Source organism: Microplitis mediator, chromosome 5 (assembly GCF_029852145.1).
Source record: "Microplitis mediator isolate UGA2020A chromosome 5, iyMicMedi2.1, whole genome shotgun sequence".
Classification (NCBI taxonomy): Eukaryota; Metazoa; Arthropoda; class Insecta; order Hymenoptera; family Braconidae; genus Microplitis; species Microplitis mediator.
Window position 1 is genome coordinate 3,765,251 of NC_079973.1, and position 247,433 is coordinate 4,012,683.

A 247,433-nucleotide genomic window follows, 5' to 3' on the forward strand; every position below is an offset into this window, starting at 1 on the left:
TTTCCCGTTAAGATAATCGACGATTTTCGAAAAATTCTGAAAGTGAATGTTTTCACTCTGATAGATCTTCATATTTCGAGGTTACGATCTAATTCAAAACTCTTTTCACTCTCTTTCCGGGTTATTTATATTCAGTTCTGCCCAAATCTATATGTTTTTTGTTTTGAGAATAATCATATAGACAAAAATTGAAAATTTCATGTTATAAACTATTTGAGATTTTTTTAGTTATCGGAGTTAAATGCAATGCATATCTTTTTTTAAGCTTGAAGAGCTTAAAAAAAAGGAACGCATTCAAGAGTATTTTTGAGCTCAAAAAGCTTAAAGTTTTAGGGCTGGCCCCAAGGTGCGGGAAATTTTGAGGCTGGCCCGCAATGTCAACCGTTGTCCAGATTTTTTTTTCTGTTAATATCATAACGTCTAATTTTCTTTAAAAGCAATCGATTTTTCAATTTTTTTTATCAAACTTACTCTTCGCTAAATTGAGCAATTTAGAAAAATAAATTTGCAATTAAACGGATTTATTAAGATATGAATACGGTTCAATTGAGTGATCGTTTAGATCAGGCATTTTTGAGACATTTGATAAGCAAAAACGCTTTCAAATAACAAAATTTACCCGTCCCAATCAAGTTTGATCTGTGATTGTTAGATGGCACTAGAGCTATAGTTAAATGTTACTTGAATTTTCTTAGCTAGATTGGGAATTCCCAAGGCCTATTGTACCTTTTACATATTTTTTCAATAAAAAAAAAGAAAAAAAAACTTGAATTTTCAAAAAATCCGAGCAACTAGAAGATTTTTATTTAAAAGTATTGCAAAATAAAAATATAAATATTTCTTATTTTTTCAAATGTGTATAATTATACAAATGTATGTAAAATTTAATTTTAGGTTCATTAATAGAAATTATGACGGAAGTAATTTTTCTCTGTGCAGTTCTTGGAGTTCTGTTGCAAGGGGTAATCATTAATGAAATTAAAAAAAAAAATTCTATAGATTATTAAAACGTATAAAATTTTAAAGGTTCATTTATCTGAAGCTGAAGTAAATAATGCTAATGCGAAACATGTTACTCAAACACCACTTTTTGGCGATGACATTAAGTCATGGCTTACTCCTGATGAGGGAGTTTTAGCAACGGAGAATACTCCTGTTTATGGTTTAGTAAAAAAACCAAAAGTTTCTGTGAACGACACTGGATTTCAAATTATTGAGCATAAAGACGTAAGTAATTGGTAAACAATTAACAAATAAACTGGATTGATGTTCAATGATTCATATTAATATCATTTTTCAATTTATTCAATTTAGGCCATGAAAAATTTTATTGCATACTTGCGTGAAAGCAAACCTGATGCAATTATTACACCACGTAATAAACCTCCCAAAGCTAATCAAGATCAGGTAATTATATATATGTATAAAAAAAATAGTGTTCTGATTGATTTTAAGAGCTTGACATTAAAATGAAAATAACTCGAAAATTATGCAGCATCCGAAAAAACTTTATTATAAATAATTTGTAGGAAATAAAACTGTCTACAAAAAAGACCTCATGACATTTTATGATAAGTCCGATAGTTTCGTCGGAAAAGTAAAAAGATTTCGAAATTTACTACAACTCGACTTCGAGCTTTTATAACTTTTGAACAGATGGATTTATAAAAAAATGAAAAGAGACATTTTTTGTAGAGCGTTAAATTTTTCTACAAAAATATATCCTGGGCTTATTTGTACAATGAGCTATTGTAGAGGTAAAAAATTTCAAACTAAAAAAAATTTTGTTTTCTCATTTTATTTAAACGGGAAATCAAAAATCACGACGAGCTACCTCTGAAACTTGAATTTAAGAGCTGATCTTCTGACATAGTTTTTATTTTGTCATATACTATCGATTACTGGTGGTGCCAAAAAAAAAAAAATAATGTTGTTTTTCAACACACCCTAATATATATAAATAATTTTTTCAAGGAATCTGAATAAAATAGAGTAAAATCCACGTACTTTAAAAACTCATTATTGATTTTCAATATAAATTTACACATTAAAAAAATATTTTTTTCGAAATTTATTTGTCTAAAAATGTACTTGAATTTTCTAATAAATCAATGCTTGCTAACAAAAAATTTATACCTGCAATGAGAAATCGATAAAAAAATGATTTGTTTTTTAATTTTTAACAAGACGTACACAGTAAAAAACGAATCGTCAAAGTGTAAAAAAAAGCGTATGTTAAAATTCTGTGTGTTGAATTTTCAACACTTTTGTGTGTCAATTTAACACACAGTATTTATCTTGTTTGAACTGTCGCAATCGATTGATTTTTTAACACATAAAAATGTTATTTTATTCGAAAGTAACACTTTTTATATGTTACTGTCGAATCAACACACAAAATATGTTAAAAATAATCTCGACCATCACAAAAGAATTCTTGGAAAATTTTTACTTTTAACATATGCGTATGTAACATTTTTTAACACTCACAACATGTTAAAATAACACATAAATAAGTGTAAAACGTTCGTTTTACACACGATATGTGTTGATTTTGACGGATCCTTTTTTACTGTGTATATACTAAGTAGTTGTTCCGATACAAACAATCGTAAGTTTGGATTATTTGCAAACTCGCAAATTTATCTTCAACATTTTCTTAACGCTCTTTCGGTCTTTTTGCTTATGCAAATAAACAACGGAAATATTTTGTAGGATTTTCAAATACAATGCAATTTTGATTGAAATTCTTGATTTTTAATTATTTAGAGTACTGTAGTTGAAAACACAATTCCTGAAGAACCTGTTCGACGTAAAACTCTATTGGAAATAAACGAGAAAGTTAACAAGATGCTGAATATGGACCGTCGGGACTCGAATATAAAATGTCGTAAGTTGTTAATATGATTTAACAATAAATTATAATATAATAATTATCAATAATTTAACTTGGCAGAAATTAATCCGAAAAAATCGAAACCATATCCCAGTATAGTTTATCCTGAGATTCTCGTAATTGTCGACAATGCGCTATACAAAAAATTGGGAAGCAATGTGCCTGATGTTGTCACACATATTTTAGCATATTGGAACAGCGTAGACTTGTTATTTCGAAATCTCGAGAGTCCAAAAATTCGATTAAATATTAAAGCAATTCTTATAATTGAGGTAATAATTTTTTAAAAATGAATTAAGTTTGAGCCATCTCAATAACATGAAAATAGGCATAAGTTTAGCAAATATTTTTTGTTTCTTCATCCATAAAATATTTTGATGTGACTTATGCTGAAGAATACGCCGCTAACTGACTAAAGTTATTCTCATAAAATTTTATATTAAAATACAATATTTTCTGATCGACCAAAAGTGTGATTCAATCTACATTAAATCACTCATTTTTATGTGAAACCACTGAATTTGAGTGAAATGTAATAATAAAACGGTAATTAACCCAAAACATCTCGTCGCGCAGCAAATCTTATGGATTCTTTTTTTTTTTTATAATTTAAATAACTATTGGATATATGCTTTCTACTGTAATCTTGATACATAAAAACAGTCTAGTCTACTGTTTGTCACTTGTTAACTAAATAAACATATATTTGAACAGGACCCATCCACTTTTTCACAATTAGAATACCCTCCAGGACGTATGTCCACTGCGCAAATACTGCCGACACTTGGCCTATGGTTGTACTGGTACCAAAGAGCACTTCCAATTGATAGTTACGATATCGCTGCTTTCATGACATCGTAAGATTATCACAATTACAAACTTTTTAACTTTCAATCTATAATTTTTTATCAAAATGATTTTATCAGTTAATTAGTCCACTTAATAATTGAATATAATCATTTTTTTTTTTTTATTCGTATTGAAGCTATCAGATGTATTCACCCCAATATGATGGCTCGAAATTCCTTGGTACATCATATGTAGGAGGGGCATGTAAAACTTTACACGAATTAAAACTCATTGCCAAGATAGTAGCTGTTGCGGAATCTCATAAATTGATCACTGCTCGTTATATGGCTCATGAAATAGGAAAATCGTACGTATAATACTGCATCGTAATAAAGATTTCAAAGGTATTTCATATCCAATTAGCTGTTTTTAATACCAAACATCAACTTCTCCTGAACTTATCGAACGAATAGGCTTATTTTCGAAATCGATCAAGATAATCGCTCAAAGAATAAGTATGCCAAGTTTGAGCGCGATCTGTTGGAAATTGTGGCTAGCATCTGAGTCACAAGGCGCGTTATATCCCGTAGATATATCGATCGACTATTTTTTTTAACTTCCCGCTAAGAAAATTGAAAATTTTCAAAAATTCGGGAAGTTATTGGTTTCGGTCCGATTTGCAAAAACCGAATTTCTATCGGATTTTTACGTTTTGAGGCTCTAGGAAGCTATCCTGACTAATTTCACGATGATATCCGAGTGTATGTATGTGTGTACGTACGTACGTATGTATGTAAATATTCATAACTCTTGAACGGATAAACCGATTTTGATCGTTGAGGTGTCATTCGACACGGCTTGTTAATATCTTGGAGCTGTAGAAATTTGAGCTTAATCGGTTGGGTGCGTTCGGAGATATTACAAAAATAAAATTTTTTCATAAATGTTTTATTTGGATAACTTTTAATTTGCTCGATGGATTGATTTCAAAATCTAATCAGCTCTTAATCTTTATAAGCCGCGTCGAAAGCCACCTCAACCATCAAAATTAGTTCATTCGTTCAAGAGAAACCGTTAACGAAAGAATTCAAAAAAAATTTTTAACTTCCCGCAAGCTTATATATCTATATACTGCATATAACGCGTCTTATCACTCGGATACTATTCAAATTATCTATTCACTATTTAACTCATCATTTTATATATTTTTGTTCTGTTTTGTCTTCATGTAACTATTGACTTGATTGTGAGAGCTAGTATTTGTTGATTTCATCTTACACTTCTAGTCTATTAAGCTTTAATTTACATCTAAATAGTGCACTATCAGATATATTACGAAAAAACTATTTATACAGTTAACTATTTTAACAGTTTAATAGAAAATATATTATGAGAAACCTACTTCCATTTCGGCTGCCGAACGGCCTTTTTATTTTACTCAGTCACGCTTGAATCGGCTAAATTTTCCATATATCATTATTCGCTCAGTTGGCAATTTGATTTAAGAAAAATATTTACACATGTTAAACTTCAGGCTTGGAAGTTACTATGGTGATCACGATAACCAATGCCATCCGAAGTATGGATATTATAGCGGAGACGATAACCCTAATACCTATGAATGGTCACAGTGCAATTTGGATGCTTTAACTCAATCATTTGCGTAAGTAAATTTTTTGATATTATTTCGATTCATAAAAAATAGCGCACTTTAAGAAATCGGGAGTGAATTTAGAGTGATAACGGATTTTATTTAAATCCGAATGTACTCTGTTACTCGGAGTTACGTAGCTTTAGAAAAATCCAATTCGTATACGGAGTAAATAGGGAGTTTGTTTTTTCAGCGGAATGATTTCGGAGTGATCTGGATTTTAATTTAATCCGCATTCATTCTAATTCAGAGTTTTAATATTTGAATAAACTCACTTTAGAAGTTAATTCTACTCCGAACCGGAGTTTCAATATAAAAATAAACTCCCCTTTGGAGTTTATTTTACTCCAAGGGGATTAAATTAATCTACAGTCATCTACTACGCATTCACTCCGGGATTTGCACCGCGTTCATTCCGCAAATTTTTCCGAGTGTACTTATAGTGATAATTGCTGATTCATTTAAGAATTGGCCTACTGGCTAATAGAACATCAAGTTTAACACTTAATTTATTATGTTACAGTACGGATAATCTTAGCTGTTTATACAACAAAATTAAAGATCAAGGTACCGCAGTTCCGAGATTATTACCTGGAAAATTGTTCGAACCAAATAAACATTGTGATGTCCTAAGTATGAACGCAACTTTTATAATGTACCAGGATAATTGCGAAAAATTCTCTTGTAAGCCAAGTGATGGCAGTCCAACCAGAACATTGTCGGAGGGTAGGCTTTTTGATGGGGCTAGTTGTGGCCAAGGTAAAATATGTTTCCTTGGAAAGTGTGTGGAAGAAAATCTCATAAATTAATCAAGTCATTGAAATTTTTAACACAAAATATACGACATTATCAACGAAACAAAAAAATTGTAAATTATTACTATTTTATAAAATGGATTGGTTTAAATTAATGACAGTGTTTTGAAACGTACTCAATAATGACTTAATAAAATCTTTTTCAAAATCATTCACAGATAATTTATTTCTCAACCCACTTATTTAATGGGTTTTAAAATTAACACAAAGCAGATGTTGAATAAAATTGCTGACCCAAATTACCCCATGATATTCGCACGCTGTAAAAAATCAGGAGCGATTTTCAATTAAATATGGATCATATTTCTATCCGAATTCACTTAGTCCGCATTCAATCCACAAATCTTTTACAGTCTATTGCCGCTTTGTATAATTAAAAAAAATTCTGCGAGCCAATTTTGGTCCTTACAATCTTTATTTATCAAAAATTTTTCAATCCTCGTTTTGCCTCCCCCGTCTTGTCCTATAGTAATAATAATAAATATCCCAGAAAGGAAAGTACGATGGGCCCAGGCTTGGCCCAAGTATGTAGAGCCTTGGGCCAAGCTTGTAAGCCAGCCTTGGTAGAACTCTGGAATGATAACACAGGGCCAGTTCTGGTTGCTACTTAAAAAAAAATTTTACTATTATTAACCTCGTAGAGTTCATGATCATTTAAATATCTAAGGGACAGAGCTGGGCTCTGGCGCGAACTGCCATCTTTCTGATTGCTGGGTTCCAACGGTAGCTACTGGACGAACCTACTAATGTTGAAATGATACATTTATATGATCTACGTATTAAACCATAGGTATAACCTTGGCCCAAGTCTGGGTTGCCATTGGACGGCCAAGGCAGGGGCACCCAGTCTTGGTCCAAGCCTGGGTAAACGTCACGGCCAAGACGGAGTACCCAATCTTGAGCCAACATAGGTGTGCCAAAGCTAGGTTCCCCAGTACTGGGCCAAGTAGGGCCCCGTCGTTCAACTCTGGCAGCTCCTACATGGAATGTCATATATTTTCAACAATTGCTATTGGTCTCTATCGTGTCAATATTTTTATACTGTAAAAAATTTGCGCAGTGAACGCAGATTAAATCCGGAGTGAATGCGAAGCGGATGACTGTTTATTTATTTAATCCCCTTCGGAGTGAAATTTACTCCAAAGGGGAGTTTATTTTAATATTAAAACTCCGAATCGGAGTGAATGTGGATTTAAATAAAATGCAGATCACTCTGATATCACGCTGCAGAAAAAACAAACTCCAAATTCACTCCGTGTGCGGAATGATTTTCTTAAAAACTCCTAAACTCCGAGGAATCCGTAATCACTCCCGATTTTTTAGTGTAATTTTATTACAATCAGATAATTATTGCTTTCATAAATTTTCAGCGTACAGTACAAAACATAAAATATTATGACGTTTATAATTTAATGCACGACGATTTTTCTTATATTTATTTGAATAAACCGAATGCAACCGTTGTTTAAACAGTTCGAAAAATAAATAACACATAATTAATAGGTGTTACAAAGGTTCTTACAGAAGATCTACAAAATTAATCAAATGTAAATTTTTGATTTTTGATACAACTATTGTATTTACACAATAACTCATAATATGTCTCTAGGCCCTTTGACTTTGAATTTATATAAACAGCAATAAATAAATGACAATGAAATATATGTATATTTTATTTTGATTTATTTAAAATTGTGCAGACAAGTGTTTTACGGCGAATTTTCTGAATAGACGTTAGAATTTATAATAAGCCGACATGCGGAGTAATAGATTAGGTTCTTTTTATTCTCGAGAGGATTCACTTTCGATTTCTTAACACCATCAAGCGGTTCATTCTATTTTTCACTATGGCTAGTAAGTGATTTTAAACCTTTTTCAAAAATTTATTTTTTACTATAATCATTGTTATTTTTTGTTTGTTTTTTTATTGCGAAATTTGATAAAATTTTTTTTTTTTAGTTTTATTAAAATTAATCACTCAATTAATTTTTCTGAGTACTGTCTTAAGTGCGCCATCTCAAGAGGTAATTAATGTAAATTTTTTAAAATTATTTATTTACTTTAATAAATATTATAATTATAGATACATCATCATATGACGACTGAAGAAATAATGGAAGCGTTTCATACAGACGGAAGTGAAGGTAAAAAAAAATTTGTATATTTTTACTGTTTGAATAGTTATTTAGTTTCTGTATATTGAATTTTAGTACCGCCTTATGAGATAGTAAAGATCCATTCATCTAGAGTGGAAAAGCGGGATGTCAATGCAGGACATATTTTTGAACTAAAAGCTTTTGATCGAAGAGTTAAATCATGGATTACACCCACCGATGGAATATTAGCTGGTTCAAACACTCCAATTTGTGGAATAAGAAGTAGTAGAGGCGGTATTGTGGTCACTCCATACCCAAAAGTATGTATAAAAGTTAACAAACAAATTTTTTATTTATCAAAATTTCCAGTTATCATGAAAAATTTTCTTTTTCTGGCGAGTAAAACGGACCACCTCCAAAAAAATAAATAAAAAAAAAGATAATTAAATTGTTTATATCTAATCCACGTGAAAAAATGATTATTGATATAATCAGTAAATAAAGACGCAAAAAAAAATATGGAAGATAAAAAATTTTTGTAAACTTTAGTTTAGTGAAGAAGACACCGTATATATTTTTTGGCCACGTAATAAATAATTTTAGACAAAAATTCACTAGAAAATAATTTTGAAAATAAAAAAAAATTTTGGGTTCCCAAATTACGAAAATATGATAGTGAGTCATAAATGAATCGATTTAAAACGATTAGAAAAAAAAATTTTAAATACTTTTTAGTGCTTTTGAATACTTTTGAATCACTTTTCTTATGGGTATTTAACTTTGCAAATCGTTTCGAATCGTTTCTTTTAATCAGGGATTAAAAAAAAAATTTTTTACCAAAATTTTTGGGTGGTCTATTTTGTCCGACCTTCCCCTCTATGTTATTAATTATTTAAATATTTTTATTTATAAAGGCGATGGAAGAAATAGAATCTATGTTGTATCATAATAAAAATGACAGAATTACCATGACCGTCAATCAACGTCCTGATGGAAGCAGAGCAATGGTAGTTATATTATTAAATAATAAATAAATATTTTTCATTGAGTAGGAAGAAAAAAGTTTCTTATTTTTTGTATTTAGAATGGTATTATTGGAGATAAAAACTGGTATGTTACACCCGTACCCGATCGTCTAAGAAACTCGATAAATCGGTACAGAAGATCTAGTGATGATATAAAATCTGAGCACGAGGACCAATCCTACCATTTTGTTTTTGAAATACCGAAAACTCATCGTAACACAACTCTGATGGCTCGTAGGTTATTTATATATACATTTTATATATTAACAATAAAAACAATTTAAATAAAAGGATTTGATTTAAATGTAAGACTCACTTTTTTTATTTTTCAGCACTAACTCAATCAACGAGAACAAAACGCTCTGCAGGATCTCCTTCTATAGTTTATCCCGAGGTTCTTGTGATTGTTGATTATAATCTGTACCAACAGCTCGGTGGCTCTTATCAGAAAGCTGTGCCATATATATTGAGCTTCTGGAATGGAGTTGATATGAAATATCGCGGCCTGCAAAATCCAAGATATCGTTTAAATATTGCGGGAATTCTTCTTGCCGAGGTATCAAATGTTTTTTCTTTATATATTTCAAGTTTAATTTAAACGATTATTTTTTTTCAATAGGATCCGACCGCTCTTATTTATTTAGAACGATCAAAAATCAATATAATCGATTCAATTGATGCTCACGTTTCATTACAAATGAGTAGCCAATGGCTCCACAGACATACATCAGCGATTCCATCGGATTTATACGACGTTGCTGTTACGATGACAAAGTAAATTTTATTTGCTCTTATATAGGGTAGAGGTACCAGTTTTGGCCAATTTAAAAATTTAAATAGTGTCCAAAAATGGAGCAGTGGCCACAAATGGTACCTCTACCCTACGCATCAATTAAAACTTAAGAAAAAAAACTAAGTATCAATTTCTATTCATTTTAATTAAAAAAACTCTATTTCTTTTGCTGTATTAAGAAACCAACTGTACATGAGAAACGAGAGAACTGGCGCTTATGATGAATATATTTTTGGTCGTGCATGGATTAGCGGAGCTTGTAAAAAAAATAATGAATATGGTGATCAGAGATCTGCGGTTATGCACGATGATGGAGCTTACGGAGGAATTCATACTGCAGCTCATGAATTGGGACACTTGTAGACAATATTTATATTTATACTTACGCTAGTAATTATATGTTAGTAATAAATTAATTTGGATAAAAATATTGCAGGCTAGGAGCTATTCATGATGGTACTGATCATAGAGAATGCCCGAAGCAACTGGGTAACATAATGGCTGGTGCACCAATTTTGGATTCAGACAATTCGTACAATTGGTCTCCGTGCAGTTTGAATGACTTATCTAATTTCTTCCGGTAATTATATTTTATAAATTTCTAATAGTCGATTTTTGGTAACCGTCTGGAAGTGGGGCTCTACTTTTGGGCGGTAAAAATATTTGAACCGGTTGTCAAAAGTGATATTGTTGACTTAAATAATTAATTAAATTGTGTCAATCAACAGCCGTAGTGACGCCTCGTGTCTTTACAATAAACCGACACCAGGCAGAGAACTACCGAGATTGTTACCTGGTAAAATATTGAACGCAGATAGACAGTGTTCAATAATTAATAGGAACACGGTAGCTATGGTTACTCCTCAGATTTGTAAGAGATTGACGTGTCTTGATCTACAAACCAATAGGCCTTACACGGATTGGGGCTGGACGGCTGCTGATGGTACTGATTGTGCTCGAGGAAAAATATGTCTCTATGGAGATTGCGTTGATGAAAATGTAATAGGATAATTAAATACCTAAACAGATGTTAATTGATATTATTAATTGGACGGCTTTTTTTAATCACGTAAAAAAAATAGTGGAAAAATTACGGTTTCAAATATCAGCAAAGTCCCTCTACTTTATTTACCTGAAGATCCGACGTTTTTCGCGCACTGAAAATGAAAAAAATTTATGTAATTCGACTGCTTAAAGGGTAGTTCCGGAGATTGGGGGTGGCCTAAGATTTTCGGCTGACATACCAGCAGATAAGCGGAACATTTCAGAAGTTTACATCCAGTAGATTCTTTACTTAGCAATTTTTTTTTTGTTGCGCGGAAAATGTTTTGATTTTCAGGAACATTTACGTCGAAACTGCAGAAAATACATTTTATTTCTGAAATGCAGTAATTATTTAGTAATTATTACAGTTTCATATAAGACATTTTTCGGTGATCGACCTAATGAACTTTACCAATTTGATCTTGGGCAACTTGAACTTTGGTAAATTTGAACTTTGTTGAATTTTGAAATTCGATGTTTTGATGATGATTAAAAAATGATGATGATGATGAAGAATGAAATTTAAAATTTGATGAAGGAAATACTAAATTATTCAAAGTTCAAATCGCCAAAGTTTAAAGTGTAAAAGTTCAAATTTTCGAAGTTTATTAGGTATGGAACCCATTTTTCAGTCCTTAATAGCATTTTATTCATAATGAAGTTTCGTTCAAAAAAAAAAACATTAGAAACTGTAAAATTTGGTATCTATAATTGTAAATATTTTATTATAAGTACTTTTGATTATTACAGTGCTAACTATAATACTTGAAGTTTTTTATACGAGTGTCCAATTTTTACACTATAAACTGTAATTTTTTCACTACTTCTTTCCGTGTGTGAAAAGTAAATTTTGGTTGGAAAAATTGTTCTAGACCGAAATATGGTAAAGACAAAATTTTGAAAAAAATTTAAATTTGAACATTATTGGAAAATACCGTCCAGTTATGAGTGCAATGAATTTTTGAGTTTTAATAAAAATTTTTGACTGTTTAAGAGTTTGTTTATTTAACTATTTCTGATATTTTAAATAATGAATTTTATAATAATATAAATAATTTGCGTTAATGAACGGATCTGTTACTAATTATTGTAAGTTAAAAAAATTTAGTGAAAAAAACTTTGTCTTTTGTCATCAATGGGTGTTAGTATTTAATTTGAATAATCGAACACGTCATCGAAGCGCTTCGTAGAATTCACATAATCACATACGACCGAATAATTAATACAAATTTGAACACCTGTGCTGGCTACAAGGTCAACGTAGACTAGTTTTTTGTCATTGATCTGAACACCTGGATTTTCGATGTTTTGGGTATTTTATTATTCTTATTTAAATATATACATATATAATATGGTAGGGCCGGACAAAGAAAGGTACCCAAAAATTTTAATAAAAAAAAGTTTTGTTTCGAAAATTTCTTTACTTAATTGACATGTAAATATTAAAAAATTTTTTTTTTTATAATCTGAGGTAATTGCAGTTTAGATATAAAAAAATTTTATGAATTTTATACAACAATTTTTAAAAAATCTATTCAAAGATTACAATCTTAAATTATCAAGGCGCGATATTTGTTACTTTCGATTTTCAAAATTTTTAATTATATGAGTGCAACCCTTTCAAAAAAATTCATATGAGAATCCAGCCTAGATTCCTATGTGGGTTCCCACATGGCGTTTTCGGATGGATTCCCATATGGTTTCCTATAGGAATCCAGCATAGATCACGCAGAGGAAAATGGTAATAATTACCATTCTACATGGTAACCAGTCCTATTTTTTAAAGCATAAGAATCGATACTATGTAGCATGGGAATGATTACCATTTTTCTGGTAATATTTACCATACTACATAGTAATCATGCCACTGGTAAATATTACTTTGTAGCATAGTAATCAAAGCCATGCTAGAACGGTACTGAGTCCCATGTTGTATAACGTGAAGGCAGTTTAAATATTAAGCGCTGCTGTATAGAGTATATACGTTCAATATATAAATTATGACATGACCATAATTGTCACAAATGACATTTGATTGCAATTTATTCAAAAAAAAAAAATAAAACAACTTAAAAAAAAAAGTTACATGAAATAGTTTTTCATAAAAAATAAAGGTATTATTGAAGGTGTGGAATAATTTTCAATCAGTTAAAATTTTTTAAATCCGTTAAAAAATTATTTATTATTTATTAATTAACCTAATTTTTTAATTATAAAACTTTATTTTAATATTAACCTTACTACCTTGAATTTGAAGCAGCTTCATCGAAATTGTAATAATTCCAATGTAGCATATGAATGATTCCCATGCTAGAGTAGGAATGATTACCATGCTAGCGTTACCATTTAGAATTGGACAAACTACTATATCAAATAAATAATACGGCTAAAAAACTTGCGTTATCATGCTACATAGTAATAATTACTAAGTTACATTGGAGAATAAACCATTCACTTCTCTCCGTGATTCATATACTCAAATCAATAGGCGATAGACATAGAAATCCAGATATTCCAGATACTGTAGAAACCCAGATTTCTATATGAATTTCCCACAGAAAAATCCATGTATCCAAGCTTCTATATGAGAATCCAGGTACCCACGGTTTCCTTTGTGGAATTTCCATGAAGAAATCCAGATACCCATGGTTTCCCACATGAATTCTTATATAAATCCATACTTTTCTATACGGATTCCTATGGATTTCCATGCAATCCCACATTAATTTTTTTAATAGGGAATAATAGCTGACAATTGGCAATTTTTTAAATATTGGAATAAATGAATGAAATAGAAGTAGAATAAAAATTAAAACATGGGTATTGAGATAATTTAAAAATCAATGCGCGCATTTTTTTTTTATTCCATTATTTTAATTAATGAATTTTTTTATTTAAAATTTATAAATTGTCTCATATGCCTCATTTACTATATAATAAGGGAATTTGTTGTTAATTAAAAAATTATGAAATTAAAAATGACTAATTGTCAAAATATTTTAATCATCAATTAATTTCAAGTTTATTTTTAGTTGTATTTTTTACGATAACGAAAGCAATTAACAATACATGCAATAGGTAAAATTTCTAATTAATATCTGATTTAATAACTAAAGTTTCAAATCTTAAGTGGACATTTTTCTTTAAATAAAAAATTTCATTTAAAGCCCAAATTGCATCACAAAAATAAATGATGAATGACGTAACCTGAAAGAACATATTTAATAAAAAAGTAATTAAATATATGACGTAGAATAATAAATAGCAATTCAAAATTCTAGACCAATTAAATCTATAATTTTTATCTCATTGCTCAAATATTTTCAACTTTAATACGTCAGTAATTAAATATCAAATAATACTTAAATGGTTCTGTTTCAACAACTGTACTATTAAAAAAAATATCGATGACGTTAAATTTATAATAAATCATTAGAATATGACATACTTGTATTATCTATTATTTTATCTTAAAAAGTTGACACTTCACTTGATCGCGTGATCATTAATTGAAAAAATTAGAGATTCACACTAATGTATTACACTAATTATTACGTAGAAAAAATAAATAATCAAAGTACTCACAGATTGACATCCAATTATCAATGGAAACTTAACAAAGTAACTTATCAGCCTAAACAATTACAAAATTTGAATATTTAAGTGACATAAAAGTAATAATGATAAATTTATAAAAATAAATATTAACTCATATGTACGATAGTATTTGAATAATACTAATGACTTTAATGAATTTAAGTAATCAAAATAATTATAAGCTAGTAATAGTATGTGTAAACGTATGGTTTTTTTTTCATAATTGAAGCGATTAACGTTCGATTTATAAGGAAGTTTGTGATAAAATTATCATCAGTTTACTTTTGAATTCTCTCAGGTATCAGTTCATTTATTTTTAAAAAGTCAATATGCGAGGTAAGTGGTAATTTTTTTTAAAACTGTGATTAATTTATAATTAATTTTTTTTTTTTTTATTGATTATTAATTTTATTTTATTCTCAAGTAATTCAAAATCTTATGTCTGTTTTTAAATTTTATGTTGGCTTAGTTTTTTAAGAAATGACAAGTTTTAAAAAATCCACGAAAGTAATAAACTCATTACATTTTTTTCAGTTTTTTTTTTTTATTTGAATAAAATTTTTTTTCGGTAGAATGTTTTCAAAATTTAAATCAAACAAAAAAAAAACAAAAATTTTGAAATTGATGCAAAAAAAATTTGTATTCCTTAAAATTTTTTAATAAAAATAAATCATATTTACTACTAATTAAATTATAAGCAATTAATTTATAGACAATTATAATTTCTTTTTATTACGAGACAAAAAAATTAAATTAATTTTTTTAATTTTTCCAGAAATTTTATATAAAATTATTGTCGGACTATTTTTGCTCCATGCGGTATCAGGAAACCAAAATGAAGGGGTAAATCGTCATAAAAAATTATCATTATATTAAACAATATAACAAATTCATATTTATCGATCATCATAATCAAGTTTGTTACAATTAATTATTAATTTTTTTTTTAAGAGATCCACTAACACATCTGGGGAAAAATTATCTACGACTCGCATGGCTAGTTTTTATGGTATAGTAGTTACACCCAAAAAAAAAAAAGAACATGTAGTTGAAATGCAAATTAATTCAATAAAATTCAAATTTAATATTAGGGCCGACTTATAAGCTAGTGCCGGAAAATTTAACGAGAGAACGAAAAAAAAATGTTGATAGGCAACGTGGATTCCAAAAACACATCAAATCATGGCTCAATCCTCTGCATGGAGATATAGCAAATTTAGATACGCCAGTTTACTCAGTTAGAAGTGCTCGTAGTAGATATCGGCCTCATATTGAAGAACATCCTAACGTAAGTTCATTTTTCTATAATTACGATCCATAATTATTATAATTATGAAAATAAATAATAGTCTAGACAAAGGGAGAGATGCAAATTTTTTGTAAATTAAAATTATGAGAAAAATGGGCCCCGAGAAATTTTTTTGAAATTGTACCCGGAGGCAGCACAAACGTAATGACCAATTTGGGCCATCTGACATTTATTTAAAAAAATTTTTGATCTGAAATCAGCATAAAAAATTTTAATTCAAATAATTTCATCAAAATTTTATTATAATTTATGATTACAAATAAATTTCACATTGATAAGATTAAGTTGCGTAATAAATTCATGATTAATGAAATTTTCTTTTTTGAATTTTTTTGAAATAAAAACGGTTTTGCTTGCCCCTCCCCTCCCCTCCTTCCCTATAAATCCATTTTTGAATTATGAAATTAAAATTTTTATGCATTACTTTCTGTTTACAGGTAATACGTCACATAATGTCAAATTTGTATGATGATATAGCGCATGCTTCTGCGTTGGAAGTTAATAAAGCTAATGACCGCACGAAACCGGTAGATATCATTTATAAATTCTTACTTAATATAAAAAAAAAATTTAATCTATCAATATTTATTGATTAAGATGTCGATAATTCAAGCTTTTGCTAGTGCCGATGTGTAAAATGTATTGAAGATTATGATAATATTTCGGGTTAGATTATTTCAGACAAACTGTCAGTGGATTTAAAAAAAACTCGTTTGGAAGTAATTTTCGTGCTAGACTGAACGGCTGCTCAATTTCAAAACCCACAACGAGTTAATTCTCTATAAAAAAATCGAGAGTTAAGTAAAAGTGATTATGGATTTTATTTCGATCCGAGTTCACTCCGTCACTTGGAGTTTCGGAGTTTAAAAAAAGTTTTAATATTAAAATAAACTCCTTTTTGGAGTGAATTTAAGTGCGTTAGGGATGAAATAAATGAAAAATCACCTGATCCTCATTCACTTTCATTTCACTCTAGATTTAATTGACGTTCATATCATGGATTTTTTAAAGTGTTCTTATTTCGCTTCAAATTTGAATCATAAAAAATCATAAAATGAAGTCATTTTAACAACAAAAAGGGTGGGCTAGCTTGCAATAAATATCACAAAGGGAAAAAATATAAAAATAATAATTTCTTAAAATTCGCAGCCGAAAATTGTTGGCAGATAAATTTTAATTTTAATAAAAATATTAAATAGATAATAGTTGTAAATTTTTTTAAATTTTAGACCACCGGTTATCAAAGACCCACGCCTCATATTACCGGACACCGAATGAGATATGTCCCCAAACGAATTAATAGGTACTCAAGATCTACTTCTAATAGTTTTAATACTAATAGTACTTTCTATAGAGAAAACTATAATTTAGTCAGAACTGACAGAAACAATAGCAGTCATATACGTAAGTATTTAATGTATAAATTTTATAATTAGTAATTAGTAATTAGTAACGTATCCATTAATAATTATTTTGGATTTCCAGCCATGATATTAATTTTTTTTTCTTTTACTTAACAGCGCTGACAGAAAAAAAAAGATCAGAACCTCCAAAAATAATATACCCAGAAATATTAGTGATAGTCGATTACTCATATTACAAATTATTTAATCGCAGTGTTTGGGCATTGGTTCCATATCTTTTAGCATTTTTCAACGGCGTCGATATGAGATTCCGAGGCTTAAACAAACCCAAAGTCAGATTAAATATTGCTGGTATTCTTATTGCTGAGGTAATTTATTATCTTCATAATTATGATGGATAAATACATTTTCGAATTGCAAACTTTGAACACAAAACTATTTGTGTCTCCGTATGTCTATTTGCTGATTGCCAATAAATTTAACAAATTTTGATTTAAAATCCCGTAAAAATTTCTCACAAAATTATCGCCGTTAAAAAAACATCCAAAAAAGTTGACGAATTTTATTAAAAATTTGACAGACCTCCTGCCTCTTCCCTATAAGTGTACCCGGGTATAGACTTTTTTCTACTTATCTTTTCTACACTAATGGCTTCTAAAACCACCATAAAAGTGAGCGAATAAAAAAATTTATCAAATCAATTTTAAAACGAAATTTATAAATTTTTGTTGTCTTTGGATTTTATAAAAACGTTCAAGGTTTTTTTTTTATTCTTAATTAAAAAATTTTCTTGTTACCGCTAATTACCAGATAAATTATGTACTTACAGGATCCAAAAGCCCTTTCATATATGAGATCAAATGTTCGAGGACATCGAAACTTGTATGTTGCAGGAGCAATTGAGAACAAAAAATCATGGTTATATTTACAAAAATATCAAATTCCTTTGGATAGCTATGACATAGCTATTACACTGACTTCGTGAGTTGATTTCATTTCAATTATTAGGACATTAATTTTCATCTAATTAATTATGACTTGTTCTTAATTTGATTTAATTAAAGACACGAATTACAACTAGAAGATCTCGATGAAGACGTTCATCAAGTTAAATTGAAAGGTATTGCTACAAAACAAGGAGCTTGTATGATAGATAACTATTTTGGATTAGTACTTGAAACGGCAATTGTTAATGACTTGGGTGCTTATGACGGAATTATGGCAGCTGCTCACGAAATAGGACATTTGTGAGTAGAAATGATCAGAGTTTATAAATTATTATGAAGAAATTGATCTATTGAGCCTTAATTTATTTGTAACCACATTTAGGCTGGGAGCGGATCATGATAATGACAATAAATCTTGCGCCCCTTATCTTGGCTATGTTATGAGCCCATACTTGGCTTATAAGACAACGTCGTGGAATTGGTCATCATGTTCACGATTGAATTTCCGAGATTTCTTGGGGTGATTTTTATTTTATTTATTTATTCATTTTTCAACATCAATAATATATCAAGTTGTGGATTATTAATTCATCGTGTACTTATTTGATTTCAGATCGGGAAAAAGTACATGTTTGCACAATAAACCAAAAGGAGGTATAGAAATACCAAGACTATTACCGGGAAAATTAATGGACGCAAACGAACAGTGTAAAATGTTAGGGAGCTTATCAGCTGCCGAGCTTGATGACTTAATGTGTACAGATTTAGTTTGTAATGAAAATGAAAACGCGACGGTTGAACGATATTATCGTTTTGGTGCTGCTGATGGAACTAAGTGTGGCATTGGTAAAATTTGTCTTCATGGATCATGTATTTATGAAAATGAAGTATCTTATTGATAGTAAATGTAAAATATTGATGACTCAAGACATGAAGTAACTTCAAATCTTAATGTATTATTAAAGAATCCATAATAGTATTCTTTTAGTAACTCTGTTGTAACCAACTTTGATGAACTTATAAATTAAAACTCATATGTAACTATAAATTAAAGTTGGCATCACTGGCCTTGGGCTTGTGCTGCCAATATTCTTACTTATGTATGGAACTATTTTTCTCTTGTAAATAAAATACAATTATTGACCAATGATCACTAATCAAAATTATTTTGAAAATACTGATGGTTTAGTGATTTCGCAAACGAATGCTTTAGTTATAATAAAAGCCATCACTATGGCCTACTCAGCACATTATTAAAATTCTATATGAATAGTATAGACTATTCATAAATTATCAACAATGAAATCGCTAATGATTTTTATCATTCAAAAAAGCCGAACTTTTTCTTTACACGTGCAAAGTTAAAATTGGAGTTTTAGATGCGCAGGTATGCTGATAAAGTTTTTGCATGATGAAATATAACATATTATATTATACCTACATGACTTGGCAATGAAAATTCGTGCGATTAACATTAGAAAAACAATAAAAATTACTGCTTCTTTACGACTCAGAGTTAACGATGTAACATAAAAATTTACAAAACTTTAATTACATGATAAAAAATATATATGAAGTATTCTTATAAGTCGAAGACTCATAAGTAAAGAAAAAGTGTATTTAAATGATATCTTTTTTTTTTTAAGTTTGAAAGTATAAATAGAAATTTTTTATTTATGTATGTGTAGATATATACATATATCTACACACTCATATATATAGATATATACATAGATATTGTTTGATTAGTTAATGATGTTTTCTTAGTAAAATAAAGGCAATCCAATCCTTTACACTATTAGATTATCGGGTGATATTTCACCGGCCAATCCGCGCCAAGATCTTCAGACCGACTGTGAAATTATATCATTGATTTATATTATTTTATAATTTTTTCATAAATTTAAGTATTATTTATCTTCTAATTACAGACGTAAGTATTATAAAATAATGTAAATCAATGTTATAATTTCACAGTTGGTCTGAAGAAGTTGGCACGGATTGGTCGATGAAATATCATTCGATAAAACTAATAGTGTATAGAATTAGATTGCCGTTATTTTGATAACAAAAAATATAAAATAAAAATTGAAATTTTTCATTACTACATTAAAGGAAATTTTTATTAAATTAAAAAAAAACTCAGTATGTCTGGTAAATGATATTAATTATTAAATAAAGGAAAATGTCATTTAATAATAAGATAATTATATAAATTTGAAAATCATTCTAATTATCATTTTTATATATATTCAATTTCAATAAATATTTACAAAATAAAAAATACTTTTCTTTTAGTATATCTGTCAATCACAATTTTTGGATTAATTTTACTTTGCAGTTTATCAGCACAAGAAAATAATACGGTAATAAAAATAAATAAATAATTTTTTTTAATCAATCGAATGAAAACTCTTATGGAATTTTTTTTTGTATCATTCAAATACCATTTCGTCCAAAAAATCTACAGAAGATTGTAGCCATATTGATAGTATATATTATTTATGTTAATTTATTTCAATTGTTTGAGATATATATATTCGATAAAATTTTTTAATTAATTTTCGAACAGGTTTTTAATAAAATAACAAATTATTAATTACAGTTACTAGGAAAAAATAATGATACTGATGTATTTTTTGAAAGACACAAAAAACTATGGCTTAATCCTGTTTATGGAACATTAGCTGATTCAAATACACAAATTTATATGGTTAACTATGATCAAGACAAACGTCAATCTGATATTAGGGAGTGGCCGAATGTGAGTTAATTATGATTTCTAAAGACCGATTGGATTCTATTCCTATCTATTAATTTCAAATTTTTATATTAAAATAAAAATTGAAAACACAATCGTCAAACTAATTAACATTAATTATAAAAATTGTGTCTAAAAATAAGTCAGTGAAAAGTACTGATGAGTAGATATTTACTGAAAGTTATTACTTTTCACTGATTTATATTAAAAGTGTGAAAAATCAGGATTTGCACACCTCAAACATGGAAGTGATTATAATTTCATCCGATGATTTTTATGATCTTTCCCTCATTTGAAGCTGTAAGATTCCCAATGAATCATCAGTGAAATCTTACTGACTTACGTAAAACATCGCGGATTTAACCCGAGGCTCTCGCAGCCAATGGAATCCACTGATTAATCAAAACTTCCGCGCTCGAGGTGTGCAATTATTTATTTCTTTTAAGGTAACATATTACGTAATGTCGAATTTACATAATGTAATAGAACATGCTACCACATTAGCTGTTAATAAGAATGGTAGTAATTATGAAATAATTAAGGCAATAGTTTCTGCTATACCTCGTAAGTAAAAAAATGAATTCAATTTAGGGTGGCCACAAAGAAATGATTCCAAAATTCCCTGATGTTTCCCGGTTTTCTAGTGAAGTATTTTACATTTTTTCCTGACTTAGAAATTTTGTTCGTATCATTTAGATATTCAAAGTTTTTATTATACTTTCATTTTTAATAATCAACTTAGACAATTAAATCATGCGAGAAACCATAAAAAATGGCAATAAAATGAATTAATATTGCCTACTTTTGATTATTCAATGTTAAAAATGTCTATGTTAAAATATTTAATAAGAAATTATATGATTTAAATAAATTCAAAATACACTGGTTACAAAAATTAAGGGATATTAAAAAAATTTCAAATTTTTTAGTAATCTTTAACAGTTTGTAACTCGGAGGAAAATGGTCGTACAATAAAAACAAAAAGTCAAACTGTAGCTTCGAGTGTCTAGTATTATGATCCGGGTCTTTAAATTTTTTTATTATGTACGGTTCCGGATCAATCAAAAATCAATCATAATTATCGAAAAAAATTTATTGAAGCTCGAAGACCGTTTTTAAGACGAGCCAAAATTTGGTAAATTTCTTTTTCGATAGTTTTCTTAGGATTACTCCGGAACCACACATAATTAAAAGACATGTTCTTGCGAGTTACAACCTGTTGAAAATTTTTTGAATTTTGAACTGTTACAATTTAATTCCCGGAGACTTTTGGAAATTCCCTGTCATTTCCATGATGTTTCCCGGTTGCATTGAATTCCCGGATAATTCGTGATATTCCCGGTTCGTGGCCACCCTGAATTTTCAATGGCATTTTATACATCTTGTGGAATCGGTATTACTTGATGTATACAATAGCTTATGTAATTAATTCACGAAGAAAAACGCTGTCAAATGTCTCAAATCAGCCTTATTTTTTTTCATTTTCAATTTGTAACACTACTAGTAAAAACTGATCCTGCATTTCCACCAATAATCTACCCAGAAATATTAGTTATCGTTGACTATTCTTTGTACAAAAAACTCGATGGAAATCTATGGAAAATTGTACCATATCTCTTAGCATTTTGGAATGGCGTAGATATGAGATTCAGAAGTTTAAATAACCCTCGAGTTAGATTAAATATCGCCAAGATTCTTATTGCTGAGGTATCAAAAACTTCTTCAATAATAATAATTTTCTTTATGATTTAATCGATTATTCATTAACGCAGGATCGAAGAGCTCTTACATATACAAGATCATATCTTGATAATAGAAGAAATTTGGATGCACGTGGATCAATAAATGATAAAAAAATATGGTTGTATGAGCAAAAAAATGTCGTTCCATTAGACAGTTACGATATTGCTATCACAATGACTTCGTGAGTTTTAATTTTTTATCATCATACGTTTTTTCTGAAAGTCGTTAAAATAATCCTGATGTTTCGCTATCTATTGAGGCTCTTACGTAAATGATATCTATAAAATGAATCATACATATGTATATGAGGTCAAGGCACGACAAGATATCCGAAAATTCAAAAGAAAAAAAAAAATATGATCATCGTCAAATGTTCACGAATTCACATATTTCAAATTAAAGGTCCAATTAATTTCAGAAAGAATTATATTCGCTGTCCAAAAGTCAGAAGAAATAATTATTCACTAATGTATCCTATCGTACTCAGTCCCCTTTATTGCATTACATATTTTTTGAATAATATGCAAATGTTTTAGAAAAAATTGCTTTAATTGCACGTAAATTTATATGATTTCATAGAAAACTAAAGAATCTTTTGTAACGACTTTTGTGATTAATATTAATTTTTACGATACATGGTTATAAAACTATTTCTATTCTAGAGATGCAATGTATTTACTCCCATTTGATAATAACTTGAGTAATGGTGTTCCAATTAAAGGGTTAGCTTCTGGAAAAGCTTGTTTGGCTGATCACAGATTGAGACGTGCTATGAACGTCGCTATTGTTAATGACGAGGGCGCTTATGACGGAATTATGGCAGCTGCTCACGAAATAGGACATTTGTGAGTAGAAAAAATCCGAAATTTAAAATTATTAAAAAGAGATCGATCTATTGAGTCTTAATTAATTTGTAACTAAATTTAGGCTGGGAGCTGATCATGATTACGACAATAAATCTTGCGGTCCTTTTCATGGCTATGTTATGAGCCCATACTTGGCTTATAGAACAACGTCGTGGAATTGGTCACCATGTTCACAATTAAATTTCCGCAATTTCTTGAGGTAATTTTTATTAAATTTATTTATCCATTTTTCAATAATATATAATAACATCAATAATATATCAAGTTGTGAATTATTAATTCATCGTGTACTTATTTTATTTCAGATCGGGAAATGGTACATGTTTGTTCAATAAACCAAAAGAAGGTATAGAGATACCGAGATTATTACCGGGAAAATTAATGGACGCAAACGAACAGTGTAAAATATTAGGGAGCTCATCAGCTGTCGAACTTGAAGATTTCATTTGTGTAGATTTAGCGTGTTATGAAAATGATAACGCGACAGTTACAAAATTTTATCGTTTTGGTGCTGCTGATGGAACTAAATGTGGTGATGGAAAAATTTGTCTCCACGGTTCATGTTTATATGAAAAATCTATAACTTAATGATATTCATTTTTTAAAAAATGTACAATACTTCCATCAATAAAACAGAAAAATTCTGAAATTGTATCAGGAAAAAATTAGTTTACTGACCAGAAAATTGACTATGAAATAGCAAAAAAAAATTTTGAATAACGTTTGTAAATTCTCAAGACAAGAAATCAATTAAATATTTTTTTTGAATCAAGAATGATCTGTCATCGTTGTATCATTTATAAATTTTTTCTTAATATAAAAAAAAAAATTTAATCTATCAATATTTATTGATTAAGATATCGATAATTCAAGCTTTTGCTAGTGCCGATGTGTAAAATGTATTGAAGATTATGATAATATTTCGGGTTAGATTATTTTAGACAAACTGTCAGTGGATTTAAAAAAAACTCGTTTGGAAGTAATTTTCGTGCTAGACTGAACGGCTACTCAATTTCAAAACCCACAACGAGTAAATTCTCTATAAAAAAATTGAGAGTCAAGTAAAAGTGATTATGTATTTTATTTCGATCCAAGTTCACTCCGTCTTGTTAGAATCTAAAAATTCTGAAAATTTGAGCTTAATCAGTAGGGTGCGTTCGAAGATATTTCAAAAATAATATGTTTCAAAAATATTTTTTTTGGAGAACTTTTAATTTACTTGATGGATTGATTGTAAAATCTAATCAGCTCTGAAAATTTATAAGCCGCGTTGAATGACACCTCAACGATCGAAATCGGTTCATCCGTTCAAAAGTTACAGATATTTACATAGGAACGTACAAACACACCTATATAGGTACACTCGGACATTATCTTGAAATTTGTCAGAATAGCTTCCTAGAACCTCAAAACTTCAAGATTTGATAGAAATTCGGTTTTCGAAAATTGGACCGAAACCAATAACATGCCTAATTTGTATGATAGGTAACTACTTTGAATTAGTACTTGGAACGGCAATTGTTAATGACTTGGGTGCTTATGACGGAATTATGGCAGCTGCTCACGAAATAGGACATTTGTGAGTAGAAATGATCAGAGTTTATAAATTATTATGAAGAAATTGATCTATTGAGCCTTAATTTATTTGTAACCACATTTAGGCTCGGAGCGGATCATGATAATGACAATAAATCTTGCGCCCCTTATCTTGGCTATGTTATGAGCCCATACTTGGCTTATAAGACAACATCGTGGAATTGGTCGTCATGTTCACGATTGAATTTCCGTGATTTCTTGGGGTGATTTTTATTTTATTAATTCATTCATTTTTCAACATCAATAATATATCAAGTTGTGGATTATTCATTCATCATGTACTTATTTGATTTCAGATCGGGAAAAAGTACATGTTTGCACAATAAACCAAAAGGAGGTATAGAAATACCTAGATTATTACCGGGAAAGATAATGGACGCAAACGAACAGTGTAAAATGTTAGGGAGCTTATCAGCAGCCGAACTTGATGACTTAATGTGTACAGATTTAGTTTGTAATGAAAATGAAAACGCGACGGTTGAACGATATTATCGTTTTGGTGCTGCTGATGGAACTAAGTGTGGCATTGGTAAAATTTGTCTTCATGGATCATGTATTTATGAAAATGAAGTATCTTATTGATAGTAAATGTAAAATATTCATGACTCGAGACATGAAGTAACTTCAAATCTTAACGTTTTATTAAAGAATCCATAATAGAATTCTTTTAGTAACTCTGTTGTAACCAACTTTTATGAACTTATAAATTAAAACTCATATGTATCCATGAAATAAAGTTGGCATCACTGGCCTTGGGCTTGTGCTGCCAATATTTGTACTTATGTATGGAACTATTTTTCCCTTGTAAATAAAATAGAATTATTGACCAATGATCACTAATCAAAATTATTTTGAAAATACTGATAGTTTAGTGATTTCGCAAACGAATGCTTTAGTTATAATAAGAGCCATCACTATGGCCTACTCAGCACATTATTAAAATTCTATATGAATAGTGTAGACTATTCATAAATTATCAACAATGAAATCGCTAATGATTTTTATCATTCAAAAAAGCCGAACTTTTTCTTTACACGTGCAAAATTAAAATTTGAGTTTTATATGCGCAGGTATGCTGATAAAGTTTTTATATGATGAAACATAACATATTATATCTACATATCTTGGCAATGAAAATTCGTGCGATTTACATTAGAACACACAATAAAAATTACTGCTTCTTCACGACTCAAACTTAACGATGCAACATAAAAATTTACAGAACGTTACTTACACGATAAATAATAAATATAAAGTATATTTATATGTCGAAGACTCATAAGTAAAAAAATAAAATTCATTTAAATGGTATCTATATTTTTTTTGAGTTTGAAAAGTAGAAATTGAAATTTTTTAATTATGTGTTCAAGATATATATGCATATATTTACACACACATGTATATATATATATATATATATATATATATATATATATATATATGTATATATATATATATAGATATTGTTTGATTGGTTAATTATGTTTTGTTAATAAAATAATAGCGATCGAATACTTTACACTAATAGTTTTGTCAGGTGATATTTCATCGGCCAATCCGCGCCAAGATCTTCAGACCAACTGTTAAATTATAACATTGATTTACATTATTTTATAATACTTACGTCTGTAAGTAAAAGATAAATAACACTTAGATTTATTAAAAAATTATAAAATAATGTAAATCAATGTTATAATTTCACAGTTGGTCTGGAGATGTTGGCACGGATTGGTCGATAAAATATCATCCGATAAAACTAATAGTGTAAAGGATTAGATTGCCATTATTTTATTAACAAAAAATATAAATTGAAAATTGGAATTTTTCATCACTACATTAAAGGAAATTTTTTTTAAATTAAAAAACATCTCAGTATGTCTGGTAAATGATATTAATTATTAACTAAAGGGAAATGTCATTTAATAATAAGATAATTTTATAAATTTGAAAATTAATTTAAAAATCATTTTTATATATATTCAATTTCAAGAAATATGAAAAAAAAAATTTATTTTTAGTGTTTCTGTCAATCACAATTTTTGGATTAATTTTACTTTGCAGTTTATCGGCACAAGAAAATGGAACGGTAATAAAACTAAATAAACAATTTTTTTTTAATTAATTAAAATAAAAACTCTTCTGAAAATAGTTTTTGTAACATTCAAATATCATATCATCCAAAAAATCTACAGAAGATTGTAGTCATATTCATAGTATATATTGTTTATGTTAATTTCTACCAATTGTTTGAGAGATATATATATATATATATTCGATAAAATTTTTTAATTAATTTTCTAACAGGTTTTTAATAAAATAACAAATTATTAATTACAGTTACTAAGAAAAAATAATGATACTGATGTATTTTTTGAAAGATACAAAAAACTATGGCTTAATCCTGTTTATGGAATATTAGCTGATTCAAATACACAAATTTATATGGTTAACTATGATCAAGACAAACGTCAACCTGATATTAGGAAGTGGCCAAATGTGAGTTAATTATGGTTTCTAAAGTCCGAGTGTATTCTATTTCTATCTATTAATTTCAAATTTTCATATTAAAATGAAAATTGAAAACACAATCGTCAAAGTAATTAACATTGATTATAAAAATTGTATCTCAAAATAAGTCAGTGAATAGTACTGATGAGTTAATATTTACTGAAAGTTAGTATTTTTCACTGATTTATATTAAAAGAGCGAAAAATCAGGATTTGCACACCTCAAACATGGAAGTGATTATAATTTTATCCGTTCATTTTTATGATCTTCTCCTCATTTGAAGCTGTAAGATTCCCAATAAACCATCAGTGGAATCTTACTGACTTACGTAAAAAATCGCGGATTTAACCCGTGGCTCTCGCAGTCAATGGAATACACTGATTAATCAAAACCTCCGCGCTCGAGGTGTGCAATTATTTATTTCTTTCAAGGTAATATATTACGTAATGTCGAATTTACATAATGTCATAGAACATGCTACCACATTAGCCGTTAATAAGAATGGTAGTAATTATGAAAAAATTAAGGCAATGGTTTCTTCTATACTTCGTAAGTAAAAAAATTAATTCAATTTCCAAAAGCATTTTATACATCTTGTGAAATCGGTATTACTTGAGTGTGAAATTGGTTAATACCCGAGACTATAATACTCAATGCCACCGGATGTATACAATAGCTTATGTAATTAATTCATTCTCAATTTGTAACACTTCTACACTGAGAAAAAATTTCTCTTTGGACAATTAAATTGGTTTTGTTGAATTCTATTAAGCTAAAAATTGTTTGGGACAACTAAATTTTATTACGTCAATATAATCTATTTTATCATTTTTAACAAATAATTTAATAGACTCTATTTAGTTGACATTAATATTTCTCTCTCTAAGATAATAAAATCATATGGTAGAGTTAAGAAAATATTTATTTAAAGGACAACTAAACTATTTTGTAGTGCCAACAAATCCAAATATTAGAGCAAAATATTATTATATTAACTGTAATAAATATTAATTAGACACAAAAAAATATATTCATTTAGAATAAATATATATATTTGTTCGATGTTAATAAATATATATTTGAACTTAATTATTATTGATTTAAAAGTTATGGTGTTAGGCAGCAGCAGCGGGAGTAGTTCGGTGCTCGCCACTAGATCGCGCCCACCATTTGTGGTGTCCCTGGTAAGATACTTATTTCGGAGTTTTTATATTCCGAGATTGAAGTACATGAGGGACTAGTTATCCACTGAAATTTCTCGACAGTAATATGTGGGTACACTGTATTACACTATGACATTAATGTTGAAGATTAATATTTTTCCTGAACAATTTTTGTCAGTACGAAAAGAAGTACTTGTGAAGGAAATAAATTATTTTTCTAAATATGCATTCATTGAACTGTTGAATGAATATTCTGTCATTTCAAAATAATATTTAATTTTTATCAATAACTCATTCTCTAGAATGATCACTCATACATTTCATTATGACTACTTTATAAACACTACAGGTAATCAATTTGATTTTATGCTTGCTACTAAACGCGTAATTATTTTTACTAAATATTTCATAGTTTCTAATCACTCGTTTTGTTGGTGGATTATAAAATATTTAGTTAAAAAGACCAAATATATGATTGGCAATGGGCAATCAAATCATTTTCTTGTCATAACTAAAATTTAGTTGTCAGTAGAAAATTTTTTTCTCAGTGTAGTAAAAACTGATCGTGCATTTCCACCAATAATCTACCCAGAAATATTAGTGATCGTCGACTATTCTCTGTACAAAAAACTTGATGGAAATTTATGGAAAATTGTACCATATCTCTTAGCATTTTGGAATGGCGTAGATATGAGATTCAGAAGTTTGAATTACCCTCGAGTTAGATTAAATATCGCCAAAATTCTTATTGCTGAGGTATCAAAAACTTCTTTAATGATAATAACTTTCTTTATGATTTAATTGATTATTAATTAACGCAGGATCAGAGAGCTCTTACATATACAAGATCATATCTTGATAATAGAAGAAATTTGGATGCACGCGGATCAATAAATAATAAAAAAAGATGGTTGTATGAGCAAAAAAATGTCGTTCCATTAGACAGTTACGATATTGCTATCACAATGACTTCGTGAGTTTTAATTTTTTATCATCATACGTTTTTTCTGAAAGTCGTTAATATAATCCTGATGTTTCACTATCTATTGAGGCTCTTACGTAAATGATATCTATAAAATGAATCATACATATGTATAAAAGGTCAAGGCACGACAAGATATCCAAAAATTAAAAAAAAAAGTTATGATCATCGTCGAATGTTTACGAATTACGCATATTTCAAATTACAGGTCCAATTAATAACAAAAAGAATTATATTCGGTGTCCAAAAGTCACAAGAAATAATTATTCACTAATGTATCATATCTTGTTCGGTCCCCCTTATTACTTACATATTTTTTGAATATTATTCAAATGTTTTAGAAAAAATTGCATTAATTGCACCGAAATTTTTATGATTTCATAAAAAACTAAAGAATCTTTTGTAACGACTTTCGTAATTTATATAAATTTTAACGATACATGGTTATAAAGCGATTTCTATTGTAGAGATGCAATGTATTTTCTCCCATATGATAATGACTTGAGGAGTGATATCCCAATTAAAGGTTTAGCTTCTGAAAAAGCTTGTATGGTTGATCACAGATTAAGACGTGCTATGAACGTCGCAATTGTTAATGACGAGGGTGCTTATGACGGAATTATGGCAGCTGCTCACGAAATAGGACATTTGTGAGTAGAAAAAATCCGAAATTTAAAATTATTATGAAGACATCGATCTATTGAGTCTTAATTAATTTGTAACTAAATTTAGGCTGGGAGCGGATCATGATAATGACAATAAATCTTGCACCCCTGATCATGGCTATGTTATGAGCCCATACTTGGCTTATAGAACAACGTCGTGGAATTGGTCACCATGTTCACAATTAAATTTCCGCAATTTCTTGAGGCAATTTTTATTTTATCTATTTATCCATTTTTCAACATCAATAATATATCAAGTTGGGAATTATTTATCCATCATGAACTTATTTGATTTCAGATCGGGAAATGGTACATGTTTGTACAATAAACCAAAAGGAGTTATAGAGATGCCGAGATTATTACCAGGAAAATTAATGGACGCAAATGAACAGTGTAAAATGTTAGGGAGCTCATCAGTTACCGAACTTGATGACTTAATGTGTACAGATTTAGTTTGTTATGAAAATGAAAACTCGACAGTTGCACGATATTATACTTTTGGTGCTGCTGATGGAACTAAATGTGAAGATGGAAAAATTTGTCTCCATGGTTCATGTTTATATGAGAAATCTATAACTTAATGATATTCATTTTTGAAAAATGTACAATACTTTCATCAATAAAACAGAAAAATTGTGAAATTGTATCAGAAAAAAATTAGTTTACTGACCAGAAAATTGACTATGAAATAGTAAAAAAAAAATTTGAATAACATTTGTAAATTCTTAAGACAAGAAATCCCTTAAATATTTTTTTGAATTAAGAATGATATCTCATCGTTATATCATTTATAAATTTATACTTAATATAGAAAAAAAAATTTAATCTATCAATATTTATTGATTAAGATGTCCATAATTCAAGCTTTTGCTAGTGCCGATGTGTAAAATGAATTAAAGATTATGATAATATTTCGGGTTAGATTATTTCAGACAAACTGTCAGTGGATTTAAAAAAACCTCGTTTGGAAGTAATTTTCGTGCTTGACTGAACGGCTGCTCAATTTTAAAACCCACGACGAGTTAATTCTATATAAAAAAATCGAGAATAAAGTAAAAGTGATTATGGATTTTATTTCGATCCGAGTTCACTCCGTCTTGTTAGAATCTAAATTGTGGAAATTTTAGCTTAATCAGTAGGGTGCGTTCGGAGATATTTCAAAATGTTTTTTTTTTGGATAACTTTTAATTTACTTGATGGATTGATTCTAAAATCCGCTCTGAAACTTTATAAGCCGCGTCGAATGACACCTTAATGATCGAAATCGGTTCACCTGTTCAAAAGTTACAGATATTTACATCGTGTATTTATTTGATTTCAGATCGGGAAAAAAAACATGTTTGTACAATAAACTAAAAGGAGGTATAGAAATACCAAGATTATTACCGGGAAAATTAATGGACGCAAACGAACAGTGCCAAATGTTCTCGCGCTTATCAGCTGCCGAACTTGATGACTTAATGTGTATAGATTTAGTTTCTAATGAAAATGAAAACGCGACAGTTGAACGATATTATCGTTTTGGTGCTGCTGATGGAATCAAGTGTGGTATTGGTAAAATTTGTCTTCATAGATCATGTATTCATGAAAATAAAGTATCTTATTGATAGTAAATGTAAAATATTTATGACTCAAGACATGAAGTAGCTTCAAATCTTAACGTTTTATTAAAGAATCCATAATAGTATTCTTTTAGTAACTCTGTTGTAACCCAATTTTATGAACATAAATAAAAATTCACACGCAATCACAGAATATAACATAACGTTGGCATCACTGGCCTTCGGCTGGTGCCGCCAATCTTTCGACTCATGTATAGAACTATTTTTTCTTTTCAAATAAAATAGAATTATTGATCAATGGTCACTAATCGAAATTATTTTGAAAATACTGATAGTTTAGTGATTTCGCAAACGAATGCTTTAGTTGTAATAAGAGCGATTACTATAGCCTACTCAGCACATTATTAAAATTCTATATGAATAGTATAGACTATACATAAATTATCAACAATGAAATCGCTAATGATTTTTATCATTCAAAAAAGCCGAACTTTTTCTTTACACGTGCAAAATTAAAATTTGAGTTTTATATGCGCAGGTATGCTGATAAAGTTTTTGTATGATGAAACATACCATATTATACCTACATATCTTGGCAATGAAAATTCGTGCGATTAACATTAGAACACACAATAAAAATTATTGCTTCTTCACGACTCAAACTTAACGATGCAACATAAAAATTTACAGCACTTTACTTACACGATAAATAATAAATATGAAATATATTTATATGTCGAAGACTCATATGTAAAAAAATAAAATTCATTTAAATGGTATCTATATTTTTTTTGAGTTTGAAAAGTATAAATTGAAATTTTTTAATTATGTGTTCAAGATGTATATGCATATATTTACACACACATATACATATATATATATATATATATATATATATATATATATATATATATATATATATATATATATATATATATATATAGATATATATATATATAGATATTGTTTGATTGGTTAATTATGTTTTGTTAATAAAATAATAGCGATCGAATACTTTACACTATTAGTTTTGTCGGGTGATATTTCATCGGCCAATCCGCGCCAAGATCTTCAGACCAACTGTTAAATTATAACATTGATTTACATTATTTTATAATACTTACGTCTGTAAGTAAAAGATAAATAACACTTAGATTTATTAAAAAATTATAAAATAATGTAAGTCAATGTTATAATTTCACAGTTGGTCTGGAGATGTTGGCACGGATTGGTCGATAAAATATCATCCGATAAAACTAATAGTGTAAAGGATTAGATTGCCATTATTTTCTTAACAAAAAATATAAATTGAAAATTGGAATTTTTCATTACTACATTAAAGGGAATTTTTTTTAAATTAAAAAAATCTCAGTATGTCTGGTAAATGATATTAATTATTAAATAAAGGAAAATGTCATTTAATAATAAGATAATTCTATAAATTTGAAAATTACTTTAAGAATTATTTTTATATATTTAATTTCAATAAATATTTAATAAAAAAATATTTTTTAGTGTTTCTATCAATCACGATTTTTGGATTAATTTTACTTTGCAGTTTAACAGCACAAGAAAATAAAAGGGTAATATAAATAAATAAATAATTTTTTTAAATTAATTAAATAAAAACTCTTCTGAAAATTGCTTTTGTAACATTCAAATATCATATCGTCCAAAAAACAGAAGATTGTAATAATATTCATAGTATATATTATTTATGTTAATTTATTTCAATTGTTTGTGATATATCGATTCGATAAAATTTTTTAATTAATTTTAGAACAGGTTTTTAATGAAATAACAAATTATTAATTACAGTTACTAAGAAAAAATAATGATACGGATGTATTTTTTGAAAAACAAAAAAAACTATGGCTTAATCCTGTTTATGGAATATTAGCTGATTCAAATACACAAGTATATATGGTTAACTATGATCGAGACAAACGTCGACCTGATATTAGGGAGTGGCCGAATGTGAGTTAATTATGGTTTCTAAAGACCGATTGTATTCTATGTCTATCTATTAATTTCAAATTTTTATATTAAAATGAAAATTGAAAACACAATCGTCAAACTAATTAACATTAATTATAAAAATTGTGTCTAAAAATAAGTCAGTGAATAGTACTGATGAGTTAATATTTACTGAAAGTTATTACTTTTCACTGATTTATATTAAAAGTGTGAAAAATAAGGATTTGCACATCTCAAACATGGAAGTGATTATAATTTTATCCGATGATTCTTATGATCTTCCCCTCATTTGAAGCTGTAAGATTCCCAATGAATCATCAGTGGAATCTTACTGACTTACGTGAAACATCGCGGATTTAACCCGTGGCTCTCGCAGCCAATGGAATCCACTGATTAATCAAAACTTCCGCGCTCGAGGTGTGCAATTATTTATTTCTTTTAAGGTAACATATCACGCAATGTCGAATTTACATAATGTAATAAAACATGCTACCACATTAGCTGTTAATAAGAATGATAGTGATTATGAAAAAATTAAGGCAATGGTTCCTTCTGTACTTCGTAAGTAAATAATTAATTCAATTTTTAATAGCATTTCATACATCTTGTGGAATCGGTATTACTTGAGTGTGAAATTGGTTAACACCCGAGGCTATTATACTCAATGCCACCGGATGTATGCAATAGCTTATGTAATGTATTCGCGAAGAAAAATGCTGTCAAATGTCTCAAGTCAGCCTTATTTTTTTTCATTTTCGATTTGAAACACTACTAGAAAAAACTGATCGTGCATTTCCACCAATAATCTACCCAGAAATATTAGTTATCGTCGACTATTCCTTGTACAAAAAACTTGATGGAAATCTATGGAAAATTGTACCATATCTCTTAGCGTTTTGGAATGGCGTAGATATGAGATTCAGAAGTTTAAATAACCCTCGAGTTAGATTAAATATCGCCAAGATTCTTATTGCTGAGGTATCAAAAACTTCTTCAATAATAATAATTTTCTTTATGATTTAATTGATTATTAATTGTCGCAGGATCGAAGAGCTCTTACATATACAAGATCATTTCTTTATAATAGAAGAAATTTGTATGCACACGGATCAATAAATAAAAAAAAAAAATGGTTATATGGGCAAAAAAATGTCGTTCCATTAGACAGTTACGATATTGCTATCACTATGACTTCGTGAGTTTTAATTTTTTATCATTATACGTTTTTTTTAAAGTCGTTAAAATAATCCTGATGTTTCGCTATCTATTGTGGCTCTTACGTAAATGATATCTATAAGATGAATCAAACATATATGTATATATATATACATATATATGAGGTCAAGGCACGACAAGATATCCAAAAATTCAAAAAAAAAATTATGATCATCGTCGAATGTTCACGAATTACACATATTTCAAATTAAAGGTCTAATTAATAACAAAAAGAATTACATTCGGTGTCCAAAAGTCCCAAGAAATAATGACTCACTAATGTATCATATCGTGTTCGGTCCCCCTTTTTATATTATATATTTTTTGAATAGTAATCAACTCTTTTGAAAAAAATTGTTTTGATTGCACGTAAATTTTTATGATTTCATAGAAAACTAAAGAATTTTTTATAACGACTTTCATGATTGATATTAATTTTTATGGTACATGGTTGTAAAGCTATTTCTATTTTAGACATCCATTGTATTTACTCCCATATGATAATGACTTGGACCATGGCACCGAAATTAAAGGTTTAGCTACTGGAAAAGCTTGTATGGTTGATCACAGATTAAGACGTGCTATGAACATTGCAATTGTTAATGACGTGGGTGCTTACGACGGAATTATGGCAGCTGCACACGAAATAGGACATTTGTGAGTAAAAATGATCAGAGTTTATAAATTATTATGAAGACATCGATCTATTGAGTACTAATTAATTTGTAACTAAATTTAGGCTGGGAGCTGATCATGATTACGACAATAAAAATTGCGCTCCTTTTCATGGCTATGTCATGAGCCCATTCTTGGCTTATAGAACAACGTCGTGGAATTGGTCACCATGTTCACGATTAAATTTCCGCAATTTCTTGAGGTCATTTTTATTTAAATTATTTATCCATTTTTCAACATCAATGACATATCAAGTTGTGAATTATTAATTCATTGTGTACTTATTTGATTTCAGATCGGGAAATGGTACATGTTTGTACAATAAACCAAAAAGAGGTATAGAAATACCAAGATTATTACCGGGAAAATTAATGGACGCAAACGAACAGTGTAAAATATTAGGGAGCCTATCAGCTGTGGAACTTGAAGATTTCATTTGTGTAGATTTAGCGTGTAATGAAGATGATAACGCGACAGTTACAAAATTTTATCGTTTTGGTGCTGCTGATGGAACCAAGTGTGGTGATGGAAAAATTTGTCTCCATGGTTCATGTTTATATGAAAAATTTATAACTTAATGATATTCATTTTTGAAAAGATGTACAATACTTTTATCAATAAAACAAAAAAATAGTGAAAATCCATCATAAAAAATATATTTTACTGATCAGAAAATCGACTATGAAATAGTAGAAAAAAATTTTGAATAACAGTTGTAAATTCTCTAGACAAAAAATTCAATTAAATATTTTTTTGAATCAAGAATGATCTGTTATCATTTATTTAGAGTATATTTAGTAGTTACTACATCTCCCTCAGTCCCGAGGCATCATTTTGTTTGCTATTTGAATAATTTTTTGTAAGTATACTTATAGACCTTTTAAGAAGCAAAAAAACATATTATATATTTTTTCTAATTCATAATTTTTATAGCCATCTATTTTAAAGCTGTAGCTATAGTTAATTTTATGGTTCAACAAACATCGGCTAGTTGCCAATGCTGGCAAAATTGTCCCCTGCACGGGACCTCAGGATCGAGGAGGATATAGTAGTTATTGTACCGATGGTATTGAGTATAAGCGTTAATTTTTTTAATTTTCATCGCTCATTTCCTACGAATGGTTAGTCCAATTTTTTTCAACTTTACGCTAAGAAAATTTGAAAATTTTAAAAATTTGGGAAGTTATTGTTTTGAAAAGAAATCCAGCCGGCTCATGGACTCGAACCCGGGTCCTTCTGGTCCGAAGTCTGAGCTGTTATCCCCAGTCCTGCATCACACACTTAAGTTAATGTTTTATATTAATTATTTTTTTTTTTCATTTGAGTCATTGTTAGAAGTCTTCGTCAATGATATTCTGTACCTTAAATTTATTATTTTGGTTCACTAAAGTATAAAAACTTATAAATAAATAAAAAACCATTTGCCCAAAAATTGAAGAAAAGAAAAAAGGTGTTTTCCCGAAAAATTTTGTGGCCTTTTGCTTTACTCTACTCTAATTTTTTCTTTCGGTTTGCACATAGTAAATTTGAGAAACTAATAAATTTATGATAAACCTCAAAAAATATATTCAGCAAGAATTGAACTACATGATGATACTTTTAACAAACTTTTTTTTTAATTAAAAAAAAAAATTACGTCCTAACTCAGAAATTATTCATAAGTATCTCTTTTATTGCCATACTTAACGAATGACCGATAAACTGAAAAAAATTATGCAAAAGCTTAAGAAAAAAAAAGTAAAAGTAATATAAAAAAAAGAATGATAGATTAGAAAGACGTTAGAAATGGCCTATCTGCCGCATAATATACAAGTTATTCTGGTGGTGATGTCACTCCTTTCATTAGAATACAAACACAAAACGTCAAAAATCATAACAACGTGTCCGTGTGAGGATATTTTTTTTTTTTTCCATTCGAAAGAGATATATATTTTCTTTTTAATACATTATCCAGGTAAAAAACTATCAAGTGGTAGTAGTAGACATAGAAGTTTATAATACGGGTATTTTAAAATTTAAAAGTCAGTTCCTCACGTTAAGAGTTGAAGGGATCTCGGAAGATCTTTGTTGCTTTTACAATAACGAGTAGGTAAGATTATTAAAATACATATTTATGTTAATTGCTTAAATTACTAATTATTCAACTATTGTTAATACGAAAATATTTTCAAGTTTTTTGGTCAACAAAAAAAATGATTACCGAATTTTTATTCATCAATATCATTACGTTCGTATCATCGCAATTGGTGAGATTATAAAAAATACTTTTAATTGTTAATTATTTAAATAAATTATATATTCAATATAATTGATCATAGATACACAAAATGATGACATCAGAAGAGTTACAAAAAAGTTTTGCAACAAATTACAATAATATAAATAGTGGTAAAAATATTAAATACAAGATTTAAAAAAATTTTTAAATTATTAATAAATAAATAATTATGTTGTAGTACCGCATTATGAAGTTGTGGCTGTTGACATTTACGAAGTGCCCAATAATGTCAATAGTTATGTTTATAGAAGTAATAACAACAATAATGGATTTTTGATATCTTTAAAACCGTTTGGTGAACATATTAAGATGTGGCTGAATCCAGTTGACGGAACATTGGCGGGTCAAGATTTACCTATTTATACATTTTCAACAGATCCGATTAATAGGAATAAAGTTAGATCGGAAAAACATATAGGCGTAAGTTTATTAATGAACAAAAGAACTTGAGATGAAATGAGATCCCGGGTCGAAAAAATGAACTTCAATTTTAACCTCGAATTGCGGTTGTAAATAAACGTATTCTAGAACCTCGTTCTCTCTTAAATTTGAAACAGTGAAAATAGTGACTATTCACTGATTACTAGTGAAAAGTATGACACTAATTCAAACAGTGGTATACTTTTCACTGGCAATAAGTGACTATTCACTGCCAAATAGTGATTGTCACGTGATTTTCACTAATTCGTTTTTAGAGAATTTGAACCCCTATTTTGTGCTTATTTCCGTTTTTGCACTAAAGAGATTCAAACGAGGTTCTATTTTTCGATTAGGGATATCGTTTTTTGAATGACAGGCCTCAAATACTGTGTAGTATTTTAATAATGATAATAGTTATGATTTCTCTATTTAGTATATAAAGTATGCACTACCTAAATTGTATGAAAATACGTTACACGCAACGACATTGGCAATTAATAATAATCGAAATGGCAAAAAAAGTATGGTAAGAAAATAATGTTGCGTTACATGAACTGGGTGTTTTTAAATACATAAAAACTTTTTTTTATGTCACTATTATATTAGACAGGTTTTATTGGCAACTCTTACATTCGACCGGTTCCATCTCGACTGATGGACCATGTGAGAAGACAACGGAGATCACTCAATGACACAACCGACAATGAACCCGATGATAAAATTTATCATATCATTCATAAAATACCAGAAACCAAAATGAAAAAGCAAATACGTAAGTTCGAGTTTGAAAATTTTTGAAATTAAAATTTTCTGACAGTTCCTATTTATTTGAAAATACTAGCGAGATTTTAAAAGCGCGCCATTTCACCCCAACTTGATATTATAGATAATCAGTCTGTCTAATTTTTAATTTTGTATTACGCAGCATTAAAAATAAAATCCAGATCAAAAAGATCTTATCCAAATACGATTTATCCAGAAGTACTTGTTATTGTTGACTACAGTTTGAATCGTAAATTTGGTGGAAATATGAAAGAAATTATTTTATATTTATTGTCATATTGGAACGGCGTTGACATGAGATTTCGTAGCATTCAAAATCCTAAAATAAGATTGAATATCGCTGGATTGATATTCGCTCAAGTAATATAACTCATTGCGTATTTACTTATCAATTATTATTGAAAAATAACAAAATATTGGTGATTTTTTTTTTAGGATCCATGGGTTCTTTCGTACATAAGAAATTATGCCGAAGGTAATAGAGTTAATGATTACATATCAAAAATAGAAACTAAAGGACATTGGTTGTATAGCATGAATTCAGTTATTCCAGTTGATAGCTATGATATCGCTGTTACAATGATGACGTAAGTATTGACTTACTAAAAAATTGAATTCAGCATTCAATAATAAGTGAAATTTTCCCATTAATTAATCGCTCTTGTTAATTATTTATTTTTGAAGGCACAAAATGTGTGACAATCAAGGTTGCGCTATTTTGGGAGTTAGTCCAGTTGGGTCAGCTTGTCATGTAGACCATGTCCATCAAACAATGTACAAGGTTTTAATTGTCCGTGATACTGGAGCTTACGAAGGAATATCGTCAACTGTTCATGAATTAGGACACGCGTAAACAATTTTATTATTGACAATCACTATTTTTATAACTGTACTGTAAAAAATTTTTGGTGTGAAAACGGTCCCTGAATACTTTACGCGGTCTGCACGGTGTGAAATTTTCTTGGTACAAAATATCAAGCCGTGGACTTTTCACACGATCTGAGTTTTTTTCTTCATACCGTTCGGTGTTATTACCCCAAATATTGTCCCAGTGTCGAAATAATTGAGAGATTTAAATAAATAAATTACACTTACATTGTTGGTGGTGTGAATGTTCTAATTCAAACGGTCCAAAATTTAACACCGTGCGCCGCGTAACTTTTACACCGACAGTATTGAAAATTTTAACACCAAATCATTCGCACCATACCTCGGACTCAAAACTTTTTACAGTGTAGTCATGTGAAGCAAGTGTGCGCAGTGGGTGTGTGTGCAAAACCCATGTATTTCAGTCCGAAATAAATGAGTTTGCGCAGACTTACCTACAGCGCACACTTGCCCCATATAGCTCTATTAATCATAATTTCTCAATCAATATTAATTGATGTTTATTTTCCACAAGATTTGGTATCAATCACGATGGTCAAGTCAATAGAGCATGTTCTGCCCAAAATGGTTACATTATGGCACCAAGTGATGTACACACACCCCGACAATTTGACTGGTCATTGTGTTCACTACTGGATCTTCAAAATTTTATCAAGTAAACGATTCAATATTTAATACCATAGTATTATTAATGATTATAGACAATTTATGAGTTAATTTTAATTTTCTATCAGCTCGAACCCAACGTGTATGTTCAACAAACCAAATCAAGGCAAAGCGCTGCACAGATTTTTACCTGGCAAATTAATGGACGCAAATAAACAGTGTCAAATGTTAAACGGTATCCGTGCTTACGTTATTAACGACAGTACTTGTATGCACTTGCAATGTTTATTTGGTAGTAATGCATTGATATCTGATTATATTGTTCCTGCTGCGGCTGAAGGCACACCCTGTGGTGTGGGTAAAATTTGTCTTCATGGTAAATGTCTCTATGAAAGTCAAATAACAAATTGAAGTCCAGTTCACGCTATTTGTAGGCAATTTACCCTTATCGTGTTATTCGTTACGACTTTGACGTTCCTCCACTCTTTTGGACGCTCAAATTTCGTGTTTTGTTGATCATTATAAGCATCACTCACTTTGCGCGAGTTGTAAACGAACATTACGCTTAATAAGTACTGATTTAGCTCACTTGTTACACAATGTACTATTTTTTTAATTATTGTATTTTATACTTGAATAAAATTTTATCAATGCAAAAAAACTTTTCTTATGTAATCACCAATTATTATAATTATGAATTTGCAGTAAAGTAATAATTTAAGTAGACCGTTTACTTTTAGGGGAAGAGGGGGCAAAGTGAGCCCCTCAAAATTTTCTATACGTCAATAATAAGCTTATCGAAATTTCTAATGTAATGAGGGCTAAAATAGACCACCAAAATTGTTCATTAAATATAATTTATTAAGAAAGTTAAAGATAATGAAATTACGTCTTAAAGTTATATCACAGCAGACTCTTAAAATGACTTAAATGTTATTAAAATACAATTGTTTTATAGTTATTTGCAAATTCCACACGTGTAAAGAATAAATAATATCAAATCCGAAATTTTTTGGAAGGCTCACTTAGCCCGTAATTTTTTATTTTTCAATTTTAATGGACACAGCATAAAAGTGAAAATAAGTATCAAGGGTCTGAAAAGAAGTAAACGCGTAAAAAAATGAATTATATTATAATTATTTTCCTTAAGGGGCCCACTCTGCCCTCCTCTCCCCTATTTAATTTTTGATCGAGAATATATGCCTCTATTTTTAGAAAACTTGAATGTTTATTAAACAAAATCAAGTAACGAGCAATAGATCAAATTTATGAAATTTGAAGGTAAAAAAAAATTTAATGACGTCAGTAATAAATATAAATTATAGAATTGACGTGAAGTTATAATAAATCGTTTAAAAATACTAAAAAAAACTCAAATAGATAAAGTATTTATTAACTATTTGGTAATGATATAAATACAAATATTATTTGTACGACAATGATGAATTAACGAATAATCAAAAGAAAGTGCGTAAGAGAATCATGATATATATTATTGTAAATAGTTATTGATGAATAACAGTTTTTTATATGATTTAGTTATTGAGTCAAGTGTATTTAGTTCAGCGGACTGTCAACAGCTTTTATATACATATAATGCCTGTTTTTTTTTTTTTTTTCCAATAGCATAACTTCGTCGTCTTCTAATCCACATAGAACTTCAGTAGTCTTGCGAAATTTTATAACACAATAAGTGGTTAAAAAATATTTTTGAAAAATTTGTTAGAATTCCTATAGAATTTTTTTCAAAAAAAAAAAAATGTATATAGAATTAATTTTACTCGTTATTAGTGTGATTACAGGTTCGCAATCGGTAATTGCAATAAAATAAATAGTAATGAAAATTGTATCAAAAATTTAAGTATAAAAATAATCAAATTTAATTGCAGGTCCATCATATGATGACTCAAAATGAATTGAATGAAGTTTTCGGAGTTAAAAAAATTACTGAAGGTGAATTTTCATTTGAACTAAGTTAAAAATCAAGTAAAAGTTATTGGTATTTATGCACAAGTGAGGCTCCACCTGTTTCACAAAACTAACATTTTTTATTAAACATATATCAGTTTACTCATGATTTTAGTTTCGCTAATTTTTTTATCAGACTTTCATCGGTTTTCATTTCGTTTCAAAGTTATAAATTGTGAACATGCGCAGTGTGACGGAACGTTTTTTTAGGATCAAGTGGTTCTTAGCTAATTATCAAGGCTTAGGTCGCGAGTTGTTATTAGAGTCAGAAATGTCATCGGAAGTGATAGATTTAGTTCTGTTCCGAGTGCCACTATATCGAGATTTGAAGTAGGTGAAGCCTGAGAACTGCACAAGTACCAAATAATTACATAAAATTGTTAAATAACCAAAGAAATTAATGAAATTATTTCAGTGCCTCAGTACGATATTGTAAAAATTTCTATAACAAATCCGCGAAATCGGTCTAACAGTGGTCTGCTTCTATCTGTTAAACCTTTTGGCCAACATATTAAAATGTGGCTCAATCCTGCTGATGGTATTTTAGCGGGAGAAAATTTGCCAATTTATAGATTCAAGACTGACCCAAATAATAGGCGATTGATGGATATACGAACAGATACTGAAGTAAGATTATATATTTAATAAATTAGTTTTTGAGTTACTTAAATATTAATATCATTTTTTTTTTTAGTTGATAAAATCTTTACTCCCACAATTATACGAGAATACTTTGTACGCTAGTACAATTGCGGTTAATAATCATCCTGATGGAGGACAAAGTATGGTAAGATTAATTATCATTCACAAAAAATACGTTATTTTAAGTGAATCGATATAAATTTTTTTTGTTTTCTTATCTCGTGCTACAGAAGGGTTTCATTGGTGATAAATACATTCAACCTGTGCCGTCTCGACTGATGGAACACGCAAAAAGACATCGAAAATCGATTAACGATACACCGGATCATGAGTCCGATAATAAAATTTATCATTTCGTTCATAAAATACCGCAAACTAAAATGCACTCACGTTAGTATCAGTTCAGATATAATTTATGTAGCTAATTACTGATCTATAGGCAACAATACAAAGACAAGTCCATGACTCGGAATTTAACCATAATCTGATTTTGATAAATTAATTCATTGATTTCGATAAAACATTCGTTAATTAGCAATATTTCATTACTTTTGTAGCGACTTCATCAAGTTCTAAAAAATATTAAGTTTAGATATCGGCAAAAGTTAGCTCACTATTCAATAATGTGACGAAGTATCGCCATGCAAATAATTTTTTCACTGTAATTAGGATTTGTAATAATTAATTTGTTCTATTAATATTTATAAGCATTAATGACAACTTTTAATTCGTTAATATTTTTATAAAATTCAGTTTAAATTTTATTTTCAACAGCATCATTAAAAAAATCATATTTACCACGCGTGTTAATCAGACCAAAAAAAGTATATCCAGCTATAATATATCCCGAATTATTGGTTATTGCTGATTACAACTTCTTCGCCAGATTTAGAGGAATAGAAGATGCTATTTTATATCTGATAACATTTTGGAACGGCGTTGATATGAGATACAGAAGCTTGGAAAATCCAAAAGTTAGATTAAATATTGCTGGTATCCTTTTCGCTGAGGTGATTAACAAATTTCTTTAATTTATTTATTTATTAATAATGATAAAAAAATTTTTTTTTTCTAATCTAATAATAGGACCCATATATTCTTTCGTACATTCGAGTTCTCAATGAAAACTTTATGGGATTAACAAAAATTCTCAGAGCAAAAGGAAAATGGCTGTATTTTATGCAAAAACTAATTCCTATTAATAGCTATGACATCGCAGTAACTATGACTCCGTACGTATTTGATACTCACAGAAAAAATAAATGAATACTAATAATTGGTCAACTTCAAGTATTATAAACTGATGAATAATTTATAAAATTAATAGATTCACGTTATGCGAGAACTTGGCTGACTGTCGTATCCTCGGACAAGTTGCAGAGATAGCAGGAGCTTGTCATGTAGATGACGGGAAAAAGACAATGGGAAGAGTCGCTATAATACATGACAGAGGTGCTTTTGATGGAATCAATACTGCTGCACATGAATTAGGGCATTTGTAAGTCAAGGATAATAATGAATACTTGTGTAAAAAAAAGTTTGTTCCAAAAATGTTCATAATAATGAACTTCTAAATTTATTTACCTGAAGATTGGAACGTTTTTTGCGCAACGATAATTAAAGAAATTCATGTAATTTGACTGCTTAAGGGGTAGTCGGAGGTGGCCTGCAGTTTCCGGCTGACATACTAGCACTTATGCGAAATATTTCAAAAATCTAGAACCATTAGATTTTTTACTTTTCAATTTCTTATTTTATTTCCGTTCTGCAAAAAACGTTCGGATCTTCAGTTACATCGAAATTTGAGAAAATTCGAAACTTTGAGTTGAGGATTTTTGGAACTTTGAAAAAATTCGAATTGTTGATATACCCGTACTCGGAAAAATTATTCTCGTTTGAAATGCTTTGGTGTACTATAGTAAAGCCCAAATATTTTTGCCACCAGCAGAAATTGAAATAAACATATTACAAAAATTACTATGGCCGTAGTAAAATTGACAACCATTATATTACAAATTATTGCAACCACTGTAAATTTTGCTATGTTCAGCAATTTTTTCATGTGTTTATTTAAATTTCCGTCGGGTGGCCAAAATAGCCGGGCTTTAGTATAACGCCGCAGCATTTCAAACAATAATTTTTCCGAGTACGGGTATATCGACTAAATTAAGCTACTAATCATTGTAATTACTAATTACCTTGTAGGTTTGGCATGCGTCATGACGGTACCGTTAACCAAAATTGTGAAGCTAGACATGGTTTCATGATGGCTCCATCCCAGGAATTCACAAAATATGCATTTGAATGGTCACAATGTTCGTTGATAGATATGCAAAATTTCTTAATGTAAGAAAATTTTATTTTATATTTTTACTTCCGAGTTAATAAATTCCCATGTGCAGACGCGCGGTTTCAACCCTTCATATGCTATTAATATCATTTTGAAATGGATTTTTTTCGGCTAGTACGTTACCGCACGAACTGTTTCCGAATGTATACTTTAGTAACAATCGAAAATTAGTGACACGACGCTGCTGTATAGTTACCGTTAATAATTTATTGTGCCGGTGATTAATAGATGTTTTATTGCAGGAGCCAAAGAGCATCATGTTTAAACAATAAACCTAATGAGGGTAAACCGATATACAGATATTTGCCAGGACGGCTGATGAATGCAAATCAACAATGCAGAATTTTGAACAGCGGAAGTGCAGCTGTGATAGATGATAGTATTTGCACAGAACTTAAGTGCTCAATTAACAATTCTCGTGATCCACTACCGGAAGCTGCTGAAGGTACAGCTTGTGGAAATGGAAAAATGTGTCTTCATGGGAAATGTATTTTTGAAAGTCAAATTAATTTATAAATATATAGATAAGAAGTGTTTTAAGTAATAGAATTGTTGATCGTTGTAAATAAATATTTATTTTTTGTGTGTATGTTGATGTTATTGAATAAAATTTTAATTTGAAAATTACTTATTTGTCAATTAATTTTTATTTTTTTACTACAATATAAGATTGAATGTCTTAGAACCCAAAAACGTATAAAAAAGTTTGGCAAAAGTGGAAAAGTCTGGGGCTGGCCTACAAGGTGAACAATTTTCTAGATTTTTGTGATTGAGCTCTAGGAAAATAATAATTCAGATTTATTAGAATCAATAAAAATAATATTTTCCGATCTATATTACCAAAATCTATTGCTAAAAAATTTAGGAATGGAAGGAAAAATTTTACTTATTTATATGTTTTTACGCTCACTATAACATATAATGCAAATTAAAGACAAATGACGGGAAAAAAATTCTCCTAATAAGGGGTGTGCGAATATCGTTCGAATCGAATCGAATAATTATAATTATTCTAAAGTCGACGAATAATTCGAAAAATTTTGAATAATTCGGAAATTTTCGAATAATTCGAACAATTCACGAATTATCAAAATATTACTGGATTTTCTATTGTTTCGAATTTGAATTCCATTACATCGTGTATTAAAATATTCTACTTACGAATCAAATACTTTTTGATTAAAAATCAATTACCCGGAGAAAACAATTGCTCAATTTCAATGTATGTTCATCTCTGTCAGTAACATAAAAAATCTAGATACTAATATTGGCAAGAGATCTTTTCAATTCATTTTGGTTTTTATAATTATTAATTTCCGAACAAAAATTTGTGCAGATTTTCATACTAATTTTTCTATTCGTGTAATTATATTTCATGATTTAAATAAAATGTATATTAATTGTTAATTTCATATTTGAATATCGAACGTAACAAACTCTGAATTCAAAATACTCAAAAATTTGCGAATAATATAATAATTCGCGAATTTTTTCGAATTATTCGCACACCCCTACTCCTAATATATGAGTCTTCAACATTAATAATAAGAGATTTCGTTAATTTTATAACTCATCAGCTAACTAGTCAGCCGAAAGGGCCCATTACATACATATTTTTGTTGTGCTAGAACTAATAGTTTCACCGAAAAAGTTAAATAATTTTCGAATTCATATTAACATAAAATGAATTAACATAAATTGACCTTGAATAACTTTTGAAAGAGTAAATTTATCAAAAATCAGAAGACGCCACTTTTGTAAAGCGTTAAATTTTCAATAAAAATATATATTGACCTTTTCGACCAACTGATTAGCAAATGTTACAAAATTCTACAGTTCAAAAAAAATTTCCCAGGTTATTTACATGGAAAATCGCAAATCGCGATGCGGAGTCTCGTAATATTAATATCCAGAGCTCGTATTTCACGGGAATTTTTTTTTGTCATTTACAACAACGTTTTCGATATAACATTACAAAAAAAAAATTGTAGGTTTTCTTAACCCACCCTCATGTAGATGTAAGACCGTTGGGTTTGGGGGTGCGTGTTATTATGAATTCAAATTTATTTAGATAAGGTCGGTATCACGTTATGACGTTAAAGATTAGAAGTTTGAATGTGATGACAAGTGCAATTTATTGGACACACAAAACTGTAAATTTATGTAAGAATTATTAGAATTATCAAATATTTGTATGTATTGATACAAATACTTGTTGATGGGCAATAATAATAAATTGTTGAACAACAATAAAAAATGTTCGTAGAATTATTTTGATGTGTATGACAATAAGTAATAATTTTTACGTGGTTTACTTATTGGGACAAGTGTTGTTGGTTCAATGCATCGCCAAGGGCAGTGATTGTATATTTATACTGCTCGCTGAACTATCAAATTTACTGGATTTTTGTCACTCGATTTGACAAAAACTCGGATAGTCTAGTGAATTTTTTATCAATATTTTAAGTATAAGATCCATTCAAGTATTTTTAAATTAATAAGGCGCGAAAAAAAATAATTCTAATCGTTTGAATTTTTATTCCGCGAAAATGATCGGAGAATTAATTTTGCTCGGTATTATTTCGAGTGTATCCTCGCAAATGGTAACTATTGCAATAAAATTAATTTATAAAATTAAAATAGCAAATAAAATAAAATAAATTACAGCTTCATCATATGATGACGCCAGAGGAACTGAACAATATATTCTCAGTAAAAAATACTGCTGAAGGTAAATAGTTATTGACCATCGACTATCTTGACTTGCTATCGTTAATAGACGACAGATTGTTAATAAACCGAACTCTGTTTTTTTTTTTATTGCAATATTTCAGTGCCAACTTATGATGTCGTACCTGTTTCTATAACAAAACCGCGAAACCGTCGCTACACTGGTCTATACCTCACTACAACACGTTTTGGAGAAAATCTTAAATTATGGTTAAATCCCATAGATGGAATTTTAGTCGGTGAAAATGTACCGATTCTGGCACTTCATTACAATCAAGCAAATCCATCCGTACCAATAATAGAAGAACACACTGGAGTAAGCGAAATTTAGTCATGCAGAATTTTATTGATTTATCCATAAATTGAACACATATAAATATTTATCATTCTTTCTTTAGGACTTGAAGTCATTCCTACCCCAAATGTACAAAAATACTTTACATGCTACTACAGTAGCTGTCAATAATCATCCTAATGGAGGACATAGTTTGGTAAGACAGTTACTCATAATCTGATGCAATTTTTAGTGAGTTTGACAATGAAACGATATTTGATTATTATATTAGACGGGTTACATTGGCAATTCGTACATTCAACCGGTGCCGCCTCGACTAATGGAACACGCAAGAAGAAGGAGATCACTCAACAACACATTCGAGCACGAATCAGATAATCAAATTTATCACATTATTCGTAAAGTTCCAGAAGTTGATGTGAAGTTTCACTCTCGTAAGTTCTTCAATACGAACAATTTCTTAATTTTTTCAACAAAATCTACTAATATGTGTGATATTTTTTCTGATAATTATTTTACTTTACACAGAAGCAATAGAAATACCGGCTTTGCAAAACATAACATCTAGGTCGAAAAGATCGAATCCTCAAGTAGTTTATCCCGAAGTTCTTGTGATCGTTGAATATGAATACTCTAAGTTGATCGGAAAAAATCCAATGGACAGACTAATATATCTTATAGCATTTTGGAATGGCGTTGACATGAGATATAGAAGTTTAGAAAATCCAAGAGTTAGACTGAATATTGCTGGTTTCATTTTTGCTGAAGTAATAACCGTTTTTTTTTTGTTTTACTAAGATAAGTATTAATTTTAAGTGAGGGCGTGCAAATCGTAATGGGATTAAAATTACACTGTAAAAAATCGGGGGTAAACATGGATTTCATTTCAATTTGGATCAACTCTGATCTAGAGTTTTAATGGTAAAGTAAACTTCCCTTCGGAGTGAATTTCACTTCCAGGGGATTAAATAAACACATTTATTTGATCTGTATTCACTACGAATGCACTTTGGATTTAATCCGCATTCACTTCTCAAATTTTTTACAGTGTAATAATAAAAAAAAATGGTAAGTAGTGAAGTATTTTTTTTTTTATTGAAAATTTATATTCATTAGATTCAAATTTATCATCATTCATAATTTGAAATTGTAGTAATGAATAGATACGAAATTTCGTATTAAATGAATAAGAGTTTATTCATCATTGTGAACTATCCGAGTGTACTTGATAAAGAAAGTACTTTTTTTTAGTCAGAGTAATAAACGATAATATTTTTAGGACAACTATGTTCTTCCATACATGCAAATAAAAAACGGGTATTTGAAGAATTCCGGAAAACAGCTTGAGCACAAAGCAAAGTGGTTGTATTTCCTGCAGAGGTATTTACCTAGGTTGAACTACGATCTAGCAGTTACTATGTTTCCGTATGTATCTGACACCATAAAATTATGTACTCAATTACTATTGATCAAATAAATTGAACTAAACAGTTACATTGACATCTATCAACAGATTTAGATTATGCGACGGAAACCCTGAAAAATGTTCGATTGTTGGTCTAGCTAATGTTCAAGGCGCCTGTTCGATAGACCACCATAGAAAAGCCCTCGACAAAGTAGGTTTCGTACGAGATAGAGGTGCTTATGACGGTATTCAAACTGCTGCTCATGAATTAGGACATTTGTAAGTTAAATAAAATAATGAAAACCGGGCTTTTGGCCGAGCGGTCTAAGACGTATGACTCTAGATCGTTCAGACAAATTCAGTCGGCCAGAAGCTGGGTTCGAACCTCAGTGAGCAATTTAGCACGAAAGCGTGAGGTTTATTTGCCTTGAGGTTGTCCCAAAACCGAAATCACAAATATCCCACTGTCCCCACGTTCCACACCCAACAGTTAATTAGTCGCTGATGACCCTGACAGTTAGGGCGACTTTGGATAGATTTTTTAAGTCCATTAATTTTTTAGATTTGGCATGAATCACGACGGTGAGCGAAACATACGCTGCCCAGACGAACATGGTTACATAATGACTACATACGATAAATTTACGCCCCAAGCGTTCGATTGGTCAAGGTGTTCTTTGATAGACATGCACAACTATCTGAGGTAAAATTATGCTGGGTTATTAATTTACAAAAATTACATGAGGGCATTGAAGAAATTAGGGGACTATAATTTGATTATTTTTAGGAGCGAACGCGGCTGGTGTTTAAGCAATTATCCACAACAGGGCAGGCCGGTGCCCAGATATTTGCCAGGAAGAAGAATGAATGCTGATGAACAATGCAAAATGTTAGTAAATGGAACTGCAACTGTAATAGATGACCACATTTGTGCTCAACTTAAATGTTCGGAAGGTGACGGTTGGGCGTTGCCTGAAGCCGCTGAAGGTACTCCATGTGGCCCGGGAAAATTATGTCTTCATGGAATATGTGGTTTTGAAACCGAAATAGTTTAAATATTTATCAAATTAATATGTATTGAAAATTTCACAAAACATAAGTCATACGCGCTTGTTTGATTGTTTGTCTTATCGGTTTTATCTAAATATATGTACAGATATTTAATGACAGTAATAATTGATCATACTTTTGTCTATAATTTTGGTAACTTATGTTTTTCTTCTTTTTGGCAAATCTTTTGTTGCAATTGTTATTAAATAACTATAATGTCCAAACGGAGTTAAAATGCGTGCAAACGCTGGTAATTAAGCCAACATGCACTGCAAGAAATATTCTTGAAACTTAAATCAAATTACGTAAAGTAATTTGAAAATAAAAATTTGAATTGAAACATAAATAATATAAAGTCCATTTCATTTAATAAATTGATATTTCACTGTCCATAAAATGATACTGAAGTCAGCCGGAGTCTGATAATTTTAAGATGTTTGTAAAATCTATAAATCATAAAAAAAAATATTTAGAAAAATTGCACTTATATTTTTTTAAAGTTTCTATGTGTGCATATTTTTTTGGAGTTTACTCCTTAAGGATCAATTTTCATATAAGGAGCCCGGTATAGAAACAATATATATATATATATATATATATACTATACACGCACGGCGTCTTTAAATAATAATATATATATATATATTATATAAGTCGTACTCTAATGATACGTACTGTGAGCATTATTATTTTGTATTCTCAAGTGTTTTTTATTTATTTTTAGCTATTACTGATTTCATATACTTGTTAGGCTTTAAAAAATGACATTTCAAATTTTTCCATGCCATTTTATAAACTTTATAATCGTTTCATAGACAAATGGATTAATAAAATATTTTTGGAAAATTTTTGTTCACCATATTTTTTACAAGACCAAGTGCTATATTTCCTATGGGATTTCTATGGAATGTCTCTGGGATTTCCAGAGAATTCAACTGGCGATAATTCTATTTTTTTTTCACAACACTGAGTGCTGGGTGTGTATTTTCTATGGGATTTCTATAGGATGTCTCTGGGATTTCCAGAGAATTCAACTGGCGATAATTCTATTTTTTTTTCACAACACTGAGTGCTGGGTGTGTATTTTCTATGGGATTTCTATGGGATGTCTCTGGGATTTCCAGAGAATTCAACTGGCGATAATTCTATTTTTTTTTCACAACACTGAGTGCTGGGTGTGTATTTTCTATGGGATTTCTATGGGATGTCTCTGGGATTTCCAGAGAATTCAACTGGCGATAATTCTATTTTTTTTTCACAACACTGAGTGCTGGGTGTGTATTTTCTATGGGATTTCTATGGGATGTCTCTGGGATATCCAGAGAATTCAACTGGCGATAATTCTATTTTTTTTTTTACAACACTGAGTGCTGGGTGTGTATTTTCTATGGGATTTCTATGGGATGTCTCTGGGATTTCCAGAGAATTCAACTGGCGATAATTCTATTTTTTTTTTTACAACACTGAGTGCTGGGTGTGTATTTTCTATGGGATTTCTATAGGATGTCTCTGAGATTTCCAGAGAATTCAACTGGCGATAATTCTATTTTTTTTTCACAACACTGAGTGCTGGGTGTGTATTTTCTATGGGATTTCTATGGGATGTCTCTGGGATTTCCAGAGAATTCAACTGGCGATAATTCTATTTTTTTTTCACAACACTGAGTGCTGGGTGTGTATTTTCTATGGGATTTCTATGGGATGTCTCTGGGATTTCCAGAGAATTCAACTGGCGATAATTCTATTTTTTTTTCACAACACTGAGTGCTGGGTGTGTATTTTCTATGGGATTTCTATGGGATGTCTCTGGGATTTCCAGAGAATTCAACTGGCGATAATTCTATTTTTTTTTCACAACACTGAGTGCTGGGTGTGTATTTTCTATGGGATTTCTATGGGATGTCTCTGGGATTTCCAGAGAATTCAACTGGCGATAATTCTATTTTTTTTTCACAACACTGAGTGCTGGGTGTGTATTTTCTATGGGATTTCTATGGGATGTCTCTGGGATTTCCAGAGAATTCAACTGGCGATAATTCTATTTTTTTTTTTACAACACTGAGTGCTGGGTGTGTATTTTCTATGAGATTTCTATGGGATGTCTCTGAGATTTCCAGAGAATTCAACTGGCGATAATTCTATTTTTTTTTTTACAACACTGAGTGCTGGGTGTGTATTTTCTATGGGATTTCTATGGGATGTCTCTGGGATTTCCAGAGAATTCAACTGGCGATAATTCTATTTTTTTTTCACAACACTGAGTGCTGGGTGTGTATTTTCTATGGGATTTCTATGGGATGTCTCTGGGATTTCCAGAGAATTCAACTGGCGATAATTCTATTTTTTTTTCACAACACTGAGTGCTGGGTGTGTATTTTCTATGGGATTTCTATGGGATGTCTCTGGGATTTCCAGAGAATTCAACTGGCGATAATTCTATTTTTTTTTTTACAACACTGAGTGCTGGGTGTGTATTTTCTATGGGATTTCTATAGGATGTCTCTGAGATTTCCAGAGAATTCAACTGGCGATAATTCTATTTTTTTTTCACAACACTGAGTGCTGGGTGTGTATTTTCTATGGGATTTCTATGGGATGTCTCTGGGATTTCCAGAGAATTCAACTGGCGATAATTCTATTTTTTTTTCACAACACTGAGTGCTGGGTGTGTATTTTCTATGGGATTTCTATGGGATGTCTCTGGGATTTCCAGAGAATTCAACTGGCGATAATTCTATTTTTTTTTCACAACACTGAGTGCTGGGTGTGTATTTTCTATGGGATTTCTATGGGATGTCTCTGGGATTTCCAGAGAATTCAACTGGCGATAATTCTATTTTTTTTTTTACAACACTGAGTGCTGGGTGTGTATTTTCTATGGGATTTCTATGGGATGTCTCTGGGATTTCCAGAGAATTTAACTGGCGATAAATCTATTTTTTTCTTACAACACTGAGTGCTGGGTGTGTATTTTCTATGGGATTTCTATGGGATGTCTCTGAGATTTCCAGAGAATTCAACTGGCGATAATTCTATTTTTTTTTTTACAACACTGAGTGCTGGGTGTGTATTTTCTATGGGATTTCTATAGGATGTCTCTGAGATTTCCAGAGAATTCAACTGGCGATAATTCTATTTTTTTTTCACAACACTGAGTGCTGGGTGTGTATTTTCTATGGGATTTCTATGGGATGTCTCTGGGATTTCCAGAGAATTCAACTGGCGATAATTCTATTTTTTTTTCACAACACTGAGTGCTGGGTGTGTATTTTCTATGGGATTTCTATGGGATGTCTCTGGGATTTCCAGAGAATTCAACTGGCGATAATTCTATTTTTTTTTCACAACACTGAGTGCTGGGTGTGTATTTTCTATGGGATTTCTATGGGATGTCTCTGGGATTTCCAGAGAATTCAACTGGCGATAATTCTATTTTTTTTTTTACAACACTGAGTGCTGGGTGTGTATTTTCTATGAGATTTCTATGGGATGTCTCTGAGATTTCCAGAGAATTCAACTGGCGATAATTCTATTTTTTTTTTTACAACACTGAGTGCTGGGTGTGTATTTTCTATGGGATTTCTATGGGATGTCTCTGGGATTTCCAGAGAATTCAACTGGCGATAATTCTATTTTTTTTTCACAACACTGAGTGCTGGGTGTGTATTTTCTATGGGATTTCTATGGGATGTCTCTGGGATTTCCAGAGAATTCAACTGGCGATAATTCTATTTTTTTTTCACAACACTGAGTGCTGGGTGTGTATTTTCTATGGGATTTCTATGGGATGTCTCTGGGATTTCCAGAGAATTCAACTGGCGATAATTCTATTTTTTTTTTTACAACACTGAGTGCTGGGTGTGTATTTTCTATGGGATTTCTATAGGATGTCTCTGAGATTTCCAGAGAATTCAACTGGCGATAATTCTATTTTTTTTTCACAACACTGAGTGCTGGGTGTGTATTTTCTATGGGATTTCTATGGGATGTCTCTGGGATTTCCAGAGAATTCAACTGGCGATAATTCTATTTTTTTTTCACAACACTGAGTGCTGGGTGTGTATTTTCTATGGGATTTCTATGGGATGTCTCTGGGATTTCCAGAGAATTCAACTGGCGATAATTCTATTTTTTTTTCACAACACTGAGTGCTGGGTGTGTATTTTCTATGGGATTTCTATGGGATGTCTCTGGGATTTCCAGAGAATTCAACTGGCGATAATTCTATTTTTTTTTTTACAACACTGAGTGCTGGGTGTGTATTTTCTATGGGATTTCTATGGGATGTCTCTGGGATTTCCAGAGAATTTAACTGGCGATAAATCTATTTTTTTCTTACAACACTGAGTGCTGGGTGTGTATTTTCTATGGGATTTCTATGGGATGTCTCTGAGATTTCAAGAGAATTCAACTGGCGATAATTCTATTTTTTTTTTTACAACACTGAGTGCTGGGTGTGTATTTTCTATGGGATTTCTATAGGATGTCTCTGAGATTTCCAGAGAATTCAACTGGCGATAATTCTATTTTTTTTTCACAACACTGAGTGCTGGGTGTGTATTTTCTATGGGATTTCTATAGGATGTCTCTGGGATTTCCAGAGAATTCAACTGGCGATAATTCTATTTTTTTTTCACAACACTGAGTGCTGGGTGTGTATTTTCTATGGGATTTCTATGGGATGTCTCTGGGATTTCCAGAGAATTCAACTGGCGATAATTCTATTTTTTTTTTTACAACACTGAGTGCTGGGTGTGTATTTTCTATGGGATTTCTATAGGATGTCTCTGAGATTTCCAGAGAATTCAACTGGCGATAATTCTATTTTTTTTTCACAACACTGAGTGCTGGGTGTGTATTTTCTATGGGATTTCTATGGGATGTCTCTGGGATTTCCAGAGAATTCAACTGGCGATAATTCTATTTTTTTTTCACAACACTGAGTGCTGGGTGTGTATTTTCTATGGGATTTCTATGGGATGTCTCTGGGATTTCCAGAGAATTCAACTGGCGATAATTCTATTTTTTTTTCACAACACTGAGTGCTGGGTGTGTATTTTCTATGGGATTTCTATGGGATGTCTCTGGGATTTCCAGAGAATTCAACTGGCGATAATTCTATTTTTTTTTTTACAACACTGAGTGCTGGGTGTGTATTTTCTATGAGATTTCTATGGGATGTCTCTGAGATTTCCAGAGAATTCAACTGGCGATAATTCTATTTTTTTTTTTACAACACTGAGTGCTGGGTGTGTATTTTCTATGGGATTTCTATGGGATGTCTCTGGGATTTCCAGAGAATTCAACTGGCGATAATTCTATTTTTTTTTCACAACACTGAGTGCTGGGTGTGTATTTTCTATGGGATTTCTATGGGATGTCTCTGGGATTTCCAGAGAATTCAACTGGCGATAATTCTATTTTTTTTTTTACAACACTGAGTGCTGGGTGTGTATTTTCTATGGGATTTCTATAGGATGTCTCTGAGATTTCCAGAGAATTCAACTGGCGATAATTCTATTTTTTTTTCACAACACTGAGTGCTGGGTGTGTATTTTCTATGGGATTTCTATGGGATGTCTCTGGGATTTCCAGAGAATTCAACTGGCGATAATTCTATTTTTTTTTCACAACACTGAGTGCTGGGTGTGTATTTTCTATGGGATTTCTATGGGATGTCTCTGGGATTTCCAGAGAATTCAACTGGCGATAATTCTATTTTTTTTTCACAACACTGAGTGCTGGGTGTGTATTTTCTATGGGATTTCTATGGGATGTCTCTGGGATTTCCAGAGAATTCAACTGGCGATAATTCTATTTTTTTTTTTACAACACTGAGTGCTGGGTGTGTATTTTCTATGGGATTTCTATGGGATGTCTCTGGGATTTCCAGAGAATTTAACTGGCGATAAATCTATTTTTTTCTTACAACACTGAGTGCTGGGTGTGTATTTTCTATGGGATTTCTATGGGATGTCTCTGAGATTTCCAGAGAATTCAACTGGCGATAATTCTATTTTTTTTTTTACAACACTGAGTGCTGGGTGTGTATTTTCTATGGGATTTCTATAGGATGTCTCTGAGATTTCCAGAGAATTCAACTGGCGATAATTCTATTTTTTTTTCACAACACTGAGTGCTGGGTGTGTATTTTCTATGGGATTTCTATGGGATGTCTCTGGGATTTCCAGAGAATTCAACTGGCGATAATTCTATTTTTTTTTCACAACACTGAGTGCTGGGTGTGTATTTTCTATGGGATTTCTATGGGATGTCTCTGGGATTTCCAGAGAATTCAACTGGCGATAATTCTATTTTTTTTTCACAACACTGAGTGCTGGGTGTGTATTTTCTATGGGATTTCTATGGGATGTCTCTGGGATTTCCAGAGAATTCAACTGGCGATAATTCTATTTTTTTTTTTACAACACTGAGTGCTGGGTGTGTATTTTCTATGGGATTTCTATGGGATGTCTCTGGGATTTCCAGAGAATTTAACTGGCGATAAATCTATTTTTTTCTTACAACACTGAGTGCTGGGTGTGTATTTTCTATGGGATTTCTATGGGATGTCTCTGAGATTTCCAGAGAATTCAACTGGCGATAATTCTATTTTTTTTTCACAACACTGAGTGCTGGGTGTGTATTTTCTATGGGATTTCTATGGGATGTCTCTGGGATTTCCAGAGAATTCAACTGGCGATAATTCTATTTTTTTTTCACAACACTGAGTGCTGGGTGTGTATTTTCTATGGGATTTCTATGGGATGTCTCTGGGATTTCCAGAGAATTCAACTGGCGATAATTCTATTTTTTTTTTTACAACACTGAGTGCTGGGTGTGTATTTTCTATGGGATTTCTATGGGATGTCTCTGGGATTTCCAGAGAATTTAACTGGCGATAAATCTATTTTTTTCTTACAACACTGAGTGCTGGGTGTGTATTTTCTATGGGATTTCTATGGGATGTCTCTGAGATTTCCAGAGAATTCAACTGGCGATAATTCTATTTTTTTTTTTACAACACTGAGTGCTGGGTGTGTATTTTCTATGGGATTTCTATGGGATGTCTCTGAGATTTCCAGAGAATTCAACTGGCGATAATTCTATTTTTTTTTCACAACACTGAGTGCTGGGTGTGTATTTTCTATGGGATTTCTATGGGATGTCTCTGGGATTTCCAGAGAATTCAACTGGCGATAATTCTATTTTTTTTTCACAACACTGAGTGCTGGGTGTGTATTTTCTATGGGATTTCTATGGGATGTCTCTGGGATTTCCAGAGAATTCAACTGGCGATAATTCTATTTTTTTTTCACAACACTGAGTGCTGGGTGTGTATTTTCTATGGGATTTCTATGGGATGTCTCTGGGATTTCCAGAGAATTCAACTGGCGATAATTCTATTTTTTTTTCACAACACTGAGTGCTGGGTGTGTATTTTCTATGGGATTTCTATGGGATGTCTCTGGGATTTCCAGAGAATTCAACTGGCGATAATTCTATTTTTTTTTTTACAACACTGAGTGCTGGGTGTGTATTTTCTATGGGATTTCTATGGGATGTCTCTGGGATTTCCAGAGAATTTAACTGGCGATAAATCTATTTTTTTCTTACAACACTGAGTGCTGGGTGTGTATTTTCTATGGGATTTCTATGGGATGTCTCTGAGATTTCCAGAGAATTCAACTGGCGATAATTCTATTTTTTTTTTTACAACACTGAGTGCTGGGTGTGTATTTTCTATGGGATTTCTATAGGATGTCTCTGAGATTTCCAGAGAATTCAACTGGCGATAATTCTATTTTTTTTTCACAACACTGAGTGCTGGGTGTGTATTTTCTATGGGATTTCTATGGGATGTCTCTGGGATTTCCAGAGAATTCAACTGGCGATAATTCTATTTTTTTTTCACAACACTGAGTGCTGGGTGTGTATTTTCTATGGGATTTCTATGGGATGTCTCTGGGATTTCCAGAGAATTCAACTGGCGATAATTCTATTTTTTTTTCACAACACTGAGTGCTGGGTGTGTATTTTCTATGGGATTTCTATGGGATGTCTCTGGGATTTCCAGAGAATTCAACTGGCGATAATTCTATTTTTTTTTTTACAACACTGAGTGCTGGGTGTGTATTTTCTATGGGATTTCTATGGGATGTCTCTGGGATTTCCAGAGAATTTAACTGGCGATAAATCTATTTTTTTCTTACAACACTGAGTGCTGGGTGTGTATTTTCTATGGGATTTCTATGGGATGTCTCTGAGATTTCCAGAGAATTCAACTGGCGATAATTCTATTTTTTTTTTTACAACACTGAGTGCTGGGTGTGTATTTTCTATGGGATTTCTATAGGATGTCTCTGAGATTTCCAGAGAATTCAACTGGCGATAATTCTATTTTTTTTTCACAACACTGAGTGCTGGGTGTGTATTTTCTATGGGATTTCTATGGGATGTCTCTGGGATTTCCAGAGAATTCAACTGGCGATAATTCTATTTTTTTTTCACAACACTGAGTGCTGGGTGTGTATTTTCTATGGGATTTCTATGGGATGTCTCTGGGATTTCCAGAGAATTCAACTGGCGATAATTCTATTTTTTTTTCACAACACTGAGTGCTGGGTGTGTATTTTCTATGGGATTTCTATGGGATGTCTCTGGGATTTCCAGAGAATTCAACTGGCGATAATTCTATTTTTTTTTTTACAACACTGAGTGCTGGGTGTGTATTTTCTATGGGATTTCTATGGGATGTCTCTGGGATTTCCAGAGAATTTAACTGGCGATAAATCTATTTTTTTCTTACAACACTGAGTGCTGGGTGTGTATTTTCTATGGGATTTCTATGGGATGTCTCTGAGATTTCCAGAGAATTCAACTGGCGATAATTCTATTTTTTTTTCACAACACTGAGTGCTGGGTGTGTATTTTCTATGGGATTTCTATGGGATGTCTCTGGGATTTCCAGAGAATTCAACTGGCGATAATTCTATTTTTTTTTCACAACACTGAGTGCTGGGTGTGTATTTTCTATGGGATTTCTATGGGATGTCTCTGGGATTTCCAGAGAATTCAACTGGCGATAATTCTATTTTTTTTTTTACAACACTGAGTGCTGGGTGTGTATTTTCTATGGGATTTCTATGGGATGTCTCTGGGATTTCCAGAGAATTTAACTGGCGATAAATCTATTTTTTTCTTACAACACTGAGTGCTGGGTGTGTATTTTCTATGGGATTTCTATGGGATGTCTCTGAGATTTCCAGAGAATTCAACTGGCGATAATTCTATTTTTTTTTTTACAACACTGAGTGCTGGGTGTGTATTTTCTATGGGATTTCTATAGGATGTCTCTGAGATTTCCAGAGAATTCAACTGGCGATAATTCTATTTTTTTTTCACAACACTGAGTGCTGGGTGTGTATTTTCTATGGGATTTCTATGGGATGTCTCTGGGATTTCCAGAGAATTCAACTGGCGATAATTCTATTTTTTTTTTACAACACCGAGTGCTGGGTCTATATTTCCTTCTGGTTGTTATTCGACATGATTTCTAAGGCTCTTCCAATGGAAAATAATAGAAAATATCGGACGAAAAAGAATATTAGAGTCCCAGACTCTCGACAGAACTATGTTGATGTCATGTCGAGGGGTATGTAGAGGGCATCTCGAGCTGTTGGACTGGTATAGCACTCGGCGCTATACCAAATTGGTCTGGGTTCGATTCCTAGTTCGGGCTATATATATTTTTCTCAATTTATCAATAAATTGTCCTATTGAGAAGGTTATTTGCATGTTTGCATGTTTAGGTTTCCACTATTTTTAAATGGAACAAGTTTACTTGTCGCCTTCAAATTTACTCATCGCACGCAGATAATCGTCTCACGCACACAAACGTCGTGGAAGCAGTTGAATGGGCAAACATCTATTTGGTGAACAAAAGAGCGTGGGCTGAGATAGCACTTATATCGAATGAATGATAAAAAAAAATTATTTAAAAATTACGCTCACTAGAGTGATCTAGGATGATTGGAATTAAAAATTGAGCATAATAAATACAATTACTTAATTTTCTGAGTGTAAGAGCGGTTAACATTAATATTGAGACGTTCCCTTAATTTTATAACTCATCAGATAACTAGTCAGCCGAAAAGGTCCATTGTATACATATTTTTGTTGTGTTATGACGTTAATGATTAGAAGTTTGAATGTGATGACAAGAGCAATTTATTGGACACACAAAACTGTAAATTTATGTAAGAATTATTAGAATTATTAAATATTTGTATGTATTGATACAAATACTTGTTGATGGGCAATAATAATAAATTGTTGAACAACAATAAAAAATGTTCGTAGAATTATTTTGATGTGTATGACAATAAGTAATAATTTTTACGTGGTTTACTTATTGGGACAAGTGTTGTTGGTTCGATGCATCGCCAAGGGCAGTGATTGTATATTTATACTGCTCGCTGAACTATCAAATTTACTGGATTTTTGTCACTCGATTTGATAAAAACTCGGATAGTCTAGTGAATTTTTTATGAATATTTTAAGTATAAGATCCATTCAAGTATTTTTAAATTAATAAGGCGCGAAAAAAAATAATTCTAATCGTTTGAATTTTGATTCCGCGAAAATGATTGGAAAATTAATTTTGCTCGGTATTATTTCGAGTGTATCCTCGCAAATGGTAACTATTTCAATAAAATAAATTTATAAAATTAAAATAGCAAATAAAATAAAATAAATTACAGCTTCATCATATGATGACGCCAGAGGAACTGAACAATATATTCTCAGTAAAAAATACTGCTGAAGGTAAATAGTTATTGACCATTGACTATCCTGACTTGCTATCGTTAATAAACGACAGATTGTTAATAAACGAAACTCTGTTTTTTCTTATTGCAATATTTCAGTGCCAACTTATGATGTTGTACCTGTTTCTATAACAAAACCGCGAAATCGTCGCTACACTGGTCTACACCTCACTACAACACGTTTTGGGGAAAATCTTAAATTATGGTTAAATCCCATAGATGGAATTTTAGTCGGTGAAAATGTACCGATTCTGGCACTTCATTACAATCCAGCAAATCCATCCGTACCAATAATAAATGATCACACTGGAGTAAGCGAAATTTATTTTTTCAGAATTTTATTGATTTATTCATAAATTGTTCATATAAAAATATTTATCAATCTTTATTCAGGCATTGAAGTCACTCCTCCCCTTAATGTACAAAAATACTTTACATGCTACTACAGTAGCTGTTAATAATCATCCTAATGGAAGACATACTTTGGTAAGACAGTTACTGATAATCTGATGCAGTTTTTAGTAATTTTGAAAATGAAACAATATTTGATTATGATATTAGACGGGTTACATTGGCAATTCATACATTCAACCGGTGCCGCCTCGACTAATGGAACACGCAAGAAGAAGGAGATCTCTCAACAATACACTCGAGCACGAATCCGATAATCAAATTTATCACATTATTCGTAAAATTCCAGAAATTGATGTGAAGTTTCACTCTCGTAAGTTCTTCAATACGAACAACTTCTTAATTTTTTCGACAAAATCTACAAATTAGTGTGATATTTTTTTCTGATAATTATTTTACTTTACACAGAAGCAATAGAAATACCGGCTTCGCGAAACATAACATCTAGGACGAAAAGATCGTTTCCTCAAACAGTTTATCCCGAAGTTCTTGTGATCGTTGAATATAACTATTTCATGACTATCGGATCAAATTTAATGGATAAGCTAATATATCTTATGGCATTTTGGAATGGCGTCGACATGAGATACAGAAGCTTAAAAAATCCAAGAGTTAGATTGAATATTGCTGGTTTCATTTTTGCTCTAGTAATACCAGATTTTTTTTTCTTTACTTAAATAAGTATTAATTTTAAGTGAGGGAAAGCAAACCGTAATGGGATTAAAATTACACTGTAAAAAATCAGGAGTACAGAGGGATTTTATTTCAACTTGGATCACTTCCGATCTAGAATTTTAATGGTAAAGTAAACCTCCCTTCGGAGTGAATTTCACTTCAAGGGAATTAAATAAGCAAAAAATTATTTGTTCCGTATTCAGTTCAGATTTAATCCGCATTGACTTCTCAAATTGTTTACAGTGTAATAAAAAAAAAAAATGGTAAGTATAGTGAAGTAATTTTTTTTTTAATTGAGGATTTATATTCATTAGATTCAAATTTCAAATTTATCATCATTCATAATTTGAAATTGTAGTAATGAATGGATACGAAATTTCATATTAAATAAATAGGCGTTTATTTATCATTGTGAACTATCCGAGTGTACTTGATAAAGAAAGTACTTTTTTTAGCCAGAGTATTAAACGATAATATTTTTAGGACACCAACGTTCTTCCATACATGAACATTGAAAGACGTTATTTAAAGAATTCCATAGAAGAGCTTCAGCACAAAGCAAAGTGGTTGTATTTCCTGCAGAAGGAGAGACATTTAGACGTCAACTACGATCTAGCAGTTACTATGTTTCCGTATGTATCTGACACCATAAAATTATGTACTCAATTACTATTGATTAAATAAATAAAACTAAACAATTACATTGACATCTATCAACAGATTTAAATTATGCGACGGAAACCCTGAACAATGTTCGATTCTTGGTCTAGCTAATGTTAACGGCGCCTGTTCGATAAATGATGATTACCAAACCGTCGATAAAGTTGGTTTTGTACGAGATAGAGGTGCTTATGACGGCATTCAAACTGCTGCTCATGAATTAGGACATTTGTAAGTTAAATAAAAAAAAAAAAAACCGGGCTCTTGGCCGGGAGGTCTAAGACGTATGACTCTAGATCGTTCAGACAAGTTCAGTCGGCCAGAAGCTGGGTTCGAACCTCAGTGAGTGCAAATACGAATTTAGCACGAAAGCGTGAGGTTTATTTGCCCTGAGGTTGTCCCAACGCCGAAATCACAAATATCCCACTGTCCCCACGTTCTACACCCAACAGTTAATTAGTCGCTGATGACCCTGGCAGTTAGAGCGACTTCAAATAGATTTTTCAAGTCCATTCATTTTTTAGATTTGGCATGAATCACGACGGTGAGCGAAACATACGCTGCCCAGACGAACATGGTTACATAATGACTACATACGATAAATTTACGCCCCAAGCGTTTGATTGGTCAAGGTGTTCTTTGATAGACATGCACAACTATCTGAGGTAAAATTATGCTGGGTTATTAATTTACAAAAATTACATAAGCGCATTGAAGAAAGTAGGGAACTATAATTTGATTATTTTTAGGAGCGAAGGCAGCTGGTGTTTAAGAAATTATCCTCAACAGGGTAAGCCAGTGCGCAGATATTTGCCAGGAAGACGAATGAATGCTGATGAACAATGCAAAATGTTAGTAAATGGAACTGCAACTGTACTAGATTACCGCATTTGTACTCAACTTCAATGTTCGAGAGGTGACGGTTGGGCGTTGCCTGAAGCCGCTGAAGGTACTCCGTGTGGCTCGGGAAAATTATGTCTTCATGGAAAATGTGTTCTTGAAACCAAAATAGTTTAAATATTTATCAAATTAATATGTATTGAAAATTTTACAAAACATAACTCATACGCGCTTGTTTGATTGTTTGTCTTATCGTGTTTTATCTAAACATATTAACAGATTTTTAATAGCAGTCATAATTGATTATATTTTTGTTTATAATTTTGGTAACTTATGTTTTTTTTCTTTTTGGCAAATTTTTTGTTGAAATAGTTATTAAATAACTATAATGTCATAACGGAGTAAAAATCCGTGCAAATGCTGGTATTTAAGCCAACATGCACTGCTAGAAATTTTCTTGAAACTTAAATCAAATTACGTGAAGTAATTTGAAAATAAAAATTTGAAATGAAAATATAAATATTATAAAGTTCATTTCATTTGTTAAATTGATATGTCACTGTCCATAAAATGATACTGAAGTCAGCCGGAGTCTGATAATTTTAAGATTTTTTTAAAATCAATAAATCACAAAAAAAAATATTTAGAAAATTTGCACTTATATTTTTTTAAATTTTCTATGTGTGCATTTTTTTTTTTTTGTAATCGACTTGTTGAAAATAAAAATCTAAAAATTGCTCATTGTCTTTTAATTTCAGGATCATTCCATAAACTGATAGTTATTTGAAAAAACTTGAATTTTGATTGAAATGTCCAATTAATGTAAAAATTCAAAAATTTCACAGCAAGATTTTGAAAACTCAAAATTTTAAAAAACTATTTAAAGTTTCTTAACAAAAGTTGGTTACGAAGTTTGGAAATTTTTTGCATTAAAATCCAACTCAATGTTTTGATTAATTACATAGGACATCGTTTGCCAAAAGGTAAAAGGGCGTATTGCTACAGGTTAGAAGGGAATTATGCTAAAAGGATGCATAAAAAATTTTTTTTTTGCCATTAGCTTCGAAATTTTTCGAAACGCAAAGATCTGTAAAAAAAAAGTTTGGGCATCCTTAAGCTTAGAAGGCGTATCTCAAGACATCCGCCCTTTTAGTTTTTGGAAAATTAGTGCCTAAAAATTAGGGCACACAAAAAAAAATTCAAGTTTTAATACAAAATACTGACAAATAGTTTCTCAAGACAAGTTAGATGAAAAAAAAGTCTCTTACACTTTTTTACTTCCCGCTAAGAATATTGAAAATTTTCAAAAAAAGGGAAGTTATTGGTTTCGGTCTGATTCTCGAAAATCGAATTTTCATAAGATGTCGACGTTTTGAGGTCCGAGGAAGCTATTCTGACTATTTTCAGAATGATGTCCGAGTGTATGTATGTATGTGTGTGTGATTTTTTTTTTGTCTGACGATATCTTTGGAACGAATCAACCGATTTGAACGTACTTAGTGGCAATCAAAAGAGCTCACCAAAACTTGAATTGAATAGATTTTGGGATAGATCGGTCTTGAAGTTGACGAGTTTTACGAAGAATGAAAATGAAAAAATTTTTTTGTTTTTACCAGCCCTTAACAAAAGTTTAAAAATTTTTTTTTTTTATTGAAAAAAAAAATTTTAAGCACAAATAGACTATTCCCGTACCTTTAAAATACCATGGACTTCGAATTTATTAAAAAAAAAATTTTATTTAGCTGAACTAACCAGTTTATTGAAGTTTTAATTTTTTTATTTTAACGACAATATAACCTATTGACCTAATAGAGCCTTGATCAATAAATTTTCTCAAATTTATTTTAATTAGTTTCGAAAAAAAAATAGTTTTTCCGTAGTGATTTGTTCCGATAGTAACTCTTACGAAATTTATTGCAGAAGTTATTATCCAATAATTATTGATTCTATTAAAAAAAATTATAACACTAACTATTTTTGCATTTAAAAACGTTCCAGTTATTCTAGATGATTGGAATTAAAAATGACCATAATAATTACAATTACTTAATTTTCTGAGTGTATTCTGAGTGTATGAGCCTTTAACATTAATATTAAGAGGTTCCGTTAATTTTATAACTCCTCAGCTATAACTAGTCAGCCGAAAGGGCCCATTACATACATATTGTTGTTGTGTTATGACGTTAAAGATTAGAAGTTTGAATGCGATGACAAGAGCAATTTATTGGACACACAAAACTGTAAATTTATGTAAGAATTATTAGAGTTATCAAATATTTGTGTGTATCTATACAAATAATTGTTGATGGGCAATAATAATAAATTGTTGAAACAACAATGAAAAATGTCCGTAGAATTATTTTGATGTGTATGACAATAAGTAATAATTTTAACGTGGTTTACTTATTGGGACAAGTGTTGTTGGTTCAATGCATCGCCAAGGGCAGTGATTGTATATTTATACTGCTCGCTGAACTATCAAATTTACTGGATTTTTGTCACTCGATTTGATAAAAACTCGGATAATCTAGTGAATTTTTCATCAATATTCCAAGTATAAGATCCATTAAAGTATTTTTAAATTAATGAGGCGCGAAGAAAAATAATTCCAATCTTTTGAATTTTTATTCCGCGAAAATGATTGGAGAATTAATTTTGCTGGGTATTATTTCGAGTGTATCCTCGCAAATGGTAACTATTTCAATAAAATAAATTTATAAAATTAAAATAGTAAATAAAATAAAATAAATTACAGCTTCATCATATGATGACACCAGAGGAACTGAACAATATATTCTCAGTAAAAAATAGTGCTGAAGGTAAATAGTTATTGACCATCGACTATCTTGACTTGCTATCGTTAATAGACGACAGATTGTTAATAAACGAAACTCTGTTTTTTTTTTTGCAATATTTCAGTGCCAACTTATGATGTCGTACCTGTTTCTATAACAAAACCGCGAAACCGTCGCTACAATGATCTATACCTCACTACAACACGTTTTGGGGAAAATCTTAAATTATGGTTAACTCCCTTAGATGGAATTTTAGTCGGCGAAAATGTGCCGATTCTGAGTCTTTATCACAATCCAGCGTATTCATGGGAACCAAAAATGATAAATCACACTGGAGTAAGCGAAATTTAGTCGTGCAGAATTTTATTTATTTATCCATACATTGTTCACATAAAAATATTAATTGTTCTTTCTTTAGGACGTGAAGTTATTCCTCCCCTTAATGTACGAAAATACTTTACATGCTACTACAGTAGCTGTTAATAATCATCCTAATGGAAGACATACTTTGGTAAGACAGTTACTGATAATCTGATGCAGTTCTTAGTAATTTTGACAATGAAACAATATTTGATTATGATATTAGACGGGTTACATTGGCAATTCATACATTCAACCGGTGCCGCCTCGACTAATGGAACACGCAAGAAGAAGGAGATCACTCAACAACACACTCGAGCACGAATTCGATAATCAAATTTATCACATTATTCGTAAAATTCCAGAAACTGATGTGAAGTTTCAGTCTCGTAAGTTCTTCAATATGAACTTCTTAATTTTTTCGACAAAATCTACAAATTAGTGTGGTATTTTTTTCTGATAATCATTTTACTTTACACAGAAGCAATAGAAATACCGGCTATGCGAAACACAACATCTAGGTCGAAAAGATTGTTTCCTCAAATAGTTTATCCCGAAGTTCTTGTGATCGTTGATTTTAACTACTCCGCGTTTATCGGAAATCATTCAATAGATAAGCTAATATATCTTATGGCATTTTGGAATGGCGTCGACATGAGATTTAGAAGCTTAGAAAATCCAAGAGTTAGATTGAATATTGCTGGTTTCATTTTTGCTGAAGTAATACCAGTTTTTTTTTTTTTACTAAAATAAGTATTAATTTTAAGTGGGGGAGTGCAAACCGTAATGGGATTAAAATTACACTGTAAAAAATCGGGAGTAAACAAGGATTTTATTTCAATTTGGATCAACTCTGATCTAGAGTTTTAATGGTAAAGTAAACTTCCCTTCGGAGTGAATTTCACTTCCAGAGGATTAAATAAACAAATTTATTTGTTCTGTATTCACTTCGAATGCACTTTAGATTTAATCCACATTCACTTCTCATATTTTTTACAGTATAATGTTAAAAAAAATGGTAAACAGTGAAACAGTAATTTTTTTTCTATTGAAAATTTATACTAATTAGATTCAAATTTGAAATTTATCATCATTCATAATTTGAAATTGTACACTGTAAAAAGAGCAGTGTTAAAAATGGACTCGTTTTAACTCCGCCCGATGTTAAAATGAATTTATACCGGTGTAGGAGGCGTAATTCGGCGGTGTTAAAATACCGGTATTAATGCGGGGTAAACGTCCGCTCAGAGTATTAGCTATGGGAAGCTTATAAAACGCAAAAAATATCTTGACACACACACACACACACACACACACACACACACACACACACACACACACACACACACACACACACACACACACACACACACACACACACACACACACACACACACACACACACACACACACACACACACACACACACACACACACACACACACACACACACACACACACACACATACATTCGCAAAGTAAATTCGAACACCGGTCAATTTGATTTTAACACCGATACAGAATATTTACACCGACGGCGGTGTTATTTTCACACTGCTTTCGGTATTGAAATTCAACACCACTGATTTTAACACCCACACCGCTTGGACTAACCCCGGTGATTTTTTACAGTGTAGTAATGAATAGATACGATATTTGGTATTAAATGAATAAGAGTTTATTCATTATCGTCAACTATCCGAGTGTACTTGATAAAGAAAGTACTTTTTTTAGTCAGAGTAATAAAGGATAATATTTTTAGGACACCAAAGTTCTTCCATATATGCAAATTAAAAACGGACTTTTAACGAATTCTGGACATCAGCTTAGATACAAAGGAAATTGGTGGTATGGCCTGCAAGGGTATTTTCCGATCAACTACGATCTAGCAGTTACTATGACTCCGTATGTACCTGACACCATAAAATTATGTACTCAATTACTATTGATTAGATAAATTAAACTAAATAATTACATTGACATTTATCAACAGATTTAGATTATGTGACGGATTCCCAAGAAAATGTAATATTCTCGGTCAAGCTTATGTTCAAGGCGCCTGTTTGGTAGATCACAACAAAAGAACTATAGATAAAGTAGCTTTCGTACGAGATAGAGGTGCTTATGACGGTATTCAAACTGCTGCCCATGAATTAGGACATTTGTAAGTTAAATAGAATAATAAATACTGGGCTTTTGGCCGAGAGGTCTAAAACGTATGACTCTAAATCGTTCAGACAAGTTCAGTCGGCCAGAAGCTGGGTTCGAACCTCAGTGAGTGCAAATTTGAATTTATCACAAAAGCGTGAGGTCTATTTGCCCTGAGGTTGTCCCAGTGCTGAAATCAAAAATATCCCACTGTCCCCACGTTCCACACCCAACAGTTAATTATTCGCTGATGACCCCGGCAGTTAGGGCTACTTCAAATAGATTTTTTAAGCCCATTAATTTTTTAGATTTGGCATGAAACATGACGGTCAGGAAAACAAAAATTGCCCAGACGAAAATGGTTACATAATGACTACATACGATAAATTTACGCCCCAAGCGTTTGATTGGTCAAATTGTTCTTTGATAGATATGCACAACTATCTAAGGTAAAGTTATTCTGGGTTATTAATTTACAAAAATTACATGAGCGCATTGAAGAAAGTAGGGGACTATAATTTGATTATTTTTAGGAGCGAACGTGGCTGGTGTTTGTACAATTATCCAAAACAGGGTGAGCCGGTGCGCAGATATTTGCCAGGAAGACGAATGAATGCTGATGAACAATGCAAAATGTTAGTAAATGGAACTGCAACTGTAATAGATGACCACATTTGTGCTCAACTTAAATGTTCGGAAAGTGACGGTTGGGCGTTGCCTGAAGCCGCTGAAGGTACTCCGTGTGGCTCGGGAAAATTATGTCTTCATGGAAAATGTGTTCTTGAAACCAAAATAGTTTAAATATTTATCAAATTAATATGTATTGAAAATTTTACAAAACATAACTCATACGCGCTTGTTTGATTGTTTGTCTTATCGTGTTTTATCTAAACATATTAACAGATTTTTAATAGCAGTCATAATTGATCATATTTTTTTCTATAATTTTGGTAACTTATGTTTTTTTCTTTTCGGCAAATTTTTTGTTGAAGTTGTTACTAAATAACTATAAAGTCAAAACGAAGTAAAAATACGTACAAATGCCAACATGCACTGCTAAAAATTTTCTTGAAATTTAAATCAAACTACTTGAAGTTATTAACGAGTTCAAATCAGTCAGAAATGTAAAATATAAATATTATAGTCTATTCCATTTAATAAATTGATATTTCAATGTCCATAAGCTGATAGTTATTTGAAAAAACCTGAATTTTAATTGAAATGTCCAATTAGTTTTTAAATTCCAAAAATTTCATAGCGAGATTTTGAAAACCAAAAATTTCAAAAACCATTTAAAGGTTCTCTACAAAAGTTGGTTGCGTAGTTTGAAAATTTTTTGAATTAAAATCCAACACAATATTTCGATTGATTACATAGACCATATATTTTTAAATAATGACATTTTATTTTTATTGAAAATTACGCTTTCATTTTTTACTTTTGTGAAAATTTGATATTCATGTAAATTTAATAAATTTTATCAAATTTCTATGACAGCTATCTTTGAATATTGAAAAAATTTCCAACAGTGTACATACAAACGTTATATTTTTCTCTCTATATATATATCTATGTATATATACGCATATATGAGCTTCGGGTCGATGTTCTGAACATGCTTATCTTATAAATTTCCGTTACCCTTTATCCTTTTATTTATTCAATCATCAATTTAATAAATTATCATTGACCGGAAGTCAATAATTAAACAATTAATCAACTTATTTAATTAATTACCGATTATTTATGGATTTTATTGTTTCTATTTTTAATTGTCTACTTATTAGTGATATTATTCATTTATTTATGACCGTCGTAAAAAGTATATTTAAATAAAATGAAATAAAATTTTAATGCGCAATAGATTTCTTTTGTTCTTTTTCAACTTTTACAAAAATAACTTACATTAATTTAATAAGGCATGTAATTTATAAGATCATTACCCACCCGAAATTAATACGTCGTCATAACTTTCAATCGAAAATAAATCAGGCTATAAAAGTGACGGAAATTTTTACGATAAAATATTTCAAGTCGTAGAGGCTGAGATATAAAAAACATGTTTTTTTTTTCTAGAAAGTTCTAAATAAAATTTGATCTAGTGGGTGGGGGGGGGGGGTTATCCAGAAATTCATTGTCTGGGAAATGAGAACCAGTCACCATTTTGATTAATGTTACTATAAATGAAATGTAAATCACAATTTTTATGTGATTCATTTATTGAAATCAGTGCAGTTGGTTCAAAGCCCTGACAAAGGCATTGCTCAACATTTAACAATTCTCGTTGAACTATCAAGTTCATTCGTTTTTTGTCTCTCGATTTGATAAAAGCTCGGATAGTTTAATGAATTTTCCATCAACATTTCAAGTATAAGATCCATTTAAATATTTTCAAAGTAATAAGGCGCGAAAAAAAATAATTCTAATCTTTTGAATTTTTATGCCGCGAAAATGATTGGAGAACTAATTTTGCTCGGTATTATTTCGAGTGTATCCTCGCAAATGGTAACTATTTCAATAAAATAAATTTATAAAATTAAAATAGTAAATAAAATAAAATAAATTACAGCTTCATCAAATGATGACGCCGGAGGAGTTGAACAAAATATTCTCAGTGTATAATTGTACTGAAGGTAAATAATTATTGATTATCGACTATCGCGACTTGCTATCGTTAATAGACGACAGATTGTTAATGAACGAAACTTTGTTTTTTTTTTATTGCAATATTTCAGTGCCAACTTATGATGTTGTACCTGTTTCTATATCAAAACCGCGAAATCGACGCATGAGTGATTCGTATCTTATTCAAAAACCTTTTGGAGAGTCTAAAAGAATGTGGCTTAATCCTATCGATGGGATTTTGGCCGATAAAAATTTGCCCGTTTATTCAATTAAATCAAATTCAAGCGATATTCATAATCCAATAATAACATACCACAACGTAAGCAAAATTTATTGATAACACTATCTACGAATTTTTTATATCGTAATTCATCTAAAAATCCATATGCATTCCTACGATATATCTAAACGGATTCCCATGGATTCTCATAAGATTCTTTGGATTTCCATCAAAATTCTGATCTGATATAGAAAAATCGTTGATAAAGAAAATTTTTCCCATGGATTCTTATGAACTTCTATAGAATTTCCTACTTCCCCCATGAAAATTTACAGAAATCCATAAGAATCTTTGGATTCTCATGATGTTTCTGGTCAATTTTTTTGGACGGATTCTCGTACGAATTTTCTAGATAGTGAATAAATAATAATTTCTGTCAACTAAAAATTCATATAAATAAATTTTTAATTAGTTATCTGAACATTTTTTACCATCGATTTACGAAAATACATTGCACGCAACTACAGTAGCTGTTAACAACAACTCTAATGGAGGATTGACTTTGGTAAGACTGTGGTATTATTCATCACCAGCTGTAGTTTGTTGGTATAAAGATCAATGAAAATATTTATTATTATTTTTGTATTCATTCATTTTCACAATAGACTGGTTTTATTGGTGATTCATACATTCATCCAGTGCCCGATCGACTACAAGAACACGCAAGAAAACGAAGATCAGTCAACAATAAACTTGACTACGATTCCGATGATCAAATTGATCATATTATTTATAAAATACCAGCAAATGCTGTAGAATCACGTTCTTGTGAGTGTTACAATGCAATTAAATACGCTTCTGTAATCAATAAATCATTAATTTTTGTGTATCAATTATTATTTTATACAATTCTATACAGTGCCAATAGAAATACCATCCGAATCAAAAACGGAATTCAGATCGAAAAGATCTACCATAGACATAATTTATCCCGAAATTCTTGTAATCGTTGAACACACACTGAATAAACTAATGGGTGAAACTCTAGTGGACAAAATTTTGCATCTTTTGTCATTTTGGAACGGAGTTGACATGAGATACAGAAGTTTCGAAAATCCAAGAATCCGAATAAGAATTGTTAGAGTTGTGCTAGCTGAGGTATTTATAAAGTTGTGTTATATTATTTTTGATCATTATTTATTTCAAATAATCACATTGATCAATCATTATATGTTTAGGATACCAAAGTTCTTCCTTATATGAAGGTAGATCCCCAGAACATCGGATTGCTATATTATGAAAATGCTCGCCGAGAACAAGGAAATTGGTTATATAACATGCAACACAAATTTCCTTTTGATACTTATGACATCGCAGTAACTATGTTAACGTATGTATTAAGCACTTATCATAAAATACAGTGAAAACTCTTGAAAATCGGGTCTTTAGAGATGACTACTGTGATTCTTTGGTTGATTTCTGAGAGGTTTCACTGCAATTAGTTATAACAGGGTTTGTCAGATATTTTCAGCTGAGTTTTGTTCAGAAACAAAATCTCTGAATACAAATTACGGACTTCAAATTGATGCACTACTGTCTAATCTAGCAAAGTGCGCTTCAATTTTTTGATAATCTCCGTTTGTTTAAGAGAAAAACTCGGCCAAAGTTTTCTTTTACTGCGCAAGTGCAACAAAGATAGTACCGTTCGTGGGCTTGAGTGTACTAGAGAAAAAAAGTGTCTGCACAGACCTCTCTTAAGAAATTATTCTATCAAATATATTATTAAGAGCCCCTTTGTTCAAATACGAAAAGAAAATTAACAAAATAGTTCCGATAACTCATGAAAATTCGAATTTTTTAAAAGATAGGGTTTGGAAATTTGAGCTATCAACCGATTTCTAGGAATTTTGAGTCAATCACAGAAATTCATCACAAATTAATCAAATTTTGAAATAAATGAGTTAAAAAACTTGCAAAATAAAAATTTTAATGAATCTCTTATTGTCACAAAAGTAATTTTTTCTGATTGAAATTATTATTTGTTAATTGATAGGCAAGGATTATGCAAGACTTCTAACACATCAAACTGTAATACTGTTGGAACAACTTATATCAACGGAGCTTGTCATGTAAGTAAAAATAATACCTGTGATAGAATGGCTTTTGTACAAGAAAGAGCTGCTTTTGATGGTATTCAAACGGCTGCGCATGAATTGGGACATTTGTATGTAAAAAATATTATTTCTTCAATTAAATTACAAGTATATTATTTACTGAAACAATTTTCAAAATTCCACAGAATGGGTGCAATGCACGACCTCGAAAAAACCGGAAAATGTCAAGATGACAATGGCTATGTTATGACTACATATAATAGATTTTCGTCCCATTCTTTCGATTGGTCACCGTGTTCTATTAGTCAAATGGATAAATTTATAAGGTACATTTTTTTGTGTTCATTTATATAAATTTCGTGGTATATTTGAGGTATAAGAAAGCTGTAATTTTTTTGTTTTTAGAAGTAAAAAGGCAAGTTGTTTGTACAATAGCCCTCGTTCAGGCGAACCGTTCCCGAGATACTTGCCAGGAAGAAGAATCGATGCTAACCAACAATGCAAAATGATAGTAAATGGAAACGCGACTGTAATAGATGATAGCATTTGCACCCAACTTAAATGTTCAAAAAAAGACAAAATCGCATTGCCTGAAGCTGCTGAAGGTACTCCTTGCGGCCCTGATAAATTATGCCTTCATGGACAATGTATTCCTGAAAGCTCCGTAGTATAAATATGCATTAAATACGCTGTAGTTTTGCAGTAATATAACGCCATTTATTTATAAATATAAATGATCAGACAACATATTGTTTTTTCTTTCTTTCTAAATGAAACAAATTTAATCAAAAATTGTTACTCTTTAAGAGTCATAATAAACGGCTATTTGGCAAAAGACCAAACACTTAATTTAACAGTAAACAGTTAACTTTTTTTCACAAATATTGATAGAGGCAGATACAACTTTTGAGGAAAATAGGCCAAAAGAAATATTGTTCAGCCCAAAATTGGATTGCGCTGTAGATGCGATTTTTAGGATTTTGGTGATCGAAAGCCAGGAATTGAAACCTATATCGTTAAATCAGCATAATTTGAAGAATAAAATATTATTAGGCTTCGGGGAATCCTATATCCGCCCAACTGAGTCGAATTCAAATTTAAAACCAAATCAAATTCAAAGGTCGGCCACGGGAAGAATCCCAAGTGCGAAAGATTTCACCCTTTGTGTGTGAGAAATTATTTCGGCTTTCACTGAGATTTGAATCCACGTCCTGGCCAGTGATCAAGTTCTAGAGGCCTAAGTCTCACGCCTTAGAAAAAAAAAATAACTCACTTATTCTATAACACACAGACTGCCATCTGTTACATAAATTCGCAACTTCTTAAGCATTCCGTATTGATAGTAAGTGTTACATTCGAAATTTTGGTTTTCAGACCATAGCAATCAACTTCATTCCTATTATTGATTCTAAGGGATAATTATTTCAGTACTTTAATTTCAAATAGTCCTAATTTCGAAATCTGTTAAATTCAACCCCTATATTTTGAAGGAATCTGCTGTTCGCATGTGATAAAACAGTTAGTCCTCAGTTCCTCTCGGACCGAGTCTCGGTTTTAAAACTTCGCATATATTTTCGCCAGATGGCGCTTGGATGACAATATAACCGGTATTCTGTCAAACCAAGCATTATCACGTGCGTTCAATATAGATTAAACCTTTTCAACCGAGCAAGTCGGGCAAGTCCATGAGCTCGGGGTATAAGGTATAGGTGAAGGTATTTGTGCATATGCAGTGATGCTGCAGATAAACAAGTAAAGGACCAACAGCCGCAGTGGTAGCAGTATCCAACTGCACTCAATTCATTGCACTACATTAGATGGCCACTCGGAGCGCACCGTCCTGACTATTATCACTTTCTTTCTCTCGTTACCGAAATTATTTGTCCTTAATAAATTAAATCATCAAGTGCTTAAATTAAATAACAAATTATTGTCTCAATTATAAACTCATCTTAACAAATATCTACTAACGCTTCGACTAATATTTATTTTTAATTTATAAGTTTACAAATATTACGAGTTGTTGTGATCACTGAAAAATAAACGCAGGTGTGTTGATCTCATTTTTACTTATTTATTTGGACCAAAAACTGTTTTATCCTGTGATCCTGATGGAAACCTGAGTTTAACCAAAAAAAGGACCATGGACATTCAGTATATTTGTTTTGCTAATTTAATTAATTATTTATTGTCGTTACTATTTTTTATTCAATAAAATTATTTAAATAATTTTGTCACGAGTGATTACGTACAAGTGAAAAATTTCGAATTTCCATAGACCTAATATGAGAACGGATTTATTATATTTGATATAAGTTATTTATTGTTATTATTTTTTTTTATTCGTAATGTAATAAAGAAAAGTGCGCGTGAGTGTGTGACCTCGTGGGATTTCCACGCGCACCGGTGTCAAGTGAATACTGACCTTCAAGGTCAACTGGTTATAATTGTTTTAATTTATATAAATAAGGATAATTAAATAGAGTCGTGTGTGATTATATCATAAATTAAACTTATCTGATTACATTGTAGGAAATTTTTTTTTCCTCTGTAAGATCAGTTTAGTTCCGCATTTAATTATTGTTGCAACAAAAGGTGAGAAAAAATTTTTATTATTATAAATTTTTTCGTAGACTTGAAAAATATACTTTTTTTGCATGAAATAATTTTGAAATGAATTTGATATTCAGTCACGAATAAATAATTTTGATTTGAAGAAGAATAAAAATTTTGAACAGAAATTTTTTTACGATTTCGCGGTATTCTGTAGGTAAATTTTTTTCGAATAAAGTTTTGATGACGACAACTTTTCAAATTGTCTTCTATAATTAAATGAATCAATAGTAGAAAAAAATTTTGGATGTAAAAATTTTTTTGTTTACTTGGAAATTAAAACAAAAAGTTGAAATTTTCAGCGATTGAGTTTTTTAATGAATGATATCTTAGAAATTTTGAACTATATATAAAAATTACACACAGTTAAAAAATTTGTGTTAAATTTAACACAAATCACATGTCCCAAACAGTCCATTAAATTTTTTTGTGTTAATTTAACACATTACACTTGTGTCAAATAGTAACACAGGTTTAAAACTTGTTGAGATCAAATAACACATTCAACTTTAGTTAAATTTACACTTGGTGGTGTCAAATAATTAACACAAAATGTTTAACTATTGATTTTTTATACAAAAGAACACAAAATTTTCAGCTGTGCAGAAAAATTATTTTATCAAAATATACTACACTGTAAAAAATCGGGAGTGAATTCAAAAGGAATATGAATTATATTGTAATCAGAATTCATACCGTTCCTCGGAGTTTCGGAGCTTAAAAAAAAATCACTCCGAATACGGAATGCATGAATAGGAAGTTTTTATTCAGCAAAGTGATCTAGGAGTGACGTGGATTTTATCTAAATCTACACTCACTCCGATCCAGAGTTTTAATATTAAAATAAACTGTGAAAAATATATCAGGTCTTATAAGTAAATAAATAGTAGTGCAAATCAGGTGAGAAGACCAAATGTAATCAGTTATGATTATTCATTTATTTTCATATATACGAAATTTCGTATATATGAAAATAAATGAATAGTCATAACTGATTACATTTGGTCTTCTCACCTGATTTGCATTACTATTAAAATAAACTCCGAATTTTATTCTGACCCGGAGTTCTCGTGTTAACATTTAGCTCCCTTCATAGTGAATTTCCCTCTAAGGCGATGAAATATATAAAAAAATCATTTGTTTGTTATTCAGTCCGAAAATTTTCAGTGTATTCTGTCCTAAACCCAATTTCGGAACTCGATACTAATTTTTTCTAAAAATAAAAAATCAGTAAAATGTCTATTTAAATTCTCAATATATAAACTTCGAACATTCAGCCTGACATTTGAAAAAACAAAGAAGTTATTTTAAAATATTAATCAATCATTCAGTAAAATCGATTGATTGAAAAATTTATTTCACATTTGTTATTTATTTTATAAATAATAATGCAACAGTTTACGATAAAAATGACATATTTCATATATAATCGAAAATTTATTTGACATTTTCTTTCATCACATGATATTCAAATGTACGTCAATTTACATAATTATTTTCCTCTTGGTTATATATATTTTTGATTGTCACCCGAGAAAAATCAAATTAATCTACCGAGATTGGATTAAATTCCCGTAGATAAAATTTTTCCGAGTTCTAGGAATGCAAAGTTTATGTCTTCGTAAGCAAAAATTATTTTTCTAAATAAAATCTATCATATTTATATGAATATTAATTAGTTTCTTCAAATCGTATCTTATTTATTTTAATTTTCAAAGACAAGAAAAAATAAATAAGCTACTGCGTGTCATTAACGCAAATCTTACGACAATAAACAGAACTCTGTATTAATCTGCAACCAATACTATGCCAAGTATCAGAATGATAATTAAAAAATACAAATAAAATAATCACTCTTACGTGACGTTATTGTTATCATATTAATAATACTTGGTACCTATTATCACATAAGTTCTTTTGAATAATAATAATAATAATAATAATAATAATAATAATAATAATAATAATAATAATAATAATAATAATAATAATAAAACACAGATGCCTACAAATGCGTTAATAAATGCTAACGTGTCTTTGACATGCGATAAAAATATATTTATCAGCAGTTTCTTAAGCGGAATATTATTTAACACTGTTTATAATCTAGCAATTGTGAATTAACTATTGTAATTTATGTGCGATACTTAATGATGAAAAAGTAAAATTATAAACATATAATTGTTACATCAAATAAGATAGGAAAAATGCAATTGAACGATTTTCACCTCGAGTTCTCAGTCACGCGATCCGCTAATATAATGCCGCTCACATGACTGTGTATTATAGTCTATATATATTAGGGTGGTCCTTATTTTGGACATATTTGAATTTTTATGCTCCCAGAGGCTTATGTGGTTCGAAATAAATAAAAAAAAATATCCTCAAAGTTTCAGGTCTCTATCTCAATTTCAACCCGTGCCGCACAGCGATGTAAGTTTCCCATTTAAATAACACGGGGTTTTTGGCATTGAACGATTAATTTTTTATTCCAGCTAAAGCAATTGTTAGAAAAATTTGAAACTCTGTAGACTTTTTCCTTCTATTAGTAGCTACTCCTCAGAATTTTTACAGATTTTCAGCTGCTATAATTTTGGGGGTACAGCATGATAAAAAAAAAGAAAAAAATTATTTTTATTATTTTTAGCTAAAATTTTTTTTAAATAACATATCAAACCACTCTGCATCCTTATCAGAAGTTCGTACTTTTTTCACTCTCGCACCCAAGTGGGTGATTGGCATATCTTTGTTGCACTAATACAGTCATCAGGAGCTTTGGACGAGTTTTTCTTATGAACAAATGAATATTTGCAAAAAATTAAAGCGCACTTTGCTAAATAAGACAATAGTGCGTTAATGTGCAGTAGAGTGTATCTTAAAAGGATTTTTCGAATTTATTACGATCACCTCTCAAAATGGTTTCAATTATAACAAAAAAAATTCCCTTAAAGTTAAAGCTCTTAATTTTATCGGGAAGAGTTACCGCTAAATTTTGTTTTGTGATTTTTTCAAGAATAATTTTTGTTTATGCTATTTGACTTTATGTCATTTTCAAAAATACATAATGCATTCAATGACATCTGAGATCGGTATATCTATGCCACTAATCATATTACGCCTTAGTCTAACATTTAATAAATATTATCAATAAATTAAATTTCTTTCAATATTTGCTTAAATAAGTTGGTCACCGTTAAACTTATTATTCGTTTTAAGCAATAAATAATAAACAAAAGGTTGATAGTTTTGTGTATTATAACATCGAAATAATTATTTATTTACAATTTCCTAACTATAATAAATTATTAATAAAATCGATCTTTTTAATAAATAAATAAAATAAATTGTAAAAATCACGAAAACGAAATTTGCGGCACGTGGTCCCGTTGGAATTAAGAGCTCAAACTTTAAGGCAATTTTTTTTCTTTCGTAATTGAAACCGTTTGTGAGGTGATCGTAATAAATTCAAAAAATCCTTTTAAGGAACACTTTACTGCACACTAATGCAAAGTTCCTGATTATACTATATCAGTGCAACAAAGATATACCGTTCACCCACTTGGGTGCAAAAATGAAAAAAATTAAGAACTTCTTATAAGGATGCAGAGTGATTTCATATGTTATTTGAAAAAAATTTTAGCTAAAAATAAAAAGAATATTTTTTTTCTTTTTTTTCATCATGCTGTACCCCCAAAATTAGAGTAGCTGAAAATCTGTAAAAATTCTGAGGAGCAGCTGCTAATATAAGGATAAAGTCTACAGAGTTTCAAATTTTTCGAACAATTACTCTAGCCGGAATAAAAAATTAATTGTTCAATGCCAAAAACCCCGTGTTATTTAAATGGGAAACTTACATCGCTGTGCGGCACGGGTTAAAATTGTGATAGAGACCTGAAACTTTGAGGATATTTTTTTTTATTTATTTCGAACCACATAAGCTTCTGGGAGCATAAAAATTCGAAAATGTCCAAAATAAGGACCACCCTAATATATATACATATTTATGTGTAGTTTATGGTTTAATGTGGTATAGTCTATATATATATTTATGTTGTAAAAATATTCTATTTCTCGGAAATGCATTTTTTAAAATTTACGGTCACTGTAATTGCGCAATTATATATGTAGTTTTTCAAACGAAATCGACACGGGTAATTACCTTATCGTCAACTTTAAAATTGATGGAGGAAAAAAAAAACACTAAATAATAAATTATTTTTAAATGCTGAACACATAAATATATATCTACTGTAAAAAATTTGCGGAGTGAACGCAGAGTTGATGATTTTTTATTTATGTCATCTCCTTGAAGTGAAATCATCTTCAGAGAGGAAGTCTCACTCCATAACAGTAAAAAAAGTTTTCCTATTCACTCTGTATGCGGAGTAATTATTTTTGAAAAAATAATTTTTAGTAGTCAATTAATAAAATAAAAAAAAAATTAATTAATTACTCAAAGATTTTAACGCACAAAGTTAATAATGATTGATTTAAATAGACATTAAAGGGTGAATTAATGGTTCCCTGGGTTTTCCGGGATAGGTTGGTAATGTATTATATTGTTTCGTCGCGGACTACGAACACGACCCGAGCTGAGACCTGGTGAGCGCACCTTCATTAATTACCAACGTAAATAGACGCTATACTGAACGCATGTAACACGTTCAAGGCACTCTATTATACATACACGTATCACACATCTATATAAACTCTTAATGTGTGCAGAAAGCTTGTGTATTAGTACTTATGGATGTTTCGTGTTCTATTTCGTGCTAGAGAAGCACTCAAGTTTCATTACTATGTTACAAGCACTACCACTACCAATACCAATACCACTAACACCAACACTAACACCACCACTAACACTAGATACAGAAATTAGTAATGTTAAATTTATTACGAGCACTAAAATCTATTTTAAATAAATTATTTCAAAAATTTATCACTAATCTGAAAAAATTTAAATAAAATATTTTTAAAATTTAATTTTTTATAAAAATGAATATTTTCTTTGTTAATGACACGGAAAAAAAATATTGTAGTAGCGGGTACTCTAATTTGTAGACTGTAAAAAATTTGCGGAGTGAACGTGGATTAAATCCGGAGTGAATAGGGAGCGGGTGATTGTTTATTTATTTAATCATCTCGTAGTAAAATTAACTCCGAAGGGAAGTTTATGGAAATATTAAAACTCCGAATCGGAGTGAATGCGGATTTAAATAAAATCCAGACCACTCAGAATTTACTCCACTAAAAATACAAGCTCCCTATTTACTCCGTAAGCTGAGTGATTTTTTGTTAAACTCCGAAACTCCGATTGATAGAGTGAATTCGGATTTAAATAAAATCTGTAATCACTCTGAATTCATTTCCGATTTTTTACGGTGTAGTAAGCGGTATTACATAAACAGAACTTACAACTAAACATTGCAGTAAGCATGTGTAGTTGAGGTTATTCTAAGTTGGAGTTGGCATTTCTTTACTTCCAGCTTGTAATAACTTCAAAGGTTACGTGCGTTAATATCCCCGGACATAATATCCCTGCGACAAAATATCTCAGGAACGATATATCTCTGTAAGGAAATATAAAAAAACAAATAGTTTTATTATTAGATTCGGTCCATTGCCTTCTAGGTCCAAGATGGAAAATTTCAGGGATGGCCTGCAAGGTCTATTGCTTTCTCTTTGTCTATTAAAGCATATAAATAAAAAATTTTCAATTAATTAAGAACATTAGTAGAGAACATTAATTAGCTTATTATCGTGCTGTGCCCTTTTTTCACGGATTTTGGGTGTTTTTATTCGAAAATAGGCCAACACATAAGCTTGTTATCGTGCTGGGCCCAAAACACGTCACACTCCGAGATTGGGACTTTTCTTCCATCACGAAGAAAACCATGACAGAAATTTTGAACTATTAAGATATTTTGTCGGGGGATATATTGTCGCGAAGATATTATGACCGGGAATATTTGTCCAGGGATATTAACGCGTGTCACCAACTTCAACTACAGCTGCTGTTGTAGCAATTAATTTTTTCCGTAGAGCAGATAAAAAATAATATAATTTTAATGATGAAATGACAATTATATAAAAAATTTAAGTTCTGAATACAGGTGCAATTTCTGTTTTGAATACAAGTGCAATTTCAGCCCTCATGTGAATAGGCACGTACTTCTGTAAGCAAGTTTTGAGTAAATTACAAATTTTCTCTTTTCCTCATTTTACATATATATTCTTCATTACTATTAGTACTGTTGTTATATATATGTATATATATTGTATTCCATCTTTATTTTCTGTACTCAAGTCTCATAGTGAAGCACGAAGTAACGACCAACTTGCTTTCATTCGCTCTGGAGACGTACGTGCTGCTTTTCCGTTTCTGATTTATAACCACCGGTCTACATCCCTTAACCATTTCCACCCTTCCATAACGAGTATACAGTGTACAGAAAACAAGAAATATAAATTATTTTTATACATAAATTCACAACTTCTTGGCACTTATATAATAATATCTACATGTATATCTCTATGCCATACTTTGTATTTTGATCAATAATTTCCACACTATTTCGAATATTAACTGACAATTTTCAGTGAAATGATAATATTCAACTTCTATAACTAAAAACCTTTTTAAAAACTGCTATTGAAAATTTAATAAAATTAATTCACGATTAGAAATAATTGTTTTTTTCAAAAATAAATAAAATTAGCCGAATTTTCTTTGAACAAATGTATGAGGCATTATAATTTTTATTGGCTAGAAAAAAAGTTTTGTTTAAAAACTGTCTGTTACGAACTTTAGATATAAATCTAGATTCTAACCATTAAGACTGTAGCATTTAATTTATTTGTACATCTCAATGGGTGTGCGCTTGAATAAAGAGAAATTTTCGCTGATTCTCGGTTTGAACTACTTTTGGAAACAGTAGACTATTTATATTAAATGATAAATTAGTCGAAAAAATACACTTTTAAAGAAGACATGCTAGTGGACAAAATTAATATGATTTTTTTTTCAATTTTCAACTAAAAAATTTGAAAAATGATTTATTTTTTGAGCTTCGGAATTTTCTGTTTTCAAAATCAAAAAACATTGTCTTTAATTATAATTATAACATGACGCAGTTCGAAATTAGATACAAAAAATGAGATTTTTTACAAACGATTAATTTTTAATAAATCAACTCATTAAATTTATTTTTATCGCATTTGTAAGATCTATGCAAAATAAAATTTGATCATTGATTTCAAAACTGTTAACGTTCAAATATGAATAACTTTTGCCGATTGGTTCAAAAATCACTCAAATAGTTGACCGATTACAGAAATATTGACAAAATTGTTTTTCCATATTCAACAATTTCCCTATTTTACTTTTCAATCTCCATAGCAGGAAATTAAATTAGAATGGAATTTTAAATTTCGATCTTAAAACTCATAACCGTTTTCATTAACAGTTACTCTACTGTTTGGTAATTAATTTTTTTTTAGTATGTTTAGGCTTTGGTGTAATTACTAAGTGGTTACGTAATAATTATTAACGATAATGATATCCGATTCATTGACCGGAAACAATAAACATCTCTTTCCTCTTTAGACTTTCATCGGCCAATTGTCCACGGTCGATAATCGTGTGGTCACATATTAAAGCAAGTTAATCATCATCATGAGTCTACTTAATTACTCTCGTTCTTGCTTTCCCTCATTCGCAACCATAACAATAGCTTTTTTTTTTTTTTTGATAAATATATCTCACATAACAAAAAAAAACTTCTTTAAATAAAACTCTTTTTTTTTAAACATAAATATGCTTTACTGGGCTCTCAGCTTTAATTAAATTTTTTTAAAAATAAATGGTACAAAAAAATTCTTTAGTATAAAGACAGGGGCAAAATGAGAATAAAGTAAAACGAGACACCATAAAGTACGTGAGTAGTTAGGGTAAAATGAGACACTAATTTAATAGAAGAAAAAAATTTAATTCTAAAACAGGAAAAGTGTCTAAAATAAATGGGGCAAATTGGCTATCCCGGAAATGCGGCCAAAAATTTTAGCAAAAATTGTTTTTTTTTTTTTTCTGTGAATTATAGGAAACTGAAACACGACAAAACTGTGGGGTAAAATGAACTAAAAAAAAAAGAGCCATCCGGCCTTACCCGGAATGAAGAGGTAGATTTCTTATGTAAATACAATAAAATACAATACTAAGCTGCAAAAATAAGCTTTTTTTATTTTTTGTGAAATTTTCGATATCATCAAAGTGTTAGAAAAGATGTTTAAAAAAATCAAGTGTTACAGTGAAAATTAAAGCTAATCGTCCAAATTTTGAAATATTTTTTATAGAATTGAGTTATCATTTTCGGTTCAAAAATTATTTAAGGATAAAGCCAGAAAATTCATTTTTTTGAAAATCAAAAAAAATTTCCAACACCCACAACTTCCAAACTAATCGACCGATTGGGCTCATCTTCGAACTTGATCAAGGTAATCGTCCAATAAATAAAGGTATAAAATTTTATTAAGATCCGTTAGAATTGCGGGCGCTATCGTGATGACAAGGCGCGTTATATCGTATATATATAAACTTTTGAGTAGATGGTATTTTTTGACTCTACTAGATAAAATAAAATATATGGTGGCAAAATTCTTTGATAATTCGATCATGAGACCCATTGCAATAGTCCGATTTCTAAAGAAATCTACCTAAAAAGTTTTTGGTAAAAATTTTGAAGTGGCCATACTACCCGCGAATTATTTGCCACACCCTAGTTTAGATCGGGTAAATAAAAGTTCATTTTTTCTCATTTTATTTCAGTATCTTATTTTGTGCCGGGTTCTTTTATAATTGTATGGTTTAATTGTTAATCCTTTGAAGCGCCGGACTAATTAGCTAACTAATTAATTGAATCACCTACTAATTATTGCATCTTAAAGCTCTTAGAAAAAAAAACTAATGCTAGTGTATTTTTATTTTGTTTACCCAATACAAAAAAAAAGAATAAAATAAATAATAAGCAAAAAAGTTAGTTTGATTTTAAGGATTATCCACTAATCTCGAAATGTCTAGTTTAAATTGGCTTGCCTCCAGGGTACCTCGTCAGCATTACAGAAGGTAAAATCACCACAGCCACCCTTTCTAAACGGATAAAACTCTATAGTACGCAGTATAAATGAAATGGAATAAAAAAAAAAAAAAGAAGAAATCGTAAGAAAGTGCTTTTATTATCGCACTTTGTGCGATATAGAATATAAATATATATGTTTTTCTTTATCAATTTTTAAACTATTTTGCATAATTAATTTTTTCTTTCTTTCCTTCTCCTTATTAAATGTATAGAATTATTTATGGGAGATAAGATTGAATTTAAAATTTAAATTTGCTAAATAAAATATTGTTTTTATTTATTATTCAAACTTTTATCTGCTTTTTTTCACCGGGGTTAGCTATTTTTTAAATAAAGATTCATAAAAAAATGAATGAGGAGTAAAAAAGGGAAGTCGTAATTATTTCCGTACTCAATATAAATGTCAAAATATAAAAAATCTAATATCCCCATGGATCAGTAATTTTTTTTATAATTAATATTTTCCAAAACTCCCCTTCACTCCGAAAAAAAGAACTTCACTCCGAAGGAGAGGGAATAAATAACGTCATCTACTCCACGTTCACTCGCAAATTTTTTACAGTGTAATGTCGATTAACTTTAATATTCATAAAAAAAAAAAAAGAAAAAAATTGAATATCATTTTTAATTCCATTGACCTCAGTAAGTCCGCTCATATGTATGCGGTCACGATAACTTTCAGAATACATAATCAATCGGCATAATTTATTTAACATTAGCTTCAAATCATATGAAGATGAAGAACACTATTGGATAAAATTTATAAAAATCTATATATTTAATCATCATAAAAAAACTGATTATTAAGTAACAGTTTCATCGTTTGGCAAAAAATTTTTTTTATCGCAATTAAACTCTAATGTAGCAACAGCAGAGATTTTATGTACTCGATAGCCTTGCAGGTAAATTTATGCAAATGAAATGAAATGTAATAACTGTATAATTGTATATTAGAATGTGTTTAATATTCACGCGGCTGTCTTTAATAGGATTAATTTCTAATTCAAACTCAGATGCTAGGTTTTATTTTAATTACAGACCGTCTGCTATGGGATTTCGTTTATAATTAACCTGGATACAAGAAAAAATTTTTATTTCTCATGCAGATTTAAATGAACTATTTTTTAGTGGAAAATAAAATTCAAGTGCGTAATTAAGGACTTGGAAATTTTTTTAAGTTTCCGCGGTGAAAAAAATTTTCAAAAAAAGGGAAGCTATTGGTTCAGACAGACGTTACATCATGACTTAAAACTGATTAGATTTTAAAGTCGATCGGTCGACTATCCGTACAAAAAAAAAATAATCGGCCCATTACTGGGTCGTGAATAGCTGCCAATTTTCAAGCATCGGCCAAAGCTTGGTATCAAGAGCACTTAGCTAAAATACGGCTGCCAATGATTTACCATGCACGGGCCAGTATAGTTAGCCATTTATTGGCCAATCATTGCAAACCAGACAACGGCCGATCTATGGGAAAATTCCGAAGCTCGGTGACTTTGTATGGGTAGTTTACAAGTTATAAAAACAATTTTTTTAGGTTTTTATTAGATAAATCATAAATCGCTCGACCGATTTATTTCTAAGTTTGATCAAATCTAAGTCTCAATAAGTTCTTTCGATTGCAGTGAAGCGCGAGCAATTCGGCCGATTTGTTCCCAAGAAACTGTTGGACAAAAATTACTTTTTTCTAACGAAATGTCTATTTTTCCGATCTAGCCATTTTTTGAGCTCGAAGACAGCAGGAATTTTTAGGTCGGCCCGTAGGGGCAACCGTTTTTCAGAATTTCTTCATAATTTTCATTTTTTAAATTTAAATTTTCTAAAAGTTTTGATTTTTAGATCCGGATTAAAATGATAAAAATATATTTTTTCCAAGTATTAGATTTTGTAAAATTTATCTTCAATATTTTCTTGGTGTCCATGTTGCCTGTATATATGTCATAACACATTTATGTGCTACATCTTGTAGTTATTTTTTCGTTTTACTACTTATTCCTTGAATTTTCACGGAAACTACGTTACAAAAGTGTGATATATATCTTTGAAGTTGGGTTATAGGACGTAAAACGAAAGTTCTACTTCCACTTGGACTTTTTATTTAAGTTCCTGCTCGTCTTCGTCGTGCGGCAACCGTGGCATTTTGTTCGGAAGTTGAGAAGCGTGCCTAGCCTAAGAAATACGTTATTTTTCAGAGGTGGTTACAGCGTGAATTGTAGAAAATACGTGAGAAAAAATAAAAATTTAATGGTCGATAAAATTTTCCATATATATTTAATAGCTTATTCATTTATTTATTGTTACTTCTCTATTTAGTTTTTGTTGCTGCTATAAATTATAGCGTACGGCTCATTAAATTAAATTTATTGTTCAATTTTAAATTAACACTTCACTTAGACGTTTATTGAAACTGTCTTTTTATTTGTTCCGTAAGCTTCAGTTCTCAAAAATAAATTATCTTTTCTTCTATAAAAAAAAAGCTCATTTAATTTTTAAAAATTCTCTATATAGATTTAAATGATCAAAATTCCTTCGGCAATAATCTAATGATTTAAATCAAATTCCCCAAATTCTTCTGTATAATAACGGTCTGCACAGTTAGATAAGGATTATGAAAATTCTTACCATACTGCAAATATTTCGTTGATATTCAAATTAAATCGAGATTCTCTTAAAATACCTAAAGATATCTTAATTCTTAAATAATTGATGGAAATATTAAAGCTCTAGTCAAGATTTCATGAGATAAAATCCATTAAATAATTTAAGCAAAAGTCAAACCAACGCTTCGCGTTTCAAGTATGCATTTGTTTGCACTACTTAATTTGATGATACCAAAGTTAGCCGACATTTAATAATTTTTTTCAAAACGATGAATTAAAAAAATTACACCTGTAGTTTTTTAAATTTTCTACATGTGCATATTTTTAGTTTTTTTTTTTTGTAATTGCTTTCGAAAAAAAAATTCAAAAATTGTTAATTGCCCGTTAACTTCAGGGCCATTCAATTTTTCACAAAAAATTTTCAACTTCTAAATTGAAAATTTATTTTAGAAAATCTTCAGTCGCATGAAGAACCGGCATGTATTTAAAAAAAAAACTTTCATAACCCAAAATTTAGTTTTCGGTAAAAAAAATTTCTTTCTCCATTTTTTTTTAACTTCGTCATTATCTTCAAAATGTATACTTGATTCTGATTGTTGCTTTTTATTTATACAACACATTCTAAATACGCATTAACCACTAAAATTTCCATACTGAGTACGCCCACTGGTCACACCGTGCAATCTTTATGAACAGTCAATATTCCGATAAAAAATATACATATATATGTTAGCTGGAATGCATATATAAGGATCTGTTGGTAGATAAAAAAAATACAAAAGCTTTTAAATTATTAAGTCAAATAAATTTAAAAAAATTGTTTTTTTTTTTTTTACGAACAGTCTCTAAGTGTAGACATTAAGGATAATTGATTTTGCAATTATAATTACACTTATAACAAGTACTTTTATAAGTAATTATGTATGTAAAAAAATAAGGAAAAGAACAATAATAAACCTTCGTGACATAAATGAACAAAAGATTGCATGTTTCTGTAACCGCGAATCTCAGGATCACGATCTTCATATTCGAACTTTGCCTCGTATCAACTTGAGGTCTCACGAGACACTCACACAAAGACATTTAACTATAGTAAGCAATACAAATAAAACTAAATACCGAGTTTATCCCGTCAAACCAGTAGCCTTTTTACTTTATATATAATATATATATATATATATATATATATATATATATATATATATATACATTTATATACAATTTTATTTGATTTTTGTACTTTTTATTTCGTATTAATCACTATTCCTTTTCTTCTCATCCTATTTCTTCATCCTCATCTCCATCTTTACCCTCTTCTTCTTCTTCTTCTTCTTCTTCTTCTTCTTCTTCTTCTTCTTCTGTATCTTTGTCTATCATTATATTATGTACATTGAACATAACGCTTGCGCATTGAAAAAGAGAGAGGACAGAGATAAAAGTACCGCCGTAGTGGGGAGTCAGCGAAATGCGCGGTCACCGAATCCGTCTGTCAAACATATAACTAGTCGACGACGGGACTTTGTAAATGTCGTTATGTATCACAACTATTTATTCATCTAATTGATCTCATGTGCTTTGCGTTTCAATTTATCTTCACTGTTTACTAGTTCTCCAAAACAAATACTTTTTTTTTTTATTTAATTCCATTTTTTTAAATTAAGTGATCAAATTAAGGACTCAGTTTTTTTTTCTAATTATTCATTTTTGTTATTATTTTTTTTATCAAGACGAAATTTGCAGCATTGATGCAGGTCAGTTAAAAAAAAAATTATTTTTGATAATTGCAACTCTAAATATTCCCAAATTAAACTCATGAATGAAAAGTTTTAGTCAATGAAACTTTAAGTAGGTAGTGAAAAATATTTTAATTTGACGTATGTATATATATTTATATACACTTTTTTTTTTAAATATAAGCCTTGAAATTTTATTAAATAAAGACCTTGGCGAGGTCTTTTCACGTCCGGAGTTGGTGTAGTAAGTGCTGATTCTCTCATTTCTTGCCTAGTGTAGTTTATATTTTGAAGCACGTGGTATGCGAGTCTGGGATGTCTCAAAGACAAGTCATGAATAAATTGTCGTTTCAATGTATTGAAATTGAGATGAATATAAAGACGAATATATAAATATATATATCAAATTATTATAAGATATAGAGTATAGTATTAGAGTATTGGAAATAGTTTTACGAGTATATCTAAATATATACATATCTATATATTAACGATGCGAAGAAGAGTAAACAAATAGAAAGTAAGTCAAGAGAAAGTGGATGTTTTGTATTAGAATATTTATCTACATTATGCAATGTTTGTTAGCACTTGTCTAATGAAGACAAGTTTATTGTTGCTATCTGATAATTGTAATAATAAAAAACACTCTAAAATTATATGAAAAAAAGTCCCAGTATGGTCATTCTTATAATGAGTTACTGGATACTGAATTTTTTTATATAAATTTTAAAGAAATTCGTTATAAATAATGGGGAAGGAGGGGACAGAGTAGGCCCCTTAAAATTTTCAAAACTTAAGAAAATATGGGGGCAAAGTGCGCCCCTCAAAATTTTCTATACGTCAATAAATTCGGACGGATAATTAATTAGCTTATCGAAATTTATTATGTCATAAGGGCTAAAATACCCCCATGAAAAAAATTTATAAAAAAAATATATGTTAAAATATAAAAAAAATATATAAAATATGCATAAAAAAAAAATTTTTTAAATAGCTAACTTTTGGCCGATTTTCGTATATAATTTATATATTTTAAATGTATTTTAAATATATTAAAAATATATCTTAGAACGTACAGAAAATACATTAAAAAAATATATTAACAATATATTTCAAATATATAAAAAATATTTTTTTTATATTTTCATAATTACATTTTTTATGTACTCTAAGATATATTTTTAATATGTATAAAATATATAAGAAAATCTGCCAAAAGTTAGCTATTTAAAATATATTTTTTATACATATTTATATATTTTTGATGTATTTTTTTTATATGAACAATATATTCTTTTTATGTTTTAACATATATTTATTTTATAAATTTTTTTCATGGGGGTAGACCACCAAAACTTCATTAAATATAATTTATTAAGAAAGTTAAAGATAATAAAATTACGTTTTGAAATTATATCGCAACAGACTATTAAAATGGCTTTTATATTTTTAAAATACAATTGTTTTATAGTAATTTGCAATTATCACACGTGTAAAGAATAAAAAATATTAAATCCGAAATTTTTTGGAGGGCCCACTTTGCCCCTAATTTTCGATTTTTCAATTTTAATGGACGCAGTATGATGAAGTAAAAATAAGTATCAAGGGTCTAAAAAGAAGTAAACGCGTAAACAAAATTAATGATAATATAATTATTTTTTTTAAGGGGCCCACTTTGCCCCCCTCTCCCCTATATTATCATAAGCTGATTTTTTCGAAATTAGCACTAAAAGTTTTTCAAAATATAATTCAAGTACTCGGATGTTTATCATTTTTTTTTTAATTTTACTAATCATTGAAAAAAATTGCAACGAAAATTTTAAAAACGTTTTTTTTATAAATAGTGTACATAAAATATATACCCCATAAATTATAAAAAAAAAGTTGTCGCTACATCAATAATAAATATATAATAAAATAAAAAAAATAATAAACTAATTTATTGCATTTATTTTTTAATGATGAACGATCTCGATAATTGCATTCCGTGACAGAAAAAAGTGTATGCATAACAATAAATTAATAATAAAAAACATATATTTTTTCAGTGATCGTGTCAATGCATTGCATGATTCCACATAAATTTAGCATCTATGTAATAAACGTTAACAGAGTAATATTGTGTACATTGCTCATTGTGATAATAAAATATACCATTTTATATATATATATTTATTTATGCATCGCGTGATAATTATTGATGCTTTTATCTACCAGATGATTATTAATATATTCGTGTAAAAAATTAATATTGTATTATTGATAATTGATAACATTAACGTCACCTGTTTACACTTATTCATCTATAACATATAACTTATCCTGATGTTTTGATAACACGAAACAATCGTAACTCAACGTGATATTGTATCTCGTTTTACATGAATGCTACGTTTATTTCAATGTTGCATTTAATTTATTTGATACTTTACATTAGTTCGAATCTATTATTTATTCAAAACATGGATAAATCATTTGTATGATTTGCGACTGTTGTGGAATTGGCGATTAATCGATTTGAAATTTAAAAAAAATTTAAGATATGTCGCATCACTGATTCCAAAAGGAATTTTTCTACGCCCTTTTGACTTTAAGGAGATTTCTAGAGCCAAAAAGGCGTATAATCAGGTCTAAGTGCGAATAATTTATCAATTTTAAATTATAAGTAAGACCTCAAAATCCTTCACGAATGAAAAGTTATAGTTCGGACTTTGAAAAATTTCAGATAGAAAAAGGGAGAAGAGAGAATATGTCGAACGAGACTTTTGAGGTTCAAATGTGGATAAAATTATTCCTGTACGTTTTGAGTATTTTGAGGCTCTAATCCAGATTATGTTATTCTAGTATAGTCCTCAAAGTGATAAGATGAGTCGTAACTACTACTTTGAGGACTAAACTAGGATAACTTTCTATACTGTTGTCAATCTTAAAATTCTAAATTGATCCTCAAAAACCTCATTGAGAACTTTGAGACTTAAATCCGAATTTGTTTTTTGACTCGGGTGTCCTGAGAAATTTGTTACATTATGAATTAAAAACGAAAATTTTCAAGGCGAGTAAAAATATCGTGCTGAGATTCTTTTTCTAGTCCTAAGAAACTTTCTGCTTCCATTTCATAATGCAAAATTTTTTTTGCACCACGAAATCCTTTTTTTCTGTGAAGCTTAAAATTGAAAAGAAATTTTTGAACGCCGAAAAGTCACGCGTCTTTTAGGCTTTCAAAATTATTCTTTTCAAATTTTTAACTCTAAAATAAGTCTAACAAACAATTGGCAATAAAAAAAAAATCGTAAGCTCTTCTGGCTTTTAGAAGCTCCCTAAAACCAAAAGCGCGAATAAACACACAAGTCCTTTTAGATTTAGTAATGCGGATATTTTATTTATATATTCCGTTAGTCTGTTGGCATGTTCACATACACGCGTCTTATTTACGTTTCCCTACGTCGAGTACGTTTCGAATACGTTTTTATGATCATCTACGTCTCTAAAAGTTTAATTTACGTTTTCAACACAAGTACGTCCAATCTACGATTTAAATTATGACTCGAGATATTTCCTTTACTTGAACAAAATTATTTACGGTCGCGTAATATTTTTTTAACAAACTTTTTTTTTAATGTTACCACTGTTTCAATACAGACCAAATAAAAAAGGAGATTCAATTTCAGAAAAAGAAACCTCATTTAATAAAATCCCACATCTACTATAAGTAAAAAAAGTATTTCTTATTTGAATGCGTAGATTAGATTCTATTTCATTCATTAAATCATGAATATAAACATAGAAATTTATACACTCGTATAAAGTTCTCATGATGCTTACATATGGATATAAAATAGTTTAAAGAAAATATTCATGACACTGAATTATAGAGTATGTGGAACCCCTCGGTCTTTATTGTCCAAGTCCATAATATAAGGGTCATAGTGCCATTCGGTATCAAGATTTTCTCACTGCATACATCTATATACATCCATTTATATATATATATACATATTTTTTACTTGCTCTAAAATGAATACAATACGACCGAACAAAGACAATTGTTTTACTGAATAAATTAAACAAGTAAAATCCAAGGCTGAATAAATAGGCAAGTAAACACAGGTGTTAAATATTATTTGACATAAATAACTTATCATGCATAAAATGCAATAATTAAACATCTTCGTATTTATTTTATATTAATAGAATGTTTTGTCCAAGAAAAAAAATTTTTTTAATTGCCGGATTAATTTGACATGGAAGAGTAAACGTCATTACACGATGATTATTATAATTTACTTCGCGTCATTGACCTTGTATATTTAATATATAATTTTTTTTTTTTTACTAAGTCTTCCTTGAGTACTTCAGGTTGTGAGATTTTTTTTATGTATTAATGCTGATGTTTTTTTAAGTCCATAATTAAATTCACCCCAAGATGTATGTCGTTATTTATTATCTGGAAGTAACACTCTGTGGCACCTGTGTGTTCTGTGATTACGGCATTTTATTTTTTTTTTTTTTATTAGTATGAAAAAAAATCGTAATGTGTAATGCTGATAAAATATATAAATACGTGTGTATAAATATGTTGGATAAATATACATGTATATATATAAATGGATGTATGTATGTATAGATAAAATATGTATGAATATAAAGGAATAAGGAAAGTAGAAAAGCTTCTTGGATGCAAAACCGGTAATTTTGTACTATACGTCGACGGAAGTCGAGTCTTGAATTACTTTTTTGCGCCTTTGCTACTACTTTTTTGCGGGTAAGATAAAATAAATATAAAAAATATATGAAAAAAGATAAAAATATAAAATGGATAGAAAAAAATCCGGGAAATGGTTTATATATATATATATATATATATTAATTTAGATGCTGCCTTGACTTTCAGTAAGAATTAAAGTGCGGGGAAGTAGAATTAAATCGGGTAATCCAGAGTGTCACCAATGAGGTTCACCGAATAAAAAAAGTATGAAAAATAAAGCGCTAGGATTAAAAAAGAAAAAGTTATAAGATCTACGTGTTCATATGTCAATTTCATAATTTTTTTCCCTCGGGTTTTGATATTATGGTGAGGATAAATATATGAGTAGATATACGTTATTAGGATTTTCATGTCCCGAAGAAAAATGATAGAAAAGTTACTTTTAGATTAAAGTTATAATTCTTTGAAAGTGGTTACAATTTTTTTTTTTTTATGACGACCACATAGTTTATTTATAGTGCTAATTATTACAACTTCAATAAGCTATAAATTTTATATTATGCTTTTTACTGTTTATCCGTATATTTTTTATTTTCAATGAATATTTAAAAGGACATTAAACTTTCGTTAAAAATAAGAAACAGACCTCCAAAAAAATTTCGATATTTGATTCATTCATTAAGTAGGGGGAGAGGGGGGCAGAGTGGGCCCCTTAGGAAAATAATTATAATATCATTAATTTTTTTTACGCGTTTACTTCTTTTTAGACCCTTGATACTTATTTTCACTTCATTATGCTGCGTCCATTGAAATTTAAAAATCGAAAATTAGGGGCAAAGTGGGCCCTCCAAAAAATTTCGGATTTGATATTTTTTATTCTTTACACGTGTGATATTTGCAAATAACTATAAAACAATTGTATTTTAATAATATAAAAGTCATTTTAATAGTCTGCTGCGATATAAACTTTAAAAATTATATTTAATGAACAGTTTTGGTGGTCCATTTTAGCCCTCATTACATAAGAAATTTCGATAAGCCCTATATAATTATGGTTGATGAAAATGATGAAATGTTATAGAAATGATCTATTTTTGTAATCGGATATATTGTGTTTTATTGTATTTAAAAAGCATAAAGATTACTGCGTTTGAAATATTAATACTTTTATCAAATAGATAAGAAGAAGAAAACTTTTGTTTTAATTTCTGGTTAATTGTTTTATTTAATATTTTTATGAACTTCTTTTTTTGATAAAAGAAAAACTAGCAGCTGTTGATTAGCGCTTTCATCTTATCTTATTGTGAAATTTTTTAGTAGAATACTATCTGGGCCATTCTGAGTAATCACGAAAGAGCTATTATGTCAATTTTATTGAAATATTCATTCCATGACTTCTTAAAATAGCTTTTGAAATATTATACAACTGCAATATTTCAATTTTTAACAAGTAATTTTGTTTTAAATTATCATCATTTTTTTTGTTACATTTTTTTATTAAAAAAAATGTAATAACTCAGCCTAAATTTTAAATTTTTTCGCGGGCATTCACAAAAAATTCATAGAGTTCAAAATTTGAAATTCAAAATTGGTTACTTTCAAAATAATCAAATAACTAATTTGTAATTTAGGAAATTTTTAGTTGTCACAATTTTTTTGAATGAAAAAAATTTGATTTTTCTACTAAAGTTTGATTTTGAAAAACTCAAAAATTCGATAACTGATGAATTTTTGAAAAATGACAATGGACTACTTAAGAAATTACACAATATATATAATTATTGATTAACAAAAAGTTGATGGCATAAATAAACTTTTTTTTAGACGGGTTGAAAATAATTATCAAGGATAAAAATAAAAAAATATATAAACGAAGTTATAAATATCCGTACAAGACATTAAGGACGTTTGGGATTAAATATTAAATGAGACATTGATAAATGAGTCTAGTCTACTTTTCTCACGAAGTAGAACAGACAGTTAAATTCAATTTTTTTTCTTAACCTTATCAACTAAAAAATTCACTTGAGATAATTACCAATCGATTACATGAAACGCGATAAACTAAAATAGACAAAAAATATAAAAAAATAACTTTTTGGAGTACTTCCAGATACTTGGTCTCCTACAACTACCGGAAGTGCCGTAGCTTGCAAATGGGCTTTCGTGACGCTCGTAAATCACAGTGATACCGTACTACCACTACCAACAATTTACTTTTGACTAACCAATAAATTTATATCACTAAAATTTATTTTCAACCAAACGAATGACGTGAAAAATCATGTACATTTTTTTTTTATTGTTATAAAAAATAATACGAAATTCGTTAATCCAATGACAGCTGCTTTCAATTTAAATGAAAAAAAATATATATATATGTATACATAAAGACGGTAAATTTTTTATGTTTCGTTGTTGTACTTTCGTGAAAAGCGAGCTCAAGTAAAGCTGTCAGAGGTACTTAACGACTTTCCAAATACTTTTAGTCGCAACATAAACTTTTGTTGCTCTAATATACTTTAGGCGAAAAATAACTTTTAACTAAGATCTGAAAAAAAAGACAATAAAACTAAAAAATTTAATCTATAAATGCCATCCAACAGTGGCCACTGGCAAATAAAATACAGCAAAGGATCAGAAAAAACAGAGAACCAAAAAATTTTGGTAAACCAAAAAAACTATGAATTTACCAAAATAATATTAAATTTTTATTTTGTACTTTTGCGGTTAATCGGCTGCCTAATTTTAAAACGCAATAACTGACAAAAATCAAATTTTTGAAATATGAATTGAATCATGTTCACAAAACTCCACTGAAACTAAGAATACTAAAAAATCGATTTTGAAAAATTTGTCCCTTACTGTGTTTTGAAATTGGGCAGCCGTAGTTTTGAGCGATTTGAGATGTTCAAAACTTATTTTGGGAAAGTGAATAATTTTTTCGATTTTTTGATGGCCATATTTTGCCAACAAATTATAAACGAATTCTCTGTTCAAACGAAATTGAAAATATATGAATATAAATTTGTAACTTTTAGATCAATGGTATTTTGAACATCTCAAAATAGAAAGAAAAATTGTTAAAATTTTCAAATAGTTGCAGTATGAGAAAATTTTAAATAATCAAGTTTCGATCAGAAAAGGATTTTTTTGAAGAAATAAAATTGAGTTTAAGTGAAATGAAAGAAAAATAAAAAGATAACGCAAAGATCAAGACACTTGGCATTTCTAGTGACTAAAAAAGTACAATTCTATTTCGAGAATATGCTATCACGAGGTACATTGATTCGATTCGTGCACTACATCGACAATGCGCCAGTCGTGGCGCTTATATGGCTATTTCAATATAAAATGTGCACCTACTAAAAATAAATTGACAAATTTATTTTAAATGATCACTGATTTCTATTTTTTACCGTAGAATTTTATTATTTTATTTTAAAATACCCGAGGCATTATTATTTTTTTTATCTAATTACATTTTAATTGTCAAATCCACATGATTTATATAGATTTTATTGATTGTTTATTTTGTTATCACAAAAAAAATTAAATGAAATTAATTGGTGTTGAAAAACAATGAGTTTAATTGAACAAAATCATCGTAAATTGAAGCGTCGAAACGAGCACGCTGAAATAACGAAGTGAAACCACATGTCACGTAGCAATTTTATTAAAACAATTTAAAAAAGATGACATCATTTACGGTTAATTTTAAATGACTTTTATATTTTGATTTTATTAATTAATCAATTACTTTATTTGCGTGGTTGTGCAAATAAAGTTTCTCTTACAAAGTTACTCCGGGTCTAAAAGTCTAGAGGTTAATTTCGAATGAGGCGTCAAACGGAATCTCAACAAAGTAGATTTGTCATTACTAGATTAGCGAATGGTACACGAGAGTCTCATTAAACCTGATTATTCGTTCAGGAATCTCATTTATTCTCGTTTTCCAATAGAACTTTAGGAATTTAGATAACACAAGTGAGTTCATACGGAATGTATCTTCTAGATTGTTTAAATAAATTAATTAATTTAATTCATTGTTTAAATTTGAATTTGCATTTAGTTTTTTTTCTTTTCAACTCCAAAAATTCAAAAATTTACAAACAAAAGAATTTGAATATTTCATCTGGTTATCGAAAATCGATTCCTTGTCCATATAAGTACTAGAGAGTGACCGATTTAGAAAAAAATTTTTTTTATGATATTCAGAAGCAGTACAGCCAGATCGAGCGATATTTTTACCCCTTCCCGTGGTTGAATATATCGCACGATCTGTCTGCACTGTTCAGAAGATTAAAAATTTAATTGTCATGACTGTCATCGAAAAATTTGAATCCTATCAAAAATTATCGCTGATGACTATTATTCACTTCTCGATTAATCGTGAATTATAATTTTCATTATTTTCTGCTTTTATTTTGATAAATAATGAAACGAAGTCGACTCGTTGCAAAAGTTATCACAACCTTACTTCTATAAAAATAAAAAAACGCATTTTTTTCATTTTTACCGCAAGTTTAATTTTTCTATCCCAGTTTTTCTAAAAATTTTTCTTCGATCTGTTACTTGGCGGCAAAGATTTTAACGCCGGAATGATCCACAGCAAAAGAAACTTTAATCCAAGTTAGTCACCTCTACTTTATTTATGTACGCAAAAAATTGGCTTTCTAATTTTTCGAGTAAAAAAATTTATAAAGTTATCAGCTTTCAAAAAAAGACAGTCATTTTGTTTTTATTATTAAGAAAAAATTTTTCCTTTGGTTTTCTGCCAATTAAAAAATAGTGACATTGAATTCAATATCTTATATATAAGTCGATTATATACTAATCTATATTCAATTACATAAAAAATATATTTCAATACGTAATAGGTATTTTATAGTATAATGTAAATATAAATCGCATTAAAGAGATTTTGACGAACGGAAATTAAATAGTAAAAGTTTAAAAGTCGTCTTTATCTAAGTCTATATAAATGTAAAAGCTATATGTGTTCATGTGTGTAACGAATAAAATCAATATCTCTGAAATCCAATCGGCTTCAAGAGTGCAATACACTAAAGTTTAAGTTTGCCGGTTGACTACTCCAAAATAACGTCTTATTTAATACTTTAAAACTTGTAAGTATTTGCTTTATAAAACTCTATTGACTAAGTTTCAATAAGAGTCGTCAAAGGAAGACATTTTAAAACTCAAAGCAATTATCTATTTATTTATTTTTCGAATTAATAAAAGATGTTTCTAAATTATTGCTTTTCATATTCAATTGGTTTGTAAGATCATAAATTATCTACTTATTACTTTTTGTTATATTAAATCAATATACCGCGTTACAAATGTATGATAAAAATTAAAAAAAATTTATTTTCTTTTTACTAATCGATTAGCTGCATTCAGAAAATTAAGTAATTGTGTTTATTATGCTAAATTTTCAATTCCAATCATCTAGAATGATTGGAACGCTTTTCAATGCAAAAATAGTCAGTCTTATAATTTTTTTTAATAGAATTAATAATTATTGGATGATAACTTCTGCAATAAATTTCGTAACAGTTACTATCAGGATGATAAAAATTATAATTTCTGATGGTAACTGTTACCGTCTGGATAATAAATATAACTATTTAGAATAATAATAATAATTAACTCTAGTTAACAAACAGGATTGTAATAATTATTATAAATATGGTGAAAATTACAATCTAGATGATTTATACAATCATCTAAATAATATTCACTACTATCGGATTGATGCTAGAAATTTTACCATAACTAGATAGTAATTCCTATTACTCAATTTTCTGAGTGTGCTATTCCGAAAACAAGAAAAGTAAATAATAAAATCATCAATTCGATTTCTAATCAATTTTTTCTACGCTCTTATAATTCCCAGATGCTATAACAGCATACATTTTTAATAAACGCTTTTATAATTTCAAAAAAACTCTATTTTTAATCGATCTATACATAACGATAGATTATAAATTTTTTAGGAAAAAAACTAAGCTTTTATGCTTCTTCAGCACTAAAAACTTTTCACGTGGTATTAAAAAAAATTTGGGTGTTAAATATTTAAAATACTTTTGTAGAAATATAATACGATGCCAGTATATAGAAATCAAAATTTAACTCATGTGCAAATTTCGTAGTCGCTCCGAATTCATGTAGATGTCAAATATTTCGAATAAAAAATAAACTAAATAATTTCTGTACCAAACTACTTAATTACCGCGGATATAATTTACTACTAGAAGATTTTTTATATTATAATTTATGCCCTGATAAAAAAAAGAATATATTGTATAAAAAAATGTAGCTTTTGAAAAGAGTTAATGTAATGTCGGATTAAACGTGAGAACAAGTTATGCAGATTGCGTGTGTGAATATATCATATAGAATTTACACAAAAGAATAAAGAATTCAGCATGAGAGCGGAGGCCGAGCTTTAGAAGGATGAAAAAAACATCAAGTTTCTGGCTGAGACGTGTCAAGAAAATGAGAAAAATTGAGCGCAGTAAAGAATATGATAAAAAAATTGAATACACAAAATGAAAAAAATTCCCGGCAAGATTTTCGAATAGAAAAATTTACTATTTGACAGTTTATCACAAAGTTGACACAAATCGGGATTTTATTCCGTGTAAACAGTTTTTTTTTTCCTGTAAGTTTTTGTGTATCATTCATATCTTTATTTATTTCCTGTACGTGTAGTTCTATCAGAATTGACATATGTGATTTTGTAGAAAATTTTTTAAGTCAACTAGGCATTAATGTACTTGCAGACTTTGAACATTTTAATTTACTATTCAAACAGCGTTTTAGTTGAGTACCAGTCAGTAGTCGTTGTAAACCATAAATCACATTTGTCCTCGCTTGTTTTATTGACACATGTCACTTAACATAAATAGTGGTTCCAGTACGTAGTTTTGCTTTTTCTCCAAAAATTTTAAAATATATAGAAATAAATATTTCATTTGCATAGCATTCGTCTAAGATATTTTTCTTAATCTTAGATTTTGTGCCGAATTCAATAAACGAACAGTAGAATAACACAGTCATTTTATATTTTCATATTTTGAGAAATATCGAGATCTGAGAAAGTGAAAAAAAAATACTAAGCTCGCTGGTGTGTCAAATTGATAGGTCATCGATAAAATTTGAATAGAAATATAAAACTGGACGGTCCAAATGTTAAGGAAAAGGTCTCTGGTTTAAAAAGAAAAAAAAAACTAGTGGTCTAAAAGAGGGACTGAACTGATTTGGCCGATAGAAAATTTCATTGCAGGTTTTATTTTTTTTCTTTCAATCCCTTCATTTGAGTAGAAAAAATACTCAGTTGGTCTCCAGGTTGAATTGTATTTCTATTTTTTACGTAACAGAAAAAATTTTAGAATTAAATTTATTCACAGACTAAAATTTAACTGTATGAGGAGGGTATGACGAAAATTGAAACCCTGAGCTTAAAATTTATTTTGTCGGTCTGTGTTATTTATCACCGGACAGCTGAGTTACTAACAACACTTAAAAAAATTAGTCTATGCTAGTAACAGAGTAATTTATATTTATTACAACAACAATTTGAACTGAATCCGAAAGTTAGGGTAATATTATATATCACAACATTGGAAGTTAGTATAAAAGTTGTTGTGTTCATAGGACTCGTGGATATTGGATAGTTGCTTTGAGAATTGTTACCAACAACTCAGCTTGCTATTTCCTCTTCATTCTCCGTAGTAATTTTCTCTACTGTTTCTCTTTACGCTTCTGAGTGTATAAGTTAATCCATTTTACCTCTGACATTCTCAGTAGCTATATGTATATGACTTTTCGTGATAGTATTTTTCAAGTTTACTGAGTAATTGTGCATCCTTAAGTACTCTTATACCGAAATCATAAGATTTTAAAGTAATTACGTTTCTACGGCTTTATTTAATCATGCAATTCTACATTATCACTCCTACTATCACTACTTCTGAACACTAGGGCAAGACTAAGAGTGGAATCACGAGAAATAATTTATATTTATTGTTTAGATTTAAAAATTGTTATGAAATAATTTGTTATGAGTTTTATAACTTTTCATATTAAGAAAGAATTTTTAACTAAAAAATAATCAAGGTGTATAATTTCATTATTTTGAAATGAACGTTCATTAGGTTGATGACATAGTTAGCTTGTGTTAGAGGATTATTTTTATTGTAGTTAATAAAGATTAAATTAATATTATTCGGTACATATATTTGGTGTGAGATGACACAGAACATCGCAAGTGACATCGGCTAAAAATAGTAAATTACTTTAGTATTCAAATTGATCGTTCCGAAAATAATGATAATGCAATTGGGTTAATATATGCACTTTTAAAACCAACATCCACGTTTCTAAACATTAACATAATACTTCGGTTTAAAGAATCTATTATTCAAGATATTTTTTTTTTACTTATCAAACGAAGTTATTGTAGAATTTTCATCCAAAGAAATCCCTACAATCCCATAGAATTTGAAAAAAATTTTATTCAATAATTATCAAAATTTCTAACCTCACAAATCTCTACACAAACATAATCATCTCTAGTATCATTTAAAACCATTGACAGATAAAAAATTGCAGTCTCTAATTAAAAGTTCAATTATTTATAAACAATAAACATGAAAATATAAATTCTCTAACGTATACTTCGTCTACAAGATGCCATGAAAAATCTCAAGTGAACAATAAATTTAATTCTTTCCGACGACACTAAATTCCCGCACAACGGCGTTAAAAATAGGGCAGCACTTTCATTCACTTCATCATTGATAAAAAAGTATTTTAAAATTATCCATCAAGAGAAAAGTTCAATTAAATTTTTTATTCATAGTAATTTATTATTCATACCCTTAGATATTTTTGACTTTTCCATTAACGAGCAAAAGTACATTTATTGAAAATGACTAATACATTAATCTAAATTCAAGTGAACGTTTTCTGAGTGTCATAAAGTCAGTAGAAAATTAAAATATTAATATTAACTTGCTGCTCATTGTCAGTGAGAAGTAAAAGCATAAAAAATGCCTTTGTAAAAAAAAATGACTGGTTCCTTTTATTTGTTCAGCGTTTTTGTGTGTACACACAAGTAGCCAAATATGAAATTTTAATTACACCGGATAGCTATGCTCGTTTAGCGTAAAAATTTTTTTAAAGTGATATTATATCCTCAAACAATATACGACAAATTTATTCATGGCTTTTGTCACTCAAACAGACTTTAAATCCGGTCGTATATCGTATAATGTTAAACACTTATCATGTAAATACACACATTTATATCATATTAACTGATCGTTGTGTATCGTTTCCGGAATATTTACGGTTCAGTGAAATATTTCACAAGAGGAAAAGGGAAGAAGAATGAACGATCCTCCGTCCCAGACGAATTTCGATCTGCATTTCAACCGTGAAATTGAAATTCTATACGAAGAATAATATTTTTCGTACGTTTCAATAAATCAAATATATATTCATTGTAATTCTTAAATTTATTTCTCGCAATACTTCGCAATTTTTTTTTTCAAGTCTTGTAGCGGAACTAAAAAAAATATTTTAAACTTCTGACGTAAGTTGTAATTTCTAAGTACCAACTTTTTAATAGAAGTTATAGTAGTAAAATTAATTAGCGCAAGTCGACGTGATAAATAAAAATACTTATATTTTATTAGCGTTTAAAAAGCTGAGGTTTTAACTTTGCGTCGTAAACCTAAATCGATGCTCGAGTTTATTAATTTAAATTGACGGGCGATAAGAAAAATTATAACAGATTTTATGTCATATTATTGTAGTCATTTTATGACGTCGTTGTTATTTAAATTAACCGACTTTTAATATTATAAATATTTGTGATAAACTTTTTTATTTATTTTTTAATTACATTACAACTTTTTAATATATTTCTACACAGAAAAAAAGTTATCTTGAGTCAAGAAAATATTTTTGAAGACAAACGTTTTCGGGAACCAAGTCAAGATTTTCTTGAGCCAAAAGAATTTGTCTTTGTTAAAAAAAATTCATCTTGGTCGGAGAAAATTTCTACTTTATCTAAGAAAATTTAGGTTCCAAAAAAATTTTCTTGAATCAAGAAAATTTACCTTCAGTCGAGAATTTTTTTTTTCTGTGTATATAATATCAGTAATTAAAAAGAATTTTTTACTCAATACTATTCCCATAATTTTAAACAATAAAATGTTTTTTAAAATCCGTACGCGGTACAAATTTGCGAAGTAAACGCCAATGTAATGTGATAAAAGTTTTTTTTTTTTTATTTTAGATGATTTCATTCTGATAGAAAGTTACTTCTGTGTTAATAAGAAAAAAATATAATGAACTCGAGTTTAATTTTATTGATATTCTAATTGTTCAATAAAGAAATAAAAAAAAAAATTAATAATTTTTTAGCAATACGGCTTACAGCCAGTTTAGCTTGGCGCCAAGACCCGGACTCGAACACTAGACCTTCTTCAAGCGGCTTAAGTCTACTAATGCTTTGATAGAAAACATTAAAAAATATTTCAATTTATTTATTTGATTTAAAATTTGTTTTTCTTAGAAATAAAATCGATTTGACCTAAAATTGATTTAAATAAATTTATTATAATTTTTCGATTAAAATGAAAGGTTAAACTTTCTTTCATAAAAGAAAACTCGAATGTAATGTAATATGGTGAGCATTGAAACTCTTTTGAAGTCAATGAGATTATTTTTCCCGAGTATAAAAATAATAAAAAAAGAAAATAAATATGTTTTTTTTTATGGAAAAATGTGATAATATTTCGAGAATGAAATTTTTCATATGCTCTCCGGAGAGTCCTCGAGAAGAAAAGTTGAACCGGCAGTCTAGATGTAAAAGAGAGAAATGAAAAATGATTTCAACAAGAAAAGCACAAGAGACTGGACTTTATATAGAAAAATTTCAAACTAAAATGTAATAATAAAGCCAGTTTGAATATTTATATAATAATACTTTAAACATATAAGCGACCTGTTATGAGCTCGAATTCCAAACGAATTTGGAATAACTTAAATATAAATGCAATTGTAATATTATTCAGGAAATTTTCCGTAGAATAATATTTTTGTTATTAAAAGTTGAGTTCGAAGTAATAATAGAGGGTATAGCAATTAATTTTGTGGGTAAACTTTACGTGATTGTAAGAGCTTAACTTCAAAAGATAAACTTTTGAGTGTAGAAATTTGCAACCGTGGCTCATCGTCCCGGAAAACGATGAAGCACATGGAATATCGAATGATCTTATACTCAGTCAAGAGGAGTAAACCTTGAACGGTTTCCAGGCTGTTGGTTATACAGAGGAGGTTAGCTTTGGCTTTTGAGAATAAATGACGAGAGATGAAACACACCACAATAAAGTTTTACCAATACTGGTTTATGTTCAAGACATACTGACGATAAAATATCGATTGTAAAGAACACAAGAGTGGGTTTAAGGTGTGTACACCGTAAAATGTCAAATGCAATATATAGCTAACAATATATAGCTAACTTTCTGCGGATAGGATATAAAGAAAATAGAGCCATCACAATTTGGGTATATATATGTATAGAAAAAGTATTATAGAAAATAAGGGGATTCAACTCGAACGTTTTAGCTTCCCAACTTTATGACACTCAGAAAACGTTCACTTGAATTTTGATTAATGTATTAGTCATTTCCAATAAATGTACTTTTACTCGTTAATGGAAAAGTCAAAAATATCTAAGGGTATGAATAATAAATTACTATGAATAAAAAATTTAATTGAACTTTTCTCTTGATGGATAATTTTAAAATATTTTTTTATCAATGATGAAGTGAATGAAAGTGCTGCCTTATTTTTAACGCCGTTGTGCGGGAATTTAGTGTCGTCGGAAAGAATTAAATTTATTGTTCACTTGAGATTTTTCATGGCGTCTTGTAGACGAAGTATACGTTAGAGAATTTATATTTTCATGTTTATTGTTTATAAATAATTGAACTTTTAATTAGAGACGGCAATTTTTTATCTGTCAATGGTTTTAAATGATACTAAAGATGGTCATGTTTGTGTAGAGATTTGTGAGGTTAGAAATTTGGATAATTATTGAATGAAATTTTTTTCAAATTCTATGGAATTGTAGGGATTTCTTTGGATGAAAATTCTACAATAACTTCGTTTGATAAGTAAAAAAAAATATCTTGAATAACAGATTCTTTAAACCGAAGTATTATGTTAATGTTTAGAAACGTGGATGTTGGTTTTAAAAGTGCATATATTAACCCAATTGCATTATCATTATTTTCAGAACGATCAATTTGAATACTAAAGTAATTTACTATTTTTAGCCGATGTCACTTGCGATGTTCTGTGTCATCTCACACCAAATATATGTACTGAATAATATTTATTCAACCTTGATTGATTACAATAAAAATAAACCTCTAACACAAGCTAATTACGTCGTCGATCTAATGAACGTTCAATATTTATTTATGTCTGCTAGGACTAATGGAGGAATAAATAAATAAACAGCAACATATAAAAGTTACTTTTGTTTCCGTATATAAATTTTTTTGAATAGCATCTCATAGATGTTGAAATGAATGAACGTATTGCCCGATTTTTTACGGTATTGTACGGGAATTCAGTGTACGTTAGGAAGATGTAAAGTTATTACCCACTTGAGAATTTTTACGATGGCTCGTAGATAAACTATACATTAAGTTTTTATTTTAGTTATTTCAGTTTAAAAAAAATACAACTCTCATATATATGAAAGACATTATACTTAAATATTCCAACCGTTTTAAAGGCTATCAAAGATGATTAATATATGTATACAAAATCTATAGGGTCGGGGGGGGAGGGTGGCTAAAATTTTGTTTCTTTAAATATTTTTTAAATATACCAAGATCACTTTTGTCAATATAATTGAGCATTATTTTGAATTTTTTTTGTTAAACTTTTTCAAAAATCGAGTGTCAGCCAAAAAAAAAAATTAGTAACTTTTTTATGATAAAAACTATTAAAAATATTTTGTCTTTCTCTAAATTCAATAATTATATAAAATATAATTTTTCTTTACGTAAATTAATTATAAAAAAATTTAATTTAATCAAATTTATTTAATATTCAAAAAAAAATTTTTTCACCTTTTTTCGGGGGTAACCCATTTTGCCCGCAAAACTGAAATTTTTTTCTATTTATTTTGAATATCGCGAATAAGTAACGCGATTTTTTCCCTTCCTTTCCTATAATTATTAATTTTTTTTGTTAGCTGCGTTAAAAATTGCTCCATAAATTGTCTTTTCACACTTTACCGATTGGTTCAAATAAAAATGCATTCACTCCCGTGAATAAAAAATTTAAAACAATATAAAGTACAAAGTGGTTTTTTTTTGTATCAATTCCTGATTCGTTTAATATTTTTTTTTTTCAAACTACTATGATATTTCTATAACAGCGAAACATTCACAAAGAATTTCCAGCTAAAAATTCTCTCGAACAAACTCATAAAAAATAAAACCAGAATAAAATCATTCAATTTACTCCACTCCAATCTCCATCCGATTCACTGTACATTAAAAAGCTTTTATAAATACTTGAATTTAACTTTAGAATTTTCCACCAAATTTGATCGCTTTCTGTTTCACTTTAATTCTTTTTACCTCCATTCCTATATCATGATACTCTACATCTACGTCTACGTTTGGAAAACTGCCAAATGCTATTCAGTATAATTCTCGTCGTCCAGAAATTAAAAAATAAATACGTAGGATAAAAAAATCCATATTGGTCCACAGCGCACTGAATTTAAAGAGAAAGCTTTTTGAATGATGCATCCGAATAATAATTTTTTTTACTTCGTTTTTTTTTGCCAGTATCTAGAATAATACATGAATTTTTTTATCTATATTCTATACATCCATGCAAACTTTGTTTACTTTATCTCCATATACACTCCATTATATACTACATCCAACTTTTAATCTCTTCGAGTCAATAATGATAATAATAATAATAATAACAATTATTATTATTATTTTTAATCTTCTCTATCAATTTTCAATAGCGCTCACCTATTAGTCACTTGTTATTAAAAATATTTATAACAAGATAGTATTTAAACCAACAAACAAAAAAAAAAATATAAATAAACTAAGCTTTGAAAAATATAGAATATATATATTTTTTCAAATTATTTATTATCGGAAAAATATTTTAATCATTTATTTACGATGCAAAGTAGGTGTGGAAAAATGGGAGCGCTACTAAAAAAAATGCAACCCCGGGTCAAAAAAATAACTTGAATTTGACTTTTCTGACTTATTTGACTTGATTTTGACTTAATCAACTTGATTTTGACTGCTATAATTTGTTTGACTTGAATATGACTTTTTTAACTTAAAAATTTAAGTCAAATTAAAGTCTCGTTGTCATGGATTTGACTTAGTTGACTTAAATTTCTAAGTTAAAAAAGTCATATTCAAGTCAAAATAGTTTCAGCAGTCAAAATCAAATTAATTAAGCTACAAGCAAGTCAAAAAAGTCAAAATCAAGTTATTTTTTTGACCCGGGATTGTTCATTTTGATTATACACTTGACAAATTACTTTTTATATAAACTTGGAAAAATTAAGACGAATTTTTGACAGCGATTCAAAAAATTATTTTTTATTTTTGAGCAAATCGAGGTGGCTTTAGAAAATGAAAAAAAAATTCTTTACTAGTAGTACCAATAAAATGAAATACCTCATAGGTCAAATAATGTTGTGAATATAATCTGCTATCTAATTTGAATTTATCAAATAATTCAAAGGCTATCGATTAATTCGTAAGTTCAAATTATTTGCACTGCAGCCTAGTAAAGGTTAAAAAGAACAAATCTTCAAAAATAAATTTCAGATATTACGAATTGCTATGAAATTTTTGTAAGAGTGATCAATGACAGTTCAGAACGATTTGAAATAATACTTTTGAATACCCTATTTTTCCCGCTCTTTTTTCTAACGGGAAAATGCCAACTTTTTGAACTCGAATTTATCAATTCGTTTTAGACCTTTTGTGGTAAGCAATGAAACTCTCTATAAAACAGTCATTTGATTTTTTTTTTATACTATGAAAACTTTAGCGGCGAGTGAATTTATCGGAATTTAAATAAAAAATAAAGTTTCACTCTATAACGAAAAAACTACGACAAAGCTTTGACTCAATGGGCTTTTTTGAAGAGAATTTAATGTCCTATAAAGCTGAAGCTGTGTAAGATCGACAAAAACTTTTCTATGTGGAAAATAATAAATGAAACCAAAAAAATATTATGTTCTTTTTCTCCATTACATGAAATCGAGAGCGAACTTAAAAGTTCTAATTACTAAAAAAAATGGTGTTGCAGAATGATGCAAACATGCAAAATGAAAGTAAGTTTTCCCAGTATCGATATAATTAATTAAACTAAATATAAAGTTTATTGTTCGCCGAATTTTCTCTCAGGAATTTTGAGCGAATTCTCAATAAGTTCAGTGGGTGTAGGAAGTGAATGCAAAAAGAAGAATAAGCGAAATAGCTAATGCTGCTTCCACTACTACTATAACTGTTGGCATCGATACAACAGTACGTGCTTTTGAGTTCAAGTACTGCAGAAGATTGCGACATTCAAATCCATACTTTATTTTTTTTTATTTATAAAGAATATTTTTTTATGCAGTAGAGCTTAAGTAAAATATGAAAAAATTAACGACCATAAATTATCACCATAAAAAAAAATATTTAACAACACATTTATGTTTTTATAAAATTTGGAATGAAAGACAGTTAATGTGGTCGTTGCCATGACGATGTCTATCGATCTTCTTACTCTGGTGCTATTTTCCTCTTGCTCTTTCTCTTTTGTTTCCTCTTCTTCTTCCTAACCAACCACCACTACGAGAGCAGCTCTTCGTCGCTTTTCCTATCAACGTGTTCTTCGTTACCGTACTATTCTTCTTTTACGTTTTATTTTTTTCTTTTCTTTTTTTTTTTTTTTTTATTCTTCTTTTCTTTGTACATCTCGAGGGTATCCACAGAGACCTCGAATCCCGGGGAATAAATGCCGATGATTTAAGGTTACAAAGCGACTATTTTATCTCTCCAGATAATTTATTCATAGTGCATTGTCTTTATATATTATACGTATTTATTATTAGTATCATTGATTAAATTTTATTGTAATATGTAATGAGTAATTTAATTATATTCAGGGGATCAGAAAATTTGATTTTTCCCAGGTTTTGAGCACACGGAAAAAAAGGGTTTTTTTGGCGCGAAAAATTTTTACTCGCCCATTTTACCCCAAGGGTTCAATCTACTTCCGTGTCCTCTCTTTTGATAAAATTGTTACATTACGGATATCTTCTACTCGACTCACCACAGAAGTAGCATGAGACCATATGGGGAGAAAATAATAAGAACAGTTTCTATGTACTTATGGGGATAGATCCGGTACTCATATGGAAACTGTCCATATTGACAGGAAAATGCTCCTTTTATATTATAGTAAATATTGTTATATTTATGGTGAAATTTCTCATACCCAAGTGGCACAAAAAAAAATTGTTGACTTTGTTTAATTTAAGGAGACAATTTGGTATCAAGTAACCGATTGTTAACTTCAATTATACAAAAAGTCTACAAGTTTTTTTTGTGCCACACGGAATTCTTACACTGTAAAAAGAGCGGTGTTAGAATGAAATTACACCGGTATAGGAGGCGTGATTCGGCGGTGTTTAACCGGTGTAAAAGCGAGGTAGACTGCGTCTGCTTGGAGTATTAACTTGAAAGATTATAAAACACAAAAAATGCCAGTTCTTTATGAAAATTAATAAAAAATATCATTTATTAACAAGTATAGTGATCGAGCAAGTTAAAATATTTACAAAGTAAAATATTTTAACACCGGTAAAGAATATCTACACCAGCGGCAGCGTTATTTTAACACCAGGGAATTTTTTTTAACACCGGTACAGAATATTTACACCGGCGGTGGCGTTATTTTAACACCTACACCGCTTGGACTTGCCCCGGTGATTTTTTACAATGTACACAGAAGAACAAAAAGATTTCTTCAACCCAAATAATTTTCCTTGGATCAAGGAAATTTTTTCTTATCCCCATAAAATTTTCGTTTTCAATTCATAATGCGAAAATTTTCATGGCGAGTAAAAATTTTTTGTGCCAAAAAATCTTTGTTTTCTGTGTATAAAAATATGTTTCAATACATATATATTTAAAAAATGATTTTCATAATTTTCTCTCCATGTATGGATTAATGATTGAAAATTATTGTAATTTATTATTGCTGTCCCTCAATCATTTTGTATATTTTTGAATATCTGTTGATATTTCATGTCATAATTTAATTATCGTTTGAATTTAATTACCACAGATTAATTTACAGTTAATTAATTTTATTAGAATGATTTTTTTCTCTCAACAGTATATGTATATTCTATTAAAAATATTTAACGACAAAGGATATCAATTATCAAAGTAATTTATAACGAATAATCTATCAAAAGCCATCAGTATGAAAATTGGGCATTCCATACTCCTGATAATTAATTGTTGAAATTAAATCCATCAATGATATCAAAATACTAAATTTTAATATTTTAATTAACAAAAATATTAAAAAGTAGAAAATTAAAATCACTCAATAAATTTAAAAAAAATTTTGTCATTCAAATCCGTACTTGAAGTTAAACGTTAATTAGCTAAGAGTGTAAGTCAAATAAAACTTTTTTTCAATTAAAAAACTAAAGCAAATAGAAAATTAAATAAATCTACAGCAAAGTTTTGTACAGACGTCGTTGCTTCTATTTTCCACTGCATTTTCATTTCATTTATAATTACAAACTTCCATCCACGACTCTACTAATTAGAGAGTGTTTCAATATTATCAAAATGTTTCTTGACAGTCACGTGCTTAATGAGTCATATATATATATTATGCATATTACACTTTCTGTTCAATTCATTTATTTACTCTTGAATAAAACGGAAAACTTGAAACATAAGTTTTTCAAACTTATTCAGTTATTTAAGTGAGACATAATTTCACCATAAACATTTTTTTTATTTTTACTTCGATCAAACTTTCCATGTTCGTGTGATAAAAAATTTGTATGCACACCACAGGATAGTAAGGCATCGCAACCCGCGTTTTTGTCACCTTCATCCCGGCTCGGGGTGACAATATTACGCGCTGTCATATTTCCCACCCTAGGTTCATAATATACTATTATCTTTTTTTTTTCAACTTAAATTATTGTAAATTCACGACAGATTTTTTTAAAATAAATAAAAATAATTTGTAGCCGTTGCTAAAAAGTCACAAAATTTAATTAGACGCTTAAATGCCCTGTCATACTCCGGCCTTAATTATAATTCATTGTTATGATTAACCGTAAAAAATAAATTAAAAAAATGCACACTAACTGCAGTAGAGGCCTTCTTGCCCCGGTCTTCCCTACAAAAGCTATCACACTAGATAGTAAAAAAAAAAAAAAAAAAAAACAAGAACATAAATCCGCTTATCAAAAATTTTTTCCACTTCCCTATCTTATATTTATTTTTCCTTTCCTTTTTACTAAATTTATTGATAAAAATGCGCAAATACATATTAGATAAACGAATATGCTGTTGACAATTAATATCTAGACGGTCGAATAAACACACGTTCTTTGATATAAAAGTATTACGATCAAAAGTACGCGAGCAGTTTTTTATTGGAAAAATGTATAATAAATATAAAAAAATCTACATTATTTATATTTTATCCAACATTTTTTTATGGCTATTTACTTTTTACGTTACTATATTACTATTTCGCTTTTATTCTCATTCGTCGCAACTATCGATATCTATCGATGATAGTTCGTACTGTAGTATAGCTATAAAACTCTTGAGGATCGTAAACACGCAGTCGTTGATAAAAATAAAATTATTACCCTATTACTTTGTAACTCTAGTTAATGAAAAAAAAAAAAATATATATATATATATATAAACATATACATATATATGTAGTAGTAAAAAATATTTTCCAAGTACTTTAGAAATATAATTAATAAATATTTACGACCGAACATAAAAATTAAAATATATAACGATATATTAAAATTAATTGCTTGGACAAAAGTCAAAGTCAACTTAAAAACATATGTTGTAAAAATATATACTAAAATTAATAAAATAAGTTTGATAGTAAAAATATTTACTAAACATTTCCTGATAAATATTCATTTGAAATAAATTTTCATATTTTTTAATTCGTCAAAAAAAAAAATTAATAATAACTGCAGACTGATAATTAAATTTATCACATGAACTGATTTTGAAACAGATTGTATTGACATAAGATATAATATCAAGATAATTTAATATTATATATTCCGATATACATAATCAATAGACTAAACTAAACACCGACTTATTAAATTTAAATTGAATTCCCACTTGTAGATTTAAAAAATGTTTTTTTCATGACTACCATTTATCTTACAGACATTTAGCATCAATAAAATTTTAAATTTTGATAAAGATAAAAAAATTAAATTTTTCACGGAAGGCGAATATGCATAAGAAAAAAACTTTTTTAATTTAAAAATGTTTAGTTTCCGTAACCATTTTCAAGGCAGACGTTAAAAAAATATGATAATAGACGAGTTTTCGTGATATAGAAGCTTTTAAAATTTTAAAAATTTATAAAGTTTTTTTCGCATACTCTAGTTTTTTAATCCATGACAAAGATAAAGAAGTAAAAGGACAAGGTAAATAGGCTGATGGCAAAGATAACAATAATAATAATAATAAAGTACCGAATCGTGATCAAAGTTATTCCGTTATCGGAAATCATGACTCTGTTTACGTGTATAATTTGGAGTGGAATTAGAATTTTCAAGTGGCCTATAATAATAATAACATAACAATTACCGTTTTACCGATCTTATAAGAAAGCTGCTATATAAATATATATGTATGTATATTTAACAATAATTGGACCCTGCATATTTAATAAATATAACCCTAGATTAGACGGAAAAATTGGCACGTTTTCAGAAGGCAGAGTCATGCTATGGAGGAAGACTATAGATTGGAAACAAGATTATTATTGATCGATTAGATTATTTGATACGAAAATACTCCTATAGAAGCTAGAGACGTCAAGATTTATGATTGATGATAAGTAACGTCAACGATGACATTCTGAAAGTATGATAAGTAAAATTGATCAAATTTCTGGTAGAAAGAATTATCTAGACAATCACTAATTAGGTTTGAAAGTCTTCAAAAATAGCGCGGTTGATAGATCGGTAGTGATATATTTTTTATAATGATCAAAATTTTTAATGAACGGCTGGTTAAATTAGGACACTGAATAAATAAATCGCTTTTCTGATCCTGATTATCCTACACCTTTTAGTTTCGCTAACAATGAAAAAAAATGTGACAGATTTTACGCGCCATGAAGTTTTTTCTTCTTTCCAGAAAAATGGGGTAACCTCAGAAAAAAACTAAACACAAATATTTGTTTAATTTTAAACAAAATTTACTAAATTTCGAGCTTTTAAAATTTATTAAAAGTACACGGTAAGAAATATTTTGCGGATATTACTGTGCGAGTATGGACGTGAACGCCATACTGTATGGTATCGAAGATTTTTATAGGTTATAAAATTGTATGCATAGATAATTCGACCATTGCGGGAATAGTAACATTGGCAATAGTTGTCGCGGACGCCGCAATGTCAGTATGGCCGTCAGGCCCATACTGCATTGCCGTATCCACAATGCTTCTGGCAGATAAATCTAGTCTAACGACATCTATAGAGTATACATTGATTGACACGCCAGAAATTATGGCGGGAAAAAACTAGTGGCATTGTGCCCTCGGCATTGTAGTACGGGTCTCAGGGCCATGCGGTTTCGCCGTGCCTGCTATGCATACGTGTGAGCACTACAATAGCTCTAGTACTATACAGTATAGTAAATAACGCCATACTTCTGGGACTCGTTACAATACTGTCTTGGAATATTTCACATACTATTTTAGTATCTGTCTTGAGACCATACCAGCATGGTGTTGAACGCCATGCTTTTTTTACCGTGTAATTGATTGTCAAAGTACAAAATAATGATTAAATATCATTTTTAAAAAGTTAAACTTTTATCAAAATTTTCTGATGACCTAATATTGGTATCAAAAATTAAATTTAAAAGAAATTTTATTAAAAGCAGTAATCAAGGAAATGGCGACATTTTGTTGACAGTCAAAGCAATTTCTACAAAAGGTCGGCGGTTCGATTCCACCCCAAGGTCTTTTTATTCTAAAATTTAATTTATGCTTTTTTGCGCTACGGTGCCTCAAGTTACCTATTAATATAAGGAAATCAATATTTTTTGTTACTCGTTCGTTGAAATATTGAGTAAAGAGTTCAAACTAAAATTCCGAAATTACCAGCAAAAATGAAAATAAATCTACTGCTTTTATGTTAAAAATAAATTAAAAATATTCTGCCATAGAATGTACAAAATTAACAAATTCCCTTTAATTTATTGGCGGATTCTATTTTATTTTACAATTATTCCAATAATTTAAACTACTTGACAACTGTTTAAAAAAATACCCAGCAACAAGACTATTAAAAATTAATCGATAGTTTGACAATAAAAGAAATAAAATTTATGAAATTTTATTTCCAAGTCAATTGGTCACGGTCTTTCGGTCCAGCCAGAATAACTTATTGATCTTCTGCCTTTCAGCCATTTGACCTAGAAAGGATTTTCGCCGATTCAAAACTGTAAATATTCATGCATTTAAATAATAATTGAAATGTACATTGGAAACGTATAGATAAATCAATTACATGATTTCGTTATACTGAAATTTTTTTAGACTCTGAATTGCAAAAGACTCTTAATTAATACTCAAACCAATACTACTAAGCTTTATCCTACATAGAAAAAATGCAATATATAAAAATAAAATCACGTACTATAGTATGCATACGCAATTCATCGATGCACGAACAGTTTTTCCTTTCATTTCCATCTCTACTTCTCTACTGTACTACAACGAGATTCTTTCTGTCGTCCAATATCCGACAATTTTCACTGGTCCGTAAACTCGACGGTAACAGTGCGCAGTGCATACTTCTCTTTTCTTTTTGTTCTCTACTCTGCATAAACTCACGATTTCGAGTTGAAATAAATATAAAGTCAGTGTCTGTATTGTTAAATAAAAAAAAAGTAGAAGAAAAATGAGAGTAACAGACAGAATTTAGCTGTTCTCGACAGTAAATTCCAACAGTCCGAAAACAAAACGAAAAAAATTTGTTGTATATATGAACCCTTCAAGACTTCTAAAGCGCTTCAGTTTAACTTTTTGACCCAATGTTTTTTATGTCATATGACATCATCTCGACGACCTAAAAGCACTATTTCCGGTCGAATCAACTGGAGTTTTACAACGAAGCCAAAAAAAATATATTTTCTATGCTCTAGGGTATTGTTATGAGAGTTTACTGTAACCAAAAATGAAAAAACTAGATAAATTGTTTGCAAAAAAAAACTAAAATATAATTTTCAATTTTTTTTTAATTTCAACGTTAAAAGTTATTGAAAACTATTTCACTTTGTACTAAATTTTAGTCACAGAGAATTTATAATATGCACAAAAAAAAAATTTATTATATTTATTAAAATTCATGAAAACTTTTATGTAAAAAAAAAATAGGCAATGAATGCAATATAAATTTTTTGATTATTTTTTATTTGATAATAAAATAAAAATAATTACCGGACGAAAATAAAAATAATAACAATTATAACTTGACTCGTTTTATTATTATTACCATTTTATTTAACGTCACGTATTTTTATATTTTTTATTTACCCAGGAGTTATGTATTTGAGATTTCACCACGTGTTTCCCCAAAAGCTAGGATTAAATTTGCATACCGCGGAGATTCTCGTATGAAAGGCAAATATTCTCGGGGATAAGCATTTACCATCAGCGACACTCAACAGCTACCGAATAATTCTACTAAGACCCTTCCCACTGAATTTTAATTGTCTCTTTAGAGAAATAATAATGTTTTATTTACGAAAAGATTTACTCTTTTTAAAATAATTATTTATCTTTTACTCAATTTCATAACTATATCATATAAATATATGAATAAACAGACATTTTAATTCGAATAAAATACAAAATACTTTGGAATTTCATATTCATCAAAGTAAAGGAGATCTATGCAAAGTACTTGGAAAAAAATGAGATTTGAAAATTTTCAGCGATTTTCTATGGAATTCCTCTAGCGGCGATCCTGATCAAAATTACGACCTCAGTTGAATGTTTTTAGACTTCGGGGACATCAGACGTTGTTTGTAACAACATAAAAGTATAAAAAAAAAAAATTGTTCTTTCCTCTAAGCAACTGGAAAATTTTCCAATAAAATAAAGTTTTGATTTCGCTCGATTTCCAAAAATTGAGTTTCTAGTAAATATCGATGTTTTGTAATCTTACACTGAAAAAAAGGATTTCTTAGTGCGAGAAATTTTGATTTGTCCCAAAGAAATTTTTACTTGCCTCAAGAAATTTTTCGAATTATAAATTGAAAACTTAAAATTTCTTGGAGCGAGAATAAATTTTTTTCGAGCAAGAAAAAATTTTCTAAACCAAGAAATTTTTTCTTGTCTTACGAAAAATTTTGTTTTCAATATATATCACAAAAAATTTCTTGCGCCAAAAAATTCTTTTTTTCTGTGTAGGAAGAGCTCGAAAATTTATCTAAAATAATGTTATAGCCCATGAAGCTCAGAATGAGCAAGAATTTCTGGGGTTGGCCCACAGGGTTGACCATTTTCCAAATTTTCTCTTTTTTAAAATTCTATTGAAACAATTCATTGAAACAAAAATTTTTTTTAACGACTAAATTTTCAAATTTTCTGTTCTATTTACCACACGTTGTTCTGTACTGGGTCGAAATAATCGCAAACTAATGACAGATAATTAAAAAATAAATAAAAATGACAAATATATTTTTTTGTAAAAAAAGCTACGAAAATTAATTACTTGCCGAGGTTTTCCGTCGTGCCCTAGTCTCTTTAATAATAAAATACTATGTAGTATATAATTGATGTATTTATATATGTACATAAACTTGATAATATATTATTCAGTTACATTAAAGTCACTCTAGCATGCTATATCATTTTAATAATTCCGAAAAAAACTTACAACCCATTTAACAATTACTACGTTCCTTAAATTCTCCCGCAAATACTTTTCGTATTTTTTAATCCACAAAACTTTTTTTCCTTTTATAAAAAAAACCCTTCGCTTCCATTTATTCATTCATTCGTTCATTCACTTCTTTATTTCATTCTACGTTTTTTTTTTTTTTAATCTCCAATAAAGAAAAAAATTCTGCGGTTGATTTTTTTAAATCCTTGGCCTAGTACCGTCACGTGACGTAATTTGTCACGCTCTGTACTCCGCATAAAACTTGTGCACTTGTGCAATAAAATATCTAGCAAGATTAAATCATAATACAGTATTCCCGTTTTTTTTTTTTTTTTTAATAAAAAAATAATAATAATATTGAATAAATAAATAAATAATTTTTTTATCTTTGGTTTCAGGGATACGAGTGATGTGTGAGTGCATTGAAGTTGATAATAGGCTTGGGAATAAATATAAGAAATAAGGAAAATAATGAAAGTGAGGAGACATAACTTCCGCCGATAGGAGGAAGTTATGGTGTCTTACCGGGTGCGATGTCTGTGGCTGCACCCGTGGCATCGTGGCACCGAGCCCACCTTTACAAGGCGCTCGCTTGCGTTGTTATCGCACTTATCGCACTACAATATCTACTCAGTGGTGCTATAGATGGGCACTCTATTGAAACTATGTTTACTATTAATGCTTCAAGGTTCGTATTGCAATTATTATTATTAAATTTTTTTTATATTTATTTAATTAAATGTGATTACAAATATTGACTTATTTACTTTTTTTTTTCGAATCAATTTATTTAAAATTTATTATTATTATTATTTTGTATTACTATTATTATTGTTAAGTTATAGTGTACAGTATCAGTAAAAAGTTTTGACACTTTTTTTTTTATTGCATTGAAATGAACAAAAATGAAAATAAAAACAAATAGTAGAATTTTTTAAAATATAAATGCAAAAAAAAAATCTGCAAACTGGTTGACCCTGAGGGTCAACCCCAAAACTTCTCGCTGTTTTCGAGCTTTTATTTTTTGTATAACTTATAAACTACTCGACCGATCGACCGAAAAATCTAATAAGTTCTAAGTCTTGGTGAGCCCTTTCGATTGCCGCCAAGAATGTTTAAATCGGTTCATTCGTTCAAAAGATATCGTACGACAAAAAAAGTTTACACACACACGCAGCCGGATGTCTATCCAGAAATAGTCAAAAGTTTCCTAGGACCCCAATACGCCGAAATCTGAAGAAAACTCGATTTTTCAAAATCAAACCGAAACTGATAACTTCCCTTTTTTTGAAAAATTTTTAATTCTTATAGCGGGAAGTTAAAGGAATATTGTTTGAATATAAATGATAATAATAATGATTCTGAAGTTAACCGACAATTAAAAATTTCCGGATTTTTTTTTTCAACCATTCAATTACAGAAAAAAGAAAACTAAAAAATGCACATATAGAAAATCTAAGAAACTATCGGTGCAATTTTTTAAAATATTTTTTTTTTTAATTTACTGTTTAAAAAAAAAATCTAAAATTATTAGACCTCGGCTAACTTCAGGATCATATAATAATAATATTATTTAATCTATATCTACCACAAGTTTATCGTATTTCTTCCATCTCTGTCTCATATTTATTAATTCTACATATTATCAAAAACCAAGGGCTAAAGTACCCTCGTCTGCGTTACTTTGGTCGACTACTAATTTATTTAAAACGAAGCCATACGTAAAGTATAAATTATAAGCTGACTAACTTTCGACGGTAATAAAAAAAAATTTTTCCTAAATAATATTCGTATTTACTAAGTTATTTTGTTAAGCTTCCAAAATGACTCAGTAATCCGATTTTACGGTATTGTAATTAATAATGTAATCCTTTGGAATGACTTATAGTCACCTTAATTTATTATTATTATTATTAATTACCAATACTTATAAATTTAAAAGTTCTCATTCTTTTTGTTTATCATCAACATAAATAAATATCAAAAATAATATATGTAATTCAAAGTTTGATTATTTTTTTAATGTCTGATAAGTATGACAGCCAATAAAATATTTCTAAAAATAAAACAATTTCGCCTTGTCAAAATTTATTTATAAGAGTTAAGAGAAAGAGAGCGGTAATTTATTTTTAATTTCAAAAATACTTTTAAAAATTCTCTGTAGTAAAAAAAAAAAAACATTTAAATAACAGTTACTACAGTACTTATATTTGTAAACTGGTATTTAAATATTAGACATTAAATATTACATATTACACACGTTCTCGTACATTCAAGTGTCATTTTTGTTCGCTTGTTATGTAATGCTTGTTCTGCTGGTTTACGCGGTTCATGAGCATAAGCAAATTAGTTGATATCGTTTACATAAATAAAATAAATAACATCAACGGTAAATTGCTGACAAAAATAAATAAACGTTAAACGTGAACAAACAGTGAAGAATAATAGCAAAAATATAAATTAATTGCCTTTTTTTTCATTTATTTTCTTGTAAAAATATTAAAAACTTGGCAATGTTGCCGAGTTTATTTATTTATTGATTTTTTTTTTTCATTTAGTAGAGTTGTAGGTTTTTGTAACTTTTACATTTAATTGAAAACGATATTGAAACTTTTACAATACAGTGGGAAAAAATTCAGGACATTTGTAGATATGATGCGAGTTGTTTGTACAACTATGATTGAAATATAAAACCGTTTAATATTACGCGATTGTACGAAAAATAAAGATGTTAAAATATGAATGTATTTTATTTTGTTGTTTTGAATTGTAAAGGTTTTTGATTTTTTTGATATTTGCGCAGAATATCTCACTTTACTTTTTGCACACCAGTATTTTATTACAGTATTGTATTAATTTTAAATACTTAGATTTTTTATTTGAACTGAATATTAAAATTCTTAGAGCATTAACTATTACTTTCGGGTTTTTAAGTTAAATATGAGCTATTAATTAGGAAAATTATTTAAATTGATTTTTTTTATTACTCGGGTGTGCTGCACACCAGTATTGAGTTCTGGAAATAACTTGATTTTTTTAATGTTAATGATAACTCTATTGGAGATAAAATAATAGCAATAGATTAATCAATATTTAATCAACTTTATTGTAGAGTAGACTTTAAAAATTTATAATTAATTATTGTTTGAGTATTATTGTTTATTTTAATCCAGCCTTTACTAAACAAGTTTAAAGTAGTCTAGAAGCCAAGTCACCACAGTCGACTCTTTTTTTGTATTTATTTAAAAGATGTCACTTTTATGGATCTCGAAAAAAAATATTAATTTTGTTGCCTTGTAGTTTAAAAGATACAATTAATCAAAGTCGCGCGACAAATTCACGGGTTCTTGTAGGGTTGCTATCAAATTTAACCGTAAGCTGGCGATTTGTAACAAAAACCCCACAGTTTAACAGTAGAAAAAAACTTTCCATAGACAGTATGCTTTCTAATACATTTACTAGCTAAATTAAATAATAATTAGCCTCGCGGTTTTTTTTAAATTTATTTTTTAATATTTTGATCCGATGTCTCTCATCTTCAGACGGACATTTGTTCTTAAATATAAATTTTATCGATCAGTATTAGTAAAAAATATTTTTAACAATTATAATTATCAAGTTTTTATTTTTTCTACTAAATAATTCAAAATTTTTAAGTCATCATTTACTAATTCTACTATAATTTACTGTACTCGGAAAAAAGAATAGTGGAATAATTAAATTTACATCCAAGATTTATTACAGTTTCAAATATCATTACAATTCCCTCTACTTCGAAACTGTAAAAATTATTTTATTTCTGAGCCGTACAAATGAATGACAATTTTCAAAATTTCTGTTTTCATTTTTTCTACTAAATAATTCAAAATTTCTAAGTCATCATTTGCTAATTCTATTATAATTTACTGTATTTTCAAAATTACATATTTTTTCCATCTTCGCAACTTCTCGAATATTTCAAAAATTTTCATTTCTGTTAATGTTAAAATTTTTTTTCAAAAAATAAATTAACTGCCTAATTATTATTCAAAAATGCAAACAAATAAATTTAATAGTATCGTATATAAACTTTTAAAGTTTCCAGATACTAAATAAAATTCGATAAATACAAAAATGATTAAAAACATCAAAGTCAATAATATTTATTTCTACAAAGTAGTAATGCCCAGTATTTGTCAGACACCATCGCTCCATTCACTCCATGGCATCATCAATATATAACTACACCCTAACTCAAGATTTCTTTACAAACTCACTTGAAATTCTCTCAACATCCTTTGCAAGTTACCTCTAACGTCGTTGAGACTCAGATGAAAAAGTTATCGTACGTGAATGAAGTTACGAATTCGTCAAAAAGTATAAAAATATAAATATATAAATAAATCACCCTCTTGCCTCATACCCACAAATAAAAAAAGTAAAAAATTAACTATGTGTTATGTAGACAACAACGCAGACTTGCGCGTTGCGTTCATCATACCGGAAGGAGGCATCGATCCGCGTGATCCAATTATATGAAATTCTATTACAGCACCGTTGGATGTCCGGCGTGCCAACGAAATCCATCGGAACCTTTTTTTTTTCTCTACATTCCTCATCACTTTTGTTACACTAACGACGAATTTCATCATTCAGCGAAAATAAATGCAAATTTAGCGACCGCGGTGTGCAACAAAAAATTGTTAATTCAATAGAAAAATAAAAATAAAATACTAACGTACGTTAAACATGAAGTAAAGTCTAAAATGATGAATTAGCTAAGTACTAAAAAAAGTTCGAAACAATTGTAGTGAAAAAAATAAATGGAACTGTGCACTTTGGAGTTTGAAATAACAAAAGTCTCGTGGGACAAAATGCCATTAGTTATCGCGGGTATCGCTCTCATGTATGTCGGCGACAATATCCTCTTGAGAGAGGCGTAACCTGTGACGTTACACGCCCTCTCGAGAGTTAGATTGTATATCTATATATATAAATATATGTATATCGAAAGATAGACTGTATTGGAAAACGACTAATCCTAACTATTGGGTCGGCACAGGTATTTTCACCAATCGATAGGATTAATTGCTAATTAGTTTATCAGGAACTGATGAAATCAGTGATTATGTTAAAAAGCTTCATTAACTATTGCACAAACGGTCATTTAAAGTAAAATATGTAAATTAGATACTCTCTGTACTGGAGTGATAACATCATTGAGAATTTTATTCAATTGTTTGAATTCAGCATAGGGGCGGATAAAATGAGGCGCTACAAAAAAAGTATGTTCTTTTTAGATCATGATTAAGCTGAATTGTTTACTTTTCGCTGATACACTGGAAAAAATAGGGAGTGAAATCGGAGCGATGACGGATTTTAGCCAGGGTTACAATTCTACTCACAACATCTCTACTCACAGGAAATAGCTACAAGTCTACTCACTCACAACTTGACTCAACTTCAATTCTACTCAGGTTTAACTCTACTCAGTTCTATATTTACTCAGCTTCAACTCTACTCACGTACTTATTTTAGCCTATCGATAAAATAGCAATTCTTTGTGAGTAGAGTTGTAGCTGAGTAAAGATATAACTGAGTAAAAAAACTGTGAGTAGAGTTGAGGCTGAGTGAAGTTGTGAGTGAGTAGAGTTGTAGCTACTTCCCTTGAGTAGAGATGTTATGAGTAGAATTGTAACACTGCCGGATTTTATGTGTTCCTAAAGATCAGAACGTTTTTCGCGGAACGAAAATGTGAAAAACGAATTAGAAAAAAAAATCTACTGGATCTAGATTTCTGAAATGTTTCGCATATCGAACGAAAATTGCAGGTCACCTTCAACTACCCTTCAAGTCACTTTTAGAGTCAAATTACATAAATTATTTTCCTGATCGTTGCGTGAAAAATGCTCCGATCTTCAGGTACACGATTTTATTTTAATCTGAATTTACTCCGTCACTCGGAACTCCGGAGTTTTTACAAAAAATTACTTCGGAAAAGTAGTAAATAGGGAGTTTAGCTTTAGTGATCTGGATTTCTTTTCAATCTACATTCACTCCGATTCGGAGTTTTAGTGTTAAAATAAACTTCCCTTTGGGGTAAATTTAACGCCGCGTTTATTCCGCAAATTTTTTTACATTATACCTAAAAAAAAAAAATAATAAAAATTTTTAATTGTAATCAAAAATTTTTTTTTAATTTAAAAAGTTTATTTACTCTTTACTTTATCTAGTTCGCGGTTTAATTAATCTGCTGGCTGCCCACTAAGCTTATGATAATGATAATTATTAATTTTGCAATCTGCATTATTAGGAGATCAGTGTGGGCATTTAGTGTTAATTAAAGCTTCATTATTAATTCAAATTTAAATATTTAGCATCGCAGAACTTTTATAAAATTTTTCCTTTCAATTCATGTCATCTATTGTAGTCACGGTTGTTGTCTTCGCCATTAGTAATTCGAATAATTTAATTTACACGGTAATCCTATTCGAAACAAACTTCATTACGTCATCAATTTAAAACGGCTCTTTATTTTCTTAATAAATGTAACCACAAATGTAATTTCGTTATTCTCTGTGAAATATTTATATTTGTTTTCATGATTAGAATTACAAAATATTCAAAAATTCTTTAAACAAGTGCCTGATTAGTTTTTATACTACGTCACTGAAGGCATAATACAGTATTACAAAAATATTTACATTGACGTCAGAATATAAGCCGCTTTTTTGCGATATCAATTATTTGAATAATTACTTAAGAGCATAATTATTGTATGATTTATAATTGACAGTTGCGAAAGCGATCTGCAACTTGGAAATAAATTTAATATTTATGTCATTTAAGCGCATTATTCAGTGACGACATTGCACACCTCAAACTCGAAGCGGAGATTTTCATTTCTCGGTAGTACTATTTAAGTACACACTTTGATCTACATTACTCGCTCTCCAATTAGAGCGGTCTATCTTCAAGTATGTTTGTTATTTAAAGTCGATCTCTCGACTTAAATTATACTAATTTGCAACATTTTATTACCGTCAAACGAGAAAAAGTATATTTTAAGAACCGCGAAAATTTAAAATGAAAATACCAAATGATATATAAATTTTAAATTCTGCCCGAAAATAAAGACAGATTTAAATATTTAATAAATAAATTTTAAAAATACCCGTGTGGCTAATTATTATTAAATGCAGTTAGTAAATGTATGCATACTATCTATTGGAAAGTCATTTAATTAAAAATATTTATGCTTCTTAAAAGTAAAAAAATGGCTACGGTGGATCTACTTGTTCAAAAATAATTCAGCTAGTCGAAACAACTTTGACTTTGGTATTTAGTTATTGAGAAGGAAAAAAATTGTGGTTGCCACAACAGCAGCTGTAGTTGAGGTAACTACAAGTTGGGGTAAAGAAATGCCAGCACCAGCTTGGGATAAACTCAACCACACTTGTAGTAACACCAATTACAGTCATCAATGTTCACTACAATATTTAGTTGTCAGTACTATTTATGTACACGGAGAGAAATTTATGGTAACAATTACAATATATTATGGGAATGGTTCCTATAATGCATGGTAACGGCACCCATATATATTATACACTTATTCAAAAAATTAAAGGAACAAGAAAATTTTATAAATTTTTGAGTGATATTTGGAACGCTGTATTTTCGTAAAAATGATCGTATCGAAAAAATGAAAAAAGCAAAATGAAGCTTGAAATTTCTAGTTCAAAGATCTCCCAGCAAAATAATTTTTTGAGCCACGGTTTTTTCGGAGTCATAAGAAATAGCTCGAGACAACATTTTTTTAATTTTTTGGTTTTGTATTTTGAGTCTACGGGGCCGGGAAAATTTTTTTCAGAAAAATCAATTCATGACTTGTTTAGGAAATTTATTCAGCACTAATTTGCTTTTTTTTTGTTTCTCTGTACAACAATTTGCTGCTGAGATATCAGCCTTCAAATGAAAAAGATAACCATCACCATATAGGGGAGGGTGGGGCATAGCGGCCCCCCTAAAATTTTGACCAAAAAAAAAATTTTTTTTTTTTTGACTTATTACTATAAATCCGATATGTTTGCGCATTTTTACCCCTACGCATGACATTTGGGGCAAAATGGACAAGCCCAAAATTCTGAAAAAGTGATTTTTTCATATTTTTATCGTCAAATTAAAAAAAAATTATTATAATTCCACATTTCTAGCCCTACGCATAACACCTGGGGCAAAATGGACCAGCCGAAACTTCCGAAAAAATTATTTTTTCATATTTTTCGGCCGTTTCTTTATGTAAGAGGTAAATTTGGTCACTAAAAATTTATAAAAATTAAATTTTTTTTTTAGTTGATAAATTTTTGAAATAAAGTAAAATTATAGAATTGATTTTTTTTTTTTATTAAATAACAATTAGTAATTAAGGTAATCGAGAGTGAACGATTTTTTACGCTTTAAAAAATTTTTTTCGAGTAATATAAAACCAAAAATAGTTGTCAAGAGAAAGAAATACATTCTTAATGATGAAAACAATTTAAAAAAAGAAAAAACGAAAAAAAAATTTTTTTTATCACTTTTTGAAGGGGGGCCGCTCTGCCCCACAAAAAAAAAAAAATTTTTTTCAGAATTTTGGCAAAATGTCCATAAATTTGTTCGAAATAGGATAAAAGTAAAGTGATCTTATGGTTGAAAGCCACAAAAAATAATAATTGGCTTAGGGGGGCCGCTCTGCCCCACCCTCCCCTATATGGTAACCATTACCATAATTCTTTCACATGCGATATGGGAACTGTTACCATAATGATCGGGATTGTTCCCATACTTATGGAAACTTTTCCCATAAAGTATGGGCCTATATCCCATAATTCCAAGTAATCATTACCATAACGGTGTGGGATGATATTTCATAAACGTACTAGGAACGGTTACCATAAACTTCTCTTCGTGTAGTACCCTCTACTACATATTGTAGTACATGCTACTACGATGTTTTACTACAATAATGCTCTCTGAAAATGAATTAGTGAAATTCACTGCACAGAAAAAAAGGATTTCTTGCGCCAAAAAATTATTTTTTTCTGTGTCCAAATTAGTGAGCATGCACTAGAAATCAGCTACATTCTAAAAAATTTTCAGAGTGAATTCAGAGCAGATGACTGTCTACTTATTTAATCCTCTTGGAGTAAAATTAACTCCTTTTTTTACAATGTGTAAGTATACCACTAGTTGAATAAGTGGTATACTTACAGCTGGATAAATAGTGTTATTTGTTACTCGAACATTTGACAGTGCAAAATTTTAGAACATAATTTTCAAAGCTCTACAGAACATGAATTTTTTAAACGAATAAAAAAAAAGATCAAATGTTGTGACTTGACTTCTAAACTACTTGAAACCTAAACATTCAACCAAATAAATATATCTCGGGTCAAAAATTTATGTGGTTATGCATAAAAAAAAAAAAAAAAAATAGCGTATCTGTAAACTAAAGGTCGAATAAAGATTTATAAGCCAAAAGTAAACAGATATCTCTGGCAGACTCGACACTATAAATATATCTATTGTATATAAATCGACACAGATATACATATATATGTATATATAGATATTGGTTACAAACTCAAGGGCAACACTTGGATATCAAACTCCTCTGTGTCTCTACTGACACCGCAGACTAGCGCTTTCCGGCTTTACTGGTGTGCTATAGAGTATATAGTGCACTTCAGTCTGCGGTATAATCTAGTATAGGTATCTGGATACGTGCAAGTATAGGTAGGGTATGAAGGGCATGGGTACACGATATTGCTTGGTCTCTACAAGTTATCAGTCGACCGACTGTTTACCCGAGACTTGCACACAGTGCGGCATTACCCCTTTTTGAGTCAGCAGCATTCGTATAAACCAGCAGTATTAGTAGTAGAAGTAGAAGTAGAAGTAAAAGCAGGAGCAGAAGTAGTAGTATAAGTAGCAGTAGCACTAGTAGTAGTAGTAGTCGTCAGTAGTACTGCTACTATACTGTCGCACTAAAGCTCTATACCATATAACTGCGTTCATGCTATGCTGCCAACTAACTAGACAGCTTGCATGTATATGTACAAAACTGTACTAACGACCTAGACTGCTGGTACTTTAAGACATGATACTTGTCTTCTATTCTCGTTTACTTTGAAATAATGCTATGTGTAAATTACATTCACGTTTATTATTCTTTCTTTACTTCATCCGAAATGTGTAACTTTGCCTTACATTACTTACTGTACAAATAGTAAATTTTACTTATTCTTTTTAATTATATTTAACTTATTATTTTAATTTAATGCATAACTTTAGCTACAGCTTTTAAGCTGATTAACTTCTAAAATATTGTGAGTATTTGTTTTACTTTTGTCTCTACTAAGAAAGAGAAATGTCGCACGCGTAATTTCACTCATGAAGAATTAGATGTTCTTTTCCTAAATTAGGTGATAATGCAGAACAATAAATTTTTGGGTTGAAATTAATGTAAAGTATGGACACATCCTGGCATAGAGAGATCAGTATAGTCAGATGCTGGTCGCTTTCTTTGGAAAAAATTTTTTTCACGCTTGCGCAGATGTTGGTGTGCACTGTTTTTGGGTTTGTAAAAATTTATCTTTCACTGTACGTTAATTTACTGGAATTATTTTACTTATTGGGGCCGTAGTTTTGACCAAGATCGGCGTCTAAGAAATCTCATAGAAAATCCCTAAAAATTCTAGATATTTGGGATCTGTGTAATAGAAATCTACTCAAATTTTTTAAGCATTCGGAATGAGCGCAGAAAGTGCGCATCTACATCTGCACATGTACGAAAATTTTTGTTCCAAAGAAAGCGACCACTTAAACTTTTGGTAAAAATTTTTTTTTAAATTCTCAATTTTGTGCGATAGTAAAAAAAAAATTTGGTAATGCACTGAGAGAACAATTTATTTGAGCCAAATAAATAGATTTATTTGACTGAACAAAATCATTTATTTCATTCAAATATATATTTGTTTATAGTTAACAAATCTTGGTTGAAAAAAAAGTCCAAATAAAGATTTGTTAACTATAAGCAAATCATTATTTCATCCAAATGAGCCATATCTTTGTCTCAAATACACTAATTGGGTCTATTCAAATATGGGATTTATTTGCCTGAAACAAATCTCATTTGGCTCAGATAAATTGTTCTTTCAGTGTGGCAGTTGAAAATTAGTCTTATTTTCTTTGAATCTGAACAATCCAACGCATCAAAATGAAAAAAGTGTATGATTTTTTAGCATCCCATTTTCCTAGGTTTTCCACTAGGAATGTTTTTATTACTTAAGTATAATTAAATTGTGTAAAATTTTGTAACACAAAGCTTGTCTGAATAATTTAAAGATAATTATGCAAAGTGCTTCATCTACATTGACCTATAAAAAATTTTGCACTGGCTTATTTACAGATCTTATTTTATTTCAACAGCTTATTCAACTCTGTGACTTGATAATGAGACAAAAAATTTATAAATCTGAATATTTAAGTCTTTCAAGTGCTCGAAAACTAATAAACTCTTCTCAGGAGTCTCAGAGAAACACAGCGACTAACTTGTCCCCTTTTTTAAACCTTAGGAAGGTATTAAATAATTTAAATTTTCAAATTATGTCAAACTTTACTCAAATTGCAATTGAAAATATAAAATTTTAACAATAAACATATACGATTATAATTTATATTAAAATATCGACAATAATTATAATTAACTCCAAAAATTGATTATTAATTCAAATTGATAATTATGATAAATTGTCATTTTATATTAATTGCAATATAAAATTTGATTAAAATACTAAATAATTAAAGCAAAAATAAAATAATTTATGAGCGTCAGTAAAAGTTTATAAAATCGAATAGTAGTTAATTAAAAAAATCGATATTCAAATAATTTTTACGCTCCACGAACTTGGTAAATTATATTCTCCTCCTACATTCGATAACGTCCTAAAGGGAAATTGATAACCAAAATTTAATGTTAATTTTCAGAGCACTCGGTCCGTGACCGAAAGGTTCCGGGTTCGATTCCCTCTTCGAAACTATTCGCTTCAATTATTTTTCTTAATTTATTTAGAAACTTTCTGCGGATAATTTATTTTATCTGATCTTATCAGTAGCAAAACTTTTATGCGTCAGGAATTTAAATTTGAATACTTAATTGAGGCCTAATTTGATAAAATAAAATGTAATTAATTTTTTATTCTAAAATGAAGTTCCAGTAGCTTCGATTTTGTAAAAAAAAAAATTAACAAAGTTGATAATAAGTCTCATTATTCAAAGTAACGACCAATGATTTAAGATAAACAAATTTTAATTATTTAAAATAAATATAAAATTTAAAATTGAGGTGAAAATATTTGATATTAAATTTAAGGATTGAGAGCACACCGGATGAGAATATTTTTCTTTTAAGAATTTAAATATTTCCTGGGTAGTATCAAGACGTCAAGATTATCCGCATCTATGTATTATATAGTTGGGCGTTACCCTCTGGCAGCGTCAAAGACATCAATGTACGAGTACATGCAGTATGTACTTATATACATTTTACTTCCTCGCGCCTCGAGCTCGTGCACAAAATATTTTTCAAGAACGTGCATACACGACATAAGATTTATATTTTTCCTAAAAGACGGTGCTGTAAATCCCAATATAAAAAAAATATTTTATATAAAGGAAAAAAAATAAATAAAATTTATATTCATGATCGACGCTCCTCGATATCTTTAGATATATTCATTATATCTCTGATTCATCTATTCAAGCATCGGTAATTCAATGCTTGTGAAAAGCTTCACCTGATTAATGATTTTCTTAAATTTAATAATAACACCGACTTTTTTTTTCAAAACAAAAAAATTACGAGCAAATAAATTTTCAATCCGTAAATTATTATCTGATTCCACTCATTACTAATTAGATATTTTCTATTTTAATTAGACAGAGAAAAAACATCAAAAATCGCCCGAATATTTAATAGTAATTCGCTATTTTGAGTATTGACAGTTAAATTTTATTTGAATTTTTAACTTCCCGCTAAGAAATTTGGAAATTTTCAAAAATTCGAGAAGTAATTAGTTTCAGTCCGATTTTCGAAAATCGAATTTCTAAGAGATCTTGACGTTTTGAGGTTCTAAAATGGTAAAAAACGTTTTATTTCAAAAACAACGGCATACAAAAGTATTATTCAAGCTCGAAGAGCTCGAAAATATATTCACAACAATATTTTCGAGCTCAAGGCTCGATAGACCGATTTTTTTATTGCAATACTTGTGAATGTGAACGACCTTTCTTTGATTATAATATTTGTTTGATGAACAAACAATTGGATGAAGCTGAAATTGTTTGCCGCGAGTATATACTGAACTATAAACATGTACATAATATATAGATATATTGTATATGTAATTGCGCTTTACAAATATCTGCGGCAGACAGTTTCAGCTTTGTGATAATTAGATATTGTGGATATTGAGTAATATTGAAATCAATTGTATGTAATATAAAAATAAATGGTAATAACAATTATTGAAAATTTATTGTGATTTGCGCAATAGGGACTAAAGTTGGGTATTCTCTATTGACAAAATAAAATTTTACTACACGCACTTTAAATTTTGAAAATGGTGTTAAATTATAGTTTATTACTATACACTCAGAAAATTAAATAATAGACGGAAAAAAATTTACTGTTACAGCAACAGGAAAAAATCCTGTTGTAGCAACAGGATTTTCCTGCAGCTGCAACAGGAGACAACATTAATACTGTTGTTGCGAGTTAATAATAAAATATAGTTACACAGTAAAAAATTTTGTGTCATTGCGTCAAAAAACTTAGTGTTAAAAATTTTTGTGTTAAATATTTAACACTTTTTTGTGTTGATTTAACAGAATAAATGTTAAATGTAAAGTATAGGTAAAGTATATTTTTAACGAATATGATAAAATATTTATTTTAGTTTTTTTTTAAGGCCCATTTTTATCAAAGATAAAAAAAAAAAAATTGATACTATGATTTCAATAAGAAACCAAAGAGGGAAGAAAAATTTATAATTCAAAAAAGATTTTGATAAAAAATAAAAATTTGAATAAAAACCTGTTTGGTTATAAAATCGACTTTGTCGTTGATGGGAGAAAAATGATGGAAAAAACTAATAAATTTTGATAAAAATAAAATTTATCATTTTTGGATATAGAAAAATATATGACAAACTTATGCATATTTAACTGAAATTTATTATTCATAATAGAAAGTTTATTATCAATGAACATAAAAACCCCTTTGACAAAAATAATATATAAAAAAAAAAAAAATGACCTAAAAATTGTAATCGTGACATGATGTCACGATAAAAAATAAATGATAAAAAAGCCCAAGGGTAAGAACTCGACAGTCAATTCTGGTAAAGTCACATAAAATATAAAACTCAAGGTAGACAAGGGACAAATCAAATAAAAACCTTTTCATATTTGTTATTGTTATTTTTTTTTTTTTTTTCGCTTTATATTTATTTGTCACTTCGATATAAATGAGCATACATAATCTATTAGTTTATTTCATTACACAAATGAATATAAGTCGAGAATGAGGGTCACACCGGATATAAATATTGACACACTCACAGCCAACCAAGAGATATTATCGCGTATTTCATCGACATTTCGGATATTACTACCAGATAAACCGGAAGTGATGGATAATAATCCAAGTTATTGGATTCATGTTAGAGAAACTGCTAAATGTCTACTTTATATCATTTCAAATTGACGTGTCCTCTTTATTTGCCAATAAATATTTAAATTATAATTCAAATATCAATTTTAATAATAATTCAATCTCATATTTATTTTATTATATCGCGATAGGGAAAATCATAATTTCTAAAAAAATTTCAAGTTTAATTTTTTTTAAATTTGAAAATTTTTCATAACAAATTATAAGTGGCCCAAACTACCCCATGATGTCTATATTGCTCTCATGTAAAATTAAAAAAAAAAACGCACTAATATTGTTCATGTAATTCAAACTTATACAAATTTTTGGGGGGTCCATTTTGCCCTTTCCGCATGTATACTTATATGTGCATATATAAAATAAGAAAAATATATGTATGACTCAATAAATATTTTCATAGAATAAAAAAAAAAATTTAGCATATAAACTTTAACGGAAATTTTTTATCGCGAAATCCCCCGAGGGATAGATGTCTAAATCCGTGACCTCGGAAAACGAGACATTAAAAGAAATGCCTGGAGGATATTTCAAAGAACAAGAAAACCAATACCATTCGACTCAACAATTTAATAAAATTTAAGTCTTCTCTGTTACTAAATTGTATCTGTCGTGTCATTATTCTATCCCCGGTATAGTCATTTACCCTCAAGACAATTCTACGGATCAGCATAATTTTGTTGTAAATTAATTTTCTGCTGCATAAGCGCATTTATCTACATATATTATAATGAATAATGATATATATTATTATTAAATTTATAAATTACTAATTATAATTTATATCATTTCTTTATTTATTTAATAATCACAGCTTCAAATAATTTAATTCATAAAAAAAACTATAAATCATACTTTAATGTATACACATATATGTAAGAATAAACATTTCTCAGCGGTTATAAAGTCATCACTTAGGTTACGACCTATTAAAATTTAAGTGGTGATTTATTAGCATTACGTTCTAAAGTCGAGAAAAAATATTTATGGTAATTTTTATATTTTTTTAATTATATAATTGTTTTATTTTTAAAATAATTTTTTTAAATCCGGTCTTTGAATTTTACGGTAAAGAAATCATTTGAAAGTTATGAGTAAAAAAATTTTAATAAACTCTGTTCTCAAAAAAAAATTACATAATGTCAGACGATTATAACTTCTCAAGTAATTAAAGGTGATTTGACTTAATGTGAAAAATTAACTTGGTCCATTTGATTAATTGATAATTTAAAGTTTACTAAAAATTTTTTTTCACTTTATATTAAAAAAAAATTCTATTAACTTTTTTTTATTATTACATTGTCTTTTATTAAATTAAAGTAATTAACGAGCATAAAGTCAAGTAATTTATTAATTAAACTTTTTAATTTCAATAAAAATTGTTTTTTTTTTAATTTTAAAATTTGGCGCGATATTATTCATTATTGTTTTTAGTATTCAATTCAAGTCAATAATGCGATTAAAAAAAAATCAAACTGCTAAAACCGCAACAAATTTTCTGCAGGTAAAACCCTCACTCTAGACCACAACGTCAAAAGTTTTAAAAATGGAAAAATTGAAGAACTTTAAATTTATAATTAAAAAATAGTTTGACTTTATTGGATTTTTAATCTGACACCGCGATGTCAGTAATTTATTGTTTATCTATGTATATATTTTTTTATAGCCTGTCGGTGTTACTGTCACTTGTCTATTTCTTTTTAATCGCGCACTGTTCAATATTAAACTCGCGAAGCAAATTCAGGGAAAGGGGACGCAAAAATCTGAAAATATTTACTCGCGATGTCTGTCTATCAATTTATACCGGTCTAGCATTCGCAGATATTAAACCAATTCGAGAGATGACGTCAACATATAAATAACCACTACAGAATAGTTTGTCAGTATACGAGACTAATTTGTATTGGGATTGGAAGAGAAGAGGATTTGTACGACGAAAAAAATTTCTTAATAAAAATTTGATTGCCATCGAGTAGCGACTTAGTGATTGATGTATTGAAAGGGGAGAGTGGGGCAAAATGGGTCTATTAAGAAAAAAGAGCTTATATGTAATATAAATGTAAGCCCATTTTACCCCAGAGGCTCATTTTGTCCCAATCTTCCGTATTTGATAACCCTATTTTTGAAATTTTTGAGAAACAATTGTAATTTTCATAATTATGTAGTACTAATTAATTAACAAATACTAGCATATATAAAGCACTAATCGTATTATGCAAAGAAAAGGAAATTTAATTTCTGCATTCATTTAAATATTCATATTTATTACATAAAATTTATTGCAAATAAAAAAGGAGAGCATTGGGAAAAAATTTGTCTTTAAAATTTGATTTTAATAAATATATTTATAAATAATTTATTTGTCAATGAGTCAACTCGAGTTGACCCTATGTAAGTAACTCGGGCTGGTTTAAAAATATGTTAAGTTTTTTTTTTTTTTTTTCAACAACTTGAGTAGATATTTCAGCATCTAGGCCGTCTACAAACTATAGGTGCAAATACGAAAATTACTTGAATATTTTTTTTAGCCGGACAATCTTACCCCCGATAAACCAAATTTAGCCAGGTGGACTATAAATAAATATTTTAAAGTTTTAAATAATTATTTCAATTCAATTGAACCATGAAATAGTAATGACTGCGCATGAATTCCCGAAAAGCCAGAAAAACTACACCGAAAAAAAGGATTTCTAAGAGTGAGAAATATTTTGCATTATGAATTGAGAACAAAAATTTTCTGAGGGCTAGAAAAAATTTCTTGGCGCATCCAAAAATAATTTTTGTCTTCAATTCATGATAGAAACAATTTTTTGCGGCCAAAAATCCTTTTTTTCTGTGGAAAAATAAAAAAGCTTAAAATTTTCCAATTATTTTTCAATCGAGAAATAAAATATAATTGTCAATATATACGACGATATAAATTTCGAGTATTCAATATAATATAATAGTTATGTGTACTGTGTATTGGACATAGTCACATAACAATCACTGGTTTATAGCTAAATAGCTATATAGAACAGAAGGAAACCTATATTGGCAGTAATACTCCCGAGGGGCATCGGCACGCGTGCATTGCACGGTTTCCCGAGTGAATGCACTTGGAATCAACATTTCGCTTACGATATTGTGTGTGCATATCAGTGTATATAATATATAGTTTTAGTTTGTGCAGCCTAGTGCACGTGCGTATGTGGTTTTACGGGCAGTTGGTACCGTGCCATAATAACGAGCCCACCGGACGTGTCACCGCAAAATTAGCTGGACGATCAGGGTTTTAGTTTAGCCAGCTGATGCTCAATGCCAATGAGTTTGCGATCTTTTTTACTAATCAGGTCACGTTCGTTAATTTTTTCATTTTTGTTTTAGTCAAAACTTTTTTTATTTTTTCACTCCATGAAACTAATTTTCAAACAAATCACATACATTCTTTTTTAACTCTAATTAATTCATTTATATAAACTCAATTAGGTAAATTTTTCTACTTGAAACTTTTTTTTAAATTAAATTTAAGTTATTAAAAGTTTAAAGCTGACATTTTACCCCGGTAAGGTGAGTGACAAAAATTTTAAAGAAGAAATGTAAAAAAAATTCCGAATAGAAGTATAAATAATATGAAAAATGAAAATACACGGGAAAAGAAAACAAAAAAAAATAAAATTTCACTCAGTAATGCGGCGCTTCGAGTAAAAAACTGAAAATATGTTTAAAAATTCTGTAAGAATTACAGTTTCGTATAATAAGTTCAAAATTGTATTAAAAATTTAGTCAAAAGTACACACATGTGTAAAAAAAATTGTTAAAAAAAGATTGAAAAAGAGTTAACACAACGACGAACTTTTTTTAAACGATTTTTGAACTTCTGAAAATACAGAGAAGGAAACAATTAACTGCATACTATAAATGATGGTGTCTAGATTTTTTTGTACTTTTTTTCGACTATACATGTATAAAAAAATTTTCGTTCATAATGAATTTAGATCTAAATTTGAGGACGAAACTCAGATCGTGACACAAATATGACTTTCATCATGAATTTACATCTTTGAATAGGACTTGGCATGATTTTGACAGAAACTTAACTAATTTTTTTACTGAATTAAACCTTTTGTCAAATCTATCGATTCATAAATTACCAATAAACTTCTTCTATCAACTACTTAATTTACGGAAATCAGTTTAGATTGTAAAATGAATTTCGTGAATGAACTTCGGATGACTTAGATTTAAATTTTACTGTCATAATTTTGACGTGATCAAAGTTGATGATACAAATTTACGATAAAAGTCATATTTGTATCACAATCTGAGTTTCGAGATGAAATTTATATCTAAATTCATTATGAACAATCATTTTTTACACGGGCATCAATACTGACAAATTTTATCATATTTTCCAGTGCAGAATACGGCTAGAAAAAGCTAATTTTGAACTACTTCTAAATTTTTTTGACCATATTCTAGTATTATTTAGTCAATCATTAATTTTTCCTTTGAATTTTCGCGTCCAAAAAAATTTCATTGCTGTGTCACGTTTTGAAGTTTAAAATAGTAAAGGCTTTTCCAACCTTTTTTTAACAATTTTTTTTTTACGGGCAATCGGAATTCAATTTAATAAAATTATTATTTGAAACTGTAGTTTTTTAAAAATGTTTTGGTTGTAATTTTTGTTGGAATCTTTTTTCCATGTAAATATAAGAATTGACAGAATTTGAATCAAGAAAAAACATTAAAAATTCAGTAAATGTTATTTCTTCCTTGATGTAATTTATAAATAAATGAACTAGTCGTTAAATTAAAATCCAATATTCTAAATAAATTAATGAGGAAATAGTAAATTACCGAGTTCGATAATTATCTTAAGTCACGATAAACTAATTATTGAGAGTATTCCTCACGTTCTATTTCCTGATAGACCCTATAGATAGAAACATTAGCCCAAAATAATACTATTCCGTGTGCAAGAGATATCATTTGAATAATTTCATACTAGTGACTATTAATGCCGAATGCTCTGCCAAAATATTTGCATAAATTTAGAAGAGTTTAATTAACTATATAATTATTAATAAAATTCCTATAAAATAATTTTATGAATCTGCTATTTAATTAAAAATAATTAGCGGGTGCATAATTAAAAAGTTTTTTAAAGTAAAATTTTTGTTGTTGCAGATATACCGAGCGCTCATTTAGAGGACATCCACGGGGTTTGATTATTTATGGTATCACTACAGGAGTACCAACTTATTCAGTTGAGACGAACACAAACTTCACTAAAGAAACAATGCAGACTGCTGTGGCACCTGAGGATGTCAGCAATGTCTCAAGAACGGAAACTAGTCCAACAAGAAATACAACTTATAATGGACCCAACGTCACTGACTCATCAGTTATAAAACAATGTCCTCTTATTCCACCGAATCTTGGTAAATAATTTACTTTGTTTTTATTTACACGACAAACAATAAACAATAAATCAATTTAAATGAAAATAATAAATGAGATTCCCGTGTAAAAAAGAAATTTATGTAGGATTTTATATGAACGAAATTTGAGTCAAAAAATAACGTTTTTAAAACATATTTCTCCCAGAGTCAAAAAGCGAATTCTAGTCTAGTCCTCAAAAGCCTCAATTCCTTTGATGTTTTATTTGCCGCCCAGAAAGTAACTCTACTTTAGTACTCAAAATTCTCAATGACAACTATGAGGTCTAAATGCAAATAATTTATAGATTTTAAATTACAACTCAGACCTCAAAATCCGCAACGAATGAAAAGTTATACTTCGGACTTTGAAAAATTTTAGATAAAAAAAGGAGGGGAGAGAATACTTCGAATGAGACTTTTGAGGTTCAAATGCGGATAAAATTACTCCCGTATCTTTTGAGTATTTTGAGAATCTAAACCAGATTATGTTATTCCAGTTTAGTCCTCAAAGTGGTAAAATTGGTCATAACTACTACTCTGAGGACTAAACTAGGATAACTTTCTATACTGTTGTCAATTTTAAAATTCTAAATTGATCCTCAAAAACCTCATTGAGAACTTTGAGACTTAAATCCGAATTTGTTTTTTGACTCGGGCTCTAAACGGAATTTGAATACATTTTACCCTGGTTCCAAAAAAGTTCAAAAACCTCTAATTTGGAACTTTGTATGAACGTTTTTTGATTCTTATGGAACTATTGGTTTACAATGAGAACTTTTTTGGAACGAGGGTAAAATGTAGTCAAAATATTTTGTGAGAAATGTCTTTTAAAAACGTTCTTTTTTTACTCAAATTTCGCTTATATAAAATTCTACATAAACTTTTTTTTTACTACAATAATTACAAAAGTTCAAAAAAAATTCTACTTGTTTTAATCTGTCTCAAGTTTAGAAGTTCCGCGTGTCGAACTTTTTTTGAATCTTTTATTTTAATCAAAAATTTTATCCTCGTGACAAAAAAAAAAAAATTGTATACACACGGAAGCGCTCTAGGTGCGTAATTAACTATTTTGAAATAAGTTAAATTAGTATCATGTCAATTAAATATTTATCACGTCAAAATATTAAAAAAGGGACATAAATATTTGTTTCCAGTGACTTGGTTTGATTATACATTTACAAAGTAATGATACACGATAAAAAACTAATAATTAACGGGTCATTAAATTCAAGTGATGATTAAAAAAATGTAAAATAAAAGTTGGTAAAATATCTCAAGCAGTTACAACATAATGGACTTTGATATTGACCAGCCGTTTCGCGGTATCATAATTAATGAAAAAAAACTCATGTTTAATCACCAAAAACAATGTTTGCGATAGTAAAAATACAACAAATAAATAACGATATATTTATTTACAGCCGGTCCCCTAGTTGTTAACAAGAATCCTCCAGAACTGTCAGTTATCGAAATGAAATTGACAGACGTAAAACCAGGAGGCAAAGGTTCACCAGAAAATTGTAAGCCTCGATACAAAGTTGCCATAATAATTCCATATCGAGACAGACCTCAGCATCTTCAAACGCTCTTATATAATCTTCATCCCATGCTGCTTAAACAGCAAATCGACTATCAAATATTCATCGTTGAGCAAGAAGGTATTCATCATTTATTTATATGTCTAATTCTATCTATAATTCAAAAATCTCTCTACCTATTGTTGCATAATTCACATATATATTTTCACAAGACCTCGAGATAATATCAAATTGAATAAAAAATAATAAATTTAAAATAAAGAATTCACTTCTGAATAGACTTCAAATAATTTCTTATTTATGACTTTATAAATTTGTTCGTTCGGTTGTAAAAAAATGATCATAAATAATTATTAAATTAATCAGTATGGTACATGTTAAACATGCTTAATAATTTATGAAAAAATTCATTACTGTCATAAAAAATATAAATATCATCAAAATTGATTATAATTATTTACGACCACGATAATGCAAAACTTGTTAACCGATAATTAGGTTAGAGTTCATTACTGAATATCAATAAATATTAACCATGTAAGTATATATATATATATGGTCAATATTATCTACAATTATAAAAGGTAAACAAAAAGTATAATAATAATTTTGCTGATCTAATAGCTAGTGGTTATATACTCATACATTTCACAAAGTTTATACACCTATATGATGTATATATATGAGCAAATATGTCTACTAATTTAACTCTATTCTGATATATTTCTAACGTAGATAATACCTATTTCAAACATGTGAGAAACGTTATTGTGATAACGGTCTGTTTACTTTGCTTATCAACTTTACAACCGGGCTAAAGAAAAATTGTTCTTTTATGGATCAATGCTTTTATTTTTGAATGAAAAAAGTTAATTAATATTTTTAACTTCAAATATAGCTGTCTGGATTTACATTTTTTCTTGTTTAGTTCTTTTGATTCGCTGTCAGATAGACTTCAATGCTGATAATACAATTAAATCTCTATTTTTTCATCCGTAGTAATTTCAATTTTATTTTAAGTTTGTTGATGCGGAAAAAGGATAAGACAGGTGCTAGTGTACAGTAAAAAAAAAAAAAAAATAGAAAATAAAAGCATTGTATGGAATAGAGTAAAATTATAAATAAAAATACGAATGCGGGTTAATCTTGAAAAGTGTTCGTTGAAGTGTAATAAGTTAATGGAAATTGAATTTAATTTTAAATATTAATAGAGAAGGATATAAATAGTGAACTATTTTATCGTAAATCATACAATGTAAAAATCTGCGGAGTGAACGCGAAGTGACTTTTTATTTATTTCATTTCTTCGGATTGAATTTCACTCCGGGAAGTTTCGGAAAATATTAATTATAAAAAAAATTACTAATACATAGTGAGCTCAGGTCTTTGACATTTTGACATTTATATTGAGTATGGAAATAATTACGAGCTCTTTCCATATATTCACGCGAAATGATTTTTAAAAATTATAAGCAGCTGATAATAAAACTTCGACAAATATAATTCCACTGAGTCACAAACTGACGTATGACTTACATCAACCATTCCACGAGATAACATTTCATATTGTACCGAAATATAAAATATTCCCAAAAAAACTACGTCACAGCTATTCAATTATTTAATATTTTCACTATGCATTAAATATACGAAATTATAATTTAGTGAATTACTAAAACGTTTTATTAATTGAAAACATGATATTTTAAGTTTAATTATTAATATCTGAATCAATTATGGCTCTAATTAACAGCTGTTTCTATTAAATATAACTTTAGTTAAGTATTAAAACTCCGGACTGGAGTCAATGTGGATCAAAATTAAATCTGCGTCACTGCGAAATCACTCCACACATGAAAAAATTCCTATTCACTCCCGCATGCGAAGTGATTTTTTTTTAAACTCCGGAACTCCGGTAAAATTTGAAATTTTATGATTTAAAAATTATTTATTAATGAAAAAAATTTTAATCAATTGAATTAATTAATTAATATAAAAAAAAAAAATAGTGTCTGGTATAAATGAAGAAAAAAAAGTGTATCGAACAGAGAAGATAAGTAGCTGGTATACAGCTGAGTATGTAAAGTATAAGAGGAAAAGAATACTTGAAAACTAGAGATTCTGCGCTGAAAGCTTTTGCGTCTTCATTGAGACAGTTTATAAGTATACTCTATAAGCATATATGGATGTATTGTAAAGAATTTGCTCAAGTATTGAGTATGAATAGGAATAAAATTCGATTCAGCTTTATTGCGTGACCAGTATACTCTTTTTTAATGAGCTCCAGTTATATAGTTTTTAGTTAATGAAGTATGATTTCAATTAAGGTCTTTCAGAAACATTTGAGATTAATTATAAATGATAAATCATAATGTCAAGATTTACTGAAACTCATTTAAACTATTTTTCATAAATAAACGTTCATAAAATTTAACTTTTTTCGTGACGTAATTAAGAGAATTCTTCGCAAAAAACAAAACTTTTTTTTAATTAATTTTTTTTTACTTTATAGTTTTTAATTCAAGCCAAAGTAAAACTAAAACACTAATTTATTTTTTTTAATGGCGTTTTCATTCATGAGGACATATTACAGTAATTTATCTTTCGACATTGCTAGGATTTTTTTTATTCACCATAAATGTTTACAAGCTTGTGAACAGAATTTTAAAAGTATAATGAATCAAAAATAATTAATTCTTAATTGTTTAAAATATAAATTTTCTATTAATTAAATTAGATTTTAACAATGAATTGTTTATGATATGAAATTTCCCCCACCACGGTCTCATCTCTAACTCAAAAACGGATTATCAGAAACAAAAAAACCAAACCACGTTGTAATCTGTATGCATGTGGTTATCGTTCCACGTAGAGGATTTTGAAAATTTTGATTTAAAAAAAAATGGCGACATAGTAAAAATTTTTTCGTTTTTTTTCTCATTTTTTTGGATTCAAACAGCCCTGAAAAATCTTAAAAATCAAAATTTTCAAAATCTACGTGCAACTTTAGCTACTGAATAGACGAATACGGAAAAAAAAGTTTCGAATCGGTTGATATTTATGCAAATTACAGATGCGACCAGTTCAAAAAAAGTAGTTTCGAGAAAAACGCGTTTAAAGTTTTTAGTCGATGCAACGGTCAGTTGACGCGCTATCACAAAAATGACTATAACTTGAAAAATATTCGGAATTTTCATATAAAACTTTAGATACATATTTTTTAATCTATAAACTTTGATTTAATAAAAAAAAAAAATTTTTTTTTTGAAATTTCAGTGGCTATCCCCCTTAAATGTCAGAAACTAAAAACTAAATTTATCTTGCGCGTAAAAAAAATCAATTAATAAAAAGTACTTCGAAAACAAATCGCGGCAATAAAAATTTTTAAGTAAAAGTATTTAAAAAACTGAGTTTTTAATACAGTGCATTAGCAATGGATATTTTAGTGATCATTTATGCATTCATACAAATTTTATTTTTTTTCAATACCCCCCGAAGTTACTTTAACTCACCCTCACTATACTATACATGTTTATATGTATGAGCTATGAATAAACTATGAATGGTTTTTCAGAAAAAAATGTAAGAAAAATCACTTAAATTTTATTTTATGTTACTGCATTAGGTAACGGACCATTCAACCGCGCCATGCTGATGAATGTAGGATACGTTGAAGCACTAAAAGAAAAAACGTTTGATTGTTTTATCTTCCATGATGTTGATTTACTACCAGAAGACGATAGAAATCTTTATACTTGTCCAGAACAACCACGACATATGTCAGTTGCAGTCGATAAATTTAAATATAGGTATGCTATTTATTTAGTTTATTACTCTATTTAATCATTTGTTATGCATTGTGTCTTACTAAAATATTTTTTCGACTACAATAGAGGAAAATGGGTCATACAGACCTTCAAAATTTTTTATAAATTAAAATTATTAGGGGCAAATTTTTATCCAAATAATTTTCTTCAATTCAAATTTTCATAATTGATAATTAATTTCGGAATCATGAAAATTAATTTTATTATGAAAGAAAAAAAATAAATTTTATTTTTAGAAGTTATTTAGTTCAATTTTTTTGAGAAAAATCAATTTTGCCAAACATTCAAAATTTTTTTTTATAACTGAGATGATAAAAATAAAGTAAAATTATTTTAAAAATGAATTGATTTTATTTTTTCAAGCGGCCAACTTTTCCCCAGATTTAAAATTTTTTCATTACAGCTGGTATTGATACCGAATACTTATCGAGAGACCAAAGAAAAGTAGAACTATTGAAAAAATATCATTGAAATTTTTTCCTTAGGAGACTCATTTTACCCCTGACCCTCCTTTTTTCATTGAAGAATAAAAAATTTATTTATTATTGAATATTTAATTATTTAAATAAAATTTCTGGTGAAACGATTGAGTATGAATTATTAATTACCGCCAATGATACTAATAAATCACTGATAACATTCAAAATAAAATTATAGATTACCATATGCGGATTTATTTGGTGGAGTATCAGCAATGTCACGGGGTCAATTCCGGCTGGTAAATGGTTTCAGTAATATGTTTTGGGGATGGGGTGGCGAAGATGACGATATGGCGAATCGTATAAAGGCCAAAGGGCTTCATATATCACGTTATCCACCTAATATTGCGCGCTACAAGATGCTGTCACATAGGAAAGAAAAAGCCAATCCACGAAGGTAATTTACAACTTTTAAATTTTTTCTCATAAATTCCTGTCATTGTTTTATTAACTTTTTTTTTTATTCACTGGAATCTGGTGTCGAAATTCAACCAGGGGTTGATTTATAAATAATTTTAGTGAATAAAATATTTCTATAAATTTATGTGTCTGAAGATCAAAACGTTTTTCGCGCCATGAAAAAAAAAATCTACAGCATGTCTAGATTTCTGAAATGTTTCGTATATAGATGCCTGTATGTCAGTCGAAAATCTTAGCCCACCCCAACCACCGGAAGTCGCCTCTAAGCAGTCAAATTTCATGAATTTTTTTCATTTTCGTTGCGCTCTTTAAAAACGTTTCAATCTTCAGATACATAAATTTACTATATATGTAAAATAGTATTGCACTGTAAAAAAACGGTGTTAAAATGAACTTAGCACCAGGATAGCGGGAACTGTATCAGTTTTTTTTTACAGTAAGATTCCATATTATCGCGAATTATAAAAATTCTATAGTAACAGGGGTTATCAGATATTTTCGGCTGAATTTTTTTCGGAAACAAAATCTCTAAATACAAAATACAGACCGCGCATTGATACACTACTGTCTAATCTAGAAGTGCGCTTAAATTGTTTAACAATATTCGTTTGGTAAAGAGAGAAACTCGGCCAAAGTTTCCATTTACTACACAAGTGCAACAAAGATAGTACCGTTCGTGGACTTGAGTGTAATAGAGAGAAAAAGTGCGAACCCCTCGAAAGATAAAAGACCTGTCTCATAAATTTCAAAAATAAAAAATCAACAAAATTAATTGGGCCGTCAACTATTAACCCCTGGACAAAATATCATAATTAATATATAAAATATTAATAAATGTCTAGAGACAACGTCCTAAATAAATTAATTTAAGGGAGCACGTACTATATATTCCATATCTTTTATATACTCATATATTTCACATGTGTGATATTTTATCAAAAATATTTTTTCCGATCAATAGTTACAAGACGTTTTGATTCTACTAATTAAACTCCCCTTTTATTAATTAACAAAAATAGATTATTGATTATTATAATCAAAAGTCTAATAATAATTTTGGTCAATTATTAATTAATTTATAACGGTTACGTGCGTTAATATCTCCGGACAAAATATCCCATAAACAATATATCTCTGTGACGAAATATAAAAAAAAAATAGTTTTATTATTAGATTCGGTTCATTGCCTTTTAGGTCCAAGATGGGAAATTTCAGGAAAGACCTGCAAGGTCTATTGCTTTCTCTTTGCCGATTAAAGTATATAAATAAAAAATTTTCAATTAATTAAAAGCATTAGTAGAGAACATTAAGTAGCTTATTATCGTGCTGTACCCTTTTTTCACGGATTTTGTGTGTGTTTATTCGAAAATTGGCCAACACATAAGCTTGTTATCGTGCTGGGCCTAAAACACTTCACACCAAACATGATGTCACACGTAACATGATTTTTAATAAAAATTTTGAACTATCGTGATATTTTGTCGAGGGATATTAACGCGTGTCACCATTAAAACAACAAATTTGTTACTTAACGTCTGTTTACTAATAAATAAATTTTATTTTTCAGGTACGAATATTTGAAGACAGGTAAAAAAAGATTTGCAACAGATGGACTGACGAATTTAAAATACAACTTAATTGATAAGAAAAAATATAAACTTTATACTTGGCTACTTGTTAAATTAACGCCCCCTCAGCCCAGCTGATGGCTACCCTGGTTTGGTTGAAGTTTTATTTAGCCAACAGATAAAACTTCAAATCCAAATAAAGTGAACAAACTTAAAGTAAAAACAAGAACAACAAATAGTAACAAAAAAAAAAAATAAAAAAAATACAAGGAAATAAATAATTAAAGACAAAAGACTTGATTTAAAGTTATATATTAATGAATTTAAAAATTTATGAATGAAAGTGAATGAAGTGTTATTAAGACGCGTTATAATCTGAGATCCCATATTTTTTTATTGCTCCCTTTAAAAGTTATCACGTTAACTAGTATAACGACTTAGGAAATGTAAAAAAAGGTATAAAATGAAATGATAATTTTTAAACGTGCCAAATAAAAAATAATAATTAAACAGTGTCTTAATATTTGGAAGAAATAAAAATAGAAAACTGTGGTAATTTAATTATTGTATTGATAATAAAATTAGCGCGTATTACTTTGTTAAATATTTTTATTTTTTATTATCCGTGTATAGTGATAGTATTATTAAGTGATATATATTTAGATATAAATATATTTTTTATTGATTATTATTATTATTATGTAATATTTATTATCACTCATGTTAAGATTTAAATTTTTACAAGTTTTTTTTTATATTTATTTTTTTTGTTCAATTGCTTTATTTAATTGAAGAATAAAATAAAACACTGGACAATTTAATTGAATAATAAAAGACTTGGTGCGTGTTTATTCCAGAGGAATATTGAACTGTTGAGTAAATTAATAATTCTATTATTTAGTCACTCTATTGTACTCTACGATAAGCTTTTCATAAATTTTATCAAAATTACTCGCGATGTCGGAAGAACTTTTTCAAATTTTTGTACTGTAGTCTAGAAGCCGCAAAGATTGAAAGAATATTTAATTTTAAAAGAGCAGCTAAAAAATTAATTTTTAGTCCAAAAACAGGGCCCTCGTATAAAAAAGTATTAGTTTGCATTGTAATAATTGGGACTACTTCTTGTATTAAAGTACAGTCGAACTCCGTTAACTCGGACATAGTCTACGGTGGAGCGGAAATTTCTTGGAAATTCCGACTTATCGAATGCCATTTCTTCCTTAAAAAGTAAACTAGACGCACGCGCACTTTTATCACATGTATGATGAATATATAAATACACACACATACAAATGTATAGCATCGGGTAGGAGAGCGTAGCTCATAATGGGGGTCAAGATTGAGGGGAAGTTCCGGGATAACGGAATCCGAGTTAATACTTTTAGTTGCATGAAACTTGAAAATGTCAGTTACTTATTATATATCGACTGTTCTTAATTTAAAAATTTATAGTTGATAGAAGAAATTTTGTAAATTGCCATTTATTGATACGGCTCAAAAATAAAGTAATTTTTACAGTTTCAAAGTAGAGGGAATTTGATGATATTTGAAACTGTAATAAATCTTGGATGTAAATTTAATTATTCCACTATTCTTTTTCCGAGTACAGTAAATTATAATAGAAATAGTAAATGATGACTCATAAATTTTGAATTATTTAGTAGAAAAAATAAAAACTTGATAATTATAATTGGTAAAAATATTTTTTACTAAAACTGATCGATAACATTTATATTTAAGAACAAATGTCCGTCTGAAGATGAGAGACATCGGATCAAAATATTAAAAAATAAATTCAAAAAAAACCGCGAGGCTAATTATTATTTAATTTAGCTAGTAAATGTATTAGACAGCATACTGTCTATGGAAAGTTTTTTTCTACTGTTAAACTGTGGGGTTTTTGTTACAAATCGCCAGCTTACGGTTAAATTTGATAGCAACCCTACAAGAACCCGTAAATTTGTCGCGCGACTTTGATTAATTGTATCTTTTAAACTACAAGGCAATAAAATTATTATTTTTTTTCGAGATCCATAAAACTGACATCTTTTAAATAAATACAAAAAAAGAGTCGACTGTGGTGACTTGGCTTCTAGACTACTTTAAACTTGTTTAGTAAAGGCTGGATTAAAATAAACAATAATACTCAAACAAAAATTAATTATAAATTTTTAAAGTCTACTCTACAATAAAGTTGATTAAATATTGATTAATCTATTGCTATTATTTTTATCTCCAATAGAATTATCTCGAACATTAAAAAATCGAGTTATTTCCAGAACTCAATACTGGTGTGCAGCACACCCGAGTTATAAAAAAAATCAATTTAAATAATTTTCCTAATTAATAGCTCATATTTAACTCAAAAAACCCGAAAGTAATAGTTAATGCTCTAAGAATTTTAATATTCAGTTCAAATAAAAAATCTGAGTATTTAAAATTGAGATGATACTGTAATAAAATACTGGTGTGCAAAAGTTAAAGAGTGAGATATTCTGCGCATGCAGTCAGAGTGTAAATTTAATTAAATAATAACTGATGATTATTTAAATGTTGAACAGTTTTAAAAAATAAATAATGGAATTATTAATTTGCTAGTGTATTTAACTAATTAATAATTAAGATTAAATAAATATTAATTATTAAAGTAGCAGGATCTGATTTCCATAATGTAAATTTCTAGAGAGTAATGCTTATTTTTTTACAATCAAGTATTTGTTTATAAAAAAAAAATGATAATGATAAATAAATATTAAAGTTCATTGAATAATTAATTCCAATACAAGGCCCGATGATCTCTAGTGTGTTATCTGAACTAAATATACTTAAAAAAAAATAATAAATATATACCACTAGCTATCTTCTGATCATTGTCTAGTTGACGTAATAAAATAAAACGCTCAATAAGCGAATTGAAACTTAATAATTAATACTAATGATAAACATTTTTTTTTTGCTCTGTATAAAATGAATCATTCGAATCATATCATATGTATGATAATCATTACCATTTATAAACATATATTATTATTATTAAATAATATAATTAATAAATTGCATGATACTTAAATAAAAAAAAAATTAAAATAAAATTTTAATTAGAAAAAAAAATTAATAATGAACAAAATGTCAACTAGTAAGTCGAGGGCTGTGAAAATGATTAAAATTAACGACTAAATCGTGATTAAGTCAACAAAAAAAAATCGAAAATGAGATGATTGGATAAAAAATATAATCCTGAAGTTAGCCGACAATTAACAATTTTCGGATTTTTTGTTTACTAATCAATTAAAAAAAAAAAAAAAAAAAAAAAAATATGCACATGTAGAAAATTTTAAAAACTACGGGTGCAATTTTTCAGAATATTTTTTTTTTCATAATTTATTGTCTTTAAAAAAATCCAAAAATTATCAGACGTCAGCTAACTTCAGTATCATGTAAAAATTTGAAGAACTTTTTGAATCTAAAAGCTGATGATAAAAAAATCAGCTTTGAATTTTTTTGAAAATTAATTATAGGAAAAGAAATTTCCAATTGAATAAATAAATTAGTTGTAAAATAATTGTTTGTTGAAATTATTATGAATAAATATGAATGCAGGTGTTCATTCATTGAGTGTGATTATTATATTGTAATTATTATCCATAAACAATTGATGTTTTTTTTAAGTCTCTTGTAATATATTTACTTATAGTATAATTTTGATAGTAGACAAGATTTAAATGAAATGATTTTAATGTGAATTTTGTTACACGAGAATATTGAAAAAAAAATATTTGTTTCTTAATTAATTAATTAATTAACAGGTAATTATTTTTTAAAATTAAATGTAAAATTTTTTTTCTATTGTGCTTTCAATAAAAAAAAATTTAGAACCGATATTAAATTATCTAAATTAAATTTTGCTTTAAATAAATTAAGAAAAATGATCTTTTAATTTTAGCGCTCAATTTGAATGGGTAGTTAATTAAATTTCTTTTTTTTTCGTATTTAAAATTTATTGGGAGCCGATTGATGAATAAAAATTTCGAGGATTAAAAAAAGGATAAAAAATTTGATAATTATATACGTTGCGGTCCATGATATTTATGTAATTTAACAGCAAATAAATAATTAGTTGCCAATTATACTTTGAAATATTTGAAAATTTGAAATTGAAAAAAAAAAGTTATCGTCTTCCAGAAAATAAAAAATAATTTTTTTCTCGGGTAACAAGATCACGATAAAATGAAAACTATCCATCAGTTAAGATAGATAGTGATTAAAGTAAAAAAAATACCATAAGGCACTAGATATTTGCTAAGCATTTATAAAATAAATATACAACTATTCAAAAATAAGTGAATAAATAAAACGGTAATAATTTATGATCCTGAAGTTAATGGTACTGAAGTTAGCCGACATCTAATAATTTTTGAATTTTAAAAATGATAAATTATAAAAAAAATAAACATTTAAAAAATTGCACCTGTAGCTTTTTTAATTTTCTACATGTGCATTTTTTTTTTTTGCAATTGATTTGCTGAAAAAAAAAATTCAAAAATTATGAGTTATCTGATAATTCAGGATCATTGAAGTTAGCAGACGATTAAAGAATTTTCGAATTTTTTTTTAATAAATAAATTACAAAAAAAAAAAAATATGCACATGTAAGAAATTTAAAAAACTACAGGTGCAATTTTTTCAAATATTTTTTTTTTAATTCATCGTTTTGAAAAAAGTCCAAAAATTATTAGACGTCGGCTGACTTCAGTATCATAATAATTTCTAGTTTGAGTTGGTCAGCTATTGAAAAAAATAAAATAACTGTAGGAATAACGAATCTTTGTTCACTTGTACAGCTTTCAAAAATTATGAACGAACATGAGTGTGATAAAAAAAAAACAAATGAGTACGAGAAAAATTCCAGTCGACAAAATGTGTAATAAAAAAATAAAAAAATGGTTGAAAAAAATAAATAAAGACTCACATTGTCTGCATTACACTTCATTTTATTTTCTCTCCTCCATTATTTTTCTTACGACGCTGTTGAGATTTTTGTTGGTGAATTTATTTGTGGACTCGAGTAACTTGATAATGAAGTCATGGCGGATAAGACGATGAGCCAACACGAATTTGGGGTTCATTTTAATATTACACTGCACTTCACTACTAACCACTTGTAAATTTTCATTTAATGACATCTCTGTACTAATATTTATATGTTCAATAACTTTGTTTGGTAATAATTTAACTAAAACTGCCTGAAAATTATAAATTACGTTGATTAAACACTGAGAGAATCACGACGGTTTGAAAACGCGGTAAATTCTGTTCAGTTACAAAGGATTGAAATCCAAAATGGCTGCAGTGGCGTCATGCGCCGGCGCGATGGGCTGGCGTCGGTTCGTCGCGCATGCGCATAAGTTCTAGCGCATGCGCAACCGTAAGCGCGCTTTGTTTTAAATTTAAAATTTCAAAATGGCTTCTTCTATAGAATATCAGGTAAAAAATCAAGTTGTTGACATTTTCTCTTATTTAATTATATACTTATGTTATTTTATTCAAATTACTTAAGAAAATGCGTCAGAAAATTTATTTTTTATTAAAATTAAATGTAATAAATAAATTACAATGTCTAAAATATTTATTACAGTGAGAATAATTATGATCCTGATGTTAGCAGACAATTAAAAATTTTCGGATTTTTTTTTTCAACAAATAAATTACAAAATAATAAAAATTAAAAATATGCACATGCAGAAAATTTAAAAAACTACAAGTGCAAATTTTTCAAATTTTTTTTTTTTATAATTTACCGCCTAAAAAAAAACCCAAAAATTATTAGACGTCGGCTAACTTCAGTGTCATGAATAATTGATGAGTGTGAAAGTAGCAGACATCAGACAAATATAAAATTATTATCGTTTTACTTTCAAAATTTTTCAATAATAATAAAAAAAAGGAAATTATGACTTTTGATTGTCTACTTAAACGTCACAAAAAAAATATTTGAATAAATAATAATTCCTAGTTTAAAAAAAAACTTTTGATTTTAAATCTATGACTATTTTTCAACATCTTTAAACAAATATCTAAACTAATTCATATAAATTGGCAATGACACTAAAATTTAAAATTTAATTAATCAAATTTTCGTTTAAATTTAATTTAAAAAATAATTTAAAAATAATTTAGAAAATAAAAAATAATTCTCCTTCTATAAAATATTTTATTTAAAAAAATAATAAATAAATAAATAAATAAAAACAATAATTACCTCGCAGAGATTTATCGATATCCAATATATCACTTTACGTGTACTCGTTCTTCTAGCACGATGGCCACCAGCATTAAAATATATGACGTTATGATTCTGGTAATCATAAAAATCTTCATTATTAATCAAAACCAGATCAATGTCATCTTTATGAGTCATCACTTGCATATCGTCATCCTCATACGGATTATCATCACTCTTTACATTAGCAGTCTCATTAATTTCGATAGCCGATCCATCGCAGTAATTAATAACTCCATCAATCAATTGGTCAACGCATCGTCTGCACATCTATGAAATTTATAATAAATCCATAATTACCCACCAACCAAGAAGTCAAATTTAAATACACAATTAACTTACTTCCTTAGCTTGTTTCCTGACTTCTTTCGCCAGGTATTTCTTCTCAACATTTACCACATATCTTTCTCCTTCTTCATAATCCAAACAAATATCCTGACCCAGAGCTACACTCAGAGCTTTACCGAAACCATAAACCGGGTTATCATCTTTACAAAACGCGAATAAAATCTCCATATAATTGACATTATTATCGTCGTCAATTGAAAATATCTTGCAGACAAATAACTTCATCAAGTAAAGTCGTTCTATTTCTTCATCACTACTTTCTTCTTCTCTATTTATTTCTTTTCCATCCACGATTTCTTCGTTTCCTCCAGTAACTTCAACAGTCTGTTCATTTTCTAATTTTATGCCATTATTCCGATCAATATTTTTTAAAATTTCTTTCTCCAGGATCTCTTTCTCAATTTCTTTGTCAAATATTTCTTCTCTGACGACCTTTTCATCAGCTTCATGATCACTTTCTAAATTAAAAGGCGAGAGATGTACAGACAAAAATTCTTCTGTGCTAATAATTTCATCATTATTAGTATCCAACTTTTTAAAAGCGTAAAGAGCATCCAGCAACGCGTCTTGACTCAAATAAATATCTAATGCATAAATTATAAACTCTCTCCAATCAACAGTATCATCTTTGAAAATTTCATCAACTATTTCTTCTATTTCTCCTGGCGTTAATTCGAACCATGCTTTAGGTAAAGAAGAAATTTTATATTCCCCTTCTCCTAATTCTTCTTCTTCTTCTTCGTCTTCTCCATCTTCCGTACAAATGACTAAGTCTTGTAAAATATAAACGAAGGGAACCTTCGAAATAATTCCAGAAGGTTCTACACTCTGGAGTACATCCTTTAAATACCACAACTGCTCTATTCTAAATTTAAAATCGTCGCTTTTATCATCTTCTGAAGCTAAAGTATCAATAGTCGATAGATCTCTTTGAATAACAAAACAATCGTCAACTAAAACTATTTCTTCTTCAAATATTCTTCCGTCATCGATCGCTATGTGAAATAATTTTATTAAATAATCGACGTTATTTATTTCACTTTTGTATCTTTCATTTATCGATTGATAGGCAGAGATAAATCCCCGTCTAATATTTCCAAGAAGAAAGCCAACATCTACTTCAATAGCTGATTTTATTATTTTTATTCTCATTTTAATTCTATTTATCTCATACATTAACGCGTACTCCCATTCCAAAAATAAATTCTTCTTTTTTTTAGTAACGGAAGTTATTTTTTTCGTTTTAACAGACGTTTCAGAAGATTTTGTAACCTTCTTCTTTACTTTGCTCTCTTTGATTTCCGAGGAACGTCTTTTTGATTTAAGAATTCGCTCTTTTTTCAAATCATCAAGTGCTGAAGTGGACAGATCTTCAATTGTTGACTCTGCATAAGAGACAGTTGGTTTTATTATTTCCAAACAATGACTTTTAGTTTGATTGAGTAAATTATCATCAGCATTTGTCATCAAATTTGAAATTTCTTTTTTTAACGCAGTGTCATTTATTTCCGGTAACTTGGGAAATTTTATTGAACCTTTGCCTTCTGTGTCGTTACCATTTCCTAGAAATTTTTTTAATTAGTCATATATTTTATTAAATAATTAAGAGTTAGATTACATTAAATAACATCCTTAGGAATTTTTCTTGTCAAAATCAAACTTTCCAATGTTAGGAGGTTATGCAATGATGAGTGTGAATGTAGCAGACATCAGACAAATTTGAAATTACAAATAAACAGAGTAAATAATTAATGAAGTGAAATTTTAAAAAAATGTGCATTCAAAAAATTTAAAAATTAATAAGTGCATTTTTTATAAATATCATTTTTTAAATTATTTACTCTATTTATTTGTAATTTTAAATTTGTCTGATGTCTGCTACATTTACAGTCATTATGAAATGTAACCTAATTAAGGGCGTTCTCAGACAGTGCCCCATATTTTTTAAAAATATTAAATGACCTTGAACTGTCGTGACAGTATTGAAATTTTGTTAATTAATTTCAAAAAAATTAAAGCATCATTTTAAGGGTACATTCCGAAATGCGCAATGAGCAGCTGCAGCAGCACGATTTTTACGCAAAATACTCATGATACTGAAATTAGCCGACGACTAATAATTTTCAAAAACGATGAATGATAAAAAAATTATCTTGAAAAATTGCATCTACAGCTTCTTAAATTTTCTACATGTGCATATTTTTATTTTTTATTATTTTTTTTTTAAATTAAATTGTTGAAAAAAAATTCGAAAATTATTGTTTGTCTGCTAACTTCAAGATCATAAAATACTTACGTGTTTTTTTTTTAATATTTTAAATATTTCTATCATATTCTGCCGCCATTTTATTTTATTTTACGACTTTTAATTTTTCTCCAATTTACTAATCATTTATTTTAAATATTTAAATTTGCCGCGCGAGTAATAAGAATAATTAAGAAATTATTAATGAAAAATAAAAAATTTAGAGCATAGTTTTTAGTCAAATTAATATAATTACTGACACAAATGAATTTTAGTAAAATTATTAAATTTAAATTTTGAAATTTCGCGCCAAGTTGGCGTTATTGCACGACGTCGCTGTTAAGCGTCGCTGCACTCAACGTTTAAATTTTTACTAAAGTGGGGGGCGAGAGTATCGCAAAATCGATTGCTGTGTATCAACTGGCGGTCCAATAGCGACAGTCAGTATCATCGACAATGGCAGTAGTAGTCTAGATCCATCTTTGTTCTTTACGTTTGAATTGAGACACAGTACTGCAGTGGCGTCGTGTAATTATTCATAAAATTAAATTGCTCATAGTGATTGTTTATTTAAATGTGCAGTGTTTATAAAATTTAAATTGTGCAAAGTGTCTGTGGTTCAGTATTAAGAGTTCAGTGCTAGTGTAAAATGTTAAGTGTTCAGTTCGAATGATACTGAAGTTAGCCGACATCTTATAATTTTTGAATTCTTTTAAAAACGATGTTATAAAAAAAAAAATATTTGAAAAATTGCACTTATAGTCTTTTTAATTTTCTACATGTGCATATTATCATTTTTATTTATTTTTTAAATTAAACTGTTGAAAAGAAAATTCAAAAATTGTGAATTGTCTGCTAACTTCAGGATCATTCAGTTCGAGTGTAAAGTGTTGCGAATTGCTGGTGCTGATAACTTCCAAGTTCCTGAGCAAACTCATCTGGCATCGTCTGGTGGGGAAATAGCAGTTAAGTGACGTTTTTTTAGCTGAAATACACTTGAAGCAATTTAATTTAAATCTCCAAGTGTATTAGGACACCCTTCTGCATATTATTTCCCCGCCAAGGTTTGTTCAAACACTTGCGTGTTTTTTTTGAATATTTAAAATTTTTTTCTAACATATTCTGCTGCAATTTTATTTTGACTTACGATTTTTAGTTTTCTCCAATTTCTTATAATTTATTTTTCAAATATACGCTACAGCTGCTTGCATTTCGGATGCACCCTAAAAAAGGACAATTTCACCAAAATATAGATTTTTAAAAAAATTACTCACAGCTGCTATCAATTAGCAATTAAACGAAATTTGGTAAATAAATTTTAGCATAAAAAATTTGACATTCAAAATTACAATGCCGACATGAAGAATTTTACTAAAATTTATTTTTCAAATTTCATTTACCTCCTAATTGATATCAACTGTAAATAATTTTTTTGAAAAAAATCTGTCTCGGCGAAATTGTAACAGCGTTGCCTTTTTCCAATTAATGCTTCAATTTTTTTTTAAATTATCAAAATTTTAATACTTTTAGTCACTGAATATTAAAAAAAGTGTGGGAGGGGGGCACTGTCTGAAAACGACCATAAAGTTTTTCTCACCTGTAATAAATTTATCAAGAAGAATTTTTTTAAAAATATTATCCCCGATGGCCCGTTTTAGCATCGTCAGGTAATAGCTCCTCAAAAATTGTAGCGTATCAACAAAGCGGTCCATCTCAATCTGTATAATCGTGACATAAACATTAACAAGAACAATAATCTGTTTGGTAGCCCAGTCATCCTCAACAATTTTCTTCCTTTCTTCTTCAGCCTGTCGTCTCTTCACATCACAAATTTCCCACAATTCCATTTGAAATTCATCAAGCTTACTGCACAACTCATTCTTCACATTTTCCGTTACTTTTCCACTTCCAAGAACGTCATTAAGCTCCGATTTAAACTTCTGGACGACTTCTAGTTTGTCACCGCCACCTTCTTTACTTCTGTACTGAATCACCCGATTGTAAACGTAATCCTTGTAGGGAATAATAGCAGTCAGATTCAATCTCTTCAACGACAAAATATCTTTTAACCCATCGACGTAAGTATTTTCGCAGTTCCTCCACAACGACATCAGCGCCTTCGTAACCTCAAGAGTCAGAGGCAAATCAGTCCAAGTCCAATTTTCTTCTCCAGGCTTAGCTTTGTCTTCTTGTGACTGAGAACTTTCCAAACTTTTCAATGATTTAGCGGAACTGTTTGTCAAAATTTCACTAGATTTATCTTCGGCGCCATCTTTGCTGGCAGCACTTCCGAACATTTCTGCAGAAGACTTCCTCGGCAACTTGACGTCTCCAATAACGAGTCTCGCAACTCTTTTGAGAGTCGCATTGTCACACTGATCATAATAAACAACTTTGGCTATTCCTTGTTGGCTATAAAATTCGTCTAATCGTGTCGCGTCTTCAGCCCGTACTTCAAACAGTTCTTCAGCATTAGCATCGACTTCTTTAGGTTTCGGTAGCATTTTTATGTACGCAGTCAAACAAGAGTTAAATTTATCATCCGATTTAATTACTGGGTTCGGAAGTAATTTGGATTCGCGATAAAAAGTCGTCTCTGGATGACTATATTTTATTCGAGGTTCAAACTCAGTATCTTCAGTATCATCTTCATTGAAATTAAACACTTTTTCTATATCGCAGGTCGATTTTCCACTCAATGAAAACTCAAGGTACGCTAACTGTCGATAAGTTTCGGGATAATTTATCAGGACCCATCCTTTTGTATTGATATTGTTTAGGTGTTCGAAAATAATTTTACTCATCAATTCATCAGAAATCGGTTCTCCTAATAGGAAAAATTCGTGGATCCATTTGCCGATATACGCGCTGTCACTTAACGTAGGATGCATGTCATCGTAAGGGATCACTTTGGGAGTCTGAGTTTTTTTATTAACTATCGTACTTTTATTTTTGTCATCTCTTTCCAAAGACTTGAGATTTATTGAGGATTCAGATTCAGTTTCCAGCTTTCTCACTTCGACGTGATCGAAATCTTTCATCTCTTCTTTGTAGCACTGAAGACAGTAATTAATGGCGTCTTCAACACGAATGACAGATATTTTTTTGTGCTTCAGTAAGTCTTGAATCGTGAGATAATTATTTGAATCAGGAACTCCGAGTATGACTGCCCGGACTTTGACCTCAGGGAGTTTGGGTCTCATGGGCTCGTACGGAAATTCTTGCAGTAATTTATTGACAACGTAACCCAAGACCACTGACCCCAAATCAATGAATTCTTTGTTTTGTTGATCGATTTCTGGAGTAAATTCACTCCAAGGTGCGTTTATGTTTAGATAATCATACAAATCTTTATCAATCAAAGCGTCTTCTTGAAGGTTGTAATCAGAAATGACTTCAGGATCTTCCTTTGGTTCTTGTTCACTTTTGTCTTCGTAATCAGCTTTACTTCCAAACCGATTCTCTACCGTATTATGGCCTTCGTTAGAGGCTTCCTGACGAGATGGAAAAATTTTTATACCTTTGATGAATAAACTCTTCCATTTATTCCACAAACTGCGGGGAATTTCAGAATCCACAGAATTAACCGCAAGCACAACTAAGTCGCCAACAATATCCTGAGCCGTTTTAATGATTTCAAGCTTAACTTTTTCTTTTTTCTCATCTTGCATACGCCTTTGCAATTCATTGAATCTCCGAGCTTCGTCACCCAACTCCTCATTATCCCAAAGCTTCATTTCACGTTTGCTTTCTTGGATCAAACGCGCGTGATCCTCTTTTGCTTTGAACATCAGCTCGTCAACCATCTGCCTATTAGCAGCCAGTCTGTCTTTCTGCGCGTGTATTTCGCATAATTTAGTCACCATTTTTTTTTCATACCGCGACTGACGTAACACCGTACGCGCAGTTATTTCGTCGAATTTACGTTCTCGATCATTTTCAAATTTTTCCCAAAATCGAGACAAAACCGTATTTTGAATTTGGTTACTTCGTTGTTGGATTTCTGCTTCTCGTTTTCTACGAGCTTTTAATTCCTCAATGTATTTTTTCGCTGCCTCCGGGCGACCGTGAATTTCATAAGCTTTTAAAAAATTAAATATTCAATTAATAACTCAAGTATTTATCCAATTAATGGGAAGTCTACGGTTTCCATGGCGCCACTTAATGACCGCGAATTCTTGTAGAACTCGACAAAAGAAGACCTTTTTAAAAAACAAAATTTTTCGATATCTCGCTTAAAATATCTCTAAAAAAAAATGAGATTTTTTCAAAAAAGTGAAAAATTTCATAGATTTTAATGTCTGCAATTTTTTAAATATTTTTTTCCGGAAATTACATTTGGAAACAAAAATTTTGAACAAAAAAACGTCTGAACTAGGGTTCCATGACAAATGATCCCCGACAACTGATCCCACTGACAAATTCATAAAATAATTAATTAATTACTATGACATGAGTAATAAAAATTCACTGTTGTAAATATAAAAAGTTAGATTATGTAATTTAGTTGTTGATAAAAATCAATTGACGATCAATTGTTGGTGGGATCAGATGTCGGTGGAATCACTTGTCGTGGTATAAAATTGTTGGGATCAGTTGACGGCACACCCTGAACTAGTCCATTTTTGAAGAAATTATAATTATTTTTTAAAAAAGTCTTATTTCGTCGAGTTCTACAAGAATTCGCGGTCATGTGGCGGCGTCGCGGAAACCCTAAACTTCTCTAATTAATTAATCAATTAATTAATTAGTATTACTTTCACTTTGTGAATGTGATACATCAGCATGTTTTTCAGCAAATTCGTCAAGTTCCGCCAAAACTTTACTCTTAGCGCTTTTCTTAACTTCCTCACGATTAAACTGACGACTTATAGGTTTATTTTTCAACAATTTATCGCCAGAATCCTGGCTAACCGTTTCCGTTTCAGATGTTTGTGAAAAACGTACTTTACTATGACGTCCGCGCAAATAATCACTGATCATTTTTTGAAATTCTTGCTTATGTGAGCTCGATAAACTCGTGTTACTTTCCAATAATTTAAGTAACGGATGCTCTGGTAAACTCGCATCGAATTCGGGTTCTTCTGAAACGACTTTAACGTCAAATTTCGTCGAAGTCGGAATATATTTTTCGCGTTCCTTCTCAAGGGTTATGAAATGTAAGCGATCTTTATTTTCGAGGCACAGGAATATTTTGTAGAGTAAATTCAAGGCTGCTGAACCCTTGCCATTGGAAATGTCCTGAATTGACTCTTGATCGCAGTCGACTCCGATAAATCGCAGCCATACTTGAAGATGCCGTAAATTAACACGTGCCAATGCTGGATCTGACGTATGTTTTATTGTATTTAATTGGCTTTCATTTATTATAGCGTAACTGTGTAGTAGTTTTCCGTAAAATGTTCCATCGCGACAGCAGTTTCCTATTGATGATGGAGTTAAATCAATTATTACACCGAGTCTTGAACGTATCCACGTACTTATTGTTTCAGCCATTTATCATTTTATATATTTTGGTTATGATATTTATTGGAAATTCAATGACCTGAAGTATGCTATTAATTTATTGAATATTTTTGACAAAATTACTTTTAAATCTTCTGCTAACAATTTTCAAAATAGGGTAAGAGCATCAGTACCCAGCCCCTAACCAGTAGCCGGCCGGTCATATACTTTAACATTGGCTCAAAATATATATAGATATAATTTAACATGAGGTGGCTGGCTACTGGTTTGGGGCTGGGTACTGGTGCTCTTACCCTATATATTGTCTGAGTTTGGTACGCGTTTATTTAAAATTTTTAAATCATAAAATTTACCAGAAGAAAATTTTTCTTCTCCAACATCCGAAATTCGTAGTCATCTAAATTAATTACCATTAATTTTCAAAAATGAGTAAAACGGTTGACCCTGCGGGGAAATTCCAAAACTTCCCGCTGTTTTCGAACTCAGGGAGCTGAGTCTAGATTTTCTATGGAATTTCTATAGAATTTCTTAGACTGTGATCCTGAATAAAATTAAGCCACCCGTTCGTGTTTGAAGGCCTCTGGGGGTAATTAGTAATCAGTAATTAAAAAACATAATTAATTTTTTTGAACGAGTCACAAAAATAATAAGTATTTTTTTTTCCATAAGTGCCTGTAAAAAATTTAAAATTAATAAATAAATTTATGAAAAATTCAATTTACTTTCTAACAAAAAAAAATTGATTTTTTTATTATTCAATAAACTTACATAAGATTCATATAAATAATTAATAATTTAAAAAATGAGGTAGTAATTTAGATCCGCTACAAGCGGTTTCGTAAAAAAATATATCTATTTATTAAAGTAAAAAAATAAATACCACAATAATACAGTTTGTGCTTCAACTTCAAATTCAAAATGTAAACGATAAACTTAATAATTTTTTCTGGTAACTTTGTAATTTCAGTTGAAATTTTTTTTTTTTATAAAAAGATGTTCCTACTCTACTTTGTCTCAGTGCCCATTAAATTTCAAAACAATATTAATCCTAAAAATCATCTGGATAGAATGTTCTTAAAAGTTTTCACTAGAGTTATATTCAAATCCCTTCTGATTGTAAAAGTTTAATTGCAGAGTGTAATTGGAAATAGAACTTATGTTACTGTGAAAGTTAAATTTATATAAACGTACTGAGACATTGAGTCTTTAGAACTTAATTTAAAAATAAGCTATGAAACTCGCGTGTAAATTATTATTCATCATCACCCTCATTACTAATTTTTTTTTCTTTCTCTAACAATCTCTGCTTAATCAAACTCATGAAATCAACACTCGCGCCCTTATCATTCTTATCTTTAGATTTCAATTTAAATTGAGATTCTCCTTCACTCTCTTCTCGATTTCTTTTTAAATTTTTTTTAACTTTCCCGCCTTTATTTTTAAAACTTTTAATTTCTTCTTTACCTTCATCATTTATTTCTTCTTTGCCTCCATCATTTATTTCTTCTGACAAAACGCTACCGCCAGCACTTACTGTCTCATCCTCTCCTTTTTTTTCATCCGTTGAAAAGTAACACGATTTAGTGTCGTTATTTTTTACCGAACATTCCCCTATTTCTTCTTTATCTTTAACTTCATTTTCATTAGATTTATTCTGCGTACCATCAAGAATTTCTGTTATAAAATATTGCGGATACTCATCAGTTACATTTTTATTTTTACTTTTATTAACCGTCGATTTTTTTACATCCATCGAATAAAATTCATTGAGATTAATGGCCGGTATTTCGCCGCGTAAAAATAAAATATGTTTCTTTATCGCTTGATAAAAATATAATTTATCAACCATACGCGGGTAATTTGAACACCTTGCACTACTTGAAGGTACGACCCAAATTGCAGTGTCGCCAATTTTCTCATTCTGCAGACCGAAATTAAATTTCGTCTTCCCGAACTGTTGGGCGAAAATTTGGTAAATGCATTTCCCATTAAAAACCGCCAACTTCGGTTTGAATTTCTTCAGTTTTTCATCAACGATATCGCAACCTCGTTTTATTTCCTTAGAATTTAAATCGGCGGATGACCGAGTTGCGCGATCGACGATATTTGTCAGTCCGATGTTATATTCAAGTAATTTGTAGTCTTCATCAAAAGGAACGTAACTTGGTACTAATTCAGATGCATGCAGTAGTTTGTAAAAATGATTACCGGGTCCTGCATAATAACGACCTTTGAATGCAGCCGTTAAACTTGGGTTTATGCCCACAAAAACGACATCCAGATCCGGCTGCAAATAATCTGGTAGTGAATTTGTTTTCTTCATTATTTCTTCTTCTGACACTCCATTGAACCGGCCATTTTTTTTCTTAGACATTATGGTACTGTTTGTTTTATGAAATAAATTTAACTGGGATTTAAATTTGAGAATTTTAATCATAAAATTATTTACAAAAATCTGCAAACAAAAAAAAAAAATTTTTTCTTCTTATTATGAAAGAATGCAGGAAATAATTAATTTTTTTTTTAAATAAAAAAATTGAATTTAAAATCTCGCGGATAAAAATTAGAGTTTTATTCATTAAGAAGCAAAAGCGCTTCAATTTAAAAAATACTTCTACTTTTAATTTTTTATCTTCATTGTAACCAGACTATTTTATTTGTTCCAGAAATTAATCTAATTAACTAATGAAAAATTTTCAAACAAATAATTAATTAAATAAAAATGATACTGAAGTCAGCCGACGTCTAATAATTTTTGGATTTTTTTTTAAATAATAAATTATAAAAAAATAAATTATTTAAAAAATTGCACCTCTAGCTTCTTTAATTTTCTACATGTGCATATTTTTAGTTTTTTTTTTTTTTGTAATCAATTTGTTGAAAAAAAAAAATCTGAAAATTTTTACTTGTCTGCTAACTTTAGGATCATTAAATAAAATTGTTAATTAGCGATACATACCTTCGACAAAAAAATGATTATAAATTAGTTAAAAAAAAAAAAAAAATGGCACATTGTTAATTGGTTCTTAAATTACAGAAAAAATGCAAATTATTTTTTAATTATTTTATTATTACATACACTTCTATTCAATCAAATTTAAACTTAAAAATAAATACTACAATTTAAATAATTTTCGGAGTTACAATAAAAAAAATTTAATGAAAATATAAAAGAGGATTTTCTTAGTGATATCGGTCTAGACTATTAAAGAAATACATAAGCATATATACTCGATTTAAAGAAGCGTATTATCAAAGAAATTTTTTTCTTTACCATCATTATCATTATCATTATTATTATTATTATTTATTATTATCATTATTATTATTATTTATTATGCATAATTGATAAAAGGTTATTATTGATAACACAAGTTTCGAATTATTCTCAATTTTTTTCTTTAGTTTCATTCATAAACTTAAGATTTAAAAAAAAAAAATTTTAATAACTCTAATTAACTTAACGAACACTACCTTTGGAATGAGCTATAAGCCATTGAAGGGTTATGTCAATATTATCTTTCTCTTTACAAGAAATACTGTAGCAACATATTTCGCGATCTTGGATTGCTGAGAGATTCATTCTATCTATTAGACCATTTTCATCTAGAGCATTGGGGAGATCTCTTTTATTGCCTAGTACTAAAACAGGAATACCCGATAGCTGAGGTTTGTCCAGGAGATTATGCAGTTCATTACGACTAGCCTCTATTTTATCGGGATCAGCTGCATCCATCATATAAACGATTGCGTTAACTCCTCTACAGTATCTCTCCCACATGGATCTAAACCTAGGCTGCCCTCCGATGTCCCATATTTTAATGGTGACATTCCCTTTGGTTATTTTACGCATATTGAAGCCTACTGTGGGTATCATGTCTTCACTGAACTGCCCGGAGGCAATAACGTTAACGAATGTTGTTTTCCCACTGTATTGAAGTCCAATCAAAGTCAATTCCATTTCTTCCTTCCAAAATAATGACTTTAACCAGTCCAATATACGATTTATTAATGCAAACATTTTCGGTTGCACCAGGGTTCAATCCAGCTGATAATTAAAAAATTATAGTTCACCTCAATACTTAATTATTAAACAAATCAGCACAGGCATTCGTTAGTAAATTAATAAAAATATTTGTAACAAACAAACGATGTCGGGATAAATTATTTTTCAATTTTAAATAAATTCAAAATTATAAAAAAAATTAGTATGCCATCTTACCACGAAAATTTTACTTGAAATTTTAATCTGCGGACAGTAAATAATTAAAATATATAAATTTTTAATTAATTATAGAATTTAATAACGAGAATTGATTAATAAAAAATTCTAGCATTTTTTCTGTTGCCAAGTGGAGTAAAAAATTTTTTATTACACGCGTTCTGATATTTATTTATCAGATTACTCGAGACTTTTTTGCGGGCTGATTTTAAAATAGATTTTAATTAATCAGATGTTATCATACATTTATTTAATTTAAATTTACATAACGTATTTAAAGATAAAAAAATTGATCACTAATTATTACAAATGAACGGCAGATACTAAAAATAATTTACTAAAAAAAATTATTAATTATTTTTACTGATTCTATTATTGCATTGATATCTGAGACTAATTAAGTATTAATTAACATTTTACAGCTGAATTATTGATTTTACATGAATTATTATTGATACTTTTTTGAAGTAAATTTAATAAGAAAGAAATTTACTCAAAAATTTTTTGTGTATCTTCTATAGTTTTTTTTTTTAATATCAATTTAATATCAAACTGTCGGTGATTTTTTTTACTACTGATAAATAAATATAAAAAAAATGATTTGCTATAAATACTTTCATAAATTTAAATTCGATATCGTTTGTTTGTTTTTTCTCGAGTGCTTAAACTAAATGTCATGCGTGAGTTTTTTTTTAAATTAATGCGAATCAAATGAATTTTTTATGATCTGAAGTTACCAGGCAATTAAAAATTATGGAATTTTTTTTTTCAACAAATTAATTTACAAAAAAAAAAAACTAGAATTATGCCCATGTAGAAAATTTAAAAAGCTATAAGTGCAATTTTTTTTTTATAATTTATCGTTTTAAAAAAATCCAAAAATTATAAAACGTTGGCTAATTTCAGTATCATAATTTTTTAGTTTCGAAAAGCGTTAAAAAATAAATTTATCATTAAATTTTTTTTTTTAATTTAATGGATGGTCTGAAAAATATTTTTAGAAAAATTAAAATTGGAATTATAAATAATTTAAGTAAATGTTTATTTTTTAATCTATACCTCTATTGTTGATGAGTGTGAATGTAGCAGCCATCAGATAAATTTAAAACTTTAAATAAATAGAGTAAATAATTAAAAAAAAAATCATTTGTAAAAAATGCACTTACTAATTTTTAAATTTTTTAAATGCGCATTTTTTAAAAATTTTATTTTATTAATTTATTTACTCGATTTATTAATAATTTAAAATTTATCTGACGTCTGCTACATTTACACATGATCCTGAAGTTGGCAGACAGTTGGCAACTTTTGAATTTTTTTTTTCTACTACCTAATTATAAAAAAAAAAATCTAAAAAAATGCACATGTAGAAAATTAAAAAATCTCTGAGTGCAATTATTCGAAATATTGTTTTTTTTATTATTTATAGTTTTTAAAAAAATCAAAAGATTGTTAGATGTCGGCCCAATTCAGTATCATATTTACACATGAGTATAAAATTTAGCAGACATAAAACAATTTTTGAATTACCTACAAAAAATTAAACAATTAAATTGATATGATAAAAAAATGCATGTATTGATTTTAGAATTTTTTACAAGCCCATTTTTTTATTTTTTTATTTAAAAAATTTTATTTTATAATTTAAAAATTTTAAAAATTGTCTGATGGCCGCCAACTTTACTCTCATTATTTCCACTCATCTATTGTTTAATTGTACAGTTGAATTTGTTTTAAATTTTTAATAATTACTGTCACAGAGATAAAAATAATTACCATAGATTACATCCATTAAAAAAAAAAAAAAAAAATTAGACACTTGTTTATCTACAGACAATTAAAATAAATCGAATTGAGTCTAATAAAATATACTATACTATAAATAATTTGATTGTTTAAAATAATTAAACAATAGGTTAAGAATCAATTAACAATGTGCTGTTAAAATTTTTTAAATTTCTTAACCTAACAAAAAATTTTAAAATCATTTTTTGTTTGTCGGGTAAAAAAAATTAATTTTTAAAAAATTCATCAACTTATAAATTAATTTTTGTTACAAATTAAAATAACATAATAGTAATTAATTAATAATTTAAAAAATTAAATATCAGCGTAATCAGTTAAAATTTTTTTATTATAAGATTTTGAATAAAACTAATTAATTTCGAGTAATTATTCAAATATAATTAATTATTATTATTGTTTTATGATTAATCATGCAATGAGTCATAATTGCAATCAAAATAATTTCGTAGAAAAATCAATAATTATCATAGCGAATTTAAATATTTCAAAATTTGCGGGTCGACAATTCAAATTATATGAATTGAAATTAAAATTTTAAATAATAAAATAACTGCAAATTAAATATATACTCAAATGAAATAATAAAATATAACATATGACATTTAATGAGAATTTTAGGTTATTAGTACATACCCTAATGAACTGTCACTTGAAGAAAAATCACATCAATTGATTTAATATAAATTGAATTACAATAATTTATTGTTACGTAATTATTAACAATGTATCCAATTGGTGGTTAATTGATTGTTAATTACCAATAAGTAAAATTATTTAAGTTTCCTTTGACTTTCGTATGTTTACAAGGTTTGCACAAAAAATGGCGACAGTTTTAACTTGAGCGGGAATTCAAAGTTTTAAAATTCCCGCCAGAGGTCGCTGGCAGTTTATTTGAATTGTGAATTAATTTTTGCTAAATAAATAAATGTTTTAGTTGCTTAGTTTGTTAACAACAATTCTAGTGGAAGTTTAATAATAAATGAGTGTAATAATTAATTAGTAAACTTGTAATTAGTGTAATTTAATAGAGTCAGTGATTATTTCGAATAATTTGCGCGCTAAAGTGAATAGTTTTAAATAAAATTAAAAAATCAAATTTTTTATTGGTGAAAAAAATTTAAAAAAAAGTTCTAACCTATTTGGTGAGTTTTTAATTATTTGTTTAATTCAAATAATGAATTTTACTTAAATGCATTAAAACTTTTTATTTTGATAATTATAATAATTAATTGCGATCTTGAAGTTAGCAGACAATTAAATTTTTGAATTTTTTTTAAACCAATTAAAGATACAAAAATAAAAAAAATAAAAATATGCACATGTAGAAGATAAAACAAACTACAGGTGCAATTTTCTGAAATATTTTTATTTTTATAGTTAATAATTTTTTTAAAAATCTAAAAACGATTAAACGTCTGCTGAATTTAGTATCATTAATTTATTTGCGTGGTAATAATAATTGTTGGAGAAAATACCATTTATAATTAAACATTTTTTTAAAAATACATTAAAATTAATAGATCCATGCTATTGATTATTATTATTAATTCCTATTAAATTATTATTTATTTTTCGAACTTAAAAACAGAAGATATCCGACTACTTTTTTAATTTTTTAATAATTAAATTCTATAAGTGTGAGTGTAACTGACAAGTGGAATTTTTAAAACTTTTGAATAAATAAATAAAATCTAAGCAGAATAAAAATTTAAAAAATGCGTATTTAGATCAAAGAAAAATCTATCCGCGCATTTTTTTAAATTTCGTTTTTTTAAATCATTTATTTATTTATTAAAAATTCATAAAAGTCTTGTCTGCTACATTCACACTCGTTCAAATTATATGTCAATAGAAGAAAATTTCTTTAAAATTTCTAGTTTCTTTTAAATTTTACGAAAAAAAAAAAATCACCGACAATTTGGGTATTTTTAGGTCAAAAAAATTAGTTATAATAAAAAAAAAATAATTTAATGCAGACAAAAAAGTTTCGTAAAAAAACATCAATTTTAAAAATAAAGGAAAATATTTAAATTTACCATCCATTGATATACATTAATATATATCCATATATTTATAATCAAATATTAAGAGATTGAACATTATCTCAAAAATGTCAAATTTTTAAAATTTGAAAATCATTTTTTCTTGATGGTAAATTTAATTTCAGACTTAGCCCTTGGCGATAATACTTTCCGTCCTGTGTAAATAATGATTCAGTATCCAGTAGATGCTGACCTCTATGTAAGTTTGAAATAATATACAATAACAAGTAAGCGGGAATAAATTAAGCATGACATATATTTACAAGGGTAGACTTTAATCGAAGGTATGTTTGATGTTATAAGCTCAGAGAGATAATCCAAAGTTTACACAAACTACTGACATGACATTTATGCCTGCTATTTTCCCACGTTTCCAATCAAAACCCGAGTTTGCAGTAGCTTATGTAATAGATACATCCGTATTATTGGATATATCAGTTATACCTTGTTTAAAACATACACATATTTACTTTACTCAAAGCATACGCATGTTATTGATCCGTTTATTTACAATCAAAAATCCATTACAAACTTCGGCTATTAATTGAAACACGGATAGAAGTTTTAATCAAACTATCGCATGCTTTTTTTTATTTTTTTAATTAACTGATTATTAATTAACTATCAATACTTATAATTCACTAAATCGTACAAAAAACGTTTATTTATTGAGCCACGGTCTCACTAATTGAGAGAATTTTTAAATATTTTAGTGGCACTTAGTAATACTTGAGTATTCAAATTACCAATTACGGAACATGGTGTTAATTACAGTCATTAAAAGCTGAATGTACTTTAATGTAGTCACGTGTGAGAGGATTTGTTAATCAATTTAGGGATGAGTAAAGATGCCACTGTGAATTAACACTTAATCGTGTTATTAAATGTTTACGTATCTATTCTGTAATTAAACAATCTCTTTAATTATATGTATACATACGATAATTAATCCATAATACTAAGCGTTTGTCTTTGAGTTCAATGAAATTAATTGACGTCTAATTACTAATGCTTCTGATGTCAAATGCACACCTTCAATTAATGGGAATATATATATACATGAGTGTGTGTTTGCGTTTGTGCACGTGTGTGTATGTAGACTGAGATAAAATGAAGAACTCGAGGCACAATGGGTACAATGAAAAAAAAAATTAATTGATACATATTAATAGATTTATTTACTCTTAATGAACAATTAATTAGATTTCATACAATTAATGGTTTATTAATAATGTATAATAGAGAGTTTATTGAACCGAGTTGTCAAATGTTGATCCGAATAAACTCAATGCATCTCAAAGCTATTCAATATAAAATAATTACTACATGATTGAATAAATAATATATTATAGCAATTTAAATAAATTGATTTCAATAAACTGATCAAATAATTATTGAATGAATATACCTGATAAACTAAATATACAATTTCATTAAACAACACGCTGTAGGAAATCGGGGGTAATTATGAGGGAATGAGAATTTTATATTTTATTACAATTTGAATTCACTTTCACTCGGGATACGGAGCTTTAAAAAAATCACCCTGCGTATGCAGTAAATAGGGAAATTTTTTCAACGGAGTGATTTCAGATTGATGTGAGTTTTATTTAAATCCGCATCCGCCCTTCGGAATCAATTTCACTGAGAATTAAATGAATAAAAAAAAATTGTCCGCTCAGAATTTAATCCGCGTTTACTCCGCAAATTTTTGTCATTATGATTATGTGGTTAAGAAACTCATCCATTTAATCCACTGTAAAAAATCGGGAATTAATTCGAAGTGATTAAGAATTTCCCTTAAATCCGAATTCACTCCGTCACTCAAACACTGTTAAAAATTATTTGAAAATTACAATACAAAAGGAATTGAATTTTCATAACTAGATATTTGAATTGTATTTTCAATGAAAAAAGCTTTAAATTTAATATACGCAATTTAATAATCAAGCTGGTATTCAAAATTAAGAAAAAAAATATGAATTTTAATAAACGTACTTAAAATTTATACTTGATTTTTAAATTTTAAAACCAAGTATTGAAAATTCTAAAACATATATTGAATTTTAAAAATTCTATTTGAAATTTCATAATACTTATTTGAAAATTCAAAAAAAAGTGTTTGAAAATCCAAAGTGTTAATTTCAAAATTCAAAAACGTGTATTTTAAATTCTATATGAAATTAGTAATGAAATTTCAAGCACTAATGTATGTGTTTATTGCGTTATATACAATCTTTGAAAATTCAAACAAATTTTTTTACAGTGTATCCAATTATTCAAACCTAACAAAAATAGTGATTATGATCCCTTATAAAAATATGAATAGGCCTCTTGTGAACGTTTCCATTCATGCCGGAAGTGTAACCGTTGAAGATTAAATATTATTTTGAGAGAGGGTTAAAATTACCCTGATTAAGTCAAAGTTAGTCAGGTTAACTCCAATTATTTTGCAGAATAAATGAAATTTATGAAAAAACAAATAGTAAAGGATTGAGCTAAAGTAATACTTTAGTCTGCATCGAAATTAATATCTGCATAGCTATAGAAGTATGTAAATACCTGTAAATTAAAAATGCATTTATCGTGGACGATTTGAGGGTGCTTTTATCATTCTCTTTGTTCTCTTTGCACCTTCACCCCGAATAGTATGTATAGTTGAGTTTTTGGTTGCACGGAGACAATGAAACTCAGTCAACGGTACTTGACGCAAACAGCTATGCTGAGACAAGGGAAAAGGCTCTCGAAACCACAAGGACATCGGACAGTCCATTTGTAACTATAAATTTAATTCTCTTTCACTCGACTCTCTAATTTATTACATATACGATGTTCACTAATTTCATTCTAACTATTTCGACAGTTTTACGTTATACATATATGTTAATATTCATTTATATTACACAAATAGCTATTTCAGAAGTTATTAATTTACTTTGTTAAAGTATTTCTGATAAATTTTATTCTAATTAAACTTTTTTGATTAAATTACTACTGCGAGACTGAGGTTAATTAAATGTTCAAATAATTAAATTTTAATCAAAATAAAATTTTCTTTTTCTGAGTCGTAAAATCGTCGACTGTAAAAATAAAAAAATATCACGATCTGGATCAAAGGGAATTTCAAATAAAAATCCAATAGTTTTTTTCGATTAAAAAAAATATATAGACACAACTGTCCAATGTATCCTTTTGTATTTACATACCAATGTTTTTAAACGTTTATTAAAATTTTTTCTAGCCTTCTATTTAGTTTGTCTTGAAAAAAAAAAAAAAGTAAAATAATTCGATTATTTAAAAAAATTTTAATTTGACAAATGACGAGTACTGTCGGTAAAAGTATTCAAATATGAAGACAGAATATAAGCGATTTAAATATGACAAAGTGACCGAAGCCGCAGTGGCGAAAGTGGTAACGCGCCAGAACGGTTTGTGGACTGTAAGCTGCTTCGAGGAAACTTACCCGATGTCATGAGGAAGCCCCATGACATCGGGGCTCTTGTGGCAAGCTTGTCTTGTCACAGTGGGGGCAGTGGATCGGTCAGGTGTCGTGTGATGGTGGATTCTCTGTGTTTCCCGAGTGGTTTCATATGGCACTAATTAGTTTTAACATACTTTATCATACTTATAAGACATTCCATTGCACGTTTGAGTTTGGTTTTAATGGAAACATACAGAATCCACTGTCTGTTGAGCCCCGCCCGGCAATCTGGAATTCTCGGTTCGAATCCGAGCTGCGGTATTTTTTTTTTTTTTTTTTTTATTTATTAATAAAATTTGGTAATTAATTATTTCTATGGCCTGTTTTTAATCGGGACAAGATAATTCGGCAAAAAAAAAATCCGGAAATTTTTAATCGTCTATTAATTTCAGGATTATCGATACTATCCTTGTTGCACTTGCGCAGTAAATGGAAATTTTCTTCACGTTTTTCTCTTAAACAAATGACCATTTTTTAAAAATGAAAACATATATCGCTAGATTACAGGGTAAGGCATCGCGCCTCCTTCTTAATTTTGCCTTTAAAAGTTTTGTTTGAAAGAAAAGCTTGGACAAAAATTACTATAGGCCCTCCCTGAAGAAAAAGTTCATCAAAAATTTCTTTACCATGGTCGGTAATCGCTCGTCTCTCATTATCTGACAGTTCGTATTTTAAGTATAAGGGCAATAAAATAATTGTCGTTTGACCGAAGCCGCAGTGGCGAAAGTGGTAACGCGCCAGAACGGTTTTAAGATCTATACGCATCTTTTCAACGATTACTTCAATAACGTTTCTTGCCCTGTCGTTATGGAAGTTCTCGTTTCGGGGAAACTCGTTAGAGGATTGCGTGATAGACCTTGTTCCGTGGGTGTGCAACGGTTGTTTCCTCTATATATCGTGTGGAGTGTGCGTGTTTGTTAATGAGGACTCAATACGTTGCCATCCCCTGGGCTTTCGGTAATCTGGAGGTCTCGGTTCGAATCCGAGCTGCGGTATTTTTTTTTTTTTTTTTCACTTATTAATAAAATTTGGTATTTAATTATTTCTATGGCGAATTGTTTATCGGGACAAAATAATTTGGCGAAAAAAAAACCAGAAATTTTTAATCGTCTATTATTTTCAGGATCATTAGTACCATCCTTGTTGTACTTGCGCAGTAAAGGGAAATTTTCTCCACGCTTTTCGCATAAACAAATGGCCATTTTTTAAAAATGAAAATGTATCTTGCTCGACTATAGAGTAGGGGAGGGTGGGGCAGAGCGGCCCTCTAAGCCAATTATTATTTTTTGTGGCTTTCAACCATCAGATCACTTTACTTTTGTCCTATTTCAAACAAATTTATGGACATTTTGCCGAAATTCCGAAAAAAAATTTTTTTTTGTGGGGCAGAGAGGCCCTCTTCCAAAAAATGATATTTTTTTTTTTTTCTAATTGTTTACATCATTAAGAATTTATTTCTTTCTCTTGACGACTATTTTTGGTTTTATATTACTCATAAAAAAATTTTTAAGGTGTAATAAATCGTTCTCCCTCGATTAGAATTACTAATTGTTATTTAATAAAAAAAAAACAATTTTATACTTCTTATTTGTCATTATTTTGAACCCAAAGAACGTGTTTTTTGATTTTTGAGATTACAGATCATTTTGCATTATTAAAAGAATTTTTTTTTATCAAAATTTCAGGGGGGCCGTTCTGCCCCACACTCCCCTAATGCATCGCGCCTTGTTTTTAATTTTGGCTTTGAAGGTTTTGTTTGAAAGAAAAGCTTGGACAAAAATTACTATAGGCCCTCCCTAAAAAAAAAGTTCATTTAAAATTTCTTTACCATAGTGGGTAATCGCTCGTCTCTCATTATCTGACAGTTCGTATTTTAAGTATAAGGGCAATAAAATAATTGTCGTTTGACCGAAGCCGCAGTGGCGAAAGTGGTAACGCGCCAGAACGGTTTCAAGCTCTATACGCATCTGTTCAACGATTACTTCAATAACGCCTAATCCAACGTTACGGAAGTTCTTGTTTCGGGGAAACTCGTTAGAGGATTGCGTCATAGACCTTGTTCTTGGATGTGCAATCGTATTCCCACTTCCAACCCAGTGATGTGTGTTGTGTGTTAATCTTAATTAGGTCGTAATACGTTGCCATCAGAAGGCGAAGCGGCAATCTGGAGTTCTCGGTTCGAATCCGAGCTGCGGTATTTTTTTTTTTTTTTTTTTTTTTTTTCATTGATTAGTACAATTTTTCTATTTATTATTTTTATGGCCAATTTTATATTGGGACAACAATAAAAAAATTTCTTATAATTGATAATTTAAAAAATCAAATAATTTTGAATAATTAATTTTTTTCAAAATAAAGATAGCAGGGGTCTGGCCTTTTCTCTCGATCACACTCAAGTTGACGAACGGTATTATTCTTGTTGTACTTTCACAGTAAATTGAAATTTTCTCCACGTTTCTTTCATGGACAAATGACCATTTTGGAAAAATGAAAACGTCTATTGCTAGACTATAGAGTAATGAATCGCGCCTCGATTTAATTTTTCCTGTAAAGGTTTCGTTTGAAAGAAAAACTTGAACGAAAATTACTATAGACCCTCACTCAAGGAGAATCTACATTAATTTTTGTCCAAACTTTCCTCCCAAACAAATTCTCTAAATGAATCGTTTATTTGAGAAACCCCATATATGTCAGGAAAACAAAATTTTTCAGGAAACACAAAAACCATTTTTTTGTTAAAACTTGACATTAAAATAATAAATAAATAATTGAATACAAGAATGTTAGCGTTTCTGAAAAGATTTCAACAAGAAAAATTTAATTTTTTAACTTAAACTTAAAAAAAAATGATTTAAAGTTGATTGACTTATGGGGTTTCTCAACCAAACGGAAAAAAAAGTTATAAAATTATTGTTTCTTTAAATGTTTCCACTCAAATCTATATTACACTGATAAAATGAAGTATTAAATACGTATTTAAACTCTAAAACTCAGAAATTACAAAAAATTATAATTAATTTAAACATTTTAATTGCTCATATAACAGTCAACAATAAAATAACATTTGAAATTAATTTCATAAAAAAGCGCGAATTTTAAATAAAAAAAAAAAAAATTATTCTTGTAAAACTAAAACTGCCCGTGTTTATTTGAGTCATTGACTTATGGGGTTTCTCAATTAAATGAAATTGCTGTCACCCCGATAATTTTTTTTTTAAACGCTGATTTAATGCATATTTTGATTGATTTCTATGGAGGGATATCCAGCGAACCCAAAACTGCAAAAAACCCAATTTCATAAAAAATATGACTTATGAGGTTTCTCAAATAAACGATTCAAATGAAAGATTAAGAACGAGGCTTGATGCATTACTTTATAATCTAGCAATAAACATTTTCAGTTTTCGAAAATTTTCATTTGCTTAAGAGAAAAACGTGAAGAAAATTTCCGTTTACTGCGCAAGTGCAATAAGGACAGTACCGTTTGTCGACTCGAGAGTGATAGAGAAAAAATTTCAGACCCCTCTTAAAATAAAAGCTCTTTAAAAATTTCTTTACCACAGTGGGTAATCGCTCGTCTCTCATTATCTGGCAGTTCGTATTTTAAGTATAAGACAATAAAATAATTCTCGTTTGACCGAAGCCGCAGTGGCGAAAGTGGTAACGCGCCAGAACGGTTTCCTAAGTTCTATACGCATCTGTTCAATGATTACTTCAATAACGTATTTCTTCCCCACGTTACGGAAGTTCTCGTTTCGGGGAAACTCGTTAGAGGATTGCGTTATAGACCTTGATCCCTGGATGTGCAACTGTGTTCCTTGCCTATATCCAGTGAATTGTATGTAAGCTTCTTAATAAGGACATAATACGTTGCCATTCATTGGGCTTTCGGTTATCTGGAGTTCTCGGTTCGAATCCGAGCTGCGGTACTTTTTTTTTTTTTTTTTTTTTTTTTTTTCATTGATTAGTCGAATTTTTTTATTTATTATTTTTATGGCCAATTTTATATTGGGACAACAATCAAAAAATTTCTTATAATTGATAATTTAAAAAATCAAATAATTTTTAATATACAAGTATATTAATTTTTTTCAAAATAAAGATAGCAGGGGTCTGGCCTTTTTTCTCGATCACCCTCAAATTGACGAACGGTATTATTTTTGTTGTAGTTGTGCAGTAAATTGCAATTTTCTCTACGTTTTTTTTATGAACAAATGACCATTTTTGAAAAATGGAAACGTATATTGCTAGGCTATAGAGTAATGCATCGCGCCTCGATCTTAATTTTCCTTGTAAAGCTTTCGTTTGAAAGGAAAACTCAAACGATAATTACTATAGACCCTCACTCAAGAAGGATCTATAGTAATTTTTGTCCAAATTTTCCTCTCAAACAAATTCTCTAAATGAAAGATTAAGAACGAGACTCGATGCATTACTCTGTAAACTAGCAATATACGTTTTCATTTATCGAAAATTTTCATTTGCTTAAGGGGTAACGGTAACCGATTTTCAATTCAATTTAATTCACGGTCAAACACTGGAAACGTAAAGTAGAGAGTCTTTTTATAACCCTAAAAAAGAGCTAGAAATTTCGTATTTTCAAAAATTCTAATTCGTCTCCGAGAAAAATTGTTTTAAAATTCTCATTTACTCTACGAGTGCAACAAAGATAGTCCCGTTTATTTTTCTGAGTGTGAGAAAGAGGTCCGGTAGCGTATCCCCTTAAGAGAGAAACGTAAAGAAAATTTCCGTTTACTGCGCAAGTGCAATAAGGATGGTCCCGTTCGTCGACTCGAGTGTGATAGAGCAAAAATTTCAGGCCCCTCTTAAAACAAAAGCTCTTTAAAAATTTCTTTACCACAGTCGGTAATCGCTCGTCTCTCATTATCTGGCAGTTCGTATTTTAAGTATAAGGGCAATAAAATAATTGTCGTTTGACCGAAGCCGCAGTGGCGAAAGTGGTAACGCGCCAGAACGGTTTGAGCTCTATACGCATCTTTTCAACGATTACTTCAATAACGTTTCTAGCCCTCTCGTGACGGAAGTTCTCGTTTCGGGGAAACTCGTTAGAGGATTGCGTCATAGACCTTGTTCCGTGGATTTGCAACTGTTGTTTCCTCTATTAGCTTTAATTCCCTTCCCCTCTATGATTAGTATCGTGTGCAATATGTATTAGACTGAAGTAGGCTTCAATACGTTGTCATTTCCTGGGCTGTCGGTAATCTGGAGGTCTCGGTTCGAATCCGAGCTGCGGTATTTTTTTTTTTTTTTCTTCTCACTTTGAAATCAGACGAATTCATAAGAATCCGTAAAAAAATTGATTATGTAAAGCCCACAATAATTTTTTAATGAGTGAAATTAAAAAAAAATTCTAATCTAGTCAAAAAAAAAATATGAAAACTCAATTACTTCAGTAATTAAAAAATGATAAAAAATAAAATGATCTGTGGGTGAACTAGAACACCAGTCAATGAATACAAAGGAGTTAAGCCTGGTGTAAACTTGTAACACGAAATTACACGGTTGAAGGTCGGCGGGAATTAATCTCAGTCGAAGGGAATGGAACCTGGGGAAGCCAATCAATTTCCTGCCGACTCGTGCGAACGCCAAGGGAACCAAGCATGAGGCTCATTCTACTCGTTCGACCGAAGGATGCTCCCTGCTATCATTCACAAAGATAGACGGCTTCGAGATCCCGATGTCTCGTGCCAATGTGTCACCGGCTCGTCTCTTCACCAATTAAACCATCACTGTCAGCTTCCTCTATACTCTCTCTCGAACCCTTCAATTCAATTCATCTTCAAGTTTCCACCGACTGTCGAGATTTATAACAAATTATAAAATCCGCCGCCCAATCTTTCAACCTCATGTTCATTTTTAAAAGTCAATTTTCCTGAAAATCATTTCAAAAGTGTCGATAAAAAATACTAAAAAAATTGTTAATGCGTCAATAATATTTTATTTATTTAAAATATAATAAAAGAGGAAAATTAATAACATTAGTAACAGACGTTTAGATGCAACCAGCCCGTTCTCATGTTAGCCGTCGCTCAGTACTTTGGATGATTAATGACAAGAGCCTGGAACGTCTGGTTGAGTTTATTGGAAACAGGGCATCGATGATGCATCGACATTGTCGCGTTGAAGCACACATATCGCATATGAGGTGAGCACATACTACTCTGTAGTCAGCAGAGTTGAGCACCCTACGAAACCTTGTTTGCCACCACGTGCCAGCGACGAATGGAAACGTTAATAAGATCAAACTGCTCGCGTTCATGCTTTGTCGATAGTATGTTACATTTCACACTTACATGTATATCTATATATATATATGTAACCATTTAACACATGTATACACTCACGTACTCACATTCCCAACGCCAATATACATCAGACATCATACAACTAAACGTGTGACACTCGAGTCCCATTCCAGTCCTAAGCAATTAATAATCACTTGAGTTTCACACGCAACAATGAAAGCTTGATTAATAATATAGTAAGACATTACATTAATTTTTTTTTTATTTTTTTATTTTTTATGGATGATTATTTACAATTTTTTTTTTTTTTTTCATAACTTCACTGTAAAAAATGGACGATCCTAAAGTTAGCAGAAAATTTATCGTTTTTGAAAAAATTCAAAAATTATTAAATGTCGGCTAACTTACGATACTGAAGTTGGCCGACGCCTAGTAATTTTTGAATTTTTTAAAAACGATAAATTGTAAAAACAAAAAATTTGAAAAATTCCACCTATAGCTTTTTTAATTTTCTGCATGTGCATTTTTTAGTTTAGTTTTTTGTTCAATTGACGTTAAAAAAAAAATCCAAAAATTTTTAATTGTCTACTAACTTCAGGATCCTGGCTAACTTCAGTATCATAAAAATTTGCGGAGTGAACGTGGATTAAATCTGGAGTGAATGCGGATTTAAATAAAATCCAGATCACTTCGAAATTACTCCGCTGAAAGTACCAACTCCCTATTTACTTCGTATGCGAAGTGATTTTGTTTAAAAACTCCGAGTGACAGAGTGAATTCGAATTTAAATAAAATCCGTAATCACTCGAATTCACTATGATACTGAAGTCAGCGGACGTCTAATAGTTTTTGGATTATTCTAAAGACGATAAATTTCAAAGAAAAAAAATTTCTAAAAAATTACACCTACAGTTTTTTAAATTTTCTACCTGTGCATATTTTTAGTTTTATTTTTTTTTAAATTAAATTATTGAAAAAAAAATTCAAAAATTTTTAATTGTCTGCTAACTTCAGGATGAATTCACTCCCGATTTTTGCAGTGTTTGTTTTTGTAAATTAAGTTGAAAGTGAGCGGATCGAGATTTTTTGATTTGGTGACAATACGCTACCTCTCCGCTTCGCATTCGAGGTCTGTTTCGATAAAGAAAAAAATTTCAAAAAATTTATAATTTTTTTATACAAAACATTCCTATATTGGTGTTGATATAATTCTGTACATAAATATATACCAATAGTTAAACAAATATTTACCAAGAGAATATGATGTATGACAATTTTTCGAGAATAGTAGAAACGTGATTTCTTGTTTGCATATGCAATACCGTGTGTGCGATGCGGCGAAGCACATACAGAACTCTCGTACTCGAGAAAATCCGCAACGTCGACAAATATATATCTATATGTATATGTATATGTATAAATAATACTGTAGAAATGTTACGCGTACACGAATCGATACAATAAATCGTGCTATCCTGAACTCTCAATATTCAGCACATATATATTTATACTAGAGGATTTATATATTTATTAAAGCCTAGAAACTCATTACATGGGTCATAACTAACTAACGTGCAATTTATCAAATTAATTAATCTACTCGTCGACACATTTCTCGTCTGTTCATTTATTTTGAATTTAAATCTCATATTTTTTATTTCTCTGCATTATATTTGATGTGTTATTGACTGTTCCAATTGGCGAATATAAACCAATGTAATGGTTGCAATTGAAATATTCGTATGAAAATTTAATATCATTTTGTTGACAATAACCGTACAGTTTCACTGTATTAATCAATTTTATCCAAAATTGCTTTTATTTTATTTTTTTTATAATTCAAATTTTATTAAATCACCAATAGTGGGTTTCATAATTGCGTTTTAAATATTAAGGTTCCAAAAAATAAATAAATTTATATATTATTATTATTATTAATAACAAAAGTCGGAGGAAAGTGGACTCGAAGGGATTTATAAAAAAATAATTAATACAATTTATTTTTTTATCTTTTAAATAAAACGTAACTCAGAAATTTTAAAAACTTCTAAAAAGTTTTGTACACGGAGAGAAATGTCAAGTAAATATACCTATGCAGCATAGTAATGATTACATTACTCCCCGAGTCGAAGTCTTAGACGTAAGTTAAACGTTCTTAACGTTTTAAACGTTAATTGAACGTTTTAAACGTGAATTGAACGTTTTAAACGTGAATTGAACGTTTTGAAAGTAAATTGAACGATTTTTTTGTATTTTGGTTCGTAAAAAATTGGTAATTTCATAAGTTATGATTTTAGTTTAATGATAACATTAATTAATTTATTTCAATATTTGTAAACACAGTTTTCATAACCTTGATATCATAATATATGAAAAGATATGGTATCAGGCGTTTTGAGCACCTGACAAAATATCCCCGACAAAATATCTCCGGACAAAATATCCCCATGAAAAGAAAGCAAAAATAGTGAAAGTGGCAACTATTACATAATAATATTATGGGGGATATTTTGTCCCCATAAATATCCCCATGAAAAGAAAGCAAAAATAGTGAAAAAAGCCAAAAAAACTGACACATAACTGGGGATATTTTGTCCAGAGATATTTTGTCAGATGCTTAAAACGCATGAAACCAAAAGATATAATAGTGTTAGATAGAAGTATGAAACTGAAAAAATTTTTTTTTCAAAATACGAATTTTTTATTTTAGAGCCAGAAAGGCGGACGACGAAATTTTAGGGAATTGAGGTAATTATAATCCAGGAGTACAAAATCGATGAAAAAAAATTTTCAGAATGCTTATGTTTTCTTATTGCAAGTCTAAATAGGTTTTAGTTACGTTTTCGATTTATGATACTCCAATCTACATTTTGAATAAGTTAAAAGCTGTCAAATTAAGTTTCAAAAGCCCAAAACGTTCAATTTACGTTTCATATTTCGACTCGGGGAGTAATGTAATTATTAATATGGTGCATAGGCATATTTACTTGACATTTCTCTCCATGTATCACCATTTTCCCGATCGCGTCTTACTCTAGCAAAAAAATTTTCTATTCCCGCCTTTATGATAATTCACGTCCGTAAATTTTTTCAACATCCATTATATGCCCGCAAAAGCATATCAAATTTTAAACTAAATCGCTTCTATCAGCCACAGTAAAAAAAAATTATTTCTTTCTTTTCTTTCTCCGTTTACTCGAAAACTGCTCGAAATAGGTTTTAAATTTTTAGCAACCTAGTCTTTCAGTAGTAAATATAAAACTTGGTTCTATATTTGTCAGACCCTTCCCTCCTTTATATATATTTTATTATATTTAAAAACAAAAATTATGAATACAAAATATTTATAAATGAAATAACTTATTTTAAAACTCTTTTGCAAATCGACCACGTGCGTTTGACAGTTAAAGATTATTTACACAAGTACCATATACCCAAATGTATATGTCATTGCACTTCCATACACATATACATATTCTACATATATATACATATATATTGCGTACGTTAGGAATTTTCAGTAGCTCGAGGACAAGAAGACGGTTGAATGGGCGCTCGACTCATCCCCTCAATGTCACTACCGGGATCTCTACTTGCAAAAGGCGTAGGTGTGCTTGCAACGACAAGAATTTTCCACCTACGCTTTGCTTTACTTATTCACTCCTCTACATCTTATGCTTTTCTATACTAAACTATACATAACAAAACCAGCTCCTGTGTCGCTATACGGAATACCATATGTACACCCACATTGTACGAAAAATATATATCGTGTTAGTGGATATGAAAATATACATTGAAATAAGGTTCGTATATAAATAAAAAAAAATATTAGTGAAGGATGCATGGAAGCACGTGAATTGAATTTCGTATATTTTACTTTTATTTATTTTTATCTTTTATTTTTTCGGTGCCTCGACATTATTTTTTTTACCCCTGACTTGATAAAGGATAAGAGATATCCTATGAAATACTTCTAATTGGACTTGACCGTAAACTTTTATAACAAAGTTAAATAAAAGTAAAATAAGTAAAAAAAAAAAAAATACATTAAATTAACTTGACAAATTCAATGAGAATTGAGATTCAATTTGAGTCAATTCGATTTAAAAAGTTATCATTGCTCGTTGCTCTATCGAGAGAACGAGAGGGATCCGAGATAAATATATATATGACGTACTATAAACGACTCCGATACACGATATATATTTTTCAACTATCCTAGTATCGCTGTATCAGGAAAAACGACGGTATTATTTCTCAAGTGTTATCAATTGAATGTATTTTTCTTTAGAAAATTTTTATCAAAAGCCCTGACAAATTGATTTCATATTTTTCCAATATCGTTATATGTATATTACTTTTTTTTATATTTTTTTTCGATAGCTTTGAATTTTACAAAGAAGATCACAGTAAGAAGCATTATTTTGTAAACTGGGTAGATTTTTATTTAAAGTATGGCGACTCAATAGCAGTTTAATGTTCTAAAGTAATCCCACTCTAGTGCATCTGAAGTCGAATTTGAATAACAAATAAATTACAAAGTACATACTAAAGGCTACATGATAACAGTAACAATAATAAGCCTTAAATGATAACATAACTCCATGCGTTGCTCTATTTTAAGTAAAAAAAGAATAATAAAATCCCTGATGTGTAAAAATATTTTCAAATTAATGATTGACATTATCGTTATTTATACCCGGAGAAAAATGGAGACAGAAAATTTACTAATTTTTATTATGTCGACGAAACCTGAAACAGGACCCGGGTCAAAAAAAAAATTCGGATTTAAGTCTCAAAGTTCTCAATGAGGTTTTTGAGAATCAATTTAGAATTTTAAGATTGACAACATTGTAGAAAGTTATCCTAGTTTAGTCCTCAAAGTAGTAGTTACGACCAAATTTACCACTCTTAGATCTAAACTGGAATAACATAATTTGAATTAGAGCCTCAAAATACTCAAAACATACAGGAGTAATTTTATCCACATTTGAACCTCAAAAGTCTCATTCGACGTATTCGCTCCCCTCCCTTTTCTATCTAAAATTTTTAAAAGTCCGAAGTATAACTTTTCATTCGTTGAGGATTTTGAGGCCTTACTTATAATTCAAAGTCGATAAATTATTCGCATTTAGACTTCATAATTTTCATTGAGGATTTTGAGTACTAAAGTAGAGTTACTTTCTGGGCGGCGAATAAAACATCAAAGGAATTGAGGCTTTTGAGGACTAAACTAGAATTTGTGTTTCGACTCGGGTTTCCAATTTTATCACAGATTACTTTTGCTATTTAAATTATTTATAAATCTTATAGGATAAAATTTTTCATTAACCGTAAAAAAAATATCATTCATAAAAATAAAATTCACTTTTAGAATTTCTCTGTTTCATCAGAAAAATTTTTTTTCTCACCTCCGGGCGGAAAGCGTCAACTTTCGTCCCGCTGTGCAAAACGAAGTTGCCGCTTTCCGCCTCCGTCGAGGAGAAAAATAGTATACACTCCTCGGGAAGTAAATAAGAAAGCCTCAGATCACATGTTTGTTGACCTCGGCTTCGCCTCGGCCAACAATTACATGTGATCTGAGACATTTCTTACTTTACTTCCCTAGGTGTGTAAAATACTATTTCTTTATCCCTTAGTCGAAAGTACGCACTTCCCTCCCTAATTTTAAGGCCTAAAGTCTTATTTCCCTCTCCTGGTGGAGTTACATGCGCGTCACTTTTGTCGCCGGGAGCAAAAAATTTTTTCGGGCCTACAGAAACAGCCGGTTGCTGCCATCTAGTGATCGTCTACCACTTTATAAATAAAATTTTTCACGATAACGTCGTAGATCGTTGCTTTATATATGCGTCAGTATTTTTGTGTCTCGTTGTACGTAATATTTTAATTAAACAGTGTAATTACAATGATAAGATAAATGAAAAAGTTTCATCGGATGAATCTATGGACGAGGATGAGGTGATAAAAGATTTTGATGCAGAGGCGAAGTTAATTATTGAAAGTTTATGTATTTATTTATATATTATTTATTGGCAGGAAAAAAATCTTGTTTATAGGCATAAATTTATTTCTTTCGAAAAAAAATAGTTATTTTTTATTTTTTATAAGTATAATTATGTCTTTTTTTTTGTTTTGTTTTTGATGCCTGCCCCCGCCGACCAGACGCACTCGCTTCGCTCGTGCTTTCAAATGTCGCGGGGCAGGCAGCAAAAACGCAACAAAAAAAAAAAAGAGAGACGGAAAAAAATTAAAGTTTTATGTATGTCCGAAAGAGGCGCGTCAATAGGGAGCAAATAAAAAAAACATGGCCGACCTGTCAGCTGAAGGCAGAACGTGGTTGTATTGTTCATAGTATTCAAAAATGTAATTAATAAACGTACTTTCGACCAGGTATAAAGAAAAATCGTATACACCACACGGGAAGATAGTTGAAAGCCCTGCCCTGTGTGTCATGATGCCCTCGGCTTCGCCTCGGGCATCTTATCACACAGGGCAGGAATTTCAACTTTCTTCCCTTGTAGTGTAATATACTATTTTTCTACATCATTTGAATATAAGGTAAGAGACTCAGTACCCGATCAAGGAACTAGTACCCGGTCACTCATAGATTTGTATATCCATATTTACTAAATTTTACTAAATATAGATATACGAATTCATGTAGTGATCGAGTACTAGCTCCCTGCTCGGGTACTAGGTCTCTTACATATAAAATTTAAGATCCAGCTTATTAAAACCATCGTATCTCTACAAATAATTGATCATTTTATTTTTCAACTCAACCAATTACTCATTTTTCACGACAGTCTTCATCTGCAAACTGATACCGAACTTTAATGTATACAATAATTTATAATTATACCTAATTCTTAGTGGCGTCATAGTTAGCATTCGCTAATAGATTTATGTTGTCTCGTATAAATATATATACAAGAATAATATTTACTTGGAATGAAAACAAGTTAAGTAAAAGATAGCATTAGTATGTATGTATTAAAATAAGAGACGTCAGGTAACCCATAGTAACCGAATCTGTTCATTAGAATTTCACAGTTAACGGCACTTCAAAACGAGGGCTCGGCAATTAATTACGAAGGCAGTGATATAGCGTAATCTAATATCATAAATAATAGGAAACTCGCGCCTGGCTCGCTGTACAGTTGAGTCATTATTTATTCAGGCGAATTCTCTCCCTGCAGTATAGCACTGTACACTGTAGAGTAGAGAATACAGTAGTTGTATATTCATATATATACATAAAGAGAGAGAGAGAGAGAGGGAGAGACAGAGGGTAGTTGTGTCCCGCGCGATCCACTTTGTACCCCTTTTACCATCCAGTGTGTTATATACCCTACACACCCATTTACCCTCCCTCGACACTCACCCACGAGCACTGTTCTCTTCTACCAGACACCACTCTCTATATAGAATCATATAGTTTAGTATATAGCGTGGCTCTGGACACCGAAAATTTAAGCAAAACGAATCTGAATCATGAAATACAAGTTAATTGGCCTACTGCGACATGTCGCTATGTTCATTATGTTTTTCTCTCTTAAACTTTATAATTATTATCTATTATTTTAAATTATCAGTTTTTTTTTTTTTTTTTTTTTTTTTTTTTATAAAAAAATTGATTCTTTACTTTTTAATTTTAAATTACCACAGGGGATACTTTAAGTGGATTACATTGATAGCATGGGATTAGTAAGGGATTACAATGAATTGGTGATTTTACCTAATGGGTGGTATTGAGAATTAATATTTAATTGTACCGGTAATTTACAGGGATTAGTCGTGTGAATTTGTTGGGCTGGATTTTTTTTTTTTAATTAACAATAGTTTTTTAATTTCTACAAATCACAATAATGAAAAATTCTAGATAGAAAAGGGAGAGGAGAGAATACGTCGAATGAGACTTTTGAGGTTCAAATGGGGATAAAATTATTCCTGTATGTTTTGAGTATTTTGAGGCTCTAATCCAGATTATGTTACTCCAGTTTAGTCCTAAAAGTGGTAAAATTGGTCGTAACTACTACTTTGAGGACTAAACTAGAATGACTTTCTGTACTGCTGTCAATCTTAAAATTCTAAATTGATCCTCAAAAATTTCATTGAGAACTTTGAGACGTAAATCCGAATTTGTTTTTTGACTCGGGAATATAAAAAAAAATTTTTTAATCTGACTTATAGAAAAATGTTTTAAAAAATGATTGATTTTACTTTAGAAAAAAAATTTTTGGACTGTACCGAATTATTTGAAATTTTTTTGAAGAACTAGAATCATTATAATTTTTATAGTTCGAATTTTTTTATATTATGATTAAAAAAAAAATCTTAACACACTAATTTTGCAATGCTCGTATGCAGAAAAATAAATAAATTCATATAATCAACAGTCAGCGGAATAGATAACAAAATCAGTTGACAGAAGACTAGTAACGTGTGATTGTCTCATGTTACGCTGATCGATTGCACGAGACCATTAGTCATAATCGATAGCAAAGTGCGAAAGTAACATGCGATAAACTTACAAATATTTATTTTCCATAAATTATTATATAAATATATAAATCAAAAAACTTTTTTCTGAAGTACATTCGATTATAATTTTTCTTCTTTATTTTTTGTCTCACTGCGAAACTCTCAGCGACCTCATGATCATAAAATTGTCAGCACGTATAATCTCAAAAGTTTTTGTCTGTCTGCCTATTTGTCCTTTTACTACTTAACTCACGCGAGCATTTCACACGTGTCCCCTCCACAATTTACAATTAGCGAACATGTACTAGCATTGCCGCGCACAGAACATCCATTTTAATTTTCGTCACCTTTTGTATAAAATTACTCCCATAAAAAAAATTTCCGACTGCAGTTCAATTAAAATTACAACTATAACTGGTTACTAAAATAAGTCAATAAATTTTAATTGTTGACTGATGAATATTTTTGATAAAAAAATAAATAGTCAAAGTAATTGATAATTTTTCATTGTTTATTCTGCCACTGTCATCACGCTACATCTTGATAACGCAGTTAATTTGCAACAATGGATTGCATACACGTCAGCCTGAAAGTTTTTATATTTTACTTCGAACCTGAAATCGATATGAAAATTTTTTTTTTATAAAAAAATGGTTTTGAATTTTTTCTATTACAAGATAATTAAGAAATATCCAATGAAAATGCTATTAATGAATCCATGATATAAAAAAAAAAGTTTTTTTCCTTATGACGTACAATTAAAAGAAAAATTATGGTTATAATTAGGATATACTGGGAAAAAATCCGGAGTGAACCAGGAGTGAATACGGAGTGGATGACTGGTTATTTATTTGATCCCCTCGGAGTAAAATTCACTTCGAAACGGAGTTTATTTTTAATATTAAAATTCCGAATCGGAGTGAATGCAGATTTAAATAAAATCCAAATCACTCCCAATTTTTTATGATTCTGAAGTTAGCAGACAGTTAATTTTTTTTTTTTTTTTTTTGAACAAACAAATTCCAAAAAAAAAAAACTAAAAATATGCACCTGTAGAAAATTTAAAAAACTACAGGTGCAATTTTTTAAATATTTTTTTTTTTATAATTTATCGTTTTTAAAAAAATCCAAAAATCATTGGACGTCGGCTAACTTCAGTATCATAATTTTTTACAGTGTAGACTTCATTAATTTAAATATTACTTTATACAGTATACTTTTTGTCAATTTTAAATTCCAGTTTGAAAACTATGATATGGCCAAGTACTTTGAAAAATTTTTAGCCTCATTAAATTTTTATAAATTATAAAAAATTGCTAATAATTTCGGAAACTGGTCAATAGTTAAATTTTAAAAAACAAAAAAATTATGAAACTTTTTATATGTTTACCTTTTTCATGAAAATTCGAATAATTGAAGGGGTATAAGTGACAAAAAGTTCTTTTTTATTGTGAAAAATAAAAATTTTATGAGCTTAAAACTTTTAGCTGAAAATTTTTTTTCGCACTTATACTCCTTCAGTTCCAACCCTTGAATTATTTATTAATTCAAGCGACTATTACTCCACTTCTTACAAAGCTTAGAAATATGCAAAGATTACACTGAACAAAAAATCTCTTCTATAATGTCAACAAATGATATTTTTTACTCTACTTACCTGATTGTGTCTTGTTAAAATCGATTTTATGCCCGTTCGTACCCTCATATTCCTGCCCCATTGACGATGTCCAGTCACGCAATGTTCAAACGCTTATAATTTTTTATTAACACCTACTATTATTAAATCTCTTTTATATTCTATCGATTGTTATCATAACTAAATTACTAAGGACTAAAATTAAATAATTAACATCCTTCGAAAACTCCAATTCATATACATAAATCTTTATTAGTTACCACTACACTCTCAAATACATAAATATAACAATTATTTTCAAAAAAATACAATTTCACAACAGTGAAAAATTTTAATAGTCAACCGCTTACAATTTCAAACAATCAATAAATAATTTTTTCTGTCAGTAAATACTTTGATTTAAACAAGAAATGCGAGCAATTAAAACTTCTACATATCAAATTATTTTATTTCATCAAAATTAATACTTTGAGTAGTTTTTCATCGGCAGAAATTAATAAAAAAATTAATGTCTCGTAAAAGTCCTCATTAAACATCAATTATAAAACAAGACATAGCATTTAAGTCGTTGTTTGAAAAGAGTCAACCGGTCGTCTAAATTTTTGATTATTTTTACTCTCATTCAAGGAGATGGGGCATGATTGGTAAATGGATTGAATGTATAGATTATGTAGTTATTATTGTATTCGTGAGATGCAAAAAATGATGATACTGTTTAAAATTTTCACAGTGTTTTAAAAACTGTAGATGCATCTAATCGCTATGTTGCGTCAATACCACCAATAAAAACTAGTGACTAAATATTCCACAGAGGAGAAGATTTTCATTCCTTAATAATAATTTGGAGCCGTTTAATCAAATCCACTGGCAATATATAAGTCAGATGAGACGGATTAAAGTGTTAAATAGTCATCGAATTATAATTATTATTATTGATGATAATATCATGCTGATTGATGAGTTTGCGCATAATTTTGCGCTCAATGTTACTTGAGCCCGCGGTATTGGCAATGGGATTTAAAGAATCGACAAAATATAAGTCGACTAGTTGACTAGTAAACTTAAATTTCGCCGATACTTTAAATCCCGTTGCCACTGCTGTGGAATTAATAAATATTATGCATAAAATTATACGGTAAGCAATTAATCGGCATGTTGTTATGATCGAAAGAGATTTAAAATCGACAACTATTCAACCATTTAATCCGTCTCATCCAACTTATATGTTGACAATGAATTCAATTGAACGTTCCCAAGCTATTGCTAAGGGATCAAAATCCCCATCTCTGTGGAATATTAAGTCACCATTTATTGTTAGTGATACTAGTGCAAAATAGTAAAGAGATGCATCTACAATTCTTAAAACTCTATGAAAGTATTAAACATAATCATCATTTTTTGTACATCACGAATACGATAATGACTCAATAATTTATACATTCAATCCATTTACAAATTATGCGCCAGCTCCGTGGATGAAAGTTAAAATAATCAAGAATTCGGATGACCGGTGGACTTTATTCAGACAACGATTTTTGAATGATACATTTTATTTTGGTATTAATATATTAATAAGAACAGTAACGGAACATTAATTTTTTCATTAATTCTGTCGATGAAAAAATACTCAATGTTTTAATTTTGATAAAACAAAAAAATTTGATACGCGGAAATTTGAATTTGTTGCGCTCTTGTTATTAATTCTTTACGTTTTTAAAAGCTCACTAACAATTCAAAATTTTTCAAATCTATTAGCGGATTTAATTTTCTCGGGTAGTTAAAATAATTTAATTTAAGACTTTTTTCAACGAAACTGTCATCGATTTTCACAACAGCCCGATTAATTGCTTTTTGTAAAAATTTATATATAATACTTATCAAAACTACAGTTACGGCAGCAGGCTTTGGATAACCAGCAGTACATAATTTTGATTGCTGTTCCTGTTGACAGAAATAATTATTCAAAATTAATGACATTTAAAAAATAATTTGAAAGAGGAAATAAATAATATTTACCATGTAAATGTGAAAAATGAAATATTTTCTTTGTGATTCTGGAGTTGATATCTTGACCTCACTACACATTGCAGTAACACAAAATAATATTTTTATTCAAATTTTTTGAATTTCTTTTCAATATCAACTTCAGTTGATTTTATTTTAGTTCAAAAATTTTATTGAATTTAAATTTATTTCTGTCAAAATAAATGAGAAGTTAAATTTTCTGTGACAACTGAACTGCACAAAGTCTATTTATTGACTGAACTGGGGTAGAATACCTCAAGTTACTGTAACTATCGTCACTTTAGACAAACAAACCCTTTCCCAGTTTACCTGAAATCCCTACTCAACACTAAAGACCGCGTTACGAATTCAAATGACGATTTTCAGTATCGTATACATAAATACATACAATAAGATACCAAATGGGCATATTTAAAAATAAATATCTACGATAAATTTTTATTGATACGGTACTTTCGATCCCTGTATAAGTAGTTTAAAAAAGTAGGGAGACTCATAAACACACTTATCATATGTGTGTACATTTATGTGTCACACGCAATACAACTTTGAGTTGCATTCTTATTCGTTCTATCCCCACTAAACTCTAGCCGACACTTATCGACACTCCTATTATAGTGGTGCCGACCAACTATAGCTTTAGTTCTATTACAAAGTATTAATATATATAATATAGTAGGAGTATATGAAAGAATTGAATAAAGGAGAGGGGATCAAACTCTTTTAATGGGCTGACGATAAAACCGGAAAGGGTTAATTATATGTTTAGAAAAGGTAGGCCGGGCAAAATAGCGGCATTAAAACAATGCTATAGATTTATTTTAAAAATATTGATTTTTTCAGAAGCATATAGCGGAAGGAGGGGGGGGGGGAAATGGGCCTCCGAAATTTTTAATATGAAAAGTGTTGGGGTTGGGGGTAAAATGGGCTGCCTAGACTTTGAAAACCTTCGAATATTTTTTAGCCAAACGGGTTCCTAAAATTTTTTTAACAGAAATGATTAAAGAATTATGATAAGGGGCAAACTAGGTCGCGGATTCACCAGCATTGCTAACTATAATTTTTTTCAAAAACAATTTATTTTATACAAACTTTGAATTAAGTTATTTCAAGGTCAAAATCATCACTTCCAACTCTTTTTTATAATAAATACATAGCAAAAAGTTTCAAAACATAAAACAAACGAGAAACATACATTGAGTTTTGTTAGGAGCCCGTTTTATTCAACTTTTCAGGATTTTTAATTTTGATAGACACAGCAAATTAACACCAAAAACTCAGCAGAAGAAAAAAAAAGTGAAACAAACTGAAAAACTCGCATTATAAAAATTTTTTGGGGGGAGCCCATTTTGCCCCACATTTTAAAAATTTTTATTTTTAATGGACAGAGCAAATTAAGGTCAAATACTTGGCAAGGGAGTAAAAAAAAAGTAAAAAAAAACTGAGGATTTGAAAATTTTTCTTAAGGGGCCCATTTTGCCCTCCTTCCCCTACATAACATATGTATAACACATTTAATATTATTTTTCTAGAATGGTTTCATAATTTAAAAAAAATTGTATTTTCAAATTATCTCAAATGAGAGCTTTAATTTTTTTAAACCTTAAATGATACCGGTTGCAATTTTGAACCCTGATCATTTTCAAATTTTTTTCTAGTTTGTTATTTTTTAAATCAATGAGGTTAGGCGGTTTTTTTTACTGAGAACGGGTATATATGATCGAAGTTCTGATGCTACTTTGTAGAAGTAATAAATATGTTACAGTTATAATTAAAAGAGAAATTTTGAAAACTTTTGATCATTTTTTAAAGCTGGGGTCAAAGTGTCATCGTTTGACATTTCACAGGCGCGCCATTTAAAGGTTAAATTTTTAGTGTCAATTTTACATTTGAAATTAACCAGTAAAATATATCGACATATTCATTTTCGAGTGTCCATTAATTGCAAATGTAACTTAATATACCTACTAGCTGGCCGTATCATTCTTGGCTAAACGTAATGATTGTATGTCAAATAATAAATAGTAGAAATTAACCAGTGAATAAAAAATTCCAATTAGTGAACAGTCAGAACTCAATAACTTAACAAATAATAATAAATCAATTGATGAAATTTTTATATAAATATGTCTAGCCTTTAGTATCGTATAGGTAATAGATGAGGTTGAGAGTCAATAATTAATGACTAAAAAACTGTTGAAGAAAAATCCGAAATTAAAATTTTTCAAATAAATTAATATTTTTGTTATGAAAAAAAAAAAAAAAAAAATATCAATGATACCGAACTGTCAGTTATGATATCTCTAACTGATAAGATAAAAAGTATATTTCCATGTCTATTCCTATGTTAAAAAAAACACGTCATGTAGGTCACTTGCTAATAACTTAGTTCCCAGAATTAGTAGGGTTGTTTACAAATAATTGCTTCATTTGCCGCTAGAAATTTCCCTAAACCCTGAACACCTGAAAGTGCACTTTATTATGCTCATTATTTTTTTTTCTACTGTCATCACGCTACAGTTTTATCGTGATAACAGCTAATTTGCACCAATGTACAGCATACACGTCAGTCTGCAAGTTTTTATTTTTCAATACTTCTAATCTGAAAAATCAATAAAGTCGTTTTCTTTAAAATAAAATGTTTTTTAAGAAAAAAAATACTAGCAGACTCAAAAAAATGTTGCCACAAAAATTTCGATGAAAATGATTAAAAACATGAATTTTTCATACTTTAAAATTGCAAAAACTCATTGAAATATCATAAATTTCATAAATATGCCGTGAAATAGAATAATTTCAAAGAAAAAACCATTCGGTAATATTGACCCGGATCAAAAATAAAACTTGATTTATACTTGGCTTACCAAGTCGAAATTGGGAGCCGTTTTTCGTAAGATAAACTCGACATTTTTTTACGGAGATATGAAAAACATTGAGCTTTCGCCTTGGTTTCGACTTAACTGGCTTACTTAGTCACGATTTAATACCAAAAAGTTGAAATCTAGTCGAAATTGACTTGGTTTAGACTTATTCGACTTAAATTATAAGGCGAAAAAGTCAAAACTAAGGTGAGATAATTTTTATATATTAAGGGGAAAGTAAGGCGAATAAATAACTTTTTTTCGACTTCAGTAAGTCAAAAGTAAGGTCAATGACTATCGTGCTCGAAGTAAAGACGAATAAGTTTAAACTAAGATTAAAAATACAATTAAGTTGAAATAAGTTAAAACTACGATGAAAAAAGTTGAAAAAAATTTAATTTAAGTCGAAAAAGTCGAGATCTGATCGAAAAATTGTCGGCAAATCGATAACTTCAAAAAAAAAAAAAATAAAGTGAAGCGAGCCTGAATCAAGTTTTATTTTTGACCCGTGGATGTCTTGATTTATTATCGTCAAAAATGTGGTTAACCCCACTTCCAAATAATTACCATATCTTTTATTCATTTGAACTTGTTAATCATTTTAAGTAATTTTCTTTAAATTCCGACGGAGATTTTTAAATTACAAGTGCAGACACTGCAGGGCTCAATTTCTTAATCAAACTTGATAATCTTCACTGTCACCAATTCAGTTTGGGCCAAGATCTTATGACAATCTTTTCCAAAACTTCAAAGTAACTATATGCTTCGGCACATTTCTCGCTAGATTTTCATAAATAATACATTCCTGAACGTTATTCTACATCTAGCAGCATAAAACTCAATCTGTTAATTAAACTTGATAATCTGTTCAAAAAGTTTTCGACACTTCAAAATAACTAGACTATTCACTTCTCCCCGAAATAATTTTACCAATAAAATTTACGCGAATTCCACATTCTACTGTCAGCTTAACGTTTTCAGTTGATAATTCATATGACCTACTTTCCTTTAAATACGTTTCCATAACGAGTACGATAGTACCAATAATTTTTTTTTTTTTTTGCTTACAAATTGAATATATGTTCCGACAATAATATAACATTTAGTATTGGTAACTAATACTGTTCGCTTCAATAGTAAACGCAATTTATAATACTAACCCAACATCATTTATTACTGCAACCAATAGATTTGTTGCTGTAAGTAAATCTATTTTGTCACGACAACGAAATCGTTCGTTATCTTGTCTTCTGTTAAAAAAAGAAAAAAATTTTTATCTTCCGTGTTCCAGAACTTAATACATATCGTGTACTCTGCTGATAAAAACGATATAAATTTAATTTCTTTAATAAAATGTTTTTAAAAAAATAAAAAAAAAAATACAATAAAATTTCTACTACCAAATTCGAATTCGAGAAATTTTTAAAAAATCTAATTTATTAAAACTCAATTATTCTTGAACAATTATCGACTGAATATCACTGCATTGACGCTGTCCCGACTAGAAATTTTTAGGTGAGACCTATTGGGCCCTTATTGGGTAGTCCCAACTGGGCCCCAATAGGGAAATCCCAAAGATCACACTAGGGCATCCACGGTCTTCCCACTTAGGTCCCACTTAGAACCCAGTTGAAAAATATTGACCATGAATTATTTTATTTTTGTTTCGGATTTCCCAATTGGGTTTTAATTGGGCCCTCATAAGGATTTCCCTATTGGGAACGCCCCGTTGGGCCCAATGAGGTCCAGAGACATACGCTGGGCAATCCCAAAGTAATTTCTAGTCGGAGTATTGTCACTCGGAACATTAAATAATATACATTATCATTTTTTTTTATAATGATAAAAATATATATCAATGTTGATAAAGGAAATATATATCCCTCAAAACTTTTAAAAATAAATAATGATTTTTATGATAGAATTTATTGTTATTATCACTGGTATTTTGTTCTTTTGTGAACCTGAGATTTAAAACTGTCGTGACTTTTCATATCGCAGACGTGAAAACGGTTTCCATGTGCCTGCTCGTTTCGTAGGTACCTACGTTATATCTCTCTTGTCCTGCAGTAGTTCTAATTAAATAATGCGATTCAAGAACGTGCTCGAAATACTCGGATATTCGTTTTCCCACTCAGCTGCTAGTCTCCAAAGGGAATAAACTGTTCGACGGATTTCATGTGGAAGACAGATAACGAATATAATGTGTTATAAATTTACATTTGATAATATTAATTTTTAAATAATAGCTCTATTCAATGGTTTTTCATTAATTACATTATAAATTCATACATATATATGAGGTTTTTTAAAGCTTGAAATCTCTAGTTTCTGCTGTTTGACTTTGATATTTTTTTTGGAAATGCCAGTAAGTAATCAGAGTAAAAAATAGTAAAAAAAAAAAATTCAATATTTTCATTTGAATTTTACTACCGTCCAAAAAGTATAAAAAAAAATTTTTAATTAATTTTTTCTCGTGAATTTGGTTACCAAAAAAAAATTTATTGAAAAGTATTAAAGCAAACATATAGTACGTAAATTAAATTGTCTCATTAAATAAAATTAATTAGCGGAAAATAATAATTAGTCACATTTTGTTAAGTCGTAATTAATTAAGGGTAAATATAGAAGATTTATTGTTGCAAAAAGATTAATATTATTATGAATTGAATCACATGAATCAGACAACAAACAATACAGAAATTTGCACTAAAAAAGAAAAAGTATATAAATAAATAAACAATCCAATCTCGAGGATTTTATGAAATAGTAAACATGACTATTGACTAATGAAAGAAAAAACAAAGTAACAGAACCACTCAAGTGGTAATAAAAGTACTATGTAGCGTACTCAGAGTTCTAATAAACTTCTAAATTGATCTAGAGTCTGCTCCGAATTCTCAGGACCTTTCGTAAAAAATTTATTTACACTCCGGTTTGATTAGTTCGCCCGTTCGCTGATCAATTACTAAATATTTCATTTATTTTTATCATTCATTTATATAATAGCTACACTATTTTAAAGACAATATATATGAGACACGAGTTGTAATACTTGGGGTGACCATCTGACGCCATCCTTTTTTCCAGAGACTGTATATGAACGTTCCCAAAAAAAATTTTTTTAGCTTCCCGCTAAAAAAATTTCAAATTTTCAAAACTTTAGGAAGTTATTGTTTTCATCCTCATTTTAAAAAATCGAAATTTCATCAAATGTCGACATTTGAAGCTCCTACACTGTAAAAAATTTGCGGAGTGAATGCGGAGTAGAATTTTTAATGATCCTAAAGTTAGCAGACAATTAAAAATTTTCAGATTTTTTTTTTCAACAAATCAATTACAAAAAAATAAAAACTAAAAATATGCACATGTAGAAAATTTAAAAAACTACAGGTGCAATTTTTTCAAATTTTTTTTTTCTATAATTTACTGTCTAAAATAAAATCCAAAAATTATTAGACGTCGGCTAACTTCAGTATCATGAATTTTTATTAATTTAATTCCTCCAGAGTAAAATTCACTCCAAAAAAGAGTTTTGAAAATATTATTAATAGAAAATAACACCACTGAATAAAATCGAAGTAAAAACTCGCGTATGACATTACTGATACAGCTGATATGCACACGATCACACATGCAGACACACGCACGCACACTGTTTAACTGTATAGTGATCGAGTAAGTAAAAATATTTAAATGTTAAAACTCTGGCCTGGAGTGAAATAAAATCCGCGTCACTCCGAAATCACTCCGCTAAAAAAAACTCCGAGTGGCGGAGTGAATGCGGAATGAATTCGGATTGAAATTAAATCCGAATTCACTCCCGATTTTTACAGTGTAGGATGTTATTCTAACATTTTTAGAAAGATGTCTGTGTACGTATGCATGCGCACGTGTGTGTGTGAGAGAGAAAGAGCTCGAAAATACAAAAGTACTCAAAGGTATTGTTAAGCTCAAAGAGCTCAAAAACATCGATAGGTTTCGAGGCTGGCCTGGAGAGTCAACCGGTTTCAAAATTTTTTTGTTAAAAAATGGAGTCTTATTTTGCCCCGCTCTTGCCTAAATAAATACTATCAATAAAATAACAACTTGAAGAAGTTTTTAAAACGCCCATTTGCTCGAATTTAACCACAATATATAAATATACATGTATATGTATTCAAACATTACTACCCATACTCCCATTGGTTGCGATTCCAAGCTCGCGTTTTCACGTTTCCTTGTATACTTTATTTACGATGTGCTTCTTTTCCGTCACTCATACATTTTCTTTTATTTTTTATTATTTTACTTCTTTATATCCTTTTACGTGTTTTCCATTAGTCTGTCTTTATTTTTATCTCTCTAACTCTCTTACACCCTCACATTTCACCCAATGGCGCAAATTCCGCATGGCACTCTTCCCACGGGATAATAAACCACCCTGGTCATCCATCCCAAGCTATTTCCTGTCCAAGAGAACAGGCAAAAGACTATAACCACCGTACTCTGTATATTTATTCTATCTAGTGTGTACACCCGACTGACATCACAGTCTCATATAAAATAAAAAAAAATATAAATTATTTTTATACAACATGATGGTGAAATATGTTACTGAATATTGAGTTGTATCCAACTTTTACATGACCATAACAAATAAAACAGACAAAAGGTACGATATAAAATTTTTCTTCCATAATAATATTTTATATGCTACTCACAATATCATTCACACGTATTCATTTATTTTATTAACAATAAACTCTTTATTTTTAGTGGCTTGTTAATAATTTTATTTAAATTCATATCGTGATTTTAATTTTTTAAGGGGAATAGCCACTGTGAGGATCGAAAAAATACGTGATTTTCGGGAATTTTTGTGACTGGGATAATAAAGGAATTTGGGGATCGGGTTTCTTTTGTTTTCTAAAGTATACATTGAAGATAATTCTCCTAAATTTTTATTAAAAAATATCATGTTGTTACAAAGTTATAAGCATTTTTGTGGAGCACCACAAAAATTTCCCCCACCTCGGTCTCATCTCTAACTCAAAAACGGATTATCAGAAACAAAAAAACCAAACCGCGTTGTAATCTGTATGCACGTGGTTATCGTTCCACGTAGGGGATTTTGAAAATTTGGATTTGAAAAAAAATGGCGACATATTAAAAATTTTTACGTTTTTTTCTCATTTTTTTGGATTCAAACAGCCATAAAAAATCTTAAAAATCAAAATTTTCAAAATCCCCTACGTGCAACTTTAGCTACTGAATAGACGGATACGGAAAAAAAAGTTGCGAATCGGTTGATATTTATGCAAATTACAGATGCGACCAGTTCAAAAAAAGTAGTTTTGAGAAAAATGCGTTTAAAGTTTTTAGTCGATGCAACGGTCAGTTGACGCGCTGTCACAAAAATGACTATAACTTGAAAAATATTCGGAATTTTCATATAAAACTCTAGATACATATTTTTGAATATGTAAACTTTGATTTAATAAAAAAAATTTTTTTTTTAATTTCGCAGTGGCCTATCCCCCTCAATTCATTTATTATAAATTTTTTTTAATAATTCAGATAAAAGCGGGGTAAAGTAAGACATCTATTCGAAAAAAAAAATTTTTATTTCTTATATTTTTACAAGATAAAGGGAAAGTTGGTCATTGCTAATAATGCGACTACTCCAAAATTTTAAAAAAAATTCTTTTCAAAATATTTTTTACTGGAAATATTTTCTCAATTATGGAGAATCCAAGTACTCGAAATATGGGGGTAAAATGAACTACTGAATACAAATGCTGTAAAATGAGCGAGTGCTCTTTGGGATTCTGGTGTAGGTGTGGTTAATTCAATAACTAACAATTAAAACAAATTACAGATAAAAGAATAGATCTTTATTAAACAATATGTACACTAAAACTATGAGAAAAATAGCGAATGCAACTACATAGATAAGCGATAGCGAATGCGACAAGTAAAGCGGTTAAAAACGCGTGGTGGTTAGTAAGACTGCACGATGTAGATTAGGAATAGACGTCGTCTTCTTCCTTCATGGCTGCTCGGTGGTGACGTGGCAGCATGGCTGCAGTAACGAATTTTCCCATTGGCTTAAAAGCGCGCCAACAGGAAATAGTTAGCCGCCAATTTCTCTGATTGGCCGGCTGGTAGCGGGTTCTCATGCCATTTTGACACGGTCATGAGCAAGAAATTGCAGGTGTCGGGCCCAGATAGCGAGTGACCCGGCACTATTCTGACATTCAAGTCAGTAGCGAGTTCGGCTGCTCCCGTACGTAGCGGAAATGCACGAAGCTTTTCAAATTGCCTAAGCTCGTGACTGAACATTCTCCCCAGCGCTGGCGACAGTGTCGACAGGATTGTCGTCTGGAGAGTGAACTGATAGCACACACAGTTCAGAAGTTAGCGGCTAAATCTGCAGGATCTTCGAGTAGCGGAGCGATCGGTCTTTAATTTATCACAGCCTCAATCTGTGTTAACTGTAGCGAGTTGGTCGTAAGTCAATAGCGATTCACCAATAGTTCGTATAAAATGGAACTTGATTGACTTTACGGCTGCTTCCCATTTGTCACCAAAATGGGGAGCGCTTGACGGGTTGAACTTGCAGTCTGTGCCATCTGTAGCGAGTAAATACTGAAGTTCCTTTAGCTGTCTCGATCCTGCTGCGAATTCTTTTCTTAGCGTGGCGTCTGCTCCTATAAAATTTGTACCACAGTCCGAGTATAGGGTATTGCAGGCGCCTCTCCGATTAGTAAATCTTCTAAATGCTGCGGCGAAAGCGTCAGTAGAATAATTCATGATAATTTCAATATATATATAGCGGACGCAGCGAAGAATGTGAGACCTGGCTGGAACTTGCCCACCTTCTATCCAGTCAGATCTCCGTAAATCAGCGATAGTCAATTGAGTTCCCCTATGAGATGTTCTTGGCAGTATTACTGGATTATTTCGTTCATCATCCAGTAGCGAATTCTTCAAGCGACCGCCGACTCTGAGTACTTCATTGTAGTCGACGTAGGGAATCAATTTAGCGAGACGATGATTTCGTTGTAGAGAATCACCATTTTTCAGTAGTTTCAGCTCTTGCGAATGGTACTGACTTTGCGTATACTTGATCAGCAAAGTCTTTGCGAGTTCCAGGTCAACTGTAGCGAGTGGTGTGGCCAGTGTGGACTGTGGCACTTTTTTAAATTTAGCGATGGCACGTAGACAGATTCCAAGCGTGTGAAGTAACGGTGACAACTTAGAGAATTTATCCAGTAGCGTGTATAGCGGGTGTGAATCTGCCTTGTAGATGGTAAAAACCAGACCTGGACGTTCTTCAAGATGTGATACCGTCTGCGAAGGGATGTCAACAGATGGCCAGTTTTCTTTTGATTGACTGAGCCACTTAGGTCCCGTCCACCATAGCGAATGCTGTTCTAGTTTGGCTGCTGTTAAACCTCTTGAAGCGCAGTCAGCTGGGTTGAGTTTCGTATCCCCGTTAAAGATACAGCGGAGTCTGTCCACAAGAAAATTGATATATTTTCAAGTTTCGAGATTTTCTTGACGTAGAGTACCAGTTGAGCGAGTAACACAGCGGCATTGAGCTCCATTCTTGGTATTGTAGTGGGTTTCAGTGGAGCAACTTGTTTAAGTTCACACACTAGCGAGATATTGGAGCTTCCAGTAGCGTCAGTAACTTTTAAATATACGACAGCAGCCATAGCGAGTTGAGAAGCGTCAGAGAATCCATGTAGTTCAATTGATACATCATTTTGTACATGATTCTAGCGAGGTATCTGAATCTTCGAGATCTGATGTAGTTCATCTCGAAATAAATTCCATTCTTGAAGAAGCAACAATGATAGCGTAGCATCCCAGTTGAGTGTAAATTCACTGGAGCGGCTTGAGCGTGTAATTCCGTTGAATTACTTGCCCACTTAGCAAGCGGGAAACATCCTGCGGCACACATTTTTTTTTTTTTATGTCGAGAGCAACTTGAATTGCCTCAGCGAGTTCATCTGCGCCTCCATAGATGTTGTCAACATAGCGGGTCTTTGTTAGCGGGTAGCCATGTTGCGCATCGTGTCGACGCGAGTCATTTGCAAAGCGAATGTGTTTCAGCGGCCATCTTAGATATACGTGGCATACAAAATGGACGCGATGAAAGTAAACCGACGCTAAGTTTTCGATCGATTGCAATTAGAATGTCTTTTTACACCGGTGTGTAAATTGATCACCACAGGCAGCACTCTAGTAGTGCTCAGCAATGCCCATGGCACTTAGCGATTTTCAATGCACAATTTTCACTGCACTTTTTACTCACAATTTTTTTGACTTTTAATTTGTGATAATTATTAATTATTGAACCCACACCAGATCCGGCTCGAAGGACCAAAATGTAAAATGAGCGAGTGCTCTTTGGGATTCTGGTGTAGGTGTGGTTAATTCAATAACTAACAATTAAAACAAATTACAGATAAAAGAATAGATCTTTATTAAACAATATGTACACTAAAACTATGAGAAAAATAGCGAATGCAACTACATAGATAAGCGATAGCGAATGCGACAAGTAAAGCGGTTAAAAACGCGTGGTGGTTAGTAAGACTGCACGATGTAGATTAGGAATAGACGTCGTCTTCTTCCTTCATGGCTGCTCGGTGGTGACGTGGCAGCATGGCTGCAGTAACGAATTTTCCCATTGGCTTAAAAGCGCGCCAACAGGAAATAGTTAGCCGCCAATTTCTCTGATTGGCCGGCTGGTAGCGGGTTCTCATGCCATTTTGACACGGTCATGAGCAAGAAATTGCAGGTGTCGGGCCCAGATAGCGAGTGACCCGGCACTATTCTGACATTCAAGTCAGTAGCGAGTTCGGCTGCTCCCGTACGTAGCGGAAATGCACGAAGCTTTTCAAATTGCCTAAGCTCGTGACTGAACAAATGCATTACTGTATTAAATTAAATGTCTTGTTGCAGCAACATTTTTTCCATATGTTAATAACTGTTCTAATTTTTTTTTTTTTTTACGTTACAAGAGTTTCGACCGTATAATATTCGATATGAATATCGCAAAGTTAAAAATCGATAAGTTATAAAAAAAATTTTTTAGCCAATTGCGATGAAGTTATTTAATAAACGTATGCAAAATAGAGCGAGTAGGTCAAGTTGTAATGCGAAAACTGCTGCCTCAGTTTAAATTAATATTTACCGTTCTATTCATCTCTATCAGTCAGTAAATTCAAATATCGATAGTCAAACAAATATTTTATGTAATATAACGTAATACTCGTAATTAATATTGAGTTTATTGTGAATATTTAATTTAATTATTTTACTGAAAAGGAATATACTTTTTGATTTATAAATTAGCTGCAGAATCATATGAACCATATAATATATATTTGCGTATTTATATCGAATAAAGAGTTTATTGGATTTTATTTTAATAAACGGTTTATTAATACCTTATAAAAAGTTCAACAATCAAATTGTCAAAGGTTTGTTCGAATAAACTCAATATATACTCATACAATTTATATATTTATATTTAAATTACACAAATAATATTTTTTATTTACTTTTTCATACCATTATTTAAATATTTCCAGTAGTCAAATCATTTACGAACAATTGAGTCTACCGAAGTCATTTTTTTTTTTTACCGGAAGTGCATCAATTTAAAATTATTTATTTAATTTTTGAAAATTTATCCGCGACCTCTTACTAATTTTATTAGAGAATTTTTAAAATGAGTAAGGTAAAAGCCCCCATACCCGCTCACTTTTAAGGGGGGTGAGATTAAATCACTCAATATAAATTAATAAATAAAATGAAAAACCATTTTTTTTTTATAGTTATTTTTTGAAGTTTCGAGTATTAGAATAAAATTTTAGTTTGAAGAATAGTCTTGATAATTAATTATTATTAATTTTTTAAATAAGCTCCTTGAGTGTACCCATAGTCGCTCACTAAAAGTTGTGATGTACCATTACTCGACCAACACATGGCCCTATAGTCGCTCAAAGACAATATCAATTAAACTATGATAAGTTTATTGATTTGGACAAATAATTTAAAAATTATACTACTTTATTCTTTCATAATATAAAATTTCATGAATTTTAAAAATGTATTTAATAAGATATAGTTATAACAATTCGAAAAAAATTTGACGTAACCTAAATTTAATCTAACGAATGAACGTTAAAGTAAAAAATGCCCGGCTCTGCGCGATTTTGAAAACAGTCATTTAATTTAAATTTATAATCTATTATAAAATAATTTGATACATCATATTTTAATATATTTAGATTCACAAATAATTATTTATCAATAATAATATTTGTAGTTGTAATTTTTTTTTATAAAAATGATAAAAAAACGCCTTAAACAGTTAAAGTGAGCGACTAATGGTACTGAGCGGGTATTGAGGCTTTTACCTTAAAACTGAAAATTTTCAAACGATCGAAAAAAAAAATTTGTCAATTTTTTGTCATATAAAATTTTCTAAAAAATGAAAATATTTTCTTCTAACAATTTTTAACTATTTCATTATATTTCATGATTTAAAAGTGGCTGCAATTTCCGGGTTGTTCAACTTGCTCTCTCTTATTTACAAACGTTACCCAACATTTTTAAACAAAGAAATTTTTTTTTTTACTTTAAATCGGTGTCTTATTTTATCTCAGTCTCTCCTATATAAAATACTGAATTTATATATACATATATATATATATTAGGAGTGCGCAATCGCAAAATTGTGAACGCGCGTATACATAAAATGTCTTAAGCGTTATCACAGCAAGCCAGTAAGCGTCGCGACGTCAGTATGAACATGCGGCCAGTTCAGATACAATCAGAGCCACCAGCCACGTGGTTTTTTGGTTTTTTTCTATATTTATAATTAATATCCAACTAACATTATAATTCAAAATAAAAAAGAAAACAAAATAATAGTTGATCAAATAACGTCCAAAAGAATGGATAAAGAAAATATATACATATATTTATAATTATAAATTATAATATGTATATATGCATATATAAGTGAAAATAATTAATCATTAAAATAAATTAATATCATGCAGCTAATCAAACAATTCATAATAATAATTTAATTTAAATAGTAATTAGTAAAACATATTTGCACTGTGAAGTTTGACACCCAGCGGCATTTTGTGAATTTTCGTGGTCGAGAGAAGTTTAATGAATTATTTATAAAGGATCCCTCGGTGATTGCGGTTGCTCTTTGGTGAGAATTAACTTAACTACGAATTTCTAAAACACAATTACAAAAAAAATATACATATATATGTAGATGAAAATAAATAAAGAGGTTGGATAAAATAAGAGAAAAAAAAGGCGCTTGTTGCTAATAAATATTCATTTATGAATTAACCAGAGTTGAGCACAAAATAAGTACATTCATATTAAAAAAGCAATTTGTCATCATTTTTATCTTTTTTTTTTTTTTTGCTATTTTATTTATGACAAATTTATGAAAAAATTTATATGAATAATTATTATTTAGTTTTTGAATTTTGAATAATTTTTTGTACAAATCATATTTTTTTTCTTTCCAATAAAAAATTTACCGAGTATTTTTTTTTTATTTTGTTGACTGATAAAAAAAGTAAAAATTTTTTTTGTATTTGTGTTGAAAAAAAATAAAAAAAATAATGAATTGAAAAAAAAAAAAAAAAAATTCTGTTGTAGCTCAATAAATATTTGGGTCAGCAAATAAATCAAAATGTCAAAGAATTCCGGTAAAAAGGATTGATAGCTACGGAGTTATCATCTCGAGGATGATAAATTCAACCGTACGACTGAAAAATATAATAAAGTACTACGGGTCGCAGAGAAGACCCCATACGAAGAAGGAATAAATTAATAAAAGACAATGTCGTGCGAAAAAGCGTCGCGGCGCCTGAGGTATATTATAGCCAAGGCTAAAAGGTTTGGCTTAGCTGAGTACGAACTGGCTGATTTATCAGGCGCTAAAAAAATAACGACATCTAAATCCGGTCCGTTTAACACTTGGTATCTTATCGCTGTGATAATTGCTATTATCATTTGCGGAACACTGGTACTTGCACTTGTTTGTAATCCGTGTTCTACACGAAGCCAGATTCATGTTCATTGAAATCAAGTGAGTATATTTATATATATTATTAATTATTAATTATAATTATTAATCATACACCGAAAAAAAGGATTTCTTGGCGCAAGAAATATTTTGCGTTCCCTATCAAAAAAACCCATATGGGAATCCAGCCTAGATTCCTATGTATTTTCGGATGAGTTCCCATATGGTTCCCTAAAGGAATTTACCATAGATCCCGATATAGATTCTTACATGGGGTTTTATGGGAATTCACACCATGATAAATCCATATGGGAATCGTATGGAATCTCATGTGGATTTCTACCTCGATTTCTTATGGGAATCTGCATCATGTCAAAATGAGAATCTAGATACTCACAGTATCGTATGCTGATTTACCATATGGGAATCCAGATATCCATGGTTTCCTAGATGGATTCTTATATGAATTCATACACTCCTATATTAATTCCTATGGATTTTTAAATCCATACTTTCCTACATGGATTCCTATGGGTTCCCATGCAATCCCACAATTTTCTTAGGACTAGAAAAAATTTCTTGGCGCAAGAAATATTTTACGTTCCCTATCGAAAAAACCCATATAGGAATCCAGCCTAGATTCCTATGTATTTCGGATGAGTTCCCATATGGTTTCCTATAATAATCCAGCATAGATCCCGATATAGATTCTTACATGGGTTTCTATGGGAATCCACACCATGACAAATCTATATGGGAGTCGTATGGAATCCCATGTGGATTTTTACCTCGTTTTCTCATGGGAATCTGTACCCATGTCAAAACGGGAATCCAGATACCCATGGTTTCCTAGATGGATTCTTATATAAATCCATACACTCCTATATTAATTACAATAGATTTTTACATAAATCCATACTTTCCTACATGGATTTCTATGGGTTCCCATGCAATCCAAAAATTTTCTTAGGACTAGAAAAAATTTCTCGACGCAAAAAAATCCTTTCTTTCATCGTAAAAAAAATATTACCCCCACTATTTAATTAATTTTTTTACCTAATCACTGTAATTAAAAATGCAATGAGAATTATAGTGATCCCGAGCCACTTTGACCATTAATCAAATAACTTTTTACCATCCCTTAATCACCAGACGATTTAAAATCACAACATAATCAATCGGATGGCAAAATAAAATCTCTACCACAATTTAAAAGAAGTCCAGAAATTTTAAAAATCCTCTATTATTATTATTATTTTTCAAACATTGCAATTTCGTCTCACTTTTTTCCATTTACCCATGATATTACCATTATTTATTTATTGAAAAAACCTAAAGTTTAAATTTAATTTGCGGTATTTTATTTTATTTTATTGTATGTTTTATTTTTTTTTTAACGCTATAAAAAAAGTTGGAAAAAAGTTTGGTATTTCCCAGTGGCTCAGGTGGTCGTTGATGTTGAGCTAGCTAGAAGGCAACCACCAACGTCTCACGGTTCGTTAGACCTTGCAGAGGGTAATGATGCGTTTCATAGTACAGTTGTTGGTATGGGCCTGCCTGCCTGCTTGCCTGACTATACAACTACTACTACTACTACTACTACTACTACTACTACTACTACTAGAACCAATAGAACACTATTACTACAACTTGTACAACATGTATTACATTACATTAGTAGAGTATGTATTTATCTGTATGTGTAGTCTAGTAGTCTAGTAGTGTTGTATGTTGGGTGTGAGAATAGAAAACCACTAGCTTTTGTTCTATCAAAAAAAGTGATACTTTCCCTCGGTAAAAATCCAACTACTCAGTCTTCTTTTCAGCTAAATTAAATCGCGAGTTACATTCACTCTTTCATTTATCCCTTTACGTCTACATATATATATTATGGGTGTGTGTGAGTGAGTGAGAGTGGATGTGGAGAGCACGCAGTAGCCAACTTCCAATTTAAAAAGTTGGCACTCGAGTGTGTTAATTAATTTAAAAAATAAAAATAAAATATTTTATATTTTTTATGTTTTCAGACTTATTAATGAACGAAGAGCGCGAGCCAATGGCAGTGAATGAAACTAAAATTAATAATATAAAAAAAGCCAATTATAAATTTTTTTAGTTAATTTATATATATATATGTGTATAATAATTAAATAAAAAATGTAAACTTTTTTGAATTTAAAATAAAAACATTTTTAAATATGAGGTCTGTGGATATTGTTTTTTAAAAAAATTTTTATTTCAATGTCGTGAGGTCTCTTCAAATTTTTGTGCAACAAATTTTGACTCGAAATTTTTAATTACACTGTAAAAAAAACTTGGGTAAGTCCAGGTGTTGTAGGTGTTAAAATTTTCGGTGTTAAATTTCAACACCGAAAGTGGTGTTAAAATAACAACACTGCCGAAGTAAATATTCTTTACCAGTGTTAAAAAAATTTCCCGATGTTAAAATATTTTTCGGTGTTAAAAATATTTTACTTTATGAATATTTTATGAGTGTGAAAGTAGCAGACATCAGGCAAATGTAAAATAATTAATAAATCGAGTAAATAATTAATAAAATAAAATTTTTAAAAAATGCGCATTTAGAAAATTTTGAAATTAATAAGTGCATTTTTTATAAACATTATTTTTTAATTATTTACTGTATTTATTTATACTTTTAAATTTGTCTGATGTCTGTTACATTCAAATTCATGAATATTTTTACTTATCCGATCACTACAGTTAATTAGTGTTTTTATTAGTTACTTAAATTATTGGTGATTAAAAAGCTGGACGTTAAATTGTGTAATTTTTAAATACATTACATATAACATAAATAATTATTTAAATAAGTACATAACAAAATTGAAATTGCCTCCAGATAATATTCATTAAATTTTTATATTTTTTTATATGTTATATATTTTTTTTTCTAATTTCTATACGTGGAATTTTTTTTACACTGATTTAACGCCGGTATCTTAACACCGCCAAATTACACCGCCTACACCAGTGTTATTTCATTTTAACACCACGTGGTGTAAAATTGAGTCCATTTTTAACACCGCTCTTTTTACAGTGTAAAGACGTACTGAGCTAAGACAATATGTATTGTGATCATTGTTAACAGAAAATCTAAAAATACCATGTTGTAAGAGATTTGCTAATGAGGGCTTCTATATATTTATATATATATAGAGGATAGTTGGGCAAAATGTGGATACTTAAGAAATCATCCACTCTTTAAACCTCAAAAGAGTATGAAGTAGTTATAAATAAAAAACGACAAGGTTTTATTTTATTTTAAAGCAATTTATGAATTTATTTTTTCGAAATTTTTTTACCCTCGTTGAGTAATAATTTTATAAACTATTTATATTGAACAAAGTTATTGAGAGTCAGTGCAGCCAGATCGTGTGATATTTTTACCCCTTCCCGTGGTGAAATAGCATGGAATGTAATGGCAGGAGGGGTAAAAATACCCCACGATCTGGCTGCACTGTTGAGAGTACACTTTAAAAATTTTTTAAAAGTCATACCAGATAAAAATAATTTTAAATAAAAATATTGACATCTTAAATTATGTAAAATTAATTATCACCGTAATCACTTACAATTTTAAACTAAAAACTTCGAAAAAAAAATTTTTTTTAATTTTTACAATCGCTCTTTTGCACCCATAAGCAATGTTGACTAGCCCAGCCTACATTGAGTTATTTATCCCGAGTTGAATTCTTGACCGACAAATATTTAATAAATAAATTTTTTTAAAATCATAATAACAAAAAAAAAGTCTGTCAAGATTCGATTATCGATATTGAATTGAATAACTATCAGGCAATTAATGAAATACTAACAAAACTGAAATGTCGCATGATAAAGTATCGTTAGACGTAATCTTAATATATCAACGTTATTGTTTATTTAGTTCTCAAAATAAATCGAGTAGGACATAAATTAAAGCAGGTCATCGACTTCAGGCATGCATACACATATATATAAAGTGGACATTGCAACGAGTGAGTATATATGGGCAAGTCGTTGTTAGAGAATCGACGGAAGGCATGAGGCCAGCAATTTCAACGGGCGTTTGGTTGCCGATACAAACGGCCATTATTCCGTCGCGTGACGACGCTTACACTCGACCGTATAATGACAATTCGGTTCACGTGGCCGCGCCAAAGCAATGCACAACTTCCTCATACCCTTATTCTCATCCTCATCCTCATCCTCATTCTCATTCTCATCCCCCTTACCCTCCTTCTCGTACACTCTCTCACTCACTTTACTTCCTTTCTCATTCACAAGCTCCCTCTCTTTCTCTCTCTTTCACTCACTCCACTATACTACTCTACTACTCGACAATTCCTACCTCTTCTGTACTTTACCCTACACCCCTTGAACATTTAGCCACGATATTCCGGCTCTGTACCGTCACCTACGACCCTTACATTACATTACATTAAAGTGAAAGATCGATTGGAACCGGGATTCCTTTTCATTATTCTCTACTCCACTGCATACACTTCAGTACAAATTCTAAAAAAATTTTATTTATTGCTATTCATGCGAAAGTTACATTCTGAATGACAAATGCATTAAATATATACCACTGTTATTTATTATTAATTTTTTTTATTATAAAAGCCGGAATGGGACTAGATTTTTTCTTGAAATAACTTTGAACTCTGATGAAATCGGTAAGAATTATCGTGAAATAAAAAAAAAAAAAAAAATTGAAGCTTATCAGGTTTAAAGTCCTCGTTAAAGGAATGAGGTAGGTCTTTCTACAAAAAGCTATTTGAGAAAGGAAGCTATGAAAGTAACGTTTTTTGTTGATTTGAAAATTTCAAATTTTCACCATTTATAAGACAATCTGAGTTTTATAATTTTTGACAAGTAGCGATATCTTACATATATTTTGGTAGATCTTTGAAGCAAAAGAAGACATTATTTAAAAAAAAAAAACTTGATTTTTTAATTTGAAAATTTTTAATTGCGATTTGAGCAAAAGAGTGGGCACTTTGATCAGTTGAGACGATGCAGCCAACTTCAAATTATCAGTGAATTTTTTTTTTTTACGATTATGATCCATTTTACCGCAGAATTAGCTTTTTTCTAATTCATATATGCAGGAAATTTTTGGGTAAAAATTACCCATAAAGTTCGGTACTGTAAAAACATCAAACCAGTAATCAAATTTTTACAATGTTGTTAGTAGAAATTGCACTTCATTAACATGCTATCGAGAAGTATATTTTACAATGTGCATAGGAAAAATTTACACGGATAAAAATGTTGGCTCGAAACTTACCAATTTTTATTATGCTGTCGACCAAACTTGAAACAGGAAGTGAAGCATCCAAAAATGTATTATGCTGTTATGAAAAATTATTATGTCGCATCACGATTATTATAATGTATGAAAATAATTGTAATTGAAGCTTATCGATAAGTTTCTTGCGCGTAGTGTTGTGATACAGCATAATAATTTTTTAGATGCTTCACTTCCTGTTTCAAGTTTGGTCGGCAGCATAATAAAAATTGCTAGGTTTCCAACCAACATTTTTCTCCGTGTAGATATTGACCACTTTCTTAAAATGAATCAGTGAAAAGACCTGAAAATTAGTGAATATTCACTGCGAATCAGTCCCAAAAATATTACTGGTTCATTTAGTGATATACTTAAGACTGATTCGCAGGTCTCTTCACTGATTCGATTTAGTAGAGCACTTGTTCTCACAATATCGAACTTTTTGAGTAATTTTTACTAAAAATTTCTCTGCGTGTACTAAAAAATTTAAAAAACGGTTGATGCTGCGGGACAACTTCAAACCTTCTCGCCGTTTCCGAACTTCATGATCTCAGGGCTCGATGCTGAGAAAAAAAAAATTTCCTTCACTTTCATGTGCTAGCGTTCTTCCAAAAGATTTGTCCAATACAGTACTCGAGTACTCTTATATTTTCGAGCATACATACACACACATGCAGACATCTCTTTGAAAATGTCAGAGTAGCTTCTTAAGACCTTTAAATATTGACATCTGCAGAAAACTCGATTTTTGAAAATCGGACCGAAACCAATACCGCCCCGAATTTTTCGAAATCCATCGATTTTCTTAGCGGGAAGTTAAAAAAAATTCACTGTAATGAAGATTTTTTTTCGACAATTTATTAATTTATTTTTTTTATATTTTTTAGTTCACTGAGTTTTAACGAGAAGCATTTTATTCTATAGTGATAGGGTGTAATCCTGGGAAGATCGAGAACTAGTCGGAACACTGGTGTGTAGTGTATCTATGGGCTCTCGTAAATTGTTGGTGCTTTCGCGCTACTTAAGTAATGAGCCAAAAGTTTCGCCCAAGTGTCGGCACGTGAGAATAGCTTACACACTACCATAGAAGTAGTAGTAGAGCTGTATAGTTGTAAAATAGGAAAATTAGTTACGGTTTATTAGTATAGTATGTTTTTCGTACTACTTTAGATAATTAAAAATAAATCATATAGTTTTTTAATAGATTTATTACTGACAGGTACTTTTAATTTAATTATTATTTGAGTGATAAAGTTCATTTTACAGTTGGGTGAATTTATATAAAATAATCAAATGAAATTACGAATTTCAAAGTTGATTCCAAATATCAGTTCATTAATAGTAAAAAAATTTTTTTAAAATTAAAATTATCATTTAATAATTAATGTTTTGTTCCTAAATATTTAATTTGATAAGTGATCAAAAATTTATGCAATCTGTTCAGTTTAATTAAAGCGACATTGCTTATTTTATGGGTAATAAAATTGCTTTCATTTCAATTAACAAAAATTTCGTGATTTCAACGAAATATTAATGATTTTGAAGTCAACAGACAATTAGCAATTTTCGAATTTTTTATTTTTCAAGTTAATTACGAAAAAAAAAAAAAACTAAAAATATGCAGCTGTAGAAAATTCAAAAAACTGTAGGTGCAATTTTTTCAAATATTTTTTTTTATAATTTGTCGCTTTTAAAAATTAGTATTCCTATTCTTCTGTTTCATAAATTTTAAAACATTTATACTCCCTAGTGGTAATTTTTCGGAATTTTCTGTGAAAAACTCAGTTTTAAAGTTCTAAAGGCTTTTTCAGAGTTATTCAGAGAAAAGTTCGGAAAATTTCCACCAGAGACACCCTCACTTCTGGTAAGAGTCAATTTACTCCGCATGGTGTGAGTTTATTTTAACACCGCTTTTTTACACTGTAAAATGGTCAGCGGCGTCTTAATTAAAGGTCTAACTAAAGTTACAAACTTTAAATAATTAAGGTTTGTTATTCGATCAGTCATTATATGCTGGTACTCTATGGCAAGTAAGTAGACGGATAGAGATAGGTTATGGTTCACCTCCAATTACGCCTTCAAGTTCGCTACAGTTTTGGTACCACTTGTAATAGTAGAGGAGTCCGTTTACTTACTAGGGTCAAAACTATCATATTTGAAGACATTTACACAGAAAACAAAAATTTCGTGGCGCAAAAAATTTTTACTTGCTCTCAGAAATTTTTTTCATTATGAATTTCTGGGTATATCTTTTTTTTTTTGGATATGCCATTTTATCCATGACTTTTCTTAGTAACGATTGACCCAATATTCAGTTCAGCCATTAACGATCTGCACTTTGGTGGATAAAATTTTTATCAATTTTGAAAATAAAAATGAATTTCTCTTCAATAATTAAATAAATAAATTTTTTTTTATCAAATTGTCTTCTATCGAGTACGAATTTTGATTTGAAAAATTTCATATCAAATTTTCAAAATGTTTAATTATTAAAAAAAAAATTATTCACAAACAATCTTTTAGTGACCACGAAAATATTTTTCATACAAAATTTCTAAGCCCGAGATTTAAAGACTTATTCTAAAAAAAATTTTAGTACACGGTAATAAGCCATAAATTAATTAATTCAAGAAAGAAAATTAATTTTCTGCCGCTTTAATAAAAATAATTTCCTCATAATATTTAGTCAAAAATAATTAAAAGATTAAACTTAAGATCCTATTAGCTCGCATTCTGATAATAATAAAATTACGGAAAATAGCTTTGGAAAAACTAAAAAAAATATAAAATTTACAGCTAAAAATAAAAAAAATTGTATAAACTTTAAATAGAGATTAACAATCGAAAATCCATAGCCATTTATTCACGAATCACTTAGCAGTATTTTCCGTAACGATTTTCATCCTTAACTTTTCTCATTAATCCTCTCGACGTTGTCCTCGCTCTCTCTCCCCTTCTTTTACTCTGATACTCTTATTTACGGTCACCATATATCGTATATTTGATAATGTTCTACAGTGGCAATGTTGAAAAAATATAAAAGTTTTAATTTCAAATTTAATTACTCCGTTCCGGAAAATTATCTCGCACTTGAGTAAAATTATTATCTTTATTTTTATCATTTCGCGCTACACTTTTAATTTAAATTGAATAAATATAAATTTAAATGAAATTAAAAGTTTAAAAAAATTAAAAATTTTTCGTATTGTTTTTCATATAAAAAATTATTATTATCATATTTATTTTTTTACCCTGTAAATAAATATAATAATAAATATGAAGAGAAAAAGAACCAAATAAAAATGAAAAATTAACGAATCTCGAGTTTTTGAAATAAAAACAATTTAATTTCCTTTTGCTTTCTCGTGTTTCGTGTTATCATGACATTCGCACGCACGATTTATTACTTGCGCTCCAATTGGCCATTGCTAATTGTAAGGTTCGTTGCACTGGAAATGTGCATGTTGAGTTGGAAAATTATAAATTGTATGAAAGAAAAGTATATTTACAGACAAACATTCACATTTACTCACAAACGTAACTATATACATATATATATATAAAAAAACGCACGGTTTGTAGCTTGACGAATAAATATAAATAAGAATGGGAGAAATAAAAGGAATGAGATAAAAGTTTAGAAAGATCGACTGTATAAATGTAGATTTTAAAATGAGAGAAAAAAGAAAAAAATTTTAATTTAAACTGAGAGAATTTTCATTAACTTTTAATGAAATTGCACAACTCGGTTGTATTCTTACATTTAACGTTAGTCGACACTCTTTTTAGGGATGAAATAAAATTTATAAAAATAACTACTATGTGTATTTGGATTACGAAGTAGTAAAAATAACATTTAAGCATTTATATATATATATGTATATATATAGAAAAAAAACGTACGCTATTACTTTTAACGTTAGTGCTTTTCGGTTTAAATTTCCATCTTAAAAAGATAATTGAGATGTAAGTAATTTTTAAATTTTAATCATCATGGTTATCATTTTTTTTTTTTTTTTTGTGAAATTAAGTTATATTTATAATAGTAATACTAAAAAAGGGCGGGAGATTTAATAATTTTTTAAAAATTATATCAGGTGACTAAAACATGATCCTGCAGTTAGCAGACAATTAATAATTTTAGGATTTTTTTTTTAACAAATTAATCATAAAAAAAAATAAACTAAAAGAATGCACCTGTAGAAAATTGAAAAAGCCGTAGGTGCAATTTTTCAAAAAAATTTTTTTTTGATAATTTATCGCTTCTAAAAAAATTCATAAATTAATAGACGTCGGCTAACTTCAGTATCATGACTAAAACATATTTTTGAAAAAAATTTATTTCCCGCTTTATTTCCTTATTAAATTTATATGCCTATTGCTATAATCAATTAATTTGATTAATTAAATATATGAAAAATTAATTTTTTTTAACAAATCCCATTTTGCCTGAAAATAAAAGAAAAAATACCTCCCCCTAAAATTTGATTTTAAATTTGAATTCAATTAGAAAAAATTTATGAATATCACTAAATTTTCTGAACAAACTCATCACTTATTATTTTATTACAGTTAATTTGGTTAATAAATTGAAATGAAATATTTGTATTGAGATTGTTTAATTCTAAATATTTTCATATTAAATATACGACAGCTGGACCGTATGAAATATTATTATACTGATAAAAGTATCGTAAAAAATAAAATAATAAAAACAGAATGGGTGATAACATTATTGTTTGGGGTAACAAGTGGTATAAAAACTTTACTAATATAAACTTGCTCTATCATCGTGTAACACTCGATCTCTGTGTGAAAGCGAAGAAGTAGCCCTAAGATGAATTTCATTCTTGGCTATAAAGACACCGTGAGCTTGAAATATTATATATTTTCTTCATTCTTCTTGCAAGAAGTACAGCACGAATTTCTCGCGGTTGCTCGATGAATTTTAAAACTTCAAAAATTTTTTAAATTACATTTTTATTTTCTCATTTCGAAAAATTTTATATAGAAAAAAAAATCTGGACATCGGTTGACCCTGTGGGCCAGCCCAAAAACTTCCCGCTGTTTTCAAGCTCAGAGAGCTTCAACCGAAAAACTTTTTTTTTTACTTTTTTTCTGAGCCAGTCCGTTTTTCTCACCCGGGAAAAAAATTTTTTTCTAACGGCAACCGGAAATTTGATTCAATTGTTCCAAATCTAATTCGAAAAAAGAAGATTCTCCATATTTAAGTGCACAAAAGTCCATTATTTTCTTAGCACCCCCCCCCCCTCTATATAAATTACACTAGCTTGAGTGCCACAAGAACAAGTTATAATCTACAAGATAATAATCTTCATGAAAGTGAGTTAAAACTTTGAAAATAAATATAAATTAACAGATCTTTAGATATTTATCTTAATAATAATTCATATTAAATGTTAACTGTCATTCTATTTTAGGTGTACATTAACTTATACTCGTCTGACTCTTTGACCTTTTGCAAGTCGAGTTAGAATATTTTTTTCTTTTAAACATTTCAATTTTAATTTTGTTACTTTTTTTGGTTGTCAACTCAATGACGTGCCCTCGTAGCTAATTAGCCGCTCTCTAATGGACAATTAAAAGTTGGTAACGCGATAAATTTGATGGAAAAGAGGTGACTCCCTGGGGGAGGGTGAAGGTCCGTAACTAGATGACGCTGAGAGAAAAGTTGAGGTATACATATATACTATATACTATTACTATGTTCTATATCCCGGCGGATATCTCCTTTCTTTTCGTCTTTCTCCCGCTCGCACTCATACCCAACGTTAAATAGACAAATTTTATAACATTTTTTCATTTTTGTTACCCCTTTGTCTCGAGCATTATTGAAATAATTTTATTATTCGTCATATTGTTTCGACAAAAAGCCTTATCATGTTGCCGTTATCGATTTATTGTTGTGTTCAGCAAAAACCCACTAAATTGATTGCGTATCTCCTTCTTATTTTTTTTATTTATTCATTAGTCTGCTAGCGACTAATGAATGTAACAATGGCTGATAAATAACAGTACTTATTTTATTGTTTTAATAATACATTCAATAAGAAAAACTAGGGCAGAATAAAAAAAAGGAGAGAGTAATTATTTTTTAAATAATTTTTATATGAAAAAATTTGTTTTTTAAGGATGATCCTGCTCTCTTAAAATGAATCAGTAAAAAGTACTTCAATCAGTGAATATTCACTGCAAATCAGTCCCAAGTATATCACTAATTCAATCAGTGATATACTTGGGACTATTTATGAGGTAAATATTCACTGATTGAAGTACTTTTCACTGATTCGTTTTAAGAGAGTGAAGTCAACAGACAATTGAAAATTTTCGGATTTTTTTTCAACAAATCTATTGCATTAAAAAAAAAAAAAATATGCACGTGTAGAAAATTTAAAAAACCATAGATGCAATTTTTTAAAATATTTTTTTTTTATAATTTATCATTTTTAAAAAAATCCAAAAATTATTAGACGTCAGCTAACTTCAGTGTCATTTTTTAAGTCAATCATTTTTAAGACAAAAAAAATTTTTTTATTTAACAGACTGGGCCACAATCAGTTCGGCCAATTAAATTTTTGTGGCCCATTTTACCTCAGAATGTGCCGATAACAATTCGATAAAAAAATTTTTTATTAAAAATTTCTAATTGGCTGCACTCTAGACTGACCAACTTTCCCCATCGACGAAAAATTTCCTGTCTTATTTAGTCCGGAAAATTTTAATTTTAAAAAATCATTCTGGGCAAAATTGACATTTTTTTCGTATCAATAAATTTTTTTGCTGTCTCATTTTACCCCGAATACTCGGTATCACATTACGATTTATAATGACCTTGAAATACATGAAAAATTCATGATAAAATGTCTAGCTTTTTATCAAATTTATGACGCGTCTCGTGTCCTATCATACCACAGTCTCCCCTAATTAAAAATAACAATTACGCAGATTCGTGATTACTCCATTAAAAATATTCTATTGTTGGAATTTTATCCGATTTTTTTTCTTTAATTTTCAATTCTAAAAGGATTCGGACCATAATATCCTTTTACTTAATTATATATGCTATGCAAATAAAAAGGAAAAAACGTATTTTTCAATAAGAATTTAATAGGTTGACGGTAAGAGAAAATTCTCTGCTAAAAGAATGTCATAAACGTCGTGCTAGTAAATACCTTAAACTCTTGTATCTCTCATCCTCCCTCTCTTATCTTTCTTAATGCCTCTCTATATATAAAATAATATAACGATCGGATAACAAGGATAAGAATATAACTGACAAACGAATTCTCACAGAATGGATAATGAGAGTGACTCATTGGATTCTGGAATTTTATGTAAAATTAGTCTCATCCAACAGAAAATTTCTACAATCTTGCATCGGAATGCGAATCACATGATAAGATCTCGGCAATTAAATCCCATTTATTTTTCTCATCATTATAATGCACCGTTTAATATTTTTTTTTTTTCAATTTTCACTTTAAAATTCACATTAATAATATAATAAAAAAATTTCCATCTCTTTATTTTCAATTTTATTATCATCTTCACATTTTATTTCATTTCATTTCCTCTACTTTACTTTAGTTATTTTTTATTATTTATTTATTTATTTTTTTTATTATTTAAAATTGTATTTTTGCAATGTTACAAAACTTATTCATACTTTTCGTAGTCACTCGTGTCATTTTATTACTACCCTCAGTAGTTTTTTCAAAACTAAACGACTTACGGACATCTGAGATCTCATGTAAAAATATAATATCACCCAGAGCAATATTCAACTGTCGTACGTAAGCTCATACTCATATATTTATCTTTAAACATAAATAACTTGTCATACTTTTTTTAACTCAATTTCCGGATATGAAAATTTTAAATTTCAAAAAAACTTGATTAAAATTTCAAATTTTTTTACTTATATAAATTTAAAAAAGGAAGAGGGTGGGGGTGAAATGCGCACCAATATTTTTCACTGTTCAAAGGGACAATACTTAAATAATGGGGCAATTTGGGCCATTGGAAATTTTTTAATTAAAAAAAATTCGACTTTTAAAATTTTTTTATCGATGCTCATATTACCCCACATTGAAAATTTTCTTTATTTCTGGGTCACGTTGATACCAAGTGTTTTTTTTTTTAAATTAAACAAAAGTATATGAAAAAATTAACTATTAATAATTTTTTTTGAAAAAAACCATTTTGCCCCTGTGCCTTTTTTTATAATTAAATTAAAAAAATTTAAATTTATAGTTGCATTTAAAAATTTCAAAAATTTGATGGTAGTATAAAAAATTTTTAAACAACTTTCTATAATGTATTTTAAATTTATAAATAAATTCAAATACTAAAAGGTACAAAGTGTTCTAAATTAGTCTGACTAAAGCTTTTAGGTGAAATTTGAATAACCGATATGTCTAAAGCTACATAGTGTCAGCTGAAGGCAATATATTTTGAGGATTTTCAAAAAATCCCCATAATGCGCAAATATTTTTCACTTGAATTATTTTATAATTTACTTACTATTAAAATATAAAATCTAAATTTAAATTCAAATTCAAATAAACTGAGTTTGTAGATTTTATAATTTTATAATAATTACATTCTAAATGAAAAAAAAATTGTAGTGGCTACTCTCTGGGTTAATACTGAGTACTTTCTGTAAAAAAAAAATTTTTGACAGTACTGTATGCTACCTAGACTGTATCCACTACTATCTAGACTATATCCACTACTGTCCGGGATAGTACTCAGTACTACATAGTCTAGATAGCATACAGTACTGTCTGAAATTTTTTTTTACAGAAAGTACTCAGTACTATCCCAGAGAGTAGCCACTACTATTTTTTTTTCCGTGTACAGGCTGAACTATCACCTTCTAGTAATAGGGAATGATTACTAACTGTATGCGATAATCATTATCATGCTTTTATGTTAACTATTTGTTTCTCATATAGTAATAATTACTATTGCTGATAGTAATAGTTACCATCTCGATAGTAATACTTCTAATGTCTGAAAATTTTTTTCATTTTGCCTTCTAAGATAGTAATGATTATCATCACAGATATGAATAGTTACCATCTAAATAAGAATGCTTACCATCTCCGATACTAATAGTTAACATGCAAGCATGACAATGATTATAACAAACAAATGGTAATCATTCCCAATTACATGATGGTGATAGTTATCATTTTGTTTCAGCGTGTATTGAAATAATCCATCGAAAAAATTGTTCAAGCAAACTATATATTATTATAATTTTGAATCACGTAACCCATATGAAAACATACATTTCCGGAAACATATGCCGGCAAGATGGCATACATACGACAATACTAAAGATATATCCCTGCTATTATGCCGGGATATATATTTTCTCGTGGGAGAATAATTCGAATGTCGGAAATTGGATAATAAGTAACGAAATAAAATAAACAAGCATATTGATTATAAAATCAGTGGAGCGTCTTATTCGAAATCTGTCCACCGCTAATTGGCTTCCCACTTTTGCTCTTGTATACTTTCGAAACGAGCTTGCCGAACTAATTGACAATTTCACACTCGAACGTGGCCGGTAATTAAGCTGCCACATGCAGATCTTTTTTCCGACTGTTTCGAAAAAAAATATCAAATGATATCGTACGTTTCTTGTGTTACCTATTATTCTTTGCCATCGAAATTGAGTATTTTCTTACCCATAATCGAAAAATATTTAACAACACAAGAGTAATTATTTATTATGATTTCAATTTACTCGCAATTAATGACTATGATTTACTATATCTCTCAGTGTATATATAGAAATATAATTTTTTTTTTTTTATTAATATTGTTGATGAGTTACTTTTAAGAAGCTTGAGACAGCATAAAACCCAAGAGCTTTACAAAGTCCAAGAGATGATTACTGTCTACAGGTTCAGATCTCTTGAGCTTAAAGAAAAAAAGAAGAAAAATATATATAAGTAGTAAAGGTAAAAGAAAGAGATAAAGATAAAAATGAAGAAAGAAGGAAATATATAACAGAGCAAAAAGATATGAAAGTAGTGTTGATAGGTATTGGCGGGTATATATAAACTTGCTGATTGATTTTGGCATTAATCATAAAAATATATTTTTTTATATCTTTCATTTATTTGTAGAGCTTTTATTTTTATTATTATTAATATTATTATTATTAGTAATAATACACCGTAAAAAAACGAGAGTGGATTCGGAGTGATTACGGATTATGATCCTGAAGTTAGTAGACAATTAAAAATTTTCTGATTTTTTTTTCAGCACAGAAATTACAAAAAAAAAATCTAAAATTATGCACACGCAGAAAATTAAAAAAACTATAAGTGCAATCTTTTTAGATATTTTTTTTTTTATAATTTCCCGCATGAAAATATCATATATGGTAAACATATATTAAAAAATATATGTTACAGATGCAAATATATATGCGACAATACATGAAATCTTATATATTTCTTTATATTTTTTCTTTTATATGGATTTCATATATTTCCGTATAACTTCAATATATTATTTTTCATATATTTGAAAACTTATAATTTTAATATATTCAAAAATAAATGTTATTTATATATGGAAACAAATAAGAATACATATATAATTAATCATTATATGGCACGATATATGTACCATGTATTTAACTTTATAAATTTTTGTATATTTTTCGATATATAGAACCATATAAGTCTCCCCATATATGTAAAACTAAATAAAATCTATTCATTTCTGTCTTCCTCTCTCTGTTATAAGATTCAAACATTGTGTGTTCAGAATATATATATGTGTGCTAGCTTACAAATTTACATATATAATTATCAATATATGTAATACATATATGTGCTAACTTATAAGCTTACATATATGATTATAAATATATATAATACATGTATTAACTTATAAACTTACGTATATAATTAATTATATTAAAACTTACTATGTTATATATAAGAAAATATATATCGTTTTTGGCCACTTATATGATCCCATATTGATTATATATTTATCATATATGGTATTTTCATGCGGGTTATCGTTTTGAATAAATTTCAAAAATTATTCGATGTTGGCTAACTGCAGTATCATTTACGAATTTTATTTAAATCCAAATTCACTCCGTCGCTCCGAATTCCCTTCGGATTTAATCCACGTTCACTCCGCAATTTTGTTACAGTGTATTATTTTATTATTTTTATTATTATTATTTATATTAGGATTAGCTGATAATGGAAAAATGAAAAGGGAGTAACATTTAATTTGATCCGGCGCGACGTTGCTCATCTGGATCGGCAATCATGTGGCAGCACGATACCGTACACTACTACTACTACTTCTACTACTGCTGCAAGTAGTTACATCTGGATGTGCAAGCTTGGGAAATTACGTGTCAGCTGCGTGTCTGAAATTCTCTCGGGATGAAAATAAGACACTGTTGATGTTGATGCCAACGTGAACATTTGTGATTGAAGTTTATATTTTATAACAAATTATATAAAAATGGATTTCAGTAAGAGCAGGAACACGTTATTGGTCTTGAAAAAAATCATTTTTCGAATGTTTGAATATCAAGACTTTGTTTTAATAAAAAGGTTTAGTGTCATATAAATAATATGTTTAAAATGAGAACTAAAGAATGTGTCAGCTGGAAAATTTGATTTGTTAGATTATAATTTTAAAAATATATTTTTCGCGCCAACTGAATTTGTAAATGTCAGCGGCTTTGAATAAAAGATTTATTTTTATCTGTGATTATTAACGTAGTTGAAAGATTAAGGGAAAAAATAGTAAAATGAGACACTATTTTGATAAAAAAAAAAAAATTATTTATCTAAAACTTTTCATTCAAAATATCAGCTGTGGTAAAAATTGTTTTTTTAACCATTCGTTGCATTCTTCTTAATTAGAGGAAATCGTAACAATAAAAAATCGGGTAAATGAACCACTAAAAAAATTTTTTTTCCTCAAAATTTTAATACTTAATCGTAAACATTCGATTTAGGTGTTGCTGAAGATCGGAACGTTTTTTCGCGCAACGAAAAAGAAAAAAAAATAGAATTGGAAGTAAAAAGTCTACTGGATGACTAGATTTCTGAAATGTTTTGCATTTAGATGCTAATATATCAGCTGAAAATTTTAGGCCAACCCCGACCTCCGAATCTACTCTTTAAGTACTCGAATTACGTGAATTTTTTTCATTATCGTTGCGCGAAAAACGTTCCGATCTTCAGATACATCGATTTAGTCGTTTCCAGTCAAAATAATAATTTTTTTTTCAAAGTGCTCCATTTCACCCTAGTTCCATTTTATTTCGATTCGCCCTAATTTACGAAAATATCTCAAATAACAAAAGCGAAATTTTTTTCAAATAATTTTAAAGTGGTCACGTAATCAAGAATGACCAACTTGCCCCATCCATCCTTAGACCTCTAAAATAAAATTTTTTAACAAAAAAAAACTGTTTCAAATTTCTCCATCTACTTAAAAAAAAAAACTACAAAATTTTTCGAGGGCTATCGTACCCCGGATTTTTTTTTTCAAATTTTTTCAAATGATAAATTTATTCGAGACAAATAAAAACAATTTGTACCCGATGCTCAAAAGCAAAAAAAATAATAAACGGCTTAAGTGAGCCATCGTACCCCAGTTTTCCCCGTCATCGTAATAATAGAATTAATAACAATAATTACTCGACACAACTAAATGATAACAAAAAAACAATTCACTCAAAACAACATAAACAAAGTTTATTTATACACTTGTAGTATAGAAGTGTCAAATGATAAATTTAACAATGCATATTTAATAACAATAACAATAATAATAATATCTCAACATATGACATACTTGTGTGTCGCGAATCTCATCACACGTCTATTCTCATTCGTACATATATCTACACATAAGCTAACAGAAAAGGAACACAAGTTATGAAAGCTATGGAAGAGAATTCAGTTGATGTAACAGTAGTGACTCCACTCTCTTCCAGCATTTATAGCAGTAGGAGCGTAGACGACAGACAAGAGAAGAGTGAGCTTCAACTCGCCTCAACGAAGCGTGACAATTATATCTGCAGCCGGTTGGAAATCATTTCGGATTTAGATATCGTCCCTTCCGGTCCGGCTGTCAGACGGACGCCGTTCTCACATATATATGGAACGTGCGAATACACTGAAGAGAACAACACAAAACTAAAGTAATCCATGCATACTGAAAAATGAAAAGAGATAACATTAAATGTATGATATACGTACAAAGTTAGTTATAAAGAGATTTTAAAATAAAAAGTCTCTTCGGATATTTTCCATTTCCATCAAATTTTTATGGGATCGATTTCACATTTTACAGATTATGTTGGGGTCTTTTTTTTTTCTAATTTAAGAATTGCAGAATCTGCTGATATCTTTAATAAAAATTTGCCGTTATGGTTTTAGTTTACGTCCATATGCGAATAGTAGTAACGCGCGTTATCATATATCACAGTAGCGCGAAGTTTTAAAGGAGTAATTAATTTTTATTAGATTTATTAATTGACAAATATATTGATCTCGTTTGAAAACGAGCAAGCTTCGAGTAGTTTTTAAATAATGGACATTTTAAATTATTTTAAAATAAAAAAAGTTAAATTCCATCGATTTACTAAAGAACTTTTAAACGAAAGGTAACAGCTCAATTACGTTAAATGCATGTTATAGCTTAGACGATAAATTTTTATTTTCTTTCCAACTAGTTATTGAGTTTCTTTTTCCCAATTTAATGGTGATTAAGTCATTTTTAAATTAAAAAATTAACTTTCATTCATTTTGCCCTACATAATTTTTTAATATACCGTAGCTCAATTTTGTAAAATTTCTTTCGAAATAAGTACTATTTTAGAAACAGTACTAATTTAAATTATTTTAAATAATATGCATAGATTTATGTTATATACATTTATTTTTACGGAATCCACCATCTGTTCGAGTTGTAGAATTATCATTGAGGCCAGGATTTTTTCCTTAATTAAAAAATATGACAATTAATAATTAATGATGTCAAATTTTTGATATTACGGCAAAAATATTGGTCGTATGGAAAAATTTTTCAAGTAAAAGTTGTTCAAAATTCAATTTTCTAAAAAAAATGTCGGTTATAATTTGTCCTTAGGATTAATAAGGAAGCCGTAATTTCAAAATTAAGATTTTCATAATTAACAAAAATTTGAATCATTCATTATGAATCTTAATTTTTGAATTACCGTAAAAATATTGGTCGTATAAGAAAATCATAAGAGACATTTTTTTTAGAAAATTAAATTTCCAACAACTTTTGTTTAATAGTATATTACGACCCTAGGCCAGAAAGTTGGATTTCCTGGCTAGGTTATCCAACTTGTTGGCCATGGGTTGTATACTATTTTTCTTGATCCTACGCCGAAAGTTAGTTAAAATAATTTATATTAAAGTAGTAGCACGTTCCGAGGCGAAGCCGAGGTGGGGGTAGAAGGGGCGGGCCCGCCCGACTTTTGCAAAACTGAGGCGAAGCCGAAGTTTTTGCTGGTCGGGGCGGGCATTCAAAAAAAATGTATTAATAACTAAAATGAAAAATTAATAAAATGGCATTGACAATTACAAATTTTCAAAAATTAACAAATACATGCAAACTTTATTGTATTATTTAACTTAAAATATTATAATTAAAGAAATAATCATAATTCATATAAAATGAATTCACTAGTACATTTTTTCTTATCAGATCTTACGAATTATGTTTGCTATTGCATTGAGTCAAAGTTAAATCGAAAGAACAGTTATTGAACGTACAGTTATTGAAAATATAATCATCTAATTTCATTTTTTGTCTGTTAAAAGTTGAATTCAAATTATTGTTATTACAATCTTCAATTCCTGTAAAGTCATGCCTGATCATGTCTGATAATATTTTGCGGGAAAATAATGGCCATGCGTAACTAAATATGACTTTGCATGATCGTACATGAGCATACATGATTCATATAAACTCATGTATGATCGCGCATGATCTATACAAAGTCATGCATTAATCAAGTATAATTATGCATGATTCATATAAAGTCATGCCTGATCATGTCTGATAAAATTTTTCAGGAAAATAATGGCCATGCATAACTAAATATGACTTTGCACGATCGTACATGAGCATGCATGATTCATATAAACTCATGTATGATCGCGCATGATCTATACAAAGTCATGCATAAATCAAGTATAATTATGCATGATTCATATAAAGTCATGCCTGATTATGTCTGATAAAATTTTTCAGGAAAATAATGGCCATGCGTAACTAAATATGACTTTGCACGATCGTACATGATCATGCATGATTCATATAAACTCATGTATGATCGCGCATGATCTATACAAAGTCATGCATAAATCAAGTATAATTATGCATGATTCATATAAAGTCATGCCTGATCATGTCTGATAAAATTTTTCGGGAAAATAATGGCCATGCGTAACTAAATATGACTTTGCATGATCATACATGAGCATGCATGATTCATGCAGTCATACTCAATCATGCATACAGTTGACTCTTTTTTTATACAAAAAAAAATTCTAATAGACCTTGTAATAGAAATCTAACTGACGTAAAGCTCAGTGAGCTTAGCGACGCGAATTCAAAGTTGATTTTACTGTACCCTTTAATATAAAGAGCAAGAGAAAGTTTAAACTACATTATATTCTAAAACTAGTTCACTACTGTGAAATAGTAAGTACTTTGATCTGTATGAGTTTGTGAGCATACGCTGTGCTGGGTATGCTTCTCCACTAAGCTTTAGTTCTCTCTACACACTAGCGTCATCGTAAATGCTACGGGATCGAGATACGATGGATTGATGAGGCACTTCATTAGTGGATAACGTGATACGTTGACTGGCCTTGCATTCGTTTACTATCTCTCTCCCTCTCTTTCTCTTACACACACTCACACTCATACAGACATACACACAGCAAGTGTATCTTCAGATCTATATAGTGAGTTTAATCCTTTCATCCCTTTTGTTACTCTCTCAAAATATACTTGGTCTTGTGTTATGTGTAGTTTGCTAACACTGCTGTGCTACTAAAGGTCTATATCGTAGGAGTATAGCGTACCAGACAAGTTTAGTTACTATTCACCCTTGTATTATATTGTGTTCTCAATAGATTCAACGGTATGGCTATTGTGAATATTATGTTACCGAGAATATTGGATAACATTTTAAGGTAACATTAAATTAGTTAATATTTAAATTAATTTTATATTAACGACACATATTAACTACATTATTGTTTTTTTTTTTAAATTATAGGGTAGAGGTACCATTTTTGGACACTTGGAAAATTTTAATAACATAATTTGTAAAAGACGCAATGACATAATTAATTTTTAAAATTTATTCGAAGATACTTTTCATACCCCTTCGAAAAATCGAACCTCGTTTGAACCTCTATAGTGCAAAAACGGAAATAAGCGCAACTCGAGATTTCCTGCCGCAAATCGAGATTGAAATTGAAGTTCATTTTTTCGACCTGAGGCTGCTACAGTAGAATTTTTTTTTAATACAGTCGAATCGCGTTATGAATCCGCCTACAGGAGTGTAGGGGAATATAATTCCAAGAATTCCTGTACCCTCACTTCTGCTCAGTAGTCGGACGCCGTAACTCACACTTCCCCTACTTTGCAAGCATGCGAGTGTGTATATGATTATTTTCGTAGTCATAGAGGGGAAATATCTTCCAAGAAATATAAGTCAGCGGACTCATAACGCGATTCGACTGTACTTTTTCATTAATTAAAATAGAGTATTAAATGTCCAAAAGTGGAGCAGTGGCCACAAATGGTACTTCCACTCTACTGAAAAAAACTTTTGGAGTAAACGCGGATTGAATGCGTGGTGGATGTTTTTTTTTATTTAATTTCCTCGAAGTGAAATTTATTTTAACATTAAAACTTCAGATCGAAATGGATGAAAATTTAAATAAATCCAGATCACTCCAAAATCGCGCCACAAAAACAAATCCCTATTTACTTTATACACAGAGTGAATTTTTTTTAAACCTGGAATTCTGAGTGACGGAGTAATTCGGATTGAAACAAAATTCATATTCATACCGAATTCTCTCCCAATTTTTTTACATTGTGGTCCGTAATAGGAAACTTATCAGATCGCGTTTCTTTTTTTTCAATAAAGAAATTTCTTTTAAAATAATTAACTAATTCCACTAAAATTTGACGTTTAGATAAAATTAATTTTTCAAAGTCTAAAAAAATCTCAATTTTAATAAGAAAATTTTTTCTTATTTTCATAAAAATTTAGAATAAAAGGCAACAAATTGTAGCTCATGTACAATAGATTCTTATGATATTTCTTAAATTTTATTTTTGCCCCCCCCCCTTCCAAACTCATTGATCATCAAAATTTGAAGCTAAAAAAATTCAGTATCCGTCTACATTTTCAACGAAACTTATAAAGATCGTAACATTCGTTTATACTAAAATTTTTGGATACTCAATTTTTCCCGCCCCTCCTCTAAAAAATTTGAACAGAAATAAATCGAACAATTAATAGCGAACACTCAGATTGTACGTACCGACTCGTATTTCACTACTTTCTATGTCAATTGTTCTTTTAAATTTTTATTTTAATGAAAACTGGTTACTTTTATTTCTCATGATTTATTATTTTGTTTTTGAAGTTAAAATTAAATTCATTGTTATTATACAAAAGTTATTATAAAATTTGTTTTATAATTAAATCAATATACTGTTAAATTACTATAGTTCGAGAATATCAACAACTTGACACAATTTCCCTAGCTATTAAGAAAGTTCAACGATCCGTCTTAACTTGACTTGCAAGTGTCACTTGACTTCGATAGTAGTTAACAACATTTCAAGTTTCTTTAATATCGCAAACGCTTCAAAAGTTACCGTTAAATTTACATTTTTAAATTAAATCTAAAATTATTATACCTTTTTTTTTTTTTCACTCGAAAATTTAATTTCGCTTTAATAACAAATTTTTTTTAATTAAAAAAAAAATACTCTTGTTTGAAAATACTTAGTCATAGTTTTCAGAAATAAAGTGCAAATTGGTCAGCATCAACAGAGCAGCCAAATTTTTTTTTTTACAATCGTGATCTATTTTACTTTAGATTCAACTCCTCCAGTTTTCGGTAAAAAAAATCAGGGCATCGGTTGGCCATGCGAGCCAGCCTCAAAACTTCCCGCTATTTTCGAGCTCCTTGATCTCGAATAATAAAAATATTTATTTTTAATTTATTTAATCACGGCAGTGAAATTAAGTTCAGTCTGTCAAAAATTTATATTTCAGAACCAGATTTTTTTAAAAACTGCAACCCTATAATTATTGTCCCCATTTCTTAAGACCGGAATTTAATGATAATTATGAGAAATTAACCAGAGGGTCCACTTTGAAAAATTAAAATTCTCTTGACGCTTATTATATTACAATTTTGATTTCCTTTTGACAGAAATTTTTTGAAAATTTTCTAAAAATCAGACATTTTATTTAAAAATGTACTTACCTTAGACTAAATTATTAATTTCCGCAACGTATTGGAAAGCAACTAAAGCTTCAAATCTAAAACTAATTTCTTATAAACTAAAGTCTTAATTATTTTTTAATGGAAACATTTGAAAAAAAAAATTGGTATTCGTATAATTGTTCTTTATTAGAAAATAAAAAAACTGCATAAAAATTTTTTAATTTGTACAGAAGTGACAGAAACCTTGTAAATAAATATATACAAATATATAAATGAATAACTAAAAAAAAATCAAGCACCCACACTTCTGACCTCTGAAGTATTATTATACACAGTAAAAAAGGATTCGTCAAATCGTGTGTAAAACGAACGTATTACACTTATTCATATGTTATTTTAACTTGTCCGGAGTGTTGAAAAAGTTACACGTGTATATGTTAAAAGTGAATAATTTTTCCAATAATTTTTTTGTGATGGTCGAGACTATTTTTAACATATTTTGTGTGAAGATTTTACAGTAACATCTGATTCTGCAATAAATTTGGCCCATAGTCCCCTCAAACATTCATAAAATTGCAAAAAATCGATAAAATAGCAGAAAATTGCTGCTGAAAAAATGAAAAAAAATCTTTTAAACACAATCAAATAAATTTCTTGTATATTTTATTAACAAAATACAAAGTGCAAATAAAGGCAAAGGTGGAAAAAGAGGTATCCACGTCGTAGATTATTTGGAAATGAAACAGTACAAAACCCTCGAAAAACCGTTAAAAATTCAATTTGTGTACATTCTTGGACCTTAATCTTGTATTTTAGAAATAAAAAATACAAGAAATTTATTTAATTGTGTTTAAAAGATTTTTTTCCATTTTTTCAGCAGCAAATTTCTGCTATTTCATCAGTTTTTTGCAGTTTTATGAATGTTTGAGTGGACTATGGGCCAAATTTATTGCAGAATCAGATCAAGCAGATTAAATTACATGAAAATCTTCGTCAATCCGGGTCCACAAAATTTTTCGTACCAAGATAATCCCAATTTTCTTCGATTTTTGCAATTTTTGACGATTTTTCACAATTTTTTTAGATTTAAAACGGTTTATGATTAACGTACGATCGAAATTTTGCAATTTACTCTAAATTGAAGGCTGGACGGCCTTAACTGACTTTAAATTGTATTCAGCAGCTCGAAAAACATGCCCGTAGATAGGTGGCGCCCGGTGTACGGACAATTTTTTTTTGTGTGCCGGTGTAATCGTAATGCCGCATAATAATTTTTTATTAGAGCATAATAAATTTTTGGATGCTTTACTTCCTGTTTCAAGTTTGGTCAACAGCATAATAAAAATTGGTAGGTTTTGTGCCAGCATTTTTTTTCGTGTGACTTTCGTAAAAAATAAATACTGTGTGTTAAATTGACACTCAAAAGTGTTAAAAATTCAACACTCAGAATTTTAACACACGCTTTGCTTTACACTTCGACGATTCGTTTTTTACTGTGCAAGTTCTTGTTCCAAAAGACCCAAGTGCAACAGGAATCAGGTCCCTTAATTGGTTTTTGAACCAACATATCAACAACTCAAAATTATTGAATTTTTGGTTGCCATATTCGAATCCTTGTGGGGTAACACTAACATACTCATGGCAACATAGAACTCGAGGCACATTATACGACAGTAAAAATTTACCAGGATAATTTTTAGACGCTGAAATAATGTAAGCAACGTTACCAGGATTTTTTTTCTCCTGTTCCTTCAATGCTTGCTCAGCTTTGTCTGCGAACCCAAGAACCTCACGCCGATAGTACTTGAATTTAAGTATTTCTGCGGCGTAACCAGCTATCACTTGAATATGTCTCTCAAGTATTTCATCCATGTCTTCATATTTTTCAGCGCCGATCCACAAACTTCGTCCCAATGAAACAGAATTTGGTTTATCCGTATCAATTATAGCAATGTGCTGATAAATGTCATCAGTCACTTTCTAAGTGATTGTTAAACAATCGTCTTCTTTGCTGCTGATTCTGAAAATATATTCCCCTTGCTTCATATTCTTCATCATTTTCTCAACTTCAGCGGAACTTATGTTGTAAAATAACCGTATATCATCTTCTGATGAAATACTTTGATTATCGTCGTCAGATTTAGAGCCCTCATGCTGCTTATCGTTCTTTAACTGCAAATTAATAGAATAATATTTATTAAAAATTATTTTCAATTTGAAAAATCACATTTCAAAAAGTCGCGCATAAAGAAAATTATCTACACTTATCCAAAAAATTAAAGGAACATGGAAATTTTATAAATTTTTTAGTGATTTTTGGAAGGCTTTATTTTTGTGAAAAATGATTGTATCGAAAAAATAAAAAGGCAAATTGAAGCTTGAAATCTCTAGTTTGAAGATCTTTCAGCAAAATAATTTTTTTAACCACGGATTTTGCGGAATCATAAGAAAAAGGTCGAGACAAAATTTTTACAAATTTCTTAGTTTTGTTTTTTGGATCTACGGGGCCGGAAAAATTTTTTTCGAAAAAACCAATTCATGGCTCGTTTAGAAAATTTCATCAGCGACAATTTGCCTTTTTTGTTTCTCTGTACGACAGTTTGCTGCTGAGTTATCAGCCATTAAATGAAAAAGAATCCTTTTGTCTTTGATTATCGATATCTCAGCAACTAAGTGTCGCACAGTAATTTGAAGGACAGTTTAAGAAACTTGAATGAATTCCCTACAAGCTACATTTTTGATTTTTTAGAAAAAAACATTTTTTATCCTAAACATCAATTTGAAAACCCACAAAAAATGGCCATTTTCTGGTTTTTAAGTTAACTCATCGCTACTTTGCAAATATTGATGGAATGGTCAATGCTGCGAGGTGATTTTACAGCTTAATGTACCTCCAAAAACCCTGGAAATTTTCAGATTGATCCATTGAACCGTTTGTCTGGTTCGATTGCTCAAAGTTTTGCAAAATAATTAAAGGAACAAGTTTTGTTCCTTAAATTGTGTAATCGTTATCAAAATGAAAAAATTAATTTTTTTCGGACTTTCTTTCATTTTTGCGTTAGATATTCAATAAATGTAAGGTAAAGAAAAAAAAAAAATTTTCCAAAAACGAAAAAAAAAAAAAAAACCCCCGAGTAAAACGTAAAAAAAAAGAAGTAAAAAACTTCTTGTTTTATCTCGTTTTTGGAAAAAATTTTTTTTTTTTCTTTACCTTACATTTATTGAATATCTAACGCAAAAATGAAAGAAAGTCCGAAAAAAATTGATTTTTTCATTTTGATAACGATTACACAATTTAAGGAACAAAACTTGTTCCTTTAATTATTTTGCAAAACTTTGAGCAATCGGACCAGACGAACGGTTCAATGGATCAATCTGAAAATTTCCAGGGTTTTTGGAGGTACATTAAGCTGTAAAATCACCTCGCAACATTGACCATTCCATCAATATTTGCAAAGTAGCGATGAGTTAACTTAAAAACTAGAAAATGGCCATTTTTTGTGGGTTTTCAAATTGATGTTAAGGATAAAAAAATTTAAAAAAAAAAAATCGAAAATAGAGCTTGTAGCGAATTTATTCAAGTTTCTTAAACTGTCCTTCAAATTACTGTGCGACCATTAGTTGCTGAGATATCGATAATCAAAGACAATAGGATCCATTTTCATTTAATGGCTGATAACTCAGCAGCAAACTGTCGTACAGAGAAACAAAAAAGGCAAATTGTAGCTGATCAAATTTTCTAAACGAGCCATGAATTGGTTTTTTCGAAAAAAATTTTTCCGGCCCCGTAGATCCAAAAGATAAAACTACGAAATTTGGAAAAATTTTGTCTCAACCTTTTTCTTATGATTCCGCAAAATCCGTGGTTAAAAAAATTATTTTGCTGAAAGATATTCAAACTAGAGATTTCAAGCTTCAATTTGCCTTTTCATTTTTTCGATACAATCATTTTTCACAAAAATACAGCCTTCCAAAAATCACTAAAAAATTGATAAAATTTTCTTGTTCCTTTAATTTTTTGGATAAGTGTATTTAAATTAAAAATTTATTTGACTAAATATTTCATTTACAATAATTATTTGATTTACATTAAATTCAAAATGAGACTTGAATGATTTTAAAAAAAAAAATAAATAATAAATAAAAAATAAATAAACTTACCAAATTAATTTTAGTAGCAATAATTTTTTTATGTTACGTTAAAAAAATAAAACAAGTAACTTCTGTAATAATTACCAACAAGACAAAGTGTGATCGTGATGCTCAAGAGCTACAGGACAAGTAAACTACATCAAGGTGTCGGTTGTACTTTAAATAAGCAGCAAGTCTCTTCGTTTAAAGACCAAAATTAAGGAAGGGGGTACACCAATTGCAAGTTCATTGGTCAGAAAAATTTTACAAAACTCATTTAAAGGTTTAATATTTACAAAATTTAAATGGTAACTCAAAGGAGACTGTGTATATTATAAGGGACAAAGATTCCGGCAGACAGAGTAATTACGCAGGTAGAAATGACAGCTTATCATAGTCTGGCGCTTAATTGAAACCTCATTTATTTACCTTAAATGGTTTTAATCCTATAATGACTGAGACTTTGTCTACCTTTCATCAAATAACTATTGGATTTTATTATATGGGTACTTAAACATTTACACCGTAAGTGTGAAAGGAACATAAATTACAAATGTATTTAGGAAGGAGAAATTACCAGGATTATTACGAGCATTTAAAATAAATAACTTACGAAATATGAATTTTCCAAAATTATTGTTTTCCGTTAATATGTTAAAATATTCAGGGAAATAAGAATAATTGTTCTCCTTAAAATAATGTTTTATATTTTTTCTTTTAAAATCGACGTTAAAAGGGTAAATTTAAAATGGATGTTTAATATTAAAGGAAAAATAAACCAGTTGCTAGTGGATTTTTGTGATCTTGAGTTCTTGGTTCGATCACAGGACATCTTTGACGTCATACGGCCCAAGTGCTGTACAAATATAAGGCATTTATTTTAGAAAACTTTTTCATTTACCCATAAATTGCGACACAAATTTTAAATTTCCCTGTATTTCAACAGTGCCATTGTATTCTAAAAAAAATATCAATAATAAATTCACAGAGCATTTATTTAATCAGACAAAATATTAAAAACTTTTAATTTTTATCTCCAGTAAAAATACGTAATGTAAACTGTTAGCAATTACTTTATATAAATATGTCAAACTATAACACTAAAATTTCACTTAGTTTTCTCTATTACCTATTCCACTATTGTCACAGAGTGTTTATCTTGATAAAAGTTAATTAATAATAGTATACGTCAGCCATATTATTTTAAGTTCGCACAAACTTTCTAAGTTTTGTCGCTACGCTGATAGTAAATATGAAAAATACATCAAATTCACATTTATTTCGTTTTTCGTTTCTATCTAACTCTTAAAAAAAGCGATCAATTAGTCCATAAATGCTGAAAAATTGTTATTTTTAGTTTCCAGCAATCAGAAATCGATAAAAAAAACATCTAAAAACTCCAATATGCCCTTTTTTAAACCTCTATTACATATATTGCGTAATATATATGTATATATATCACAATTAAAATCTCTATCCAGATAAAACATTACTCCATTTTATTATTATTTTGTTTTTTGTATTTTGAACCATCAAAGCGTATTAAAACATCTAGTAAAACGTTAAAAATTAAAACCGTTTTATATTTTCAACAGTTTTTAGCTTTTCAATTGAATATTCCGTCGTTTTGTTAAAACTTGTATAGCCGATGATGGATTTTAGAGGCGTCACGGGATCGTTTCCACCCCCTCGTTATCGCCTAGTGGCTTTATCGGTCTCAGTTAATCGGCCCATAACAACGTGTTGTCTCCATTACATTCACAAATACTGAAAATAAAAAATATCAACAATAGCGATAGTCGTAAATTATTTACTATTATCTACTACAGTATTTTTATTTTCTCATAACGATAATTGATAACTATTAAAAAAACTTTTTAGCAATAATGACAGTCCATTAAAATATAAAATATATAATACAAATTTTTATTTTCTGAAAAAAAAGGGGACAAGTGATCGATCCCGCAGTACAGCAAAAATAATTAATAAATTATGAAAATTTTTTTTTCGAATTGATTATTATTCAAGTCATTTTCTTGGTACCGTCACTTATTATCCGAAGACAAAATATCCGCGATAAAAAATAGCGTACTGTGCCCTTTTTTCACGGATTTTGGGTGGGTATTATTTTGGAAATAGGTCAACAAATATGCTTGGGATGGTACGGTACCCATTTATCGAAAATCATTAATTATTTTTTTACTTAAAATATATTTTTCTGAATAAGATTTATCGACAGGATATTTTATCACGAATTTTTTGTCTCTTAAATATTTAGTCCGGGGATATTTTGTCGATCGGATAATTTGTATTCGGATATTTTATCGCGGATATTTTGTCGAAGAAATCAAAATTTGAAGTAAAATAAAATGTTTTTAAAGTTATGTCAGAAAATTATAATTCCAACCCCGTAAAAACTTAGCAGAGTGAACGCAGAGTAAATCCGGAGTGAATGCAGACCGGGTTACTGTTTATTCATTTAATTTCCTCGGAGTGAATGCGGATTTAAATAAAATCCAGATCACTCCGAATTCACTCCTAATTTTGTACCCCGTAAATTGTAGGGGTGTGCGCGCACGAGTATTCGAATTATTCGATACGGATCAAATCAAATAATGCGAAGTATTCGTATCGAAGTCACTATTCGATTCGATTAATATTCGCACACCCCTAGTAAATTTCTGAAAAAAGATAAATTAACTTTCTTTATTACATACATATTTTATATATTTAATAATTTATGCATAAAATAAAAAATGCTAAACTCTTGATGGGCATGACTAAAATTTTATAACAGTATGCTTATATATATAAATATATATAATGTTTAATATTAAAATACAAAAGCATGTTAATGTAGTTTATATCGTCTCTTTATTCCCCTTTTCATGGTGGTGAATATGAAGATGGGAATTACGAATTCGCGGAGGTGCGCGACAATTCCTCAAGTACGCTAGAGTAAAGCCCGGGTGGATCTTATGCTTGAGCCTACAAGTAAATCACGCGTAATAACCATTCGAGCTCGTAAGCCTTATATACGATGGCTGCGCGATTGGTTGTCTCTCTTACTCACGCGTATTGAATAGACTATCAGATATAACATGTATATATATATATATAAAATATAAGATACAGATCTATATGTATACATGTATAGAGGCGAGTAAGTAGCAAACGAAGCTCTTTCACTCAGAGACACCAGATGCTTCAAACTCTTTTTCTCATTTTTAACTTTTTTTACTTCTCAAGTTAAATTACGTATATAGCGTAGCACTCTATCGTTGAGCAACGATGTCATTTGCGCTTCACGTAACTATTATTAGTCTTTCACATTATTCATCTATCGACTCATTTTATTGTAATCTTATGTAAAATCGGAAAAGAAAATGTTCAATAAATCAATAAAATGCAATTTAAATTTTTCCGTTCTTTTGAATTTTATCATATTTTATATAATTAAAAATTTTCTTATTTTCAATTAATAATTGATTATATCAGTATATAACTTTGATAGTAGTCACAGTAAATTACGATTATACTTAACAATTATTTGATTTAATTGAATTATCACGAAAAATTAATGAATTTGAAAATTACGCGGAACTTTTAACTTTTTACTTACATTTCAAAAAAAAAATATGGCAAATTTTTTCAAATTTTTATAATATAACAGTAAAAGGGTCGAGAAAAATTTTGAAAAAAAAAATTAGATTTAAAATTAAGTCCCGAATGATTCAAACTTCAAAAATAATCGTAGCAGTATTTAAATTGCGCCTGGGAAAAATTAAAAAAATTTTTTTTTTTACTTGATTTTTGAGGTCCCCATTTTCCGCGCAATTTTTTTTTGTCCAGCTCTTTCCTATTAATTATTTTTTATTACAAGAATTACAAAAGAAAAAAATATATATTTTTAATCATCGACTTGAAAGTATATATATTTATTACTAAACTGTATCGATTTATTTTAATTTAAAAATAAAAAAGAGATCATGATTTTCGAAGCAATATTTTTTCTCTGTAATTTTATCATTTCCACGTGGTCAACAAAATTCGTAATAACGCTAACGGACACACGTTCTCTCGTTACGCGTAACGACTCGACGTGCCGGTAAATGGGCCAAAGCCGTTGCACCCTAGCGACAAATATATACATATATATATTACATAAATGTATCTGTACATCACAACATATATATATGTATATATATGTAATGCACAAGTGTAAGTAAATGTGTATATAAGTGTACAATATACATATGGATTTAACCAACACGCATTTCAACGTGACACGATTCACGACAAATATACGTGGATATATATGAAGCAGAGGACATGTAACAGCTTGCTTAAATTCGATCTAAATTCAAAATAGTACGGGAAATTACCATCAGTAGACATGGGTCAGCATCGGTCAGACCGTCATCAGTTCTCTACTACGACTACAAACTACACTCGACTTATATTACCGCTTTTTCTTCATTTCCGAGTCTCAACCTTTAATTGTTTTCTTTTTTTTTTTTTTCTTTTTTCTTAATACACATTTTTTTAAAATTTAGTTGAACCTAAAAACTTGTCATGTTTCCCTTATATTTTTGTCTTTTTATTATTTTTATAAATTTTTTTTGTCTTTTGTATTGCACAGACGCGGCGGTTGACATCTGGAGATTTACGATTAATACAAGTGTAAAAATTAAGTGTTATGATTTATTGCACCAAACTGCTAACAGCAGGCTCGATAAATTATAGTTTACTTTTTTATTGCATTTTTAATAATTTAATTTAATATTTATTTAAAAATATTAATTTTATTTTAATTAGTAACAGAAAATTTTTGTTACGAGAGCTCGGGTCTGACTCGATACTATTTAGATACAGAAAAAAAATTTTTCGTGTTAAAAATGTCTATGTATGTCGAAGGGAAAATGGGGTAAGTTGGCCATCGCAGCGGGGTCATTATAAAATAACCGTTTACGGTTTTTGTTCTGTTTCAAATCCTGACTTCAAAAAATAACTAAAATATTAATTACTTGAAAAAAAAAAATTTTTTTACTAAAAATGATTGCCGCGATTCTTCTAATGTATATAAGTAAAAAAAACGCTTTGTATAAATTAAAAGATTTAATAATACTTACCGTTTACTGAGAGAATGGAAACCGACAAAAAAATATGAAGTTGTATGCAAATAATATTTGCTAAGGAAACAAAAGTTTTTGGCTTTGTTATAAAAATATTTATCATGTAAAATACTTCTCATAAGTAATGAGAAAAATTATTCTTTGTATATTTAAATCATAATTTAGGACTGGATACTGAAATAATTATATAAATATTTTTATTATGAATTTTTTTTTCTTTTTCATTAAAACAATTAATATTTTTAATGAAAAACAAATAGTTATATATATATATATATTCACAAATGTATACATAAACACAATACATAGAAGTAAAATATAGATATATTAATCGCACTCATAAATTTTTAATATCTAAAACAGAAATTTTTTTTTTTTTTGAAAATATAGAATATTGTAAATTGAAATAATGAAAAAAAGGAAGTAAATAATTAATATGATTGTTAATTTAATATATAAGTATTTATCCGTGTGGGTTATAAGCTAAAGAAATTTGCGAAATAGGTAATTAGGCTGAAAAAAATTAATATTTGTGGGGTTTCAATTTTTTCTAAGTACCCCCAAAATAGTGATTTCGAGCTCGTCCCCTTTCAGTAATACTGTCGTTTTTAGATGCCGTTCAAAATTTGATATATTAGTAGATTTCAAAATTCTCAAACTCTTCAGAAATTTAATTGGATTTTTTTCCTTATCATTCACGGAAAACAAAAAATAAGTGCTGCAACAAGATTTTCCCTGTGGAATAAATAAGATAAAGAACAAGTTTCATGTGCTAATTTTTTTGTCCGTATAATGAAATTTCAAAATTTGAACAAAATTTCAATTTAAAAAAAAAATTAACTTCGAAAAAAAATTTTGATTTTTTCCAAACTTTGAATTTTCTTTCAAATTTGGAAATTTCATTATACGGACAAAAAAATTAGTACATGAAACTTGTTATCTATCATATTTATTCCTCAGGAAAAATCCTGTTGCAGCGCCTATTTTTTTTCCGTGTTGACTACTACTACGTCAATACCTCCCTAATTAAAACTTTATGACATTTCCTTAATAGGAATTGTATTTTTCTACTGTTTTTTAATTCAACACTCAATTCACGCTACTAAAAGTATATATATAACAAATAATCAAATTTCCAAACATCATACTTTGAGTAATAACTTTTCAAATTTTATTTAAAGTTCAAACTTCATTGATATCAAACGTGCAAAAAAATATCACCATTGTCTTATTCAATTTAAAAACACGCGGGTCCTACTACTCATTTTTTTGGAAAACTCGCAATCAAAACAGTGTGTGATAGAATATGCAACAAAATATCCTCAAAAAAATTACAAATATTCATTGATAATAAAAATTTTTCCATCACGGTACCGAAGTCTCTGTCGTAATTTAATAAATCGCGGTTCACGTCTCACTGCGCGTCTCCGTTTTTGTATTACCCTCTTAATCAAATTTTCTATTCCAAAAACAACTGTCCAGAAAATCAAACCCATTGAAAAAACCAAAAAACCAAACTCAAAATCTTGAAGAGCCAACTGAAGATTTTCCGCAGACGTTTTTTTCGCCTCAATAGCCTTTAATTTTTTCAACTGATAATAAAACGACTGTTTCTCCCAATAATCTAAATAACCGGATTCTCGTAACTGTGCAGCTATTTTATCAAATTTATTTTTCAGCGGCCAATTCTTCCGCATTTTGAATGACATAGAACTCTTAGCAAAAAATTGTTTTGATAAATGCAAGTTTTTGTGTTTCCGTGCCATTTCCAGTTGAAAAGTATACAGAGCTAAACAAGCGGTTGAATCGTCAGTTAAAATTTTTTCATAGCAGTGTTTCCTTACATTTTCGGGAAGGTGCAAGTATTTGTCATATGAGTCTTTCCATTCCAATTTGTCTCGCAATATTTGTTCTACACTGGGATGCGCGTAAATGTTATATTTTAAGTCAACGAGGTCTTGTAGGGTCTCAACATTTTTAACTTCCGGTTTCGTTATGAAACTCAAAAAGTATCCTTGCAATGCCGGGGTCACAAAAAAAATAACAACTGTTGCTATGATAAAAATAACGCGTATATAAAGTTTGTTCAGTGGCGCTAAGATCCCTCTGCTCAAAATCAAACTCAATATGTCTAGTAATCCTAGGCCGTACTGTCGGTTATTATTTCGTATAATTGCAATAAAAGTAATAAATAATAAAAATACAATAAATAATGTGGTCTCCAGGTCGAGAAAGTTAGAAACTTGTTCAAATACTTGTGTCATACCTCTTTTTTGAGTAAGTATCATATATCCCTCCTCATAAAATAATTCTGAATAGTCAACTATATCGAATTCAGCTCCCTTATACCGAGTATTTAAACCGATATCATGTGTACCATTTTGGAAGTTTAGATTATCAGCCGAAGTGTAAGTAATTATGGGTGTGACATTTAACACGGGAAATATAGTTTTCAGAAACAAATAATGATTGTACGGTAAAACTGTGCGACAGCTTTCAATATCGCGGGTTCTGTTTATAGTGGATGTTTCATTTAATTCAGGTATTGCCCCTGCTTTAACTTCGTGCCCGTCCAAAAATTCAGTTTTGTCAAATGTCAGGTTCTGACATATGCTTTTGTCTGTAAAATAAAATAAAAATTAATTAATTTCAATGAAATTTATAGGAGTGTGCAAGTATCGTTCGAATCGAATCTTAATATTCGATTCGAAATTCGACGAATAATTCGGAAATTTTCGAATAATTCTAACAATTCGTGAATTATCGAAACGTCTCTGGATTTTCTCATGTTTCCAATTTGAATTCCATTACATCGTGTATTAAAATATTCTACTTACGTATAATATATTTTTTGATTAAAAATCAATTACCCGGATAAAACAATTGCTCAATTTCAATGTATGTTTGTCTGTCAGTAACATAAAAAATCTAGATACTAATATTGGCAAGAGATCTTTTCAATTCATTTTAGTTTTTATAATAATTGATTTCCGTTTGAACAAAAATTTGTAGAAAATTTTCATACTAATTTTTCTATTTGTGTCATTATATTTCATGATTTAAATAGAATGTATATTAATTGTTAATTTCATATTTGAATATCGAACATAACAAACTCTGAATTGAAAATACTCAAAAATTTGCCAATAATTCGGAAAAAATTCGAATTATTCGCACACCCCTAGAAATTTATTTAAATTTTTTATAATTTACCGTTTATGAAAGGCTGCTTATAGAGAGTCCATTTGTCATTCGGTTTGTCGATCGTGTCAACTTCTTCCCAATAATTCGGAGCCCGTCTTGTAAAGGGGTTAAAGGTATAGACCATTGTTTTGTTGTTCGAATCGCTACATATGTAGAATGAAGAGAGTAAATCTGCTTTCCACAGCAATTGGAGAACTTTTGAAGAATCTTTACATAAATTTTCACGAGTTTCAATTACAAAAAAGTGAGAAATTATGTTCCACCATGAAGAAGATTGTAGGTTGCTTATCAAAGATCGGGGTTTCACAATTGAATCAGCAGATAACAGATACGTAGGATACGCCGGATTGTACAATTGAATATTATTTGTTTCAAAATCGTCATCAATAATCATAATAGAAGTCGAATAATCATCGCCCTGCCATGACGGTGGGTAAATTAAGTCAATCAAATCATTACTTACAATGAGAGGGTTGAGCCGGTCCGGAACACACAACTTCAAGATGTCTAGCTATTAATATATTAATTAAATTAATGAATTAATTGTAATAAGTGATGATTAATAACAAAAAATCATTATTTATTTACCACTTGATTGTAAGTTGAGAGAAAATCTTCATTACGCGATGCATTTGAAAATTCTATCTTATTACACGCATTTATAATTAATATTAGCCAGCAAATAAACTTTTGAATCCACCCCATTGTAATTAAAATTTATATGAAATTTGATTGCATTTTTAAACACAACTTATTTTAAATTAATTTAAAAATGTGAAAATTTAATAATATAATTAATTTTAAAGAACTTTTAAGAATCAATAAAAGAATTTTTATTCTGTATTTAATTTTTTTGACTGATTGCGACAGTTCTCTTTAGCGTAACAATTGCAACTGAACGGAAAAAACATAGAATGCATAACACTCACTTGAAGGATAACTCTTTTAATTATAATATTACACGTTGGGGAGAACTCAAAAGCCTAATCAATAACACTATTCATTTAATTGAGTAAATAAAGAGCAATTCATTTACTTAAGTGCATTACATTACTACTAGTATTATATATTGGTGCAAAAAAAATTTTTCAAAAATATTGATAGTGAACTTTAACTTAAAAATTCGAGTTGAAAATTTTTGATTCATGCGAATTATATTTTAGCAAATTTCGGGATAAATTAAAAATTTTTTGTTAATTATTTCTCAGAAAATTAATCTTGATATTTTTTTTATTCTTAATCTAAAGTTAATGGAGTAGACGTACTATTTTTAGCTACTGCTCCATTTTTTGGGCATTAAATTTAATACTTTACACAGAAAAAAAGGATTTCTTGATGCAAAAAATTTCTACTTGCCCCAAGAAATTCTTTCTTTCTGTGTATTTTAATGATACTGAAGTGAGCTGATGTCTAATGATTTTTCGATTATTTTTCAAAATGATAACTTATAAAAAAAAATATTTGGAAAAATTACACCTGTAGTTTTTTAAATTTTCTAAATGTGCATATATTTTTTTTCGTTTTTTGTAATTGATTTGTTAAAAAAAATCCGAAGATTGTTTATTGCCTGTCAATTTCAGGATCATTCGACAATTTTATTTTTCGCGGGTATCTTTGATCGCATTTAAAAAATTAATTACGTCTCTGCGTATTTGACTATTTAATTTATTAAAATTTTTTAAGTGTTCAAAACTGGGCCAAAAGTGACCAAAAACCTGTGCCTCTGTCCTTTAATTTTTCAAAATGTGATCATAAAAAGTTCAAAAAAAAAATATCTAAATGCTAAAAATTTATTGAAAAAAGTCAACTTAAAATTCTAATGAATATTTTCAAAATACTTGTGTAAAAATTTTTTTCACACGATTAGCGTCGCCATTTTTCTAAGCCGTATTAAGTCGATCCGCATTTAATATTTTACCCATCCAGTGGTCTGTCAATTTGAATAATTAGAAAAAAAATGACTTTCCGTGTTATAAAAAAACACGTCACCCATTTGTCAATAGTTCACTTGCATCCAAGGACTCGCGTGACATTTTACAAGTATTCAATTATTTAAGTGTTAAGTGTTTCCTCGAAAATTTATGTGCCATTACATTAAATTAATAAAATTTGAATTCATTTTCTATATTCTTATAAAATAAGGCTTTTAAAATATTAATGTTTGATAAATTGAATTTATTATTTAAAATCTTCATAAATGTACAACATAAGTAAAAATATATAACTGCATCGTCTGTAGACTTAATAGAGAATATTAAATGTAAGCCCTCATTGTCAGTCGCAGCAATGTTTCTGTCTGATTCGCAATTCAATCAGGTAAGCAAAGACGAATCGAAAGTACCAAGTAAAGCGATCTGAGTAAAGTGCTTTCGTCTTGTGAGGATTCAAATAAAATTGTTACTACTTCTTCTTCTTCTTATTCTTCTTCTCGTGCTTCTGCTTTTACTTGTACTTCAACTTCAACTTCTACAACCACTACTACTATTGTTATACAGAAATACTTTTTACTCGATTTACCCAGTAGATATATAGACACGATGGAGTTGATAGCACGGCAGTAATGTGCTAGGGTTTAAGAGTGTCAAGTTAAAAAATACCATCTGAAGAATTGTATTGATGCTATTAGTACTTTATAAAGTATAAGGAGAGCAATAAATAATAAATAAATAATGTCATAGTACACGGAAAAAAATGTACCTGAAGATTGAAACGTTTTTCGCGCAATGAAAATTAAAAAACACATGTAGTTCGACTACTTAAAGGTGACGAGTGGTAATGGGGGTGACTGAAATTTTTCGGCTGACATACCAGCGCCCATGCGAAATATTTAAGAAATTTAGAAACAGTAGATTTTTTACTTTTCATTTTCGTTCCTCAAAAAACGGTCCAATCTTCAGGTACATGAAAAAAAAACGGATCTCAAAATTTAGTTATAACGAGCAACCTAGTCAGTACGTGACTGCCCGAGTATTACTGCCAAATTTATAAAATATGATTTGAATTTAACTGTTTATTAAAATTCCTACTGTAAAATCAACTCTAGAATCTATTGTTTATTTCTATTATCATTTAAATTTAATGAGAAAAATCTCATCATGAATTCGCAAACTCGATTTCGATCATGGGATTCTTGAAAAAAAATCTACACACGGCCAAATTTTTTATTAGTCATCTAATATATTTTTTCACTGATACCAAATTTAATTTTTAAAATTTTTATTACGATAGAAGACAAGGCATAGACTAATTTTTTCTTAATTATATATATAAGCAGTCATATTTAGTGACAGAATAATTGAAATATTAATTTATTTGAAGAAAATAAATACGATCGTTTTTTTTCCCGCGTAATTTGAATGTAATTCGAATGATATAGATAAATTAATTTATCTAGAAATTTGGCAATAAAAAAGAGCTCAAACCATGAAAAGGCACAAATTCAAGTCAATACTTTTATCATATAGATATGGCCAGAACAAAATTTTTCTTATTCTCTTAATAATATAGATTACTCTGTGGAACGTAACCCGAAACCATTAATAGATCCGATAGCTTTTACTTTTGGCATAAGTAAAAAATAGTGTGCCGTCAACTGATCCCAATAATTTTATACCACAAGTGATCCCTACAAATTGGTCCCACCGTCAT

The 247,433-nt window shown here is 29.4% G+C and overlaps 17 protein-coding genes and 1 long non-coding RNA gene across 23 annotated transcripts; 14 read left to right on the forward strand and 4 right to left on the reverse strand.

The window, feature by feature from the left end:
• The first annotated feature begins 9,164 nt into the window (after positions 1-9,164).
• LOC130668575 (A disintegrin and metalloproteinase with thrombospondin motifs like) lies at positions 9,165-11,076 on the forward strand. Its single transcript, XM_057470922.1, has 7 exons — positions 9,165-9,254; positions 9,332-9,506; positions 9,605-9,828; positions 9,892-10,046; positions 10,245-10,424; positions 10,502-10,645; positions 10,794-11,076. The coding sequence occupies exons 1-7, from the start codon at positions 9,165-9,167 to the stop codon at positions 11,074-11,076; spliced, it is 1,251 nt and encodes a 416-aa protein (XP_057326905.1).
• On the reverse strand, positions 9,595-162,652 carry LOC130668606 (uncharacterized). The gene is made up of 6 exons (XM_057470961.1): positions 161,861-162,652; positions 158,701-161,184; positions 154,853-156,420; positions 154,490-154,780; positions 153,200-153,473; positions 9,595-9,777 (listed from the first exon to the last, which is right to left on the reverse strand). The coding sequence occupies exons 1-5, from the start codon at positions 162,597-162,599 to the stop codon at positions 153,222-153,224; spliced, it is 5,334 nt and encodes a 1,777-aa protein (XP_057326944.1). The 5' UTR covers positions 162,600-162,652; the 3' UTR covers positions 9,595-9,777; positions 153,200-153,221.
• Positions 15,036-19,225, forward strand: LOC130668576 (A disintegrin and metalloproteinase with thrombospondin motifs like). The gene is made up of 11 exons (XM_057470923.1): positions 15,036-15,042; positions 15,482-15,549; positions 15,658-15,715; positions 15,798-15,994; positions 16,453-16,542; positions 17,245-17,419; positions 17,536-17,747; positions 18,209-18,360; positions 18,444-18,626; positions 18,709-18,846; positions 18,940-19,225. Exons 1-11 carry the CDS (start codon positions 15,036-15,038, stop codon positions 19,223-19,225), a joined length of 1,566 nt encoding a protein of 521 aa, XP_057326906.1.
• On the forward strand, positions 19,964-25,987 carry LOC130669092 (A disintegrin and metalloproteinase with thrombospondin motifs like). Of its 2 annotated transcripts, XM_057471779.1 has the most exons (12): positions 19,964-19,979; positions 20,442-20,480; positions 20,625-20,692; positions 20,932-21,090; positions 21,534-21,651; positions 22,592-22,794; positions 22,860-23,011; positions 23,493-23,675; positions 23,758-23,895; positions 24,002-25,275; positions 25,358-25,495; positions 25,589-25,987. In XM_057471779.1, the coding sequence occupies exons 2-10, from the start codon at positions 20,474-20,476 to the stop codon at positions 24,282-24,284; spliced, it is 1,311 nt and encodes a 436-aa protein (XP_057327762.1). In that variant the 5' UTR covers positions 19,964-19,979; positions 20,442-20,473; the 3' UTR covers positions 24,285-25,275; positions 25,358-25,495; positions 25,589-25,987. The 2 variants fall into 2 exon arrangements, with proteins under 2 accessions (XP_057327762.1, XP_057327761.1); XM_057471778.1 differs by lacking the exon at positions 19,964-19,979 and having other exon boundaries at positions 20,263-20,480.
• Positions 25,175-25,874, forward strand: LOC130668577 (A disintegrin and metalloproteinase with thrombospondin motifs like). The gene is made up of 3 exons (XM_057470924.1): positions 25,175-25,275; positions 25,358-25,495; positions 25,589-25,874. The coding sequence occupies exons 1-3, from the start codon at positions 25,175-25,177 to the stop codon at positions 25,872-25,874; spliced, it is 525 nt and encodes a 174-aa protein (XP_057326907.1).
• Positions 26,582-31,269, forward strand: LOC130669093 (A disintegrin and metalloproteinase with thrombospondin motifs like). 3 transcript variants are annotated; one of them, XM_057471782.1, is made up of 9 exons: positions 26,582-26,600; positions 27,311-27,378; positions 27,630-27,788; positions 29,266-29,312; positions 29,517-29,719; positions 29,785-29,936; positions 30,413-30,595; positions 30,678-30,815; positions 30,909-31,265. In XM_057471782.1, the coding sequence occupies exons 3-9, from the start codon at positions 27,745-27,747 to the stop codon at positions 31,189-31,191; spliced, it is 1,050 nt and encodes a 349-aa protein (XP_057327765.1). In that variant the 5' UTR covers positions 26,582-26,600; positions 27,311-27,378; positions 27,630-27,744; the 3' UTR covers positions 31,192-31,265. The 3 variants fall into 3 exon arrangements, with proteins under 3 accessions (XP_057327765.1, XP_057327766.1, XP_057327764.1); XM_057471781.1 differs by lacking the exons at positions 26,582-26,600; positions 29,266-29,312 and adding exons at positions 26,958-27,173; positions 28,232-28,349 and having other exon boundaries at positions 29,556-29,719; positions 30,909-31,269; XM_057471783.1 differs by lacking the exon at positions 29,266-29,312 and having other exon boundaries at positions 26,583-26,600; positions 29,512-29,719; positions 30,909-31,264.
• Positions 33,419-36,715, forward strand: LOC130669091 (A disintegrin and metalloproteinase with thrombospondin motifs like). The gene is made up of 9 exons (XM_057471777.1): positions 33,419-33,552; positions 33,688-33,755; positions 33,991-34,149; positions 34,593-34,710; positions 34,925-35,127; positions 35,193-35,344; positions 35,839-36,021; positions 36,104-36,241; positions 36,335-36,715. The coding sequence occupies exons 1-9, from the start codon at positions 33,546-33,548 to the stop codon at positions 36,615-36,617; spliced, it is 1,311 nt and encodes a 436-aa protein (XP_057327760.1). The 5' UTR covers positions 33,419-33,545; the 3' UTR covers positions 36,618-36,715.
• Positions 39,349-41,443, forward strand: LOC130669096 (A disintegrin and metalloproteinase with thrombospondin motifs like). Its single transcript, XM_057471788.1, has 6 exons — positions 39,349-39,509; positions 39,663-39,880; positions 39,956-40,107; positions 40,205-40,369; positions 40,923-41,063; positions 41,143-41,443. The coding sequence occupies exons 1-6, from the start codon at positions 39,392-39,394 to the stop codon at positions 41,423-41,425; spliced, it is 1,077 nt and encodes a 358-aa protein (XP_057327771.1). The 5' UTR covers positions 39,349-39,391; the 3' UTR covers positions 41,426-41,443.
• LOC130668590 (A disintegrin and metalloproteinase with thrombospondin motifs like) lies at positions 43,164-46,490 on the forward strand. Its single transcript, XM_057470949.1, has 9 exons — positions 43,164-43,312; positions 43,456-43,609; positions 43,677-43,769; positions 43,855-44,014; positions 44,399-44,634; positions 44,711-44,856; positions 44,952-45,122; positions 45,830-45,970; positions 46,217-46,490. Exons 1-9 carry the CDS (start codon positions 43,164-43,166, stop codon positions 46,488-46,490), a joined length of 1,524 nt encoding a protein of 507 aa, XP_057326932.1.
• On the forward strand, positions 48,524-51,459 carry LOC130668591 (A disintegrin and metalloproteinase with thrombospondin motifs like). Its single transcript, XM_057470951.1, has 9 exons — positions 48,524-48,577; positions 48,642-48,705; positions 48,809-49,020; positions 49,103-49,195; positions 49,271-49,433; positions 49,528-49,766; positions 50,279-50,424; positions 50,513-50,683; positions 51,192-51,459. Exons 1-9 carry the CDS (start codon positions 48,524-48,526, stop codon positions 51,457-51,459), a joined length of 1,410 nt encoding a protein of 469 aa, XP_057326934.1.
• LOC130668603 (A disintegrin and metalloproteinase with thrombospondin motifs like) lies at positions 62,100-65,046 on the forward strand. The gene is made up of 9 exons (XM_057470959.1): positions 62,100-62,153; positions 62,218-62,281; positions 62,383-62,594; positions 62,677-62,769; positions 62,845-63,007; positions 63,103-63,341; positions 63,853-64,001; positions 64,090-64,260; positions 64,779-65,046. The coding sequence occupies exons 1-9, from the start codon at positions 62,100-62,102 to the stop codon at positions 65,044-65,046; spliced, it is 1,413 nt and encodes a 470-aa protein (XP_057326942.1).
• LOC130668605 (A disintegrin and metalloproteinase with thrombospondin motifs like) lies at positions 67,507-70,973 on the forward strand. The gene is made up of 10 exons (XM_057470960.1): positions 67,507-67,560; positions 67,625-67,688; positions 67,789-68,000; positions 68,083-68,175; positions 68,251-68,413; positions 68,506-68,744; positions 69,787-69,929; positions 70,018-70,188; positions 70,481-70,621; positions 70,706-70,973. The coding sequence occupies exons 1-10, from the start codon at positions 67,507-67,509 to the stop codon at positions 70,971-70,973; spliced, it is 1,548 nt and encodes a 515-aa protein (XP_057326943.1).
• On the forward strand, positions 72,410-75,948 carry LOC130669089 (A disintegrin and metalloproteinase with thrombospondin motifs like). The gene is made up of 10 exons (XM_057471776.1): positions 72,410-72,677; positions 72,742-72,805; positions 72,908-73,116; positions 73,490-73,582; positions 73,683-73,845; positions 73,937-74,175; positions 74,256-74,407; positions 75,071-75,241; positions 75,317-75,457; positions 75,537-75,948. Exons 1-10 carry the CDS (start codon positions 72,624-72,626, stop codon positions 75,802-75,804), a joined length of 1,554 nt encoding a protein of 517 aa, XP_057327759.1. The 5' UTR covers positions 72,410-72,623; the 3' UTR covers positions 75,805-75,948.
• LOC130669094 (beta-1,4-N-acetylgalactosaminyltransferase bre-4-like) lies at positions 76,920-153,192 on the forward strand. Of its 2 annotated transcripts, none has more exons than XM_057471785.1 (7): positions 76,920-77,726; positions 120,622-120,911; positions 140,145-140,398; positions 141,820-142,056; positions 145,562-145,745; positions 146,421-146,639; positions 148,230-153,192. In XM_057471785.1, the coding sequence occupies exons 2-7, from the start codon at positions 120,757-120,759 to the stop codon at positions 148,366-148,368; spliced, it is 1,188 nt and encodes a 395-aa protein (XP_057327768.1). In that variant the 5' UTR covers positions 76,920-77,726; positions 120,622-120,756; the 3' UTR covers positions 148,369-153,192. The 2 variants fall into 2 exon arrangements, with proteins under 2 accessions (XP_057327768.1, XP_057327767.1); XM_057471784.1 differs by lacking the exon at positions 76,920-77,726 and adding an exon at positions 90,976-91,232.
• Positions 162,653-163,354: 702 nt separating the features above from the next.
• Positions 163,355-169,447, reverse strand: LOC130669095 (ADP-ribosylation factor-like protein 8B-A). Of its 2 annotated transcripts, none has more exons than XM_057471786.1 (2): positions 169,231-169,447; positions 163,355-165,024 (listed from the first exon to the last, which is right to left on the reverse strand). In XM_057471786.1, exon 2 carries the CDS (start codon positions 165,004-165,006, stop codon positions 163,822-163,824), a length of 1,185 nt encoding a protein of 394 aa, XP_057327769.1. In that variant the 5' UTR covers positions 165,007-165,024; positions 169,231-169,447; the 3' UTR covers positions 163,355-163,821. The 2 variants fall into 2 exon arrangements, with proteins under 2 accessions (XP_057327769.1, XP_057327770.1); XM_057471787.1 differs by lacking the exon at positions 163,355-165,024 and adding an exon at positions 165,650-166,617 and having other exon boundaries at positions 169,231-169,437.
• Positions 169,448-201,857: 32,410 nt separating this feature from the next.
• On the reverse strand, positions 201,858-203,098 carry LOC130668607 (uncharacterized). The gene is made up of 2 exons (XM_057470962.1): positions 202,968-203,098; positions 201,858-202,893 (listed from the first exon to the last, which is right to left on the reverse strand). Exons 1-2 carry the CDS (start codon positions 203,096-203,098, stop codon positions 201,858-201,860), a joined length of 1,167 nt encoding a protein of 388 aa, XP_057326945.1.
• Positions 203,099-206,166: 3,068 nt separating this feature from the next.
• Positions 206,167-209,651, forward strand: LOC130667732 (uncharacterized). Its single transcript, XR_008989880.1, has 3 exons — positions 206,167-206,628; positions 207,093-207,525; positions 209,490-209,651. It is a non-coding gene; the product is annotated as an uncharacterized LOC130667732 (long non-coding RNA).
• Positions 209,652-241,562: 31,911 nt separating this feature from the next.
• LOC130668070 (uncharacterized) lies at positions 241,563-244,647 on the reverse strand. Its single transcript, XM_057470129.1, has 3 exons — positions 244,374-244,647; positions 243,795-244,296; positions 241,563-243,201 (listed from the first exon to the last, which is right to left on the reverse strand). The coding sequence occupies exons 1-3, from the start codon at positions 244,488-244,490 to the stop codon at positions 241,913-241,915; spliced, it is 1,908 nt and encodes a 635-aa protein (XP_057326112.1). The 5' UTR covers positions 244,491-244,647; the 3' UTR covers positions 241,563-241,912.
• Positions 244,648-247,433: the final 2,786 nt, after the last annotated feature.

Coding starts and splice junctions, on each gene's coding strand:
- LOC130669094 (XM_057471785.1), top strand. CDS start 120,757: ATGTCTGTGGCTGCACCCGTGGCATCGTGGCACCGAGCCCACCTTTAC. Junction 142,057..145,561: donor ATTCATCGTTGAGCAAGAAG/GTATTCATCATT, acceptor TTACTGCATTAG/GTAACGGACCATTCAACCGC. Junction 145,746..146,420: donor GTCGATAAATTTAAATATAG/GTATGCTATTTA, acceptor ATAAAATTATAG/ATTACCATATGCGGATTTAT.
- LOC130668576 (XM_057470923.1), top strand. Junction 15,716..15,797: donor TCGCATGGCTAGTTTTTATG/GTATAGTAGTTA, acceptor ATTTAATATTAG/GGCCGACTTATAAGCTAGTG. Junction 17,748..18,208: donor CTGGTATTCTTATTGCTGAG/GTAATTTATTAT, acceptor ATGTACTTACAG/GATCCAAAAGCCCTTTCATA.
- LOC130668590 (XM_057470949.1), top strand. CDS start 43,164: ATGCGCAGTGTGACGGAACGTTTTTTTAGGATCAAGTGGTTCTTAGCT. Junction 43,313..43,455: donor CCACTATATCGAGATTTGAA/GTAGGTGAAGCC, acceptor TCGGTCTAACAG/TGGTCTGCTTCTATCTGTTA. Junction 45,971..46,216: donor GATATGCAAAATTTCTTAAT/GTAAGAAAATTT, acceptor GTTTTATTGCAG/GAGCCAAAGAGCATCATGTT.
- LOC130668607 (XM_057470962.1), bottom strand. CDS start 203,098: ATGGCTGCTGTCGTATATTTAAAAGTTACTGACGCTACTGGAAGCTCC. Junction 202,894..202,967: donor ATGGAGCTCAATGCCGCTGT/GTTACTCGCTCA, acceptor TCTTGTGGACAG/ACTCCGCTGTATCTTTAACG.
- LOC130669096 (XM_057471788.1), top strand. CDS start 39,392: ATGGACCATGTGAGAAGACAACGGAGATCACTCAATGACACAACCGAC. Junction 40,108..40,204: donor ATCGCTGTTACAATGATGAC/GTAAGTATTGAC, acceptor TTATTTTTGAAG/GCACAAAATGTGTGACAATC. Junction 41,064..41,142: donor GATCTTCAAAATTTTATCAA/GTAAACGATTCA, acceptor ATTTTCTATCAG/CTCGAACCCAACGTGTATGT.
- LOC130668603 (XM_057470959.1), top strand. CDS start 62,100: ATGATTGGAAAATTAATTTTGCTCGGTATTATTTCGAGTGTATCCTCG. Junction 62,770..62,844: donor CTAATGGAAGACATACTTTG/GTAAGACAGTTA, acceptor TTATGATATTAG/ACGGGTTACATTGGCAATTC. Junction 63,342..63,852: donor CTGGTTTCATTTTTGCTCTA/GTAATACCAGAT, acceptor TAATATTTTTAG/GACACCAACGTTCTTCCATA.
- LOC130669093 (XM_057471781.1), top strand. Junction 27,379..27,629: donor CGGCACAAGAAAATGGAACG/GTAATAAAACTA, acceptor TATTAATTACAG/TTACTAAGAAAAAATAATGA. Junction 29,720..29,784: donor CCAAAATTCTTATTGCTGAG/GTATCAAAAACT, acceptor TAATTAACGCAG/GATCAGAGAGCTCTTACATA.
- LOC130668591 (XM_057470951.1), top strand. CDS start 48,524: ATGATCGGAGAATTAATTTTGCTCGGTATTATTTCGAGTGTATCCTCG. Junction 48,578..48,641: donor CGAGTGTATCCTCGCAAATG/GTAACTATTGCA, acceptor AATAAATTACAG/CTTCATCATATGATGACGCC. Junction 50,425..50,512: donor CTAGCAGTTACTATGTTTCC/GTATGTATCTGA, acceptor ATCTATCAACAG/ATTTAGATTATGCGACGGAA.
- LOC130668606 (XM_057470961.1), bottom strand. CDS start 162,599: ATGGCTGAAACAATAAGTACGTGGATACGTTCAAGACTCGGTGTAATA. Junction 161,185..161,860: donor ATCACATTCACAAAGTGAAA/GTAATACTAATT, acceptor ATTTTTTAAAAG/CTTATGAAATTCACGGTCGC. Junction 156,421..158,700: donor TCTTGATAAATTTATTACAG/GTGAGAAAAACT, acceptor AAAAATTTCTAG/GAAATGGTAACGACACAGAA.
- LOC130668577 (XM_057470924.1), top strand. CDS start 25,175: ATGATAGGTAACTACTTTGAATTAGTACTTGGAACGGCAATTGTTAAT. Junction 25,276..25,357: donor GCTCACGAAATAGGACATTT/GTGAGTAGAAAT, acceptor AACCACATTTAG/GCTCGGAGCGGATCATGATA. Junction 25,496..25,588: donor AATTTCCGTGATTTCTTGGG/GTGATTTTTATT, acceptor ATTTGATTTCAG/ATCGGGAAAAAGTACATGTT.
- LOC130668575 (XM_057470922.1), top strand. CDS start 9,165: ATGGAAGAAATAGAATCTATGTTGTATCATAATAAAAATGACAGAATT. Junction 10,047..10,244: donor GTTGCTGTTACGATGACAAA/GTAAATTTTATT, acceptor TGCTGTATTAAG/AAACCAACTGTACATGAGAA. Junction 10,425..10,501: donor GCTCATGAATTGGGACACTT/GTAGACAATATT, acceptor AAAATATTGCAG/GCTAGGAGCTATTCATGATG.
- LOC130669089 (XM_057471776.1), top strand. CDS start 72,624: ATGATTGGAGAACTAATTTTGCTCGGTATTATTTCGAGTGTATCCTCG. Junction 72,806..72,907: donor AGTGTATAATTGTACTGAAG/GTAAATAATTAT, acceptor GCAATATTTCAG/TGCCAACTTATGATGTTGTA. Junction 75,458..75,536: donor CAAATGGATAAATTTATAAG/GTACATTTTTTT, acceptor TTTTGTTTTTAG/AAGTAAAAAGGCAAGTTGTT.
- LOC130668070 (XM_057470129.1), bottom strand. CDS start 244,490: ATGGGGTGGATTCAAAAGTTTATTTGCTGGCTAATATTAATTATAAAT. Junction 244,297..244,373: donor TCTCAACTTACAATCAAGTG/GTAAATAAATAA, acceptor ATATATTAATAG/CTAGACATCTTGAAGTTGTG. Junction 243,202..243,794: donor TAAGCAGCCTTTCATAAACG/GTAAATTATAAA, acceptor TTTATTTTACAG/ACAAAAGCATATGTCAGAAC.
- LOC130669092 (XM_057471779.1), top strand. Junction 20,693..20,931: donor CAGCACAAGAAAATAATACG/GTAATAAAAATA, acceptor TATTAATTACAG/TTACTAGGAAAAAATAATGA. Junction 22,795..22,859: donor CCAAGATTCTTATTGCTGAG/GTATCAAAAACT, acceptor TCATTAACGCAG/GATCGAAGAGCTCTTACATA.
- LOC130668605 (XM_057470960.1), top strand. CDS start 67,507: ATGATTGGAGAATTAATTTTGCTGGGTATTATTTCGAGTGTATCCTCG. Junction 68,414..68,505: donor TGATGTGAAGTTTCAGTCTC/GTAAGTTCTTCA, acceptor TACTTTACACAG/AAGCAATAGAAATACCGGCT. Junction 70,622..70,705: donor GATATGCACAACTATCTAAG/GTAAAGTTATTC, acceptor GATTATTTTTAG/GAGCGAACGTGGCTGGTGTT.
- LOC130669091 (XM_057471777.1), top strand. Junction 34,711..34,924: donor AATGGTTCCTTCTGTACTTC/GTAAGTAAATAA, acceptor AAACACTACTAG/AAAAAACTGATCGTGCATTT. Junction 36,242..36,334: donor AATTTCCGCAATTTCTTGAG/GTCATTTTTATT, acceptor ATTTGATTTCAG/ATCGGGAAATGGTACATGTT.
- LOC130669095 (XM_057471786.1), bottom strand. CDS start 165,006: ATGATTAAAATTCTCAAATTTAAATCCCAGTTAAATTTATTTCATAAA.